The 250,900-nt window shown below is 45.0% G+C and overlaps 3 protein-coding genes and 2 long non-coding RNA genes across 11 annotated transcripts; 3 read left to right on the top strand and 2 right to left on the bottom strand.

The window, feature by feature from the left end:
* The first annotated feature begins 14,241 nt into the window (after nt 1-14,241).
* On the top strand, nt 14,242-34,112 carry LOC136582026 (uncharacterized). The gene is made up of 2 exons (XR_010787126.1): nt 14,242-14,407; nt 33,901-34,112. It is a non-coding gene; the product is annotated as an uncharacterized lncRNA (long non-coding RNA).
* On the bottom strand, nt 21,584-61,066 carry RTN3 (reticulon 3). Of its 4 annotated transcripts, none has more exons than XM_066582761.1 (8): nt 60,916-61,065; nt 58,870-58,959; nt 36,315-36,522; nt 33,949-34,087; nt 33,646-33,715; nt 33,519-33,565; nt 31,685-31,743; nt 21,584-24,934 (listed from the first exon to the last, which is right to left on the bottom strand). In XM_066582761.1, exons 2-8 carry the CDS (start codon nt 58,943-58,945, stop codon nt 24,889-24,891), a joined length of 645 nt encoding a protein of 214 aa, XP_066438858.1. In that variant the 5' UTR covers nt 58,946-58,959; nt 60,916-61,065; the 3' UTR covers nt 21,584-24,888. The 4 variants fall into 4 exon arrangements, with proteins under 4 accessions (XP_066438858.1, XP_066438859.1, XP_066438856.1 ...); XM_066582762.1 differs by having other exon boundaries at nt 60,920-61,040; XM_066582759.1 differs by lacking the exons at nt 21,584-24,934; nt 31,685-31,743; nt 33,519-33,565; ... (1 more) ...; nt 33,949-34,087; nt 36,315-36,522 and adding an exon at nt 44,474-45,753 and having other exon boundaries at nt 60,916-61,066.
* A 610-nt stretch (nt 61,067-61,676) lies between these two features.
* Nucleotides 61,677-66,275, top strand: LOC136582020 (uncharacterized). Of its 3 annotated transcripts, none has more exons than XR_010787125.1 (4): nt 61,677-61,922; nt 61,992-62,120; nt 63,357-63,464; nt 64,813-66,275. It is a non-coding gene; the product is annotated as an uncharacterized lncRNA (long non-coding RNA). The 3 variants fall into 3 exon arrangements; XR_010787124.1 differs by having other exon boundaries at nt 61,677-61,945; XR_010787123.1 differs by having other exon boundaries at nt 61,684-62,120.
* A 3,962-nt stretch (nt 66,276-70,237) lies between these two features.
* ATL3 (atlastin GTPase 3) lies at nt 70,238-113,344 on the top strand. Of its 2 annotated transcripts, none has more exons than XM_066582751.1 (13): nt 70,238-70,248; nt 79,196-79,404; nt 88,888-89,031; nt 89,388-89,492; nt 91,833-91,883; nt 95,998-96,054; nt 97,864-97,956; nt 100,353-100,491; nt 100,768-100,895; nt 103,285-103,341; nt 103,429-103,500; nt 106,752-107,183; nt 109,339-113,344. In XM_066582751.1, the coding sequence occupies exons 2-13, from the start codon at nt 79,198-79,200 to the stop codon at nt 109,420-109,422; spliced, it is 1,569 nt and encodes a 522-aa protein (XP_066438848.1). In that variant the 5' UTR covers nt 70,238-70,248; nt 79,196-79,197; the 3' UTR covers nt 109,423-113,344. The 2 variants fall into 2 exon arrangements, with proteins under 2 accessions (XP_066438848.1, XP_066438849.1); XM_066582752.1 differs by lacking the exon at nt 70,238-70,248 and adding an exon at nt 78,008-78,031.
* A 38,650-nt stretch (nt 113,345-151,994) lies between these two features.
* LOC136582018 (nuclear RNA export factor 1-like) lies at nt 151,995-215,173 on the bottom strand. The gene is made up of 21 exons (XM_066582750.1): nt 215,089-215,173; nt 181,946-182,144; nt 181,215-181,356; nt 180,936-181,019; nt 179,624-179,728; nt 178,046-178,123; nt 177,847-177,916; nt 175,727-175,815; nt 175,320-175,427; nt 174,215-174,324; nt 171,959-171,995; nt 171,702-171,770; nt 170,793-170,848; nt 161,943-162,053; nt 161,786-161,844; nt 161,570-161,685; nt 161,297-161,336; nt 159,812-159,884; nt 158,526-158,708; nt 157,605-157,665; nt 151,995-156,011 (listed from the first exon to the last, which is right to left on the bottom strand). The coding sequence occupies exons 1-21, from the start codon at nt 215,114-215,116 to the stop codon at nt 155,973-155,975; spliced, it is 1,857 nt and encodes a 618-aa protein (XP_066438847.1). The 5' UTR covers nt 215,117-215,173; the 3' UTR covers nt 151,995-155,972.
* Between the last annotated feature and the right edge of the window lie 35,727 nt (nt 215,174-250,900).

Here is a 250,900-nt window from a genome sequence, read left to right as displayed (position 1 = left end):
CCTTCTAATTTTTTTCCTTTTAACAAACCTTTATTTGGGGCAGTTTCAGACTTTTATGTCTACGACAAGGTTGTGCTCAAAGACCATGAATTTTCAGACTTTTTACTAATGACGAAGAAGAAAAACAACTGTAGCTTCAAGTCATGGAAGCAAATCGTAAGGCTGTTCCAACACAGATTACAAAGACGTCTGCTGTCCAGTCCTCAGGCACTGACTGACAAGTATTTGCGGTGTAATTTTGCCTATTTTCATATATTTGGAGGTATTTTTGTAGGAACAGCACAAATGTGTAGATTGTCAGGACAAATGCCATTGTCAATGCTTAATGTTTTAAATATAGTGGTTCTTTTGCTAAAGCAAATTGTTAATATTAATGCTGCAGCTTGTGTAATCGGAAATCTTGCGCCTAAGCGCCATTTCTCATAATGTACATCAGTTTTGAGCGCCATCTTGCAGTTGGAATTAAAAGCTAAAACTTTACCCTATCATTACTATTAGCAGATGTAACAGATTGGGAAGGTGTCTTGCTGTATAGCTGCCACTTTATTTTTTGCCATCTCTCTATCGGCCACCCTAGTGGTTATGTATGCATATTACTGCTCCGCTCATTTCAGTGGGACTGCTGGAGACAGCGGCGTACAAGCACTTGGCTATCTACAGAAAGGAATGGAGTGTTAGTATTCATATGTGACCACCACTCCTTGCAGTGTCCTTTTAGGAGCCCTGTTCTTGTGATTGGTAAGTCCCAGTACATGGCTTCTACTAAACAGATAGTTATCCACTAGCCTTTAGCTAGGGGTGAACTGTATTTCCCAGGCCAGCACCTCTAATTTTGTACTGAACAACAATTTGCTGGCTCATCTGGGGCCCTGATCATTACTTTTCCTGTTGTTTACAAATATGAAAATTCTAGTGCACTACATAGTAAACTATGACAGTTGTGTTTTGCAGATTAACCTGGTTTCCTCATGCAGGTTGCAACACGTTTTCTTTGTTGTACACATCTACTGCAATCCACTGTTTGGATATTGGGCTACATTCACATGGGGTTCAGAACACCATTTGGAGGTTTCATCCCAGGATTTCGTTTGGATGGCTATAATTTGCATCTAGATGGGACCCTGGACTGCTTCATTTTGCTCGTTTTCCATTTAATCCCAGCATTTTGCCTGGACAGAATAAGCTAGTCAACATTATTCTGTCCAACCAAAATGCCAAGCCAACGGAAATCTGCTAAATCTGACAGTAAAGTGCAAGCTTTGACCTTCGTTTTCCTAATAGGAAGTCTGTGGAGCCACCCAGGATTCCATCTGGATGTAGTTTCCAGTCACCTTGATACAGCGTTAGGACAGAAGCCCCAAACAGGTTCCGAATGCTATGGAAGTGAAGCCTTAGGCTGGGTTCACACAGGGCGTATTTCTTTGACGGGGACATGCCGCTTTTTTCACAGTCCTTTTCGTGTTTCTTGAAGCGGTCCCGAACTGACCGCCAGCGATTCTTGACGTCTTTAACTGCAAAATTACAGATGGCAATTAAACATGGTTTTTAAAAGCAGTCTGCAAAACTATGTAATCCACCGAACGCTGCAATAAACAGTGTGGTTAGATGCAGTACAGTTCTAAGTACATCCAAGAAAGAAACACCAAAGCGTTACAACCAATACTGTAAACTTACGGATTTCACTGTGGAGGGCAGCAGTAGCGGAGTCCCAATCGGGATACATCCCAGTGCAGACCGCAATCCAGCCGTCCGCCTTTAAGTCACGGTCACTGTAGCCCGGCTCGGCTGGGTCCCAAATCTCAGGCCTACTTTCAACCTGCAGGGAAGGAGGAAAGAAAAAAACAAGTTGAATAGCATTCCGAGGGGGGTGGATATGGTTGTGTCAGCGGACACTACACTCACCAAGGTTATCATCCTGACGACGTTGATCCCCATCCGTTGATACCAGGCCATTGTCCGGAAAGAGGGATGACTGTGCGAATGGAATGTGCTTGGCGACTGCAGAAAATGTAGGTCGTCCTGTGAGCAATCAGAAAATGTTTACATTTCATCTTATACACAACATGATGGGCCACTGGCGCACAATTGCAAGTCGCCAAAAATAACAACGAGGCTCACATCTACACAAGTGACATGCCGAAGGGAGAGCAATTCTATAAAAGGAAAAGTGTTAAAAAATGTTTGCAGCTTCCTATTTGTAACTCAGGGTAGGCAATGCAAAAAGGGACTAAACGCGTGGCCTCGCCTGTGCAAAGGAATGCCATGCAACCGGGTGGGGGACCATACAATGGTGGAAATGACCTACTTAACGCCGAGCGTGCCCCTTGGAAAGGTACGCCATGCAACAGTGGAGCAATGCAGGGGAGGAAAACAGCGAATACCGTGGGTTGCAATGCAATGCAAAAAAGGACGCAAAAGAGCGCGAAGCTGCGAGGAGAGAGCACAAGAAGGTGGGGTGGAGCTGGACGCGTGTTGCCTGCAATGCATATGGTGAAGTAGTGCATTACCTTTTTTAGCCAAGGTTGACAATTGTGCCGCTGCTGGTGGTGGTGGTTGCGATGCTGGTGGTGAAAGTGGTGGTGGCGCCGGTGCGGCTGGTGGTAGCTGTGGTGGGCCAGCTGCTTGCCCCGCTGGGGGTTGTAGTGCTGCTGCCGGTGGTGGTAGCTGTGATGGGCCAGCTGCTTGACCCGCTGGGGGTTGCAGTGCTGCTGCTGGTGGTGGTAGCTGTGGTGGGCCAGCTGGTGGTCCCACTGTGGCTTGTGTTACCGCTGCCGCGGTGGTGGTAGCTGTGGTGGGCCAGCTGCTTGACCCGCTGTGGGTTGTAGTGCTGCTGCCGGTGGTGGTAGCTGTGGTGGACAGGCTGCTTGCCCCGCTGGGGGTAGTGGTGGTGCCGCTGGGGGTAATGGTGGCTTACTGGGGGTAGTGGTGGTGCCGCCGCTGCTTTTCCCGCCACTGGGTGTGGTCCCGCTGGGGGTTGTAGTGCTGCTGCCGGTGGTGGTAGCTGTGGTGGACAGGCTGTTTGCCCCGCTGGGGGTAGTGGTGGCCCCGCTGTGGGTAGTGGTGGTGCCGCCGCTGCTTTTCCCGCCACTGGGCGTGGTCCTGCTGCGGGTTGTAGTGCTGCTGCCGGTGGTGGTAGCTTTGGTGGACAGGCTGCTTCCCCCGCTGGGGGTAGTGGTGGCTTACCCGCTGGGGGTAGTGGTGGACCCGCTGGGGGTAGTGGTGGTGCCGCCGCTGCTTTTCCCGCCACTGAGCGTGGTCCCGCTGGGGGTTGTAGTGCTGCTGCCGGTGGTGGTAGCTGTGGTGGACAGGCTGCTTGCCCCGCTGGGGGTAGTGGTGTACCTGCTGGGGGTAGTGGTGGCTTACCCGCTGGGGGTAGTGGTGGCTTACCCACTGGGGGTAGTGGTGGTGCCTCCGCTGCTGGCGGTGCTTTTCCCGCCACTGACGGGGTTTGGAGTTTCCCGCCTGTGGCCCAGTATTTTCCCCTGGGCGTGAGTGAAGTCCCTACCACTGGTGCTGCTGCCAATCAGTGTTCTGTTGCCAATGGGGGGGGGGGGTCTGATGCCGCTGGGTGTGGTGCTGCCGGTGGAGCTCCTGCTTCCTCTCTGCATGCAGTCCAGGCTGAAATGGCGCCAAGCGGCTAAAATGGCCGCTGAACCACTTCCTGTGAACAAACTTTATTGCCCCTCTTTTCTCATGCGAAGAATCTGCTGCGGAACCGCTTGGAAAAACCGCAACAAAAAAAGCAATAGCGGTTTTCATTGCGGTTTTTGCTGCGTCCATGGGGCCCTATGGAAAAAAAAACGCTGCGGAAAGGTCGAAAGAATGGACATGCTGAATCTTTCAAAACCGCGACGCAGTTGCTTATCCGCACTGCGGCTCTGCGGTAAATTTTACGCCCTGTAAGAACGAGATTTTGGCCAAACACATTGGCACTGCATTGCACTGCAACCACGACGGAATGGCCGCAATGCGGATATGCAACGGCAAACCGCGGCAAATCAGCAGCAAATACGCCCTGTGTGAACCCAGGCTTACTGTTTCCTGTGATCTGTAGTGGCAGTTAAGTCATTGCTTGCAGCAGTGCAGGCTTGGAGCTTTCTGTTTGAGACATTTGAGAAATAAAGTTTGTAAGTTTGTTTATATTATCTCGTTACACGGAGTTCTGTATCTATTTTTTCGCTCACAGTGGCTGTTTTAATACAGAAAAGATGAAGAATCAGTGCTTTGATTTTCGGATTATTGTACCAGCCGGGTGAATAAGATTTCAACACATCTAATCCACTTACTGTGCAATTTCTCTGCATGGAAATTAGCATGTGCTGCAGATTTTTTAATATGCGGCCATTCTCAGCAGTTGTCAGTGTAGAATAGTAAAATCCACAGCAACATCCTCATGGTTTTTGTCCCTATATGTGCAGAGCAGCTGTTCTATGCTGTAGCAATATGAAGGTTCCCTAAAGCTTTCATGAAGACCCATATGGGCAGATTTACTAGGTATTATTGTATCCTGACGTCACCAGGCAGTCCTAATCACGCCCCCTGAATCTGATTTAAATAAAATTGAACAGCAGCACTCACCACTACCAGTTCGGGGGGGAAAAAAATCCTAAGCTGTATCCTTCAGCCTTGTCTGCACGCCCAGACCGGGAACGAATCCAAATTCCCAAAGATATACATATAATGATAAAGACGTCAGGCAGCAGGTTTGGTGCGATTGTATTTTATGCATTCATGAGAATACACAGATAATAATGCCTCCTCAACACACAAGATGGCGACGTTTCGACTCTAAAGCATGAGTCTTTGTCAAGCTTGACAAAGACTCATGCTTTAGAGTCGAAACGTCGCCATCTTGTGTGTTGAGGAGGCATTATTATCTGTGTATTCTCATGAATGCATAAAATACAATCGCACCAAACCTGCTCCCTGAATCTGATTGGCTGCAGAGAAGGCTCGGCTGCAGGTCGTGGCAGGTAAGTATAACTATCCCTTAGGCTTCTTTCACATGAGCGCATATCGGCCGGCCTTTTCACAGCTAGCCGATACGCGCTGTGATCTGATGCATTGGATTCCAATGCATCAGATCACATGGACGTATTTGTGAGACGTAAAAAAGCCCGGCCAAGCCAATATAGTGCCGGACATTTTTACGTCGGACATTTTCCCCTCCCCATTGCAGGCTCACCTCTCTTCCTCCCAGCTCGTTCTGTGCAATGGGAGGAGGTGGAGCCAAGCACCGGTCCGCCCCACCTCCTCCCATTGATGCTATGGACAAGGGACGGGATGGTGGCGGAGCTAAGCGCTCTCCCTGCCCCTTGTCCATAGCTATCAATGGGAGGGGGCGGGGCAGTTTGACACTTAGCCCCGCCCCTCCCATTGCACAGAACAAGTGGGGAGGAAGAGAGGTGAGCCTGCAATGGGGAGGGGAAATGGGAGATGGCCTGGTGAGGTCGGTGCATCTACGCTGGCCTCACCAGGCCATATGAACGGGTGCACAAACGTTTGATTTGTGCGCCTGTTCACCAGATTTTTTTACTAATAATGTAGCGTATATTGGCCGGCTGTGAAAACGGCCGGCCGATATGCGCTCGTGTGAGAGAAGCCTTACCCTGTGAATACAGGTTTATGCTGCTGGTTTGTCATCTGCGGGCCTCTAATCCCCGTTCCTGGTCTCGCCTCCTGCCTGTTCAGCTCTTAATAGTGTTTCCGCAATTGGCTCCCCGGCTGCTAAAAGAGCTCCTGCGCCTGCACTTTGGTGGCCGCTCTGTAATCCCCGCTGCTGCACTTAGCTGTCCATTGCTGTGGTCCTGGTTGCTGCTTTTAAATCCTCGTGCCTCTGCTCCCCGCTACAGCAGCAGTTTCTCTGTGCGTCCATTCGACGTTGCTGTTGCTTCTCCCCGCTCACACCCTACGTGACACCTCCGGTCCCGGCTCCTCTCGGCGGCTCCCTGTTCTGTCCTGCACGGTGGATGGATATCCACCCCACTGCTACATGTATAGCGCTGCCTATTTATTGATTGTTGTCTGGCGTTGACGGTTTGGGTTAGAGATGATGTTCCTTTTAGCCTTACATTATGAGTTGTAACATGGAATTATTGACAAGTTTATAATGTAAGCCTAAAAGGAACATCTTCCCTAACCCTAAGCGTCCACGGCAGGCAACAATGAATTGACAGTGTGCTGCTAGGACTAGAGATGAGCGAACACCAAAATGCTCGGGTGTTCGTTATTCGAAACGAACTTCCCGCGATGTTCGAGGGTTCGTTTCGAATAACGAACCCCATTGAAGTCAATGGGCGACCGGAGCATTTTTGTATTTCGCCGATGCTCGCTAAGGTTTTCATGTGTGAAAATCTGGGCAATTCAAGAAAGTGATGGGAACGACACAGCAACGGATAGGGCAGGCGAGGGGCTACATGTTGGGCTGCATCTCAAGTTCACAGGTCCCACTATTAAGCCACAATACCGGCAAGAGTGGGCCCCCCCCCCCCCCCCCTCCCAACAACTTTTACTTCTGAAAAGCCCTCATTAGCATGGCATACCTTTGCTAAGCACCACACTACCTCCAACAAAGCACAATCACTGCCTGCATGACACTCCACTGACACTTCTCCTGGGTTACATGCTGCCCAACCGCCCCCCCCTCCCCCCCACAGCGCACACCAAAGTGTCCCTGCGCAGCCTTCAGCTGCCCTCATGCCACACCACGCTCATGTCTATTTAGAATTGCGTCTGCCATGACGAGGGACCGCAGGCACACACTGCAGAGGTTGGCACGGCTAGGCAGCGACCCTCTTTAAAAGTGGCGGGGCGATAGCCCACAATGCTGTACAGAAGCAATGAGAAATAGAATCCTGTGCCACCGCCATCAGGAGCTGCACACGTGGGCATAGCAATGGGGAACCTATGTGCCACACACTATTCATTCTGTCAAGGTGTCTGCATGCCCCAGTCAGACCGCGGTTTTTAATTCATAGACACAGGCAGGTACAACTCCCTATTGTGAAGTCCCTGTGGACCCACAGCATGGGTGGCTCCCTGGAACCCACCGGCGGTACACAAAAATATCCCATTGCATTGCCCAACACAGCTGAGGTAGTAATGTCGTGCATAATACAGGTGGGCTTCGGCCCACACTGTATGCCCCAGTCAGACTGGGGTTCTTTACAAGTGGAAACAGATGCATTTATAATTCCCTGTGGACCCACAGCATGGGTGGGTGCCAGGAAGCCACCGGCGGTACACAGAAATATCCCATTGCATTGCCCAACACAGCTGAGGTAGTAATGTCGTGCTTAATGCAGGTGGGCTTCGGCCCACACTGCATGCCCCAGTCTGACTGGGGTTCTTTTCAAGTGTACAGATGTAGTAAAAACTCCGTGTGCACCTACAGCATGGGTGGGTGCCAGGAAGCCACCGGCGGTACATAGAAATATCCCATTGCATTGCCCAACACAGCTGAGGTAGTAATGTCGTGCTTAATGCAGGTGGGCTTCGGCCCACACTGCATGCCCCAGTCAGACTGGGGTTCTTTTCAAGTGTACAGATGTAGTAAAAACTCCGTGTGCACCTACAGCATGGGTGGCTCCCTGGAACCCACCGGCGGTACACAAAAATATCCCATTGCATTGCCCAACACAGCTGAGGTAGTAATGTCGTGCTTAATGCAGGTGGGCTTCGGCCCACACTGCATGCCCCAGTCAGACTGGGGTTCTTTTCAAGTGTACAGATGTAGTAAAAACTCCGTGTGCACCTACAGCATGGGTGGGTGCCAGGAAGCCACCAGCGGTACATGGAAATATCCCATTGCATTGCCCAACACAGCTGAGGTAACGTCAGCTGTAATGCAGGTGGGCTAAAAATTCATTTGATTACACTGTAGGCGAGGGCCCACAAAAATTGCTGTATCAACAGTACTAATGTACATCCAAAAAATTGGCCATGGCCAGCCAAGAGGGCAGGTGAAACCCATTAATCGCTTTGGTTAATGTGGCTTAAGTGATAACTAGGCCTGGAGGCAGCCCAGTGTAACGAAAAATTGGTTCAAGTTAAAGTTCCAACGCTTTTCAGCGCATTGAAACTTTTAAAAATTGTTCAGAAAAATTATTTGAGTGAGCCTTGTGGCCCTAAGAAAAATTGCCCGTTCAGCGTGATTACGTGAGGTTTCAGGAGGAGGAGGAGGAGGAGGAGGAATATTAGACACAGATTGATGAAGCAGAAATGTCCCCGTTTTGGATGGTGAGAGAGAACGTAGCTTCCATCCGTGGGTGCAGCCTACGTATTGCTTACGTATCCTTGCTGTCCGCTGGTGGAGAAGAGAAGTCTGGTGAAATCCAGGCTTTGTTCATCTTGATGAGTGTTAGCCTGTCGGCACTGTCGGTTGACAAGCGGCTACGCTTATCTGTGATGATTCCCCCAGCCGCACTAAACACCCTCTCCGACAAGACGCTAGCCGCAGGACAAGCAAGCACCTCCAGGGCATACAGCGCTAGTTCAGGCCACGTGTCCAGCTTCGACACCCAGTAGTTGTAGGTGGCAGAGGCGTCACGGAGGACGGTCGTGCGATCGGCTACGTACTCCCTCACCATCCTTTTACAGTGCTCCCGCCGACTCAGCCTTGACTGGGGAGCGGTGACACAGTCTTGGTGGGGAGCCATAAAGCTGTCCAGGCCCTTAAAGACTGTTGCACTGCCTGGGATGTACATGCTGCTCGATCTCCGCACCTCCCCTGCTACCTTGCCCTCGGTACTGCGCCTTCTGCCACTAGCGCTGTCGGCTGGGAATTTTACCATCAGCTTGTCCGCAAGGGTCCTGTGGTATAGCAACACTCTCGAACCCCTTTCCTCTTCGGGAATGAGAGTGGGCAGGTTCTCCTTATAGCGTGGGTCGAGCAGTGTGTACACCCAGTAATCCGTTGTGGCCAGAATGCGTGCAACGCGAGGGTCACGAGAAAGGCATCCTAACATGAAGTCAGCCATGTGTGCCAGGGTACCTGTACGCAACACATGGCTGTCTTCACTAGGAAGATCACTTTCAGGATCCTCCTCCTCCTCCTCCTCAGGCCATACACGCTGAAAGGATGACAGGCAATCAGCCGGTGTACCGTCAGCAGCGGGCCAAGCTGTCTCTTCCCCCTCCTCCTCATCCTCCTCATGCTCCTCCTCCTCCTCCTCCTGTACGCGCTGAGAAATAGACAGGAGGGTGCTCTGACTATCCAGCGACATACTGTCTTCCACCGCCCCCGTTTCCGAGCGCAAAGCAGCTGCCTTTATGCTTTGCAGGGAATTTGTCAAGATGCATAGCAGAGGAATGGTGACGCTAATGATTGCAGCATCGCCGCTCACCACCTGGGTAGACTCCTCAAAATTACCAAGGACATGGCAGATGTCTGCCAACCAGGCCCACTCTTCTGAAAAGAATTGAGGAGGCTGACTCCCACTGCGCCGCCCATGTTGGAGTTGGAATTCGACTATAGCTCTACGCTGTTCATAGAGCCTGGCCAACATGTGGAGCGTAGAGTTCCACCGTGTGGGCACGTCGCACAGCAGTCGGTGCACTGGCAGCTTAAAGCGATGTTGCAGGGTGCGCAGGGTGGCAGCGTCCGTGTGGGACTTGCGGAAATGTGCGCAGAGCCAGCGCGCCTTTACGAGCAGGTCTGACAAGCGTGGGTAGCTTTTCAGAAAGCGCTGAACCACCAAATTAAAGACGTGGGTCAGGCATGGCACGTGCGTGAGGCTGCCGAGCTGCAGAGCCGCCACCAGGTTACGGCCGTTGTCACACACGACCATGCCCGGTTGGAGGCTCAGCAACGCAAGCCAGCGGTCGGTCTGCTGTGTCAGACCCTGCAGCAGTTCGTGGGCCGTGTGCCTCTTATCTCCTAAGCTGAGTAGTTTCAGCACGGCCTGCTGACGCTTGCCCACCGCTGTGCTGCCACACCGCGCGACACCGACTGCTGGCGACATGCTGCTGCTAACACATCTTGATTGCGAGACAGAGGTTGCAGAGGAGGAGGAGGGTGCTTTAGTGGAGGAAGCATACACCTCCGCAGATACCACCACCGAGCTGGGGCCCGCAATTCTGGGGGTGGGTAGGACGTGAGCGGTCCCAGGCTCTGACTCTGTCCCAGCCTCCACTAAATTCACCCAATGTGCCGTCAGGGAGATGTAGTGGCCCTGCCCGCCTGTGCTTGTCCACGTGTCCGTTGTTAAGTGGACCGTGGCAGTAACCGCGTTGGTGAGGGCGCGTACAATGTTGCGGGAGACGTGGTCGTGCAGGGCTGGGACGGCACATCGGGAAAAGTAGTGGCGACTGGGAACTGAGTAGCGCGGGGCCGCCGCCTCCATGATACTTTTGAAGGACTCCGTTTCCACAACCCTATACGGCAGCATCTCAAGGCTGATGAATTTTGCTACGCGGACGGTTAACGTTTGAGCGTGCGGGTGCGTGGCGGCGTACTTGCGCTTGCGCTCCAACAGTTGCGCAAGCGACGGCTGGACGGTGCGCTGAACTACACTGGTGGATGGGGCCGAGGACAGCAGAGGTGAGGGTGTGGGTGCAGGCCATGAGGCGGTAGTGCCCGTGTCCTGAGAGGGGGGTTGCATCTCAGTGACAGGTTGGGGCACAGGGGGAGAGGCAGGGGTGCAAACCGGAGGCGGTGAACGGCCTTCGTCCCACCTTGTGGGGTGCTTGGCCATCATATGTCTGCGCATGCTGGTGGTGGTGAGGCTGTTGGTGTTGGCTCCCCGGCTGAGCTTTGCGCGACAAAGGTTGCACACCACTGTTCGTCGGTCGTCAGGCGTCTCTGTGAAAAACTGCCAGACCTTAGAGCACCTCGGCCTCTGCAGGGTTGCATGGCGCGAGGGGGCGCTTTGGGAAACAGTTGGTGGATTATTCGGTCTGGCCCTGCCTCTACCCCTGGCCACCGCACTGCCTCTTGCAACCTGCCCTGCTGCTGCCCGTGCCTCCCCCTCTGAAGACCTGTCCTGTGTAGGCGTTGCACACCAGGTGGGGTCAGTCACCTCATCGTCCTGCTGCTCTTCCTCCGAATCCTCTGTGCGCTGCTCCCTCGGACTTACTGCCCTTACTACTACCTCACTGCAAGACAACTGTGTCTCATCGTCATCGTCCTCCTCACACACAGAAAGTTCTTGAGACAGTTGGCGGAAGTCCCCAGCCTCTTCCCCCGGACCCCGGGAACTTTCGAATGGTTGGGCATCAGTGACGATAAACTCCTCTGGTGGGAGAGGAACCACTCCTGCCCAATCTAAGCAGGGGCCCGAGAACAGTTCCTGGGAGTGTTCCCGCTCCTGAGCAGGTGTCATTGTAGTGGAGTGAGGAGGCTGGGAGGAAGGAGGAGCAGCAGACAGAGGATTCGGATTTGCAGCAGTGGACGGCGCAGAACTGCGGGTGGACGATAGGTTGCTCGAAGCACTTTCTGCCATCCAGGACAGGACCTGCTCACACTGCTCATTTTCTAATAACCGTCTCCCGCGTGGACCCATTAATTGGGCGATGAATGTGGGGACGCCAGAAACGTGCCTCTCTCCTAATCGCGCAGCAGTCGGCTGCGACACACCTGGATCAGGAGCTCGGCCTGTGCCCACACCCTGACTTGGCCCTCCGCGTCCTCGGCCGCGTCCACGTCCTCTAGGCCTACCCCTACCCCTCAGCATGCTGTATTACCAGTGATTTGATTTCACAGGCAGGAAATAAATTGGCGCAAGACTGCAGGCCAAATATAATTTTTTCCCTTTTTTGAAAACGAAAGGCCCCACTGCCTCTATTGAATGAATAATCTAAGTTTAATAACTGTGCTGTGTCCCTGCTAATGTGTCACAGAACTTGAGGGTAGCAGAGTTATTAACTCTGGCAGAGCAGGTATTTTTTTCCCAATTAAGGAAAGCAAATGGCGAAGCCAGCAGTAAACCGTAGCTGGGTGCGTCTGATTTTTTAACGTTGTACACGCAGCTCACACGTGTCCACAGCCCTTAGGACGGACAGAGGCAGGACAAATAGATTTCGTTTCCCTTTTTTTACACCAAAAGGACCCACTGCGTATATTCAATGAATAACAACTGTGTTGTGGCCCTGCCTACACAATTCTTTCCCTGTAGTATCAATGGAGGGTGCAATGCTCTGCAGAGGCGATTTTGAGAAGAAAAAAAATATGCAGCACTGCTAACAGCAGCCAGCACAGTACTGCACACGGTTAAATATGGCCCTAGAAAGGACCGTTGAGGTTCTTGAAGGCTACACTCACTCCTAACACTCTCCCTGCCTATCCAACACTTCTGTCCCTAATGCCGGGTGCAACGCTCTGCAGAGGCGATTTTGAGAAAGAAAAAAAAAAGGCACTGCTAACAGCAGCCAACACACAGGTATTACTGGCCCTAATAAGGACCTTTGGGGTTCTTGAAGCCTACACTAACTGCTATTTCTCTCCCTACAGCAGCTCCGGTACCAGCAGCACTGTCCCTCATCTAACTCACAAGGCATCTGAGGCGAGCCGCGGGAGGGGCCGACTTTTATATTCGGGTGACATCTGATCTTCCCAGCCACTCACAGCAGGGGGGTGGTATAGGGCTTGAACGTCACAGGGGGAAGTTGTAATGCCTTCCCTGTCTTTCAATTGGCCAGAAAAGCGCGCTAACGTCTCAGGGAAGGAAGTGAAAGTAACCGGAACACCGCATGGTGTTCGTTACGAATAACGAACATCTCGAACACCCTAATATTCGCACGAATATCAAGCTCGGACGAATACGTTCGCTCATCTCTAGCTAGGACCTTTGCCATGTCTGGCTATGGGGAGCTAGGGGTGTGACAGGCGTCCCCCCTGTCAAAACCCTAGCTTCCTGGAGGCGTCAAGATACAATAATACCGATTTACTAATCCTGCCTAACAGACAGTGTACTTAGAAGAGGCAGAGTAAAAGTATGGCAAATATATTTACCGCATCTGGTACAATAACAATAAGTGCAAGTTGCACTTGAGAGGCTCCGGTGCAACTTAGAACTCATTCACACGAGTGCTTTGCCTCTGTTCTGGCTTCCCATCTCTGTTCTGCTTCTGGAGCAGAGAAGAGAAACTAAATTGAGACTGTTGATGACTTAGGGCTCATGCCCGCAGGTGTGTGCATAAACAGCTGCATTAATTACACAGTGTTTTACCGCTGTGGGGGCCGGCTATGGCCGCAATAGTGCACTGCGCATGATGGCGCATCTCACGCACGCTATCATGCGCAGTGTGATTTTTTTTATTTTGTTTTTTTAATTCCTCGCTGTATCTCAATGTATTGCATACGGACAGAGTTGAATACACAATCCATTACGAGCAATATGGCTGTACAAGTGTAACACATTGTGAAAAATAGAGCAAGCTGCGATCCTTTTCACACGTGTTCCTACCGGCAATGTATAAACGCTAATGTCATTGGATCAATGAAAATCAATGTACTTTCATTGACTCCATTCACTGCGCACTACACTGGCGTGCATCGTGTGCTTAATACACAGTGAGATCACACTCGTAGGCATGAGCCCTTAGGGAGAAAGTGCATTACACAGCAATTCAAAGAACACCAAAGAGAAAAACCCATGTCTCACCCAGTGCAGGTATAATACTATTATTTGTGCCTGGAGAAGTGTTGTGTTTTGGATAGACCTGTTAATACAGCTAGATGTGTTCAGTCCTGAAAGGTTTACTGCTGTGGCAATGGTAGAGTTCGTTCCTCTGTTGGTGATAAATAGAGATGAGCGAGCGTACTCGGCCACGCCCCTTTTTCGCCTGAGCGCCGCGATTTTCGAGTACTTCCGTACTTGGGCGAAAAGATTCGGGGGGCGCCGTGGGTGAGTGGGGGGTTGCAGCGGGGAGTTAGGGGGAGAGAGCGAGGACTCCCCCCTGTTCCCCGCTGCTACCTCCGCTCTGCCACGCCTCCGGGCGTGAATCTTTTCACCCGAGTACAGAAGTACTCGAAAATCGCGGGGCTCGATCGAGTAATTACTCGAAACGAGTAGGTTCGCTCATCTCTAGTGATAAATATGGTCATAAAAAGGTGAATAAGTAGCAGCAAGCGAGCTACAGGGGCCTTCAAAAGTAGTTTTGCTGCAAGAAAAGATCTACAGCAAGAAAAATCCCATTATCTCAGGCACTGTGCAACTCCCAGTAGAGTATTTTAATGGGTGGAAACCTAATGCCTTCAATGTGTTTCTACTTATCTCTTGCATGCATTTCCCATCACCATGGACGCAGAAAGCACTACTGTCCACTGGGAGCCATACAACAAGAAACTACAGAAGGAATCAATGAAACACATGCAGCGGCTTGTTGGCACCATCAAGCAGAAGAGTTACGACTGCTTTATTAACCTGTTCCCAATATGTATGGCCCAGGGTTTGCAGACTGTACACAGGTCAGTGTAATTTAAAAGGATTGAATATAGTTAAACCCATCACGTGAAAAATGTTTAACCCCACATAAGCCGGGACTAATGTTAGAATAGCACTAACTATTGTCTCTTATGTCCACCTCAGCAGATGTTCCAAGGTGGTCACATATGCTCAGTCTTGCTTCTCTCTGTGCTCCACTGGGTCTGTGGAAGGATCTCTGGTGTGGGAAGCAGTTGCTTTTAAAACGGCTGCATCTGTGACTTCAGAAGAAATGCTGAGCGAGTGTTACTGCAAAGAAGTGAGACTGAGGAAGTGTGACCACCTTGGAACATTTAATGAGGAGGAATCGACACTAAAAAGTTCAATAGAACCAGCGCAAGTGGAATATCTGGGGGTAGAAATACAAAAATGTTCAAGTCCAGTTTATAACTAAACTATTTTTAGTGCGATAACCGCTTTAGGCAGAATCCAGGACGGATTTTGCCTCTAAAACCACAGTCAAGTCGATTGTACACATGGGCAAAATCAACATGTAAAATTTCCAATGCGCATTCACGTTAAAATGAAATTTTTTCCACAATGTAGATTTCAAATCCATATTGTGAGCAAAGGGACATGTATGCCTATCCAAATGAATGGTATGTGGAATTCGCTGCAAAATATGCTGTTGTGAACATAACTCATAGAATTGTAGAGTTAGAAGAGACATCCGGAGTCATCTGGTCCAACCCCCTGCTCAGTGCAGGGTCACTAAATCATCCCAGACAGATATTTGTCCAGCCTTTGTTTAAACACTTCCATTAAAGGAGAACTCACCACCTCCCGCAGTAACCTGTTCCACTCATCGATCACCCTCACTGTCAGACAGTTTTTTCTAATATCTAGTTTGTGTCTCCTCCCTTTCAGTTTCATCCCATTGCTTCTAGTCTTTCCTTGTGCAAATGAGAATAGGGCTGCTCCCTCTGCACTGTGTATTAAGTCTCCTTTCAACCTCCTTTTTTGCAAGCTAAATATTCCTAGATCCTTTAACTGTTCCTCATATGACATGATTTTCAGACCGCTCACCATCTTGGTAACTCTTCTCTGAACTTGCTCCAGTTTGTCTATCTAATTTTTAAAGTGGGGTGCCCAGAACTGGACACAGTATTCCAGATGAGGTCTGACTAAGGAAGAGTAGAGGGGGATAATTACCTCATGTGATCTAGACTTTATGCTTCTCTTAATACATCCCAGAATTGTGTTTGCCTCTTTGGCTGCTGCATCACATTGTTGACTCGTGTTCAGTCTATGATCTATTAGTATACCCAAGTCTTTTTCACATGTGCTGTTGCTTAGCCCAATTCCTCCCATTCTGTATGTGCTTTTTTTTTCATTTTTCTTGCACAGATGTAGGACTCTGCATTTCTCATTGTTAAAAATGAAACAATGACTGCACATATGTTCCACTGCTCCTTTCATTGCAATAGTGCACTGGTAATTGCCAAGTACGAGAGCTCAGCCTTCTCCAGCACTGAAATGAATGGAGCCACGGAGAACATATGCGACCGCTGTTTCATTCATTCAGGAAAACCCTTTTTTAAGATCCCAGCGGTTGGACCCCCACTAAAGCTATCCCCTATCATGTGGATAGGGAATAACTTTAAAACTTTCATTACAACTTGCCCATAAGGCAACGCCCACCCAACTATGACTATTGTTAAAACATAACTTAGAAATATTAATGTTAAAATTACCTGACTTACTTTTAAAACCAGTTAGCTCTTCCATATTGGTAATGAGTATACAGCAGCCATATCAATGCATAGTGTGGAGGACGCACAAAACTAGTCTCATAGGAGTTTGAAAGCACAGTAACTGCTAATTAAAATAACTACAACCTCAGAGGGGAGGGGAGGACTCAGTACACGGTGAAACATGTCAGGGGGACTTTTGTGGTAATTTTTATTCAGTTACCGTACTTTCAATATCCCATGAGACTAGTTTTGTGGGCCCTCACACTATGCATTGATATTAGGAGTGCTGTATACTCATTGACCATATGGAAACCTTATCTGTGGTTTTAACATTAATAAAAAGTAGATTAGACTTACTGGTAATCAGGTTTTCAGGAAGTTACCACAATAACACGACCTGAGATTGCCTCCTGATAGGACAGGAACATAAAGGTTTAAAGTTCCCCACTTTTCCACCCTCCTCAGTGGTTTATAATGGACAGACAAGGGTAGGAGACTAACTAAAATACCTAAGCACAGTAAAGTATTTGGGAGAAAATGTATGGGTGCTGCAGTGAAGACTTCCTGGAAACCCCGATTATAGGGTTAATCCACCTTTTCCTTGTTGTCTCCTCGACAGAACCACTTAAGACATACCCAACGAAGTTAAATAAGGAAGGGGCTACAGCCAAGAGGACCTGGTTGTGGCCAAAGGCTAAATCCTCATCTGCCCGAATATCTAGCCTATAATGCTTAGTAAAGGTGTGCAGTTTTTACCATATAGCTGCTTTACATATCTGCTCTATGGAAGCTGAGGCCCGTTCTGCCCAAAAAGTGGACATTGGCCTAGTAGAGTGGGCTTTAAGCCCTTCCGGGATAGTTTTATCTAGCGCTGCATAGGCTTCGGTGATGGCTAGGCAGGGCCATCTAGCAACAGAGCTTTTAGCTGTCTTCTTCCCATTATTGTGGCCAAAGAACTGGAAGAGCAGATTCTTGTACAGCCTCCACTGACTTGTGGAACTAAAGTACAGCTCTCCTAACATCAAGTCAGTGAAACTTCTGCTCTTGCTCATTTTTTGGGTTATTACAGAAAGAGGTAATTATTATATCCTGGGACCTATAGAAGGATGATGCTACCTTAGCACAAATGAGGTATTTTTGGAAAATGATCTTTTCGGTGACCCTACAGAATGTGTGATGGACTGATAAGGCTTGAGCTCACTTACCCTCCATTCCAAAGTGATGCCTACTAAGAAAGCTGCCTTTAGGGTCAAGGCTCTAATGGGAATAGAGTCTAGGGGTTTGAACGAAGTCAAAGAGAAGGCTCTCAGAACCCAGTCCAAGTTCCATGAGAAAAAATTAAAAGGGGACCAAAAAAAAAAAAAAAAAAAAAGAACACACAAAATGTCCATAAAAACTTACTATTGTGCTAGTGCAAGAGGGCTAGTAATGCACCTATCCCTCAGCATGCAGACAGCCAAATTGCTAATAGGTTAATTTTAGGTTTTAACCTTTCTGCTGCTTTTAGGAATTTAGGGATCCATTTAACGCCTGCTGGCTTAGTGTTATAGAATACACTGGATCCTTAGGCCGCCTGCACACGGCAGAGCCAGGTTTCCGCACCGGATTCCGTCTCGGACCGCGGCTGGCGACCCTACGTACCTGTACTTTCTCTTTTTCTGTATTGAAGATGGTCACAGCGAGCCCCTGTCGGACATGCGCAGTGCAGTTTTTTTTGCGGGTGCACTGCGAATTTGAAGGTTAAATTCAATTAGGAAGGTGGGGAAAAGGCTGTGAGGTGGGATTGTGTATTTTTCACGCTCAGATCCCCGTCCGTGTGTGAAAACCCCCCCGAATTTAAGGATTATCCGTGCGGGCCGTATTATGCCCGTGGACATGAAGCGAACTTCGTGTGCTAAGAGATAGGCCCATGTCTAGGCCATGTTGAAGAAAGTTTATTGATTAGCAGTAGGTCTGGGGATATGAACAAGGCAATTTTTTCCATCACACCATGGAGCAAATTTCTCTAGGTTTTGATGTAGATTGTTAGTTGTATCTTTTCTACTAGATAAAAGCGTTTGCGTCACCCTCTCTGAAAAGCCCCTACCCATCAGCATGGACTTCAGTATCCATGCTGAGAAATGTTTGGGTAGGTCAGGGGACCCTGGGTCCAGACAGGTTGGCAGGTGCACTGGCTCCTGCATATTTGGGCTTTTCAATAGGCTGAACCAGCTTCTCCTGGGTCAGAAAGCGCCTTGGCCACAGCAAGGAGGAATAAGCCCTAGGATAACTGTCCTTGCAGCGACGCAGGAGACTATCTTCAGGGAGTGAGAAACAGTCTCTGCTACCTCTGATCTGTGGTAAGCACCTTTAATCTTCAGGGCAGGAGCTCCAAGAACATCTCTTCTGGAACCTACCTGACAGGGGAGGGGGAGGAAGATCTTTAAACCTATGTGTGTTCCTGTCCTATCAGGAGGAAGTGCTCTCAGATGGTTCCATCGTGAAGACAACAGGGAAAAAAAGGGTACTAAAAAATCAAATAAACCTGACGCTGTGGGAGGGGGGGGGGGGGGGTCGTTCTTTTTTGGGAAGTATAAAATTAATTACTTGGCACAACCACGTTAGCATAATTCACAAGTAAGATGCTCATCCTTTTTAAAAGCTAAAAAGGAACCGGCTATTTGACCATACTGTGTAAAACTAGAAAACGCCCATTCGTGATGCAAATAAGCTAACCGGTATTCTTTTGGTCACAGTTAAAACAAGGTACTGTAAACTGCTTATGCACCTGCACACCATTTGAAAACCAAATCATAAATGCTCATATTTCTCTTTGCTTTAACAATCCCAGATCATCACACGTTCATGTAAAACTGTACTGAGGATTAGGTACTATGGCGCATGCCAGCTGTGGCCACTGAACGGCTGTAGTAGTGACATGCTGGCTATTTGCAAATAAAAACTGGGAGGATCGTAGCCAACACTAGCGCACCAAGGATAATGAGGTTCTTAGTGCACTTTTTTTTTTTAACATACTGTATGTAGTTCCTTTTATATTAAAAGGTTGAAAGTTACTCCCAACAACTGTAGTGGAGAGTAGGATTAGACCAAAGATAAAATATCTATTTCACTGTACAAGGACATTACGCTGCAGTGCCGTGACTCATCACACTAGTTATTTTCTCTTCTATCTTGCACGTATGTAACCTCTGAATGTCTCTAGCCTCACCGCATGACACACTTGCATTATATGACGCATACGAAGTCCCTCCGCCCCTGACCCTCTCCAGCGAAGAGAAAAGATAGCACCTCGATCCTGCTCTACAGCCAAGACTTCGTCAGCAGAATGCAGTGACCCGGATGGAAGGAAATTCTATAGTTAACCTTATCACATGCTTATACGACTTTACGGTCATATCCTTTACACCCATATAGGGCATATGCTAGGTTTTATTTAAAAAAAAAAAAAAAAAAAGGCTTGTTGGTCAGAATAAACTAGAACTCAGAAAGCAACAAACCGGAAGGTATCTCACTTTGGTTCTTTCTAGTGTGCACACACTGAGTCTTAAATCGGGAAGGGATGCAAAATACCCCAGACCCTGTTTGAGAAAATTGATCCAGAACAGTTGGCGTCCCTGGGTGGGCGTAGACCGTGATCCACCAGCTGGCCCGGACATTGGAGGGATCGGGAGACCAGACGCTGTAGGTCCCATGTATACAACACAGTAAGATAACCAAGTTTTCTACCTGTGTAACTGACTCCGTGGCTGTCTGTCTTCCTGTCTCTAGTCTGACGGTCAAAGACAGGTAATTTAGTCTTGTCTACTCCAAGATACCACGTAACCCGTTAATAAGGGGTATTTTGTATGCCGTAATTGTCTCGAGGCGGTTATTGGGGAAATCTGAGGACCAAGAGACTATTTGGGAGGGTAAACTTGGAATAGGCGTACTCAAGGGTATAATAGAGCACGTTATGTTCGTAAACACTTAGAGGGTGATGCCGGGATTATAGCCGCGGTGCATGACGGCTGGTTACGCTGAATATTGTTGAGGTCCTGGTCAGTACCGATATAACAGTCGGTCAGTGTGTTCAGTCCAATGTCATGTCTGAAGTGTGTTCTGGTAATTCACAAGCGTAAACCCTGAGGAGGGTAGGCTGTTGCGGAGGTAGGAGAGACGTATACTTTAAGCCACTGTGGTTATTCTCCAGTAAATCAGTCTGTCCGTTTTGTTAAGAAGCGATAAAGGACGCAACACAATCCACTCCCTCCCAGCAACTAAATTACATGCTCTAAGAAGTGGGACAAGATTAGGAAGGTTGCAAGTTGGAAAGGGATAGAGGGGGTTAGGTGGTTCTTTCCCTGATTTTCCCTTAGGGTCATCTGATAGAACTCCAATGCAGAAAGATCATGATTGTTATAATCTGTTCTTTTATGAGATGTTTGCCTCACTCTGTTTTTCCTTTTTCTCTTTTAAGCTAAAAAGAGACATATTACGGCAAGGAATATAAGGTTAAAAGTGGTGCGACTACTGCTAGGGGATTGCTAATAACCTTTGTTTGTAGGAATACAAGAGCAGAACCCTGGTCAGTCATTGACATGTGATATCTCTATACAATAAGTAGTGTTCACTTTGCTTCAGCCCTAAATGTTGTAAACCAAAACCACGAATGCCTAAATTCATATTGAGTTCAGAAGAACTCAGGAAGGGGAGGGAAAAAAAAACAGACCATGTCTTTCTTATGAACATTAGCTGTATGAAGACCCTTGTTCAAGGTCTGTCTATAAATAATTTGTTAAAAGTTTGTGGATCCTGGTAATGTTTGCATCTACACATCTGATACGATGCAGAACACAATACAAATGTGGGGTTTATCAAATGTATGGTTATTTGTGTGTGGATAAGAAAACTACTGCATATTGGATGGATTGGTGAAGACAGGGAAAGTGTGAGATGTACATGATTGACGAAGACTGCTAGCATATTATGTACAAATTCATTTTCATGAATTGGATTAATAGTATATTAGGGATCATCACAGAAGCGGTCCATATGCCTGGTCCTTTAGGCTGTGTTCACACGAGGCAGAATTGCTGCGGAATTTTTGCCTACACTCTTAAGCCCAAAGCAGCAAAGTGGACAAGATTTGCAAAAATCTCATCCACACGCTGTGGACAGTCCACGCCGAAACAGACAGACATGCCGCGGATTTGAATTCCGTGTGGAATGTCAATTGTATCGCCGTTTCCACTGCCGTCTCTCTCTATTGGGAGCGCTTCCCGTAGCAGAATACAGGTGGACAAGACGCTTCAAACCTGTGCCAAATGGCGTGGGTTTTGAAGCTGCCTTTCTGCTGCGAAAGTCTCGTGGAAGTTCCGTGCGGTCCCGCTGCAGACATTCTGCGAGATTTTCATCCCATGTGAACCCAGCCTTATACTCCTTAAAACAAACATTAAAGTTCCAAGAGCTGGAAAGAACAAACAAAACTCAGTTTGTGTCTACTCTTTAATACCACATGTATTTGCAATATATATATAGAATTGTTCCACAGAAACTTAAAAATTAAAATAATTTTTTTTTGTCAGACAACTCCAATAATAAAAAACATTGTTCCTGTGATAAACAGCTACTTTACAGGTTTATTTGTGAATACTTCATCAGCTTACTCCCTTCTCCAGTCTAAAAGTAACAAAGCAACTCTTTTTAAACATTTTTATAGTGACACACAGTGAATAGTTAGAAGCTCAGTGCAACACAAAAATCACATTAATAAGACGATCCACCCTGCTAGAGAACAAATACAAGCCCAGCCTGATCACCCCGACACAACAGTGGATTACGTGGAGAGGTCTACAGGATCTATTCTGTGAAACCACATTTCCTATCATTTGGGGTCATTGTGCAGAGCTGCTACAAGACAGATATTAGCCAACTGATTTGATAAATGGATGGTCTAATATCCATTGGAGGGGGGGGGGGGGAGACGGGGGACGGAACACGGCAAAAGATTTATTTTTTTAAGCCAGGCTGAGAAATGATTTAGATTCCCGTGATCAGCGAGAATTTGAACAACCATTGTTCAGTCAAATGCATGGAATGACTAACAAATTAATCATTCATTGGTTCAGTCATTAAGTTTCTATATGCATAAAAGCTAAGCGATGAACTGCATGTTTACACGAGCCAATCCATCAACCAAGAGCTGTCCGTTTACTGTGAATCGAGGTGGGCTGGCCAGAACGATCCCTCCATTCACTAAGCGATGATCACTCCTGTGCAAAAGCACCCTAAGACAGCTTAAGCACGGTCGAGAAAATAGTGTAGCATTGCGAGACGCACAAATCTCGCATGAATATGAACCACACTCTTTTGAATGGGGTCATATACATACAGTAAAACAAACAAACAAAAAACGCATTTCCTTTCTTTGGGCACCCTCTCGGAACATAGACCCTTGTTTTCAATGGGGCTGGCAAAGCATTGCACGGCATGCACGCAAGGTTTCCCACTGAAGCCAATGGGAGACTCTGCGAACATTTTAGCCGTGGTGGCTCACCACTTCCCTGAAGTGATGCAAGGTGTTAACAAAAAAATAAATAAGCCTTGTAGTCGCAGGATTGTTGCACATTGGCGAGCACAATATCGAGCAGTGTCACAGCCCAATATCGCACTCGCCAATCTGAAATTAGCCTTAGAGTGGAGTTTAGAGTGAACTAAATCTGCATGTTTAACACACGGATTTCACTCTCAATTTTGGTGCAGACAGAGTCAGATTTTAGGCATTGCAATGAAGTAGATAGCATATTCGCAACAGATTGGGAGGAGGTTTTTATTTAGTTTATTTAGTAAACGCTCCAAGTGAATGGGTTTGTTAAACCAGTCACTAATGTTGTATTGTACTCCGATGACGACTTGCAGTGCAGATTCTGCAACGTATGCAAAGGTGTAAAGTCATCCTAAATTTGAACCTATTCCTTTCTCATGAGGCAAGTGGAACCTATCTGATACATACAGAACTACCCTGTATGTTATGCTGGATCAGATAGGAGAATCAACCATTGTAATATGTTCCACAGATTTTATGGCTATTATGTGATCACCACAGAATTTTGCTAACCACTGACTCTCCCAGCTTTATTCCATTGTTGTGTTGAGCCTACGATCTTATTTAGAAATAAATCTCAAGGCTGGTTTACTACATGTTAAAGTTATAGAGTCTGCCACAGGCTCTCTGTCCATTAAACCAGTAACAGCACTGGGTAGTAGAATTCAACAAATGTAGAAACATACCTTTGTTGCCAGTGATAAGTCCAATTGCAGAGAAAATTAAATTTTATCGCATATGCAAATGAGTTCCCAGGTGCCCTGTGGGCAGTCTCAAGCAAGTACTCAGGCTCTTCGCTAAACTCTACCCCACCCCTTTCCCTAGACTGTTGACTTATCCAGCCTTGTCCGACATCTTATTCGCTATTGAATTTGCACGCATGTGCAGTGCCAAGCAGGAATGGGACATGTATAGCAAGTCACTGGGGCTGTTACCACAGCCAGGAGAGTACTGAACATGCGCCGTTCCAGGATATGAAAGTTTACAGTGCCAAACAAAGCGACAAAACAAGTTTGGAGCAGTCAATCTCCGCCATGGGTGAGGCATGGAATAAGGTTTACTGAAGAGTCCAAGCACTTATTACCTAGCTGGGGCCTGTCCAATAGGCACTTGAAAGCTCATTTGCATATATAAGAGATCCCAAAAACTTGACTCCAATAAAAAGCATGTTTTAATGTTTACGCCTCCTACCAATACAGTTTTAGGTTAATGAGCTGAAAGCAACAGATGGAACAATCCTGACACTAAAGAACGATGCAATGTTATCCCTTTGAGAAAGTTATCTCTCCAACAGCCAGGGAGGAAAAAGATACGATACAAGCAGAGTGGAAGAGAGGGACAACTTAGAAGTCTGTTAACATACCAGAAAACAGAAGCAACTCTCAATAACTTTTTTTAGTAACTTAACACATTTCTACACTTATATTTCTATACAGAGAATTAAATTAAATTCTGGTTTATTAAATAAAATTTGGTTGTGGTTTAAAAAAACCTCCAATATATTGGTTAATGTGGCCATATGTGGAACAGAATAGTAAATCGGACTAAGTAGCTGGATAGAAAAAGACCAAGGAAGAGTTTAAAAGGGTGAGGAGCACGAGAGGGCAGTGTGTGCACTGGGGCGAGAGGCAGCAAAGGCAAATCTTTAGAGAAGCCTAACAATAAATAACTTTAATAAAGATGAATTTAGTTAAAGAGGATGAAGTATGTCTGCAAGAAGGACCAAGGCGGGAGGGAACGTGTGTAGGAAGTGAAATTGAAACTAAGTGAAATTGAAACTAAAGCTGAATGAAGAGGTAAGAGCAGATGTGCCATTGCATTACAATAAGTGACAGCAGACTAAAGAATTAGCAGATTATGTAGTGGCCTTGTTTCAAATCACCCTGTTTGAGGCAGATAGGAGAGGTGAATGTGTACAACGCAGGAACTAGTTACGGGTTGCTAGGTCCCCACCCAACTCTTCAGGATGTAGAAAACAAGGAATTTTTACAATCCATGACTATGCTGACAGACACTCTCTTCCTGCTAGAGAGGAACCATGTACACACAGGTATACATGAAATACATGCATACAAAAGGTTCCTGTGAGCTATATAAAGGCAGCCAATTTACCAAGTAGTAATGAGATATGTAGCCAGTGTGTATACTGTAAGACCCTCCCAGCCCACCCACCCAACATTGTGATCCTTCATTCTGTTTTCTTCTTCAGTGCTGCTGGAAGTTTTGCTTGAATCCTACAAGGGAGAGAAGAAGAAAAAAATATTTTAGTGCTCAAAGTATGATTATAAGAACTGAGACACAAACAAGCAAAAGTATTCAAGACAATTATGAATAAAATCCATTGAGTAATGTTAACGACTCAGTAAGCAAAATACTTAAGCTTCTGGAAATTGCTGAAGAGAGGTGGTGGGGGATCCAGAAATGTATCCCACTTGTATCCCACAGAGGGGGGCATATCTCTCGGGCCCCTGCCAACTCAACTTCTCAGCAGCAATATCCAAAGTGTAAGTGTGTGGCGCAGAGGGTGACACCTTTACCATCTACAGAAGCCTATAAGACAGCTTGCACTCTGTCACTTCCATATTATGTGAGTAGCATGCACACTGGACAGGCAGTGGCGTAAAACCAGAAGGAGGTAGTAAAATGAGACATTAGGTAAATTATTAAGTGATCCAGCATAGCTAGTACTGACATACATAATTTCCTTTCCATCCTGCAGCCACCCATCAATTGGGCTTTAGCCCTGCCCCTGAAATAATTAGGACAGGTGTTAGTAGCTGACTAGAGATGAGCGAACGTGCTCGGCCACGCCCCTTTTTCGCCCGAATACCGCGATTTCCGAGTACTTCACTACTCGGGTGAAAAGTACTCGGGTGCGCCGGGGGGCGGGGAGAGGCGTGGCGGCGTGGGGGGTAGCAGCGGGGAACAGGGGGGAGCCCTCTCTCTCTCTCTCCCCCCCCACTCCCCGCTGCAACCCCCCGCGCCACGACGGCGACCCCCGAATTTTTTCGCCCGAGTACGGAAGTACTCGAAAATCGCGGTATTCGGGCGAAAAAGGGGCGTGGCCGAGCACGTTCGCTCAGCTCTATAGCTGACACATTATACCCTATATATACTCTTTCCATTTCCCATGTGTTCTCTAGTCCTACCTCTAGTAGGCCAGGTGGTGAATGACTTCGTTATGCACATGCGGCATGTGACAATATGTTGCTATGCAGTCATTTTCTTGTCCTTGTTTAAGCAGGTATTGAATCATATGTGCTGGCTGTTGTATCAGCACACTGAAACTTCCTTCAGGAAGCCCAATTGGATTGCTATGCAAGAAACTATTGCATTGCTATGAAGGAAGCTTCATTGGATTGCTATGTAACTATGCACTCTGCTTTTAGCACATGTTAATCATTCAGCATCCACTTTGATGAACACTTTCCTTCTAGCTCCATTCTTGGGAGGAGTCTGGGAGTGTTTTTCTCTCCCTGTACTGGGTGGCGCTCGTTATAAAAGTGTAGCTAGCGCTAATTAATGGGAGCTACGCTTTTAATTGCAGGCACAAAACCCATTGATTTCAATAAGAGCTGCACCCATTACAAGTGCCAGCCACTACACAGGAGTCGGAGCAGTGGTTCTGCTCAGACTCCAGTGTAGTCCGGCGGGCACTGCCTGGATAACCCCTTTAAGCCAGGAGATGCCTGTTAAAAGTATACAGGTTACCACAACCAAATATGCATTTTCTGAATTACCAAGGCAGACCAGGTGTGTGCAATAAATCATACTCTTCTGGCCCAAGAGAATCTTTTTCCCACTAGATTTGAGCCAGGGCCAGTTGTGAAAATTACTAACAACTCCTTGAGTACTTATGCAAGCTTCTGAATTGTGCTACCGATTGAGAACTCTTCAGATGACTGCCAAGAAAGTTTGGTGGTCCCTACTGAAAAGGGCCAAAAGGTCCATTAAGGTTCATGGCGAAAACCTTGTGACATTCAAGGGTTAAAAACAAGCAGAGCATACACGCTCATGTAAAAAATATATATATAATCTTCCAAAAAAAAAAAAAATTTCTTAATTGTCCCAATGAATCACTTCCTTATGCTATAAATATAACTAAATACTAAGGCCTCATGTCCACGGGCAAAAGAAGAATTAAAATCCGCAGCGGATTTTAACTCTTCTCCTGCCCGCGGATCCGCATCCCATAGGGATGCATTGACCACCCGCGGGTAGATAAATACCCGCGGATGGTCAATAAGTGATTTTAAAAAAAATGGAGCATGTAAAAATCTGGACCATGCTCCATTTTCGTGCGGGTCTCCCGCGGGCTTCTATTGAAGCCTACGGAAGCCGTCCGGATCCGCGGGAGACACACACACACACAAAAATAAAAAAAAAAAATAAAAATTTACTCACCCGCTCCGGTTCTTCCCTTCGCCGCGGCGCCATCTTCTCTCCATCGCAGCCGGATCTTTTTTCTTCGGGCCAGCACATGCGCAGGGCACGTCACCGACGTCATCCTGCGCATCCGCCGAGCCGAAGAAAGAAGATCCGGCCGCAACAGAGAGAAGATGACGCCACGGCGAAAAGGAGATCTGGAGCGGGCGGGAGGTAAGTTTATTCTTATTTATTCTCATTTTCAGCGCTCATGTCCGCGGGGCAAACATGGCAAACACTGCCTTGACGCATGGAGAGGTTGTTATAAAAATAAAAACTGCCCTGAAAAATTTAGGAAGGTGCAGGGAAGTTGGGTGAGATTCTTCCCAATCATTAATAACCTTGAGAGGCTAATGACTATTATAGAAAGTCTCACTTGAGCAGATAAGCGAGGTATATACCCGATAGACCTACATAGTAACAACGATGAACTATGTAATAACCTTCATTCTACATGTGGCTATTTGTAGGATTCTGCATGTTTGTTTTTGCTCGTTTTCTTTGACAAAAAATAAACAAAAACAAATAAACTCGCAGGCTTGCTACAGGGCAACCAGAGGATCTGTCAAATACCTTCTATCCTGAATTTTCTCCAGGGTGGGTATGATCAGGGCCTCTGCCCCAACACCATGAAAGTGCAAATCGCAAACAGTTTGAGCTTTACAAACTTAGTCGCTATCAAACCACCCCCTGCTTTGCCGTTTTTGAAAACCCATGCTGAAGTGGAGAGCTCTAAAACTTGAACTAGCCCCAAAGTGTGATCTAGTGCTAGTACTAAATAGAATGTCCCTCCAGCCCTTTAAGCTCCCTGCAAGGTTACTTTGAAATTCCTGTATCTCAAAAGTAGGTTTCCTCTTGGCAATAACAACCACTAAAAGACCTAGGGACCTACAGGCATTATGAATCAGGAAGTCATACTTGAGGTTCTTCAGAACAGTATAGTCCTGAGAAGTCCCATCATTTATGCACAAGGTTATTTTTTTCTGTCAGTTTAAAAGAGAATTGTGACCTTTGCAGGGAAGGAAAGTTTCAAAGGCCTCACTGTCAAGATTGATTATAGAGGCCATCACTGTATCGTACATTGCCGAGTGTACAACCTTTTATGAATATGAAAGTCCACTCTACGCGAGCAATGTCCCCATGGGCTAACAGGAACCAGGTTTCCATTACAAAAAAAATAAAAATATGTTGATCAGCCTTATAGATCTCTCCCTATACATTCATCCACCACTATAGGGTAAGCATTCAAGCCATTTGGAAGGAGTCTTGGTCTCGTTATTTAATCTCCCAACCTAACAGAATCTTGATCTATCCAAATTGCATGTGCTTCAGTAGGACGTAAAGGGCAAGATATGATTTTACTTACCGTAAAGCATCTTTCGTTTTCCTGGCAGCAGCACAGGAAAAGCTTTCCACTGAATAAATATTCTACCAGAGCTTGGATTTTTAAATTACACAAGTGACCGTGGGAGATGAGAGGAATAAGAGCTCCTAATTCACAGGGTTGGGACTATAGGCCCATTTAGACAGGATGAGTGTAGGGCAAACGATGCCTGACACTTGTCCCCGCACATAGCTCCCGTGCACCTGCATAGGTGCTAGTATCGCTGGCTTGCAGCGGGGAGGCTGGAGGAGATTTCTCTCCTCGCGCTTCCCCACCCCTCTGCATTGCCTTAGCATAGCGACCATTCAGTAACACAGCTGCTGTTCATTACTGAAGGCTGCCATTTACATTGAGCGATTAAAATAGTTGATGCTGCATGGACGGTGAGCAGATCGACGATTGCTCAGTGTAAATAGCAGCTGTTCAGTAATGAACAGCCGCTGTGTTATGTCAATGGAGAGCGGCAGGGGAGCGCAATGAGTGTAATCTCCTCCTGCCGCCCCACTGTGAGCCAGTGATACTAGCTCCTGTGCAGCAGCACGAGAACTAGTATGAGCGGGGGCGAGTGTTGGGCATAGTTTGCCCGACACTCGCCCTCTCTAAATGGGCCTTTAAGCGCCAACAATTGTATGTGCTGCTACCAGGTCTACATGGAAAGAGGATTTATGGCAAGTAAATAAAATCATATCTCTATAGAAATAATGAGAAGTGTGAGCACTTTAGGAAAAACTATTTAAGGGGTAGGACAGTTACAAAGTTTCTGTCAAATGAATGCTAATCAAATATAATTACGGTTCGTAAGGTGGTTCTGCTTTGAATTTTGTGTCTGTAGCTCTATAAACCCTCTTCTCCCGGACTTCAGGAGTGTCTATTCCCTGGTTGCCGTGGATACGATCTGTAGTCATTCCAGCACTACAGGTCTTGCAGGGCAGCGCTTAGTGGGGACAAGCACAGGAAGGAAATAGAGCAAGGAATTGTGGTAAATGTAGTTTCAAGCTGCATGTCAGCAGGGATGCGGCAGCCAAGAGCAATATGTGGAAACATTAGAAGTGGATATGGTGGTAATGGCTGCACATAAACATGACAAACACCTTTCATATCCAGATTTTTAGAAAAATTTGCTTTACAACCGGGAAAAAGCTTTATACAAGAAATAATTGTTGCTCCTGTTGGGATCCAGTTTTAGCTACTGCAGTACCAAAGTATATTCTATAGCTACTGACCAAACCCAATTGAGTAATTTTCAGTATGGGAGTATAAAACTAGATGCCCCGGTGACTTTCTTCGTTACCTTACTTTATGATACACAGCGCTTTATTTTTAGGCAAGCATTTTTTTAGGCGTCTTTTCACATTTAGAAGAAGTTTTAAAGTTTAGTTTCGAGTTTAACTTTTTGCATAGTCAAAATCTAAAATACTTTATATGTAGGGAGTGTGACCTATGCAGAGGAGCTATGCTTGTGTTTAATAGTACTTATAAAAATACAAGGGAAAAGAAACAAATCCTGCAAGAACAATTCTTTAAAAAAAAAACAAACCCAGACACGTAGGCAAAACAATACCCCTAGAAGTACAGTTGTCAAAATACAAAAGCCAGATACTAAGTATTAGATAGGCACAACTATTCAAGTGGATATGAAAGGGCTGCCGAATAGTCCAGGTGATGCAAATATGGCGAACCAGAAGAGTCAAAGGGCATCAAAAGCATCTCTGGTGTCTGTAGGTGGCATGAATGTTCTCCTACAAAAGGAGTGACACCCTTCTCACTACCTCAATAGAGAATAAATTTGGAGGGAGTATGCATTTTATAAAACAGCTATAAACAGAATGTGTGCTTTAGAATTTGTTCTGCGGTATATCAGTAGTAAAACAGAAAGGCTTAACACCAAATTGTCTACTGAAGAGTATTTAGCAAGCCTAGGGTTTGTTGCTAAAGAGCTGGAACAACAGGACAGGTCTAACAAATACGCAAATGGTCTGGTGGAGTAGCATATAGTGAGGAAACCACTCAACTGGAGTAATTTAGTGTTTGACAAGTTTACAAAGTGTCGTAAGATGCCTAGGTCTGGTGCATTTGCAGTAACTATGCAAACCCGCAAGACTTGGTAAAAAACAGCAAAAAAATCAGCCCAATAAGAACTATGCTGCTTTGCACAACAAACTGGAGACCTATAATGCTTACAACATAAAGACAGCTGCCCATAGCAGGTTCGGAGAGGCAGAGATTGTGCACACTGCAGGAAAGCTGAGCCTGTGAAGAAAACCCCTTCCCTATAATAGGCATTCAGCTTTCCTAGCAACTAGGACATCGCGATGTCTTATCAAGCAGTGGATTGTAAAAAGGCTACATTTCAGCCTCGATTTACAGTGGTAAAAACAAACATTTGATGAAAATACATTGCAAGATTGAGGAGACACACAGGCCATTACATGAGCATAGGTTGTCTGTATAGTTAGGTATGCATTAAGGCCTCATGTCCACTCAAAAAATACAATCCGCGCAGAATCTGCCGTGGATTTCCACGGCGGATTCGCTTTAAATGGCATTTGTTTGGATGCAGATATCCGCACACATTGCTATCAATGTGATAGCAATGTTGCCGATCCGCGGCAAATTGAGCATGCCGCGTTTTCTCCCACGCATGAAAAACGCAATTCTTTTAAAATGCCATCCGCGGGTGCAAAAATCAATTTAATGGACCGGTGGATGGCAATGATTCCCTGTGGGCAAAATCCGCTGTGGATTCCGCAATTCCATTTATCCAGTGGACATGAGGCCTAAGGCCCGATTCAGATAGCTGTATGCGAGATACAGCTGAGATTTTCAGGCGCAACTCACATTTCAACAGCACATGAACACTCGTCCGTGCACGGTCTAATCTCCATGGATCGTGGACATTGCATATCCTATTCTCATCCATGACAAGGACATGGAGTGATTTCCCCCCCCCCTCCCTCCCTCCCACCCTCCCCCTCTCACACACAGACCATAATAGCCTTGTAGGTTCTAACAGGCCCAAGTGCTGACCATGAAATAGACAGCACAGACATAAAAGGGGGCGATCTGAATAAAACCTTAGAGCAGGATCCTATCCCTATTCTGATGTTTTGGGAATAAATTCTCTTATTTATTGACTGTAAAATTATTTTCTAAAGTCAAACCAAGTTGAACTTACTTCTCAGTTATAGATTTCATGTGACTTTGTACCAGAGATACATAATGATCAATCTGTACCTATGAGAAAAAGTAGTGAGGAAAAATTAAAACCATTGAAGGATATCTGTAGTAAAATACAAGTTAAAGTTGCAGGACGATATGACACTTCAGAAAGAATGTTGTATTCTAATGAGCAACCATTATGTCTGGTCCTCTGGAGTAACAGTTTTCAGTAGGTCTCCACTCTTGTTAAGGTGCATTTACAGACACACATGATCGCTCAAAATTCATCATCAGAAACTGACGGTTTTGAGGGATCATTTTGCATAGGTAGTAATAGGCTAATAAGCCCTTTAGTACTTCATTTGCATGTATTTAGAGAACGGTTCGTGGTCTGTTCTCTAAAAACATTCCTATTGTTCTCCAGTGGGACAGCAGCTGTTAACCAATGTCATCAGCATGTAGTCCATCTTATCAGCAATGATGGATTTTAAGCTGAACTCTGATGGACGAAAAGTGTAAGTTAAAGGGGTTGTCCGGCCATAAACATATCTCATTACTTCCGTTTGCACATTTCCATGCACTTTGTAATGTACATTGTGCATTGAAAATGTTGCAAACAGAAGTTATTCACTTACCTTTAGGGTGCCCCCCCCCCCCCCCCCGTGTTGACCCTCGGTCGTCCGTGGTTACGACAAGAAATCGTCTGGTTTTCTTGTCGGGCCGGCAGCAGCTATCGTCGGCGCGGGAACGCACCTCTTCCCCTCCGCGCATGCGCAGTCCTTCGTTCTTCCGCCGGGACCGCGCTCTTTACCTAATCATTGCAGGGGACGCGCGCCGCCGGTGGCGCATGCGCAGTACACTCACTTCCTGGTTTCATATACCAGAGCGGAGTGAGTGACTGCCTGCCGCTGCTGCTTGGAGAAGAGCCAAGGAGACACCATCGGGACTTGAAAAGTATGTGGAAGGGGAGAAGGGGAGAAATGTTGTAAATGTTGGAGAGGAGGAGTTGGAGGGGTGGAGAGGGAGAGATAGATGGATGGATGTGTGCAGGGGGGGGGGGGGGGTGCAGTGATGTGTGTGTGTGTGTGTGTGTTCGTGGTGTCTGGAGACCGGCTGTCAGAAGTCCCGGGGGAAGGGGGGGGGGGGGTGGATGGATGTGTGCAAGGGGGGGGGGGGGGTGCAGTGATGCGTGTGTGCATGGACCCGGCTGACAGAAGGGGGGGGGGGGGGTGTCATTGTGAGAGGGGCACTATGAGGGCATGTGTGTGTGGGGAAATGTTTTACTTTACTTTAGCAGGGGGTGGGGCCTGGGCGGAGAGAGACTGTAGAGCAGTTCAATAGAGGTAGGCGTGTCGTGGGCAGGGCTAGGACGTGAGCTGAGGGGAATCCTGCCTTTTCATGCCTCTTACTACCATCGGGAGCGCGCACACAGAAGGAGAGCGCAGAACATTGTGGGAAGGCAGCACAGAGGCGCCATCTTTGAAAGCTGCAGTGAAGACCAGAATCTAAGGTAAGAAACTGACATTGCAGCTGATCTGCCGGCCGGTTTGAGCCCCTGTATGCTGTCTGTTACTATCCTTACTGAAAGGGAAGCAGCAGCATTATAAAAAAATTTTACCCTGTGTGGCCGGACAACCCCTTTAAGTGCACACATTTACATACAATTATCACTCAAAAGATGGCTTGAGCGATAATCGTGTGTAAGAGGGCCTTTAGTACAGGGTCCAAAGTAGGGTAACCCTCTCTATTATCCATATGGCCCAATGGGATCAATTGGAATAGTTGAAGGGATTTCCTGACAGATTACATGATATGACACACTTTAAGCTCTGTGTCTCTAATTAACCTACCTTGTATTTCTCATACACAACTGGAGCAGTGAATGCAATCAAGACTCCTAAAAGAACACAGGGGAACACAATAAGTCACTGAAGTCTATCTTTAGGTACATAGCTAGCTTCAAGAATGGTTTCTTACCAAGAATGAGAAGTGTGATCCCATTAAACACAGCTCCAACATAGGTCATCAGCCACATGAGAAGAGCAAACTGGTAGGAGAAAGTTTGCAGAGACATTTCAGTATTTTCCATATGGAAGCCACCAGACATTACCCTTCTATTTAGCATATTAAAATATTTTCTAGTCGTTACATTTTATTGAAGTGAAGATAGCTGCATATTGCTTTGTTTTACATAACAAGCACAGCACTTATATCTATTTTTTCACATTACAGGATAGGAGAGTGAACCACCACAACAATATAATTCATGGGATTTTTCACCTTGAGGGAATCTATGAGGTCCTCCACAAGAAAAAGTCTGATGATGTACTTCAGAGCACGGTTGACATGAGCAAGAGATGCATTTGCGGTCTTCTGAAGCTTTTCAGAGGACAAAGTGATATCCTTGTCCAGCAGAGACCTGGGAAATAAAACAATGTATGTCACTCATTTATGTTTCACTGTTAGGCACGATGTAAAAGTGATTTTTTATTATATTTTCGGTTCATTACAACGTCCAACAAGAAGGTTCACTAGGCAAATGTTAAAAGCATAAGATAGGGACGGCGCCTTGGGAGGCGAGAACACTAAAGTAATAATTGAGGGGGACTGTCCAATCCACTTGCGATCCATTCAGCGGAGAGCTGCAATAATGAACAAAAATCCCCCCCCTCCCCCCCCCGCCCAATCAAGACATGATTGGGGGGTGGGGGGGTTGTCACACAATGAATATAAGGAAGAGTTCTATTGCGCTCCAAGCAAAATGAAATGCGTTGTACTCACTCGGGAGAGGAGAGGAACCCAGTATACACCGGGTAAATAACTTCCCCCTCTTGGTCCGGGAAGGCCTTGTATAATAATGCTGTAGGTCCTACATCCTATGCCAGGTATAACCGGGTCTACAGCCAATCCGTGCGGTTAGTTTATTGAAGAGATAACAGAAGGTCTCTCCACCTGGGGAGTTCTAAGTACATACAACGCGTTTCAGCAGAACAAGCCTTTTTCAAATATACAATACAATAAATAGTATATATAACCATCTAATACACATACCCTCCAATGAGTTCCATGTGATGGGCGGCGCCATTACTCTGACGTGGACAGGGCAGGACTAAATGTCACATGTTCGATGTCTTGGTCTAGAGATACACGTGTATTTGCAATGTAGGGCGCCATTGCAATGACGTGGAGGGGACGGAGCCAAGGTCACATGGCGAGCGTCACCTGTGTACACTTACAATGTGCGGCGTCATTATGGTGACAGAGGGGGTGGGGCCAAAGTCACGTGACAGACGTCACCTGATCGGCATCCCAGTACAAGGCACATGAAGGGGCGGGACCAAAGTCACGTGATGGGCGTCACATGATTGGCATTCCACCCCAATGTGCATGAAGGGGGCAAAGGTATGTGTATTAGATGGTTATATATACTGTTTATTGTATTTGTATTGTATGCTTGAAAAAGGCTTGTTCTGTTGAAACGCGTTGTATGTACATAGGACTCCCCAGGTGGAGAGTCCTTCTGTTACCTATTATACAAGGCCTTCCTGGACCAAGAGAGGGGGAGGGAGTTATTTACCCAGTGTATACTGGGTCCCTTTCCTCTCCCAAGTGAGCACAACTCATTTCACTTTGCTAGGCAAGTGTTTGCTTTGATAATTGTTCCAGTTCTAAGCAAAAATGATATGTCAACTACAGCAACAAGTCATAGGTAGTGATTTATCACAAAAATATGACTTCTAATTAATGGAAGACTGACTTAGGCATCTTTCACATGAGCGACGCGCTTTGACGCTGGCTACATCGCTGGCAAAGTTTGAGTGAATGAAGAATAGCTGCAAGCTTCAGCCGCATTCCGAGTTTCAAGAGCAGGATCTGTGAAAACTATAATTTGCTGGGGCAGTTTACTGTTAAGAAAATAATTGTCCATACACCTTCTATCATACTTGTCCAGACATGAGCTGTAGAAGTACAATATAACCTTGGTAACCGTATAGGCCAATAGCCTTTAGTAATTTAGAACACACATAGATCTCGAAGGAACTTATATTTAAAGTGACCTCTAAGTTACTCACTTCACCCCCAACCCCACTAGATCGATTGCTGTCATACTCTGTATGGGTCTGCTATGTATATTGCAGTCATTTCCATGCAGTGCAGCCACCTGCGATACTTCGACATCATCTTGATTTTTAGATTTTCCCTTGCTGGGAGTGGTAATCATTATCCTTTGCATAATTTTGGTTTTTTTAAACTTATTTAAGAGAATACATAGTCACTGAGGACAAGCCATCTCCTTCATTATAACTGTATGAGAGGAACATTAACCATCAGCAATAATGTGAAAGAGGTTTCTGCCACCTCCTCTAGTGAAGAAACTGGAGTCCAGTCTGTGTAATCCCATTATACAGGAAGCCCTGGTGACCGAAACCATGACCCCTTGAGAGAACAGAGACAGGCAGTTCCCAGGTGGTCACCATGAGATCACATGACCCAAATGAAGAGAATTTCCAGATTGGTTACACAATGAAGAAAAAAAAAAAAAAAGTGTGTCTAACTTACTTAACATTTAGGGTAAGGATTTACACTGGCTCTTGAATAGGCACTACTATAAAACTTATTGTACAACAAAAACAAACAAAACTTACTTGAAAGGATGCCCCTCATCAGTCTTCTGGACGGCTTGCATGACAGCCTTATAGACACGGAAGCTAATTGTAACGGTGAGTAGGGCTAAAATCAGATAGGAAATAACACTAATGATGCTGAAGGCTGCAAGTGACAAGAGCAGAACCATTGCAGCTCCAAAAACCATTCCAGATTTCTTCACATCTCTCCAGAAAAGCAGGTCGTGAACTAAGAAAGAGAAATGGATAGTTATTAATTAACATACTCTGAGTATTCGATAATCTGCACAGCCTGGTATCCAGTAAAGTAGTCTTACTTATGCCTTAGTTATGCCTCGAGAATGAATAAAAAAAAAATAAAAAAAATTCTGTTTGGATACCAATATTTATGCTGCATGAACTGCTTTCAGACGTCTGTAATTTGGATACAACTTAAGAGTCTGAAAGCGATCTTAGTCACATGTCACTTGGCTGCCAGGTACGTAGTACTGACAACAGCTTAGACTGACTGACACACAGATCTACTTTACAGCATAGCGTAAAACTAGTTAAACACATGTGAGAGATAACACTGAGGAATAAGTGTAATAAAAGGGCAGCCATAGCCAATAATCAGGAAGATAGTTAACGATAAGATCCGGTAATTAAACCAGTTCAGTCAGACTATGCTGCTCCTAGATCAGGGCTATATAGTATGGGGAAATGTCAACTCTGGACTTCTCACTATGTGAGAGTAGGACTCTCCTTACAAGGGTAGTGCTTCCCCTGCCTCTCTAAGCAGAGACTAACAACTGCTTTGCATTGTTTAATTGCACTTATTAGCCGGTTAAGAGATCCGCTTAAGGGTCCTTTTACGCTCATGATGATCAATCCTATGCTTTCAGATAGACAGGAGTGATAATGGTTCAGTGAATGGTGACAGATCTCCTTCCACCTACTTCCAGTCACAGATGAACTGCCTGTATACACAGGCTGATCAGCATTTGATTTTTATGCCTGAATAAACCTGATGAATTATAAGCAAAAGAATGGTAGTTCAGTTGCTGGCAATGTTTACACTGAATGACCATCTACAGCTTTGCATGAACCAGCAATAATCTGAAAGATTATACACTGTAAACTTGCATGTATTGTGCATCGCTTCCTATGCCATTCACCCCGGTCGGAGAAAACAAAAACACACTTTCTCTGAAGAGAAGCTAAGAGGGCATGCAAGTACCATACACAGGGTTACTATTAAAGACCCTTCCAACATTCTATAGAACCAAAACAGTAAGGCCCAATATCCACAAGCGGACTTGAACTGCAGAATCCACACGGACAATCCACAGTTAAAGTCGCCCATAGAGAAACACGGGCGTCCGCAGATAAATTAAGCATGCGGATTTGTTTTGTGGACCTTTTGGTACTGTAAACAAATCACAGCATACTCCATTTCAGTGCAGTTCCTGCATAGAGGGCTTGAACTCCTGCTTTCGCAGGAGCGTTTTTTAAAAAGGCTCCACTGCACACGTGTGGCGACACACCGGCCGGCGCTTCCACACACACATCCGCAGTGCAGAAAATAGAAGACCCGGACGGGTAATCAGTGTCCTCGGCCAGTGTGGATTCCATTGCGGGCTCCTGCACATAGAATCCGATCCACCCGTGGACATGAGATAGACAATATATGTAGTAGCAGAGAGCTGGGATTAAAGTTTCTGACTGCAGATTCTTGCGACGTCACCATAATGCGAGCACCCGTAGAGCGCAAAAACTACTGGTAGTTTATGCAAAAGGGAAAGTTCTGTGAGACACCTGTAGTCTGGGGACAAGTGCATTGGGTTTGTGCAAAGGCTCACATATAGAACATCTGAAACTTTTTGTACATGTCTTGTTTGTATAAGCATTTTGGCTATATTAACCCATTTAGGACCAGCCACTGTATATATACGGCGGCTGGTCCTGGGCTTAGAGGACCGCCGATAGTAAAAATACAGCGGTGCTCTAAGTCTCCTGCCTCTGCAATCAGTCAGAGACAGGAACGGGTTATCAGCTGTTAGCAACAGCTGATAACCCGGAGCAGAAGGCAGGAGGGGTTTTTAACCCTTCCTGCCTTCTGCTTACCCAATATACAGTGCTCAGAGCACTGTATGGGCAAAGTGAAAGTAAGAAGTACTTTCACTATGGGAGCCTTGGGGGGGGGGGGGGGGGGGGTCATGTGACCTCCCGGGATTCCCTGCTATGCAGAGCTGGAGGATCAGACTTAGACCCTGGCAGCTCTGCAGGTGACTAATGTCACCACAGGGGTTGCTTTCCCCTATAACTAGGGCTCCTATGGACGCCCTAGCTATTGTGGGAAAGTGTCAAATAAAGTTAAGAAAAAAAAAAGTGAATGTCCCCCAGAGGTCTTATATGACGTCATGGGGGACATAGATAGTAAAAAACACAATTACATACATAAGTAAAACAAAATAGCACAATAAAACAATACATACAAAAGAAAGAATAACCCAAAGCAGACGCCAACAAAAAACATCGCTGTATGCGCCCTGTAAACCAAAACCATACATACCATATATCAAAACGTCCGAAATAGAGGAATCCATTTCCATACTTTATTTTAGTGTAAATATAAAAAGAATTTAAAAAAAAAAAAAACTATAAATGTTAAAAAAACATTTTTTTTTAGCATTTTACCCCCAATAAAACTAAAAAAAAAAAAACCGGAAAAAAAAGTCAGTGAAAAAAGATATTAAAAAAATAGTCCTATATGTCACGGGAAAAAAAAAAAAAAAAAAGCAGCAAAAATAATTTTAGTAGCTAAAGGAAAAAAAAAATGGAGCAGTAAAACTGCCACATGGGTAAAATCCCTAAAAAGTGTCTGGTCCTTAAGGTGTTAATACTACTTTGGTTTCTCTAAAATGTTGACAGTGTTTAGATATATTTTTCTTTTTTTTATAGTAAACCTGTACATTAGCATTTTAGATCATGACAAAAAAAAGTGAATAAAGTGGAATATTCTGAAACATGGAAGTGTTAGTCAGGGAATTTTAGTAACATTAGTTATGTAAAAGAATCCATGTCTTCTGTCAAGCTGTGGTCACTCTGCATTACACTAAGCAGGAGATCGGAATTAGCATAGTAAGGAATCACCGGGCTGAGGTTAAACAATGCACATTATTTTATAGTATACATCAGTAACACATGAATATATGAAATGTTGCAATCTCTCTAATTAGGGAAAGTGGCATCTTCATCACTTTCCATTGGACTGTAGTTCCCCCTTTTTTTTGCCTACGGGCTTTCATTAAGTGTTTGTAAACCTTCACAACCCGTATAAAATAGGTCTAGAGCAGTGCATGCCAGTCCAGGACATATCTTGAGGATATGTAATAGAGAAATAGTGACTCAGTGACAATAAGGGCTAATGCCCACAGACGGATTATAGCTGCGGAATTCGCGGAAGGCATGTGGCCATAGACCTGCTATGTTAAAAGATTCTCCCCTGCCCACGAATGGAAATCAACTGAGATTTTCCACTCGCGGAGGAGAAATCGCAGCATGTTGTGTGGGGAAAGTGGAGAAAAGAAAAAAAAACAAAAAACCACCACACACAGATGGCTTCAATTGCAGTCAGTGGAAGCAGTCCGTCCTGCAATATTCCGCACAGTGGGCACGGCGGAAGTATAGCGGGATCCGCATCACAGCCCAGCAGCGGTGTGTCATGTCCTGCACTGCACACCGGCTTGCCGGGTGAGACACTTGCGGCGGATATGGACAGGTGAGTATGCAGTCTCTGGGGGGGGGGGGGGGGGGGGGGGGGGAGCTGGGTCTGATTCCACTGCAATATTTCAAAGTCATCATCCACCCTGGCTGTGGGCATGACACCTAAAATCAACTATTTCTCTCTAAACCCAAGAGGCTCATGAGGGTTCCTGATTAAACGGTTACCCTCAGGGAAACCCATTGAACCGATAACAATGAAGGGAACAAAAACACCATTACCCAAACACTATTACTATTGTAAACTGAAAATTGACCTGACTATTTGAACTACTGAAAATACTAGATAAATGTGGGTCTGTTTTTATTGGTATGTATGCTAGACTCCTATGCCCAGACCGTTGCCACTTCTGCCTGATCATAAGGTGGCAACTAGACCTTTCAATCCTGTTAGGACTCCAGTACCAACCCTATAACTAGGGAACCTCAACCCCATCCCCCCTATGAAACATATTTGAACTGCACCACATTTATTTATTTATTTTTAACACAGATTGTACCCCTAAGGCTGGGTTCACACAGAGCAGATTTGCCGCATAAACTCCGCCCAGAATTTCGCTGTGGCAAATCCACCTGTGGTTGCTAATCCAGGGATTAGCCAGCCATTTGGACGAGATTTGTCAAAAATCTCGTCCACGTGGGACGGCCAATTCGTTGTGGCAAAGCTGGCAGAAACCAGCTCTGCGGTGTGGACCGTCTACAACGGAAAAACGTGCGGCCGAGCCACTCCAAAACCCGTGGCTAAGTGCCGCAGGTTTTGAAGCAGTGCTTTCCCGGCGGAAATCTTGCGTTTTTTCGCTGCGGCTAAACCGCGAGATTACCGGCGGGAATCGACCACGTGAGAACAGAGCCTACCAGTCTAGAAAAATACTGGCGCATGAATAAGGAGCTCTGACTGATCTGAGTATATGTCCACTGGCTGAAATGGATTGCTTTAGTATCCTAGAGAAAGCAATTACCAGAAATGACTGATAAATCAACTAGGTCATTAACGATGGTTACATCTATGGCCAGCTTTTAACTGGGTTATTCACAATGCCATTTTCTTCACCGCTTGCTCATTAGCTACAGATGCCAACAATACAGCTCCATGTGTCACACGCCTTAAGAAAAATCGCTTTATTGACGTGCAGCTTCATCAACAGCCTAGTTCTTGCCAGGAAAACTATGTTCAGCCCTATTCTTAGCTGTTGATTGCAGTGCCAGTGGTTCCCGATATGACAAACACCAATTGAAGCCAAAAAGGAAAACGCTAAAAAAATGTGGCCACACAGACTAAGGGCTCATTTACACAAGCGTATATACGCCACGTATTTATGTACGCAAAATTCTCAAATCTCATTGATTCAACGAGTTCATTCATATTTGCATATTTTTACTATTTCGGTCACGGCAAAAGGAAAAAAAGGAAATACTGTATTAAATATATGGAATGCAGTACGCCCATATGAATGCGCCCTAAGGTCTGCCAAAATTAGTATGTATGGCAAACCATTTAAGGCATATTAGAGATTCAGCTGATGTCGGTGGAACAGAAGGGTTGGGCATGTGAATTTCAGCCTAACAGATACTTTGATTCTAAAGGGAGATAAGCTGCTGCTATTAGTGTCTGGCAGCAGCCCAGCCCTTCTCTATTGAGAGCACGTGCCTGCTGGGCTGAACCAAACATGCATCTATATGGGTAGTCAGGAGAAATAGCTGTTTGTCAAACAAGCATTCTGCCAACAGCTATTGCAGATGTATTACCACATTGAAAGCTTTTAACCAAAGTGTTCCTTGTGTACATAAAGACACTGGAGAGAAGATATTTTGACCTCACACCTAAAAGATACTTTAACATGGTCAGATAAGACACCCAAACAAAATCGCTCACATGAGCGATCTCAGGGGACCGTCGGTCTGTGTACACACTGCTCTAACATGGCACAGAGAGAAGCAGCAGAGTTGTCGCTAGTCGAAACAACTGCAGAGAAGCTTCTCGCTCAAACAGAGGTTGCTCGTCTATAAGCGTTTGAAAGACCATCACTTCTACGTTAAGTCGCTGGCAGGGCTGTTGGGCGCTTATGTGTCCAACAGGCCTACCGTGTAAAAGGTACCTTAAGAAAGCCCTTTCTCCCAAATCAGACATGCATGTAGGATTGGCCTAGTATACATGTCAATTTCAATAGAGTGAGGGAGATAAGCTGTAACCTTTGGGAATGCTCCTTCCCCAGGAGAAAAGATTAAGCATGTAGAAATTAACAGAGGATCATTACTTAATGACAGAGGGCATTCAGATTGCCCCAACATAATTGTCCAAAGATTCGGATAAAGCGAAGCAACTAATGTATATGGCCTGCTTTAATCCTTTTTCATACAGGCCAGGAACAGATAACTAAGTAAACTCATGCAAGCATGAGCCAACAATGCTCTCTGGAAGAATGCAGTTACATTCCAAAGAGCAAAATAATTGTAAATTGACTTGCAATAAAAAAAAAAAAGGTTGTGCACCCAGTCAGGCACAAGCACTAAAGGGCAACCCTAGCTAAAACATTTTTTTCCATCCCAGCCATCTTCACCCAATTGCCTACCGCACTGTGGAGGTCTCCTCAGTGTATTCCAGCCCCTGTCTTATACTTATCAGGCACCATCTTCAGGCTGACATTTTCCTTGTCTCACATCTATCCAATGATGCACCAGCACAGCATTAGCTGAGGAGATTCCACTTTTGCCTGCTGGGGTGACAGTTTAAAAGGAGTTTTTAAGGTAGTGCCAGGCTACACCAGGGTCCGAGTGGAAATTGCTACTTTAACCCGTGTATTGGCCAGCACTCGTATTTGCAGGCGCGGCTCCGATCAATTTCGCCTAGATAAGCTATAGAGCACAGGTACACAGTCCGGAGGAAGAGCTGTGATCTCCTCTATGATGACTGTGATCATCAGTTTATGACAGAATTGCCTGTGTCCCCCTGTAAGCAGTTTCTGCGGTAGGTGTATGTAACAGCATTACACAGAGTGTGAAGCTTACTTAATTGGTGAATACATAACCCCCAAGTAGATCTGAGCTGGTCAGAACCAGGTGTTCCAGACAGAAAGACAAACATTAGCTCACATATATGCTGAGGGAAAAGCTATATAATGAATAAAATTTCACTGGAGTGGCCCTTTAAAGCTACAAGTAAAAGCTCTTGATTAAAAATACCCGATTCTATATAAGCTAAAAAAATGTCAGTCAAGTGATTAACACACATCAATACTTCATGGCATACATACTGCAGTATGCTTCAGCTGAACTAGCATCTCACCCAGCCCACCAAGACACGGGTAACAACTAGATCAATGGCACCACAATACAGCTCGATCAAAGAAAGGCTTGATACTATGTACGTTCTTAGAAGGAATGGAATAAGTATATTACTGTACAGCAGTTTTCTAGAGCGTCCCGCCAATTTCTAAGATACATTAGAACAAAACAGAATAGCAGGAATGGATCTAGTTGTTCATGGTGAAGGGACATGGGCTCAAATAGTTCCTTGTGTAGCAGTCACTATTTCTATAAACTGTTATACTCTAGGAAAAGATCTTATCTATGCAATTAAGACATTTATGACGTACTATGGTAAAGACAGTGGAAATTGGGCAAACTGTCTTAAAAAGGTCCCAATACACCCAAAAACATATTTGCCGTAGGTAATGAAAAATAACTCCCGTCATGCTTACCCCACCCTTTGTCAGAAAATTCCCTTCACAAAAGATGAGCTTTAGTTAGAGTTTATAGCAACACCGAGCCAAAAAAAAAAAAAAGGGTCCCAGGAGATCAGCCATTTTCTTTCCTCACATTTCTGTGATTGGCTGCAGGAGGAGCCAACCCCTCCCCCCCCCCCCCCCCTAATAAACCGTATTTACACAGGAGGCAATGCTACGGTTCTCCTTTTAAGTTACGCCCCTCAGCTGTAACCTGCACATTAACCCTTCAGTTGCCGAGTCAGGGAAATGGTAGGACTACAAGGCAGCCATTCCCAACAACGTCCGTCTTGTTATACTGGGACAGCAGAATGCCCACCACAACGGGAGCTACTCTTGTTGAGTCCCCTCTGTTCTGGGTCATTTGGGGAGGGGGAGAAAAATAATGGGTATATAAACACAACCCCTTTAAAACAAATTTATATCACTATTCCTTGAACACAGAAATTGGAGGGGGGGGGGGGGGGGGGGAAGCTGACAGCTTACATTTATAAAACTAAATATTTTTTTCAGTATAACTGGTGTGGCAAGAATTTCATGAACCGCTCAATAAAACCTAAGCCAGCTATAAACCTAACGTAATTAAGAATAAATGGGTTCTAGATGCCATTTTCTTTTACTGAAAGCTAGAGAATGAGATGTATGTAATATATATATTTATATATACGCACACACATACAATTAAATGCACAATAGATAAGGAAGACTTTATAGGGAGGATACATACATGCCAATTCAAACTTACATAAAGGTAAAAGCAGGTTAAAAAGTCAGATAGCCGTGCATTGCAGCAATGTGTACAGAGAGGGCAGGTTGCTTTGCCAAGAGCAAGTTGCACATGCGGTGAGTCAAAGATGTGCCGCTGGGCATCACTGATGCAGATCTGCAATGGGTATTAAGACATCTAGAGCATGCCAGTGGTTCATGGCTCATGCCAGTAGTGCATGCCAACAACAGATGATTGGGCATGAATGGTGTAAGTCAAAAATGTGAGGATCATGCCAACGGTGCATTGGATAACAATTCTTCTTTACCTTTTAAAGTTGTAATAGCAACAGCAGATTCGAGGTGTAGTTCTGCTTGATTGAGTCGCTCTTTTAATTCCAGAAGATGGGTACATTGGGGAGACAGGATCTCAGGAGAAGATTCACGACTTTCTGAATTCCAGTCTTGCACCCCAGCAGCCAATGCTTTAAGTGCTTCAATTGTAAGACTCTCCTGCACTTTATCTTCTAAGGATTCAGACTCTGAATAATATGTAGTTCCTGTATGAGTGTCGTTGACACAAGTCTCTACCAGGTCAACAAAACCTTCATTATGTGGAGAGTCAGGGGTCTTTGAAATTGTGCTGCTTAGCTTCTCAGAAGCACTACTGGTTAAAGGTAATGTGTTGGAATTGATAGCATTATCAGACTTGATTGCTTCGCTCCTAGGTTCATTCTCTTGGCGGGTATCACTGAGCTCAACCCAGCCATCCTCTGCATGGTCTTTTGGATCTGCGACCGAAGCCTTGACTCTCCACCCAGCATCTATAACTGTGTCATCAGACTCTCCAGAGCTATCCAAGTCTTCCTCTGCATCTGGCCATCGAAGATCAGCCTTTGAATCGTTTATTGATGGCTTAAAAATTTCTTCTGTGCCTTCTTGCAAAAACCCAATTTGATGGTCAATCAATTTAATAGGTGCTTCCAAAGTAGACAAATGTCCAGGCTCAAAGTCTTCTGGTCTATGTGTTATGACATTCTGCATGGAAAACTTGCTCATAAATGGATCCTCCTTACTAACATAAAACCTTTGGTCTTCATACTCAGCTAAGAGTGGTTCATCGGTCCCAGGAGATTGGGCAGAAATTTGTGAAAGTCCATGGTTAATAGCTTTGTCTTCACAGTCCTTTAAGTCAAAGCCTGAGCTGTTGGCAATCATTTCAAAAGGAGATCCAGGAGATTCTGGACTGGGGTGTTTAGGATGATGTTCTGGAGAAAAGGGCGTCAGAGAAAAGTCTGTAAAGTGTCCGACTAATAAATACGGTGGCTTAATGACAGGGCAAAGACTTTTACAACTAACTCAATGATAGCAATAACAAAGAGTGGTCAGAAGGGTACAAGAGGGCGTGATCTACAATGCCATATTTAGATGGTCCTTAGCATCCCCCTGTTGCATAATTTTGGGAGTTTAAATACCAGTACATATCTGAGTGGGTAATACAGAACATCTCCAGATCATTAGTGAATTACCATCACTATACAAGTACATAAACACTTATGGAATATAGCAGAGTTTCTTATTCTTATATAAGGATACTTTATTGGCAGGTTAAGCTGTAGTCTTACAGAAAATACATAATTTATCACAGAAGGATCAGTTCTGAATAACCATCTCAGATCCAGTTAATACAAAACAATGCATATACTATCCACCGCCTCACATTGTTTTTAAGGTTTTCGTTTATTTTAGCTTACGTAAATGTAATGCAGAAAGCAGTTATAAACTATTACAGAGCATAAATCTAGAGTCAGAAAAAGGTCCCAAAAATGTCTAGCTCTTTAATGTAGGAAAAAATCCTCTAAAGTCTATAGGGGTGCATAAGTCACACAGAGGCAGAAAGTGGCCTCCCCCTGGATGGTAGATGTTCGTTTATCACGGAGTTCAACCAGAAGACATATTGTGTAATATATTTTTTTTTTCATCCCCTTTCCTTTCTAATATTGATACCACTGTATGACATCCATTACAGGCATCAATTAAAGTGTATATTCCATGATGTACATGTTTAACAGATGCCATTATAGCTTATGGGTGATAAATGTCCAACAGTGGCATCCATAGGCTGTAACTGCATCTGTTTAAGGCTACATTCACATGGGCAAGCGTGATATTGGGCCAAGAAACTCAGCCTGATATTGCACTTGCCAACATGCAATTTTCACAACGATGCATTTTTGATTTAAGAACAAAAACGCATTGCTTCTGTGAAATTGTGATCTTCACGCGTGCGAAAAATTGTGTTTCCCAGGCCCCATAGGAAACGATGGGAGATTCCTCCCGTGGGAACAACCAAAATTGCAAATAAAGCATTACACAAAACTCACGCAAGTTTCTCGTTCGTTTAAATAAGCCCTAATGGAGGCATTAAAAAAAAAAAAAGCTCATGACGTTCAAGTTTAAAGGGAGTCTGTGACCTACTTTTAGCTCTATATGCCAAGCTTCTGGAAAGTAGGTAACCCATGGAGTCCAGGGATACAAGTTTTATACTTACCTTCCCAGTCGTTCCCCTGATGTGAGCACTGAAAGCAGCTGCTGAATACCATTGAGCGACACTGCTAAGAAGTGCATTAAATATAAAATTGGAATTGGCGGACTACTTAGGCTTCATGCCCACAGCCATGGCGGAATCTGCTAGCAGAATATTGCAGCAAAGTCCGTCACAGCATCCCCCCAAAACTCTCATACTCACCTCCTGGATCCGCCACGCTGTTCCCATCCCTTGAGCCAGCGCGCATGCGAAGTACAGCGCGACGCGCCGGCAGTGTGGAATGACGTGACTGGCAGTGTGCTACAGCGGAAGTATAGAGTTACATCCGGCTTCCATTAACTACAGTGGAAGTTGGCCGCACATTTTCCCGCGGCAAGTAGAACATGCTGCGGTTTTGTTTCACGCTGCAGAATTCCACAGCATGGTCATTGAGCTATTAGGTTCTATTGAACCTAATAGCTCCGGGGTAACGCAGCGGCTTTCTGCCACGTAAAACGTGGCAGGCATCTGGCTGTGGGCATTAGCCCTTAGTGTCGCTCAATGGCATTCTTGCTTATGAGTGATAGAGGCCACTGTTAGGCATCCAGGAGAAGGAACAGGGAAGAATGAAGAAATTCTTGACTATGCCATTTGATGGAAAAAAAAAAACGAAAAAAAAATAAAAAAAAACTTAAAGGGGTTGTCTCGCGAAAGCAAGTGGGGTTATGCACTTCTGTATGGCCATATTAATGCACTTTGTAATATACATCGTGCATTAAATATGAGCCATACAGAAGTTATTCACTTACCTGCTCCGTTGCTGGCGTCCCCGTCTCCATGGCTCCGTCTAATTTCAGCGTCTAATCTCCCGATTAGACGCGCTTGCGCAGAAGGGTCTTTTCCCTTCGGCTCGGTCCGGCAGCAGCGGCGTTCTGGCTCCGCCCCCTTCTACTTGTCATCGCGTGGCTCCGCCCCGTCACGTGTGCCGATTCCAGCCTCCTGGTTAGCTGGAATCGGCACACGTGACAGGGGCGGAGCTACGTGATGATGCGTACAAGGGGCGGAGCCAGAACTCCGCTGCTGCCGAACCGAGCCGAAGGCAGAAGACCCTTCTGCGCAAGCGCGTCTAATCGGGCGATTAGACGCTGAAGTTAGACGGAGCCATGGAGACGGGGACGCCAGCGCAGGGAAGGTAAGTGAATAACTTCTGTATGGCTCATATTTAATGCACGATGTATATTACAAAGTGCATTAATATGGCCATACAGAAGTGCTTAACCCCACTTGCTTTCGCGAGACAACCCCTTTAACTAGTGCAAGTTGCAGTAGAACGTGTGGTTTTGCCATGTGGCACACTACTGTAGTGCGAGGACTCAGTCTTGAACATAATCGAATATTTACATTGAATTCCAACATGCAGACATCTTGAAAACCGATAAGGAAGAGATCTTGAAAGTACATTATTTATAGAGGATAAAAACATAAAATGTGCCAAGCATTTTCCGAAGACAGGAATACCCCTCCGTCCCCTTCCCAACACGATGGTCACAGGGCCAGTAAGTAGTGGTTCGGTGGCTGAGTGCACTTCATACTTTATGGCTGTCAGCTGTATTCAGCAGCTGACATCTGCAATTTGAGCTGGCTGCAATGGCATCTATTTAACCACTGTGCTACGGTCAATGTTGAATGTGGCATCTAAGCCATTAGTGGATGGTGGAACCACTCATCTGTTGTGGATTACCATTTGTAGCAGTACTGGTCCACACATTAATCCTAGTTCAATGGGGCAAATTAGGATGCAAATCTCCAAATCAGGATTCCAAGCCAAGAAGTGACATGCACTCCTTTTCTTTCAACAAAGCTGATTTGAGGTCTGCGAAGCGAAGACTAGGGCACGGATTTGAATTAATACACCGACAGATTTTGCTACAGATTTTATGCAGAATCTGTGGCAAAATTTGTCATGTGAAAGAATGATTTAAAGCATACCTGGAATAAGTGCATTATCTATCTTAAGAGAATAATAAAGAAAACGGATGCAGACTGGATGGACCAAGTGCTCTTTCTGCCATTAACTTTCTAACATAGCCTAGGGCTGTGTTAGCAATTGTGTTAACTTAATTCTGCTTTGTCATAGGACAAATACGATGGACAAAGACCATAATGAGGTGCACTAGGTTTCTGTCAAGTCAATATTTTTACTAACAAAAAAAATTAGATATCCATCTATCCGATGTGAATGCTGCACAACAGTATCTCACTATCTCATAGATGTGAATGCTGCACAACAGTACTATATATTTACAGGCATTGATGGATAAATTAAATATTGTCACATCAAATATTGGCCATAAAACTAATCCGAAGTCTGATCTCAACCCAAGAAGGAATCCCTAGGACAGAGCAACAGAGGCATTTACTTTTGCTAGAAATAACATACAGGTTTGGCCAACAGCCATCCTATGTCTACATCCAACTTTAGATATATTAGACCCCCTGTCCATGGCTGAGGAAGATTATCGCCGCGATATTCCGCCACGGGGGAGGAGGGGGTAGTGCTGTCAGGCTCACCGCGAAGAATCGCGGCAATTTAAATCCCACGAGCGGAGAAGCGCTAGGATTCTCCGCTGGTGGACACTGGCACCACACTTTCCATAGGAACGCTTTGGAAAGCTTTTCCGCGTGCCATTTATCGCACGTGGATCATCACCGCTGGACAGACAGCCTTAGTTATTTCTCGGTTACATCTGTTTAAGACAACAGATGACCATTTACTGCTTCTATACTAGGAATGAGAATCTGCAAGCCTGATCTAGTAGAGGAAAAATCTGTCTCAATGTATCAGATAGCATAATAATTCATTCCAATGTAGTTATATTAAAACACAGACAAATTCGGTATTGCTAGTTTATGTAACACGCACACCCAAAAGGAAAAAAAAAAAATGGATCTACATCATTCCTCCTCACCCTGCAATTCTTTGCACTGTCAGTGCACACCTTCAGCTGGTGGACTCTAGTGAGCGCCACTGGTCAGGTGATGTGCAAGTGGCATCACCTGCGCAGTGGCACTGAACTCACTAGAGCCCGCCAGGTGAAGGAGAAGTACCAACGGCGCAAAGCATTGCAAGGCGAGAGGGAGCACTGTGGCTGCTAAAATCCACTGCAGATAAGTGGCTGATTCTGAGTCAAATCCCACAGTGATCGTACAGAATGACTCAGTTTCTTTTGCGGAGATGCTGCGGATTTTGCATTTCTGCTACGTGTGAACATATTTATATGTAGAAACTTTCTTTTCTCTAGATGTAGAAGATACCTCTTGTTATAGTATACTAAGGCCTCCCTTACACACGCAGACTTGAAAAAGCAGCGCTAAACGCTGTACAAGGCTCCCATTCATTTCAATGGGGCTGCTCACACAAGCGTCAAAATCAACTTTTTTTTTTTTTTTCAGCCCAAACAGTGGCATAAGACATGCCAGCGCTGCTGAACCCAGGCCGAATCTGCAGTAAACGCTGCGTTTCTGCAAACACCTGTGTGCGGGAGGCCTTACATGGTATGTACCCGGTCAACAGTAAGAAGGTAGTGTAGTTGGTAAGCCAGATCTCCAGCTCTAATGAGCATTTTTCCACACTCAAATGCCAACTTTCATAAATGGCAAATGTGTAATAACAGCATGTTTACTGCAGTAAACTAGTAATGTCAGGCTTAATATATTGGGACGCTGGAATTGGTACGCTTCTACAGCCCTTGTCTGTGTACAGAAGAGCCTCAGAGAAGCTTTGGATAAAACATGATTACAGAAGACCATTTGTAGTCCGTATCCTCTAGTTAACCATAGAATTCTGCACACCAGGAGCAAATATATCCAAAAATAAAAGTAGAACTAAGGAACCAGAGAGGAATACACAAGGTGGCAGATTTTTTGATTTTTATAGATATTGGCCCCATCTCAGCAAAACTGCCAGAAAGCAATATCTCTGCTACTTTGTAAAACAAGTTCTATTGCAATTACATGTCATCACATTCTACAGTATAGATCTTTCACCTTGAATCGCCGGAATACCTCTTTAAGAGCCACAGTTCAAAAAGTACTGGAAAGTTTGCATCAAATAATTTGCTTTGGTGTAATTATAATCCACTAACACTACAAACTATTATTGTAACTGCTATGCATGCCATATAGTCACATTGGGATTATGGCTCGTTAGCTCTGGAGAATGATTAAGAGAAACAAAAGCATGCTTTGTTATACAAGCACATCCATGCCATGAAACAGGGGAAGTGAAGGAAGGAGCAGCCCACATGTTCAAGATTAGAGATGCCACAACTTTGCAAACAGAAAGACAGCATAGCAAAGAGTCCATATAGTCACAACATCCAAAACAAGAGCAAACTCACAAGACCTAAAAGGTATAAAACAGAGGAGAAAAAGAAAAATAGTATTTTATGATTTTGTTACTCCAAGTATCACGATAATCACAATGCGCAATATTATGCATTACTGCCACTAAGGTTAATTATAAAAAAGGTGCATGAAGTTTATTGCGCCATTTCATAGGCCTCTTCGTAAGTTGATTAATGGCGACAATGCAGTAATAAAACTGGGATCCCCAACAATTAAAGGGGTTGTCCCGCGCCGAAACGGTTTTTTTTTTTTTTTTTAAACCCCCCCCCCCCAGTTCGGCGCGAGACAACCCCGATGCAGGGGTTAAAAAAACAACCCCCACAGCGCTTACCTGAATCCCGGCGGTCCGGCGTCTTCATACTCACCTGCTGAAGATGGCCGCCGGGATCCTCTGTCTCCATGGACCGCAGGGCTTCTGTGCGGTCCATTGCCGATTCCAGCCTCCTGATTGGCTGGAATCGGCACGTGACGGGGCGGAGCTACACGGAGCCCCATAGAGAAGAGGAGAAGACCCGGACTGCGCAAGCGCGGCTAATTTGGCCATCGGAGGGCGAAAATTAGTCGGCACCATGGAGACGAGGACGCCAGCAACGGAGCAGGTAAGTATAAAACTTTTTATAACTTCTGTATGGCTCATAATTAATGCACAACGTACATTACAAAGTGCATTAATATGGCCATACAGAAGTGTATAGACCCACTTGCTGCCTCGGGACAACCCCTTTAAATAAAGCGTGAAAATTGCCTGAAAGCAGTGACTTGTCCAAGCCTTCCAAGACACAAAATTCACTACTGATCTTATAAACCAACTCAGAATCCATATTTGCCATTGTACAAAGAGCCCTGCAATGTATTACTGTCTACAGGAACAACTCCCCCCTAGACCCTATTCACATGCTGGAAATGATCTAGAGCCCTCGCCCCATTCATTTGATTAGCAAACCACGCATTGAACAGGGCTAATATGCATACAGATCCACAGTATTGGTACATGGAAATCTGTGGCATGTAAACACACCATTAGAGACATCATATCTCCTTCCATCTGCTTACTTGAAGGGCTGGCTAAATGTCTTGGGCAGCTGTCACATCAGTTTTTTGTTTTTAACAATTTGGGGCTTATTCACATGAGCAACATCCTCGCACAGGTTTTGTGCAATGCACACAAAACTCGTGCGATAAGACCAATTCTTTGAAAGTACTTATTCATATGAGGAAAAGAAAGTTGTGGCATTGAGGTGTACCCATTGTTTTCAATGGGATCTTAAGACATTGCATCGCATTAGCATGCAAGTGCGATGTGATGTTTCCCAATGAAATCCAAAGGAAGCATTTGCGATCCTTCGACGTGCGTGAAACATGTGCCTGACGATTGCAGTTTCACAGGAGTGATGTGAGCCGTTTTTGAACACCACTTCGCATCAACATGAAAAACGCATGTTGGCAAGCGTGATGTCAGGCCAAGAAACTCGGCCCAATATAGAGCTCACCCGTGTGTGTGTAGCCTGTAAGAAATCGACTGATGTAATGCCAAGCAGCTGTCATGGGTTGCAACAAATTTCATGGCAGTGAACAGGCTGCCTTCTTTGGTAGTCAGGATTAGAGCAGGAAGTAGAAAGTGCCCAATCAATGGCAATGGAGTCACAGCACCTTAACGCTGCTATGGGAGGAGTCCATAGCGTGGAGAAACTACGACTAAAAGAAAAGACCGTGGAAGCTTTTGAAAAATTCCACCAGTATTAAAGGGGTTGTCCCGCGCCGAAACGTTTTTTTTTTTTTTTCTCAATAGGCCCCCCGTTCGGCGTGAGACAAACCCAATGCATGTGTTAAAAAAAACAAAACAGTTTAGTACTTACCCGAATCCCCGCGCTGCGGCGACTTCTTCCTTACCTTACTAAGATGGCCGCCGGGATCTTCACCCACGATGCACCGCGGGTCTTCTCCCATGGTGCACCGTGGGCTGTGCGCGGTCCATTGCCGGTTCCAGCCTCCTGATTGGCTGGAATCGGCACACGTGACGGGGCGGAGCTACGAGGACCAGCTCTCCGGCACGAGCCGCCCCATTCACTAGGGAGAAGACCGGACTGCGTAAGCGCGTCTAATCGGGCGATTGGATGCTGAAATTAGACGGCACCATGGCGACGGGGACGCTAGCAACGGAACAGGTAAGTGAATAACTTCTGTATGGCTCATAATTAATGCACGATGTACATTACAAAGTGCATTAATATGGCCATACAGAAGTGCTGAACCCCACTTGCTTTCGCGGGACAACCCCTTTAACAAAAACAGGCCAGTGGGGAAAAATGTGAAAGGACCTTTGTGTTAGTGTGCCCTGGGTATTTTGTGTATTCAGAATGGACACCTTTGTATTATAACCTTTATTCACAATTCCACAGCATGCATGCATGGCAGATATATAGTTTGCAGACATCGGATGGGCTTTACTCATACCTATAAGTAAATTCTCAGGTGTTTTTACGAGTGTAGTCCACTATACATGTAGAGGGAACCTCTGGTACATATCTGCACTGTTCTGCTGCCTCCCCACCGGCCACATGACCATCTTACTGCTGTAACTTCATTAGGCATCACTGGGAACGATCCTGTGCCACAGTGCTGAACGATAACCACAAAGTGACCAAAGAACTTTCTCCCCTCTGGCTTAACTTCCTCCATTCTCTGCCTGAAGCATGACTGTACAGTCAAGATACATACAACACATGCACTACTGCCCTGCAAGAACCACCCAATGAACCTACTAAACAGGCAAATAATAATGGTAGAACATGGAGCAGAGGGAGGGGTTCAAACTGCACCCTCTGATAAGAGACAGGATGGGTGAGAGGGGTTTAGTCTGCAGTGAGCAGGAGGAGCGTTAAAAAAAAGTTTTAACACTCCGCATGATGTGCAGGGAGCAGTATCAGACCTACCTCTTTCGAGCTTGCAATGAGAAATGGAGCACTTCGCCCGAGCAGCCCTATCAATTTACATAGGCAGGACTATACATTTGACCAGTTGAAAAACAAAAAAAAAAAAACACTTTTTAATGGAAAATCCTTTCAAAAACAACGTGTCCCTACTCATTCAACTTAAATGCCCTGAGTGGCGCCCTTGAGTTTTAATATACAAGGTGCTGTGGTCCCATTTGGCTAACAAGCTGGGTGTCACTAAATTAACACACGTATATCAGGCTGTAATTTACACAGACCAATACTGCACTTGAAAAACTGATTTTTCCAATATGAAATGGAAAAAAAACCAAAACAACCACATATGTAAATAGCCCCAATAGAAACAATGGGGTGTATTTCCATGGGAGTTGTGCATCTCGCAACACACAAAACTCGTTCATGTTAATACAGCTCTAGCAGCAGTGCAGCCAGAAATGGTCTGTAAACTGTGGGCTCTCCATCCCTCTGTGTACCTTTTTGGTTGTCTCCATTTCCCATCCTCCTACTTTTAGTGTTCATCTCCCATTCTTCCCGCTACTAGTGGAGTTATTCCACGTATATCAGTATTAGTGAATTGTTCTTTACACAACTGGACACAAAGTATAGGATCCTGTTATTAGAACGCTTTCATATGGTCTGTGGATTAACTTCTAGCCATCTGTAATATCATACAGTGAAACCTGACTCAATTACTTAGTACTAGCAGAAGACCGTGTCTACGAGTGCCATATGTTCAGCTATACCCTAAGCGGAGCATACTGTGTCCAACAACAGCTGGGCACAGGATACAGCATCTACTCACACGCTGGTGGATTCACAAATACATAAGACATATTGTTAAAATAATCTGTAGGTGGTTTCTGGCAACACAACGCTGCTTCTGCTGCAGATTTCAACCCATCCACTCTAGTGGCAGATAAACACTATGAATACACAAGACTGTTTAGTTAGCGGCCTGCGATGCTTCCATTATAAGAGAATTGAAGATATTTGCCCATTATATATCACAACTGAATTTGTTTTCCTAACAGCTTGAAAATAAGTGACCCCTCTCAATATATACCCATGTATGCAATTAAAGAAACCCTCCAGGAAAAAATGTTGTATTATTTGGTCTGTTTGTAGTGTAAATTGGGTAAATAGAAGTACTGATATTTTTTTTAATTGATTCTCTCCTGAATTATAAGCCCCATTCCAGTGTTGTGCAGCATCACATGACCTGGACTCCGACTCCACGAATGCCGCAGCGTCAGTCTCTCAATGAGAGGCTTATATGAACACAGATTGAATCCTGCATCATCTTGTGTGTTAATCGGAGGACGGAGAATCAGAGTGCGAGTCATGCGGTACCACGGAACACATGGTTCAGCTAGAAAGCGCCTGGTAAGAGAATTACCAGCACTACCACCCCATTTGCATTACTAACGATCATTTGCTTCCCCCCAGAGTGCTTCTTTAACCTTTGTAAAGATTATTGTAGGCGTGTCCCAAGGTCATTAATACATACACACTTGTCACTTCAAGCATTGGATGTTCAAAATGGTTTTCACGCTAAGTCAGACAATTGTAAACTCCTGATATTTTCACAGTACAGCTACATATAGAAAAACGCACAACACAGCAACCAACTATAAGAGTGAAGATTCGATTACTTATATTGCCAATGACTGACCAATATGTCAGTACTAAGAGGTTTCCCAGAGATAGCCCTTTTAGAGGAAGAAACGCATATCTAGAAAATGCTAAGTCTATATTCCCCTGCCCCAGATCTTTACAGCCCCATATCTCTCGTTTGTCTCTCAAGCTCCATCTACATCCTGCAGCTGGTGACATGATGTACACAGGTTTACTACAGCAGCCAATCACAAGCTCAGCGGTGTACAGCGATTGGCTGCAGTGGTCAGCCTGCATATAGGACAACACAGACTGCACGATATAAACCGTCAGTAGAAAGAACAAGAGATACGGCACAAGAGCTACAGGGGTCCCGAGCAGGTGAGCATAGGTTCTTGTATTTTTTAGGATAGAGAGATGAATTGGGTGTCCTGCTGCAGCCAGACACGGGACTGTGACTAGAAGGAGAGCTGCTGGGACACAGATTTCCTCAGACTACAGTTCAAACAGCAATATAAGAAAACAAAAGCATGAAGGTAGGAGGAGATTAAGTGGGGGGGGGGGGGGGAATAGGAATATGCTGGAATATAAATGTTATTATTTTAATAGGTTTTTCCTTTTTTTGTGTTTCTTTATCTGGTTAATCCCAAACCAATATTCCAAAGTTCTATGTTCCAAAGAAATATTGGTTAGTATACGACTAACATAGTGACATATGGCCCTTAATGTTTACATCTGCAAATGGCTAGCCCCATCTTTTGGACAAATTGAGAAAAATGGAAATCTAGATGACATAAGCACAAAACGTAACAAACTGACCAGTACATGGTTACACAGAATTATGTAACAAGTAATACAAATTTTCAAGACAGCACAGCTATTCACTGAATTATATGTTGTGCTGCTGCAGCACCTCTAGGTTTTATTTACCAAAAACATCTCAGAAAAAAATAGGCTCTAGCTGTTTAGGCACCAATATAAGTGGTGGTTATGTGACTGCACCCCTAAAGGTGTTGGCTCGGATAAGAAAGAGGTCTTTATTTCCTCCCCAAAAATACCACTGATTTTGGGCCATTTCAAGTACTGCAGTTTAGGCCTATTATTGCACTGCAATATTAGGCACAGCCATGGATAAGCGTGCTGCCGTTTTTTCTAAATGTGGAAAACCCCTTTAAAAGGAAGGTTATGTCACCACGACAAATCTGCATGACTGGATTTTTGCTGCTGAATCCACGGCAGGAGTCTGTACGAAGGATCCGCCACGAAAACCTTTCAAAGCATGCTTATTCCTTTACACACGTGGAGGCGAATTGCGAGGGGGAAAAAAAAAAACAAAACGCAGCATGTTCTGTTTTGCTGCAGACTTCACGTATGGGCTTTCATTGACTTCAACGCAAGCAGTCTGGCTCACAGCCCATCTACAACCAACATTGCAAATAAGCCACGGGTACCTGCATCATCTGTCAACGGCACAGAGAAAAAAAAAATTCTGTACTGCGCATGACCGATGGCGAGCGGCCGCCGTCATCCGCAGTACAGCAATAGCAGATACACGGGGTTGCCGGCTGTGGTCACAGCTGGAACCTGCATGTAGAATCTGGCTCTGCTGTGTGCAGGCAGCCTGAAAAGGTAAGTCACCCATGTACAGAATCCACCTCATATTTTGGGAATGAATAGGTGACCTCTAATCTCTGGACCTATCATTAGATGTTCCCTAGAAATACATGTACTAAATGTATGGGTCCACCAGGCAGTGCAAGGAATATATGTAATGTATTGTATGGGAGATATCTGAAACTCAAAAATCTTCACCATCACAGAGAATTCCACAAAAAAGAATTTGTCAAACCGTCTCTGCGATACATAAAAACCAATAGCATGATATAGAAGCCATCCAGATTTTGCAGTGATTGGCTAAGAGGCATCACATGACAGGACGCCACTTCAGTATTCCTTCCAATGCAGTTTACATTGGACTTCTATCCCCTACACAGCAACCCATAAAATAGGAGGTTACCCCCATGCACTACATAGATACCAGTTTATCTGCCAAGGTAAGGCGTGGTGGCAGCTTCTATGGGTTTTATATCAGAATGATTATAAGGCTAAGCTCACCCTACGGAGGCTGTCCTTCACATCAGAGCAATTACAGATCATGATCAAATGGATCCCCAAAAATCCAGACTCACCTTATTGACTTATAATGGAATCAGGTTTGTAGCAAGTTTAAAAAGGAAGCCTATCACTTGCCTAAAGCACCATAAACCACGTTATGGAGCTGTTAGGTGATGTGTCTGGGAACATGGTGCTGCATTTTTTTTTCTCTAATTTATTTATCCCCCCCAGGACAGAAAATCTGACTTTAGATTGCGGCACGCACGGTCTCCTATACAAGTCTATGGGAGAGTGCCCGCACAGAATTCTGAAGAGGCAGATTCTCTTCATTCGGCGTGCAGATTTCAGCCGCGGGCATCAGGAAACAGGTGAGCATTTAAAAAAATAAAAAGATTAGATAAATAAATCACCCGGGTCCCTGTCACCTACCCCCACAGCGCCATAACTGTTGATTGTGCTTTAGGCAAGCGAGCGGTTCTCTTTAAGAGAGTAGTTCTGCATATTGCATTATTTTGATCATCAAAAATACCGGACTCCCTGACGGAAACAGCATAACGCCAGTGCGAACAGCGCCTAAGGAGTTACAGCTTCAACCGCGTGAAGTACATTGTAAGCTTTTAAGGTATTCTGCTACAATCTAGGAATCCATCAGTTCAGCAGTGCCGCACCGCAGCCCCAGCACTGAGTCATAAGGCGTGTCCGAGCAGCACTACACATCTGCATGCACATGTCACAGGGATCTACAAGTACAGGAACTGGAGGTCTACCTGCACAGCTGCCCTTCTTCTCTCCAACCGATGAGGAGGAAATATGTGAAGACTGATGTCCACCAGTTTCGGCCATGTTGCTGGCAATCACTGCAGAGAAGAGAAGAGAACACCAGTAAATGCAATGTAGTTACAATCTCTATATTACAATGTGGGAGCGGCTATATATAATTATGTATATATACATACATAATAATAGCTATTTAGTGAGGCGCGCCTGGCAGGTGGTATAAATAGCTCTGCATGCCGGTTCTAATTTTAGGCAAATCACAACAGCCCTACATATTACTGTACTCACAACATAGTTTATGGTCTGCATACCTGGTGACAGGTTCCCTTTAAAGATTTTGCCCAGTTTTAAACTATTGACAGTTTATCCCTCAGACAGATCACCAATAGTAGATTAGCATCACCTGGGATTCCTGACAATGAGCTGTTCATTGAGCCAATGACTGCAGGAAACAGCTCTGTTCTCACTGCAGTGGTCAGGCTGGGTACTGCAGCCCAAGTTCTCATTAAAAGGAAAGGGAATTTAGTACAATGCCAAGTCTGAGCACTGCAGTAGCAACAGAGCTGTTTACTTCCTGCAGAAGTCAGCTCAGTACAAGAGTACTCTGGCCCAGCTGGCAGTTAGGGCCCTTTTATGTTGGCCAATAATGGTTCAGCTTCCTGTGACCCAGTAGGAATCTGAACAACGACTGCCTAGTTACACGTCCGGATCCCTGTTTTCTGCTTGAGGAAGGGCATGCAAACGAATTATCGCTCAGTGTAAGTGCATATCGTTCGTCAACCAGAAAACGGAGGGATCCGTCCGTGTAAATAGGCAGTCCATCTATGAATGGCTGAATGGTGGTGGGCAGGAACGATCCCGGCCCGCTCCACCTCTATTCACTAAGTGATGATCCTCCTATGTAAGATCATAGGAACGATCATCGCTGGGACCAGCTGTCGGGCATCTGCATCCTCCCTTCTGAAAGGGCCTTTAATTGGCAGGGCTCCCAGACCCCCACTGATCTACTATTGATAATAAGCTGTTAGTTTACAACTAGACAAAAGCATCTGCCCCATCCTTTCACAAGCAGGGAATACACCCTCTCCAGGTTCCATTACATGCAAAGTCAAACCCAAGTCTACCGATCCACGGAAAAGGACCACTCTGACCTTCACCCACATGCTCAGGAAGGAATTAGCGCCAGTGTAAGGCTTCTCTTTACAGTGTTTAGCAAGCATTTTTTAGCACCCGTTAAAACAAATACTGTAGATTCTATTTTCAGGTGTTCAGCGCATTATTTTTTATTTCTTTTTTTGACGTTCTACATTGCCTAATGAAATGAATGGGGGGTTAAAAGCACCAAGTACAGGGTTTTTAATACTGTTACTATGCCACATAGAGGAGTAAGAGAAAACAAAAATGCTGATGTCAACTTACTTTCCCTGCTTTGTTACTGCACTAACTATACCATAAAAATGCAGGCATACGCTCACAAAAAACGCCTGTGTGAGTGGCCCGAGGCTGCTTTCACATCTGCACTGGGGATTCAGCTTTCCTGTTCCGTTTAGGGAGCAGAAAAGGGGGGATCCCTGCGGCTGACCGGTTCTGATTAGGAACTAGCACCGGGCGGGCCCCTATGACTAACGGAGCCCATCCGCTTTCAGATTTGCAATGGAAGAAGCACAGCATGCTGCACCTTTTCCACAGCCCACCAAGACATCGCCTCCCTGCCACCACAAAACAGGAACCCCCATTGATATGGAGCAACTTTGCTTCAGACAGATGAGCAGTAAAGGCAGAAGTGACACCAGGCGACAATCCGGGCAGGAAGCGGATTGTGTGCAGACAGTGCTGGGGTAACAAGATACATTGTAACAATGTAACCAACTTGTTACCAGCAGCCTACAGCCGGGCCTGCAGAGCGCATAGGCTGCACTGTCACACAGCCGCAGTCACACAGCGCCGCCTGACAATGCAGGACCCCAGCGCGGACACTCCCAGCCACACAACAACAAGATACGGGGACACAAATGCAGGAAGAAGACAATATCTACGTGCGTATTCCCGTCCTTCTCCTGTCGTCGTCGTCGAGCGAGGCAGCGCGACACCGACACAATGACGCAGCGAACAAGCGCCGTTAACGGAAGGCGGGGTTAGTTATAGGCGGGCGGAGTCACCAAGCCAGCAGAACCAATGGCACTTGGGCGTTGCTGTAAAAAGAACGAAAGGGTGGACGCACCTAACGAGCATGCGCACTCGCAGGTTCCGCCCGTCCGCTCCTACTTTCCTTGTATAAAATAAACTTTATTAACCCTTGGCTGTTGTTACAACGTACACAGGCATTTTCGCGCCAATTGAAATATAGAACGTTTCAATAGGATTTGTTAATGTGGAAGAAATCATGACGTGGGGTTAATTGTTGTATTCTAATACAAGTTGTATTAGAAAATGGAAACGTTTGCGATATCCCCCTTTACGGATGACGTTCAAGCGCAAAAACTCATCGGATGTAGAAAACACGTTGTTTTTTTTTTGTTAATTTTTAAATAAAGCTGTGATGTTTAAAAAGCACGCAGGGATACTCGGGAGTTGTAGTTTCCATGAACGGTTTGCTGTGAGTGTGACTGAATGAAATCAGGGCTGAGGAACTACATTTCCCTACATGCCCGAGTTTATTTCGTCTGCCCCGCCTTGCGCTTCTCTCGTTGCGTTGCAGAGCTCCCGGAAGCATATTACCAAAGGAGGCCTGAGTTCTCCTATGGGGCCGATTCAGCCAATCAGCTGGCTGGAATCGGCACCACGTGACACAGCGGCGTGCCCGCGCATTGCTGTGCACAGGATAGTGCTGCCTGAGTTCTCCTGTGCGGCCGATTCAGCCAACAGCGGCGTGCCCGCGCATTGCCGTGCACAGGATTGTGCTTTGCCCGCGCTTTCACATGTTCAGTGCCTTGCCATGCACTCGTGTGGACACAGGATTGTGCCTTGCCCGCGGTTTACATGCCACTCGTGTGTGGCACAGACAGTTATTGATTTGGCAGGTATTTTTTGTGCTTTTTGGCAGGTTTTTTTTGTGCTTTTTGGCAGGTTTTTTTTGTGCTTTTTGGCAGGTTTTTTTTGCGCTTTTTTGCAGGTATTTTTTGTGCTTTTGCCAAAGGTGATTATTTCTTTTGCGCACGTGGATTTGCCAGCGGAAGTTTTACATCTTTTGCGCAAGTGGATTTGCCAGCGGACGTTTTACACAGGACTACTAAAAGCCAAGGTAAGCTGCTGCATCTGCTCATTTAATTGCGCTCTTACTTCCCCTGCGCGCATTGGCGGAGAGGCGGCCAATTCTGCATGCCGCTGCATTGTCCACGAGCGCGATCCCCAGCATGCCGCTGCATTGTCGCCGCGATCCCCAGCATGCCGCTGCATTGTCCACGAGCGCGATCCCCAGCATGCCACTGCATTTTCGCCATGCCGCTGCATTGTCCACGAGCGCGATCCCCAGCATGCCGCTGCATTGTCCACGAGCGCGATCCCCAGCATGCCGCTGCATTGTCGCTGCGATCCCCAGCATGCCGCTGCATTATCGCCATGCCGCTGCATTGTCCACGAGCGCGATCCCCAGCATGCCGCTGCATTGTCCACGAGCGCGATCCCCAGCATGCCGCTGCATTGTCGCTGCGATCCCCAGCATGCCGCTGCATTATCGCCATGCCGCTGCATTGTCCACGAGCGCGATCCCCAGCATGCCGCTGCATTGTCGCCGCGGTCCCCAGCATGCCGCTGCATTGTCGCCGCGATCCCCAGCATGCCGCTGCATTGTCGCCGCGATCCCCAGCATGCCGCTGCATTGTCGCCGCAATCCCCAGCATGCCGCTGCATTGTCGCCGCGATCCCCAGCATGCCGCTGCATTGTCGCCGCAATCCCCAGCATGCCGCTGCATTGTCGCCGCAATCCCCAGCATGCCGCTGCATTGTCGCCGCAATCCCCAGCATGCCGCTGCATACATGGTCGCCGCTGCATTGTCCACGAGCGCGATCCCCCAGCATGCCACTGCATTGTCGCCATGCAGCTGCATTGTCCACGAGCGCGATCCCCAGCATGCCGCTGCATTGTCGCCGCGATCCCCAGCATGCCGCTGCATTGTCGCCGCGATCCCCAGCATGACGCTGCATGCATGGTCGCCGCTGCATTGTCCACGAGCCCGATCCCCAGCATGCCGCTGCATTGTCGCCGCGATCCCCAGCATGCCGCTGCATGCATGGTCGCCGCTGCATTGTCCACGAGCACGATCCCCAGCATGCCGCTGCATTGCTATGTGTGGAGACGCGGTTACCAGAGATTTGTGCGCTGTGCGCTGCTACGTGTGGAGACGCGATTACCTGAGATTTGTGCGCTGTGCGCTGCTACGTGTGGAGACAACACCCAAGATTTGTGCGCTACGTGTGGTGAGTACGTCACCTGAGATTTGCGTGACGCCACCTGACGCAACCTGTCTTTTTTTTGCAGATTTGTGCGCCTTATTGCAAAATAACGTGTGGAGAGGATCCTGACGTTTGGACGCGTTTCGAGAAGAATTTCGCTTCGCTCGGACACCATCTGACATCACTCAGCGAGGTAAGCTGCTGCATCTGCCAAATTTTTCATTGCTTGCATATGCTCATGTGTACATGCATGCGTGCCTGTATGCGTACATGCCTGTATGCGTACATGCATGCATGCCTTATGCGTACATGCGTGCCTGCGTGTATGCGTACGTGCGTGCCTGTATGCCTATGTGCGGGCATGCGTGCCGTATGCGTGCGGGCATGCGTGCCGTATGCGTGCGGGCATGCGTGCCGTATGCGTGCGGGCATGCGTGCCGTATGCGTGCGGGCATGCGTGCATGCCTTATGCGTGCGGGCATGCGTGCATGCCTTATGCGTGCGGGCATGCATGCCTTATGCGTGCGGGCATGCATGCCTTATGCGTGCGGGCATGCCTTATGCGTGCGGGCATGCCTTATGCGTGCGGGCATGCGTGCATGCCTTGTGCGGGCATGCGTGCATGCCTTGTGCGTGCGTGCATGCATTATGCGTACGTGCGCGCATTATGCGTACGTGCGCGCATTATGCGTACGTGCGCGCATTATGCGTACGTGCGCGCATTATGCGTACGTGCGCGCATTATGCGTACGTGCGCGCATTATGCGTACGTGCGCGCATTATGCGTACGTGCGCGCATTATGCGTACGTGCGCGCATTATGCGTACACGCATGCCTGTATGTGTACACGCATGCCTTATGTGTACACGCATGCCTCTGTGTACACGCATTCCTGTATGCGTACACACATGCGTGGCTGTATGCCTATGTGCGTGCATGCGTGCCTTGTGCGTACAGGCATGCGTGCGTGCCTGTATGCGTACAGGCATGCGTGCGTGCCTGTATGCGGACAGGCACGCGTGCCTGTATGCGGACATGCACGCGTGCCTGTATGCGGACATGCACGCGTGCCTGTATGCGGACATGCACGCGTGCCTGTATGCGGACATGCACGCGTGCCTGTATGCGGACATGCACGCGTGCCTGTATGCGGACATGCACGCGTGCCTGTATGCGGACATGCACGCGTGCCTGTATGCGGACATGCACGCGTGCCTGTATGCGGACATGCACGCGTGCCTGTATGCGGACATGCACGCGTGCCTGTATGCGGACATGCACGCGTGCCTGTATGCGGACATGCACGCGTGCCTGTATGCATGCATTTATGTATAGATGCACGCATGCGTGTACATGCATGCAGATGCACACATGCATGCATAGATGCACGCATGCATGTATGTATGTATAGATGCATGCATAATTCTTCTGACCTGGTTGGGGGAGTAGTGGTCATTGTAAGTGGGTTGAGCGGATCTAGGAATCAGTAATACTGGTGGGATGTGACTGTTAACCTGCTGATTTCTCGTCATTTCCTGCAGATCTGACGTCCTTGAGAACGGGAAGGCTGGCAGACAGTGAAGAGACCCTCGTCGTTCAGCAATCTTTAAACCCTTCTTTTAATGCACTGTTTTTTCCCAGTGACTCCCTTGTTTTTAATACGCTTTTTAAAAAAAATAATTATGACGGAGGATCCTGAAAAACTGCGCAATATTTTACTGGAATGCATTAAACAGAAAAGACCCATAAACACAGCGGCCTTTTGTCTATGTCACAAAGGCTGCTAGGTGTCATAATTAAGGATGAGCGAGTATACTTGCTAAGGTACTACTCGTTCGAGTAATGTGCCTTAAACGAGTGTCTCCCTGCTCATCCTTAAAGATTCGGGGGCCGCCGCGAGGGAGAGCGGGGAGGAACGGAGGGGAGATCTCTCTCTATCTCCCCTGCGACTCACCTGTCAGCCGCAGCGGTCCCCGAATCTTTATGGACGAGCAGGGAGATACTCGTCTAAGGCACATTACTTGAACGAGTAGTGCCTTAGCGAGTATACTCGCTCATCCTTAATTATGACACCTAGCAGCCTTTGCAAACTTGGATTGGTGTAGGAAAACTAAGTGTTCCTCAAAATTCTGAAAAGTAATGTTAAATTTGTACGTCTCCTAAATGGAAAAAATAAATGTACAAAAGTTTTAAACCGTGCTTCCAGAATAAAGTGAACAGATGGAAATATATATGTTAGCAAAGATTTGTACAGTATGTTGGCACTTATTTTATATATGACATTTGACAATGTGAAAAAATGAAAATTCAAAATTGTGCAAAGTAGCAATTTTAATAAATATACACAACTTTTAACAGTCCTTTTTTACTACCTAACAGAAGTACAACAAGGGGAAGAAAAAAATGTCAGTCACTTGGATATGCAAAACCTTTACGGACTTATGATATGTCAAGTGACAACATGTAAAGTTCCAAATTTTCGGTCTGTCACTAAGGCGCAAACAGGCTTGTTCTCTAAGGGGATAAATAGCTTAGTGTATAAACTGTGAACCGACTAACGAGGGACAGTGAGCAGCATCACATGCAACCTGACAATCTTCATCGTACTGCTCCATCAGATCCTGATGATGGATTTCCATAGCAGGTGATGGGCCATTTCCAGCTTTTAAGCGTCCTCCGGAGCCAACATCTGGGAACTTTTGGCTCTCTGGTGATTCAACTCTGTGGTTGTGAGCACCGGAAACGGTTATCACAGTGCAGTATTCTGACCAAAACGTATCAGCTGACCTATAACGAGGAAGAAAAAAAAATTAACCCTGCCTGCAATTGGCTTAATTCCGTGGGTTTTCCTAGTTCTTGCACTGTCCCTGCTTTTCTTCACTCCTACTTTAATAGATAAAGACATCGTATTTGGACAATTGGTATGTTTCTCCGAAGGTTGGTGCAGTATTGGGATGGAACCTGTACGTTTGCTTAAAAAAAGGAATTAAATGCTCAAATCTAATGTTATGTCTTTTTCGCCCAATAAGACGAATTTAACACAGCAAGTGTGTGAGAGAGAGAGAGGGGGGGTGGCTGAGTAAGTGGGTGAGCATACATGCATGTATACATACATGCACGCATACAGGCATGCATGCACACAGGAACGCGTGCGTGTACGCAGACAGGCATGCGTGTACGCATACAGGCATGCATGCGTGTACGCATACAGGCATGCATGCGTGTACGCATACAGGCATGCATGCGTGTACGCATACAGGCATGCATGTACGCATAATGCGTGTACGCATAATGCGTGTACGCATAATGCGTGTACGCATAATGCGTGTACGCATAATGCGTGTACGCATAATGCGTGTACGCATAATGCGTGTACGCATAATGCGTGTACGCATACAGGCATGCATGCGTGTACGCATACAGGCATGCATGCGTGTACGCATAATGCGTGTACGCATAATGCGTGTACGCATAATGCGTGTACGCATAATGCGTGTACGCATAATGCGTGTACGCATAATGCGTGTACGCATAATGCGTGTACGCATAATGCGTGTACGCATAATGCGTGTACGCATAATGCGTGTACGCATAATGCGTGTACGCATAATGCGTGTACGCATAATGCGTGTACGCATAATGCGTGTACGCATAATGCGTGTACGCATAATGCGTGTACGCATAATGCGTGTACGCATAATGCGTGTACGCATAATGCGTGTACGCATAATGCGTGTACGCATAATGCGTGTACGCATAATGCGCGCATAAGGCATGCACGCACGCATACAGGCATGCATGTACGCATAAGGCACGCACGCACACAGGCATGCACGCACGCATACAGGCATGCACGTACGCATGCCCGCACGCATAAGGCATGCACGCACGCATAAGGCATGCACGCACGCATAAGGCATGCACGCATGCCCGCACGCATAAGGCATGCACGCATGCCCGCACAAGGCACGCATGCCCGCACAAGGCACGCATGCCCGCACGCATAAGGCACGCATGCCCGCACGCATAAGGCATGCCCGCATGCCCGCACGCATAAGGCATGCCCGCATGCCCGCACGCATAAGGCATGCCCGCATGCCCGCACGCATAAGGCATGCCCGCACACAGGCATGCATGCAGGCACGCATACAGGCATGCATGCAGGCACGCATGCCCGCACGCACAAGGCAGGCACGCATGCCCGCACGCACAAGGCAGGCACGCATGCCCGCACGCACAAGGCAGGCACGCATGCCCGCACGCACAAGGCAGGCACGCATGCCCGCACGCACAAGGCAGGCACGCATGCCCGCACGCACAAGGCAGGCACGCATGCCCGCACGCACAAGGCATGCACGCATGCCCGCACGCATAAGGCATGCATGCCCGCACGCATAAGGCATGCATGCCCGCACGCATAAGGCATGCATGCCCGCACGCATAAGGCATGCATGCCCGCACGCATAAGGCATGCATGCCCGCACGCATAAGGCATGCATGCCCGCACGCATAAGGCATGCCCGCACGCATAAGGCATGCCCGCATGCCCGCACGCATAAGGCATGCCCGCACACAGGCATGCATGCACGCACGCATACAGGCATGCATGCAGGCACGCATGCCCGCACGCACAAGGCATGCACGCATGCCCGCACGCATAAGGCATGCATGCCCGCACGCATAAGGCATGCATGCCCGCACGCATAAGGCATGCACGCATGCCCGCACGCATAAGGCATGCACGCATGCCCGCACGCATAAGGCATGCATGCCCGCACGCATAAGGCATGCATGCCCGCACGCATAAGGCATGCACGCATGCCCGCACGCATAAGGCATGCATGCCCGCACGCATAAGGCATGCATGCCCGCACGCATAAGGCATGCATGCCCGCACGCATAAGGCATGCACGCATAAGGCATGCACGCATGCCCGCACGCATAAGGCATGCACGCATGCCCGCACGCATAAGGCATGCCCGCATGCCCGCACGCATAAGGCACGCATGCCCGCACGCATACGGCACGCATGCCCGCACATAGGCATACAGGCAGGCACGCATAAGGCATGCATGCATGTACGCATACAGGCATGTACGCATACGGCACGCATGCCCGCACGCATACGGCACGCATGCCCGCACGCATACGGCACGCATGCCCGCACGCATACGGCACGCATGCCCGCACATAGGCATACAGGCACGCACGTACGCATACACGCAGGCACGCATGTACGCATAAGGCATGCATGCATGTACGCATACAGGCATGTACGCATACAGGCACGCATGCATGTACACATGAGCATATGCAAGCAATGAAAAATTTGGCAGATGCAGCAGCTTACCTCGCTGAGTGATGTCAGATGGTGTCCGAGCGAAGCGAAATTCTTCTCGAAACGCGTCCAAACGTCAGGATCCTCTCCACACGTTATTTTGCAATAAGGCGCACAAATCTGCAAAAAAAAGACAGGTTGCGTCAGGTGGCGTCACGCAAATCTCAGGTGACGTACTCACCACACGTAGCGCACAAATCTTGGGTGTTGTCTCCACACGTAGCAGCGCACAGCGCACAAATCTCAGGTAATCGCGTCTCCACACGTAGCAGCGCACAGCGCACAAATCTCTGGTAACCGCGTCTCCACACATAGCAATGCAGCGGCATGCTGGGGATCGTGCTTGTGGACAATGCAGCGGCGACCATGCATGCAGCGGCATGCTGGGGATCGCGGCGACAATGCAGCGGCAAGCTGGGGATCGCGCTCGTGGACAATGCAGCTGCATGGCGACAATGCAGTGGCATGCTGGGGGATCGCGCTCGTGGACAATGCAGCGGCGACCATGTATGCAGCGGCATGCTGGGGATCGCGGCGACAATGCAGCGGCATGCTGGGGATTGCGGCGACAATGCAGCGGCATGCTGGGGATTGCGGCGACAATGCAGCGGCATGCTGGGGATCGCGGCGACAATGCAGCGGCATGCTGGGGATCGCGGCGACAATGCAGCGGCATGCTGGGGATCGCGGCGACAATGCAGCGGCATGCTGGGGATCGCGCTCGTGGACAATGCAGCGGCATGGCGATAATGCAGCGGCATGCTGGGGATCGCAGCGACAATGCAGCGGCATGCTGGGGATCGCGCTCGTGGACAATGCAGTGGCATGCTGGGGATCGCGCTCGTGGACAATGCAGCGGCATGGCGAAAATGCAGTGGCATGCTGGGGATCGCGCTCGTGGACAATGCAGCGGCATGCTGGGGATCGCGGCGACAATGCAGCGGCATGCTGGGGATCGCGCTCGTGGACAATGCAGCGGCATGGCGAAAATGCAGCGGCATGCTGGGGATCGCGCTCGTGGACAATGCAGCGGCATGCAGAATTGGCCGCCTCTCCGCCAATGCGCGCAGGGGAAGTAAGAGCGCAATTAAATGAGCAGATGCAGCAGCTTACCTTGGCTTTTAGTAGTCCTGTGTAAAACGTCCGCTGGCAAATCCACTTGCGCAAAAGATGTAAAACTTCCGCTGGCAAATCCACGTGCGCAAAAGAAATAATCACCTTTGGCAAAAGCACAAAAAATACCTGCCAAAAAGCGCAAAAAAAACCTGCCAAAAAGCACAAAAAAAACCTGCCAAAAAGGACAAAAAATACCTGCCAAATCAATAACTGTCTGTGCCACACACGAGTGGCATGTAAACCGCGGGCAAGGCACAATCCTGTGTCCACACGAGTGCATGGCAAGGCACTGAACATGTGAAAGCGCGGGCAAAGCACAATCCTGTGCACGGCAATGCGCGGGCACGCCGCTGTTGGCTGAATCGGCCGCACAGGAGAACTCAGGCAGCACTATCCTGTGCACAGCAATGCGCGGGCACGCCGCTGTGTCACGTGGTGCCGATTCCAGCCAGCTGATTGGCTGAATCGGCCCCATAGGAGAACTCAGGCCTCCTTTGGTAATATGCCTCCCGGAAAGCATCAGGTTGGTGGTCAGTAAGAAGTAATGTTTGCTCCCCTGTACATACCACTTTTGGGTGGTTTGTGTGGTGACTGTGGAAGACTAAGACGGGAGAGGATGTGAAGACGGAGGGGCTGCTGCTTCCGTCTTTACCGAAGACTGGAAAATAGCGCAAGTCAAGTAACCAATCAGATCCCTGCTATCATATTTCCAGTTCTGCTTAGAAAATGAAAGGCATGATCTGATTGGTTGCTATAGGCAGTTGCATTCGTCGCTATGGAAGCATATGTTGTTGTCAGTGCTAGATCTTTTAGACAAACGTATATTTTGTCTTGCTAGAATCTCCTGTAGCAGGAGAATTACATTTCAGATAGTAGAAAACCTAGTTTTGGAGTTGTGTACTGCGCCTTGATAGTGACATTTAGCTGGAGTGTCTTACACACTCGTGTATCTATTCCTCCTGTCCGATTGGCGTTGCAGGAAGTTTTCGTAGAAACGTAGAGCGCAGCCCCTCATTTGAACAGGTGTAAGCGCTGCGGAATAAGTTGGCGCTATACAAATAAAGATTATTATTATTAGGTGTGCGCACTCAGGCTTTTTTTTTTCTTCTCTCTCACGGAAAGTCCTCGTGAAAAATAAATTGTCAGTGTGTCCGATTCTACGATGAGCATTGCCCTTGTGCGGGGTCCCGCGTGGCGTCTGATGGAGTTCCGTAGCATTTTTTTCAGTCCGCATGCTTGTGGCCTAAGGGCCGGTTCATACGAGCGTCAGCGCGTTTTGGTCCCATAAATGTGCTGCATGTTTACATGACCAAAAATGGCTTGCGCCTGTACATTCCGCTGCTCTGTGCATATTTGTGCACGAAAAAAAGAATGCCGACGGGCCCATGTTACCTTGAAACTTTGTAGCGTTTCAGAAAAAACGTACGGGTGGGCTTGCAAAACTTCTTTACCAATAGTGACCTAACACAGCTTCGTTTTGTAAGTGCGCACAGTGAGAGGTGAACGCCGCGCTGTTGGTTCGTTGCTATTTGTCAACAAAGATGTTTTTCTTTTAAAGCGTTTCATAAATTCGCCCTATAGTTTTCAATGGGTCGCCTGAGCCATCCTTATTTGTGCTGATGCGTCCCGCACCCCTCAGGTGTCTAATGTACATCGTGTCGGGAAAATGCACCTCCCCCCTTTTTTTTTTGCTTTAAAAAACGAAGGTCATGTGACTGCTGACGTCATGCAGAAAACGGGCTGTGATGTCCTATAAGCATATTTCCGCCTATGTTTACGGGTTGTCACAGGTTATGTCCGTTTAGGGATGGTCATATTCAGGCGCTCGCACCACGTCCTCTAATCCAGGCATCCGCACGCGCACGGGGTGCTCACCACTCAATCCAGGAAGCCGCAGCTATGGATGATTTTTCTAGCCGCAGCGTGGACATCTCATCCGACCTAACCCAAGCCCTGAACGCCCTTTCATGTGCGTAAACATAGCTACAGGGACATCTATAGTTCATACATGCCCCCATACACAGTAATCTTACTGACGCTTGTCAACGTTACAATTGTCATCAACGTCACTGACAACGGTCAACTGTCAATAGTGTTACTTACAGCTGTCAAACTGGCTAACACCGTACTAAACTTTTTTTTTCGTTCCAGCTGTCAGTCGGGTTGCCTAGAACGGTCAGTCGGGTTGCCTAGAACGGTCAGTCGGGTTGCCTAGAACGGTCAGTCGGGTTGCCTAGAACGGTCAGTCGGGTTGCCTAGAACGGTCAGTCGGGTTGCCTAGAACGGCCAGTCGGGTTGCCTAGAACGGCCAGTCGGGCTCCTTAGAACGGCCAGTCGGGCTCCTTAGAACGGCCAGTCGGGCTCCTTAGAACGGCCAGTCGGGCTCCTTAGAACGGCCAGTCGGGCTCCTTAGAACGGCCAGTCGGGCTCCTTAGAACGGCCAAACTGGCTAACACGGTACTAACATTTTTTCCGTTAGAACTGTCAGTAACCTTGCTGATAACTGTTAGTAATGTCACTGACAGTTGTGACCAAGGTTTAACATTTGTCAGTGAGGTTATGGACAGTTGTGTGTATTCTCGCATGCACATATGCGGGTAGGTATGTAAGTATGACGTGTAACATGGACTATTTTATCCAGTCAAAATCCGCCCAAACTGTTCAGATTTTGACTGTGTTTTGGGTGCAGAAATGCTGTATAAACATCCCCTTAGGCCGGTTTCACACAGGCGACAAAATCGTGCGAGTTTTGTGCATTGCGAGACGCACAGATGTGAACCCCATTGTTTTGAATAGGATCATACACATGAGCGATTTTTACCTGCATGGCACTGCGATGCGATGCTGTGTAGGAAAAAGATCGCAGTATGTTTTATCCTTTTGCGACATCGCCCATTGTCGTCAATAAGGTCAGTGGCAGCAGCATCAGCCCCATTAACCCCTTAACGACCAATGACGTACCTGGTACGTCATGGAGCGTCGGGGTATGTATGAAGAGAGGTTGCGTGGCAACCTCTCTTCATACAGTGCGGGCATCAGCTGTTTATAACAGCTGACACCCGCGGGCAATAGCCACGAGCGGCCAATCGCGGCTATTAACCATTTAAACGCCGCTGTCAATTCTGACAGCGGCATTTAAATCCCCCGAACGATGTTCGGGGGTCCCGCGCGGCCCCCCCGCAGTGAGATCGGGGGATCCGTGCAGGTGTCATGGCAGCCGGGGGCCTAATGAAAGGCCCCAGGGCTGCCTTAGCAGACTGCCTATCAAGCCGTCCCCGTGGGGTGGCTTCATAGGCTGCCTGTCAAAAAGCAGTATGACGTAATGCTATAGCATTACGTCATACTGCAGGAGCGATCAAAGCATCGCATCTTAAAGTCCCCCAGGGGGACTTCAAAGTAAAGTAAAAAAAAGAATCACTAAAGTTTTTTTTTAATTGAAAAAAAAAAAGTTGTAAAAGTTTAAATCGCCCCCCTTTTGCCATATCTATTATTAAAAAATCTAAATAATAAATTAAAAATATGTATTTGGTATCACCGCATCCGTAAAAGTCCGATCTATCAAAGTAGCACATAATTTTTCCCGCACGGTGAACGTTGTCCGAAACAAAAAATGAAGAAAGCCAGAAATGCACTTTTTTAGTTACCCTGTCTCCCAGAAAAAACGCAATAAAAAGCGATCAAAAAGTCATATGTATTCCAAAATGGTACTATCAGAAACTACAGGACATCCCGCAAAAAATGAGACCTTGCTCAACTACGTCGACAGAAAAATAAAAAAGTTATCGCGCGCACAAAATGACGACAGAAAATAATTGAAAAAAATTTTATGTCTTTTAAAAAAAAAAAGGAGTATAGTAAAAAAAAACCTAAACAAGTTTGGCCTTGTAGTAATCGTACCGACCCATAGAATAAAGTTATCATGTCGTTTTTGTTGCCATTTGTGCGCCGTAGAAGCAAGACGTACTAAAAGATGGCAAAATGTCGTTTTTTTCCATTTTACTCCACTTAGAATTTTTTAAACGTTTTTCAGTACATTATATGGTACTTTAAATAGCACCATTGAAAAATACAACTCATCCCGCAAAAAACAAGCCCTCATACAGTGACGTGGATGGATAAATAAAGGAGTTATGATTTTTTTAAAGGGGGGAGGAAAAAACGAAAATGGAAAAAGAAAAATGGCCGCGTCATTAAGGGGTTAAAAACAATGGGAGGATATTGCAATATCCTGCCGTGGCTATGACAGCCACGCCGGGGGATTCCCTCAGCCCGCAGGCATGCAAGGCTGTTACTATGTGAAAACGCCACACATCCAGGGGTTTTTCTGTTTGGGGGTATGTTCACACAGAGCAAGTCCACACCATTTAGTACAGATTTGCTTGTGGATTTCTCACTGTGGATTAAGGGCACCCCCCCAAAAAATTGGATAGTCACCTTCTGCAGCTTCTCCCTACTCCACCACCAGTCTCCTCTTGCAGTGGATCTTTGGGTAATCCGCAGTAAACATCTGCAGCAATTGGGATGTGTTGCCGATTTTTACTTCCCATTGAACTCAATTGTAAAAATATTGGCGACCCGTCCAGAAATTTACCATAAAGCCTCCTTACCAAATTGACAAGCTATGGACTTAACATCTGTACCGCAGATCAGTGTACATGGCCCACTTGTTTCACAGCAGGGGGAGGAGAGTTCCAGAAATATCGTCCAGATTGCTTGTACTATACAATGCGGCTAAAAATCGGCAGCGTTTAAGCTGTTTGTGAACATGTACTAAGGGACATCTTCAATTCATGACCTGTTGGGGGTACTGGAAGACTAGACACAGGAGATATGCTTCCAAATGTATTGTGTAGCTACTACAGAAGTGACATGTTCTGTCTGTACATAACAGCAGTTGGTCTGTAGTTCCTGCACACAATGTTACATGTTACCGCTGCTAGCGCATAGTATTCTACAAAGGACACTTTGTTTCAACATGTATTTGTGTTGTGCATGTTTATCCTGGTTTCACTGGTATTGTAAAAACAGGTTTGCCAGGGCCCAGTGGCTGCGCAGCAGTGACTGTATGGTATATGTCACTGATTTAATTGCAGTATTGCTATTTCCAGCACACGCAATGGGTGTATAGTAGTGTGGTGAAATCCATGTGTCACGTGCATGGCATGAGCAAAAGCCAGGGTGTCCCTTCTAGTTGCCCGACTTTGAATCAGCCACCTGATTATACATGATGTATGGTTTGGATAGTCCTCATCTTCATTAAGAGTCCTTTTAAACGAGCCGATTCCCGTTTTGAATGAGCTTTTGACATTGGCGCTAACGCGTTCGCACTTGTGCAGCCTATTCAAATAGGCAACTGCATCGTTGGCTTGTTCAAACGAGTCCTATCTTCTCCGGCGTTGCGTACAAGCGGCCGGCCTGCATGCGCTATCTTTTCACGCACTAGAAAATCGCCCATCTGATAAATGCATTGGATTGCAATGCCTCTGATGGTTGCGATATTCGGCTGGCATTTTATAGCGGCAAAATATGCCCTATTCCCCTCTCTTCGGAGCTTCCCCTTTTATCGCATTGTGGTGACACGAACTTGCGATTTTCATGCAATGCGTTTTTAACATTAGTCCTATTGACTTTAACAATAGAAAATTGCAAGCAGCAGAAATGTTTTTGCGAGAAAAAGCAGCACCGACGCCTAAAAATCGTGGAAAAAAGATGCGATCACCCGTTTGTTCGTCAGCTCATTGGCTCGTTTATACTTCCATATAAAATGCTCACTGGTCGGCTGCACACCTCCCCATGTGATGATCATTGTCAGTCAGCGCTCATTGCACGGACAGATGATCTACCCATGTAAGAGGACCCCTTGAGACTTTTCGCATGGGACAGAATAGGCCACACGACGAAATGCAAGCCACGGGTAATTCCACAACTAAATCCGTAGGCTACCTGCAGATTTTGATGCAGAAGTAAGTGTTACTTTTTCGAGGAGGCAGTTCTTGTCTGGCAGGTAGTGATGGGGAGAAGACTTCACATGGATACTCTATTGCTGTGTTGCGACTCGGCCATGTAAACTGACCATAAATCCTGTTACTGACACGTTAGATGGAGGTTTCTTGTAGGTCACCTTTTCTGCAACATGAAATGCACAATAATTTATTGCACTTTCTGACATTGCTAATAGCTCTGTATGAAATAGCTGCAACATTGTGCAGCTTTAGGGTTAAGACTAGCTTAGGGCACATATTTCAGGGAATCATACATCGGGGCTTTTGTTAAGGAAATGTAATCCTAAAACTAAGATTTGTAGAGCTTTCTGCCCGGATTCACAATAATGTACAGTATACTGAACGAAAAACTAGAATGATGGTAGATATGGGATGGTGTCACATAGGGTTTTGCTGAAATTTTGCAACTACAAGTTTCTTCTGGCTCAAAAAGACGTATTAAAACTGTGTCCTGTGAATTTGCCATAAAGGAAATTGATGACTTTTGTGATTTTGATACAGAAGACTTCAGATAACAAAGCTGAGTATTTAACCCAATAAGGACCAAGCACCATAAATATACAGCACTTGGTCTTGGGCTATAATCCCACACCATAGTCAAAATATGGTGCAGGATGATTAAAAAGCTCCTGCAATCTAACAGGAGTAGGTTTAGTGCTTGGCTGTCAGACACAGCTGAGGACCCGGAGGAGAAGACAGAAGCAGTGTTCTAGCCTGTCTACCTAGCACTCATTGAGCGCTACTCGGAGAATACGGGAAGCAGCAGTGCTGTTTTCTGCATGGGACTTGATCGCGTGATTGCTGGTGATCTCCAGTTTGTCAGAGCTGCAGGGTCTTGGCAGACAACAGACCGTTTCTGAGTGAGTAATGTAACACTAGGGGGATGTTTTCCTCCTCAACTGAGATTCCAATAGATTAATATAGATCCACCAGGTACAGTGGAAATTTTAAAAAGACACTGTGAATGTGCCCTAGAGGTCTTATATGAATAGTCATCAGGCACATGGATGTTAAAATAAAAAGTTACAAAAATTACTAAATAAAATATATATATATATATGACCGTTTCCCTGAAAATAAGCCCTAGCATGATTTTTGAGGATGCAGAATGGTTTTTTTTTTCCAGGATTTTTGAGGATGCTTGAAGTATAAGCCCTGACCCAAAATGAAGCCTTAGTTGCAGTTAATAAAAAAAAGTCAATTCAAATAGTGTCCAGGCAGCTATATATGTAAAAACAAGTGAATTTTTTTGGAGCAAAAATTAATAGAAGACCCTGTCTTATTGTCAGTGAAACAGGGTGTGTGTATATATTATGTAATTTAATAAAAAACAACTCCATGCAACCTAAACGGTCACCATAGCTATCCTGTAATCCGAAACTATATACATTTATATATCAAAACCTCCTAAACAAATTGGCGAACCCATTACTGTACTTTATTTTAACATAAATGTAGTTATTTTAGAAATAAAGAATTACAAATTTTAAAAGTCATTTTTTCCTACTTGTACCCTAATAAGATAATCAGAAAAGGCTTTGTCTTAATCTTCTGATATTCTCCTCCATTTGAACTCCCAAATTCTTCTGCCTCTTATAATGTCCTTTGAGCAATAAAAGGCGTGAACGGTACACGAACGGTTTGGGCTGTTAGTTCAGTTAGATTGTCTAGGATAACAATCGGGCAACATGTTCTTAGTAATCAATGCAGAAATCTTAAGTAATTCCAATGGACTCATTAACGATTCCTTCCAAGTGTATGACCCGCTCCTGTGAGGGTGAGGCTGGTAGTTTCACATAAGGTTACAGCAGTCTGTCTGTTGTTATTTCTTTTCACTCCTCTAGATTAACATACTTGCTGACATTCCTAGGTAGTAAAAAAATCCAATCCGACCGCACCTTCTTCAGTTGTAGAATTCGCTTTGTCAGGTCCTTGCCTTGCTGCTCTGCCACAGAGAGGTCTGAGAGACCCAGCTGCCTGGTACAGGAGCATGGCACCCCTGGATTGCCCGCTAATGTCTTTGTTTATGTAACTGCCATTCTCCAGCTCATCCTCTGCTTCACACTTATGTATTTTTACTAATAACGCCTTATTTTATTCTGTTTTTCTGCATGACTCATTTACGCCCCCTCCGTTTTACAATTCTGTGTCACCCCGCACTCTTCCTGCCAGTTAATAGTTGAGCAGAGAAGGGTATAGGCATAGTATAGCTGTGTGTCCTATGAGTCATATTGGTTGGCCCAGGATGCTGCATTTTCTCCGTGGGGCGTGAGCCGCTCCCCTGCTGGTATCCGCGCTCCTACAGTAAGCTGGCCACTTCTTAACTTCTCACAAATGCTTCGGTTTTTGTTACTATTCTGCAAACTATATTTTCTATTTATTTTCATTAACATGAATGTCCGCTCACATGATTGCGATTTCCACTTGCAGAGGTCAAATTGCAGCATGTTCTATCTGCACGAATGGCTTCCATTGAAGTCGATGGAAGCTGTCCGACCCAAAGCCCATCTGCAGTTGATATTGCTGATAAGTCGCAGGTACCCGTGTCATCGCATAGCGACGGTGCAGGAAAAACTCGGATTTAAAAAAAAAATCTGTATTGTGCATGTCCGACAACGTCTCACCTCAGACATCCGCAATACAGGATATACCAGGTAAGTGCGGACGCCGGCCAGGGACACGGCTGGATAACGCCGTGGGCCCCTGCATGCAGAATCTGATCCGTCCATTTCAGACTCGCCTTAAGCCCAGTGTCTACGGGCGAATTTGATGTATGAAATCGGCATGGGTCACCCACGCAGAAGATTCGCAATTCAAAGTGCCCATAGGTAAGCATTGGCATCCGCAACTGAATTTAAGCAAATTTGATTTGTGTACCATTTGGTGCAAAAAACAAATCACAGCATGCTCCATTTCAGTGCAGATTCTGTGCAGATGGGCCCAATCAATCAGTCAATCAGTGCGGACGATCCACAGTACATCCGCAAATGCACAGCGGATTTGGAGGCTAAAATCAATTAGTGAGGTGGGGTTGCGGATTTTTTTCGACACGGATGATCCGCAGCGCATCTGCGCAGAAAAACCATTACATCTGCGATCTCACGCAAATGGTTCCTGCTGCGGAAATCTGCATGCGGAATCTGATCCGCCCGTGGACATAGGGCCTTAGTCTAGATATATTCTTTAAGTAAACTTTGCAAATACAGTTGCAAGAAAAGGTAAGTAAACCCATTGAAATGACCTGGATTTCTGTATTGATTATTAATGAAATGTGCTCTGACTGTTATTTAAGTCACCATTATAGACAAACACAATGTAACTAAACTAATAACATGGAAACGGTTGTACTGTTTGTGTTTTACTGAGCACGTTGAGTAAGCATCCTCGGTGCAGAAGAAAAAGTGAACCTTTTGACTTGTCTTGTGTGTTCTGCCTCACATTCATCCCTCTGCCTGTTCTTTTCCGCAGACATGGCTCCGTCAACTCCTGGCCCGGTCCAGGTAGTTATAGTGCAGAAGGAGGATCACTCGTTCCAGCTGGATGAGGAGGCACTTGCCTCTGTGCTACTTCAGGACCATATTCGGGATTTGGATGTTGTAGTTGTTTCCGTGGCTGGTGCGTTCCGAAAAGGGAAGTCATTCCTGCTCGACTTCATGCTGAGATACGTGTACAGCCAGGTGATGCTTCAAGAAATGACATTCTCTATGCACATACACAATACATTTATCTTTCAGTAAAAAGATGACATATGTAAAAAGAGATTAAGGACCTTTTACACGCAACAATTATCGCTCAAAAATAATTGTTGTGTGTAAATGTGCATCCATCGTGCACTTACCGTGCCCTTTACGTCTATTGCTGACTTATGGTCAGCATGAAATTCTCAGGACAATAAGATAAGATGGACCACACGCTGTGTTCTACGCGGGCAGCGCTGATAGCATTCTTTATTAGCCGCTGTCCTGCTGGAGAACAATAGCGATGTAGGTGGCAGGAGACCCCAGCATACCTCTCCGGTGTCTTGTCTTCTCTGCTGCGAATGTGCTGGCTCAGTAGAGATGACGCGGCTCCCACGACCATTCTGCAATGATGATTGCAGAAGGGCCAGCTTCCATTGACTTTAATGGAAGGCATCTGTGCGTAGCCCGCACAAATTAACAGCATGCCAGGATTTCTTCCCTGCAAGCGGAACATCGCAATCACTTTCTGCTCGTAGGCAGGAAATCGCATATTGTCATAGCATGCTATGGGCTGGGCACCGGCTCCGGATTCTGCAATGCAAATCCCCCTGTGTGCAAGCAGCTTAATACTCCAAAATATCTAAGTTGTTGTTGTTATTGCTATAAAGAGGTGAACAAGAACTCTGCGTAGTTCAAAACGCGTTCTCTGTTCCTGTTTTAAAAGGCACTTTTCAATAAAGCAGTAATACACTTTTTCTCAAGTGTCACATCAAAGTCTTTTTTACTAGTTATTGCTACACTCGAGAGTTTACAGACACTTGTTTTACAGTCCGGCTAAATAAGCCGCCCTTGGTGGTGTTCCATTGTCCTACAATATTGACACAACATATGTACATGCAGATTTGCCTTAGTTGTGCTGGTGTACTGTATGACCCTTCATTGTTTTTGTATGCCAAGCTTAGTAAGAGAGAAATTATCCACTTCCAGTCTTGCAGAAAGTAGAGGAAAATATGGACGGAGCTACCCCCAAGTTAGAAATGTGAAGTCTTGGTGCTTAGACAAAGTGTATGAGAGAATCACGGAAATGCTGCGAGTCCAGCACATCCTATAGAAGATCCACCCTGCTAACAACACAGGCTTTTTTAATTTGTCAAAACCCGCAAGCGTACTGCATGGCAAAAAACACTTGTGTAAGAGAGCCCTTAATCTAATAGAAAAGGCGTATGTGTTATTAAATTCTTTGCCCTTTGAACCTTGGTTTACAGTCACACAGAGGAATCACGGCTCTGTGTTTTAGTCTCCCTTCTTTTAAACTAACACAAATAAAAAGGTTCTTTCTTTATAGCCATTTTCTAGTCTCTGTATTATAGGTAAGAATTCCACTAAGCACACAATAATACACGAATCGTTATATTTTTATTGCCTATATTGCCTGTTTCTTAGTTTTTTACACTGAATTACTTATTCATCTTGTAATTCATTATTTTTATCGTTTTTTATGTTTTCTATTTCTTTAATTTTCCTTTTTTCTTCACTTTTTTACCTTGTCATTTCATTAATGTAATTGTTATTAGAGATGAGCGAACGTACTCGTCCGAGCTTGATACTCGTTCGAGTATTAGCGTGTTCGAGATGCTCGTTACTCGTGACGAGTACCACGCGATGTTCGAGTTACTTTCACTTTCATCTCTGAGACATTAGCGCGCTTTTCTGGCCAATAGAAAGACAGGGAAGGCATTACAACTTCCCCCTGCGACGTTCAAGCCCTATACCACCCCCCCTGCAGTGAGTGGCTGGGGAGATCAGGTGTCACCTGAGTATTTAAATCTGCCCTGCCCGCGGCTCGCCACAGATGCATTCTGACATAGATCAGGGACAATGCTGCTGCTGCTATAGGGAGAGCGTTAGGAGTTATCTTAGGCTTCAAGAACCCCAACGGTCCTTCTTAGGGCCACATCTGACCATGTGCAGTACTGTTGAGGCTGCTTTTAGCAGTGTTGCACATTTTTTTTTTTTTTGTATATCGGGCGTGCAGAGCATTGCGTCCTCAGTCTGCAGTCATTGTACAAAGTATAGGGCCAGTACTGGTGAGGCAGGGACAGTGGGAAAGGTGAAAGAGATATACTGTCTATATAGGCAGTGGGCTTTTTCAAACAAATTTGGGAAAAATACTATCTTTGGGCTGCCTGTGATCGTCCTCAGTGTACTGCGTGTCTGCTGGGGGTAGTAGTCCTAATTAATACGCAGCTAAGTGTTACAGCAGGCTTGCGCAAAACTGTTTCCTGGCTCTGCGTTGCCCGTTGCATCACCGCCGTCATCCTGTCCACAGGGAAACAGTATACATATATACGCTGCCTACAGTATCTGTCTGCTGTCTCAACTCAGCCTTTCAAAAAATAGAAGCAAAACACTTAAGGCCTACTAGTGGCGTTTGGCCACTTGACTGCTTCAACGCTGTGAATTCCAATAGCTCAGTCATACGCACCTACGTCTCACTACAGGCTTGCGCAAAATTCTTTCCTGGCTCTGCTGTGCGTTCCGTAAGCGAAGTCAGCCTCCAACCACAGGCCAATAAGCGGCACATTTAATTACAGCGTTCTGTTTCTGCACTACTGGTAATACACCATGCTGAGGGGTAGGGGTAGGCCTAGAGGACGCGGGCGAGGACGCGGAGGCCCAAGTCAGGGTGTGGGCACAGGCCGAGCTCCTGATCCAGGTGTATCGCAGCCGACTGCTGCGGGATTAGGAGAGAGGCACGTTTCTGGCGTGCTAAGATTAATCTCACAATTAATGGGTCCACGCGGTAGACCTTTATTAGAAAATGAGCAGTGTGAGCAGGTCCTGTCGTGGATGGCAGAAAGTGCATCCAGCAATCTATCGACCACCCAGAGTTCTACGCCGTCCACTGCTGCAACTCTGAATCCTCTGGCTGCTGCTCCTCCTTCCTCCCAGCCTCCTCACTCCATTACAATGACACATTCTGAGGAGCAGGCAGACTCCCAGGAACTGTTCTCGGGCCCCTGCCCAGAATGGGCAGCAATGGTTCCTATCCCACCGGAGGAGTTTGTCGTGACCGATGCCCAACCTTTGGAAAGTTCCCGGGGTCCGGGGGATGAGGCTGGGGACTTCCGGCAACTGTCTCAAGAGCTTTCAGTGGGTAAGGAGGACGATGACAATGAGACACAGTTGTCTATCAGTGAGGTAGTAGTAATTGCAGTAAGTCCGAGGGAGAAGCGCACAGAGGATTCGGAGGAAGAGCAGCAGGACGATGAGGTGACTGACCCCACCTGGTTTGCTAAGCCTACTGAGGACAGGTCTTCAGAGGGGGAGGCAAGTGCAGCAGCAGGGCAGGTTGGAAGATGCAGTGCGGTGGCCAGGGGTAGAGGCAGGGCCAGACCGAATAATCCACCAACTGTTTCCCAAAGCGCACCCTCGCGCCATGCCACCCTGCAGAGGCCGAGGTGCTCAAAGGTGTGGCAGTTTTTCACTGAGAGTGCAGACGACCGATGAACTGTGGTGTGCAAGGTTTGTCGCCCCCAAGATCAGCCGGGAAGCCACCACCACCAGCCTCACTACCACCAGCATGCGCAGGCATATGATGGCCAAGCACCCCACAAGGTGGGACAAAGGCCCTTCACCGCCTCCGGTTTGCACCACTGCCTCTCCCCCTGTGCCCCAACCTGCCAGTGAGATCCAACCCCCCTCTCAGGACACAGACACGACCGTCTCCCGGCCTGCACCCACACCCTCACCTCCGCTGCCCTCGGCCCCATCCACCAATGTCTCTCAGCGCACCGTCCAGCCGTCGCTAGCGCAAGTGTTTGAGCGCAAGCGCAAGTACGTTGCCACGCACCCGCACGCTCAAGCGTTAAACGTGCACATAGCCAAATTGATCAGCCTGGAGATGCTGCCGTATAGGCTTGTGGAAACGGAGTCCTTCAAAAGTATCATGGCGGCAGCGGCTCCGCGCTATTCGGTTCCCAGTCGCCACTACTTTTCCCGATGTGCCGTCCCAGCCCTGCACGACCACGTCTCCCGCAACATTGTACGCGCCCTCACCAACGCGGTTACTGCCAAGGTCCACTTAACAACGGACACGTGGACAAGCACAGGCGGGCAGGGCCACTATATCTCCCTGACGGTACATTGGGTGAATTTAGTGGAGGCTGGGACCGAGTCAGAGCCTGGGACCGCTCACATCCTACCCACCCCCAGAATTGCGGGCCCCAGCTCGGTGCTGGTATCTGCGGCGGTGTATGCTTCCTCCACTAAACCACCCTCCTCCTACGCAACCTCTTGTCTCGCAATCAAGATGTGTCAGCAGCAGCACGTCGCCAGCAGTCGGTGTCGCGCGGCGTGGCAGCACAGCGGTGGCCAAGTGTCAGCAGGCCGTGCTGAAACTACTCAGCTTAGGAGAGAAGAGGCACACGGCCCACAAACTGCTGCAGGGTCTGACAGAGCAGACCGACCGCTGGCTTTCGCCGCTGAGCCTCCAACCGGGCATGGTCGTGTGTGACAACGGCCGTAACCTGGTGGCGGCTCTGCAGCTCGGCAGCCTCACGCACGTGCCATGCCTGGCCCACGTCTTTAATTTGGTGGTTCAGCGCTTTCTGAAAAGCTACTCACGCTTGTCAGACCTGCTCGGAAAGGTGCGCCGGCTCAGCGCACATTTCCGCAAGTCCAACACGGACGCTGCCACCCTGCAACATCGGTTTAATCTGCCAGTGCACCGACTGCTGTGCGACGTGCCCACACGGTGGAACTCTATGCTCCACATGTTGGCTAGGCTCTATGAGCAGCGTAGAGCTATAGTGGAATACCAACTCCAACATGGGCAGCGTAGTGGGAGTCAGCCTCCTCAATTCTTTACAGAAGAGTGGGCCTGGTTGGCAGACATCTGCCAGGTCCTTGGAAACTTTGAGGAGTCTACCCAGATGGTGAGCGGCGATGCTGCAATCATTAGCGTCACCATTCCTCTGCTATGCCTCTTGAGAAGTTCCCTGCAAAGCATAAAGGCAGACGCTTTGCGCTCGGAAACGGAGGCGGGGGAAGACAGTATGTCGCTGGATAGTCAGAGCACCCTCCTGTCTATATTTCAGCATGTTGAGGAGGAGGAGGGGGAGGAGCATGAGGAGGAGGGGGAAGAGACAGCTTGGCCCACTGCTGAGGGTACCCATGCTGCTTGCCTGTCATCCTTTCAGCGTGTATGGCCTGAGGAGGAGGAGGATCCTGAAAGTGATCTTCCTAGTGAGGTCAGCCATGTGTTGCGTACAGGTACCCTGGCACACATGGCTGACTTCATGTTAGGATGCCTTTCTCGTGACCCTCGCGTTACACGCATTCTGGCCACTACGGATTACTGGGTGTACACACTGCTCGACCCACGGTATAAGGAGAACCTTTCCACTCTCATACCCGAAGAGGGAAGGGGTTCGAGAGTGATGCTATACCACAGGACCCTGGCGGACAAACTGATGGTAAAATTCCCATCCGACAGCGCTAGTGGCAGAAGGCGCAGTTCCGAGGGCCAGGTAGCAGGGGAGGCGCAGAGATCGGGCAGCATGTACAGCACAGGCAGGGAAACACTCTCCAAGGCCTTTGACAGCTTTATGGCTCCCCAGCAAGACTGTGTCACCGCTCCCCAGTCAAGGCTGAGTCGGCGGGAGCACTGTAAAAGGATGGTGAGGGAGTACGTAGCCGATCGCACGACCATCCTCCGTGACGCCTCTGCCCCCTACAAGTACTGGGTGTCGAAGCTGGACACGTGGCCTGAACTCGCACTGTATGCCCTGGAGGTGCTTGCTTGTCCTGCGGCTAGCGTCTTGTCAGAGAGGGTGTTTAGTGTGGCTGGGGGAATCATCACAGATAAGCGTACCCGCCTGTCAACCGACAGTGCCGACAGGCTTACAATCATAAAGATGAACAAAACCTGGATTTCCACAGACTTCTCTTCTCCACCAGCGGACAGCAGCGATACCTAAACAATACGTAGGCTGCACCCGCGGATGGAAGCATTGTTCTCTATCACCATCAAAAACGGGGACCTTTTAGCTTCATCAATCTGTGTATTATATTCATCCTCCTCCTCCTGAAACCTCACGTAATCACGCTGAACGGGCAATTTTTCTTAGACCCACAAGGCTCAGTCATATAACTTTTGTAAACAATGTTTTTACGTTTCAATTCTCAATTCAATAAAGCGTTGAAACTTGCACCTGAACCAATTTTTATTTTAACTGGGCCGCCTACAGGCCTAGTTACAAATTAAGCCACATTAACCAAAGCGATTAATGGGTTTCACCTGCCCTCTTGGTTGGGCATGGGCATTTTTTCTGAAGTACATTTGTACTGTTGGTACACCAATTTTTTTGGGCCCTCGCCTACAGTGTAATCCTAGTAATTTTTAGCCCACCTGCATTAAAGTTGACGTTACCTCAGCTGTGCTGGGCACTGCAATGGGATATATTTATATACCGCCGGTGGCTTCCTGGAACCCACCCATGCTGTGGGTCCACAGGGAGTTGTAACTGCATGTGTCCACTTCTAAAGAACCCCAGTCTGACTGGGGCATGCAGTGTGGGCCGAAGCCCATCTGCATTAAACCTGACGTTACCTCAGCTGTGATGGGCACTGCAATGGGATTTATTTATGTACCGCCGGTGGGTTCCAGGGAGCCACCCATGCTGTCGGTCCACACGGAGTTGTAACTGCATGTGTCCACTTCTAAAGAACCCCAGTCTGACTGGGGCATGCAGTGTGGGCCGAAGACCACCTGCATTAAACCTGACGTTACCTCAGCTGTGATGCGCACTGCAATGGGATTTATTTATGTACCGCCGGTGGGTTCCAGGGAGCCACCCATGCTGTGGGTCCACAGGGACTTCACATTAGGGATTTGTACCTGCCAGTGTCTATGTTTTAAAAACCCTGGTCAGACTGGGGCATGCGCTGTGGGCCGAAGACGACCTGCATTAAACCTGACGTTACCTCAACTGTGCTGGGCACTGCAATGGGATATATTTATGTACACCTGGTGGGTTCCAGGGAGCCACCCATGCTGTGGGTGCACACGGAATTCCCATTGCGGAGTTGTACCTGCCTGTGACTATTTATAAAAAAAACCCGGTCTGACTGGGGCATGCAGACACCTTGACAGAATGAATAGTGTGTGGCACATGGGTTCCCCATTGCTATGCCCATGTGTGCAGCTCCTGATGGAGGTGGCACAGGATTGGAGTTCTCATTGCTTCTGTACAGCATTGTGGGCTATCGCCCCGTCCCTTTTAAAGAGGGTCGCTGCCTGGCCGTGCCAACCCTCTGCAGTGTGTGCCTGCGGTTCCTCCTCATGGCAGACGCGCTTAGAAATAGACATGAGGGCAGCTGAAGGCTGCGCAGGGACACTTTGGTGTGCGCTGTGGACACTGGGTCGTGCGGGGGGGGGGGGGGGGGGCAGCATGTAACCCAGGAGAAGTGGCAGCGGAGTATCATGCAGGCAGTGATTGTGCTTTGTTGGAGGTAGTGTGGTGCTTAGCTAAGGTATCCCTTGCTAATGAGGGCTTTTCAGAAGTAAAAATTGTTGGGAGGGGGCACTCTTGCCGCTATTGTGGCTTAATAGTGGGACCTGGGAACTTGAGATGCAGCCCAACATGTAGCCCCTCGCCTGCCCTATCCGTTGCTGTGTCGTTCCCATCACTTGAATTGCCCAGATTTTCACAAATGAAAACCTTAGCGAGCATCGGCTTTGCACAAAAATGCTCGAGTCGCCCATTGACTTCAATGGGGTTCGTTACTCGAAACGAACCCTTGAGCATCGCGAAAATTTCGTCTCGAGTAACGAGCACCCGAGCATTTTGGTGCTCGCTCATCTCTAGTTGTTATCAATAAAAGAGAATTTGGACTTATTCCATTTGCCTCAAATTGCCTAAATTGAAAGCTTTTGCCATTATTAGTGTTTTTTTTATTTACCTCTTCGAATACTTCCAGTCTGGCGGCAGTTTATGTTCTGTGAACATACTGGATGGTGATTTCTACCATGCCTGATATTTCTATTCCCTGCCATCAGGATGCCCCCATACACATCAGATGGCTGGCCAGTCCAGCGCTATCAGCAGCATCACACAACGTTCAGCTAATGTGTTTGGGCATCTTATGAATCCCCTGGGCTCCCACCTCTGGAGCCCGCACAGACTCTAGTGCAGCGCTGGAAATTAATGAAAACCGAACTCTAATGGCCTTTCTACATGGGGCGATATTTGTTCAGATTTTGTGCGCCGGAATCTGAATGATAATTCTTCTGTGTAAACACATCTGAACGACTGTTTGCCTGGTCAGAGCATGCAATTGTATATAATGGACACAGAACAATAACATTTCACAGTTATTTTACATAGTCCCCTTGGATATCAATGCACGTCTGACTACAGTGTTAAAACATCTTCAACCCATACAGATAGAATTCCTTTGGTTGGTTGGCAAACCAGGTGTTAGCTGCTGCAATTGCATCAGCAATGAGGCAAATTTGGTTCCCTTGAGGCGTTTCTTGAAATTAGAAAACAGATAATAGTCCGAGGGTACCAGATTAGGCAATTAAGGGGGATGATCCAGAAACTCCATGTAAGACAAGACCTTTTTGTGCAAGAACACAACACCTTGGGTCAACTTTCCGTGCCTTTTTTACTTCAGTTTATCCAGAAGTATTGTGTAATACACAGCTGTGGTAGTAGGCTCCTTTGGAAGGTGGTCCACAAGGAGCTGAATGACAACTTACGTACTTTGAATGTCTTTGGAAGCGGGGAACCACTGTGTCTCCATGCTCATTTTTAACAGCTATTTTGATCTTGCATCCATCGTCACCAGACAGGAAAGCATCAGCATCCTGCTATAGACACTGCAGACGTTCCTCCCTCGTGTCTAAATTATTGAATTATGGACCAAACATTTTCTCTGGAAGTATTCAGAGACTCAGCTTATCGTCTTAGCAGAAACCTGCCAGTCTTCCAGAATCATGTCATGGATGGCGCCTATGGTTTCTGGAACGGCTACCAATGGAGTCCCCCGGGATGGTCTTCATTGCCATGCTGAAGTGGCTGGTTTTAAATTGGGTGATCTAATTTTTCACCATGAAGATCAGGGGTCGCCTAATGTTTGCACCGTGTCACCATGAATGTATCTGGCCAACAACCCTTCCAGAAACGGGAACGTCATCACTGCTCTGCTCTCCTTTGCAGCAAAATATGCTGCAGCCTCTGCCATGTTATCCTCATAACGTGAGAATCGCGCATGAGATCACGCCAAAATTTGCTTGCAAATGATATGCCTTTCATTAATATGAAAATCACAAAATCAAAGACTTATCCGCTCACAGTTGTAATGTTTATGTTCTTATAGGTTACAATAGTAATTGCCTAAATATGCTGCAGTTTTCTTGTGATGACTATATATAAACTCTTATACAGTACTTTGGTTTTATGTGCCCTGCAGAAGGATGGTAATACACAGAACTGGCTGGGATCGGAAGATGACCCTCTTACTGGATTTTCTTGGAAAGGGGGTTCTGAACCAGACACCACTGGTATCCAAATCTGGAGTGAGGTGTTCACCATGAATAAGCCGGATGGTAAGGAGGTGAGCTCTACATTCCACTGTTTTAAGTATTATCGAAAGTTGCTGCTTATGTATTCGTTCAATAAATGTCTGACCACAGACTGTAATAGCATGTCAGTCTGATATGCCATAAATATCTAATAGGTGAAGCCCCATAATCCACTGTGCAGTATTACTCAGCTAATTGCTGACTTAACGGTAAGGACAAGGAGAGAAGAGCCAACTGCACATGTGCTCCATCCATCCATTATGGGCTATGGGAGACATAAATAAAAAAAATTCAACCCCACACCTACATTATTAGACATTTATGGTGTTTTATATTATAGGCCAGAAATAATATATAACTGCTAAGATATTTTGTTCTTGTGTATCAGGTTGCAGTGGTCCTGATGGACACACAGGGTGCATTTGACAGTCAGTCCACTGTTAAAGACTGTGCTACTATTTTTGCTCTGAGTACCATGACAAGTTCCATCCAGGTAAGTGGATTTTAAAGTGTACTGTTTTCATTCTTGCATTTAAGTTGACTTTGGTAATATTTCTTTTATTCTGTTCCTTTTAATGAAATGTTTCCCTATACCATCACTTGTTCATATCCACGCTGAGCAGCACTGTCCTTTTCAGTTGTTGGGCTCTATTGTAAGAGCTGAACGACGGCAAAAGTGGAAGCTCTGAATCTGAACAGCGCTGAATGTAGTTCTATTTGGTACCGTTATGTATTACAGCATATTCATAAATAGAATAGTCTTGAGTGCAATTCTGCTTTATCCAGGATTTTCAAGGAAATCAACAACTGGGCCTTCAGCGCTGAAGTGAACAAGCCCTTTCTTTGTTTTATTTTTTTTTTTTCTAGTTTTATCTTCAGCAGCCCTTCACATGCTTTGCTACTTCCTTAGAGATAAAAACAGAGATGCTAATGTTTACAACCCCCGTAGGCATATCTGTTGTTCTCTAGTGAAAACTATATCAACTTTAATAATTGCAGTCCATTTTACACTGAACAATTATCGATCAAAAAAATCGTTTAAAGGGGCGAAAATGAACGATAATGGTTCAGCGTAAATACGGCCAATGATTGAACGACGAACTATAATTCGTTCGCCTATCATTCATTTCATACAAGCATAAAAATCATCATTGGTTTAATCGCTAATCTTTCTGTTAAACACAGAACGTTCAGTCCTTCTCATTGACTTATGCAGTGAACTGAATGACTGAACGATCCTGTTAGAAAACAACTGACTGCCCAAGTGAACGAGCAAACTGATAGCATTTGATCGTTCACTCAGGTGAACAATAATTGTCCCATGTAAAAGCACCCTTACTTTGAGGTCAGATTCTTCACCAATTTTTAAAGATATCTGACTTCTATTTTTAAAAAGTTTTTTCAATACATTATATGGTACATTAAATGATACAATTAGCTCCTTAAAAGGGTTGTAACGGGATATCCAGTTATCCTCTCTCCACAGGGTATGGCAGTGATGGCGAACCTTTTAGAGACCGAGTGTCCAAACTGCAACCCAAAACCCACTTATTTATCACAAAGTGCCAACATGTCAGGGGCGGGGCTTATCACAACGTATGATTTTTTTTTTTTACCTCCGTCGTTCTAAAAAGGACAGGGCCATTTCAAAATAGACAGGGAGGAATGCCCTGCGGCTCTTTTTCCTAGCTGGAGCACTGGAGTACCAGTGGTTTGGATTTTCACTGGAAATCGGGTGCTCACTCGCCGATAATTTCATAGGCTTCCTATTGTCGTCGCTCCCCGGCTTCTGGTTCCCTGCAGTCTGTAGTGGCATTGCCTAACCAGCGGCGCCACACCTGACCAGGCCGCTGGGAACCAGGAGTTGGGGAACGCTGGCAGCTGAAAGCCTATGAAGGAGGCGAGGGGAGCGACGTATAGTATAAATTCAGCTGTAGATACGCGGCTGATTTTTAGTCAAAATCCGCACCAAGATTTTGACTACTTCTTGGATGTGGAAATGCTGCATAATTTGCTGTTGAAATTTCCACTGTGGACATTCCACAGCATTTCTGCCATGTGTAAGCTTGAGATATGTTGCCATGTGCAGAGTGGCCTTAGTAGTAATAGGGACCCATATATTGGCCTTAGTAGTAAAAGGGACCCCTATATTGGCCCCAGTATTAACGGTGTCCCCTATATGGGCCCCAGTATTAACGGTGTCCCCTATATGGGCCCCAGTATTAACGGTGTCCCCTATATGGGCCCCAGTATTAACGGTGTCCCCTATATGGGCCCCAGTATTAACGGTGTCCCCTATATGGGCCCCAGTATTAACGGTGTCCCCTATATGGGCCCCAGTATTAACGGTGTCCCCTATATGGGCCCCAGTATTAAGGGTGTCCCCTATATGGGCCCCAGTATTAACGGTGTCCCCTATATGGGCCCCAGTATTAACAGTGACACCCCCCCCCCTATATGGGCCCCAGTGGTAATGGTGCCACCCTATATGGGCCCAAGTAGTAAGTGTCTGTCGGCCCTGGTAGTAAGTGTGACCCCGTATGTCGGTCCCAAGAGTAAGGTTACACACACACACAGTTTGTTAAAATGCTGTGTTTCAAACACGGCGTTTTAACATGTTTTGTAACTACCTTTTCAAATGCGTTCTGCAACATTTCAGTGCTTTACTGGTAGAATGTCATGAACTATTGGATAGTGAATGTATAACAGTATGCTGATTTCTGAAGATACTATTTTTGGTCAGTGCTAAGCACACTTTGTGATATTTCTGTCCTGTGTGTATATTTGATGCTATATTCCATTATTTACTACTTCTTACAACTCTATCATACAGATTTACAACTTGTCCCAGAACATACAAGAGGATGACCTGCAACAGCTTCAGGTAGAATGGTTATTTTTTGAAATGGGCAAAGAAATTCAGCTTGTGTTATATTACATAGTTTTGTATGTTTGTCGTGTCTTTTTCCGCTTACTAAGCATAGCAGTAAGAATTATAATTTACAACTGGAATGTTAAGCAGATTCCACCGATATACACTACCGTTCAAAAGTTTGGGGTCACCCAAACAATTTTGTGTTTTCCATGAAAAGTCACACTTATTCACCACCATGCGTTGTGAAATGAATAGAAAATAGAGTCAAGACATAGACAAGGTTAGGAAATAATGATTTGTATTTGAAATAACATTGTTTTTACATCAAACTTTGCTTTCGTCAAAGAATCCTCCTTTTGCAGCAATTACAGCATTGCACACCTTTGACATTCTAGCTGTTAATTTGTTGAGGTAAGCTTGTGAAATTGCACCCCACGCTTCTAGAAGCATCTCCCACAAGTTGGATTGGTTGGATGGGCACTTCTGGCGTACCATACGGTCAAGCTGCTCCCACAACAGCTCAATGGGGTTCAGATCTGGTGACTGCGCTGGCCACTCCATTACCGATAGAATACCAGCTGCCTGCTTCTGCTGTAAATAGTTCTTGCACAATTTGGAGGTGGGTTTAGGGTCATTGTCCTGTTGTAGGATGAAATTGGTTCCAATCAAGCGCTGTCCACTGGGTATGGCATGGCGTTGCAAAATGGAGTGATAGCCTTCCTTATTCAGAATCCCTTTTACCCTGTACAAATCTCCCACCTTACCAGCACCAAAGCAACCCCAGACCATCACATTACCTCCACCATGCTTAACAGATGGCGTCAGGCATTCTTCCAGCATCTTTTCATTTGTTCTGCGTCTCACAAACGTTCTTCTTTGTGATCCAAACACCTCAAACTTGGATTCATCCATCCACAACACTTTTTTCCAGTCTTCCTCTGTCCAATGTCTGTGTTCTTTTGCCCATCTTAATCTTTTTCTTTTATTGGCCAGTCTCAGATATGGCTTTTTCTTTGCCACTCTGCCCTGAAGCCCAAAATCCCGCAGCCGCCTCTTCACTGTAGATGTTGACACTGGTGTTTTGCGGGTACTATTTAATGAAGATGCCAGTTGGGTACCTGTGAGGCGTCTGTTTCTCAAACTAGAGACTCTAATGTGCTTATCTTCTTGCTTAGTTGTGCAACGCGGCCTCCCACTTCTTTTTCTACTCTGGTTAGAGCCTGTTTGTGCTGTCCTCTGAAGGGAGTAGTACACACCGTTGTAGGAAATCTTCAATTTCTTAGCAATTTCTCGCATGGAATAGCCTTCATTTCTAAGAACAAGAATAGACTGTCGAGTTTCAGATGAAAGTTCTCTTTTTCTGGCCATTTTGAGCGTTTAATTGACCTCACAAATGTGATGCTCCAGAAACTCAATCTGCTCACAGGAAGGTCAGTTTTGTAGCTTCTGTAACGAGCTAGACTGTTTTCAGATGTGTGAACATGATTGCACAAGGGTTTTCTAATCATCAATTAGCCTTCTGAGCCAATGAGCAAACACATTGTACCATTAGAACACTGGAGTGATAGTTGCTGGAAATGGGCCTCTATACACCTTTGTAGATATTGCACAAAAAAACAGACATTTGCAGCTAGAATAGTCATTTACCACATTAGCAATGTATAGAGTGCATTTGTTTAAAGTTAGGACTAGTTTAAAGTTATCTTCATTGAAAAGTACAGTGCTTTTCCTTCAAAAATAAGGACATTTCAATGTGACCCCAAACTTTTGAACGGTAGTGTAAACCTTTAACACCACTAAAGAGATGCTGGGAAACGTGTTCAGTAATGCTGATGTTTGCTGTGATAATTCAACCATACCTGAGAAAATGATCTTTTAATCTCTCGCCTGCCATATGGTAATGAATCATTAAATGCTCACTGGGCGTTCATTCTTATACAAAATGTTATGAGGGGCAATCCATCCCGACCCCTTACCCTTAAAGACCCTTTTACACACAACGATTATTGCTCAAAATTCGCTCATAAGCCATCTGCTTGTAAATGCGTGCCCATTGTGCACTTTTCGTCGATCGCTGAGTTCAGCTCAGCCTAAAATCCATTGGAACGGATAAGACGGACCGCACACCGAGTTCTCCGCGGGCAGCGCTGATACGTTTTTGCAACTGTAGCTTTTCATAACATCAACATTACGTGAGGGCAGGGGGAGCAAAAAACTTTAAAATACTAGTTGTTTATAAAAACAGAAAAGTTCTGGGAGGGAGACGCCTGTAGTGAATAAGGGGATCATGTGCATTCATACTAGTGCAGGATTAACTGAAGGAACATCGCGAAAAAAAAAATATTTAAGACAAGTTAAGGGATTTACTTACACAAGTCCACAAATCGGAGATGCGCCCCCCGCTGTTAACCCCTTCTCTGCCGCGATCTAAGTAGATCGCGGCAGGGAAAGAGTTCACAGAGGGAGCGCGCTCCCCCTGTGTCTCCGGCCGGCTCTCGCGATGTTATCGCGAGAGCCCGGCCTGTCGCCATGGTAACAGGACGCCAGACACTGGCGTCCTATATTACCAGTGCCTGAGATCGCTGTATAAGCGATAAGGCATGGCAGAGCAGTAGCTCTGCCATGCCTTATGACAGCGATCATCAGGGCAGTGGTTAAAGTCCCCCAGGCGGACACAAATATTGTAAAAAAAAAAACAAAGATTAAAAAAAATGTAAAAAAAAGAGTAAAAAAAAACATTTTTATGCTTTTTCTCAGATTAGCATAAAAAAAGGTAAAAAAAATTATAAAACCCCACATACTTGGTATTGTCGCGTCCGTAACGACACGTACAATAAGATGCACATGCTTTTGACTGTGCACTGTAAAAAACACTAAAAAACTGGGGCAAAATGCTAATTTTTAGCATTTTGCCTCACTAAAAACGCAATAAAAGTGATCAAAAAAGCCGTATCTACCCCAAAATGGTACCAGTAAAAACTACAGCTCCTCTCGCAAAAAATAAGCCCTCACAGAGCTCCGTATATCAAAAAATAAAAAAGTTACAGGACTTTGAATGCAGCGATTTAGAGGGAAAAAAAAAGATTTCCAAAAAAAGGGGTTTTATTGCAGAAAAGTGGAAAAAACTAAAAAAAAATGTAAGAATTTTGGTATCGTTGTAACCGTAGCGGTCCGCAGAAAAAATGGAATGTCTCATTTATGCTGCATGATTAACGCTGTAAAAAAAAAATTCTATGGCAGAATTGATGCGTTTTCTCTCCCTGCTATCATAAAAAAAAGAAAGTTTTACAATATAGTCAATGTACCGAAAAGTGGCACCGATAAAAACTACAGTTCGCCACGCAAAACAACAAGCCCTTATATGACCGCGTCGACGGAAAAATAAAAAAGTTATGGCTTTTGATAAACGGAGAAGAAAATCCGCCACAAATTGTTGCGTCCTTAAGCCCAAAATAGGCCGTGTCATTAAGGAGTTAATCAAACAAAATCCTCGGTGCAACGAATCCTATTGGAAATGTCTCAGAAAAGCATCTCGTGGTGGATAGAAGTTGTATAGATATGTTCTCCCCATCTCTCATGGAATAATATAATCCTCCAAACAAAATGAATGGCAACCAAGTGGATGTGCATTCCAGTTGGCCATCACATATGACTTCCTTCTATGATTCTAGATTGGATCCATGGATTCCGCTTGCAAGCGCTCTGGATTGTACTGCTGGCACCGTACCTGTTTCTGACTTCACTGAGGTTGTCACAGCATGAGCAGGGGGGAATGACTAGAAGGGGAAAATCTGGCTATGCTGCTCCTTACCACTGCCCATTAGACATCCCGTCAGTATACGCTAGAGGCAGCGTCCTAATGCTGCGGGGGCGAGCTATCAGTGTGTGGAGGCAGCGGCTGCAGGGACAACTTCCTCTTGTAGTGCGGCAACAGCCATATTAAAGTACTTTAAAATCAATTTCATGATTCTGTTAAAAACGAGTTTGTCAGATTAATTGAATTAACCCTTAGAGAAGGGTTGAGGATAACCCTACAACATACATTACACACTATATTAGTAATGCAAGAGCTCGTTGACAAGTTGTGATAATTTCATTTAGTCCTTTTTTTTTTTCTTTTCAGCTCTTTACTGAATATGGTCGTTTGGCTATGGATGAGATCTTCTTGAAGCCTTTCCAAGTGAGTCACTATGTAGGATTTACAATCAAAAATAAACCTGCTCCTCACTAATGATCTGTGCTTAAAATGATCTCTGCTGTGTGTTCTTCTAGAATTTGCACTATAGTAGCATTGTCTAGGTGGGTATGTCCTGCAAATCGGGTTTCTTAACATAAAGGGGAAATTTACTTAGACCAGCGTTTTTATATAGTGGTCTAAGTAGAGACTGACTACTCTGGGGTGATGTGTGCCAAATGTATTAAGAGTGCCAACCTCTGTATACATTTGGTGCGTGTCCAGCAAGTCCATGCACCAGACTTTGAACTCTACAAACTGGTGCAGATTTCCACTTTCATTTATCAGTTTCTGGCAGAAATTATAGTAAATCTGATGGGCTGCAGAGGCTAACCCCTCCCGCTTCCTTTTTTTCTTTAATCTCTGCCCATGTCTTTATTCAAGTGGAGTGCGGGCCACAGAAAAGTGACTTGTGTAAAAATTAGTGAAATTTTAATACCAGAAAACTTGCAAAAAAATGCTGCATTTTGCTCAATGTATTTTTTTCATTGTGATAATGAAGCAGCCCATCTGCATTGTAGTATGTATTAAAAACTGTAGAAGAGAAGGCTGCAGGTAACACTTCATATAAAGACACGGGCAGATTTATCAAAACTGTCTAAAGGAAAAACCTTTCTGCCCATTGCACCCAATTACAGCGCAGTTTTAAGTTTACCAGTTTCAGAAGTGAAAGTTGCACTGTGATTGGTTGCTATAGACATCAGACAGTTTGATTTTTCTTTTAGACAATTTAGATAGAGAAGGCCAAAAGTGAGCAGCAAGGTTGAAAATAATCACAGATACCGTGTTCCAATCACATCTCAATAATCAGTTTCCTGAATAACTGGTCTCTTTTGATACATAGCAGAATTGCTGCCATTTAATCTCAGCCTTAGGGCTTATTGATACAACCGTATATCGGCCGCGTATTCACACCGGCCAATATGCGGCGTCCCTCTCTGCAGGGGGAGGAGGCTGGAAGAGCCGGGAGCAGTGCTCTGAGCTCTCGCCCCCTCTCTGCCTCCTCTCCACCTCCTCTCCGCCCCTCTGCACTATTTGCAATGAGGGGAGGCGGGGTGGGGGTGGAGCTCATTTACAGAACTTAGCTCCGCTCTGTCCCGCCTCCTCTCATTGCAAATAGTGCAGAGGGGCAGAGAGAGGGTTGGAGCTCAGTGCACTGCTCCAGGCTCTTCCAGCCTCCTCTTCCTGCAGAGAGAAACTCCATATATATCGGCCGGTGTGAATACGCGGCCGATATACGGTCGTCTGAATAAGCCCTTGGGCCCAATGTCCACGGTCAAAATGGAATTAAGAAATCCATGCGGGTGTCCCGTATGCTTGATCCGCACCCATAGGGAAACATTGGACAAAAATAAAGGTGGAGGGGAGCTACTACTGTTAAAAATACATTCTATATTATTTTAAAAAGCATACAGCTCACAGGACCGCGCTGAACGCGTTTCGGCTGCAATAGCCTTTTTCATCAGCTATGAGGTATAATGCACACACATAATTTATAGACAGATTACTAATTAAAACCAAAGAGCAATACCTGTGTATGTTAGCTTGTCCTGAGAAAGAAGGGAGAGCGAATGGCGGGGGAGGAGGGGGGGGGGGGTGTTTCAGGAAGTAATCACACCTGCTCATCAGTTGCTACTAACATGTAGTATTTAGTGAACGAAGGTTTGTTGCAAGGGAATTGATGCTGGGGAAACAAATCATCGAAGTGGCTCTCTAATACTTGAAAGTGAGATTTACAGACTGTTCTTCTTTTAGACCTTGATGTTTTTGGTTCGTGATTGGAGCTTTCCCTATGAGTATCCATATGGAGCTGAGGGAGGCGATAAGTTTCTAGAAAAGAGATTGCGGGTAAGTATGATCTATGGTTGTAGGAAGGATTGGCTTGCTTAGTTCTCAGGTTTTGTATAATTGCACATGTAAAAACTGAGAAAGTTATAGTCTGCTCCCCATAGTAGAGTCCATTTAGCTGTGTTAATTAGCTCTTGGAGGAGCTGGGAGGGTGCACGTCTGGTCAATAACAATACAAATTGTTTCTCCAGTACCGCAAAATAATCTGTTTCCCTGAAAATAAGGCTGGGTCTTATATACATTTTTGCTCCAAAAGATTGTGTTGGGTTTTTTTGTGTTTTTTTTTTTTTACAAGTATTGACTTTTCGTGTTAACTGTAACTAGGGCTTATTTTTGGAGTAGGGTTTATATATAAAGTATACTCAAATCTTGAAAAATCATGCTAGGGTTTAATTTCTGGGTGGATCTTTACTTTCAGGGAAGCAGGGAGTATAAAACATAAACTGTATTGTCACATAATTTTCAAGGCACTAAATCATTTTTTAATTAAGATTACAATACCAACGCGTCTAAAGTGTGGCGCCATTAGTCATGGACGCTCGAAATGTGTTACTGTTGTAACCTTGATTTTCAAGCCACTAAACCCTTTTTTTTATTCAATCATATGCTAATAAAGTTTTTATTTTTATACTGTATGGAGGTGCTGGGGAAACGCTTCATCTTGTTGGACATAATTGTGCAGGTTTCAAAAAAGTAATTTAGCTCATAAAGACGTCTTCATAAGTCACGACAGTTACTGCTTCTGAGTGCTATAGTCAGAAAAAAGGTCAAGGAGTATGACTGATGACATGAAGACTTCTACTATCCTCCGGACAGGTAATCATCAGGACATTAGACCTGTGATCATGTGAGAGTTGGAGCACATATAAGATATGTTGTAACATCCATTATCAGTAGTACTCTTACCTAAGGAACAATATTGTCCAGATTTGAAAATGTGCTATTTCAGGTATTTGAACAAAGGATATTATATACCACCACTGTGCCCAATCAATCCTGTCCGGACTTGCCCCACCTTGTCAAGTTTTGCTGATGTCAACAGCACAGCTTGTCTCCATTGTGCATGCCTTGTCCTTAGGATATCAGCCAACAGTTTGGGCATGCACAAAGACAGAGAGCTTTAACGGCATTTTGGGACAGAGCATAGAAATCGGTATATGCTGCACATGGTGCTTCACCTTACTAGACACTAAATGGTTGATTTGAGTGATGAAGTTAATTAAAACATCTCTGATGAACTAGTATATTGAAGTGGTTAGTGCCAGCATCACGGCTGCCCTATGGAATTCATGGTGGTCTACAGTAGTGAAGGGCCTACTAGGCTCCAGTTCTGTCTCTAAGCTGAATGCTACGTGCTCATCACATTAAAGCAACCCTTCAGATTTGGAACAAAATTCTGTCCCAGGCCAGTGGAGGAGAGGTGTATATTGCCGGCAGTTCTTATCTGCTGTCCCTCCGATCCATTATTTTATGGGGCCCTTTTTGGCCATTCTTGATGACTGACACAATCTTCAGACTATGAAATCCATACAGTGCATTAGTAGTGTTAGATTACCAATGCATTATATCTGCTCTCTGATTGGCCAGAGCTGCTCTCATGATCAGCACTGGCCTATCAGAGAGCAGTGTAAAGTGTGCATTAGGTAGTTAGAAAGTTGCTTCTGCCATCTCGGACAGACGAAAATGGGGCCTAGAACTGACTGATTGTAGGGATAGCAGAGAATAATAACTGCAGGTAATTGCTCCCTCCTGTTCAGGGACTGTTTTGTACCCAGAAATCAGAGGGTTTATTCAAAGGGAACCTATCAGCAGTTCTAAACACTTAAAAATGCATACAGCTACAGGATACTGATACAGAGCCGATTCCAAAATGTATCGGGTTATAGTTCCTGGACAAAGCATCGTTTTGTAAACAACCTCTTAAGACTTCTCATGCTCCGCACTGTAATATTGGTCAAACAGTCCGGTGGGCGGGCAGGACTGTCCCTGCAGCCCGAAGAATTTTTTGTCCCACTCCTCTTTGTCAGGACCATGATCATGGACCACTGCATGTGCAGACCATTTATCCCTTTTGTGGATAGATTCACCATACGCCACTTCGAGGTCTCCCTGAGAATGGCAGGTGACACTGGAAGAATACACATATATATATATATATATATATATATATATATAACGCCCTTGAATCATAATGTACATATCGCCATTAAAATTTGGTAATATCAGTCACAGACATGAAAAATGTTGCATTATTGGCCCAGCACATCAGAAGCATTAAATCTCCTCTTTGATACTTGCCAGGAAATGAGGGATATATAGAGTACATTCTGAAACATATTCAGTGTCATATAGATAGGATGTTCAAGTTGTTGTTTCTTTCACCTTTTACCCATCAGGTAAAGGAACATCAGCATGAGGAGATCCAGAATGTACGTAAACACATTCACTCCTGTTTCACCAATGTCAGCAGTTTTCTTCTTCCACACCCGGGACTCAAGGTCGCAACTAGTCCTCAGTTTGATGGCCGTCTGAAAGGTTTGTCAATAATGTTGGTGGTTCTTCACACAGCCATTGTGTCCGATGACCATCTCACAGTGCTGCTGTTAGTGAAATGATGCAGTAGAATTGGTGCCATTGTGGATATGTTGGAAGAATTGGGGCTCAGAAAAAGAGCAGAAATTAGTTCATGGCCCCAGAGATATTCTCCATATCAAGGGCAAGACGTGACCGTGTAGAAGTGATGAAGCGATCTCTCACAATCAATTGCTGTATCTTGCTTACCTGACACGGTCTTTGTACATTTTCTGATAGATATTGCTCCAGAGTTTACAGAGCAGCTCAGTGCTTTGGTTCCTCTTGTCCTTGGCTCCAAAAGCCTGATGGAAAAAGAGATAAACGGTGCAAAAGTAACCTGCAGAGGACTTCTGGAATATTTTAAGGTAAACTAGGTGTTCTTCACTAAACACAATGCTGATTTGTCCTGTGCTGTTCTGTTACAGAATTGTTCTGAAAACATGTCAACATGCACTTCATGTGTATTTCTTTACAGATTATTATAAAGGTGTTCTTGCTGTGCTGCTCTATGTAAATTTGAGTTATGGCTTCTGTTTATAATGGAAGCTATGATATTGTGCGAGATGGTGCATTCATACTGCAGCCATCAGATCCCATTGACTTACAAAACAGTCTATCTGGCTTCAAAGTTTCCATCATTCTGATGGCAAGAATCGCTCTGCATGTTGCACTACTCTTGCCGTCAAAAGTGATGGAAAGTCCAGTTGAAGTGTGGACAAACTAATTTTCCCAGATTTTAACACTGGAAATAAAATAATATAAAAATATATACAAAATGACCTTCTATTTTATCAATTAACCGTGTGTCAGCATAGAATTATCAATTATGATTGATTACATAAATTGCTCAATATTAAAGTACTAGCACACAGTGTTTTTTCACCGCCAAAATGCAGGCAAGGAAGTTGATTGCGGCTGGCACCTATAGTCGTCAATTCAAACAATATTATGAGTGCAGGGGCTACCCACAATCAGCAAAGCTTCGTCTGCATTTTGTGGCAGGGAAACACAGCAATGTGCTATCACCCTGTGGGCGTTTCACACAAGCATACGAGAAAATACGCTTGCCTCAGTCTAACATATTCGCTCGATGAACGAAGTTGATTTGCACGCGAATTGGCTCATAGTACTGTACTTTTTGCGCAGGCACGACCTTTTCACATGCGCATGCAATGCACGTGGTCCCTGATTTGAAAGCCTATTTAGCCTGATCCAGATATAATCTTTTCTTCTATAGAATTACACCGTATATTGCGCATCTGTGCACCTCCCATAGACTTCTATGGGCCTTTGGTGCGCAAATAAGCAGGAAAATAGAGCTGATCCTATTATTGACATCAATGGGTTCTATTCTCTGTGTATTGCACGGGCAGATATGTCCATCTGAAGGAGCCCTAAGCCTGGGTTGACACCGGCCGCATTTGCTGCGGAATTTCCGTGTGGATTGTCCACACGGAAATTCCGCACGCGGCTCCTAATCCTGGGATTAGCCAGCAAAGTGGACAAGATTTTGCAAAAATATCGTCCACACGATGCCTCCAATCTGTTACAGACAAACCATGCAGAAACGGCCATGTGGTGCAGAAATTGAATGCACAGCATGTCAATTCTTTCTTTTTTTCCGCAGCAGCCTCTTTCCTCTCAATGGGGAGAGATGGCTGCGGCGGAAATGCAGGTGGCAAAGCCGCTCCAAAACCCACAGCTGCGGTTCTCCAGCGGAGTTCTCGCAGATTTTCGGTGCAGCCAATCCACAAGAATTCCGCTGGACATCCGTCCCGTGTGAACCCAGCCTAAGGGGGGCTTCACACACAGCATTTTTCTGAAAAACAGGCTTGCAGTTTTTGATGCCAAAGCTAGAGGTGTATTCAAAGGAATGAGAACTTTAAAGGAGGACTTATACTTCTCCGTCCTGCTTGATCTACTTCTGGTTTTGGCTCCAAAAACTGCTTCCAAAACTGCAAGTGCATTCCAAAAAAATGCGTGTGAAGCCACCCTTGGACCGGTTCCACACTGCCGAGAAACTTGTGCAAGATTTGTGCATTGCAGGACGCACAAATCTCACGCAAATATGAACCCCATTCTTTTGAATGGAGTCCTATACATAAAAATCGCTGCATGTCCTCTTTTCATGTTCCTCGGAACGCAGCACCCATTATTTTCAATTTGACAGTAAAACACATCGCACAGCATGCAATGTTTCCTATTGAAAACAATGGGAAACACTTGCCGATTCTTCGAGGCTGAAACTGCATGGCAAAAATGCCTCACATCTGCGTTAAAACGCATGCTAGCTAGTGCAATATCAGACTGGGTTTCTCGGCCCAATATTACGCTCACCTGTGTGTAGGTAGCCTTGGGGTGCTCTTCCATGATTGTAATTAACTCTTGTGTAATGGCATTAGTTACTAGGCTGCACCAATTTTTAGGTTCAACCTGGAATTTATCAAGAAATTGAAAATCCTAGTGGCGGCCACTCACACTCCTCTTATAGGACCCCTGGGCTGGACTTCCAAGTCCAGGTGCAGCTTGGCAATTAACTGCAAATCACAAGCATTAGTGGCGCTCGTGTAGTAGCAATCTCAGGGTGCCTATACATTGTGCGGTTGACCACCGCTAATTTCCGGGCTACACCTGGACTTGTCAAGTGAAATACTCTTTACTTTCTCACTAGTGTGTGACTTTCACTTTTCATCAGCAGAATGAATGAATGAATTAAACTTTTGGATTATTAACACGATCACATTTTTTATTAAGGCCTACATAAAGATTTATCAAGGTGAAGATTTACCTCACCCCAAATCCATGCTGCAGGTATGAGTAACATGGCAGTGCTTGCCAAATTTACAGAAACTCTTTCTACGTTGTCCTATTCCTTAACATTTGCCCCTCTCTTTTAAGGCGACGGCAGAAGCCAATAACCTGGCTGCTGTAGCCTCATCTAAGGATTTATACAACAGCAGTATGGAGAAGGTGAGTTGGATTTGGTGGCTTCTTAAATGGCTACTTCATGTGACTTGCTTACCTTAGTTTCTCTCCTTTTCTTTTTACATGAGCTACATTTAATGAAGTTAAACAACACTATGTGTGTTTTGGGGGCATGGAAAAAAGCAGAAACTCTGTCGCCCTTTTTTTTAACTTTCCTTTTTTTTTAACAGTATAAGGGCTCTTTCACACGGGCATATTTTTCATCAGTATTTTGTGAGCCAAAACCAGAAGTGGAGAGAAAGTATAATGGAAAGATTTGCATTTCTTCCGTATTTTGGACCCGCTCCTAATTTTGGCTCACAAAATACTGATGAAAAATACGCCCGTGTGAATAAGCCCTAAAAGGCATTTTACCCTTATTCCGCAGACCACTACAATTATGGCCATACCAAATTTATAGGGTTTTTTCATGTCTTACTACTTTTATTACAATTTTTTAAAAATGTTTTATGTGCATCACCACATTCCAAGACTCATAAAATGTTTACTTCTTCAATATCGGAACTGTGTGAGGTCTTGTTTTATTGCGGGATTAGTTGTAGTTTCAATTGGTACTATTTTAGGGTACATGTGCCTTTTTTTGATCACTTTTTCTGTTTTTTGGAAGGTGGATAAATAGAAAATAGCAATTATAACACTTTTTCTAAAGGCATTTACTGTGCGGGATAATGTATGGAATAATTTTATATTAATGTTGTTATGAGCAATGTGATAAATTTTTTTTTTTCATTAAAAAAGGCGCTTTGTAGGGAAAACAGTGTTGTGTTCTTGTGGCTTTTTTTTTTTAGCGAAACTTTGAAAAAAAAAAAACACACACTTTGTTCCCCTCTTGAAGATGTGTTTGGGGATTCTGGATCAGCAGAGTATTCTAAGAAATCAACTGATACAGCAGCCACCAGGCCCAGCACTTGGTCATGGATCGGTATCACCGTTGGCCTGGCCAGCTCTTTCATGTATCAGTTAGAAGTAAATGTGCTGGGATGCTGTTGCATTACTTGTTTTCCCAGCCCTAGATGAAACTTCACAGTATAGCATGTTATGTGATGAAGGGAGCTGGTAAGCCTGGTGCAATATAGAAGTAGTGAAAGGTTCACTAGTTCTGTATTGCACCAAGGCTTACTGCTGTCTGTCACATTAGGCCGGTTTCACATCTGCATTGGAACCTCCTCCCTCACAGATCTGGAGGCAAGTACCAGAAAAAAATGCCCTGCATGCAGCGCTTTTTCTTCCGTCCCAAAACTGGGTACCTGGGCTGACCCCATTACATTCCGTCCAGATAGAACCGTTCAGCCGTGGGGATTCCCCTTTTCCTGCTCACCAAATGGAGTCCCCACATACTGTGTGTGGTTAATCTGAGGCCGGGTAAATAAGGCGGGTGTCTGTCACATCAGTTGATCTTTTACACTGACAGAAGCACTGTTTAAGAATTGAACTATATGAAAGCCGCCCACTACATTTACTCATCCCTAATATGTGACATACTGCTCAGCTGACACTAACCAAGAGCAGGGACCCGGTGGCTGCTGTGCTGTGCCTGTTGCTGTCTTACCCTACCAACAACCCCGCCTCCCCCTCTCCTTTGCATATTGACAACTGTGATGCAGCAGTAGACACATCTTTATGCACATCCCGCACTCTTAGGCTTTATTCACATGAGCGTATATTGGCCGCTGTTTTCATGGCCGGCCGATATACGCTACCATCTGATGCATTTGATTCCAATGAATCAGATAAGATGGGCGATTTTTTTTTTTTTCCGCTGCGAAAAGCACCCGGCTGGCCAAGAAAGCGCTTTTATGCCAGCCAGGAAAGATAGTCCTGGAATTATCTTCTTCGCCGGAATACATCAGCTGCTGCATAGACTCCTATGGGAGCCTATGACAGCTGCTGAAGAAGGGAGGTGGGAGGGAGTTTAGCAACATGACTGCTAAAATCCCTCCCCCTTTTCTCCTCCTCTCTCCTCCCATCTGGCTGTTTGCAATGGGAGGGGCGGAGCTAGTTGCTCTTACAGGGCAGAATAAGCAAATAGCGACTTGTTGTAACAGCGTGGAATTTTCCTTCTGCATTGATCTCTGTTAGTAGAGATCAATGCAGGAGCTCCCGCTCGTCCCGCCTCCTCCCCTTGCCGAGAGTCAGGGGTGGAAGGGAGAGACGGTTTAGCAGAGGTCCGGATTGGCCTCCGCTTCCAGCCCACCCTTAAGAAATGTCCTATGTCATGTCACAGCATTGCAAATTATACTCAAGCAATTAAAATATGAGATTTGTTTTTGTTCATTTTTTTAATCATTATGCAACATTACAAAAAGCGCAAAAAAAAAAATTCATCCTTTAATTAAAAAAATGGAATGATTACAGATGAAAAACTGACAACTCAGATCAAATTGTCAAAACAACTATCCATATCGTGCATCTGTATTTGATCTATATTTTCATCTGTAAGTGTGAATGAGCCATTACATTGAGCTGCCCCGATCATCAGATTGGCTGCAGCTTTGGCTTCTTTACCCTCTGATGTAAGCTATTATGACTGGTAAGTGAGTCTGCTCATTTCCACAGTAATGGAAGTGTAGTATTACATGGGGCCTAAAGTGAGAACCACAGCAGCTCTCTTCCCTGGCTCATTATGTCCACGTAGCTAATATGAAAAGGGGTTTTCTGGATGGGATAAACCCTTTGAATTCTAAACTATAAAATGGTGTTCAAAAGTGACAGTATAAGTTTGTATTTCACCTTTTCGGACATTTTTTTGTTTCTTTTGTGAAGTCATTAGCTTGTGTATCTTTTTCACCAAATATGAAGTCAGCAAGCAAGAATAGGTTTTAAGCGGACACTTGGCCAGCTTTATTAATGAGGTTGCAAGCAAACAAAATAAAACAAAGCAGGAACAAAATAAATACCTTGCCTGTCCGGCACTGTATATCCCTCACTACCAACTGGAGAGCTTCTCCCTGCCAGCTACAAAATACACTTAGCAAACTTACAGATCATGTGTTTTAGACTCGCACAGAGCAGCTTTCTGTGTCCCCAGTTAGAGCAACTCGGTGTTCTTTTTGCTGTTCTTAAATATCCACCCACTGGATTAATTACCTAGCAAATAAGACACTCCCTGCTACTCCACATATGATAGAAAGCTAGGGCAAATATACCTTCTCTCTGTAACCACTCTACCTGTTTGTCACACTTTGTAAAATACATTTCACTTTAATTCTTGATTTCTGTGTGTTCTCTTTTAACAGATTTGTGGAGGCGAAAAGCCATATGTGTCTCCTGATGTCCTGCGAGATCGAGACACTGTTTGCAAAGAAGAGGCACTGTCGTCTTTTGACCGTGCAAAGAAAATGGGAGGAGTGGAATTCAGCCGACAATACAGAGAAGAGCTAGAAAAGGACCTCGAGCAAATGTACTCTGCCTTCTGCAAGCATAATGAAAGCAAGAATATCTTCACTGCGTTTCGCACCCCAGCTGTGCTTCTGGCTTTGGTGGCAGCATTATACATGGCCTCCGGTATCACAGGCTTTGTGGGGCTAGGCGTGGTGGCACAGCTGTTAAACTGTGCAATGGGATTGCTTCTCATTGCACTTCTAACTTGGGGCTACATCAAGTATTCTGGACAGTACAGAGACCTTGGGAAGGTCATAGACTCCAGCGCAGATTATGTTCTAGATCAGGTAAGGTTAAGTCTGATTTGGAGTGATGTTTCAGTCTTACTGTATTAAGAATGAATTATTTCAGCATTGAAATTGTCAATTGATATATAATTTGACACACAGTGTGCTCCAAAAGTCCAAAGCCACAATGGAATTCGCTTTCATTTCAACTTGGACACAAAAATATGTTTTTTACAATTTTGAAAAAAATGTAAAACAAAGAAAAGTAATGAAAAGTAACATTAAGAAATACTAATTTTAGGCCGCTATTCAAATGTAAGCAGATTTGATACAGGAACTATGCTAACGTCTATATCCAAAGTGGTCAGATTTCTTTAACCCTTTCCAATCCAATTTGTAGCCTGGTTTTCCTAGGGAGCTTACTCTTTTTCTGCCATTATACAACAGCGCTATCTGCTGGCTAAAGCCAGTACTGCATGAGGTGACACGTTGGATAGGCTCCAACAGCAGAGAGGCTGGCAATATACAGTAAGAGAACCCCGACAGATGTTTACCAACACCGGAGCTGTACAGCCTTAAATCATAATGTCTTCAGACGTCAGACAGTGGATTGGAAAGGGTTAAAGGGGCTGCTTGGATTTTAAAATACTTGGCTAAGAGCAGGAAATGTGATAAAATAAGTGCTACTTACCAGCCAAATGCCCTGTCACTCCAACGCTCTAGTGGTTCCCTCTGGTACTGCAGTGATGAGGTTACAACGTCCTTCACAGGCCTCAGTGGTCACGTGTCGTACATGCAAGCATCACTGCTGTGTATGATGTACATGATAACATTGCTGTAGTACTGGTGAGAACCGCTGGAGTGGCGGGGAATTTATTGGGTGAGTAATGGTCATTTTTTTAAATCTAATACATTTGTTGCTTTTAGTTTATAAGCCCCGCTGAAGTGTATTTGTTCAGACAACTCACATGTGCGTATGAGCAATACCGTTACGGGCTACTGTCTGCGATAACCCAACCCTTAACTTTCTTGAACATTTATGTTGGCACTTAAAGAACAAGAAAGCCAAACATTCAGTTACATAATAACACTGTTGAACATGCTGGAATACCATAGTTTATCAGGTTTTGTATAAGTTTGTGGCATTCATTCCTGCTTGTGTGTTATTAAAGTAAACCTGAGATTATGTTATTTGTGGTGATAAGTTTTGGAGAAAATCTAAAAGAAAAGCATTTTCATTAGTGATCTCAGGCTTTTGGACCCCACTGTGTGTATATACATATACTATCAATACTTATGAACTTATCCTAGCTAGATCTCTGAGCTAGTTTGTAATGGTAGGTAAAGGTACAGTCCCCTGGTGCAAGCATTTGAGTCATGACTGACTCCTAGGGTGAAGTCACATTGTGACATTTTCTCGGCATACTGTTCTTGCTGGGTGGTTTGCCATTGCCTTCCCCAGTCATCTTTTACCTTCCACCAAGCTGGGTTCTCATTTTACCGACTATGAAAGGATGGAAGGCTGAATCAATCTTGAGTCGGCTACCTGAACCCGCAACCTTCAGGTCGTGAGGGAGAGCTTAGGACTGCATTTCTACTCACTCGAAATGTTAGGAGCCAGCAACTACATGTTGTAGGGATTGGTTCACATGATGAGAGATTGCTGTAGTTGAAAGAAAAAGGTTAACTGATTTGCAAGGAGCCTTACACATGACATGACAATAGTCGGAGTAAAGCTCTCACTAATGGTAGAGAGATGCTTCCCTCTACAACTAAAAAATGTGTTTCCTATTCTCATCTCTACTTCCCCACTCATCAGACACAGACCCACTTCTTCCCTAGCAGTCATAGCAGACACATCTTCCTCCCATTTCCCCAGTAGTCACAGCAGCCACCTATACTCCTCACATCCCCCAGAATTGCAGCAACACCCCAACAATTTCCCCAACAAACAGATCAACCTCTACTAACAGAGATCAATGCAGGAGAACTCCACATGGTTACGACAAGCCGCTGTTTGCTTATTCTGCCCTGTTGGAGCAGGCAAATTTCAAGTCCGCATGTGTATTTTAGTATGTAAAGGGAATTTTGGTGTGAAGTGGATTTGAGTGAATGTCCTAATATTTTCTATTTTTGGGAAGAAAGACTGTATAAATAGTACCTATAAGTTTAACTGAAGTAATGCTTTTCTTTTGTGTGTTAATTACCAAAACAGGCTACAAACCGCTTGGGCAACTCTACTCGTCGCTTTACAGAACCAGCTGTTGGCTCTCCGCCGGAGAGGAAGAAACAAAAGTAACAGTAGAGCTGAGTAAATCGCATCTTTTCTGCCTCCAGCCCAAGTCACCACCCTGAACCACAGCCATTCCAGCAATGCCACCTAAGATTATATGATAGCAGTGCCTTTCCATATTCTTTCCAACTTCCATAAACAAACCTATCTACACATTCCCTACTTCGTATAGGTAGACGACATGCTGTTTTGCATCCTATGTCAGTTCTGGGGAACCATAGTGTTTTTTATTTTTACCCTGCACTTTAAAACAGTAACTACAGTTTGAGCTAAAGTAATTTTGACAAGAGCTTATTGCTGAAAGTAAATCAGAGAATCCAGTGTATTTTCCTTAACCCACTAAAGTTGACTATCTTCAATTGTGGAAACAATCCAGCACCAGGAGCATGAGGATAAAAACTTCTGGTATATTTAACAAAAATTGAAATCGCACATCCAGACAAGACAGCTGCACGGTACAGCACAAGCCGCCTCCATAGCATATCGCCGCCTCCATAGCATATGATGTCCTATGAAGTAGGCTTGTGCCAGAACATGTAGCTGTCCTTTTAGTCCCTAAATGGATGTTGGATGTGCGATTTTAATTTTTACTAAATAAACCAAAAGTTTTTTTATCCTCTTACTGCTGGATTGTTTCCACAATTGAAGTTTGTTTGCTGTTGATCCCTTGCACCAGGGATTAGATCCGTGCATGGAGTGGAAGAGGATACTTTGGAATCTGTGAGCTGGTAACGACCTGTTCTAAAGCGGACTATAGTACTGAAAATCTATTTCAGAGACTGGTCTGTCGTCATACATGTTGAGGCAAGCAGACCCAGTGCCATATCTTAATACTGTCATTTAGACCTTACTGCTTCCACATTATTCCTGTGCATTTTGTTACATCCTTGTATGATGTCTACAAAACTATTATATCTCTGACAAAAGCAATATTCTATATATTCCTATTTTATTGAGCTTAGGTAGTTGTTAGACTTAGTGCCGGGGTTAGCTGCTCTTCATTCCCAGGTTTTTCATATTACTATTTTTGTTATTTCTGAAGGGGCCTTATTATAGTCTATCATGGTGCCTTACAATCTTTAGAGATTGAAGAACCTAAAAGTACAATAGATGCATGAATTCTATATATGTATATCTGAAACATGAAACTTTTTGTCAGACATTTATGTGTCCAGTGACCAATGTACTAAAGTGGACTTGACCCCAAAAGGGCATAGAGGTTTGACATTTTAATTCCCTTAAAGACAAAAAAAAGCTGTTCTATTCCTATATTTCATGGAGTGGACTCAAAATGTTTGTTGGTATGTGTGAGCGCCACAGTCCTTTTTGTTACTTTGTCAGTTCCCTATAACTAATAAGAAGGGGTATGCATAGCAGGGGGTTCTTAACGTTAGAACTTGTCTAGGAACAAGCCAGCTTTACCTTTTTTTTAAACTTTTTTTAAGCTTCCTATTTTTTCTTATTAATTGCTGATAGACAAAGTACCTAGTTATTCTATGCCATCTACACATCAGGGAGCTACATTGCTTCTATCATGTTACACGTTACTCTATCTGCTAATAGCAAGTGATAAAACAGGAGGAGGAGCTAAAATATTATAGAATTTATCGGGAAAGTTATACGTATTACGTGATTTATTGCTGGAAATTCTTGCTTTCTGTAGGTTTGACTCTAGTAGACAGCCACACTCAACGACTGACCGCCATCGCTATATAAGCATGCATTTTTAAGATAGCTGTCAGCCTGTGACTGCCTATTGGACTTCTTTCCAGAATGAGCAAGGATTTAAATCAATAAATTACACTTTATGCCAAGTATTTTTCCACAAAACCATAACCTGCCGCCTGCAGATAGGGCAGCATGTTCAGCGGGCTCACTTGAATTCGGAATTGAAACCTTTTGGCCTTGTTCATGCCGTACTTTGTTCTACCGGAGCTTCTAAAGCTGGCTATACAGATTAGATATCTGTCTAATCTCTATCCCTCCCTACCCGACCATACACATACAAGAGTGCATGTGTTCTCAATGGGGAGAGTGGAGTAAGCCATTGCCAAAGCCCTCTAGAAGTGGCTTTTCTCTGCAGGGGAAATGTCAGGCTGGCTAGATTCTGACTGTAAAATTGGTTGTTTGCTGGGGGTGCCGAGAGCGGGACTCACCCCTATCATTGCAGTCTCAAAGGGGTAACTGCAAGGTTAATGTATTCAGCCAAATTATATTTAGGCAGAGTAGGTTTTAGTTTAAAATTAGTAAAACAAAAAAAGTAACCTATCGTTTGAATTCCTTTGCTAAGTGTTTTTTTTTATATTCTTAATGAGATGGTGTGTCACATGCAACATTTCCCAATGGCAGTCAAGACATCAGTATGAATAGCACTTTACTGCTATGGTTAGTAATGAGCTATGTTTTCAGTTATTAAAAGGGTGGTCCAAGTTGTACCATCTCGGTACAATCCCTTCTCCATTGAGTCTGTGGGACTTCTCATAAACCGGGTGGGACTGCAGCTGTAAGCACTGACCGGAGTTGGGGACAGAGCACTGTTGCGGGACAGAGCGGGAGAAGGGAGTATATGAGACTGTGTGTTATTCAATGGGGATGGGGTTTTACCGAGATGGTACAACTCAGACAACCCCTTTAAAGGGATTTTCTGGGCTATTTCTACTGATGACCTATTTTCAGGATAGGTCATCAGTAGTTGATCAGCTGAGATCTCCTGACCAGGACCCTGGCTAATCAGCTATTCGGTTGCCCACTGTGCACAGAGCTAAGCAGATGGCTCCGACTGCTCTGCAGTGGCTAGCACTGGTAATTGCAGGTGAAGCTCTTTGATTTTAAAGGGAACCCGTCATTACCTTTTGAATCCCATAAACAACTTTATGTGGCTCAAAGGTGGGTGGAAGGGAGGGTAAACTGTGTTTCATACTCCCTAGCCGCTGTGTTCCAGCGCTGTGTTACTGTGAAGTTGGTGCGCACACATAGCTTGAGTGAGTATGAAACACAGGTTCCTGGACAACCCCATTCCCTGACTTTTGAGCCCCATAACATAGTTTATGGGGCTTAAAGATGATGACAAGTTCTCTTTAATAGGAGCAGCATCTGCAATTACCAGTACTGACCACTACTGAGTGATTGAAGCTGTCTGATTCCACTCTGTACACTATGTTTGGGTGCTGACAGCGGGAATCCGCACAGCTGATTGGCCAGGGTCCTGAGCGGCGGACCCCAGATGATGAGCTGGTAATATCCTAACCTGAGAATAGGTCCTCAGTAGAAATAACCAAGAAAACCCCTTTTAAATAACCCTTCATGATCTCCACATTTACAGGTTCAGTGTTTTGTTGGTCGTGCCTCTGACTAGTGCAACATGTCTGGGACTAGTATTGAAGAACAGTAGTAAAGCCCAGGTCTTACCCCTACATTTGTGTTACTGAAAAAGAATCGTGACTTCCAGTGCAGCCTGCAATATGACTAGAGCATGTAGATTTTATACAAACCATTTAATGCAATGATTGCACCTTATGTCATGAGTTTCCAATGTAGTGCTCATGTTTACCCAAACACATGTGTACATGTATGGTTTCTTGCACTATACACATTTAATTTCTGTCATTTCTATGTGCAATCTAAAGATTTGTCTTTGACATTGTATGTAACTAGCCATGGTTATGTATTTAATACTTGTACCTGCTTCACATTGATACAAGCATATATGTGTATATATATGTGAATTTATAGAAATACTATGTACTCATCACTGGTTTGCAATGGCCTTTGCCAGCATAGACATGTCCTCCCCCATCCAAAGTTAAATATTCTCAAAGGTAAAAGCTAAATTCCAAAGCACAGTTAAAATCTGGACCAATATTTCTTATCACTGCTGCTTTTTTTCTATCCTTTTGTTTGTTTTTAATAAAAGCAATTGTAACACTGATGCATTGTGGGTATTTTATATTGACTTCAGTTCTTCTCCTAATACATTTTGGGACTAAACAATGATTATAAAAGTTATATGCAGCTTTTTCATCTACCTACTTGGATGTTCATAGAATACAAGGCTGATTAGATCATTACAAAATTAACACGATGCTAAATAATGCAGGTACCGTATCGGTCTGTAAGCCTCTGGTGCCCTAAAGCAGTGTTACCCAACTCCAGGGACTGCCAACAGGTCATGTTTTCAGGATTTCCTCAGTATTGCACAGGTGATGTAATTATTGTCGGTGCCTCAGACATTGCCACAGGTGTTCTCTCTATAGGATATCCTAAAAACATGACCTGTTGGTGGTCCCTGAGGACTGGAGTTGGGAACCCCTGCCCTAATGGTGTTGTAGTAATAAAGTATTTTTGTAAGAACGTATTCTTGTTATCTCTATCCATCGATTTCATCAACCTCCCAATATTTTTGAGTTTTCATCGTATTGCATTTCATCCTTGATTCCTGGAGTATAATGCGGTCATTTATATGGTATGGGTGACTTACACTTTTTATGATTTAAAAGCAGTTCAACTCTTTATCGTTGTGCTTTCCCAATAATCTTAATTTATTATACATAAAATAATTAAATTCATAACTATTCAGTCTTGCAATTATGACATACCTAAACAAACTGGCCACATAACTTCATGATTCCTTCTTGCATATTTGTCACATAACCACCACAGACTTGCCCTTTCATCTGGGAGCTACTGTGACGATCAGGCCTCCGGCACATGGAAAACAGCTGATTTTGTCAGTATTATTTTTGGCCAACCAGAAATTTCTATTGCAGCTGACATTGCACAGTAAATGTAGTATTCAGTGAGGCCATAAAACGGAATGAATGGCTATCCATGATCTAGATGGATGGTTTAAGTCTGCCAGATCTAAAGCTGCTGTTTGTTGCTTGTCCTTGGCTCTGGCACAAGAACAGGGGTCATCTTCATGAGACGTTTCCATATTATGTACCATATCGTGGACCTAAATGCATATTCTACAAAGGAGAATAGAAAATCCAGCACCAGTACGAGGAAGTTTTTTTTAAGAAGACTTCTACAGTACAGAACAAAAAATAGTGTGCTACTATTTTAGCCAGAAAAATCTATGTAATGTTAAAGAGAACCTGTTTCAGGGTTCGTGCTGCCTGAAACACAGGGACAGGTATGGCTATTGCCCCATGAATGTGTTATTCTGAATGTGAAGTTTCAGAATAAACACACTTTGACTTATCGTTCCGTTCAGAGTCAAACTTTAAAGACCGGCCACACTGGCCTCTCCTTGTCCGCCGCATGTTAACTGACAGCGCTCTTCCTATACACAGCAGGAACCTGGTGTGACTGGTTCTCTTTTTAAATACTCTTGTATGAAAGTATTATCGAGGTAAGGCCCTTATTGGATGGCCTGAAAAATTATATATGCAAGGTTTAGAGGCTACTAAAGACCTTTTCATCAGGCTACGGTCAGATTATGTCTCAGGAAACATTTATGCACGACAGATGAGACATACAGACAGATTTTAGAGAACTGTTTAAAAGAAAATCATTGTTGCCCATAGCAATCCATCATAGAGCAGCTTTCATTTTTCCAAGAGCACTATGAGGAATGAAAGCTGAGCTGTGTTTGGTTGCTGTGGATAACACATATTCTCCTTTAGACAGTTTCATAAGTCTCCCCCATAGTGTAATTAATTTACATTTAGAAAAGCAGAGTATTTAAATAATGATAAACTAGATTCATAGGGCTAGGCTTTCAGTGTAAAAGTAGAGTTGTGATGTAATTAGATGAATGGTCTTGCCACCTGAGGCCCTAAAAGTGGTTCCACCCTTAGCCTATAAAAAAAGGCTCTCAGAGGCTACTTGTGTGTAGAGGACCTATTTTTCCACTGGTATAGAGTTGTTGACCACTCACTAGACATGTCTCTACTATGCAATCAAAGAGCTTTTGCACAGATATCAGACTTTGAGAGGGGGCGCATTATTGAAATGTGAGAAGCTAGATAGTTGTATTGACAAAGTGCCCACCACCTTTTTGACTATCTTACCAGACTTCCAGGAGGTATTGAGATCTTCAGGTACGCTGCACCATACGCAGTATTGTGTGATGCATGTTTGTTCTGAAACCTTTCTATCATAGCAGTTAGTGCTGCAATTGCTTTTCTGTGGTATTGAACCAAACAGGGTTAAACGTTGCTCCCCATGTGTACCAATAGGCCTTGAGCATCCATGACCTTCTCAAATGTACACTGCTTATCCTCCCTAGCACCGGTTTTGGTAGGTGCTAATCACTGCATAGCTAAAATGTGATTGTTCTTAGCAAGAGAAACTAAGTAATCTTGTAGATATGATACCATTTTAATGGCTAGCAAAAATACATGATGTTATAGCAAGCTTTCAAATCTACTTAGGGTTCTTCCTCAGATTGCATGAAATAGATCAGAAGAGGCATATAATATATATATATACATACACACACACACACACACGGAAAGGCACAGAAATGGTGTGACTAATTTGCTCTTCCAAAAATAGCAGAACAGAATGAGTAGAGGAGTAAATACTTAATTAGTCCACTGATAAAGGATGTGAAAGTTTTATGGTCTCTAAATTGGTGTTAGGGGGTCACCAGGCCAGTGGAGCAGAGATAAAACGCTGGCCTGGTGACCCCCTAACACCAATTTAGAGACCATAAAACTTTATGCCTTTTCGTGTGTGTGTGTGTGTATGTATATGTGTATATATATATATATATATATATATCTCCTCAGATCTATTTTATTTTGCCTGAGGAAAAACCCTGAGTAGGTTCGAAAGTTTGCTATAACATCATGTATGTTTGTTAGCCTTTAATTATCATATCTACAAGATTACTTGGTTTCTCTTACTGAGCACAATCACATTTTGCTCTACTGGCTAACATATGTTGGTACTAAACTTTTTTTGTTTCTTCACTGCATAGTTGAACACCCCACAAGGCCTGACTTTTGGAGATATTGTAATGGCTAGACGACTGGGTCAGAATTTTTTACCTTGTCAAGATCACTCAGATTCTTACATGTGCACATTGTTCCTCCTTCCGCTAAGTCAACTTAAAGAACGGACTTCACTTTCTGCCTAATATATTCCACCCCTTGATAGATGGATGCCATTGTAACTAGATAATAATGTTATGGCTGATTATTGTACATTAAGGAAAAAAAAATAGATGGAAAGTAAAAAAAAAACCACAATATGACGTACAGTATGCAGTGTTCTTTAATTTAACAATATTAATTTGTTTCAGGTAGACAGCATCACAGTAAATGTAGTACAGGTAGATGGTAGCACACTACATAGTAGAACAGGAAGAGAACAGTGCAGTAATGGTCCTTTTACTTGAAACCATTCACTCCAGTAGATGAACACGGACCAATGAGATTGGCCTCCAGTAGATGAACACGGACCAATGAGATTGGCCTCCAGTAGATGAACACGGACCAATGAGATTGGCCTCCAGTAGATGAACACGGACCAATGAGATTGGCCTCCAGTAGATGAACACGGACCAATGAGATTGGCCTCCAGTAGATGAACACGGACCAATGAGATTGGCCTCCAGTAGATGAACACGGACCAATGAGATTGGCCTCCAGTAGATGAACACGGACCAATGAGATTGGCCTCCAGTAGATGAACACGGACCAATGAGATTGGCCTCCAGTAGATGAACACGGACCAATGAGATTGGCCTCCAGTAGATGAACACGGACCAATGAGATTGGCCTCCAGTAGATGAACACGGACCAATGAGATTGGCCTCCAGTAGATGAACACGGACCAATGAGATTGGTGCTGGTCTACTGGGCCTTTACTCAGGTTGATTTAGAATCTATCACGGGATGAATAAGCATTCTTACAATTGTTAAGCCATATAAAGCTGTCATTAATTAGCTGCACATCTCCCCACTTATAGAGATGTGAAGTTGACCATCAAGCATTTTTATGCTTACATAAACAAGCCGAATCAGCTGACGAATGAACGTTTGCAACAGCAGTCCAGAGTTAGGTCTATGGCATAGGCAATGGTCTGAAAGTGTCCTGTCAAATCTGCCTGTTACTATCTAGCAGTTACACTACCACTGTCTGCACCACGTTGGTTTGCAGCATTGTACCCTACACTCTTTGATTGACGTAACTACTTTGTTGCAAAAATGGCATCGGGAAGGGTATCATCTTTCCTTAAGGAGACACCTAGGAGGTAGAATTGTTTAACCCTTTAGTGAACAAGCCTGTTTGCACCTTAATGACCAGACCAAATTTTGGAAATCTGTAATCTGAAAACATGTCACTTACCTCCGTAAAGGTTTTGCATATCCAAGTAATACTGAAATTGTTTTTTCGCTGCATATTGTACTTCATTTAGGTGGTAAAAATAGACTGATAGAATTTGTGTATATTTATTAAAAGCGCCAAAATTGGAGAAATTTTGAAAAAATTATCTTTTTTTCACATTTTGCAATATTTCAAATATATGCAAACATACTGTACAAACTTTTGATGAGATATATATTTCCGTCTGTTTACTCTATTCTGGGCACACCTTGGAAGAACTTCAGTTTTTTTCTTAACCATTTAGAAAATTTAACATTGATTATTAACATTTTGAGAAACATTTTGTTTTCCTGCACCAAGCCAAGATTGCAAAGCCTTATAGGTGTCAGAATGATTGATACCCCCACAAATGACCCCATTTTTTTAAAAATACGCATTTGAATATATTCACTGAGGGGGGTCATGAGTATTTTGACCCCACAGTTTATTTTCTGGAATTAATGCAATTTAGAGGAGAAAAAATAAAATTTCATGTTTTTGCAAATATATCATTTAAAAAACAGGATTTTTTTTCTGTAGTTTATATGATAAGGATTTGCACCCAAAATGGATACAGCTGTATATCCTGTGTTCAGAAACATACCCATTGTGGCCCTAATTCTGTGTTTCTATGCATAATGTACCGTATATACCGGCGTATAAGGCGACGGGGCGTATAAGATGACCCCCCAACTTTCACCTTATACGCCGGGAATACAGCGGAGCAAAAAAAAAAATCATTACTCACCTCCCCCGGCGTTCTGCAGCGCTGCTGCAGGATGTCGCTCCCTCCTGGTCCCCGGCAGAGCATTGCTTCCTGGATGCAGGGCTTGAAATCCCCGCCTCCAGAAAACACGTGCCTTCAGCCAATCACAGCCATTCAATGATGTCATTGAATGGCTGTGATTGGCTGACGGCGTGTGTTAGCTAATCACAGTATTAGCTTTCTGGAGGCGGGGATTTCAAGCCCTGCGTCCAGAAAGCAATGCTCTGCCAGGGACCAGGAGGGAGCGACAGCCTGCAGCAGCGTCGCAGAACGCCGGAGTAGGTGAGTAGTGATTTTTTTTTTTGACACTTTCTTTTTTTTGTATTACCGGCGTATAAGACGACCCCCGACTTCAGAGCAGATTTTTCGGGGTTCAAAAGTCGTCTTATACGCCAGTATATACGGTAGCCCAAACCGAAAGGAGCAGCTGGTGGCTTTCAGAACAGAAATTTTGCTTGAAGTTGTTTCAGGCCCCATTGCCCACTTGTAGAGCCCTTATGCAGCCAAAACGATGGAGAACCCCCACAAATGACCCCATTTTGAAAACTAGACCTCTTAATGAATTCATCTAGGGGTGTATGGCATATTTTGACCCCACAGTTTTTCGAATTAATCTAAGCAAAGCAGAAGGAAAAAAATATGATTTTCATTTTTTTGGCAATTATGTCAATTTTAAAAACAGCACACATATGAATGAAGACTTACACCCCAAACTGAATGCTCCTGTTTATCCTGTGTTCAGAAACATACCCATTGTGGCCCTAATCTTATGTCCGTATGCACAGCGGCCCAAACCGAGAGGAGCCGCCGGTGGTTTTCAGAACAGACATTTTTTTAATTGAGTTTTCAACAGAATAAGTGATAAGTAAAAGTTAAAAAAGACAAACAGTGGTACAATTCTAGGTAACAGTATAGGTTGAAACCCTTCTATAGCGAGCAAAGTTAGTAATCTGGGTGTAAGATATAGATTGTCAAGAAAACACTCTGTCCTATTTTTAAGAGTCAGCATTAAGCTATCAATTTAGGAAAAAAACAGGAACTTTGGAGCCAAGCCATCCAATCTCATCTGAACCTTTCCTTTCTGTTAAAGCCACTAGAGTGCGTGCTCTCATGCCAACAGTTGCTGTTAACAGATTTGGTCATGTCAGAGATGGAAGACATTGAATTACTGCGCCAGCTTTGGGCAATATGTGATCTACATGCAATCAGAATGTGCAAGATCGGGGTGTGCAGAGTGACAGGGATTTGATCTGCGTCCAGATTTAATAGGGTAGAGCTGGCTCAGGAGAAAACTGGATGCCGCTGAAACTTGTTATGAGCTGAAAAACCTGACCCTAGAGACTGGAGACATACGGGCAGCCCCACCACAGATGCAGCAGTGATCTGTCTATCGCCCCGCATCTCCAGCAACAATTGAAGAAGCGAGGAGACAATTTGTTTAATAGTGTAGGAGTTAAATATCATCTATATAGTATCTTACGAGAATTTTCAAAGTGGTTAGCACATTTAGAGAGAGAGCTAATTATGAAGCCTGCCGTATACCATTGATTATATCAGAGTTTTGTATTTTTAGATCATTTCCCCAATTTTTGTGAATAATTTCCATAGTATTGGTTTGAGGCTGGTTTAAAAGCATAGCAAGTAGATAGACCTTTGTTGGAACCCTGTAGCAATGAGAGCCAAGCGTCCAGTTTAGAGGGCACGTGAATTCTTGTAGGAGGGGGGAATGATCTTAGTAGATGGGTGATTTGTAAGTGTTTGAAGAAATCTTATCTAGGAATACTAAATTTATAGGCTAGATCTGGTAATGCTAGAAGGTGCCCGTCCTCCCACAACTGACCGACATGAGTCAGACCCAGTTGCTGCCAGTTATAGAGAGAAAGATTCTTAATCACAACTTCAAGTGTAGTGATGTCCATTTTACGAAGTGGGAAAGTAATTAATTTTATCTTCATGGCCACAATGTTCCAAACATGAGTAGCCGCCAAGAGAGTTGCTGAGGTAAAGAGGAACTTAGAATTAAAAAAGAGTTAGGCCATATTTTAGGGGTTTATTGCTAAAGCTATGGTTTTCAATGGAGACCCATTCCTTTGAAAGATCATTAAACCATGAGAATCTGAGTTTATCTAATATGGTCACTATATAGTATTGGATGATGGAAGGAAACCCAAGACCACCATTCTTCTTGTGTACATTTCCCCAAAAAGGGCAGCCCAGCGGTCTTCGGATCTGGGCCCTAGCTGATCCTAGGAGCCACGCACCAGAACAGGATACATACACATGCCACATGACAAGGACTGTACAACAGGACACACAGCATACAGTAGCCAAAATACAACCACTAGTAACATGATAAGCTGAATATAGATAGCAGGTATTAGTTGACATTTTGTACAAGACATGGAAGCTAGCAGGCCACTTCACGGCTCCTGGTTATACTGCTAGTCCCTACACCAACCAGGAGTCCAGCAGAACCTGACACAGTTCACACAGCACGCTGCGACAGGACAGGACACAGATAGCAGGTCACACAGCAAGCTAACACAAAACTGACAGAATATAAACGTACAAACGGACATGAACCAGCAAGACACCGATCACACAGCAAGCTTGCAACAGACAAGGATTCATGACTGCTTACTCTGAACTCTAGACACAGACATATCCAAACAGTTCAAGACCAGCTTCAGACTGACCAGGAGCTGGGTTTATATGGGAGCCCAGACCCAGGAGATTGGCTAGCAGGAAGTACCACACCCAGCCAGCTCAATTATTAACCCTGAGAGTGCTGTGCTGCTGGAAGCACAGTAGTACAACATGTCTCAGCAGCACACATAACACTCTGTTTCTTTTTCCCTCCATGTAAAAGATAGAAGTGAGGATTGGATGTCTTTGAGATAGGAGATTGGTAGGCAAAAAGGGACGTTTCAAAGTAAGTATAAAATGTGGGGTAGAATTATCATTTTAATCACCAAGATTCCATCATTTTTTAAAATTCTGTTTTGATAGAAAAGAGAAGGGGTTTACAATTATGCTCAAAGAGTTCAGACCAGGGGGAAACGAAGTGTATGCATAAAGGCCCATTTAGACACAACGATTATCGCTCAAAATTGGCTCAAAAGCCGTCTTTTGAGCAATAATTGTTACGTCTAAACACGCGGCCATCATGCACTGTTCATTCATCGCTCCTTTCTAGCCAGCTAGAAATAAGCTATGAGCCTTATCAGTGCCTCATGCTGATATCTCAGCGGGCAGTGCTGATCGCATTCTTTCAGCTGGCATCCAGCGGGCAGTTCTCAGCGGGACACCAGCTGAAAGCACCGAGAACAATGCAATTGTTTGCATATTCAAAACAGCTGCATTGTTCTCCGAGATATCTCGCTCTGCCTGCATGACTCCTAAGTAGCTAATTAGCTACTTAGAGTTATGCAAAGATGATTTCTCAAAACTGTCATTCAAACTGTCGTGTGACTGATTTTTGAGCGATCATCGCTCCGTGTAAATGGGCCTTTAGTAGTAGAGGGACTCTGCAGTCCAGCAGAAATTGTGGGTTTTTTGCAAGATAAGAGACCACAGACTTTTTAACATCTATATTGAGGATTTGGGATTTTGAGTTGTTGATTTTGTAGTAAGAGGCAGCAGAGAACCTATCAATTTCAGAACAGACCTTTTTTTTGCTTAAAGGTGTTTGAGGCCCCATAGCCCACTTGTAAAGTCCTTTAGCGGCCAAAACAAAGGAAACTCCCCACAAATTACACCATTTTCAAAACGAGACCCATTATCGCATTCATCTAGAGGTGTACAGCGTATTTTTACCTTACAGTTTTTGAATGAATCTGAGCAAAGCAGAAAGAAAAAAATTACGAGTTTCATTTTTTTGGCAATTGTGTCATTTTAAAAACAATTGTTTTTTTCTGTAATATTATGTCCGTATGTACAACGGGCCTCAAACCGAAAGTAGGATTAAACTTCAACTGTGTTTTAACTTTTATGTAATCGAGATTATCCTTTGGATAGCGACGATCATGTAAGTGTGGCTGTCCTCTGTCCCCAGCACTTTTTTTGATTGCAATCGCATCACTAGCAATCCAAATCAGAATGTCGGCCGCGGTTGCTGGGTTACGATTGAGGGCATATGAAGAATGGGTGGCTCATAACTTGTGTGGGCCACTAGGGCTTCAATTTCAACTTTTCCATTATGTTTTCCTAGAGCACGTGTCAAACACAAGGCCCGCTGCCTCATGTTATGTGGCCCGCGGCGTGCCGACGCCGCTCACCACTGCAGCGATTACCAGCGGGGGTGCCGCAGCTCCCCGCTGGTAATCGCGCTATTACCGCTGTTCCTGGCGCACACTGATGTCAGTGTGCAGCCAGGATCCTCCTCCCCAGAGTCCCCTGCTCATCAGTTCCGCAGGAGAGGACTCAAGGAGAAAGCGTGCCCAGTGCACACACTGACGTCAGAGTGTGCACCGGGATCATCGTGAGCAGAGGGGGAGCAGCGCTGAATGCAAGGAGGAGGTAAGTATAAGGGTTAGGGGAGTTAATATTTCTGCTGGGGGGGTTAATATTGCTGCTGGGGGGGTTAATATTACTGCTGCGGGGGTTATTTTTAGTGCTGGAGGGGGGTTAATATTACTGCTGCTGGGAGGGTGGTTAACATTACTGCTGCTGGGGGGGGGGGGGTTAATATTACTGCTGCTGGGTAGGGTTAATATAACTGCTGCTGGGGGGGTTAATATTATTGCTGCTGGAGGGGGTTATTATAGGTGCTGGGGGGGTTAATATTGGTGCTGTGGGGGTTAATATTGGTGCTGGAGGGGGTTATTATTGGTTCTGGGGGTATATTATTACTGCTGCTGGGGGGCTGGTTAATATTACTGCTGCTGGGGGGGGGTTAATATTACTGCTGCTGGGGGGAGGGTTAATATTACTGCTGCTGGGGGGGGGGTTAATACTACTGCTGCTGGGGATGATGTTGCTAAGGGGTTATTACTAGTGAGGGGGTATATATTACTGTTGGGGTCACTATTACTACTGGGGCCACTGTGGGGGTCGCTATTACTACTGGAGCCACTGTGGGGTACTTTGTTACTAATGGAGCCACTGTGGGGCTCGCTATTACTACTGGGGCCACTGTGGGGCTCTCTTTTACTACTGGGGCCACTGTGGGGGCCAATATTCTTACTGGGGCCACTATAGGGGTCACTATTAGGGCTCGTTCACATGGGTGTAATCGTATTTGCACGATCGAAAATCACTTATGCCTGCATATTTGGGCATGCAAAAAACAATGCAGATGGGCCCCCTGAGATGGTGCGCAAATATGCAGTGAATACATAGATTTCCTGCGCATTCACCACATATTTGCGTGGCCCATTCACTTCAGTGGCCGATTGTGGTGCGTAGTACGCAAGAAAATAGGCCATGCTGTATGAAAATATACATCATGTGAATGAACTCATTGAAATCAGTGGCTTCTATTCACTGCATATTATGTACGCAAATACGCTTGTGTGAACAAGCCCTTACTATACTGTCTTACAATTGGCCCTTTGAAGTTCACCATAAGCCTGATTTGGCCCTCAGTGAAAATGAGTTTGACACCCCTGTCCTAGAGTCTTTCCCTAACATCTACAGGAAACCCTGTCACCTGCACCGTGAGGATTACTTCCACAAGGATGCATGCCCATGTCACTATGCTTTCCCCATCTCCTGCATTATTCCTTCCTACAGTTAGGTGAAATCCAGGACAAGGAAAATATATTACAACACATTACATTCCCCTAAAATTAATTTGGATAACTGTTCAGAAAAGTGTGCCTTGTTGTGGAATACTTTCCCTGTTTGTCCATATGTACATATCTGCATATTATCCTTCAGATCTATATAATGACAACAGGTGGCCCCTATTATTTGACAAATTCCACCCAGCTGTAAAGTAATCTAGCACCATTATGTATTGGTTAGTAACAGCTGTAATGTAATCTAGCACCATTATGTATTGGTTAGTAACAGCAATCAATCAATCAAGCTTGAATTGCATTAGTTTGATTAACCAGCCCCAATACTGTGAAAATTTGATAATCTAGACAGTCTGTAGCTTTCATTAACTAATCCTCCATTCATAGTATGAGTGGGCAAATAAACAATCCTGTTAGCCATGCTCATAGACACTACCTGAGGCTTACCATTAGGCCTTGGCCAACTATCACAGCTCTCTTGAAGAGTGTATGTTCAGGATTTCCTGCTTATGACAGACTATTATGCGGTAATACAAAAGTGGCTACTACGATGTTATCTTGTCCCACACATTGATAATATGCATGATATACTAAAGTCTTCATATTTCCTGCCCTCAGTGAGTGTCCTTTATACATACATCACACCCAGTCCCTTTCACCCATCTTTCTTTGCGTTGTACAAGACATAGTAATAGGAAGACAATCCTCATTCTTCTGCTGTACATAGACTAGTCAGCCTCCAGAGTGACTAGAGTATGGCTAAAGATCTATCTCTTCCACCTGAGCAGATCCTCCAGCTTCAGTCGTGCATTGAGTGACCAGCTTACAGAAGTGTGGCCACAGCAGAGTGGTCGTCTCATTGTCCGTGGCCCCCTGCCATTGCCTGGTTGGCAGGGTCCAAGGTCTCCTGCCTAACTGGGTTAGCTCTTGGGACTTGAATGGTCAGCTTGCAGAGGTTATCATAGTACAATTTACACTACCATTAGTGAAGTAACTCCTGATATAAACCACTCACATGGGAAGTGAGATCCTCATGCTGGGAATGGAGAAAGTATAGGCCTGTTACAGGGGCCCTATCAAAACCTAACTTATTCTTATGATTTAGGCGTGGGTCTGACTGAGTAGAGGGACTTATAAAATGTGTACCTCTGTTATTTTGTATAACTTCTGGTACAAAATAAATAAAAATGACTTCATTCAACAATTTCTTAACCGTAGTCTTAGCATTGGCATTTTTATTTTATTTTACAAGCCACGCCTCTAGCTAACGAGAGAACTGATCTATGCAAAACAACACAAACTCCAAGTGGTGATCAAGATTCATCCTTGAACCGAAACACGTCCTCTGTCTGGGACTCTATGTTTATTTATTAAAGGCTCTTTTTTCACGGGACAGCGATACCTCATTTTTGCCTACTTGAATTTACCTTCACAAGCACTGATGTGGACTGCCCAGCATGACTGTCACCTGTGGATTTAACCTATAAAGGATGTACTATGTGGAGCTAGGTGGTGAGCTTTCCTTTTCTTTATTTTTTTTAAACTCCAAAACACCTTCCTTCGGTAGCTGTATGCAGTCAATTTGCAGTCGCTAAGTGTGATTGTTCTCAGTGAGAGAAACCAAGTAATCTTGTAGATATGATACCTTTTAATGGCTAACAAAAATACATGATGTTACAGCAAGCTTTCGGATCTTCTATTGATCCTACCTCAGGCTAAAATTTTGATTTTAGCCTGAGGAAGGATCAATAGAAGATCCGAAAGCTTGCTGTAACAAAATGTATTTTTGTTAGCCATTAAAAGGTATCATATCTACAAGATTACTTGGTTTCTCTCACAGAGAACAATCACACTTTGCTCTACTGGCTAAGACGGTAGAAAACCTTTTTTAATTTTGCTGTTGCTTAAACAGATGTAAATGGAGGAGATACTTTGACCAATTGGCCTGGATTGTGATTGGCACATACCATGCATCTCTGCACAAACTGGGTCACAGCAGTGTTGAACCCTGGAGCAACCCAAGCAGAATTCACTATACCACACATGACCTTCTTGGATTGATGGGTTTACTCATGGCTTAGGTGTGACATAATGGAGGAGAGTGTACAGGGGAGACACAGGTGTTTACATATTCTCTTCTTATCAGATTCCACTCCTCCTTTTTATCACTGAAAATGGGACAATAAAGAGACATACAAATCTGATTCAATTGCAACCATAGGGTTGCCTAATATATCCAGTGGGAGTAAGGCTGCTGCATCTGCCCTTCAATTCCCTAGAGCCTCGGGAGTTACTACTTTGGTGCGAGCCTGAACCTTGATAATAAGACTCCTGTTTGGGAAAAACTAAAACCTTGTATAACAAAGATCCTGCTTCTGCCCACTGGTTTACCTGATGATCCAACAAAATTCCTATTTCACCACAAGGGTGTGAAATCACATATGATTCCAAATGCGTACCTCGAGGCGGTGCAGACATTAACAATCTTACCTTCCTCCAGTCCATATACTTTAGCAAGCGCCATCAACTCCAGTCTCTGGAGTAGAGTTCCAGGAAGAGAGTGTTTTTTCTACAATTACCTCATTGTTGCATAGCCTATTTTTCTTGCCCATTTTCACAGTACCTGGAGCCATCTAATAAAAACTCAAAATCTACATTAGCACTTGGAGTTTAAACAACATTTTCAAGACCACTAGTTTCACTTCCATTAATTCCAGGCAATCATGAATTTCATGGTCTGTCCCTGCTGCCCCTACCACCTTTCCAAATTCAGCAGAAGTAATGAAGTTGTTGCTTGAATTATTGTAATGTGAGGGTGCTAGCAGGGTGGTCCTATATTTAGTAAGTCTGGAAGCTGAAGGATTTTCAAATTGCACTCAATGCAGAATTTCCATGATCTCATGAGAGACCATGACAGTAAGAGGGCCCATAACTCCTCTGGTACCTGCACAAATAGTATGAAGAATTGTCATTACAATCTGCAACCATAAGAACTGCACAAATTTATTAAGGGCCGAATAACATTTGGAGTATATTCAATTACTGATTGTATTACTGTAAGCATGTCTGCTCCTAATATGTCAGCTGGGCAGGTTTCTGACATCAAAAATTTTAAATGTGACACACTTTAAGTAAATCCTTGTAACTAATGTGAATTCTGTTTATAATGTACTTATCAGGCTTGTCAAGTACATAATTATCTTATTTTAGTATCAAACTTCAATAGTATTCAAATATGTAGAAACCAATATTTTAATACACCATATTCTTATAGTGTATTTATCAAGAACGTATAGACACATTTTTTATCTTTACTAGACTGCTCCATATTGAGCAGGGGCCATTACATACTGCTCTTCCCTCCCTTTCCCTTCATCATCTTTCTGTTTAACCAAATCTTTTACATTTCAACTCAAGTGCTTCCACAGTACAAATCTCATTATATGTAAAACATATTCACAGGCACATGACACACACATTCACAAAAATAACAGATTCACATTGAACCAACAAGTATTACATCCTCATTTCCTTGTGCAGTAAAAAGTTTCAATTCCCATTTTTTATATATGGACAACTTTTAAATTTACTGTACATAAATATCCCTTCAATTTACTTTCCTTGTAACCTTCATCATATACTTGCAGAGACACTTTAATTCACTATCTTTTCTTAGACATGCTTATTTCTCCCTCAGATTCATTGTACACAATAATCTCCTGAGTATGTTTTTTTACATTTTTATGCTTACATTGTAAAGGAGTATATTTAGACTGGTTAACACTCATTCTTCCCCCCTTAGTTATGACTGTGATAGAGACAAAGAGTAGGGTGTGTTTATAAAAAATAAGGTAAGAGGGTTAACAGTGATAGAGGGTTCAGAGAGAATACATATACAACAACCATACACATTGTAAGGATAGAATGCTATTGGAAATAACCCAAAACAACAGATGCTCCAGATTATTATATTGGTATTTAAGCATTAGAATACCACAATTAACGTAAAACACTACACAGTTCTATTTAGCTTAACCCCTTAGTGACGAAGCCTGTTTGCGCCTTAGTGACGGAGTCAAATTTTGGAAATCTGACATGCGTCGTTCAACATGGCATAACTCCGTAAAGGCTTTACATATCCCAGTGATTCTGACATTGTTTTTTCGCCACATGTTGTACTTCATTTAGATTGTAAAAAGAGACCGATATAATTTGTGTATATTTATTAAAAGTACCAATATTGAAAAAATTTTGAAAAAATTGTCATTTTTTCACATTTTCAACCGTAATATCTCAAATATGTCCAAACATACTGTACAAATTTTTGATAAGATATGTATTTCCATCTGTTTACTTTATTCTGAATGCACACTTGAAAAACTTTTGTGTTTTTTTTAACCATTTAGAGGACGTACAAATTTAACATTACTTTTCAGCATTTTGAGGAGCACTTTGTTTTCCTGCACCAAGCCAAGTTTGCAGAGGCTCATAAGTGTCAGAATAATAGATACACCTACAAATGACCCCATTTTAAAAACTACACCCCTTAGTGTATTCACTGAGGGGTGTCATGAGTATTTTGACCCCACCAGTTCTTTTCAGGAATTAGTTCAATTTAGGGGACAAAAAATAAAATTTCATATTTTTGCAAATGTCATTTTAAAGACATATTTTTTTCCTATAGAGCCCATGAAAATGAGGATTTACACACCAAAATGGATACCCCCGTTTCTCCCGTGTTCAGAAACATACCCATCGTGGCCCTAATCTTATGTCTGGATGCATAACGGGAGCCAAAATGAAAGGAGTAGTCGGTGTCTTTCAGAACATAAATTTTGCTTGAAGGCGTTTTAGGCCCCATAGCACTTTTGTAGAGCTCTTGAGTGGCCAAAACCAAAGAGAACCCCCACAAGTGACCCCATTTTGAAAACTAGACCCCTTAACGAATTTATCTAGGGGTGTACTGACCATTTTGACCCCACAGTTTTTGAATGAATTCAAGCCAAGCAAAAGGAAAAAATTGTGATTTTCATTTTTTTGTCAATTCTGTCATTTTAAAAACTGCTTTTTTTGTACAGCACACGCATGAATGAAGCCTTTCATCCCAAAATGGATACCCCTGTTTCTCCCGTGTTCAGAGACATACCCATTGTGGCCCTAATCTTATGTCTGGATGCACAATGGGGCCCAAAACGAAAGGAGTAGTCGGTGGCTTAAGAACATAGATTTTCCTTGAAGGAGTTTTAGGCCCATAGCACTTTTGTAGAGCTCTTGAGCGGCCAAAATCAAAGAGAACCCCCACAAGTGACCCCATTTTGAAAACTAGACCCCTTAATGAATTTATCTAGGGGTGTACTGCCCATTTTGAGCCCACAGTTTTTGAATGAATTGAAGCAAAGCAAAAGGAACAAATTGTGATTTTCGTTTTTTTGGCAATTCTGTCGTTTTAAAAACTGCTTTTTTGGTACAGCACACACATGAATGAAGACTTGCACCCCAAAGTGGATACCCCTGTTTGTCCCGTGTTCAGAGACATACCCATTGTGGCCCTAATCTTTTGTCTGGATGCACAACGGGGCCCAAAATGAAAGGAGTAGTCGGTGGCTTTCAGAACAGAAATTTAGCATGAAGGGGATTTAGACCCCATTGCACACTTGTAGAGCCCTTGAGCGGCCAAAACGACAGAGAACCCCCACAAATGATCCCATTTTGAAAACTAGACCCCCTAACGAATTTATCTAGGGGTGTACTGTGTATTTTTACCCTACAATTTTTGAATAAATCTAAGCAAAGCAGTAGGAAAAAAATTACAATTTTCATTTTTTTGGCAGTTGTATCAATTTTAAAACTGTTTTTTTTGTACAGCACACATAGGAATGAAGACTTTCACCCCAAAATGGATACCCCTGTTTGTCCCGTGTTCAGAACCATACCCCTTGTGGCCCTAATCTACTTAAAGGACGCATGGCTAGGCCTATAATGGAAGGAGCACCCGTTGGATTTTAGGTTACAACGGAATAAATTCCAGGCCCCATTGCCCACTTATAGAGTCATTGAGCGTCCAAAACTATAAAGACCCCCACAAATATCCCCATTTTAAAAACTAGACGACTTAACGAATTCATCTAGGGGTGTACTGCGTATTTTGACCACACAGTATTTGAATAAATTTCAGCAAAGCAGAAGAAAAAATTACAATTTTCATTTTTTTGGCAATTTTGTCAATTTAAAAACTTTTTTTTTTGTACAGTTTACATAGGAATGAAGACGTTCACCCCAAAATGGATACCCCCGTTTGTCCCGTGTTCAAAAACATACCCATTGTGGCCCTAATCTACTTACAGGAAACATGGCAATGCCTGTAATGGAGGGAACACCCGTTGGATTGCAGGGCATAACTGAATAAATTCCAGGCCCCATTGCTCATTTGTACGGAATAAAAATTGACTCCCTAAAATCCCCCCCCCCCCCTCCACGCCCTTTTCGGCGTTCCCCAAATCTTAGGTAAAAGTAATAATGTGAACTGTGTAGTATTTCCAAAGACGGGTAATTATGGAGGCTGGTTGGGATGGGCACATGGGGCAATAAAACCGGGTATCCCCCCTCCTCTCATGCTTTTTGGGAGTCATTTTTTGACCTCAGTGGCGGGGATGGGGTGTAAAAAGTGGCGCTCTGTGAGTCTCCGTAAGCTTGATGAGGTGCGGCGGTCTCACACAGAAGGCGCTCAACAAGCTGCTCCTGGAACTGCAGGAAGGCGAACGTTCCCGGGGCTTCTTGTAAATTGCGTATTACAGGTAGCGGTCTGAATAACGCCGGGCTCAGGCAGCCGTAGGTGGAATCTGCTTGCGGAGGCCCGCAGCGGATCCCAGCTGTGAGCCCGGCTGTGACCCTGCGTACGGCCGCGTAATGTACTGCGCATAACTGCGTACTTACACGGGCGGTCATGCGCAGTACACTTTTTTTTTGTTTGTATTTCCCGCACCGTCGCTTAGCGATGACGCGGGTACCCGCAGCCCGTATACAACGTAGTTGCGTATGGGCTGCGGGTATATCCATGACCATGGAGCACAATGGGCTCTATGTTGCGGATATCCGTGGTAAAGTAGAACCTGCTGCGTTCTCTTTTCTGCGAGTGGATTACGCAATTCCAACCCGCTAATGTGAGCGAAATTGTGTAATCCAATGCGATTGATCTGCGTATTACCGCTAATCAAACGCATGCGGAATCCGTAATTCCTATCCGGTCATGTGAGACCGGCCAAAGGTAGATCGCTACCATTTTTTCACATGACCGGGGACCGCTCAACGAGGCCACCAGTCACTGCTCCAGGCTCTCGGTGACCGTTGGTCGCCGAGAGCAAGGAGATATTAAGTTTCCTGTGCTCCCCGACTCCTGCACATGTGTCCGGTGTTTTGCCAGCGGTCGCATGCGCAGAATACGGGAAAGTTCACGGAAGAAGATTGCGTCGGGGTGCAAATATGGAGGCCTCCGGTAAAAAGTTTTATCTCCTCTCACCGATCGCAGTGAAGGGAGATGAAGCTTCACCTTTTTTTAACTTTTACGTGATCGCCATTATTCTTTGGATAACGGCGAACACGTGATCAGGAACCGCTCACCACAGCCCCCCGTGAAATCTCCGGGCTCTCGGCTAAGTTTTGTAGCCAGGAGCAGGGAGATTTTAAAAAACCACGGCTTTTGCGCATGCGCCTGCCACATTGGTGACGGGCGCGTGCGCAGAAGCTGGGTTGAGGTCCGCGGATAAATCCGCAGGCCTTAGGTACGTCATTTCATCCTCCCTCACGGATATGATCCGTGGGGGGAGATGAAACGCAAGCTTTTTTTAACTTTTTAAAACTTTTTTTTTACTTTTTGCACTTTTTTTTTTTTTTTACCTTTTACCCCTTTTTTTATTTTTATTTTTTTACTTTTTGCACTTTTTTTTTTACTTTACATGATCACTGTCATCCATTGGATGACAGTGATCATGTCCCTGGTGACATCCCTCTGCTCTTGGCTACACATGGTAGCCAGGAGCAGAGCAATTTTGAATTTCCCGGGACTCGAGCCCCTCTGTGCACGCGCCCGATGTCAATCATCGGGCGCGCATGCGCAGACGGGGATTTCGGGTCCCGGGACATCGCAGAGGACCGGGGGTGAGTATCTTCACCTCCCCTCATGGATCCGATCCATGAGGGGAGGTGAAACTTTACTTTTGTTTTACTTTTTAAACTTTTTCGCGATCACCGCTATCGCAATGGATAGCGGTGATCGCGGGCCCGGGGACCGCTCACAGTGGTCCCCGGTAACACCTCCTGGTTCCCGGCTACCTTCAGGAGATTTTAAATTTGCCGGGGACACCCGGGCTTCTGCGCATGCGCGTGATGTCATCGTCAGGCGCGCATGCGCAGAAGGCCGCCGGCGGGTCCGGGAGGACCAGATCTTCGGGGGACACCGCCAACAAGCCGTGTGAGTATTTTCAGCTGCCGTGATGGATCCGATCCATCATAGCAGCTGAATTACTACTTTTTTACACTGTTTTATTTACTTTTTTGCGATCGGCGCTATTCATTTTATAGCGCCGATCGCAATGCCGGGGGGGACTGCCCGCATCCTGGGATGACAGCTCCATGCTGTCGGCTACCTGCGGGCACCGACAGCATGGAGCTGTCACGTCCTCAGGCCAGTGGGCATTAATCCAAAGAGGATGCATAAAACTACGTCCTCTAGGATTAAGGCCCACTTTCTGAGGACGTAGTTTCCCGATGGGGCCGTCGTTAAGGGGTTAAGCAAACAGTGCGATTTTTGGTTTTCCCAATGAGACTCACACATTACACATGTTTTACATGGCTCTGAGGTCGACAACGCCTCTCTTCGGGATTTGCCTTTTTTTTGCATAGGAATCTGAGTGCCAGGGGAGTACACTGAAAAAGTGCTAACTCTTAACTATACAGTTGCCTTTTTTCAACACTGCTGCATCTGCATAAGATATTAAAGAGGACACAGAAACGATATAGCAAAAATAACACTGCAATGACAATGACAGTTATACACACACATATGACTGCTTTATTAGAGTCATTCCAAGTTATCAAACCGCCAATGTTAGTGCAAACCAATATTTGCTATTGGGGTCAAAATTCTTAGTTTGTTAGAGGTAAGCTGAGCTCAGGAGACTAACATTAAATTACACAGCATGGGATGTGATCCAAAGTAATCTGTTTATTGATTGACAGACTGCAGCCTTTCTAGAAGCATATGATCTAATTACATTAATTCAAATCTATTATAATTCTTTTATTACCATTGGTCAAAGAAACATAAATATATAAGATAAGGAATTTAACATCTAAAATGCCAACCAAACACACGTAAGGGCAGAGTTGAACATACATGATTAACTTCTTGAAACATTCTCTCTAAACAATAAGTTGTTTAGAGAGAATGTTTGGGAACATATGTGAACAGTTAGGAAAAGGTCAGTTTGACCTTCCAGCCAGTCTAGATGCCACAGTAGCTATGTTCTGAAACAAAAGCCTTAGCGATTCCCTCAAGGCTTATTAAACAACCACTCAATATCCATAAATCCTCCAGAAAGAGGACAAGTGAATACAGTTGAAAGAGACACAGAAGATGGCTACGCATAAGATAGGAAATGGAGTCATATCCATTTCACTAACAGTTCCCCCTTTTGCGGCTGTTTCATTATGCTAACCAGCTCCTCTTCCATACTGTTAACAACATGACCTCTTCCCTCATCCCAAAAACTTGAGCTAGCCACTAGGGAATGTGTTGCCTTACCTAACCAGGAAGATGGAGATTCCTAGGAACCATTCATGGTCATCTGATTTGTTAGGGAAATTCAATCATTCCGTCAATATGCTGTGAGACTCCAAATTAGAGGTGGTTATGGTGGCCGCCATGAGAAAGCAATGGACACAGACATCATGACCATGTCTAAAAACAATCTTCCTTTATTACAAAACATCTTCCTTTATATACTATTTTAAAGGAGAGTGGTCTATTGTCAATATGTGTACATTTCAATCAGTCATATGCTTTTTACATAGCTAGCAGTTAAACATTAAGGCATAGTCTTTACTGGACACTATTGCACACTGACCTTTTAACAGATAAGTAGGGATGAGCGAGTATACTCGCTAAGGCACTACTCGCTCGAGTAATGTGCCTTAGCCGAGTATCTCCCTGCTCGTCCCTGAAGATTCGGGAGCCGCCGCAGCTGACAGGTGAGTTGCGGCGGGGAGCAGGGGAGAGCGGGCGGGAGAGAGGGAGAGAGAGATCTCCCCTCCGTTCCTCCCGGCTCTCCCCCGCAGCTCCCCGCCCCGCGCCAGCCCCCGAATCTTTCGGGACGAGCGGGGAGATACTCGGCTAAGGCACATTACTCGAGCGAGTAGTGCCTTAGCGAGTATACTCGCTCATCCCTACAGATAAGTAAGAATGTAAGTTATATCTACTTTTGCTGAGTACTATTTTATATTTCTATTCCTGTAACAATGCAATCTTGCTGTGCAAACAACATATGAATGTACAAGAGTATATCAAAGATGTTCATAGGAGACAGGATGAAATATATATGTATAAGTTTTAGGCCCATATCCTTCACAAGCGTATATCAAAGATGTTCATAGGAGAAAGGATGAAATATATATGTATATGCTTAGGCCCATAGCCTTCACAATCCGCCATTTGAAACAGTACATCTTGAAAAGAGCCTTTGTAGTGGTACTATCAAGGGTTCTAAGCCACCCCTGCCTATCTTTCTTTATTGTCTTCTTTCCCAGATCCCCACTGTTGTTGCTGTTTTTTGTATGACTGTTTCAACAATATCATAGAGGGAGCGATTCCAGATAATTTTGCTTGTCTCCGTATTCCACAGAATATCCAGAAATTGCAAACACTTAAAAGAATGAACAAAAGAAACAGTATTAGTAATGGGTGAAACATAAAATCCATCATCTTTTCTGCAGTAGGTGACCAGCCAGTAAAAATATCATACCAGTGATACTCTGTGTCTACCTGGATCTTAGTACCTATGCTGACCAACTTATCTTCTACCCATACAGTTTGTTTTTCTAATTCCATAAGGGAGAGGTTAGTAACATCCAAATGCTTTTGAAGGTGTTCAGTGTCTTTCATTAGTCTTACAATTCTACCCAAGGATATAGTCAGATTTGACATAGGGATAGCATCTGGGTGCCAGTAGTACCTTAATGCAGCTTCAGCATCTGACAAAAGGGTGTAAGTTTCTGTAAACCAATGTATCACCTATATGTTTTGTAAACATCCAGAAATTGGAGTGGTGAGATTATACATACTGGTGGTGTTAGTTTGGTTAGTAACAAAGCATATATAGATGGCCAACTTCTATCAGCATATGGAAAGAAGCAGGTAGCACCATCCAATCACATATGCTGACTGAAGGCTGCAGGAAACATGGCTCATATGCGGCTGTACTCCATCCGCATACTAGGCCATCCAGTGTTTCTTCACAGTTTTCTATGTCATGGGTTTTCTTTTCACTATCAGTCATAGTACCTGTGAACTTCGGCAACCAATATTGGAAAGCATATAGAGGCGGTCCAAACACCACAGGTAGTACTACAAACTTACACATCAGGCTTGTGTCCTTTACCTCATAAAAAGTCATTTTTCCAGTGCAATACTCATGAGAGCATTCTACACTATCAGCCCTGGGCTGTATCTAAGATGCTACTGGAATTACATTATTGAGAATATTTCTCCACAATTTTTCATTATTTGTCATCAAATCTGATTGTGCTTTGTCCTTCTCATGTAGTATATACATATTTTACAGATTACATTGTGTGTATTTTATAAAATCACTTACATTTGCAAATAAATTATATTGTAATGCAAAGCTCAAATTAAAAAGAGTTAATACATCTTTATCATAACCGAGCTTAAGGTGTTGGGGAAGGAACAAGGAAGGCATCCATTGTGCCTGAACATTTACCAATTTAGAAACATCCTGTCCTACCCCAGCTATTTTATTCTTCATCAAGTTCACTGAGGCAAGGATAGTCCAAGGGACCACAAAAGTACAATTCACTGATTGGACTATCTAACTAAAATCTAGCTTTTATTAATTATTATAAAATCAAAGTAAGAAACGAACAAACATATATTCCGGACTATTCATTAAGATAATTGTGGATTTTACATGAATAACCCAAAAGTTGCTGGTATTCTCAATATGTCAGATATGTTAGAGGTTTATTACATAAGTCACTGATAGATATAGAGAAAAGGTGACCAACACAGATATGTAATGGTTCGCAGTTCACTTAGCTAATTGGCTCAAGGTATCATCATCTTGGTTGTAGATGAAGAAAATGCGATCAACAGAGGCATGTATTGATTCACAGTTTACTTAGCCGATTAGTCAAGGATATATATCAAGAAAAGATGCTTTTACACACTAGTTGATAACTCAAATCTATTATCCCAATGCGTTTCGCTCGAGGAAGAGCTCATCAGGGGCACGGATAACCTCCAATAGCAAATCATCAAGAGAATGTAATAGCGACTAAATTGTCTGAGCAAAAGCCAGCTTGGCTCCTTTTATAGGAGTCTGCTTAAACCGCCTCTTAGAGGTGTGAGGAACCATTATCCAATCATAGAGAAGCATAGGTGGGTCGCTTACGCACAACTACTTTCTGTATCATGGCAAGTACTTTCACCAGCTCAGGGGCATAGCGATGGGGACTCCGTGTGCCCCATCGTATGCTAACCGGTTCCTGGGCTGGAGGGAGGAACACTATGTTTTTTCTGAAGATAATCTGGCTTGTACAAAAAATATCGCGTTATGGGCCCGCTTTATTGACAATATTTTCGTCCTTTGGACTGGGGATCAGGAGTCACTTATTGGTTTTGTGAGCAAATTAAACATCAATGACCTGAATCTTAAATTGACCTTCGAATGCGATCAAACCTCAGCAATGTTTCTAGACCTTAAAATCATCAAGCAACCGAATGGCTCCTTATCAACCACGGTTTTCAGAAAAAAGACGACCACAAATTCCTTTCTGACCTGAGAAAGTCATCACCTATATTCCCCACGAAACGGAATCCCTAAAGGCCAGTTCTTAAGGGTCCGCAGGAATTGCTCTTTTGAAGAATTTACTAAAGAGAGTGCTATACTATCAACAAGATTCCGTAAAAGGGGGTACCCTGAGTACCTAGTCCAGGAAGCTCATGCCTTTGCTGCAGGGCAGGATAGATCTGCATTATTACAAGTCAAAAAGAAAAAAACAATCTGACACAATCCGCATAATAGGTACCTTCGACACAGGGGCATCAGAAATGCGCACTATGTTAAACCGATTTTGGGACATCGTCCGAGACGATGAAGACATAAAAGATTTACTACCAACCTTTCCAGCTATCTCATTTAGGCGAGGCAGAAGCCTACGTGATAGGTTAGTTAAAAGTCACCTTACCCCTATGATCTCGAATCCTACATGGCTTGGCAGACACAAATTCACCGATACATTTCCCTGTTCTACTTGTGCAGTGTGTCCGTATATACTGAAAAGTTCAACATTCACAAGTGTATCTACATCAATCACCTATTCAAATCGTGAATATATTAATTGTAAATCCCCAAATGTTGTGTACATAGCCACATGCTCATGCCCTCTTAATTATGTGGGCAAAACCATACAACAACTTTGAAGACGAGTCTTAGGCCATATTGGTAATATACGACGGAAAGAAAGTACCCCAATTGCAAACCACATGTGGGACAAACATGGGGGTGTTTTCACTTTCAGGGAATAGAATGTATCCGGATGGATGGACGTCGAGGCAACATCGATAGATTATTGCTACAGAAAGAAGCCAGTTGGATTTATAGAATTGAATCCCTTAGTCCAGCAGGCCTCAATGAGAGCCTCTCTTTCAATTGTTTCATATAATTCTGTACCATCACTGCAAAGTTGACTTTGTTGTTGGTATGCAAGCGCTGTATTTACTGGATCGTAATTGAATCAATGTACGGATTTATAAAATAATCGTGATTGTATATCTTTCTATCTTTACCCATCACCTATGGAGGATATTTTTAAAAATGCAACCATATCACCGGATAAGAGATCCTTTACATTTTATTTAAAATCGTGTTATCTTTTATATCTGTGAAGGTCTATGAGAGCACTATACTTACCTCAGCTTTAGTTATATACATTTATCACATACAGCATATACGCATGAGTTACTGTAATCCATCTAGTACGATGTGTTCTACTCAGTGCGCCTGCGCAGTGACGTCACTGTGACATGATTGCACGTAACGTGACGCATCATCCACAATGTCCGAGTCTGTAATACACGTAATGCGCATGTGCCGGTATGTTAGGACGGTGTAATGACGTTTTGTATAGTGCGTGATCCACTACACTCAATGTGCATGCTCCGGCACGTCAGGGCGACGTGATGACGACTAATATAGCGCGTCATTGACTACATCCGGATCTACACGAGTGCCCGAGTGATCAACTTATTATTCCCCTTTTTTAAAGCCCCTGGATCACTATCTAAACAATCAGGAGCACTGTACATATAGTGTCTCCCTGTCTCAGTTAATTCGTGCTCTTTGTCCTGGATGACTGTTTGAGCAATTGGAGTAATGAAAACAAAGATCTGGTACCGTGTTAGCCAGTAGAGCAAAATGTGATTGTTCTCAGCAAGAGAAACCACGTAATCTTGTAGATATGATACCTTTTAATGGCTAACAAAAATACAGGCTTAAGCCTGAAGAAGAACCCTGCGTTGGTTCGGAAGCTCGCTATTATTACATCATGTATTTTTGTTAGCCATTAAAAGGTATCATATCTACAAGATTACGTGGTTTCTCTTGCTCAGCGATTGGAGTCATTTAGGACACACGTTTATTGTTTGATACGGGTTGCTATGGTTGCACTCACAACTTAAAGGAGATAATGTCAACATGACTATAATGACCCACCTACGCGTCTCTATGATTGGATAATGGTTCCTCACACCTCTAAGAGGTGGGTTAAGCAGACTCCTATAAAGAGAGCCAAGCTGGCTTTTGCTCAGTTGCACTGACAGCCCAGCATTAGGGCGGTCAGACTATCTGTTTGTTATTTTATGCTATCCCTCTCTTTATCCTGATAGGGTTATTGAGCCTTCCAAGTTAGGGATATCTGCCTATGGCGTTATGATCGATACTTGAAAACTCGTGCGGTAAACAAATCGTGGCATGTCGCACGAGCTCGCACAGAAACATCACCGCTGACGCGCTGGCTCTGCTCTGCGCTTGTGCCAGCTGGGCGGCAGCCAACACAGAAGAGAGCGGAGGAGGAGACGCCGCAGGAGGTGAGCCGTGAGGTCACTGCTGGGGCACGGGTCACATCTCGCTGCGAGAATTCTCGCAGCGAGATCCAACCCGGACATCCGCTTGAGACCTTTAAACCATTGCAAGAATGTAAACAACTTCAACATGACATGTACAAACAGTCACATAAACTCCCACCTTCCTGCTCCCTCTTCCTTTATCACCCTCTATGTTCATGCAGTAGCCAATTTTGGCTCACGCCCCAAACACGCTTCATCAGGCGATGTTTTTAGGTGTGCTAAACGTCTGTGGCGCAAACAGCCCGCAGATTTCACCCACTTCAAATTTATGCTTAAAACCTACAACCTTTCCCTCCCCCATGCCAAACAAGTTTATTTCACATCCCTTATCTCCTCACTATCCTACAACCCCAAACGACTCTTTGATACCTTTCACTCCCTCCTCAGGCCCAAAGAGCAGGCCCCCATGACGAATCTCAGTGCTGGAAAACTAGCCGCCCACTTCAAAGAGAAAATCTAAAACATCCAAAAAGAAATCTTTGAGCATTACACGGCTAGCCCCCATCCCGGTCTCTAAAGCACTGCATCCATCACTCACTATACTAGAACCAACACCAGAGGAGGAAGTCTCCAGATTGCTTTCCGCTACTCGCCCTCCCACCTTCTCTGGTTCGTTTTCCCAGCTGTCATTACCCACCTCCCCACCATCTTCAACGTTTCCCTGACCTCAGGTATTTTCCCCTCTTCATTCAAACACTCCATCATATCCCCTCTGCTAAAGGAACTGACCCTTGATCCGACCGACACTGCCAACTACCGACCCATCTGTATCCTCCCCTACATCTCCAAACTACTTGAGGACCTGGTCCATTCCCGCCTCACACGCTTTCTCTCTGATCACTCTCTCATCGACTGCCTCCAGTCCGGCTTCCGCCCTCTACATTTGACTGAAATTGCCCTTACAAAAGTATTAAACGACCTGATGATGGCCAAATTGAGGGGTGACTACTCCCTACTAATCCTCCTTGACCTTTCCACTGCATTTAACACTGTCGACCATGACCTCCTCCTTGCTATGCTTCACTATTATTGGCCTAAAGGACATTGCTCTCTCTTGGTTCTCCTCCTACCTCTCTGACCACTCTTTCAGCATCTACTTCACTGGCTCTGTCTTCTCTCCACTTCCCTTCACTATTGTGGTCCCCCAGGGCTCAGTACTTAGCCCCCTTCTTTTCTCGATCTACACAGCCACAATTGGACAAACCATCCGAAGAATTGGCCTCCAATACCACGTTTATGCTGATGACACACAGTTATACACCTCTTCCCGCGACATCTCTGCATCTTTCCTCCCAAACATCACTGACTGTGTCTGCTGTCTCTAACACCATGCCCTCCGTTTTTCTCAAACTTAACCTCTCAAAAACTGACCTCCTTGTCTTTTTGCCCTCAACCAGCCAACTTCCCCCCAGCATCTCCATATCCATATCTGGCACCACCATAGCCCCCATACAAAATGCCTGCTGCCTTGTGGGGGGGGGGGGGGGGGGTGTCACACTGGATTCTGACCTCTCCTTTACCCCCCGACATCCAATCTCTGGCTCGAATATGCCACCTGCTCCTCAGGAATATTGTTAAAATCCGGCTGTTCCCCACCTCGGACACGCTAAAGACTCTCATTGTCGCCCTCATCCATTCCCGACTCGCTGCTCATTGGCCTTCCCTGCACCAGACTCTCCCCTTTCCAATCCATACTAAATGCGGCAGCTAGACTCATCTTCCTATCCAGACACTTCTTGGATGCCTCTGCACTATGCCAGTCACTGCATTGGCTGCCAATACACTACAGAACTCAATTCAAACTCATCACCCTCACCCATAATGCTCTCCATGGCACTGCGCCACTGTTCACCACTTCCCTCCTGTCTATACATTACCCAGCCTGCGTGCTCCGCTCTGCTAACACACTCAGACTAAACAGCCTTCTAATACGAACCTCACACACCTGCCTCCAGGACTTCTCTAGAACATCACCGATCCTCTGCAATTCTCTACCCCAAAACATCCGGACAATCCCCCACGCATGGAACTTCAGACACACCTTAAAGATGCACCTCTTCAAAGAAGCATACCAAACCTCCTGATCTAGTCCCTTGCCCCCCAATATGCCCCCTGTCCCTTTCTTTGGCTTTCCACTTTTGCCTATCATGTACACTTCCTGCCCTGTACCTCCTCTACAACCCCCACCCTGTTTATGTCCTAAAAACTGTATATAATTGTGTTCCCCCTTGCTCTACCTCCTGCCCCTGCACTTTTTGTATCACCCCCACCCCCTTTGTTTCCAAATAGTTGATCTCAATTGACGATTGGGGTGTAGGCTTCAGAGCCAGGAGTGGACAACAGAAAAGCAGAAGTTGAGTTGCCACCATCACGGACATTGACATCTATTCCATATTCTAGTGGGTCAGCAGCCAGTCCTCCATCCCTCAGCTATGGAAACGTAAAAAAAATACCATCCCAACCATCCATAAGCATAGATCTTAAATGCAGGCATTGTATTGTGATGCTCCATGCTAATCCACAGTTTCAGATGCCCAGCCATCATTGCTTTGCCCAAAAAGCCATCTCTGACCTGCACTACTATGTGAGTGATAACATGTCTCTGGTGTTGCTGAATGCTGTCACTGGCAGGACACCACAGACACATTGTCCAGCAAGCATGGCCAGGAACATTACAAATCCACACAGAAGGAGGAAGGGATACCAATCTTCAAACTGTCTGGCCAGTTCGCTATAACTTAACACCGCAAGGAGGGTTGTTTTGGGTAAGAAAGGGGGCATTTTCTTCAACATGTTTCTCCACCCATGGGAGAAGTATAGAGGAGGAAGAAGAGGAGGGGGGTAAGTCTAGAGGCAGGCGAGGAGGCAGTGCAACATTCTTTCCATCCATCAATAACTCCAGCTATTTTACATGGGTGGTGAGACAAGCTAGTGGACACTCTTACGCATGACCTCGGGGAATGTGGGCCATCACCCTTAGGCATTTTGAGGCATAAGAGTACTTTTATGCTGCAGTGCTTGCAGATGGATTGTCCACATTAAAACATCAGATCATTACTAGTTAGCCATGCTCCTTTATCCCCACTACAAGGCCAAAATGATACATCTCATTCCGGCAGTGGAGAGGGACCTCAAAATGCAGCACTATTAGGACAGACGGTTAAGCAGCTTCAGCAGAGCATTTCCCCATGGCCACAGGATGCATCTGCAGTAGATCGTAGCTCTGTGGCTCCTGGTGGATGAGCAGAAAGCCACAACAGTAACACCACCACCGGTGTCAGGTGGTAGCCTAACAGATGTGGCATAGTCTTTTCAGTCTGTCACAGCCTGCAGCAAAAGCACAGTCAGAGATATAACATCCAAGATTATGCCAGTTTCCACATGGATGTACTCGGACATAGCATTGGCCCTTTTGACTTCTGGGTATCTAAGCTGAATGAGTGCCCACTATACTCAATTTGAACAAATTTTAGGAAGGAGCACAGAGTTCCCCAGATATGTAGCTGTATTCTCATGCAGTTTGGGGGGCTTTGGTCATATTAGGGACCTTCCGTAGGACAATTTAGTGAACCCAATTTTTACTCCCATTGATTTTAATGGAAGTCGAAATCAACTGTCTTGATTCACTATGGTTTTCATGAAATTGTCCCGATACCAACAGAAACCAATTATTCCACTAATCAATATGTACAACTCCCAGCCTAACACTGAACTTACTACTACCTGTATAAATATGTATGCAGTGAGCACGGTTTGTGTTGGTTGCACACCGCTAGAAAATAATCATTTAACTCTAAGGGTGGCAAGGGAATTGAGGTCTATATAAGTACAGTAGCTCTCTGAACTCTCATTAAAAGTTGTTTATAGGTGGAGGACTCCAGAGGCGTGGTGAGCTAGGGAGAGCAGAGGAGCATGTGCTCCCCAAGCTGGTCCCCTAGCAAGTTTTTAAGCCACTGGGGCCACTGATCTGACTGCTGACTTTAGGTAGCTCTATGGCCCGCCTTTTACTGTAGAAGCAGAAACGAAAAAGTGGCAAAATACATTTTTTTAAATCAGAAATATACGTAAGTACGATACATACACTAACCACATTAAATATTGTAAGGTTTTTGCATAGAATTTGACATAAGTTTATTGGCCCATCTATCAACATCCAGGTGTTTCCCTTTGAAATCAATGGGAAACACTTGTGATGCTCTATCGCGCGTGAAGATCGAATTTTACAGAAGCAATTAACCATACATTGACAAGCACAATATTTGGCCAAGTTTCTCATGCCTATATTGCACTTGTCCATGTGAATGTAGCCTAAGACTGGGTTCCCACAGGATGCAAATCTTGCGGAATGTCCGCAGTGAGACCGCACGAAAATTCCATGAGATTCCCGTAGCAGAAATGCGCGGGTTTTGAATCGGCTTTTTCTGAAGCCTATATTCTGCTGCAGAAGTCTCTCCCCATAGAGAGAAGACAGTCTGTAGCGGAAAATGCGCCAAAAATTTACATGTCTCGGATTTGAACTGCGCCCTGCATGTCAGTTTCCGCACGGCTTGTCTGCAGCAAACTGTTGGAGGCGTTTAAATGAGATATTTGCAAATCTCATCCACTTTGCTGCTTAGTCTCAGTTTTAAAAATACATGTTTAATTTCCGTGTGGATGGTCTGCACGGAAATTCCGCAGGATTTCCGCCCTGTGTGAACCCAGCCTAAAGGTCAGCCCCTGCTCATGGGCCAGTGCAATGTGCTTGGCCCCCCCCAATGTAGAATTTTACAGCTAGCCGCTGGGGGACTCCCTAGTGTTCTAGGTCCCGATACCGTACTATATGGCCCACATGGTCAGTTTTCCCCTGCCTGTGTCTTGTACTATTTTTCCTTATTCTCCTGTTTAATATTCCAAATTCCACTGTCCCTTTCCATCATCTACAGCAATAGCTTACTATACCTCATTGAGTGGAGTTTGGCATCTTCTGTTCTACTCATTGATCACTCTCACTGTCAAAGTTTTTCTAATATCTAATCTGTCACCTCCCTTTCAGTTTCATCCCATAGCTTCTACTTCACTGTGGAAATGAGAATAAGGCCTTATGTACACAGTCGGATTTTTGCTGCAGAAGGCGGAGCAGGCGTCTGCCTCCCACAGTACTAACCCTCCATAGCATACTATGGAAAAATTATTCTTCATGCACTTAAGCAGAAACCAATTGTGGTTTCCACTCGCGGTTAAAAAATTGCAGCATGCTCCATTTTACTATGGTTACGCACGGACAGCTTTCATTGAAGTGAACAAAAGCCGTCTGACCTGCGGATTCCGCCAGAAAAGCAAGAGTTTAAAGAAAAAAAAAAATATGAACCAGATGGACATGGTCTTTATTCAGCCTAACATACTATGTTACTATGTATGTATATCCGACAGCGAGTCCTGCAGACCAACCGCAGTACAGAAAAAGAAAGCAGGTACGTGCGAATTCCAGCCGGGCACAGGGTTGGATTCTGCTGTGGGCTCCCACATGCAGAATCCGACCCGCCCATGTGCAGTCAGCCTAAGGTTGATGATCCCTCTGCACTGTGACAGCCCTTCAAATATTTGTAGACAGCCATTAGGTCTCCTCGCAGCCTTCTTTTTTGCAAGCTAAACATTCCCAGATCCTTTAACCATTCTTCATAGGACATGATTTGCAGACCGCTCACCATGCTGGTAGACAGACTGAAGCAAGTTCAGAGCAGAGCTATTTCTTTTCTTAAATTGAGGTGCCCAGAAGTGGACACAGTATTCCAGATGAGGACCAAGGAAGAGTAAAGGGGAATAATTAGCTCACGCTCTAGACTCTATGCTTCTCTTAATACATCCCAGAGCTGTGTTGGCCTTTTCTGCTACTGCATCACACTGTTGCCTCATGTTCAGGCTGTGATCCATTAGTATACTCACATGTGCTGCTTAGCTCAATTCTTCCCATTCTGTATGGGATTTTTTCATTTTTGTTGCCCAGATGTAGGACTTTGCATTTATTCTTGTTAAATACCATTATGTTAGTCGTTGCCCATGTATTCTACACAGCATTAGGATATATGCACATAACATATATTCTCCTCCAAAATGTGCTACCCATTATTTACAACAGGAATCTGCATTGTCGAACACATAGGCGTTGATTTTTCCACCATGTGTGAGAAACCATAGTGCTTGAAAACCATCATGTTCCCCACTTCATTTTCTGTAACTTACTTGACATATTCATAGGACAATCAGATTACAGGGTCTAAAAGGAGGAAAGCTGCGATTAACCTTCGCTCACACAATGTGGCCAGACAGCTGACTAAATATGGACTTTGAGGGGGCATGGCCTGGCTATGGTTGAGTAAGGCTGCTAGTTTCAGAGCTCCTGCTCAGAGGAGGGCCCTTAACCCACTTAAAAACACTCCAGAGGCACTAAAAATAGAAGAAAATAGGGAGCAGCAGAAGGGGGAAGAGCCACTGCCACCAGGCAGCCCAGACGGCGACTCCCACAGCATTGGAAAGGTTCCTGGACCGGCGGACACCGCCGTGATCCCAGAGCATAACTTGGCAAAAGAAAATGGAGAAGACCCACTTGCAGAGCGTGGGATCAGATGCGCACCTGGGAAAGACAGAGGCTGCCACTGCAGGGGATCTGAGCTGCGGAGAGAGCATAGAACGGCCGGAAGGTAAGATGCCTGACTGGGCAGCGCCTCTCCTGAACAGGAGTAGCCGGAGAGACAGAGTACTAGTACCGCACAGAGTGTAGCATGGGGATTAAGGGGTTCCCTGGGCAAATGCGGAACCTCCAGAGAGAAGTCACCCGAGGGCTCGGGGAGTGGCGGCCCTCAGATAAAGGCCAAAGATCACCCTTGAGATGAAATAAACCGCCCATCCCCCATAGCATAGAGAGCCATAAAGAGCCCAGGGGAGTCTTCCCTGAGGCACAATTTTCTACCCAAACCTCATCTGGCCAGTGAACGCATAAGGCCCCACCACGTACAGGACAGAATCCTATCACACAGGGCACCAATGCACCCAGCCACCCCTGCTAGGGAGAACAATAGGGACAGAAACACAAGTCCACTTAAAAAGGCAGCATCTCTTGCATGATGGCAACTATCCAGGGACCACTGCCTCAGCTATCATCTCTGACACATCATGATGAGCTCCCTGGGACAGCCAGTATTGACACACCTGTGGCACCCACATCACAAAACTGAGGGAGCTGAGTGCCCAGCTTAGATCCATTCCTACAAGAGGACATGGAATCCTATATTACACGACTGGAAGCCTCCTTCAAGTCAGAACTGAACACTGTGAGAGCAGAAGTGCAACAACTTGGAGAGAAAGTGGCCGTCACAGAGAATACAGTATCCTCCCTGTCTAACAGCGTGGACTCCCATGAGATAGCCCTTCCTAAGATACCCTACCTGCTCCAATTGCTCACAATCACCATGGAGAACTTAGAAAACAGTAGCTGAAGAAACAACATCCACATACAAGGCCTCCTGGAGATCGTAGAGCAACAGAACCTAGAGGAGCCGCTTCACAACATATTCAACACCACTCTGGGGGTACCTTTAGATACCCCACTAGAAATGGACAATTTCACAGCTCCCTGGGACCTAGATCTTGTGACTCAGAACGACCACGAGATGTCATTTGTCACATATACAGGTACCAACTCAAAGAGTTAAAAGACAAGAGTGAGACGCTCTATTTTTTTTCCAAGGGACCCAGCTACAGCTGCTATTGGATCTTTCACGCCCAGGGAGGAGAGGGAGACCACCGGAAAGTCAATCGAGGGCCTCCGCTCCTGTCATCTCAACTCCAGTCCTCGACAGGTCATGTTTTCAGGATTTCCTCAATATTGCACAGATAATGTAATTATTGGCAGTGCCTCAGATATTACCACAAGTGTTCTCATTATAGGATATCCTGAAAGCATGACCTGTTGGGAGTCCCTGAGGACTTCAGTTGAGAAACACTGGTCCAGACCATGGTGACTGTCCTTGATTCCTCTTATTGGGCCCTTGTGGGTTGAGGCTGCAGATGGTTGGAGGGGGCCCACACATACACTTGTGACTCCACTGGCCCATGGAAGAGGGCACTATCCCCATTACGATGATGGGAGGGAGAAGGTGGCATGGGGAGTTCTCCCCAGATCTTAAGGAGACCGAGAGAGCCTCATGAGAGGATAACCAGTTGTAAACTCCTTTCTGCCGTTACTTGCCAAAACAAATCAAACTCCTCTAGGAAACAAAATGTATATTTTTGGGTACAGGTGTTAACCGTTTCCCCCCCACAGAGGATAGTTCACTCTATTTTACATTCGCACAAAGCATGATCGCCTCAGTTATAAGTCGGCCAAGCTGGTTATTGCGTTTCCAGACTTAGGTTGCTAGTCTTTACTTCTTTCCCCCCCCCCCCTCCTTCCTTTTACATCCTTTCCTACACTGCCCACTCACCCAGCCTCCCCCTCTCTGCCAACCCAGTGGGTACCACTCCTCTCCTCATCCTGGGATGGCTCAGTTGGGGGTTTGCTACCTGAATGCAAGAGGCCTTAATGTAGTGCAAAAACCCAATCAAATACTGTATAAATTACATAAGCAAAGGATTCACGTTATTTTATTTCAGGAGATCCACTTTCGCTCTGGACACATTCCCATCATCAGAGATTAGTACTACACCTCGCGGCTGCACAGCCCGAAACCCACGTCAAGGACTACAGGAATCTCAATCACAATCCACAAAGTAATACCCCATGAGATAATAGATACGCTGGTAGACCCTGAAGGGTGAAATGTATTTCTCAAAATTAGCCTTTTTTAAAAAAAAGTATTCACTTTAGCAAATTGGTATCTTCCCAATCAGAGTCCCATGAGGGCAGGTAAAACACTACTAATCTGCTTGGCAGGCTACAGCGAGAATAGTAGTTTTGGGGTGGTGATTTTAACTTCCTGCTAGACCCAACCAGAGACTGCTCTAACACTAGGGAAGCCCCCTCCACCACACAGCTACGAGTGTTCACTTAGGCCTTCAGAAAGTTTCAACTGGTAGATGTATGGTGCCCTCCTACACCAGAGGGGCAGAGACTACCCCCACTTTTCTGCCCACATGTACAGCCGCATAGATGATATCATGCTGAGCCACCACATACTGACCTGGATTCACAAAGCCTCAATTGGAGAATGCACTATGGTCAGACCACGCACCAAGTCTTTCTTGCCCTCACAATCCCATATGTCCTATTGAGGCCCTGGCCATAGAGGCTGAACGACAACCTCCTGAAAGATTCGGTGTGCAGACATACGCAACACCATAAGCGACTTCGTAATACATCACTCCCTAGACCAAACCCAATGGGAGGCGATTAAATGTGTAATAAGGGGAAACAGCACTAGGACCTTTACAACCTCAAAGGCCAATTTAATGACATGAGCCCTAGTTCAATCCAAGCGCGAATGGCCTCCTGCTCAAAAGAGACCGCTCGGCCAGAGACAGTCAGGGAATCAATGGAGGATTTTTCAGAAGAAGAGATTGGTGAGGTCATTAAAAAACATCCCCAGCAGGAAAATCGCCGGCCAGACGGGTTCACCCCCATGTTCTTCTAATTGTTTAGAGAGAAACTCATCTCCCTTCATTAAAGCCACATTCAAGTGTCCCCAACCACTCTTTTCCCACACCAGTCCCTTATGGCACATAGTACAGTGATACTTAAACCCAGGAAAGACCGGTCCCTGTGCTTGAGTTACCATCTTCTCAAAAGTGCTGGCCAATAGATTAGGATCCTCTTTACCAAACTCCATCCACAATGACCAAGTGGGATTCCTAAAAGGGAGAGGCACGAGGGACAACACAAACAAAACCACGCTCCTGATAAGCAAAGCTAAAACTCAAAATACCGCATTCTGCCTTCCTGCGATAGAAGGCTTTTTCTGTGTCTATCGAATACACTAGGGATTCCTTAAAGCCTCTCTCTCAAGCAACTGGGCTTGGTAAGATTTTTGGAATTATATAGTGACCCATCGGCACAAATCTGGGTCAAGGGGGTCCTGCCCGGTTCGTCCCTATTAGGAATGGGACTAGACAGGGAGGCCACCCTGTCACCACTCTTGTACACCATCATGATGGAGCATCTAGCAATAAGGAACAACCCAGACATTAAAGCCTTGCAAATTGGTTCCCATACATGTAAAGTGGCTTTGTATATGTACAGCCTCTTGATGTATGTGACCCAGCCCTGCCTATCCTTCTCAGTGATTCTCCATGGATTCACAAGATTTGGTCACTTAAGCAATTTTAAAATTAACCTCGGGAAAGCCACGGCCCTAAATGTGTCCCTGCCCACCAACGCAGCCCAGCACTTGGTGACCCAATTTGAATTCAAATGGCAACCATCCTCGCTTCAGTATCCAGGGGTAAACCTGTTCGGCCGTATCCACTCTATCAGTTGAACTACATCCTCCTGATAGAACGGACTATTAGAGATCTGAACAGCTACTCCAAAAAGGTAGTGGTTATTGTTTGGACAGATAACCGCCCTAAAAATGGAAGGGATACCACGCTTCATGTATGTATTCCAAACTCTTTCCATAGGCATCCCCTCACAATTCTTTAAGCAGCTCCAAAAGGTATTCCACAGGTTTGAATGGTGGCAAAGCTCACCAGTTGCCCTAATTTCAGGACCTTAACCTGCCCCAAAAAAACTGCTGTAGCGCAGGAATGCCAGACCTTAAACTATATTACACGGCAGCCATCTTGACAAAACTGATTGGCATTTCAGCTAACACAAGTAGTAATGAGTGGACCTGGATGCAGAACTAACATGGCCCTATATCCGCATTCTCCTGTGGATACCTCTCAATTACAGGCCCTCATCTATCCCCCATACACCTCTAACAGCGACCTGCCTAGACCTATGGAATAGTCACTAACAAAGGGGACCTCCCAATCCTAACTGGAACATTAGCCCCCCTCTTCCACAGCCCCCCCCCCCCCTGGAATAGAGAAAACCAAATTCTTATGATGGCAGGAATTGGAGGATATACGGCTATGCGACATAACCAATTCCTCCTTACCCTCATTTGCTGCAATTCAAGCGAAAAACCCAGAAACTAAAATCTCCTGGAGTACCTACAGCTGTCCTCATTATTAAGGGACACTTTGGGAATTTACCAGCTGCATCAAGCCCCGATTCCAATCAAGGAAATTTTCCTAAAAAACAAAAAAAAACAAAAACTCACATTCTCTCAAAAATATACAACATCCTGTTGGAGCAGGCTGCTCCACAGTATCCCTAGTTTACCAGACTATCGAAAAGAGAGCTAGGCATGGAAATATGGGACTCTGATTGGGATAGGGCCTTTACATTTACCCATAAGCTTGTGCTGTGTAGGAGAAAACTTGTAAAGCTGCTTACCAGGTGGTACAGATGTCCTGACCTCATCCACTGTATCTTCCCTGCAACCTCAGACTCCTGCTGGAAATGTGGCTCTGGAACAGGGACTGTGCTGCACATATGGCGGGAATGTAGAGGGGGGGGGGCTACAAAACGTCTGGGGCATGGTCTTCCAGGTAAACTATGCTGCATAAACGATGGACGATGAGCTCATCGCTCAGTTTAAATAGCGGCCGTTCAGTAGTGACGTCAAAGGAGAGGGGCCGGGGGGAGTGAGGAGATAAATCTCCTGCAGATGCCCTGCCCCCCCTGCTGGCTGCTTTGTGAGCGAGCTAGCACTACTAGCTCCCGTGTGATAGCACGGGAGCGCGGACACAGGGATGAGTGTCGGGCATGGTTTGCCCGATATATGTCCTGTGTAAATGGACCCCAAGCTTAAGAATTACTTCTAGATTACCAATTAAGGACCTCAGAGAGTTGGCAAACAGCGCATGACCAAGAGACCGACATTACTGCACGTGCCAAGTCTACTAATCAGTGATAAAGAGGCGTAACAAGTTATGCAGGTGACCTTTAGTCTTACCCTTTGTCTTAAAAGGACTAAAATTCTTTGGCTGGTTAACAAACGGAATCATTTGTGATTTACACAAGTGCTGTGTAAAGTGTCAGGGATTCTTCGAGTTTCTTGAATTTTAACCCCCAAAATATACCTGTAGCCCTCCATTGTGTAATAGAACCATCGCAAAAAAAAAATTAATTTATTAGAAGTGAATAGGCTTGATTGGTACACGCACATGTATTGACCCTAATGAATAGAGTGAACTCCTGTGCAAGTCCATGGCATCAATCTGAAGGTCAGCATTTTACGTTGGAAAAATCCATCATGTGAATATTCCCTTTGAAAAAAAAACAATTAAATAAAAAGTAAACATTTACCAAAAGGAAAAAAAAGAAAAACACATTTATTTAAACATTTCACAGTGAGCTAATTTACTCTGTACAGGTCAACTTTGAAATACAAATAATCAAAATTGTTACACCATGCGACTAGTTTGGAAAAGGCTGATGTGGCGTTGACCATTCCGGTGTTTGCAGTAAAATATTGAATATTTACATTAACGGGATTAATACACAATCTATTAGTGTCTGATCTGAAAGGATGAACCAGAGGTGTTTCCGATGAATACAAATCCTAGTGCATAAGAACTGTTTTGAAGTGAAAAAAACAAAAACCTGCATACAACAATAATAGCAGCCGGCGCTCAGCTCATTACTAAACTGCAAAGGGAAAAAAATATATATCGGTTGGTTGCTACAAGCAACAATATTTGCCTTTGATAACGTTTTTCACTAAATTGGTAGTTTCACACAGGTTTTTGTGGCAGTTTTTTTTCATGCATTTTTGAGCCAAAACTAGAAGCTGATGTAGCAGGAAGGAGAAGTCCTTCATTTACATTTTCCATATCTTTTGGATCCACTTCTTGCTTTGACTCAATAAAACACACAAAAAACTGCCACATAACCCGTTTGTGAAAGCAGCATATAGCAGGTCTACAGCCTCTGTGGGAAAGGTGGGTTGCGGCAAGTACTGAGCTGGCGGTTCTGCTGGAGTATATACCCTCCCTGCATACATAAGGCATGGCACTGAAATGTGGTAGACTGAGAAGAGGTAATAGCAGTAATGCTGCACCGCAAACTGCGCAAAGAAAATGTCAAACTTCACCGGAATGATTCTACAAAACCTTTCTGCAGCCTCCATTTCATCAAATGACACGCTGTATCCCACAGACAGTTAGTATACATTATAACTGGTTTAACCCCCCCCACTGCTAAACATCACTGAAATGATGGGCAGGGAAGGGATTAAGCCAGTAACCCCACACAGCAGCCTCCTCAAACACCCATTCACACCATCTTAATAAATCACCGACACACATCACCCCCCCCCCCTTCCTCCCATATAAAAACCCCATTTCCTATGTTACTACTCATCCATTCATGCACATCCCCACACACAACCACCAAGTGATACCCGACAGCCCAGAAACCCCCAAGACTGGAAATCCTATAAGATCATTCTCCCCTCAGAATACACAGGGCAATGATACTTCATGAGAAGAGTGACTGCAGACTGGACAGTCAGTTTTGTACATTTACACCGGCTCTTGTCACAAGACTAACACTTCTCTAAGCCAAGTATCTTACATGACAGCAGTCAGTGTCTTGGACTGGGCTTACACGTAATGATGATGGTCCAGGTCAGAAGAGTATCCCAGCAATGGCTGGAACACTAGTCTGAGCGGCCATTCCTACACAGAAAAACAAATTGTTCATCATAAACTAAATTTATTCCCCCATTTAAGGGCTTCTCATTCGTCGCGTCAATATAGAAATTACTATTAGGGACAGAAACAGAATTGTTTTAAAGTCTTTTAAAAGATACATGTAAGCCCAGCCGTACACACACCATCCCTTGTATTATGGAACAGTTAATGGAAGGAGGGAAAGAAAAAAGAAAAATAAGCAGCCCTTTTCGGCCAACTAACCTCCACACACTGCTCAACTACACAACATGCCGAAACATGCACACAAATACTCCCCTTTCAGAACACTGATGCAGACATCCTCCCCCTCCCCAAATCGACACGCACACATGCATAAGTCACTGTCAGAAGACACCTCCCCCCTTACACCCAATCTTGTAATTTTCCCCATCGTACCCAGAGTTGTGCATCTACCTTAATTAAGGTTTTTTTTTCAAGTTTTTTTTTTTTTTTTTTTTTTAAACCAGCAGGTGATCAAGAAAAAATAACGTAGAATTATCCGTCCTGGACCCCCGCAAGCTGCAGCACCGCAGCTGTTGATCTACCCATAGGCTCCGCTTACAGAACATTACAGACAGCTTCCATTAATCACAGACCTTAATGATGCACTATTATTGACTGTAGCTGTCTGCGACATTCCACATATAGACTGACTGCAGCATGGCTACAGACCCCGCAGAGAGATTGAGAAATGTGAAACTGAAGCAATGAGGGCCTGGAATGGATGAATATGATTTTCCAAAATTACCAGTGGGAAGGGGATATGGGCCATGAAAACTTCAAAAACCCCGTTGAACCTCCCACTACACTAGAAAAAAAAATTGTATAATACTAAAATAAAATACAGGCCAATTAAAATTAGCGTACATGTAATAAAACTGTAGGACATAAATACTGCTGTTCTAGGATCAATGACTATCAGTATAACTAGAAGCAGAGCATCACAACAACAAAATCTGCAGATATAATGTTCAGATCTGCATGTAAACAGCGGCTGTCCCACTTTGAGCCATTTTTCTGTGTCTCTGTACATTGTGCAGTAGCTGGGTTTGGTACCGCAGGTGGATTCCTAATAAAGTGAATGAGCCTGCAGTACCCAACCCAAGCCACAGCAAAACGTCTCGAAGTGGGAAAACCGCTTTAAGCTCAATGTTTAACCTTAAATACATTTTCATTTACAGATTATAATAAAAAAATAAAAAAAGGGCTGCATGAAATTTTGTTTATAGTCAGAACACTTTATAGCACAGCCCCATGTTTACTAGACACATGGAAAGTATCGGTCTTACAGGTTAGGATCAGTCTGATGTCTGAAAAGAAACTATTAGGCAACTTTCACACACAGTGAAGCATTTCTGCTGTATTTCTGCATCAAAACCCGCAATTAAATAGTCAGATGATTGTTTGGATTTCAATATCAAATCCGCATGTCATGCTGCGGTTTTGAAATTCCATAACATTACCCATACCTGCAGCAGAATTTTTCCCGTTAGTGAACGGGGTTTGCCAAAACGCCATTCACCAACATTGTGCAGTACAAAGTTGGGGAATCTTCGCACGTAAAAATTCCACAACGAGTACGCTGTGTGTGAAAGTGGCCTTAAGCAAGCAGGCAGATCGAATTATCAAACTTACTGTAAATGAAACATAGCCATAGAAGCCAAATCAGCTTGCAGCCTCCAAAGAACCTCTGACAAGGAGAGCTGGAATCTGATGAGATGCTATGGGCCATTTCAGCCATTTTTACTCTGCACTAGTTTTTCTAATGCAGTCCCACCAAGTCTAATGTGACACTTCACAGGTCAGTAAAACTAAGGGTGAATTCACACCTGCATTAGGGCTCAGTTCAGGATGTGTGTCTTTTTGCTCAGTTTTTGGATGAGAGAAAGTGAAGTATAGCAAACTGATTAGTCAGTTTTGTCCCCCCATTAATTATAATGGGCTTTCAAAAAAAAAAAAAAAAAACAAAAAAAAAACTGACACTCTGGACTGAGCCCTAATGCAGGCGTAAATTCACCCTACCCAATGAATGATGTCACTCTACAAAACAAGCACGACTTTATGCTGTCTAAGCAATCACTACTTATTCCTGGAATCTAAAGCTTTTTTTCTTTCAAACCATAAAAGCTAACATGTCCCATTTTTTAATAGTGTCCATCTAACCGAAGTGATATTCCGGATTGGAGAGAAACTCTTCTTATGCCTCCAAATTCAGTTCCCACTTCTTGTTTTATGTTTTTCTGTCTTAGTAAGATGCAGTAAGTAACCCTTGGAGACACTCACATGGAAGAAATATAAACGCTTGTATTCTTCATCTGAAGCTTAAATCAATGTATTAGGAGTCAAGTATGGAGGCAGACCTCTCCGGCTTTTCAGATGAACAGAAAATCTTTCAAAATATATATACGTATGTACATGTGCAGACCGTACTGTAGTTGGATGTGGTAAAAGATAAAACTGGGAACAGTGCCCAATGACTTGGGAATTCAACAAGCAGGTCCTTGTATCCACAAATGCCTGTTTATAGGGAGTATTCAGAATAGTTATTTATAACTTTAAAAATTAGAAGAATTGAAGGAAAGATGAACGTGAACAGTCACTCGATGAAGGCAACTTCTGGGATTTTACCCTCTGCCTGCAAAAAGAACAAACAAAAGCAGGGATTTAATGATCTGCTATAAACAAGGGTACACACGCTACAACACCTTCCCAATTTCAATACTTTACTGCAAATATGGAAGTGTCTCAGTACATAATTTAACCTTTGTTTATTCTATGGATCAAGTAGGATTCCAGAAGGTCAGACCCTCGCCAATCAGATTTATGTAGTATATCCTAGTGCTATAACACTGGAAAACCACTTTAACCCCTTCCCACTCCATGCGGTACGTCATGGCAGGCTGGTACTTCGCACAAAATGACCTACCGGTACGTCATGGCAGGCTGGTACTTCGCACAAAATGACATACCGGTACGTCATGGCAGGCTGGTACTTCGCACAAAATGACATACCGGTACGTCATCGGGATAGCGCGAGATCATGACTGACCTCGCGCTATCCCGCAGCGAGAGCCGGCTGTCAGTCACAGCCGGAATCCCACTGTTAACCCCTTCCCTGCCGCATTCTAAGTAGATCGCGGCAGGGAAGCGTTCACAGAGGGAGCGCGCTCCCTCTGTCTCCGGCCGGCTCTCGCGATGAGCCCGGCCTGTCACCATGGCAACAGGACGCCAGACACTGGCGTCCTGTATTGCCTATGATCGCTGCATAAGCGATAAGGCTGCCATGCCATAAGACAGCGATCATAGGCACAGTGCTGCAAGTAAAAGATAGGTAAAAAAAAAGGCAAGGTAAAAAAAAATTAAAACCCCACATATTGGGTATTGACACGTCCGTAACGTTGTGTACAAAAAGTTGAACATGCTTTTTATTTTGTACAGCAAAAAGCGTTAAAAAAAAAAAGGTAAAAAACAGGCAAAATGCAATAAAAGTGATCAAAAAAGCCGTACATTCCCCAAAATGGTACCAACAAAAACTACAGGTCGTCTCGCAAAAAATAAGCCCTTATAGAACTCCGTACATAGAAAAATAGAAAAGTTACAGGACTTTGAATGCAGCTATAGAGAAAAAAAAAAAAAAAAAGACTCCCCCCCCCCCCCCCCCCCAAAAAAAAACAAAAAAAAACAAAAAAAAGGGTTTTTATTGCAAAAAAGTGTAAAAACCTAAAAAAAAAAAAATAAAAAAAAAGAATTTTGGTATCGTTGTAACCGTACCGACCCGCCGAAAAAATTTAGTGTGTCATGTATGCTGCATGATTAACGCTGTAAAAAAAAAAAAAATCTATGGCAGAATTGTTGCGTTTTCTCTCCCTGTTATCAGAAAAAAAAATAATAAAAGTTTTACGATATAGTCTATGTACCCAAAAGTGGCACTGATAAAAACTACAGCTCGCCACGCAAAAAACAAGCCCTTATATGGCCGCGTCCACGGAAAAATAAAAAAAAGTTATGGCTTTTGAAAAATGGAGATGGGAAAAATAGCAAAAATCGCTTGGTCCTCAACGCCAAAATAGGCCATGTCATTAAGGGGTTAAAAGGCACTAAAAAGAAAAGATTCAGAGCTTTCTAATCATTAGAAGGGAGTGTTACTAAACTTAAGTGGTTCATGTTCTAGTCCATTTAATTTGACACAAAGCAAAAACACAATATATTATCACATGCTGTGTCTCACCTTTAACTTCATAAAAATCTGTGCTGCCTGTTCAAAGTCCCAGCCGTTGTCCTGAAGACACCTGTTAAGGGGGTTGTATGGTTATAAAGTGACATAGTATCAATTCACCACTTTAGAGCACATTTAGAGAGCTCTAATACAATTCTTAAACCCCTTAACCCTACAGGACGAACATTTAGGTCTTGGATGTTAGGGGCTTGTATGGAGGTGGATCAGGATTCAATCTCACTCCATACAATGCGAGTGCCAGCTGTTTCTTACAGCCAACACCCGCCCACAACAGCTCCTATAAGCAGCAGCACTAATCTGAGCTGTTAACTCCTTAAATGGCACTGTCAATTCTGAGAAGGCCCCAGGGCTGCCATTGCAGTTTGCTCATCAAGCCATGCCTGTGGCGTGGCTTGGTAGATTGTCTGTTAGATTGCGAAATAATGTAATGCAGCCTCCAAAGTTCATCATACTGCAGGAGTGATCAAACAAGTTCTTGTCCCCTATAGGGACAAGAAAAAAAAAAAAAGGTAAAACAAAAAACGTTTAAAAAATTTTACTAATTGAAAAAAATAAAAAAAAAGTTTAAAAAAAACCAAAAACAACCTTTTGCCATATATCAAAGTAATGCATTATTTACCCGGCACGGTGAATGGCGTCAGGAAAAAAAAAATGAAAAAAAAAAAAACAAACTAAGAATTTATAAAAAATAATAATTTTCATTACATTATATGGCACACTAAATAGTATCATTGAAAAATACAACTTGTACTTCAAAAAACAAGCCTTCAGATATATACTTCGATGAATAAATAAAAGAGTTATGATTATTTAAAAAGAGGGTGTGGTAGAAGGAAAGAAAACGGAAAAAAAAGGAATGCATCCTTAAGGGGTTAAAGAAGCTGTATGTTTTGTACAAAGAAAAGTTCTTACTTTTGAGACCATTCTGCATTCATTCCAGAAAACAGTGAAAATGCTTGCACCATATCTTGGGGCGCCGGTGCAAGAACGGGTACTGGACTGCTGGAAGGTGTAGGAGCTGGTGTGGCAAAGGCTTTTCGAATCTCCTCTGTAGTAGCATTCCTTATGAACTGTTCATCATTCACTAAAAGAAGCCTGAGGGGTTACAAGCAAAACATACAAATAATAAATAAAAAAATAAATAAATAGAAGGAAAAAAAAACAAAAACAAAACTTGCCTAAGGCCTCCTGCACACAGGCGGGTCGGACCACGCATGCGGGATTCCCGCAACAGAGTTCAACCCTGTACCCAGCTTACCCATTTGGCAGCTTCTGCACACGCTGCGGATGTGCCCACCGTCACTCCGTAGCGCATGCGCTGCAACATGCATCCCGTGATACTTCCGCCGGACTTCCGGAGTGAGCACTATGGGACGGATGGCTTCCATTGACTTCAATCGAAGCCAGCTGTGCATAATGCACACAAAATTACGGAATGCTGTGATTTATTCTCCACAAGCAGAAAATCGCAATCGATTTCTGCTCATGGAGATGAAATGGCGTTTTGCCATTGAATACTATGGGCTGTATTTCGCAATGCAAATACACCCGTGTGCAGGAGGCCCAAGTTGTGGATTAGAGGGAACTGAACCAAGGTTCCCCCAACCATTTTATAATGATCAGGCATAAAGCCATGACTCAACCTTTCACTGTTCCTCCAAGTCCAGCACTGCCAAACTGGTCCCCTGTGCTTCAGTCCTTGCCGAAACAGGAAGTGGTGGCGTCCCATTCATTGCTTATATGACTGCTGCAGCCAATTGCTGGTCTCAGCGGTCATTTGTCCATCCACGGCACATGACCACTGAGGAGTGAGCAGGTTGGCAATGCTAAACCGGAAGCATATTGCTAGACTGAATAATGATCCTTTTGTTTTTATAATGCCATTTCACACACCAGTGCAAGATCACAAAAAAAAAAAAAAAAAAAAGTAAAAAATATCCTTTAACCCCCAACTCAAGATAGAGTACTATAGAAGGGGGTATTACCTTAGAAAACTGAAGATTTAAATATTAATTGCCTCATCTCAAAAACTATGGGTACCACCATGGAAGTGTTGCACGTCAGAAAAAGAAAAGTGGTGTGGCGGCCATCCTGTTCGGAGTGCAGCAACATCTATCCACACCTAAACGTTAGTTCAGGAGGAGGTGATGGGCGCTGGATGACCCCTTCTAGGTCTGTGTTAGGCGATTATGACTTACCCTCCATCAGTGCTTGGTACAGCTATGAACACCCGTGTGAAAGCACGTACAGGGTCACTGGATTGGCCCTCAACTAAAGAGTAAGAAAATGAGAAATCAGTACATATTTTCATTTTAGAGAGGAATTCCTAGTGTATTTTATTACATCAAGTACATAATTGACAAGTGAAGACAAGAAGAACCAGTCTTCAATCTTGGGCTATGATTTCTTTATTCATATAAACATTAAAATGACAGGATGAGACAAAATGTTTATTACTGGATGGACAAGAAAGTCAGGCCTGTTGAATGACAGCAACCCCAAGTGGGAGCTAGCAGAGTATGCATTCACATGGCTTCCTAGCCGTGTAAATGCCTGTAATGAGCTCCACCTCGTGGGCGCTACAGACAGCCTGAATTTTATCATGCAACTTTATGGCTGTGTGGAAGCAAGCAGGGAAATTGGAGGTCTACATCACAAAATTATGGGATTAAGGAAATTTAAACAGCACAAATGCAGTTTTAGGCTAGATTATAGGACATACTATTTGTCCACTTTGGGTGCTACACTACTACTATGCATTTGTGAAACTGTAAATCAGAGATACACTTCAATCATTTCTACACTACTCAGTGCACACAATGAAAATAGAAAAGTTACTGACTCAAAGATGCTCACTTTTTTTTAACTTCGTTTTATTAGCAGATTGCAAAACAGTTATTACAGTCAATTTTGAACAATGTGTTTATTTGTACTGTATCTTGCATCATAGTTTAACAATACAGTATCATTTGTAACAGTTAAAAGAAAAGAAAGGGGAAAAAAACCCTTTGATACATTTGGTTCGTTGTGTATGTGCAGGTATATTTATTTCTTCCTTGCTTATTTATTAAACCTATATTTATTCTACTTATGTGTTGTGCAAGTTTGTCCATAAACCCCATACTTTCCCAAATTTATCCGGGCATCCTCTGTGTTGATAAATCACCTTTTCATATGGTATTATAGTGTCAACCATTCTCATCCAGTATGAGACGGAGGGCGGTCTCGTTGCCATCCATTGCATAGCCACCGCTTTTCTAGCAATAAATAGTGTCTCTCTAATAAATATTTTGTCATGGTGGGTCCATGCATCCTCGTCTATCAGCCCCAATATCGCCACTTTGGGATCTAGCTCCAGAGGGACTGGTAACAATCCAGAAATAAAGGTGGTGACTTCCTCCCAGAAGGTTTTAACATACGTACATTCCCACATTAAATGCCAAAAGTCAGCATTTGGCTGATGGCACCCATGGCAAGATGTTGTATTAGTTCTGCCCATTTTGTTCAGGCGAACTGGTGTAAGATACGCTTGATGTATAATATATAATTGAATGAGTTTGTTATTAATTGCCGGTGATACTAGTAGGTGTGACCCCATTGCCTCTTGCCAGTCTTCTGTTGTCAATGTGGGGATGTCATTTTTTCATTTGTCGTAAACTAACAATGGCTCAAAAGATGCTCACCTTTAAATACACCGTTCACCACAAAACACAGCAGCGTGTTCTAAAAGAAAAACTCTTATGAAACGCAATATTTGGAGGGTAACAGTAGTCTATAGTTCTGCAATGTAAGTTGTTAAAACAAAAAAAAAATGAAATAATGTGGGTCAGGTTGAAAGATTGGGATGTGGGGGAAGAAAAAAAAAAATCTGATGAAATATAGAAGACAGATGACAAGTGTTATTGTATTTGGCATGAAATAAAAACCTACATTGAAGTAAAAAAAATTATACTTACAGATTGCGCAGTGATGTCTACAACAAATGAATTCAGATCATGCTGCGTACGCGGGAGCTCGTTTAGGAAGCTGACAACGTTAAGGCGCTTGTGTTTCAGTAATTTAAAACGGAGTGCTAAGAAAATAAATATTATTAACGGCTTGGTTTGTACAATAGTTATGCTGAGATTTTTGTCAAAAAAAGTAGAGCGCACAGTAGAGCACACTGTTCTCACCTGGATCACGTAATCTCTTTATATTTCTGCTGCCATTGAAGTACTCTCCCAGACTGCTCCTATCGAGAAAGAGGTCACATTAAGGATCAAAGCAAGTACCGCAAGTATAATGGTGGGGAACAAAAGCAGAGAAAGAGAAGGAAGGAGAATTACAGACCTTGAGGGATTCTGTGCTGATGGACCAGAGATGCTGAGTGAACAGCAAGCTTCGTCATGGTATACATTAAGGAGGCCTTGACGATCTTCACTATCATAGCACGCATAATATCTATGAATATTAAAGCACAGACCACACAGGATTAGATGAAAGGGAAGAAGATAAGAAAAAAAAAACAACAAAGTGCTTCATCAATAAGAAAAGAGAATCAATGCATCTTTATGGTGTCTTGCAATGCTTCCTCCTATCATTATTGTCCTACACACTAACCTCTTCAACTTCACATTATGATAAATATATCTGTGAATGCAAAACCGTTCATCGGTTGTTTTCCTTGCCCACTACATGTATAAAACACAATTAATTTTCAGCGGTAAAGAGGAACGCATGAATTTTAAAGGGGTTGACCATTTTATGCTAACATTTTCTAACATGCCATAAACTGCTGTGTTGTGTCACAACAAACTTTTATCCCTTACCTCAGCTGTTTACTTGGACACCTCCCTGCTGCCTATGAAATAGGTATATAGACACAGGACTTGCATCCCCGTTTTTAGAACGTAAGATGGAGGCGATCACATGATTAATTACGACCGCTTTCACAGAAGTCAACAATCTCTATTTACACTGAACATGTGCAATACGTGCACAAAAGTGGACACAGCAAAGGAAAGCTGGGAAAGCGGTCATGTGTGTACCACCACCATCTTACATCCTAAGGCTGCATTCACACGAACGTATATCGGCTCGGTTTTCACGCCGAGCCGATATACGTTGTCCTCATCTGCATGGGAGGGGGGGGGGGGGGGTGGAAGAGCCAGCAGCAGGAACTGAGCTCCCGCCCCCTCTGCACTATTTGCAATGAAAGGAGGCGGGGCGGAGCCAAGTGGAGCTAATTAGCCCCGCCCCATCCCTCCCCATTGCAAATAGTGCAGAGGGGCGGAGAGGAGGCAGAGAGGGGGCGGGAGCTCAGTTCCTGCTCCTGGCTCTTCCATTCCCCCCCCCCCCCTGCAGATGAGGACAACGTATATCGGCTCGGTGTGAAAACCGAGCCGATATACGTTCGTGTTAATGCAGCCTAAGGACTAGTGATGAGCGATAAATGGAATAATTGAATTGGGAAGTGGCCCGATTTTCCAAAAATAAATCGACCGAAACCCATTCCATTAAAGCCAATGAGTGTAAAAAAACTGGAATTTTTCTTACCAATAATTCCCTTATGTGTTAGGCTAGCAAGGGTAACCATGTCAGTAGGGAGGGGGGGCGGGGGGAAGCCCGTATGCGGTCAGGATGCCTTCAAGAAAGGGAATTATTGGTAAGAAAAATTCCCGCTTTTCCTCCGACATCATGACAGCATACACCTGGAGGAATACCAAATAACTGGCATGGGCTTTTTTAGGGAGGGATTACTGCTTGAAACACCTTCCTCCCCAAGGTTGCATCCTCACTAGATTTTAATGTCCAGCCTGTAATGTTTAATAAATGTATGACTAGAAGTCCACAAGGCCACGTTACAAATCTGTTTGAGGCGTGCGCTCTTTCTGCCCAGGAAAATGCCACCGCCCGAGTAGAATGGGCTTTCAAACCTTCTGGGGGGAGGAATGCCCTTGGCCTTGTAAGCCGCCTGGATGGCTCTTCTGAGCCACCAGGCTATTGAATCTCTAGAAGTGGCCTTCCCTTTGGTCTTCCCCTGAAATTGAACGAAAAGTTTGTCAGTCTTTCTGCAACTTTCCGTTGCCTCAAGGTACACAAGTGCAGCTCTTTTAACGTCAAGATTTATGGAGCTTCTGCTCCTTTTCGTTTTTAAAATTTAGACAAATGCTGGCATGACTATTGGCTGGCCTCCGTGGAAGTCTGACAAGACTTTGGGTTGGAAGGAAGGGTCTAAAGGAGAATACGATCTCGTCGGGGTGAATAGTCATATATGGGGCCCTTTACGAAAGGCCTGGATTTCACCCACGCACTTAGCTGACATAACTGCCACAAGGAGGGCTACCTTGTACGTCAGCAAGGTGATGGATAGGTCTCTTAATAGGTTCAAACGGGGGATCGCAGAAGACCTGAAAAACTATAGTCAGATCCCAGGGGGGGTGCCGTAAGCCTTATAAATGGATGCAGTCTACTTGCCCCTCTAAGAAATTTCCCAATCCCCTTGTGCTCCGCAAGCGCAAGATCAAAGAATGCCCCCAAAGCCCCTACTTGGACTTTGAGGGTATTTGGACTTAACCCTTTATCCAGGCCTGCCTGGAGGAAATTTAAAATTTCCTGACTGGATATCCTGAACCATCCATTCTGAGAATTTTTTTACAGACTTCGGAATAAATCTTTCCCGTCGAGGGCATAAGGCTCTCGCACATAATGGAAACCACATTAGATGATAGACCCTTTTCTAAGAATTTTACCCGTTCAAGATCCAGGCCGTAAGCCTGAACTTGTGAACCTCCGGGTAGAGGAGAGGACCCTGCAGCAATAGGTCCGGTCTTGGCGGAAGATGGAGAGGCTCTCCCACTGGCAGATCTCAGGAGAGGAAACCAAGGTCTTTCGGGCCAATAAGGCGCTACTAAAGTTACTGAAAGCCTTGACCGCAGTAATTTTCTTAGGAGGAGCGGAATCAGCTGTAAAGAGGAAAAAGCGTAAGCTAAGTCCCAAACCCAGGGGTGAGAGGGGGCGCCCGTGCCTAAGGCTGGTTTCTCCAAGTCTCGGGAAAAGGGAAGACGGCACTTGGTATTTGCGTTTCACGCACACAAATGTATTTCGGGTACCCGCTATTTGTCCCGAGTAGGCTAAACACTTCAGGATGGAGTCCCCACTCTCCTGCGTCCACTTTCTTTCTGCTTAGAAAGTCTGCGGCTGAATTTTCAGCTCCTTTTATGTGGAATGCTGACAGTGACCTGGTTGACAGTTCCGCCCACTGAAGGAACCTTCCCGTCAAATGCTGAAGTATAGGATTCCTGGTGGTACCCTGGTGCCGAGTGAGTGGCATTGCCATCATATCATCGGAAAAGATCCTCACATGCTTCATCCCTAAAGGGTTTGCAGGCTACATAGGGTTTCCCAAACCTCATTTAGTGCTCTAAAACTAGATAACCTGGATCTCTCATGAGGGTCCTATGTACCCTGTATATGGCCACCTTCAAAGTGGACCCCTTACCCTTTGGCGCTGGCATTCGTTATTATCGTGGGGTCCAAATTCTATTTGGATACCCTTGAAAGGTTGTCTGAGGACAACCACCAGCGGAGTGAGGATCTAGCCCTAGTGGAAATAGGGATTGTCCTGTCAAGTGAGGACTGACTTGTCCCAATTCTGGAGGATAAGTGTCTGGAGATCACAGCTGTGGAACTGGGCCCAGGGAACCACTCCAATGCATGAGGTCATTAGCCCCAGCATCCGCATCGCCTGTCTTATTCAAACTGTAGATTTTTTTATACAGAGCAGAACATTCTCTAGAATGAGCCGTTTCCTTAGAGGAGGAAGGGATGAACATTGGAGGCGAGAATCCAAAATGACTCCCAGGAATTTTTTCCCGGTTTCCGGTTCCATGTTGGATTTCAGATCATTAATGATCCATCTCAGACCCTTAAACAGCTGAAGCGCCCTAGTGAGACCTCAGAATAGTGAGAGAATCTGCCACCAGCAGGGAACCATCCACTGAGCTATGCCCCCTTCCAGATGGGGGACGATAATAATCCCACGATTGAAATGGTAGCTTTTCTGCGCAATCACCACTTTGGAAAAGATCCGTGGAGCAGAGGAGATTCCAAAAGAAGGCGCCATTCTCAGCGTAAATTAAGGAACCTTTGTGAGTTGACATAATTGGGGGATGTGATAATACTCATCCTTTACGTCAATCGTAGCCATAATGTTTTCCCTACCAATCAGGGGGTTGCGGTTCTCCATCGGTGGGAGCCATCTGGTTTTGAAACCAGAAAGAGAGGGAAGTAAAAGCATTTGCCCACATTCCCTCTTGGGATGGGGATAACTGCACCGAGATCCAGTATGATCTGTTCATCCTTAAGTAGAGCCTACTCTAGGGTTGGTGCCTGGATGACGGTCGCGGTGGAACCGGAAGCCTGTATTTGGACCCAGGCCCACGCAGTCCCCCCCCCCCCCCCCAGGCCGGCGCTTGTGGGATCAATTCCTGTACTTAGGATTGTTTCCCAGCGTGTGGTAGGCCCCGTCAGTAGTTATGTTTCTCCAACTAGTGCACCAATGAACCAATCTTCTGCCCGCCGGGCATGAAGATGCAGGCTGAGGGACAACAGTAAGAGCCTTAGCCCTTCCTCCGGTCTTTCCTTTTCCCACGTACGTTGTAGACGAGGGACGTGGATAGAAGGGGCTTTTGCGGGGTCTGATGCTCCGAAGCAGACCGTCTCCGTAGAAGCTGATCCAGTCAAACCGCCATAGAGCGAGCCACCGAAGTGGCCGCAATATTCGCTTTATAATGAGACTGGACGTGGACCAAGCCTTACGCATGGTCATGTCTATTTTGTTGTGCATAGAGTCCTTTAAGTGGGATGTATCCTCAGATGGTAGCCCAGTTCTTTTAGACACCATAGAGATAGCTTGTCAACCGTTGGCGTCTCCTAAAGGATAGCCACTTTATCGTCCGCAAATAAGACGCTCCTAAAAAAAATTCTTTTTTTTTTTTAATTAACGGAGCTTGAGCCACACAATTCCACTCTCAATTGTTTAAGTGTGGCGTTTACAGGGAATGTAGATTGACGTTGTGGAAGCAGACCCGCAAACATGACGTGACTGCACAGTGCAAGGTTTCCCTGCTGGTGTTTTTCGAAGAAAAAAAAAAGATTTTTTTTTTTTTAATTTATTTATTTTTTCCCCTTTGCGACACTTCCCCAAGATCTTCAAGATCAAGTTCTTCCACCGTGTCAGAGTCGGACTAACACTGCCGGAGCAGACCTTCTTGGAGGTCCGAAAGGGAGTACTGTGTATTTTCCCGGACCGGATTTCAGACATGTGGGAAGATTTTTCTTCCTGCAGAATTTTCGCTGAGCAGGAAGCGCATAATGTTTTAGTATAGGAGTCGTCGAGTTTGGCCAAGCATACTGGACACTTTTTACTTCTCCTCTTAGCCTCCCTAGGTTTTTGAGTATCCCTGTCGTAAAATGACATGGGAGAGCTCTGTTAGTAAGGGAAGTGTAATGCAGGTGTCTGTAGGTTGGCCCACAGGACCACTTACAGTTTGGAGATTCTCTGGGTCCTCTTTGACCGACATCCTGCGCTTGTGGGATCCATTCCTATCCTTAGGATCGATTCCGTGAAAAAAAGCACCAGCCGACTTCTCCTGGTGCAGGGAACTTTAAATTTTGAATCTGGCGCCAAGCCGCGCCTTTGTGTGCTCCATCAAGGCCACGCCCCCTTGCGGAGCGTTTGGCATCAAACTCCCTGTGCTCCGCCGAGGCCACGCCCCCTTGTGAAGCGCTGCTACAGCCGAGACCCAGAGATGGCGGCCGCCGCCTGGTTGACGGCCGCGGTGGTGTCGGAAAGTCCGTTATTGGACCCCAGCCCACGCAGTCCCCGGTTAGCACCCAGATGAGGTACTTCCCACTGAGGCAACCGGGGCTGCCAGCCAGAGATGGCGGCCGCCGCGGTGCCGGAAAGCCCGTCCTTGGACCCAGGTCCACGCAGTCCCAGGTTGGCACCCAGATGAGGTACTTCCCACTGGGGCAACCGGGGCTGCCAGAAGAGAGATGCCGCTGCTCACCGGTAAGCCCTGGAACTCCCGGCATAGGACAGCATCGCTGGAGCTCTGCCGCTGCTGTCCTGAAGGGACAGGAAAAGCACTGGTGTTGGTGGAGGGGAGGTGCCTTTTATTTTCTGCCTCTTCCTGTCCCGTCAGCAGGTGAGCAACCTCCAGGTGTATGTTGTCATGATATCGGAGGGAAATTGTGTTTACTAGTTTGGCCTGCAGGTGGTCCCTAATGCAGCCAAATACCCCCAAATTACATGGGACTAATGGTTGTGGTTCTTTAACCTCTTCCCTCTATAGGACGTACAGTTACGTCCTGCGGGGTCAGGATATATGTATGAAGAGAGGTGGTGGGGCAACCTCTTCATACAGCCCGAGCACCGGCTGTTTATTACAACCGACACCCAGTAGCAATTAGTGTAAATTAAAAACTTTTTTAAAGTTTTCAGGTGGGCTGAAATGAAATCAATGCATCTGCAATATTGTTGGGTGGTAAAGTCTACAGTGAAGTAAAAATGACAACTTTGTTCTATAATAGTCTTCCATACAAGAAATAGGGCCTCTGAGAAAAATGTGAATGCGATGTTGCCATTGTTCCTCATCAAGGAGGCCCAACAGACACACGCTAAGGCCATTAGGTACTGGTAAGCCAATTACTTGGCAGACTAGATCTATTACCTCAGATCAGAAAAGTTGAGATGTGGGGCAACTCCATAATCAGTTGCGTAACATTGCATTAGGCAATGAGCATCCAAAGCACTTGTAAGAAGCAACTCTACCCACTTTGAAGAGTCTAGTAGATGTGAGATAAGGCCCTAGGGCCCTGTGTATGCAGCACCCTGATTAACCGGTTTGCAGAAATGGATGGATGTGCCTCAAAAAAACTGACCAGAGTATGAGCATTTTAATTGCAAGAATTAATAAAAGCACGATCTATGGATCTTGTGCGATTGCTGAATCTGTTTAAAGGGAAACAAAAAAGGACCCATTTATGAAAATCTGTTCCAGGGAGGTGACTCCAAACCCAAACCAGTATCCCACATCTGGTAAACTTATTGAGTTGCAGGAAGACTTCATTACCCCATAGTGGAGTTTCAAGAGGGGTATCCTTATAGCTAGTCACCTGTTGATCCAGTTTCCAGACCTACACGGCCAGTCTATAGATGGGCAACACTTGCCTAACAGAGCTCAGGATGCTCCAGTATAGCTCTGAGGAAGTCTCAGATAGAAAGTGCATTAAATGATGTACAGCATTAGGCAAATAATTTTCTGTGATCCAATATCTCAGAAATGTAAGCTGACCAGCTTATATAGTCAAGATTGAAATCTGGAAGGGTCGCACTCGCCAAATCTTTAGGATGTTTAAGAGTGTCTAATCACAACTTGGAACACACCTCGCCACAAACAAAGGAGGATTGCAGGGAATTGACTGTATTTTGTTTTTGCAGTACTATGGTATGCGAATGTTCTAGGTTATATAGAAACTTGAGAAGCACTATCATTTTGACAAGGTTGACTCTCCCTGTGACTGACAGAGATAAGGAGCTTCATATTTTAAGTTAATCTTTGAGAAAGAAAAAAAAAAGTAATGGAGTAACTACAGTAATTCAGACTGTAGCTATAAATGGAGTATCTTAAGATAAATACACTTACATATTTAAATTTGTCAACTACCTCAAGAGGACATTATCTCGTCCACAGACTAGTCCTTCACTCACAGGGGCATAAAGGTGGATTTTTGCCAATTCAAACCAACCAGAAAAGTGCCTGAGCTTATCAATAAGAGAAATAGCATTAAAAAATAATGCAAGTGGCAGCATAAATGGTGAAATTTTGCAGTAGAAAAAGGGCTTCATTTATTCCATATTAAGAAGGTAACATTTCAGCCTGCTCTGGCCTTTTTCAAGCCAGGACAGGCCAAAATGTAGCTTTTTTAATATGGAATAAATAAAACTCTTTGTACTGCAAAATCTCACCATTTATGCTGCCACTTGCTTGCATTATTTGTGGACTATTTTAGGAACCCTGGGTTCAGGTCCCTTATCAGTGGCTGTGCATGTTATCTACCTTGCCTTAATAGGACCTATTTGAGTGCTGTTGGCTTGCACTTCTACATAAGAGAAATAGCAGCTTTCATGGATCAGAAAGAAATAAAACCATATCGTTCGCAAACTGACCAATGTGATCCTCCCTAGAGCCTAGGGTAATTCCTGTATATTTAGAATCTCGTCAGGTAGCTAGGGCCTTGTTGGCCGACACAAACATCAAGAGTGATAGTACCCAGAAAGAATGATCTAGGAAGTAAATCGTTAACTAAAATATTAACCATTAAGGGAATTCTAAAAATAATAGAGATCTATTTCATAAGGGAGTATCCAAAATAAAAAAAAAAGCACATCACTTCCAGTAAATATAACAATTCATAATGGAGGCAAAAACCTTAGCGGCATCTAGGGACGCCAATTCCCAAACGCTCTGAAGATTCTATCCGATTTGGGTGACCGCTCGGAGTCTCCTAATATTATCAGAAGTAGATCTACCAGGCATGAAACCTGATTGATCTAGTGTGTATAAATGTCAGGAATAACTAAATTCAGCAAACTAGGATTTTGGTTATGATCTTATAGTCCACGTTCAGTAATGAATGGGGCGGTATGATCCGCAGTCTCCAGGATTATCTTTGGGTTTTAATATTAATACTATTGTGGCTTCATTAAAGCAGTCTGGGAATCGGTCTTCTGCAAATACTTTCATAGGAGGGATAGTAGTTGTGGAATTACTGTATCTTGGTACTGGAGTCTTATAAAGTGAAAAATACGGTAACTTCTGAGCTGTTAAAAACAACTGCTAGCCACCTGTTATGAGCAGACACTGCTCCCTAGCCCATACTATACACCCTTACATCCTTCTTGACTAACACAAATTTATGCAATGTACTCAGGAAGGGGTTAATATATTTTGTTTGGGGAAAAAAGGGACATCTTCTAATAGCCTGTAGTTCCACAGTACAGTGAGGTTTTCTGTAGATGTTTAGCAAATCAGATTCCTCACAAAAACCTATGTAGTGTAATTCCGCAAAGCACAAAATAGGCAAGAAAAGGGAAGAATAAAAAGAAATGTTGAAAGATCTAGCTATACTCACTGTTGAAGAAATCGCAAAACCAACGCTTTAATATCATCTGTTGCAAGATAACTGCCCTGAAAGAAGGAAAAAAAAAAAGAAATCATTGGTCACAAAGTAATGGGAACAGGGACAAAGGTAAGAAAATATATTGCTGCTGGACGATTTTGCCAAAAATTAATTTTTTTCTCTTTTAAACTTATGGCCTATTTAATTTTTTTTTACGTTTCAACGTCACAGCTTCGCACACAAACACGTCAAATTCCGCATGCGGATTTTGCCTATTGACAGTACTGAATCCACATGAAGAATCACAGCAAAAATATGCAGTAGAAACGTGCAGTTTAGCTGTGGATTTTGGGTATGTTCACACAGTGGAATTGCTGCAGAACTTTCCGTGGCAAATTCTGCCTTAAAGAAAAAAGGAAAATTCATGGGATTTTTTTGGATCAATTCCACTATGTGAACATACCCTCAGAGGCAGAAACCGTGTGGAAAGTCCCACGTCAGACAACGCCACGTTAAATAATGAAAGGGTTATTTAACGATCATCATTTAATGTGATGCAGTTATGGTGCAATAAAAGAACGAGTGACATTATAAACAGATTTTGGAACTCTTCATGACTTTTTCTGAACACACAGTAGTTCTATTTGGTAGCACTCTTGCACCCATCACATTTACTGAAGGACAGTGCTGCCAAGTCAGGTGGCTACTGTATATGTTCTGTAGGAAAAATGGGAGTAGAGATGTGCAGCAATGTGGAGAGCCTGCCATTATAACAAAAAAAACGAATTAAAACAACTCAACAAAAACAAAACAAAAAATGCAAACACTGAATCAAGGGCCATTTAATTGAATTACGTTGATCAATGGGCCAGCTATATTATATACCTATAGATAAACACACACACACACAATCTAGCTTACCTTGCAAGGAGGGAGTGTTGTGGGAGTTTCTACATCAAATGTGATCGGTGGAGGAAGTTCATGTCCATCCTATTAAAGTTAAGAACAGTGAGCAGAGGAAAAAGAATGGAGGAATAGAACACAGAGGGGGATGAAAATTGTGAGGTAGAAGAGTCAATAATGGGTGAAGAATATGTTAATTGTACCCAATTACATACCACTCACACAACACTATCACTAATCAAAATGCCTACACAGACAATATTTTGTGATCTCACCAGTCGCAGGAGTTTTGGAAAGCGGTCTCTCATGGCACTGTCATCCACGGCAAAATCCGCAGGTCGACGGACAAATAAACAGGAACATAGAGAATATTAGTTCCAGCAAATAGTAAGCCCAGACCCACCATGGCCAAGCTTCTACAATACCCAGAGAGCAGGTACCGGTGAATCACTGGCCTCTGCTAAGGGAAAGTGGAATCACAGCCTTGGGCTCCGCTATATCTCTGGAGAAGAATAGATTTGCATGCAATGGGGAATGATATCGGTCCTATGTGAAGAGATTTGAATTCCTACATTTTCATAGTCAGAGATATGGTATTGTCACAAACATACCATTTGCAGCAACAGACTATAAATGTAAGTTAGTAACAGTTCTATTCCTCAATGACTAAATAAAGTGTTCATTTGTAAAGAAAATACTGCTTTAATTATACTAACAAGGTCAGCTCCCACCAGGCTAATCCAAGACAGCAAGTCAAGGCTTTTCTCGGTCTCATAATAAGTACAACACAGTAAGCACATGTACGCAGGCCAGCAAGCTTATACTAAATACACAGCCTGTGGTCAGTGTAGAACCTGACAAATAAATCCTTTATCCATCTTGGTACGGTCACTTATGGGCATTGCAAATAGTGAGCTACCATACAAAACACAAATGTGTCATTAAGTTAAAAGTGAACACTTTGAATGGCTGTTGGTGGATAGAAACAAATAATGTGATGATGAATTAGAAGATAACAAAGATGATGTATGTGCAGATGGCAGGATGTGGCAAGGTAGGCTAGAGGAGAAAATCAATGTGGTATAATTGGCAGAACAGAATAGTGAGCAGTGATAACCACGGCTACAGCCCATGAAAGTACTGGAAAGCCATGTGCTGCATCTGATATCCATCAACCTTCAACTCCTCCACATGAAATCCTCATGGCTCCACATATAAAAGCAGGTTCCAGAAGGGGTTATCCATTCACTAACTACTCCACAGCGTGGGAGCATTACTGCCTGGGCTAAGAGGAGCATTTGTAGGCATTTTAATCCAAGTCCTCAAGGGCATACAGCCCACCACTCCTGGCAGGTAGGGTTCCAGACAAATGAGGGTTACTCAGGTGGGCACGCTTTAGGCTTAACATTCCAACCGCCTCCTTCAGTCTTCATCTTCTCGTGGCTGTTACAAGGTCTGCCTTAGGTTGCTCCCGCCTGGGGAAACTTACCCGTCATAGACCAAACAACCACAATGCAATACACAAAAAATAAAAGGCGGCGGAGACTGCAAGTTCTGTATGGACATGGCTAACACTGGGGCAACAAGTGATCGTGCTTGAAAGGCAACAACTGAGTCCTCCAACCAAAGCATGAGGAGGAGCAGGAGGAAGATCTGGAGAGCAGCAGGCCTGAAATAATGGACACACTGACAAAGGCTATATTGTGTGGCATAAGGAAGGAATGAAATGTGTAATGGTAAAATAAAATGGAAAAATGTGCTGTAAAATAATGTGGAAAAGGAGGAAAACAAGGAGACTGAAGGGAAACAAATGATACGTCTGGGTGATGCACGAATGTTTGGAAAAGTATTGTATATATTTACTAAAATGAAGATTACGTAGGTAGCTCTGGATTTGCTGAATCACTAATACTATATGTGGCAACCATTGTTTTTTTTCAGAAGGTTGATCATTTATATATACATAATAGTTTAATGCTCATGGAGAACAGTACAAGCGGGTCCACAGTATGGCTCAAGAGAATAATGATACAACGGCACTACAGACCGAATGTACTTAATGAAGCCAGTCAGTAAATGTGCTTCCTCTGCTGAAGTCTCATCTGGTCATTGGCTCCACAGAAGCCGCTGTGGGTTTATGTCCTTTAGAGAGCTGACATTTAAGTACTTTATGAAGCAGCTTATTTCTGCACAATAATGTACTCCGCATGGGGATACGTCAACATACCAGAACATCACATTAATCAAACATGGTTAACCAGATTTTATGGTGCTTTTTCTTTATCTGGTCCCCAAATCCTACATGGGCCTGTTGGACTAAAATTAAATCCTCAGGAACCATTAACAGGGGTAATAAGGAAATACATCAAGTCAGAAGGGTAACAAACCCAGGCCTGCCTCTGTGTATTACGTTGAGCAATATTGCGGAGCTTCCCCTTATCACTAAAGAGGACAGAGGCTTTTATCACAATAACCCAAGTACGATTCTGCTCAGCTAGCTTTTTCAAATTGGTGCAAAGTGCCAGACTGACCTGATGTATACAGTTTGGTCTTTGAAGTTTTTGCAGAGTGGATTCCCATTTAGCCATAGCATTTCCAGTTTGAGGTTTTTGATCTTATCCAAATCCTTTACAGATCTCAGCTGTACAAAGAAAAGATGACAAAGGGAAATTATTGCATTGGCTCTAAACATCTGCGACCTTTAAATTCATCCACTAATATATTACTAGACGTCTACAGCTGACAATACTGTTTCCAAGCAGAAACCAAAATAAAAACACTAAGTCACTACTTCTTCCTCATCATAAGCGGCATATGTTAAAGCATACAGGTGTTGACTATTGTATCTTGAAATCACTGCATACATTTAGTGGATGTAACAATGTACACGATTGCTATGCACTAATATTACATCCCATTGTACAATAAACATCACTACCCAACATCAAGAACACAGCAGTCATTTCTTTGCCTTGTAGAAAAGATATGACATGTACGGCCTGGGGCTCTGCTATGACTATAGTTGTGCACCTGTTGTACAAGTCTGGGGATGAGTAACAGTTCTAGGATGACACAATCATAAGAATTACCCAAATTCACATAAAAAGTGCATTCTGGTATTTATATTAAAAATAAGGAATTGTATGCATTTTTTTAGTAACCTGATTTGTACTTTTATTTCAGCCACTGTGATAACTAGCAAAACTGCTATTTACTTAAAATGATGTTTCTGCACTGAAAAAAAATCACTTTAAAAGTGCTTTTTTTTACTTGCTGTTAATTGACCGCTGTCCAGTAATTTTATCTGTTACTGAATCAGCAGAACTGGAAAGGGATGAGTTGGTGTTCACTGAAGTCTATGAAGTCTATGAAGTCTATCCTGCAAGATCTCATGATGACTTGTCTGGTGCTACTAATTCACATCTCCACTGCTCAGTACTGTTGTAAACTATCCTACATTATGGCTTTGCAGATCTTCTTGCCCCCTTTCATTTTTCAACAGAAACGTGTTGCACATCTTCAGTTCCACAAAAGGTTCCAATTTTGGTTATGTGGTTGTCTGCATCTGGTATAGCACAACTAAATGCATAGTGTAGACCTGACCTTGGAGTCTTAAAGAAAGATGAAGGGACTCACCAAATTGTCAGACAGGTTAAGAATCTTTAAATTAGGAGCTTTAAGGTGAATTTCTGACATATAGTCAAGTCTATAAAGCTTGTTGTTACTTAGATCCAAGGATAGCAGCTGTTTGAATATAAAAAGAACAGTCAAGTTACAGATTACATAGATCAAGAACCAACATCATTTATGGTTTTCAGTCATTATATTGTATGCATTGTAAAAATCAGCCATTTGAAATATTACATTTCTGGAACAATTTATTTTTTCTTCTTGGTATAATAAAAAGGTTTTTAACACAATGTAGGTGCCAACTGAAAGTCTATCTGTGAACATTTTCTAGTATAGTAATTAAAAGGGTTTGTAGAAGCAGCAAAGGATTAAGTACAAAGTGTGGTCTTCTGGACAGATACAGTAGAACTCACCTCTGGTACATTCTCTTCTATAATCTGTAGCATAGCCTGCATATAAGTTCCTCGGTTCAGAATAAGGTCTACCTTGTTTTCAATAAGGTCTATATAGAGAGAGAAAGTAAGTAACGGATATTGCCAATGTGGATTTCAGTAAAGCCTTTGATACAGTCCCGCATAAAGAGCTCATAGATAAGCTTCTCAAAACAGGACTTAATACTTTGAGTGTCCAGTGGACTCAGTTGGTTTAAAGACATCATTTGTTAACAGGAAATATTCTCAACAGAGCCGAGTTACTATTGGTGACCACAGGGTCTGATCCTGGGTCTTATTCTTAATATGCTGGTAAGGCCGTTATCACATGGCCAAGAAAATCGTGCGATATGTGTGTTGCGAGACGCACATATCTCAACCCTGTATACACAGGCACAATTTTTTTCCTGCATTGAGAAAAGCAATGCTACAAAAATAGTGCACAATCTGGAGAACACAATATATCATGATAGACTTGAAAAACTTGATTCTTCGAGCCTGGAGGAAAGAAGGGAGAAGGGAGGACATGTTCGAAACCTTCAACTCCTTAATGACCGCCGATATGCTTTTTGACGCGGTGATCTCCCTCCATACATCACCGGCACCTGCTGTTTCTTACAGCCGACACATGGCGGCAACAGCTTGGCTGATTGGACCTGGTAACCCTTTAAATGACCCTGTCAATTCGGACAGAGGCATTTAAATCCCCTGAACGATGTTTGGGCATCCTTTATGGCCAGCCGCGATGAGATCGCAGAAAGCCGTGTGGGTGTCATGGCAGCCAGGAACCTTCTGAAAATGCCTATCAAGCCTTGTCTGTAGGGTGGATCGATAAAATGCCTGCCCAATTGCAGAAAAATGCAATCAAAGCATTGCAAGTTCTTGTACCCTCTGGATACTAAAAAATAAAAACAAAAAAACCATGAAAATAAAGTTGTACTAATTATTTAAAAAAAAAATAAAAAAAGTTTTACTCTTGCTATATTTATAATAGAAGAAATCATAAAACAAAAATACACATTTGGTACCGCTGCATCCGTAAAATTCTGATCAAAGTAACACATTATTTACCCTGGACGATGAACATAGCCAGAAAAAAAAATAAAAAAAAATGAATGCCAGAGATGCGCTTATTTGGTCACCCTGTCTCCAAGAAAAAAACCGCAATAAAGAGTGATCAAAAAGCCGTATGTATTTCAAAAGCGTACCAAAAAAAAAACAAAAAAAAAAAACACTACAGGACGTCCCACAAAAAATGAACACTCACACGACTATTTCAACGGAAAAATAAAAAAAAGCTATTGTGCGCAGAAGATGGTGGCAGAAAATAAAAAAAAATTAAATAGCTTTGGAAAAAAAAAAATACAAAAAAAATACTGCAAGAAAACAAAGACTATATACGTTTGGTATCATAGTAATCGTACTGACCCATAGAATAAAGTTACCATGTCATTATTATAGCAGTTTGTGAGCCATAATAACAAGACGTAACGTAATGAAGAATGGCGGAATTTGTTTTTTCCATTTCTTGCCACTTAGAATTTTTTTAAAGTTTTTCAGTACATTATATAGCATTGCAAAATACAACTCGTCTCGCAAAAAACAAGCCGTCAGACATTACGTCGATGGATAAATAAAGGAGTTACGATTCTTTCAATGGGGGAAGAAAAAACAAAAATGGGGTGTGGGGGAAGACCCACCGCAGCGTCATTAAAGGGTTAATGAATTCTTTCTCCATGGAAGAAAAAACAAGTAGTAGCTTGGTCACTAAGGGGTTAAATCGACATTAAAGTTTAAATAGTGTTCAGGGGGATTGGTTTTTACACTAGAACAAGGGGGCACAATCTGAGATTAGCTGGGAGAAGATTAGAAGTGATGTCAGAAATTAGGCTTTTACTAAAAAAGAGTAGTAAATGCTTGGAACAAACTTTCAGCAGATGAGGCTGGAAAAAAATCAACAATTAAAGTATGCTTGGAAGAAGCATATACCTATTCTGAGATAAAAAGTAAATATAATGGCAGACTGGATGTACCATGTGGCCTTTATCTGCCATCAAATTTTCTATGTTTCTACGAAAGGGGAAAAAGTAATCCATTTTTACCTGGAGCTATACGTACGGACTTCATGTTAAGAGCTTGTTGAGCTCCGTCATATCGTTTCTGCATACAGCTCTATGGAACAAATAACCAAATGAGAATGGAAAAACTTCTATGGCACAAAGTAAACCCAATATCTTGACTACCTTTACACTTTTGAATAAAGGCAATACCAAAAGCAATGATACTGTAGGTCTGAAATACCTTTAAATGTACAATTTCTTCCTGTGACATATCATTTGGAATCTCTGGTGCAGTACATGGAGCTGTCAAAATGGTAACCTGAAACAGAAAGGAAGCCTGATAAAACATTTAGTATGTGTGTATATAATACAATAACTCTGCAGTTCCATCTATTGGATGGCAGCATTCCTTCAAATCAATGTTTGACCCTTTAGGCTGCCTGTCCACGGGCGATTCTTAACGGTGTTTCCCGCGGCGATAATCCGGCCGTGGGAAACACAGTGAACGCTTTCCATAGACTACTATGGAAAGGGCAGCCCTGCTGTACACGAGCCGAGAATCATAGCGATTCTCCGCTCATGGGTTTTAAATTGCAGCATGCTGCGATTATCCACCGTGAGATTATCTGTCAGATAGGCTCAGCGCAGAGAACAGTCAGCTCCTCCCTGCATCCGGCTGCGGCTCCCGCAGTGGATATCACTAGCCCGTGGACAGGCAGCCTTATACAGGTCTGTAGAGAAATAATTGGGAATTGAAAACCAAGCCAGAATCCATACACTGATAGCGGTCTTGGGGTGTTTGGCCCTAAGTGTGCAATAGGATTCTGGCTTGGCTAGTGATATGGCAGCCTAGTCACGAAAAAGTGACAAGAAAAAAAAAAAAAGGTATCTTGAATCAATAAGAAAATAAAAAAAGGGCCACTCCGGGGAAAACACATTTTTCCCTAGCTGCCCCTCTCACCCAACTACCTATCACAATCTGGAGGTCTCTTCGGTGTATTCTAACCACTTTCATGTAGTGTAGCCCTCTGTCAGCTACCATTTTGAGAGGTGAATTTTTTACTTTGTTTCACCTCTATCCAATGATGCATTGAGCCCAGCATTAGCGAGGGTTATACTATTCTAACACAGGGGGAACAGTTTAATCCTCGTTACCTTCTATATTCACCTAAATAAACTACAACCCATAAATATACAGTATGAATGGTTATCTCCTCTATTATAACTGTGACCATCATCAGTAATAGTAACTGGAGTGCATGTCTCCCCTTCAACATAGTTGCTGAGAAATGGACTAGAAAATGAATCCATAACCCACAAGTAGATCTGAGCAGGTCAAAATGGAGATCACACAAAAAAGAAGCTGGCAGTTTCAGGAGAAAGAAACAACCGAGGTAACACTAACCCACTTATATATACAGGGGGGATAGCAGCATAATGAAGAAAAGAAATAAAAAGCACTGGAGTGGCCCTTTAAGAGATAGCCTAGATCCGGCAATCTCTATATGCATAAGTATTTTCATGAGTTTCGGAACATACTGAAAACTATGTACATACAGAAATACATATTTGTAATTCTAGGGCTACATGACATCACAGGTATCTGTCCTATGCCTGTCACACAAAAGAATACACAGCATGTGCAAAAAATAGTTACTTATGCACATATGGTCACTGGGTGGGTTTTAGCACAACTGGCGCTAAGGGAGCGTTGGGAAGTTTGGTTGCCACGGGCAAATCTACATCCCCCTGTCCCTTTTTCCCCCAACAGGCTTGACACACCATGTAATTTTTGCTGTGTTTATTACACTATATATACCTTGAAATTTTCTCGATCAGTGAATGTCCGTGAGATCTGTTTTATTGCTTTTGCAACCGTAGCATCTTCCACATAGAAGTGAGCTCGAGAATGATCACAATGATACTATAAAGGAAAATAAAATAAAATGAAAAAAAAAAGTGAGATATTTCTTACTATTCAATCTATCGTTAACCCCTTAACACTACAGGACGTACAATTATGTCCTGCAGCTTCGGGGTATGTAATGAAGAGGAATCGCGGGTGGATCCTGCTTCATACAATGCAGGTGCCGGAACCTGCTCGCAAAAGCTTTCATAAGCTACGACGCCCAGAGCTATTAACCTTTTAAATGCCAGTCAATTCTGACAGCGGCATTTAAATTCCCCGACCGATGTTCGGGAGTCCGGTATGGTCCCCTCCGATGAGATCGTGGGTTGCAGTGTGAATTGTCATGGCAGACGGGGACCTTATAAAGAGTGCCTATCAAGCCATGCATGTGACGTGACTTGATGTAATAATGCCTGTCAGATTGCAATATGATATAAAGCTATGGCATTACATCATACCGCAGGAGCAATCAAAGCATCCCAAGTTCTTGTCCTCTCTGGTGACTAAAAAAAAAAAAAAAAAAAAGTAAAAAGTAAGGGCGCTTCCACGTGAGTTTTTATATTCAGTTTTTTGTGAGCGAAAACCAGAAGTGGGTCCAAAATACAGAGGACATGCAAATCTTTCCATTATACTTTCTCTCCACTCCTGGTTTTGGCTCACAAAAAACTGAACATAAAAACTGTTGTATGAAAGCGCCCTTAGTTTACAGAAAATTTACTACAAAACAATAAAATAAAATAAAAAAAGGAAATAAAGTTTTAAAAAACCCTCTTATCCCATATTTAAAATAAAAGAATCCAAATAATAAAACAAAAATACGTATTTGGCATTGATGTGTCTGTAAAAGTCCAATCTATCAAAGTAACGCATTACTACTAGAGATGAGCGAACCTACTCGGCCACGCCCCTTTTTCGCCCGAACGCCACGATTTTCGAGTACTTCCGTACTCGGGTGAAAAGATTCGGGGGGCGAGGGCTCCCCCCTGTTACCCCCCGCTCCGCCACGCCTCCCCCGCCCCCCGGCGTCCCCCCCCCCCCCCCCCGAATCTTTTCACTCGAGTATGGAAGTACTCGAAAAGCGCGGTGCTCGATCGAGTAATTACTCGAAACGAGTAGGTTCGCTCATCTCTAATTACTACGCATAACAGAGGAAAACATGAAAAAAGAAAAAAAAAAAAAGGCCACATACTTAAGGTGTTAAAAAACCCAGACAACTACTTACCCCTACAGGAGTGAATGGCAGCGTGCAGGTACTTTGTATGAGACCCATTAACCAACCCTTATCATATTTTCTCCCATGAGGAATCTGATTTTGGGGGGAAAAAAATTGTTATAAAAACGGCACAATAAGGATGTGTAAGTTTTCTGTAAATTCAACCAACATTTTTCACTATTAAATGCTTAGCATATGTTTATGTAATTTTTATGACAACTATTGCAGACTATAATGTGCAACAGCTTTAAAAAAAATTTATATATATATTATAAAAAATTGGCTTACCGTGACCTTGAACCAGCTTTTGTTCTCTCTTAGTTCATTTCTAGCATGATGGGGAGGTTCTCTAGAAGTGTTCCCATGAAAGTTTCCTCTGTCTCTTCCTTGTCTGTCATCCCTTTTTCTCCCTCCACGGCTATAAGGATTGCTAGAGGTTTAACATGGGGTGGGTATTAAAAATAAAGAACACATATGGGTTTCTTTCACTGGTAATTGATTTTGAATTCTAACAACCAGTCATAATAGAAGCACATACTCAGCAAACAGCTGATAATGCTGGGGGAAGGTTAATAGAAGATATTGAAGACTACAGCAGACACTTAGCAAGTCCAGTGTATTCATGAGTGCAGCGCTCCCCCATTAACGCACCTGAATGGGGTCATACACATGCGTGAAAAAAATTGCAGCATGACCTATCTTTACGCGTTCCTTGGGAAAGCATCGCCCATTGTTTTCGAAGGGGCAGGAAAACTCATCGCACAGGATGCAATGCGAGGTTTCCCACTGAAAACAATGGGAAACCTTTGCCAATCCTCTAGCGCCACTAAAAGAGGCCTCAGAAGATCGTAAGTTTAATGAAGGGATGGTAGGCATTTCTGACAGGAAAACTCTGCGCATCCCCTGTGCAAAAAACACGTAGGAGAGCTCGATATTAGCCATGTTTCACAGCCAGATATCGCGCTTGCCAGATATCGCACATTACTATAGTCTCACTCAGATACTCTTTGCCTACTCACAATCTCGAGCGAACAGGTTCATGTGCATCACTCATTGCAATATCTCCATCATCATCACCCAATCTGGAGCGAGGATTTGGTGGATAAGTACCACGGTTCAGATATTTAGGGCCACCTTCACTATACATTTTCGCCCTGAAGGGGCCACGTCCTTTTCTCTTTTTCGTGAAATGTCCTCCACCAAACCGGTCATCATGGCCTGGAGACAAAGAAAAAACAAAAAAAGTTAATCAAGGTGCATAAAAGCAGAAGAAAGTATTGTACAACAACGCTCGGTGACACACCATTAATCAGCCTTGCTTCTGAGCTAGTGTTTTAAAAAAAAAAAAAAAAAAGGAGACTGAAAGTGCAGAAACAGATTAAAAACTAACATAATAATAATAAAAAAAAGTGTAACTTCTATGTCAGATCTATGGATAAAAGTTAGAATGTCACTGTACATTAGTGGGAAAGAAAAAAAAGATCATAGATCTTTTCCCACTGAGGCTCTGTCCACATCCGTGTTCGTGTTTTCATTCTTCTGTTCCCTAATATTAACAGAAAAAAGGAAACCCTGCAGTAAACAAATCAGTCCTGTAAAACAAATTAACGGATCCCATTAACTAGAAGTATTCTCTGGTGTGTAGACGCATCTAATACAGAACACAACAGTGTCTCCTGAAAGTTATAATCAGAGGAATTCATGAGCCGGATGGACTTTCATATACCAACACAGAGCAAACCAAAAAGTGAAATGACACTTTTCTAAGCACAATATGCTGCTTCCAGGTTACGGACTATGGATTATATTCCTAAATGATACCAGCAGCACTTCCACTGGCTGACTAGACCTTCCAACACTCCCCGCACTTCTGGCTGCATCCAGGCAAGGAGGCAGCAGCAGTTTTTTTACGGTACCTTGCAAACACTAACTCCTCCCTCACACAGACGTTTTTGTACAGCATTTAGCACTGCGCTAAACGCTGTACAACGCTCCCATTCATTTAGATAGGGCTGCTCACACAAGTGTCAAAATGCAGAGTCGTCAACGCTGTCCTTTGACAGCTATGCATATTCTATCTTTGGCCGTTTTCGCTGCTGAAGATGTGGCACAACTTGGTAACACGTTTTTGGCAGTGCTAAACACAAGCGCTAGCTACACTACCTTTAAAAAAAAAGAAGGAATACTCACCTCACCTAGCTGGCGTCATCAGAGCTTCGGGCAGGATGCTGGGCACTTGTCAAGCCGACAAAGCATCTATTGCTAGTGACGTGAATTTATAGATGAATTATTTAAAATTAGGGCCACATAAATCATATAACAAACACTAACGGACATGGACTGACAACATGGATCACTATGTGTGACTCAGTGACCAGATGGAGTGAGGGTCTTAGTACCCCTCGAGTGTCCAGTCGGGTTAACCCCTATTGACAAAATTAGGGGACTGGATCACTGGTTAATAGCAAAGTGTCACAGTAAGAAATAGGTCAGAGAGATCTTAGGTTTCAGGTCAAACGTATCTGTCAATACTTCATAGTTGGAAACCCCTCGACCATTATTATCGCTAAATAAGGATTATATGGTTGATCATAGGTATATGTTACACCATACTGGATAAAGCGTCACTCATGGTACGTATATTTCAACGTTCATGTTGGAGGAATAATTCCCCTCAGTGAGTAAACACTCAGATATTCATATAAGTGTTCCAACGTTAGTAACCGGGTAGTCAAGTACACACTCCAGCATTCATTAGCAGGTAGGTGGCTACTGGAGTGTTTTTCGGTGTTTCAACACTTTTTAACGTATTAGTTCAGAGTTGTGTATTGATATCACACAGTGAGTGACTCGTCACTCATGGTACGTATATTTCAACGTTCATATTGGAGGAATAATTCCCCTCAGTGAGTAAACACTCAGATATTCATGTAAGTGTTCCAACGTTAGTAACCGAGTAGTCAAGTACACACTCCAGCATTCATTAGCAGGTAGGTGGCTACTGGGGTGTTTTTTGGTGTTTCAACACTTTTTAACGTATTAGCTCAGAGTTGTGTATTGATATCACACAGTGAGTGACTGCTCAAGTATTTAGTGTACATATTTCGAATAGTCACTCAGTGATCACTTAAGCGTTCATCAGCTGAACGTAGCGAGATAGTCGCTTCAGAAGTGAGTGATCACTACGGTGGCTCTTCGTTCAGATGTTAGCTCTATTGCGAAGTTAATTTCCTATAGGGATAGGGTGTTGGCTCAACGCGTTTCTCCGTCCCTATTCGGGGCGGTTCTTCAGGAGCGGGGCTGAAGATAGCCCTACAATCTGTGTAATAATCCCTATGAATCCTATTATAGTAAATAAGACCCTTGTTTGTAGTCCCAGATTTTATAAAAAGGAAATAAGACAAGGTTCTCCTCCTATTGCTTCTCCCGTCTCGGTTCAGAGACTTAGCGTAAAAGGTCACTTTGCTAGGTACAATAGCAGACGGACCAATGGTAGCCTATAGATATATGGCTAGCAGTTTTACTAATTGCACTGAGACCAATTAGCATATATAGGTCTCACGGCAAGTATGAGAAAATTAGATATCTCAGCTCCCCATTTACAGAGGGAATCTCCAGGGACAATTCCTTCAAAGGCGCAATATGCGTCCAGCCCCAGGATATATAGAGCTAGACGAATAGACCCGTATGCTCAAGTCTATAGGTCCTGGATCAATACCCTATTGCGGCCTAAGCCTGTAAATTATTGTCAAATAGGGTTAGATCAATCCTCCCAGGCGCCCAAAAAAATGAGTAGGTAGTGCTGCCCCAGATGCCGCACAGGGCTGCGCAGCCCTACAAGTAAGGGGAGGTAAGTTGCGGGAGAAAGAGAGGAGAAGAGGTATAGTGCCTGCGGCTCTGATGGTGAGCGGCCGGCAATGAAGTCCCAGAGCTCACAGCAGGGATTAAAAAGGGTCATAGCTCCTCCTATTTCCGGGGGCCTGTCATTAATTAGCCAATAGGTTCCCTTGTGGGGCGGATTTGTGCTTATCAGGATACATGGCAGTGTACTACATCTGTCAGCACACTGCCTGTGTCACCTGTAGTAGTGCATATTATAGTCCGGATCATAGATCTTCTGACCGTGCATCCGAAGCAGCCTGACGATTCACAGATATAAGGCTACGATCGGCAGCACGGGCAGACAAACCGCACTTCCGCGTTCCACGCTGGAACGCATGCAACGGTGCCTGGTGACGTCATCACGTACCGTGCGCCCCCATTGGACGAGGGAGGAGGGGGACGGCACCACGATGTCAGCAGTTGGAGGCAGTGTCACTGGGCGGAGCCGGTACTGAGAGAGGTGTGTCACTCAGGCAGCCTGGGGGCGGTTTATCCGCTCTGTCGCTGCCTTTACGAACAGTGCAATGGCGCTTCCGCGTTCCACGCTGGAACGCATCATCCGTTGCGGGATGACGTCATCGCGCTCTATACACAGCGCTTACCCGAAGGGGCGGCAGCGCGATGTAGTCACTAGAAGACTAAATCCGTAGGTGGAGTATGCACGTAAGAGGTGTGTTTATGACGTAGGCAGTGTGGAAATCGTTGCACTGCTGAATCTCAACGCCCCCAAATGCTCGGTCTGTAAAGCCGATAGCAAATGGGGCACCGTTCAGATCAAATAAATAATAGAGATCTTGTTATCCAGAATTAACCTCCTTAAAAGGGGCAGTGATGGTAGAGTCTGTATCAGGTTGCTATGAGTAACAGACTACTCATGGTAGGGAACCCAAGGTGTGTATATATCCCATAAAGTGATAGTTTCTGGGATGTTGGTTATATCAAGTATGTGTACCCCAAATTAGTAAATTGTAATGGTACGAATAGTAGTTTATGCATATAGGTAGGGGGAAACAATGTGCCACATCAAAATGTATCGCTACCAATATGCCCATCAAAGTCAGGCGGGGAGACTATCATAGCCAAGGATAATGTATTAGCGAATTATCGCAAAATGTACTGGCAGATGCCAGAAATATATGAAGATAATCCCCTATTTAACCCACAATGGGGCGGGAATTTGTGAATACGACATATGTCAGGAGTAACAAGAAAGATGTAGAAAGAGCTATCAATTTAAAAAAGACGTTGAGAGTTACGCATCAGCGATACCTAGTCAAAGGAAGCAATTGAAATTTAGCGTCGCGTTTAACCCCGCAGGGGTTACCGTATTTAACCTAAAGATCCAGGCTGCCTCTTTTCTAAGGAGCATCTTGTCAATGTTGCCCCGTCTGGCATTCGTTCGTAGTTTTTCAATTCCCTGGAATTTCAAGTCAGCTAGATTGCCATTATGTACTTCCAGGAAGTGGTCTGCCAATGGTGTTTTTTCCCCGCGTCGAATGTTCCCCACATGCCCCAGGATACGACGCCGGAATTCCTGAATAGTCTTACCGACGTAGTTCCTGGGGCATGGGCAAGACGCCATATAGACGATATTCCGTGTTTTGCAGTTAATGAAACTCCTGTTGGAATAGGTTTTGTTGGTATTGGCACTTGTGAACGTCTTGCTCTTCAGTATAAAGGTACACGCCTCACAGTCATGGCAGGGAAACGTACCACATGGTTTTAGGCTGCCCAACCAGTTTTCTTTTAGACACGGGGTTAGATGGCTCTTGACAAGATGATCCCTGAGGTTATGGCCCCTCCGGAATGTTATCATCGGGTATGTTGGTATAATGTCTCTTAGGTCAGGGTCATTGGAGAGGATGGTCCAGTAGTGTTCCAGGATATGCCGAACCTCTCTCGTTCCTGTATCAAAGGTCCCTATGATCCTTGAGGATCTCGGGTTATTGCGTTGTCTAGGGACTAAGAGATCTCGTCTCGGTTGTAGTTCTGCATTTTTCAGTGCGTCTTCAATTATATGGCTTGGGTAATCTCTTTCCAAGAAGCGTTGTTTCAGTGCTTCACTCTCTCTCTGGAAATCTTGCTCCCTCGAGCAGTTCCGTTTCACTCTAAGGAACTGCCCTTTTGGGATTCCTTTTTTTAAAGTAAAGGGGTGGTAACTGTCCCATTTAAGGAGGCTATTCGTAGCCGTTGCTTTACGATGCAATGTCGATGTAATTGATCCATCGATGTTTTTCTGAATCAATAAGTCAAGGAAAGCAATTGATTCGCTATTAATTTCCGAGGTGAGTTTAAGATTTAGGTTATTGGTATTCAGTGTTTCAACGAATCTATGGAAGGATACCTCAGAACCTCTCCAGAAGACCAAGATATCATCAATAAAGCGCAACCAGAGGGTGATATTTTCAGACCATTCTTCATTTGGGTATATGTACTTTTCCTCCCACCAGCCCAGGTAGAGATTGGCGTACGATGGGGCACAAGATGTCCCCATCGCCGTCCCCCTGAGCTGGTGGAAGTACTGGGTATCGAACAGAAAAAAATTGTGGGTCAAAATAAATGATAAAAAATTCAGGACGCACTGATTATGTTGCAGAAACTGTGTCCCTCTCTGTTCCAGAAAGAACCGTGTAGCCATTAAACCTCCCTCATGGGGGATGGAACTGTACAAAGATTCCACATCTAGTGTGGCGAGGAGTGTGTCAGAGTCAACAGAAATCCCATCAATCATTTGGAGAACATCCATGGTATCTCTAACATGGGATCTCAAGGATGTTACGAAGGGACGTAGTATCTCGTCTACGTAGGTACTCATGTTCTGTGTAAGGTTCCCAATGCCAGACACAATGGGTCTACCACGCAAGGGGTTCGTCCCTTTGTGGACCTTAGGTAGGGCGTAGAAAGTGGCCACAATCGGGTGTGTTGGATTCATATAGGTGAATTCGTTTCTATCGATGCATTCTGTCTCTCGGGCCTTGTAGAGAAGTTCCCTTAGTTCCCTCTGGAAATGTATTGTCGGATCCGTAGCAAGAACCTTGTACGTGGCAGGGTCATCAAGCAGATCGTGACACATCTGTTTATATTCGTCCCTATTCATGACAACGACATTACCCCCCTTATCCGCTGATTTAATTATTAGACTTTCATTCGCTTTGAGTCTTTGTAGTGCTTCACTTTCACCTTGCGATAGGTTGGGGCATTTTTTGTGGGGCTTAATCATCTTCAGGTCCGCTGTAACTAGGCGCTCAAAAATATCAATCTCTGGACATGGACAAGCCGGAGGATTTGAGGTGTTAGGTGCCTTAAGATCTGTAAAGGGACCGGTTCCTGTTTCTCTCATATTTTCTTCCTCCAGGGCTTGAAGTGTGTCCAGGCCAGGTAGGTCCGTGACAGCGAGCCCCAGTTCTTTAGCGCGTTCTCGGTTTTTAGTGCTAAAGTATTTATGCCACCTCAACTTCCGAGTGAAGAGGGAGATGTCCTTCGCCCACACGAACGGGTTGTATTGCGTCGTGGGGACGAAGGACAGCCCCCTCTCCAAAACTCGTTTTTCGTCCAGGGTGAGGTGGTGGTCTGACAGATTCACCACCTGTAATTTGTTTGTAGGTGTGATCCCCGCCACGTTAGAGCCCAGAGGGGTGGTGGGTTGGTGATGTGGTGGTTTCCTACCAGTTCTAGATTTATTCGTTACTTTTCCTAGTCACTGATCTCTCCTCCCTCTCAGGAAGTATTGAGAGATCGGTTGTTCTAAGAAACCGGCAGGTTGTGTTGGTCTCCCACGTCTCCTTGATTGTTGTGCGAATGAGCCTCGTCTTTGTGGTCGTGTGGGTCGTCTGTTGCTGTTTCTCTCACTGTCTGATTGCTCAGGTTCTGAGGAGCTAATATCTGTCTCAGAAAATCTAACCCTATCCGTATAGACCCGGTTTTCACGAAAATCCTGTAGGTCTCTATTAAATTGTACGTGTTTACGTTCTTTAATTTGTAGAGTGAATTTCTCAATATTGGTCTGGAGAGTTCTTTCCTTAACTGGAAAATCTGGGTCTGAGGCGAATGTTTTGGTTTTGACTATCAAGTCATCCAATTTTTTCTGATTAATTGCTAATGTAGTTTTCTCCTCTTCCAGTAATAGCTTGATTAGTTGAAGGGAGAATGCGGTAGATTCATTCTCCCATTTCTTAATGAATTCTGGGTTCTTAATACGTTTAGGGGGTATAATCGGATTTCTGAGTCCTCTAGGTATGATTTTGTGCTCTTCGTATCGCTGAAGTCCCTGTACCTCCCACCAGTTTCTGGTGAATTCCCGGTACAGGGCCGTCAGTTCCTTGAAGCATGAATTGATAGAGTTCTCCTGAGATTGTCGGCTAAGTTCTCCTTCTGAGAACACTGCACCCGCATCTGACAGCCACTGAGTGGCAGTAAGGTCCCTCGAGAGGAAACCAGCCATACCAAGCGCAATTGTAACAGAAATCACAGTGGTATTTCAAATCTATATAATCATAGGACTGCCCTTCACAGATATAGATAAAATTAAAAATGAATCTTTTATTAATGAATTATTTAAAATTAGGGCCACATAAATCATATAACAAACACTAACGGACATGGACTGACAACATGGATCACTATGTGTGACTCAGTGACCAGATGGAGTGAGGGTCTTAGTACCCCTCGAGTGTCCAGTCGGGTTAACCCCTATTGACAAAATTAGGGGACTGGATCACTGGTTAATAGCAAAGTGTCACAGTAAGAAATAGGTCAGAGAGATCTTAGGTTTCAGGTCAAACGTATCTGTCAATACTTCATAGTTGGAAACCCCTCGACCATTATTATCGCTAAATAAGGATTATATGGTTGATCATAGGTATATGTTACACCATACTGGATAAAGCGTCACTCATGGTACGTATATTTCAACGTTCATGTTGGAGGAATAATTCCCCTCAGTGAGTAAACACTCAGATATTCATATAAGTGTTCCAACGTTAGTAACCGGGTAGTCAAGTACACACTCCAGCATTCATTAGCAGGTAGGTGGCTACTGGAGTGTTTTTCGGTGTTTCAACACTTTTTAACGTATTAGTTCAGAGTTGTGTATTGATATCACACAGTGAGTGACTCGTCACTCATGGTACGTATATTTCAACGTTCATATTGGAGGAATAATTCCCCTCAGTGAGTAAACACTCAGATATTCATGTAAGTGTTCCAACGTTAGTAACCGAGTAGTCAAGTACACACTCCAGCATTCATTAGCAGGTAGGTGGCTACTGGGGTGTTTTTTGGTGTTTCAACACTTTTTAACGTATTAGCTCAGAGTTGTGTATTGATATCACACAGTGAGTGACTGCTCAAGTATTTAGTGTACATATTTCGAATAGTCACTCAGTGATCACTTAAGCGTTCATCAGCTGAACGTAGCGAGATAGTCGCTTCAGAAGTGAGTGATCACTACGGTGGCTCTTCGTTCAGATGTTAGCTCTATTGCGAAGTTAATTTCCTATAGGGATAGGGTGTTGGCTCAACGCGTTTCTCCGTCCCTATTCGGGGCGGTTCTTCAGGAGCGGGGCTGAAGATAGCCCTACAATCTGTGTAATAATCCCTATGAATCCTATTATAGTAAATAAGACCCTTGTTTGTAGTCCCAGATTTTATAAAAAGGAAATAAGACAAGGTTCTCCTCCTATTGCTTCTCCCGTCTCGGTTCAGAGACTTAGCGTAAAAGGTCACTTTGCTAGGTACAATAGCAGACGGACCAATGGTAGCCTATAGATATATGGCTAGCAGTTTTACTAATTGCACTGAGACCAATTAGCATATATAGGTCTCACGGCAAGTATGAGAAAATTAGATATCTCAGCTCCCCATTTACAGAGGGAATCTCCAGGGACAATTCCTTCAAAGGCGCAATATGCGTCCAGCCCCAGGATATATAGAGCTAGACGAATAGACCCGTATGCTCAAGTCTATAGGTCCTGGATCAATACCCTATTGCGGCCTAAGCCTGTAAATTATTGTCAAATAGGGTTAGATCAATCCTCCCAGGCGCCCAAAAAAATGAGTAGGTAGTGCTGCCCCAGATGCCGCACAGGGCTGCGCAGCCCTACAAGTAAGGGGAGGTAAGTTGCGGGAGAAAGAGAGGAGAAGAGGTATAGTGCCTGCGGCTCTGATGGTGAGCGGCCGGCAATGAAGTCCCAGAGCTCACAGCAGGGATTAAAAAGGGTCATAGCTCCTCCTATTTCCGGGGGCCTGTCATTAATTAGCCAATAGGTTCCCTTGTGGGGCGGATTTGTGCTTATCAGGATACATGGCAGTGTACTACATCTGTCAGCACACTGCCTGTGTCACCTGTAGTAGTGCATATTATAGTCCGGATCATAGATCTTCTGACCGTGCATCCGAAGCAGCCTGACGATTCACAGATATAAGGCTACGATCGGCAGCACGGGCAGACAAACCGCACTTCCGCGTTCCACGCTGGAACGCATGCAACGGTGCCTGGTGACGTCATCACGTACCGTGCGCCCCCATTGGACGAGGGAGGAGGGGGACGGCACCACGATGTCAGCAGTTGGAGGCAGTGTCACTGGGCGGAGCCGGTACTGAGAGAGGTGTGTCACTCAGGCAGCCTGGGGGCGGTTTATCCGCTCTGTCGCTGCCTTTACGAACAGTGCAATGGCGCTTCCGCGTTCCACGCTGGAACGCATCATCCGTTGCGGGATGACGTCATCGCGCTCTATACACAGCGCTTACCCGAAGGGGCGGCAGCGCGATGTAGTCACTAGAAGACTAAATCCGTAGGTGGAGTATGCACGTAAGAGGTGTGTTTATGACGTAGGCAGTGTGGAAATCGTTGCACTGCTGAATCTCAACGCCCCCAAATGCTCGGTCTGTAAAGCCGATAGCAAATGGGGCACCGTTCAGATCAAATAAATAATAGAGATCTTGTTATCCAGAATTAACCTCCTTAAAAGGGGCAGTGATGGTAGAGTCTGTATCAGGTTGCTATGAGTAACAGACTACTCATGGTAGGGAACCCAAGGTGTGTATATATCCCATAAAGTGATAGTTTCTGGGATGTTGGTTATATCAAGTATGTGTACCCCAAATTAGTAAATTGTAATGGTACGAATAGTAGTTTATGCATATAGGTAGGGGGAAACAATGTGCCACATCAAAATGTATCGCTACCAATATGCCCATCAAAGTCAGGCGGGGAGACTATCATAGCCAAGGATAATGTATTAGCGAATTATCGCAAAATGTACTGGCAGATGCCAGAAATATATGAAGATAATCCCCTATTTAACCCACAATGGGGCGGGAATTTGTGAATACGACATATGTCAGGAGTAACAAGAAAGATGTAGAAAGAGCTATCAATTTAAAAAAGACGTTGAGAGTTACGCATCAGCGATACCTAGTCAAAGGAAGCAATTGAAATTTAGCGTCGCGTTTAACCCCGCAGGGGTTACCGTATTTAACCTAAAGATCCAGGCTGCCTCTTTTCTAAGGAGCATCTTGTCAATGTTGCCCCGTCTGGCATTCGTTCGTAGTTTTTCAATTCCCTGGAATTTCAAGTCAGCTAGATTGCCATTATGTACTTCCAGGAAGTGGTCTGCCAATGGTGTTTTTTCCCCGCGTCGAATGTTCCCCACATGCCCCAGGATACGACGCCGGAATTCCTGAATAGTCTTACCGACGTAGTTCCTGGGGCATGGGCAAGACGCCATATAGACGATATTCCGTGTTTTGCAGTTAATGAAACTCCTGTTGGAATAGGTTTTGTTGGTATTGGCACTTGTGAACGTCTTGCTCTTCAGTATAAAGGTACACGCCTCACAGTCATGGCAGGGAAACGTACCACATGGTTTTAGGCTGCCCAACCAGTTTTCTTTTAGACACGGGGTTAGATGGCTCTTGACAAGATGATCCCTGAGGTTATGGCCCCTCCGGAATGTTATCATCGGGTATGTTGGTATAATGTCTCTTAGGTCAGGGTCATTGGAGAGGATGGTCCAGTAGTGTTCCAGGATATGCCGAACCTCTCTCGTTCCTGTATCAAAGGTCCCTATGATCCTTGAGGATCTCGGGTTATTGCGTTGTCTAGGGACTAAGAGATCTCGTCTCGGTTGTAGTTCTGCATTTTTCAGTGCGTCTTCAATTATATGGCTTGGGTAATCTCTTTCCAAGAAGCGTTGTTTCAGTGCTTCACTCTCTCTCTGGAAATCTTGCTCCCTCGAGCAGTTCCGTTTCACTCTAAGGAACTGCCCTTTTGGGATTCCTTTTTTTAAAAGTAAAGGGGTGGTAACTGTCCCATTTAAGGAGGCTATTCGTAGCCGTTGCTTTACGATGCAATGTCGATGTAATTGATCCATCGATGTTTTTCTGAATCAATAAGTCAAGGAAAGCAATTGATTCGCTATTAATTTCCGAGGTGAGTTTAAGATTTAGGTTATTGGTATTCAGTGTTTCAACGAATCTATGGAAGGATACCTCAGAACCTCTCCAGAAGACCAAGATATCATCAATAAAGCGCAACCAGAGGGTGATATTTTCAGACCATTCTTCATTTGGGTATATGTACTTTTCCTCCCACCAGCCCAGGTAGAGATTGGCGTACGATGGGGCACAAGATGTCCCCATCGCCGTCCCCCTGAGCTGGTGGAAGTACTGGGTATCGAACAGAAAAAAATTGTGGGTCAAAATAAATGATAAAAAATTCAGGACGCACTGATTATGTTGCAGAAACTGTGTCCCTCTCTGTTCCAGAAAGAACCGTGTAGCCATTAAACCTCCCTCATGGGGGATGGAACTGTACAAAGATTCCACATCTAGTGTGGCGAGGAGTGTGTCAGAGTCAACAGAAATCCCATCAATCATTTGGAGAACATCCATGGTATCTCTAACATGGGATCTCAAGGATGTTACGAAGGGACGTAGTATCTCGTCTACGTAGGTACTCATGTTCTGTGTAAGGTTCCCAATGCCAGACACAATGGGTCTACCACGCAAGGGGTTCGTCCCTTTGTGGACCTTAGGTAGGGCGTAGAAAGTGGCCACAATCGGGTGTGTTGGATTCATATAGGTGAATTCGTTTCTATCGATGCATTCTGTCTCTCGGGCCTTGTAGAGAAGTTCCCTTAGTTCCCTCTGGAAATGTATTGTCGGATCCGTAGCAAGAACCTTGTACGTGGCAGGGTCATCAAGCAGATCGTGACACATCTGTTTATATTCGTCCCTATTCATGACAACGACATTACCCCCCTTATCCGCTGATTTAATTATTAGACTTTCATTCGCTTTGAGTCTTTGTAGTGCTTCACTTTCACCTTGCGATAGGTTGGGGCATTTTTTGTGGGGCTTAATCATCTTCAGGTCCGCTGTAACTAGGCGCTCAAAAATATCAATCTCTGGACATGGACAAGCCGGAGGATTTGAGGTGTTAGGTGCCTTAAGATCTGTAAAGGGACCGGTTCCTGTTTCTCTCATATTTTCTTCCTCCAGGGCTTGAAGTGTGTCCAGGCCAGGTAGGTCCGTGACAGCGAGCCCCAGTTCTTTAGCGCGTTCTCGGTTTTTAGTGCTAAAGTATTTATGCCACCTCAACTTCCGAGTGAAGAGGGAGATGTCCTTCGCCCACACGAACGGGTTGTATTGCGTCGTGGGGACGAAGGACAGCCCCCTCTCCAAAACTCGTTTTTCGTCCAGGGTGAGGTGGTGGTCTGACAGATTCACCACCTGTAATTTGTTTGTAGGTGTGATCCCCGCCACGTTAGAGCCCAGAGGGGTGGTGGGTTGGTGATGTGGTGGTTTCCTACCAGTTCTAGATTTATTCGTTACTTTTCCTAGTCACTGATCTCTCCTCCCTCTCAGGAAGTATTGAGAGATCGGTTGTTCTAAGAAACCGGCAGGTTGTGTTGGTCTCCCACGTCCCCTTGATTGTTGTGCGAATGAGCCTCGTCTTTGTGGTCGTGCATTCTCCCTTCAACTAATCAAGCTATTACTGGAAGAGGAGAAAACTACATTAGCAATTAATCAGAAAAAATTGGATGACTTGATAGTCAAAACCAAAACATTCGCCTCAGACCCAGATTTTCCAGTTAAGGAAAGAACTCTCCAGACCAATATTGAGAAATTCACTCTACAAATTAAAGAACGTAAACACGTACAATTTAATAGAGACCTACAGGATTTTCGTGAAAACCGGGTCTATACGGATAGGGTTAGATTTTCTGAGACAGATATTAGCTCCTCAGAACCTGAGCAATCAGACAGTGAGAGAAACAGCAACAGACGACCCACACGACCACAAAGACGAGGCTCATTCGCACAACAATCAAGGAGACGTGGGAGACCAACACAACCTGCCGGTTTCTTAGAACAACCGATCTCTCAATACTTCCTGAGAGGGAGGAGAGATCAGTGACTAGGAAAAGTAACGAATAAATCTAGAACTGGTAGGAAACCACCACATCACCAACCCACCACCCCTCTGGGCTCTAACGTGGCGGGGATCACACCTACAAACAAATTACAGGTGGTGAATCTGTCAGACCACCACCTCACCCTGGACGAAAAACGAGTTTTGGAGAGGGGGCTGTCCTTCGTCCCCACGACGCAATACAACCCGTTCGTGTGGGCGAAGGACATCTCCCTCTTCACTCGGAAGTTGAGGTGGCATAAATACTTTAGCACTAAAAACCGAGAACGCGCTAAAGAACTGGGGCTCGCTGTCACGGACCTACCTGGCCTGGACACACTTCAAGCCCTGGAGGAAGAAAATATGAGAGAAACAGGAACCGGTCCCTTTACAGATCTTAAGGCACCTAACACCTCAAATCCTCCGGCTTGTCCATGTCCAGAGATTGATATTTTTGAGCGCCTAGTTACAGCGGACCTGAAGATGATTAAGCCCCACAAAAAATGCCCCAACCTATCGCAAGGTGAAAGTGAAGCACTACAAAGACTCAAAGCGAATGAAAGTCTAATAATTAAATCAGCGGATAAGGGGGGTAATGTCGTTGTCATGAATAGGGACGAATATAAACAGATGTGTCACGATCTGCTTGATGACCCTGCCACGTACAAGGTTCTTGCTACGGATCCGACAATACATTTCCAGAGGGAACTAAGGGAACTTCTCTACAAGGCCCGAGAGACAGAATGCATCGATAGAAACGAATTCACCTATATGAATCCAACACACCCGATTGTGGCCACTTTCTACGCCCTACCTAAGGTCCACAAAGGGACGAACCCCTTGCGTGGTAGACCCATTGTGTCTGGCATTGGGAACCTTACACAGAACATGAGTACCTACGTAGACGAGATACTACGTCCCTTCGTAACATCCTTGAGATCCCATGTTAGAGATACCATGGATGTTCTCCAAATGATTGATGGGATTTCTGTTGACTCTGACACACTCCTCGCCACACTAGATGTGGAATCTTTGTACAGTTCCATCCCCCATGAGGGAGGTTTAATGGCTACACGGTTCTTTCTGGAACAGAGAGGGACACAGTTTCTGCAACATAATCAGTGCGTCCTGAATTTTTTATCATTTATTTTGACCCACAATTTTTTTCTGTTCGATACCCAGTACTTCCACCAGCTCAGGGGGACGGCGATGGGGACATCTTGTGCCCCATCGTACGCCAATCTCTACCTGGGCTGGTGGGAGGAAAAGTACATATACCCAAATGAAGAATGGTCTGAAAATATCACCCTCTGGTTGCGCTTTATTGATGATATCTTGGTCTTCTGGAGAGGTTCTGAGGTATCCTTCCATAGATTCGTTGAAACACTGAATACCAATAACCTAAATCTTAAACTCACCTCGGAAATTAATAGCGAATCAATTGCTTTCCTTGACTTATTGATTCAGAAAAACATCGATGGATCAATTACATCGACATTGCATCGTAAAGCAACGGCTACGAATAGCCTCCTTAAATGGGACAGTTACCACCCCTTTACTTTAAAAAAAGGAATCCCAAAAGGGCAGTTCCTTAGAGTGAAACGGAACTGCTCGAGGGAGCAAGATTTCCAGAGAGAGAGTGAAGCACTGAAACAACGCTTCTTGGAAAGAGATTACCCAAGCCATATAATTGAAGACGCACTGAAAAATGCAGAACTACAACCGAGACGAGATCTCTTAGTCCCTAGACAACGCAATAACCCGAGATCCTCAAGGATCATAGGGACCTTTGATACAGGAACGAGAGAGGTTCGGCATATCCTGGAACACTACTGGACCATCCTCTCCAATGACCCTGACCTAAGAGACATTATACCAACATACCCGATGATAACATTCCGGAGGGGCCATAACCTCAGGGATCATCTTGTCAAGAGCCATCTAACCCCGTGTCTAAAAGAAAACTGGTTGGGCAGCCTAAAACCATGTGGTACGTTTCCCTGCCATGACTGTGAGGCGTGTACCTTTATACTGAAGAGCAAGACGTTCACAAGTGCCAATACCAACAAAACCTATTCCAACAGGAGTTTCATTAACTGCAAAACACGGAATATCGTCTATATGGCGTCTTGCCCATGCCCCAGGAACTACGTCGGTAAGACTATTCAGGAATTCCGGCGTCGTATCCTGGGGCATGTGGGGAACATTCGACGCGGGGAAAAAACACCATTGGCAGACCACTTCCTGGAAGTACATAATGGCAATCTAGCTGACTTGAAATTCCAGGGAATTGAAAAACTACGAACGAATGCCAGACGGGGCAACATTGACAAGATGCTCCTTAGAAAAGAGGCAGCCTGGATCTTTAGGTTAAATACGGTAACCCCTGCGGGGTTAAACGCGACGCTAAATTTCAATTGCTTCCTTTGACTAGGTATCGCTGATGCGTAACTCTCAACGTCTTTTTTAAATTGATAGCTCTTTCTACATCTTTCTTGTTACTCCTGACATATGTCGTATTCACAAATTCCCGCCCCATTGTGGGTTAAATAGGGGATTATCTTCATATATTTCTGGCATCTGCCAGTACATTTTGCGATAATTCGCTAATACATTATCCTTGGCTATGATAGTCTCCCCGCCTGACTTTGATGGGCATATTGGTAGCGATACATTTTGATGTGGCACATTGTTTCCCCCTACCTATATGCATAAACTACTATTCGTACCATTACAATTTACTAATTTGGGGTACACATACTTGATATAACCAACATCCCAGAAACTATCACTTTATGGGATATATACACACCTTGGGTTCCCTACCATGAGTAGTCTGTTACTCATAGCAACCTGATACAGACTCTACCATCACTGCCCCTTTTAAGGAGGTTAATTCTGGATAACAAGATCTCTATTATTTATTTGATCTGAACGGTGCCCCATTTGCTATCGGCTTTACAGACCGAGCATTTGGGGGCGTTGAGATTCAGCAGTGCAACGATTTCCACACTGCCTACGTCATAAACACACCTCTTACGTGCATACTCCACCTACGGATTTAGTCTTCTAGTGACTACATCGCGCTGCCGCCCCTTCGGGTAAGCGCTGTGTATAGAGCGCGATGACGTCATCCCGCAACGGATGATGCGTTCCAGCGTGGAACGCGGAAGCGCCATTGCACTGTTCGTAAAGGCAGCGACAGAGCGGATAAACCGCCCCCAGGCTGCCTGAGTGACACACCTCTCTCAGTACCGGCTCCGCCCAGTGACACTGCCTCCAACTGCTGACATCGTGGTGCCGTCCCCCTCCTCCCTCGTCCAATGGGGGCGCACGGTACGTGATGACGTCACCAGGCACCGTTGCATGCGTTCCAGCGTGGAACGCGGAAGTGCGGTTTGTCTGCCCGTGCTGCCGATCGTAGCCTTATATTTGTGAATCGTCAGGCTGCTTCGGATGCACGGTCAGAAGATCTATGATCCGGACTATAATATGCACTACTACAGGTGACACAGGCAGTGTGCTGACAGATGTAGTACACTGCCATGTATCCTGATAAGCACAAATCCGCCCCACAAGGGAACCTATTGGCTAATTAATGACAGGCCCCCGGAAATAGGAGGAGCTATGACCCTTTTTAATCCCTGCTGTGAGCTCTGGGACTTCATTGCCGGCCGCTCACCATCAGAGCCGCAGGCACTATACCTCTTCTCCTCTCTTTCTCCCGCAACTTACCTCCCCTTACTTGTAGGGCTGCGCAGCCCTGTGCGGCATCTGGGGCAGCACTACCTACTCATTTTTTTGGGCGCCTGGGAGGATTGATCTAACCCTATTTGACAATAATTTACAGGCTTAGGCCGCAATAGGGTATTGATCCAGGACCTATAGACTTGAGCATACGGGTCTATTCGTCTAGCTCTATATATCCTGGGGCTGGACGCATATTGCGCCTTTGAAGGAATTGTCCCTGGAGATTCCCTCTGTAAATGGGGAGCTGAGATATCTAATTTTCTCATACTTGCCGTGAGACCTATATATGCTAATTGGTCTCAGTGCAATTAGTAAAACTGCTAGCCATATATCTATAGGCTACCATTGGTCCGTCTGCTATTGTACCTAGCAAAGTGACCTTTTACGCTAAGTCTCTGAACCGAGACGGGAGAAGCAATAGGAGGAGAACCTTGTCTTATTTCCTTTTTATAAAATCTGGGACTACAAACAAGGGTCTTATTTACTATAATAGGATTCATAGGGATTATTACACAGATTGTAGGGCTATCTTCAGCCCCGCTCCTGAAGAACCGCCCCGAATAGGGACGGAGAAACGCGTTGAGCCAACACCCTATCCCTATAGGAAATTAACTTCGCAATAGAGCTAACATCTGAACGAAGAGCCACCGTAGTGATCACTCACTTCTGAAGCGACTATCTCGCTACGTTCAGCTGATGAACGCTTAAGTGATCACTGAGTGACTATTCGAAATATGTACACTAAATACTTGAGCAGTCACTCACTGTGTGATATCAATACACAACTCTGAGCTAATACGTTAAAAAGTGTTGAAACACCAAAAAACACCCCAGTAGCCACCTACCTGCTAATGAATGCTGGAGTGTGTACTTGACTACTCGGTTACTAACGTTGGAACACTTACATGAATATCTGAGTGTTTACTCACTGAGGGGAATTATTCCTCCAATATGAACGTTGAAATATACGTACCATGAGTGACGAGTCACTCACTGTGTGATATCAATACACAACTCTGAACTAATACGTTAAAAAGTGTTGAAACACCGAAAAACACTCCAGTAGCCACCTACCTGCTAATGAATGCTGGAGTGTGTACTTGACTACCCGGTTACTAACGTTGGAACACTTATATGAATATCTGAGTGTTTACTCACTGAGGGGAATTATTCCTCCAACATGAACGTTGAAATATACGTACCATGAGTGACGCTTTATCCAGTATGGTGTAACATATACCTATGATCAACCATATAATCCTTATTTAGCGATAATAATGGTCGAGGGGTTTCCAACTATGAAGTATTGACAGATACGTTTGACCTGAAACCTAAGATCTCTCTGACCTATTTCTTACTGTGACACTTTGCTATTAACCAGTGATCCAGTCCCCTAATTTTGTCAATAGGGGTTAACCCGACTGGACACTCGAGGGGTACTAAGACCCTCACTCCATCTGGTCACTGAGTCACACATAGTGATCCATGTTGTCAGTCCATGTCCGTTAGTGTTTGTTATATGATTTATGTGGCCCTAATTTTAAATAATTCATTAATAAAAGATTCATTTTTAATTTTATCTATATCTGTGAAGGGCAGTCCTATGATTATATAGATTTGAAATACCACTGTGATTTCTGACGTGAATTTATAGGCTTTATAAGTCTTCTAATCTAGTTTGACATGATGTGCATATTTGTTGTTCGTCCCACTTACCAACTTCCCTCCTTCTCCCATACACTGCACAGATCAAAGCAGGACACAATGGAATCCCTAATGTAGGTTGTAAGTGCTGCAGAAAATTAAAGGGGTTGTCTGGGATTAGAAAAACATGGTTACACTGACATCTTTGTCCATGGGTTGCGTTTGGTATTGCTGACAAGTGATTGGGCTAGTCTGTAATACCACATACAACCCGGGGACATAGGTGGCATTGTTCCAGAAGAAAAGTTTTTAGAAACCCCTTTAAATCTATTGATATCTGGAATTCAGAAAACACTGTGCTGCAGTTAGGGAAAATACAGAATGTTTAAATATAGTTATAGTCCATAAGAAAACAGTTTCCAGCACTGTTGGCATATCGCTGCCTTAATTCCATACTGTTCTAACTCGTTTGGCAGATTTTCTGATAGACATCTGCGTTCTTACTGCCATTGTTTACAGGAAGGGTATATAAGCCTGGATCGTAGATCTACCAGAGATACCGATCGTTCCATTTAATTCCCCAAGACACAGTATTGTCCGAGTTATAATGTTCCAACGTCTCACAGAAGGAAGGCCCAATAAAAACATAAATCGATCATTCTACAGAACCAAAATGCATTAAGCTCGGTGATAACGTTTTTGCACAAAGATAATTCTAACTTGAATATTATAGAACAAAAAGTTCCAAGAACCTGAGCGTGTGGAATTAAAAAAAAAAAAAAAAAAAAAAAAAAGAGAAAGAATCCCCTCAGTGTAGTAGATCAAGTCCAGGTAACCATTTATCTAGATAGGAACATTATAACCTGGAGTGGCTGCACTGAGGCAGAACACACTAAAAGCCTTTAAGGACAAGCCGAGAATGCGTATACTAGGCAGGGGGGCATGGGATCTTCAAATCAGAAATTATATATATATATATATATATATATATATATATATATATATATATATATATATATATATTTTTTTTTTTTTTTTTAATTTTATTTTATTTATTTATTTTTATTAGCAAGGCAACACTATCCTAATTTGAAGATCCTGTGCCCTACTTCCTAGCGCTTTTATTCTTCTTGGTTTTTCTTCATAATTGCCATCAAGAACCTGAGCATAGCAGTGTACAGGAGGTAGACATCATGCATAGTGTGCTTGAGAGAGCATTAAAGGGACACTGTCATCACCTTTGGGCCCCATAAAATATGTTATGGGGCTCAAGAGTGAAGCAACAGGGGAGTCCAGAACAAAACACACTTTGAAGTTTGACTTAGAGCCAGGAGAGTGAGCTGTGACAATCTCTCCCCGCCCGTTGCATAAAGACTGACAGCTCTTCTACCTTTCTGTATAAAGATAGAGCTGTCGGTCTACACAATGCAGCTGGGGAGAGCCCACCACAGCCCGCACTAAAGACTTGGAGCTCAGCTTCAAAGTAGATTTTGGAATAAAACACACAAGGGGGCAACATGAACCTGATGACAGAATCCCTTTAGGCTGGGTTCACACGGGGAGTTTTCCCGTCGGAAATCTCGCGGTTTGGCCGCAGCAAAAACCGCGAGATTTCCGCCGGGAGAACCGCTGCGGTTTAAGCCGCGGCGGCTTTGTAGTAAATAGACATGCTGCATCTTTTGAAACCGCGGCTGCGGCGGCCACGGTTTCAGCCGGACTTACCACAGCGGATTGGCCGTCCCGTGTGGACGACATGCTGGCTAATCCCGAGATTAGCGGCCGCGGGTGCTAATCTCGGGATTAGCCAGCCATGTGGACGAGATTTCTCAGAAATCTCGTCCACACGAGACGCCCAATCCGCTGCGGTAAGTCCGGCTGAAACCGCGGCTGTGGCAGCCGCAATTTCAGAAGATGCAGCATGTCTATTTACTTTTCTTTTTTATTTTCGTCGCGGCCGCGCTCTCCTCTATGGAGTGCCGGCCGCAACTGAAAAGCGAGCGGCCGGGCCGCTTCAAAGCCGCCGCAGCTTAAACCGCGGCGGTTCTCCCGGCGGAAATCTTGCTGTTTTTGCTGCGGCCAAACCGCGAGATTTCCGACGGGAATACGCCCCGTGTGAACCCAGCCTAAATGTTACTTGTGAAACAACATATAAACTTGTGCACAAACGTTTATAAATAAAAGTTATTATATTCATATTTATATCCTCTTTACTGAATTTGTTATACCAAATTGTAAGATAAGACCTGGAGGTAGAAAACATTTTGTTCTGTAAAAATTCACGTAGTTAGGACTAATGTCCAGTCGGATTTCTGTCGTGTTTCACGCGGCAGAAATCCGCGGCATTGTCCCGCAACTGTTAGGCTCTATTGAACCTAATAGCTGAATGTTCACTCTGTGGAATTCTGCAGCGTGAAAGAGACCTTGGCATGCTGTATTTGCCGCGGAAAAACGTGCGGCCGGCTTCCATTGTAGTCAATGGTAGACGGGCGTCACGCTATACTTCTGCTGTGAGCACAGTGAAAGTATTGCGCGATAACGTGCCTCCGCCTTCCCCGTCATCGGCCACTGCCGGCGCGTCATGCCGGCAGACAGAATTCACGCGGCGGATCCGAGAGGCGAGTATAGGGTCCTTGGGGGTGCCGTGACGGACTCTGCTGCGATATTCCGCTGGTGGAGTCCATCACAGGCGTAGGCATGAGGCCTTATAACAGTGCTGTGCTGTATCTTCCATGGAACTACTATATTAACCCCTTAATGACGTGGCCCTTTTTTCCCCATTTTTGCTTTTTTCTCTTTTTAAAATATCGTAACTCCTTTATTTATCCATCGACGTCGCTGTATGAGGGCTTGTTTTTTGAGGGATGAGTTGTATTTTTCAATAGTACTATTTAATGTACCATATAATGTACTGAAAAACTTTAAAAAAATTCTACGTGGAGTAAAAGGTAAAAAATAACGACATTCCGCCATCTTTCAGTGCGTCTTGTTTCTACAACACAGACTACAACAAAAATGACATAACTTTATTCTATGGCTCAGTACGATTACTACAATAACAAAACTTGCATAGGTTTTTTTCTGTTTTTATTTTTTTTTCAAAGACTTAATTTTTTACAATTACTTTAGGCCGCCATCTTCGGCCCGCAATAACTTTTATTTTTCCGTCAACGTCGTTGTGAGAGGGCTCATTTTTTGCAGGACGTCCTGTAGTTTGTGTTGGTACTATTTTGGAATAAATATGACTTTTTGATTGACTTTTATTGCATTTTTTTCTGGGAGACAGGGTGGCTGAAAGTGCATTTCTGGCGTTCTTTATTTTTTTCGGATGACCTTCACCGTACGGGGTAAATAATTTCCGTGGCAAATCCGCCCTGTGTGAACCCAGCCTAAGGCCGGCTGCACACGGCCGTGACGGGCTCCGCCGCGGAATTCCGCGGCGGAGCCCGTCACTGCGCCCCCCAGAGACCCCATACTTACCTGCGGATCCGACCTCTTCCGTCCCGCATGTGCCGGCCGCGCCACGTGACAATAGAACCTAATAGCTGCGGGCAACGCGGCGGAAATCCGTCCGTGGGGAGGAGCCCTGAGAGTGATAATTGTTGGGACAACTGTGTGGCGTTATAGTGCATTATAGTCGTTCTGTGTAAAAAGCATTGTAAAATGGCATTAGAAAACTTTTTTTTTTCTTTTTTCTGGTCAAGGAACAGGTGCGTTCTTTAAATCTCCAGATTAAGCAGATGCATTTGACTGCACAACCGTTCAAACATTCAAGGCACCACGCATGAACATTTTGCTAAATGGGAGTTAGAACACTATGCAATTGAGCCAGCGGTATGTTTGGGCAGTGTCAGCAAAACAAATGGTATTCACAAGCTTTAGGCTGGCTGCACACAAACTGACATTACCTGCGGAATCCACATGGAGGAGCCGCAGCAAATACAGTTCAGTACATGCGGGGGGGGGGGGGGGAGAATATATTTTTCCCTTCCTACTCGCAGAAACTAATTGCGATTTCCGCGAGTGGTGGGAAGAAAAAAAATATCATGTTCTAGTATTGTGTGGGCTCCGCACGGATGCCTTCCATTGAAGTCAGTGAAAGGAGTCAACCTGCAGCCCATCCGCAAATGACATTGCGGATAGGTTGCAGGTACCCGCATCATCGCCTACCGACAGCACTGGAAAAACAAGTATTTTTTTTTAAAATCCGTACTGTGCACAACCAACGGCGAGTGGCTGCGAATATCCGCAACACAGAAAACACCAGGTACGCATGGTCGCCCTCCCGGGACAGAGACGAATTTCGCTGTGGGCTCCTGCATGCGGAGTCCAATCCATCTGTGTGCAGCCGGCCCTATAGATATATTGCATGTCTGCTCCATTTACAGTCAGAAAACAGTAGGTTTTTGTTGTTGTTTTTAATAAAACATGTGCCCTAGACATCTAAAACAAAGCACTTGCTGAACTAGCTCAGCTTCTCATGTCTGCATCCCCTGCCACTTATAATCCCAAGGATGCCCTACAAATCACTATGGCAACTAAACACAACGGAGGCCAATTACAATTACCATTATACATTTACAGAGAAGTACGATTAGCTACACAGCAGCAAATAAATGCAGCATATCGTACAACTGCAAAAAGACTTCGCGAACTGAATGTTGCTTGTTGTGTCCAACTGTACTTTAAAAATATTTAGAGTAAAAATGTATCAACTTACATCATGTGTAAATAGGAAGATTACTATTTGGGGTGAGGGGACAGACAGGTTTACCATATTGTACATGATAACATTTGATGATGGTTCTAAATTTATGACCGTCGCACACTGTTCAGGCATTGGAATTCAGCCTTAAAGGGGTTGTCCCGCGATAGCAAGTGGGGTTATACACTTCTGTATGGCCATATTAATGCACTTTGTAATATACATCGTGCATTAATTATGAGCCATACAGAAGTTATTCACTTACCTTCCCTGCGCTGGCATCCCTGTCTCCATGGTGCCGTCTAATTTCAGCGTCTAATCGCCCGATTAGACGCACTTGCGCAGACCTCCCTTCTGGTAGGTCCGGGCAAGAGCGGCGTTCTGGCTCCGCCCTTCTACGCATCATTGCGTGGCTCCGCCCTGTCACGTGTGCCGATTCCAGCCAATCAGGAGGCTGGAATCGGCAATGGACCGCACAGAGCCCACGGTGCACCATGGGAGAAGACCCGCGGTGCATCGTGGGTGAAGATCCTGGCGGCCATCTTGGTGGCCATCTGAGGAAAAGAAGGAAGAAGTTTCAAAGAGGGGATTCGGGTAAGAAAAATTTTTAAAAAAAATTTCACCACATCCCTTGGGTTTGTCCTGCGCTGAACAGGGGGCCTATGCAAAAAAATAACAAAACAAAACCCCGTTTCGGCGCGGGACAACCCCTTAAAGGCCTGCGCATGTTATTTTATTTATTCTTACCAAGACCATTGGTCTGTGTGAAAATACATAAGTGTTCATAGCCTCATAGGCTACAACAGGGTAGTGTGCCATCCGTGGACTTACACGCACAGCAGATGACCCCAAAATATGCCAGTGTTTAGGCAAGGCTCACACGGACAGATTTGGATTGCAGATTCCACAATCGCCATTCGTGGTAAAATGTGGGCATTGTAAAGCATGAACTTTCGCAGCTTCGCTCAGGTGTGTGGATAGGAATTGCGGTTTCTACGTTTTATTACTTTGTTTAGGCCTACATCTTAAGATTTCACTTTTGTTAGAATTCCCCTGAAGCTGGGTTCACACGGGGCGTATTCCCGTCGGAAATCTCGCGGTTTGGCCGCAGTAAAAATCGCGAGATTTACGCCAGGAGAACCGCCGCGGAAAAAGCCGCGGTGGCTTTGAAGCGGCCCGGCCGCTCGCTTTTCCGTTGCAGCCGGCGCTCCATAGAGGAGAGCGCGGCCGCGACAAAAATAAAAAAAAAAGAGAAAAGTAAATAGACATGCCGCATCTTTTGAAACCGCGGCTGCCGCGGTTTCAGCCGACCTTACTGCAGCGGATTGGCCGTCCCGTGTGGACGAGATTTCTGAGAAATCTCGTCCACATGGCTGGCTAATCCCGAGATTAGCGGCAGCGGGCGGATGTGCCGCGGCGAAATTCCGCGCGGCAAAACTGCAGCAAATCTGCCCTGTGTGAACCCAGCCTAAAGCTACATCCACACGTAATGGATTTTTCGCAGTAGAAAATCTGCTGTGGATTCTGATGCAGATCTGCATCAAATGCAGGTTACACAAACCATGCTGCAGATTATATCCCACAAATTGTAGAGCTTAAATCCGCACTAAGAATCCAAGAGTATCAATCGATATGCTGTGGATTTAAAATTAGGCTGGGTTCACACAGGGCAGATTTGCTGCGGTTTTGCCGCGGATTGCCGTTGCATATCCGCACTGCGGCAAAACCACTGCATTTGCAGTGCAATGCAGTGCAAATGAGATTTGCCAAAAAGCTGTTCTCACAGGACAGATTTTTTCCGCACAGCCGCAGTGCGGAAATGCAACTGCGGCGCGGTTTTAAGGCTGGGTTCACACAGGGCGGATTTGCCGCAGCAGATCCGCCCGCGGCAAAACCGCCCGCGGCCGCTAATCTCGGGATTAGCCAGCCATGTGGGTGAGATTTCTCAGAAATCTCGTCCACACGGGACGGCTAATCCGCTGCGGTAAATCCGGTTGAAACCGCGGCTGCGGCCGCCGCAGCCGCGGTTTCCAAAGATTGAGCAGGTCTGTTTACCTTTCCTTTTTTGTTTACTTACGTCGCGGCTCCGCTCTCCTCTATGGGAGCGCCGGCCGAAACGGAAAAGCATGCGACCGAGCCGCTTCAAAGCCGCCGCGGCGGTTCTCCCGGCGGAAATCTCGCGGATTTTGCTGCGGCCAAACCGCGAGATTTCCGACGGGAATCCGCCCTGTGTGAACCCTGCCTAAAGATGCAGCATGTTCACTCTTTGGTCTTTTCCGCAGTGCTTTTTTGTCCATAGACCTCTATGGACGCAGCCAAAACCGCACCAAATACGCGACAAAAAGTAAAAAAGCGCTGCAGAAAAAAACGCATGCGGATTTTTCCACACGAAAATCCGCAGCAAAATCCGCAAGCCCAAATTAACCTTTGAAGCGGTTTTGCCGCAGAAGCAGTTCTTCTGCGGCAAAACCGCAACAGAAAAACCACGGCAAAACTGCCCTGTGTGAACCCAGCCTTAGGTCAACTTAAGCTGCAAATTGTTCACATAGCATTTGAATTTCTTCAAGTCTCATCCAAACTGCTTGTACAAAATCCTGTAGATTTTCTGCAGCCCATTCCCCTGCAGAAGCGCACAGCATTTCCACTATGTGAATATACCGTTAGACCACCCTCATACACGGTGTATCCTGCAGCAGGCTTTCCACAGCAGAAAACATGCAGCAAATATACTGCAACCCCCCGTGGGCAAATCGCAGCATGTTCACATTTAGCGCCCAAATGTGTGTGACACGCAGCCAAAAATAACACATATGCTTATAAATCATGCTATGGAGGTAGATATTTGGATGAGTAATATCCAAATGTATAATTATGATAAAATCTCTGCCGTCATGGGGTGGACCAGCTAGAACTAGTTAATCACCAACTAGGTGTAATGGACATTGACTCAGTGCCAAGGCTTTATCGGTGTAAGTAGGCTGCGTTACATAAAGGGTTTTAAAGAAATTTGTAGTGCGCATATCAGCTTACATATACAAGGAATGGCATGCTGGCATAAAATAACCACTGCTGGACTAACTGGCTCTTCACACTGCCATGGTCAGGCCAAGTGTCATATGTCAACTCTAACGTATAGAACATTAGAGCCTCAAAGTGCACTACTGAAATCCATTATTTTTAGGATGAACAGACATTTAGCAGAAAATTTCCATTCTATTGGCATCTCAGAGGACGACCCTGGTGACTCTGGGCAGATTAATCTAAACTCTCCATATTTATAACAGTTTTTCTACCTAAACTCGTTTTTAGACTAAGTAGTAAAGATCTGTAGTCTGTATGGCTCTTCTTGCTGTCAAAAAAAATACAGAAACTCAAAATGAACCCTAAGGCCTCATGTCCACGGGCAAATTAAAAATTAAAATCCAGAGCGTTTTTCCCCCACGCGGATCCACGCCCCATAGGAATGCATTGACCACCCGCGGGTAGATAAATACCCATGGATGGTCAATAAAAGTGAATTTAAAAATTTCTGGGGCATGAAAAAAAAATGGACATGCTCCATTTAGGTGCGGCTCACGCGTGCGGGAGCTCATAGAGCACACAGCTCAATTGATCTCCCGCATGAAAAATAAAAGACAATTACAGTGCATCCGCAGCCCAAATCCGCAGGGGATCTGATTATCCTCGTGGGCATGAACCCTAACAGATCGAACATGTAAATAGTATCTGTCAGTATTTGCTGGGATATGTCTGAAAAAGGTTCTGTCATAGCTCCATTAAGAACAGGAAACATGACATTAGCAAGAACAGTGGGGCTGTCTCATAGGCAGTGCAACCAGACTAAACAGTCTAAAAATGTGTTTTGCGGTACCAATATGGACATTACTTTCAATTGTTCCTCTCAATACGCGCATGCGAAGGAGATCCCAACATGTACTATACATGCCAAGACAGTGTATAGGGATTGTCGGCACGCAGCAAGTACAGAGTGCATTGTGACCCACAAAGAATGTATTGTGTAATTGAGGCCACGCTCACACGACCGTATCCTAAAACGTTGCGAAAAATCGCAGCGTTTTACTGGTGTAGGGAATGGCCGAGCACCACGTATTGTGTTTATGCCTGAGCATGTACAGCATATTTTACGCATACTGTCATGCACTGGCTTCCTGGGGTTTTTTTTTTTAAACTTTCTCACGTCTCCTAGCAACATGTATAAAAAACGTAACTGTATGTACTCCGTTCTTCAGGCACCCATAAAAAACAATAGGACTGTACGCACGTAACACGCAGTAAAATAGAACGTGCTGTGTTTTTTTACGCAGCTAATATATGCTAAAAAATATACACAAGTGTGAGTGGAACAACGAAAATGAATGTACTTTCATTGACACCATTCACCACGTAATACAAAAACGCTCATGTGAGCCCGGCCTTATGCTGCATGATTAACAGTGTTAAAAAACAAACAGCGCAATGGCAGAATAGATGTGTTCTCTCTCTCTCCCTGCCCTTCAAAAAGCAAAAGGAGTTTTACAATACATATATGTGTGCGCAAAATCCGTACCAATAAAAACTAGAGTTCGCTATGCAAAAAAACAAGCCCTCATATGGAAGTTATGGCTTTTGAGAAGTGGAGATGACCCCCCCCCCCCCAAAAAAATAAAAAATTGTTGCATCCTTAACCCCTTCCCGCTCCATGACGTACCGGTACGTCATGAGAGCCTGGTACTTCGCGCAAAACGACGTACCGGTACGTCATCGGGATAGCGCGAGATCATGACTGACCTCGCGCTATCCCGCAGCGGGAGCCGGCTGTCAGTCACAGCCGGCGTCCCACTGCAACAGCGGGGGGGCATCGGAGATGCGCCCCCCGCTGTTAGCCCCTTCCCTGCCGCGATCTAAGTAGATCGCGGCAGGGAAAGAGTTCACAGAGGGATCGCGCTCCCTCTGTGTCTCCGTCCGGCTCTCGCGATCTCATCGCGAGAGCCCGGCCTGTCACCATGGCAACAGGACGCCAGACACTGGCGTCCTGTATTGCCTGTGCCTATAATCGCTGTTTAAGCGATAAGGAGCTCTGCCATGCCTTATGACAGCGATCATAGGCACAGTGCTGCAAGTCCCTCAGAGGGACTCAAATAGTGAAAAGAAAAGAGTAAAAAAAAGAGAAATGTAAAAAAAACCCTTTATGCTTTTTCTAAAATTAGCATAAAAAAAATTAAAACCCCACATATTGGGTATTGACGCGTCCGTAACGACGTGTACAAAAAGTTGAACACTTTTTTTTGTACAACAAAAAGCGTAAAAAAAAAACCCTAAAAAACAGAGGCAAAATGATTAGCATTTTGCCTCACAAAAAATGCAATAAAAGTGGTACCAATAAAAACTACAGCTCGTCTCACAAAAAATAAGCCCTTATAGAGCTCCGTATATAGAAAAATAAAAAAGTTACAGGACTTTGAATGCAGCTATAGAGAAAAAAAAAGATTTTCAAAAAAAGGCTTTATTGCAAAAAAGTGTAAAAACTAGAGATGAGCGAACACGTTCGGCCCCGCCCCTTTTTCGCCAGAGCACCGAACTTTGCGAACACTTCAGTGTTCGGGCGAAAAAGTTCGGGGGCCGCCGTGGCAGCGCGGGGGGGTGCGGCGGGGAGTGGGGGGGAGAGGGAGAGAGAGAGGGCTCCCCCCTGTTCCCCGCTACTGCCGCCCGCGCCGCCGCGCATCTCCCCGCCCCCCGGCGGCACCCGGACCTTTACGCGCGAACACTGCAGTGTTCGGCAAAGCCGGTGTCCGGGTGCGGATGTGTCCATAACGGACACGTTCGCTCATCACTAGTAAAAACCTAAAAAAAATATAACAATTTTGGTATCGTTGTAACCGTACCGACCCGCAGAAAAAAATTTACTGTGTCATGTATGCTGCATGATTAACGCTGTAAAAAAAAAAAATCTATGTCAGAATTGATGCGTTTTCTCTCCCTGTTATCATAAAAAAAATTATAAAAGTTTTACGATATTGTCCATGTACCCAAAAGTGGCACTGATAAAAACTACAGCTCGCCACGCAAAAAACAAGCCCTTATATGGCCGCGTCGACAGAAAAATAAAAAAGTTATGGCTTTTGAAAAATGGAAAAGAAAAAAAAAAAAAAATAAATAAAAAAATCGCTTGGTCCTCAACGCCAAAATAGGCCATGTCATTAAGGGGTTAAGTACAGTACACTGCAATGTGCAGTTCTAAATCATGATGAAAAGGTCACATAAACCAGTGTTTTACTATAAGACAAAAAAGGTGGCAATACTAATCTTTATTTAAGTATAATTATTAACATATTCCACAGCTTTTTACCTTTCAGGTCCTTGGATTGATTTGTAAAATGTTTGTACGATCTGTACACCTTTGTTTTGGGTACCGATCAGTTACTATTCAAGCAGAGTACTGTGACAACATCCCAATAGACTACCAGGGAGTCTGCAATAGAGGCATAGTGAGCCCAGTGCCAATTCATGTATTCCCAAGGTAGCTAATCAGAAGCAGTCAGAACTGTACCCTGATGTATCTTGAAATTTGCACTGACATCTCAATCATTAATCATCCATGTAATATTACCTTCACACTCTACTGGCCTCATATTTCACGTGGAGCACTGATACAGCCTTGTAAAAACAAACTGGTCTGCAGGAAGAACTCCAGCCTGTCACCACATCCTCTGCAACAAAGACTGAGGCCTCGTGTCCATAGGAAAATTCGGGGCCGGCACAGATCCCCATGCAGAATCCCGCAGCAGGTCCCTCCTGGCCCGCAGACATGAGCCCAAGAAATAGATTATACTCACCTGTCCAGACACTGTGGGTCTCCCCTCCGTCACAGCCAGATCTTGTTTCTTCTGCCCTGCACGCAGGCAGGGTGCTGCGCATGCGCCATGCACTTTTTTTAAGCTCCTGCTTTTCCGCGGTACGGATGAAGTGACAACTGCATCTGTATTACGGATCAAGACAGCTACCATTGGCTTTAATGAAAAGCCGTGGGAGCTATCCGTGCAGGAAAACCACACAAAAATGGAGCATGCTGCTGTTTTCCCGCGCGTGTGATCGATCCGCATGCCGAGGCAAAATGACATCTGCAGGTATTACATTACATGCGGGTGCCCAATGATTCCCTATGGGCGCGGATTACATGCGTGGGAGACCCGGGCGTTTTTAAAATTCTATTTATGCTGTGGACATGAGCCCTAAAAGGTGGTTTCACACCTGCGCTGGGTCAAGCCCCTCAGCCAAACGGCTTCATCTGCGGTCCACACGCTTTCTGCCCAGCTTTTGGACAGATATGCAGCGCTCTTTTTTCTGGTATTTTCAGCCACATCTGTGACAGAACCTTCAGCCGGAGGTCTGATGCCGATGTGGAACCGGCCTTACAAACACATCGGCCTTACAAAAAAATAGCTAGCATCTGGAAGGATTTCTCAGAATCCAATGAAGCTTTTTCTCTGTGTGATTGTAACACTGATATAAATGAGTACAATATCAGAGCAAAAGGATCATTGTATTGTGGAAAACTGAACACCTGAGGGGAGGCTCTAGTACCCTGTAGTACCGCCTCTAGCTTAGGTACAAGTTGTGATACAGGCGGGTATGGAGGCTCTAGTACCCTGTAGTACTGCCTCTAGCTTGGATACAAGTTGTGATACAGGCGGGTATGGAGACTCTAGTACCCTGTAGTACTGCCTCTAGCTTAGGTACAAGTTGTGATACAGGCGGGTATGGAGGCTCTAGTACCCTGTTGTACCGCCTCTAGCTTAGGTACAAGTTGTGATACAGGCGGGTATGGAGGCTCTAGTACCCTGTTGTACCGCCTCTAGCTTAGGTACAAGTTGTGATACAGGCGGGTATGGAGGCTCTAGTACCCTGTTGTACCGCCTCTAGCTTAGGTACAAGTTGTGATACAGGCGGGTATGGAGGCTCTAGTACCCTGTAGTACTGCCTATAGCTTAGATACAAGTTGTGATACAGGCGGGTATGGAGGCTCTAGTACCCTGTAGTACCGCCTCTAGCTTGGATACAAGACGGGATTTGAGCGGGCATGGAGGCTCTAGTACCCTGTTGTACCACCTCTAGCTTGGATACAAGATGTGATCCAGGCGGGCATAGAAGATCTAGTACCCTGTAGTACTGCCTCTAACTTGGATACAAGATGTGATATGGGCGGGCATAGAGGCTCTAGTGCCCTGTTGGACCGCCTCTAGCTTGGATATAACATGTGATATGGGCATGGAGGTTCTAGTATCCTGTTGTAACACCTCTGTAATGCATGGAGGCATAAAGGTTCCATAGAGCATCCTCCAGCAAATTGGTCCACATTTGCTGTAACTTGCTGTGCAAACTCATAGGCTGTCGAAGTTTGTGTCCCAGATACTCCCACACTATCTATTGGCAATAAATCTAGTGACCAGGCAGACGACAGAAGAATGGCAATGTTGTGGGGACACTCCTGTGACCCCCTTGTGTGTGCAGCCGAGCATTATCCTGCTGGAAGCCGCCATGAGAGGAACACATGTGGCTGCAGGATGTCCTGAACATATCGCTGAGCGGTCATTGTCCCTCGTCCCACTATTAGGGGGGACCGGCTGTAGTACACCATGGCCCCCCAGACCATCACACCAGCAGTAATTTGGATCAGTAAGGCTGGTTTCACACGGGGTGGAATTGTTGTGCAGACATTCCGCATTCATTCTAAAGCCCGAGCCTCGGCAGCAAAGTGGATGAGATTTGCAAAAACTGATGTATTTAAAGTGTTGCCCATTTCTTTTGGTCTGGCAAAAACACTTGCCCCACGCAGTAGCATCATGCCATGCTCATGCGACCGTAAACCATGTGTCATACAGCACGCCATCATGCGCAGTCTTCCTGGTTTCTTTAGTGTTTAAGTTTCCCGTTCTCACTTCGCATCGGTGCATATAAACAGCGCTCATGCACAATTGCGTAAGTGTTGATTATGTGCCATCGGAGGATAATAGGGCTGTAGCGTGTGTATTATGCAGTGAAATAAAACATGCTGCATTTTATTCAGGGCGCACATATCACACGCATTGAATATTCCCAAGTCTTGTACTTTCATCGCCTCCTTTCACCACGGAGCACAGTGAAATGACCGTCGTGTGAGCCCGGCCTAACAGACACATACTCACCTCTCCCAGCTCCGGGTCTTCCGTGGCATCATGATTACAGGCTGGTGGAGCCAATGACAGCGCATGATCGCCCTTGTCTGTCATTGGTGGGGGCAGCAGCCTGTGATGTCACATACACATCCTGTAAACAATGGGCGTAGAGGACCAGGCAGCGGCACGGGAGATACAGGGCGCCACGAGGATATGATTGTTCCTACGGCACATGGCTACATCCTCCAACCCCCCCCCCTCCCCCAAAATATCCCCTCAGCCACCCCACTAATCTTGTCTATGACAAGACGGTGGCGGTCGGCACAGCCGGCTCATAGGGAACCTGTTGCTTTGAGTGGTACTGGATTGTCTAAGAATCATGGCGTGCAGCCCCCCTAAGCTCACTAACAGCGAGCGTCGTCTATGGAAACGTCTCCCCTAACGGCCCGCAGCCGCCATCACCGCGCGTTACCTCAGCACTGGCCTCAGCCTATTAAACAGGTCCCAGCCTGTCTGAGCCCCCAAGCACTGTGGGAGAAGCCCCGTACACCGCCCGGTAATAACACCCGCCGGAGTTACCTCAGAACAGCGCCCCCAACTCATGTCTAGTAAACTTACCGATATACGACCGGCCGCCATCCGCCATCTCTAGCTCGCTCGAACACAGGTTTCCAATATCACGTCACTTCCCCCTGGAGGAGCCGCCTACACCTCGCTGCGAATCGCCGTAGCAACGGGCCTTCACCTCACTGGAAGTGACGCAGGAAGCAGACGTAGAGCGGTCACACTGTCCTGTGCGCTAGAGCTCCCCCTGTGGAAGAATGGTATGGCCCACGCGACGCTCACTGTATCGCACAACGGCCATTCATCCCCACTCAAACGTTGTTTGGTGCCCTGCTGGTTCAGTCCATGCAGTTTTTGTGGAGGGGGAGGAGATTTTTCCTCTTTGGGTGAATGCACACAAGGGCGGATTTGAATTGCGGAATTCGGAGCAAGTGCCCCCGGATCCCGCATTAAATACCGCCCATAGCGTGCAATGCAAAAGAGATTCTTCATGCACATGAGCGGATACCAATTGCGGGTTCTGCTCATGGATGAAAAATCGCAGCATGCTACATTTTCCTGTGGATTCCCCACGGACAGCTTCTTAAAAAGTCAATGAAAACCGTCTGACCCGCGGTCCGTCCGCAATTTCAATTGCAGATGGGCCGCGGATTCCACAGGTAAAAGCTGGAGTTTAAAAAAAGAAATCCGCACTGTGAATGTCTTACGGCAAGCCGTGTGGACCATACCTAGTACAGGGAAGAAGAAAATACAAGTACGCGCGGATGCCGGCTGGGCACAGGGTCGGAGTGCGCTGCGGACTCCCACATGCAGAATCCGACCCGCACGTGTACATGCGGCCATACTCAGTCACACTAGCATAAATATGGCCGCTACTGCATGGTAACACGGAGTGAATGGAACCCATTGAAATTCACATAGGGCTTCTTCACACAGCCGTATTTGTGCATGTTTTTGGATGCGTAAAATATATGCACGCAATGTTCAGAAACGGAACCCACCGATGCGTGTGGAAAGAAAAATAGGACCTGCTCTATATGGGCTTACACAGACGAGACGTGTTTGTACAGCTTTTTGCGCACGTGAAAACTCAATGATTTCAATGGGTTTGTCCTCACGAGCATGTTTCTAGAAGTCTATGGCAGGTTAAAAAAAGCAAGGAGAAGGGTGTGTGTAACCTGCGTAAAACACAGGGGAAAAAAGTCAGCTGGCCTTGAGGCCGGCTTCACACGGGTGAACAAAAGCACGCAAGTTTACGCTGTGAGACGCACGAATATGAACCCCATCCTTTGAATAAGGGGTCCCACGCAAGTGATGTCCAAACCTTGTTTATGCGCAAGTATGCTTCACTGCGGTGAGTGTATTTATGCACACGTTCATCTATACAAGCCCTTTCTGCGTATTGCGCAGCAAGCGTTTCGATATTGGAGGTGTACAAATACGCAAGGGGATGCTTGAAACACTGCGCAAAAGCGCAGCAAAAAGTGCACATCTGGACATTATTTGGCTAAGTAGCCTTTTAATCCAAGGAAGGGTTGTGTCACTGCAAAAGTGTGGCCGTGCATACGCAAAAAGGACAGTACTACGCATAGACGCGCGCGCGCAAATGAAACTCGTCCTACCTTCATGCGCAAAACATTGCGCTGCAGCAAGCGTATTTGCACATAGGTTCGTGTGAACCCGCCCCTAGGGTAAGAACACACGGGTGCGTGCACTAATACGCTTCCCATTACAAAGTGCATGAACCGTTTTTTTTTGGACTATTCAGACTCCAAGCTCTAGCGTGCAAGTTTGAAAAAAAAAATAAGGATAGGTCCTGCCCTATCTTTCTCGCAGTACTTTCGTAAGAACGTGATTTTGTCTCCTTTTGCGGCCGTGATAATCACAGCCGCATAACATGACAAAACCAAACCACTGATTTCAATAGATTTTAGCGGTTTCGTTTTCATCAGCGGTCTTTTCACCCATTAATTATACAGACGAGAAAAGATGGGGTCTATCTTTTTCGAACATAGTATTAACTATGTCCAGCAAACATCAGGCAGCATCTATCTTCCTGCTATTTTTTTTGTTCAACCTTTTGTACTATAGTGCAGAGTTTGAACGGCTGTCGAGGTTGAAAAAAAACTTGTTCTGGCGCAACTACACTCCGCATCTGCGAGCATAGTTGCACCTACAGCCATCTGAGACCACCCTAGGGCACGGAGAGTAGTTGCACCTGAACGATGGGAATTTCTTTCCCTTTCCCTGGCTTCTCAAACTCTGTGTCACAGGGCAGGAATTTGAAAAAAACGTGGGGAGATAGGTGCTGCCCGATCTTTCCTGTACGTAGTATTCCCTACCTGCGGGAAAAATAGGGTACGTCCTAGAACGAAGAAAAGAGTTAATTAAATCAAAACTACTGAATCCAAGTGAAATCAGTAGTTTCGTTTGACCCGTTATGCAGCCATGATTTTCACAGCTGCATAAAGGGAGAAATACACATTCGCCCTCAGGGCTTATTCAGACAACTGTATTTTGTGAGCCAAAACCAGGAGTGGGTCGAAAATACATAAGAAATGCAAATCTTTCCATCAGGGCTCCTTCACATTAGCGAGGGCGATATCGGGCCATGATTCACCCAGAGCACCCAGTGTGAGAAGACACCTGTAAAGAGAGTGAGGCCTCTCATCAGCCAAGCCAGAAACCTACTGTACACTGATGAGGGGCGAACACCCCGAAACAGCTGTCTGTGTATGGTTTTCTGGCTCGGTTTCCTATTCCCAATCATTGTTTTACAGACTTGTTAAAAAGTCGTACATTGATTTGAAGGAATGTTTCCATCCCATAGGTGGCATTGTTCCTCCTTATTTGTTGCTCCTTATTTGCATAAATTACCCAGAGGAGCATGCATGGCCTTATAGTTCTGATCACTCACTCTGACCAACTTGCTTTTCTTTCTGCTTGGTGCCTAGCAATGGCTAGCTTAGATCTTAGATTTTTTCCAAAGCCATTTTTTTCCGGAAAAATTGAAGGAAAAAAGTGTGTGGAATATGTTATTTTCCAATGACAAATAATATATCTCTGACATTGTATTCGTTGTATTATAACATAAAAAATTGCTTTGGAGAACAAAGCCAGTTCAATCACTGCCATTCATCGAGCGCTGGCTGTGATTGGCTAAGCGTCAGCCAATCACAGCCAGCGCTTCCATGAGGCGGGGATTTTTGAATCCCCGGCCAGAAGAGGAGAAGATCACTGCCGGGGACCCGGGAAGAAGATGCGGCCAGGGTGACAGCGCGGGACAGGTGATGTATGTGGGTTTTTTTTTTTCTTATTCAGCTACAGCTTATTTTTGGGAAAGGGCTTATATTTCAAGCCTCCCCCGAAACACCTCACATGTGGTACTAAAAAAAGTCGTGCAACTTTGTAGCACCACATGCGACTTTGTAGCACTACAAGTCATGGTATCACCGCGATAAGTCGCGGTGATATTGCACAGACCAGCGATGCAATATCGCTATGATTTTATCGCAGCGATGCCGTGTTGCCTATGTGAACGAGGCCTAAATAAAAGGGCTTCATTAGTGTTAGCAGCAGCCATAGCTGCGCTGGACCTCTTGCTTGTAGTTTCTGCTTTTGGAGGCAGCTATAGGAAAGGGGGTCCTGGAGGTACTGCAATACCAGGTCAATGTGCGGAGTGGACAAAGCAAGCTTGCAACCCTTGAGGCGACAAGCTCAGGCAGCCTCAGGACGCATCAACAATACACTGAGGGAGCATTAAGACCTTTGCATAGCCCCGCCTTCTCAACTGCCCCCCCTCACATCCTCATTCCTTCCTCGTGTACCGTGCTCACGCATCCTAGGCTTGCAGTGTCTGCAGGACTCGTCACCCCCCAACACAGGATGGTTAAGCAGGCGATAACATTACAATCACTGGTTTGCCTCTGAAGGTGCGCCGGTCGGTTTGAGGGATATTTTTGGCTAGCCACATTTCGAGTGGGGAAGGACGGAATTTTTCCCTAAAATGAGGAAAGTTGGCGTCGACCCCATAGCGGGTTATGGCCTTCCAGTGGACTGGCATTAAGAGCCCTAGTAAGAATAATGATAGATCAGCATGGTCATCGGAAGAAGTTAAAACGTACAGCAGGCCTTTTTTTCCGCCATACATACGTAACTATATATATATATATATATATATATATATATATATATATATATATATATATATATGTAAATCTTGCTGTTTCTATAGCGCCAACTTATTCTGCACTGCTTTCCAGTCATTCGTTTATTACCCCCACCCCAAAAGGCTGGGTGCTCATTTTACCGACCTTGGGAAGGATAGAAAGCCGCTGAGTTAATCTTTAGCCAGCTAGCTAACTGAACCAAGCAGGGAATTGAACTCGCAACGCGCAGGTTATCAGAAAGAGTTTAGGACTACGATTTAGCTGTTTTAGCACTCTCTGCCGTACATAGATTATATATTTATCTATCTATCTATCTATCTATCTATCTATCTATCTATCTATCTATAATGTTGATTATAGATATACATTATATCTAGATGAAGGATTTTATGGATATAGATTAAAGATAGATTTTAGATTATTCATATATATGTAGATTCTATCATCTATATTGATTATATAATAGATCTATTGATTATCTGTAAATACATCTATTATATAAATAGCATAAATTATAGAATCTACATATTTATATATAACATCTATATATATATATATATATATATATATATATATATATATATATATATACTAGCTGATATACCCGGCTTCGCCTGAGTTAATTTGGTACTCTTGTTTATCTGGTGTTCACACTGAAAATCTTATGAAGTCGTGGTTACTTTAGAGATACCGAGGAAAAAAATATGTTCACCATTTTGCATGGTTCTTTGCGTTACCCAGGAAACACTATTTTAGATTACGTAAATAAAATTTGGACGCTAATTCTTTTGCACTTAGAATTGAATAATCGGGTTGGGACCCATTAGCTTTTCCTATTTATGACATATTCAATGCTCGTGCCAAATTTCAAGTTTCTATGACATCTGGAAGTGAGAGAATTAGATTATGTACATAAAATTTGGACGCTAATTCTTTTGCACTTAGAATTGAATAATCGGGTTGGGACCCATTAGCTTTTCCTATTTATGACATATTCAATGCTCGTGCCAAATTTCAAGTTTCTATGACATCTGGAAGTGAGAGAATTAGATTATGTACATAAAATTTGGACGCTAATTCTTTTGCACTTAGAATTGAATAATCGGGTTGGGACCCATTAGCTTTTCCTATTTATGACATAATCAATGCTCGTGCCAAATTTCAAGTTTCTATGACATCTGGAAGTGAGAGAATTAGATTATGTACATAAAATTTGGACGCTAGTTCTTTTGCACTTAGAATTGAATAATCGAGTTGGGACCCATTAGCTTTTTCAATTTATGACATAATCAATGCTTGTGCCAAATTTCAAGTTTCTATGACATCAGGAAGTAAGAGAATTAGATTATGTACGTAAAATTTGGACGTTAATTCTTTTGTGCTAGAATTGAATAATCGAGTTGGGACCCATTAATTTTCCCTTTTTATGACATAATCAATGCTCGCGCCAAATTTCAACTTTCTATGACATCGGGAAGTGAGAGAATTAGATACCGTACATAAAATTTGGACGCTAATTCTTTTGTGCTAGAATTGAATAATCGAGTTGGGACCCATTAATTTTTCCTATTTATGACATAATCAATGCTCGCGCCAAATTTCAAATTTCTATGACATCGGGAAGTGAGAGAATTAGATTCTGAACATAAAATTTGGACGCTATTTCTTTTGCACTTAGAATTTAATAATCGAGTTGGGACTCATTAACTTTTCCTATTCAGGACATAATCTATGCTTGTGCGAAATTTCATTTTTCTACGACATCGGAAAGTTGGAGAATCAGTGGTGAGTCAGTCAGTGAGTCAGTGAGGGCTTTCGTCATATAGATATGTCATCTAAAATCTATCCCTAATCTATATCCACAAAATCTATAATCCATAAATAATCTATATCTATAATGTACACGATAGATAGATTCACATGCATACACAGTGTATGCAAATGAGCCAGGTGTTTGGCAGGCTGATATCACTGAATTGTTATGTGATCAATTTAGAATCATAAATGCCAGAGCTTGACGGCAATGTTAGTTAGTCTGCGCTGCAGCTTGAAGTGGGCAGATGCGTCCTCCGCTAACTTCTCACGAGAAGCCACAGAGTGGATCATTTTTATTTTTAATGGAGCTCATTATTAATGCAGCCCACAGAAGGGGGAAACAGCGGCCTGCCAAAATTTAATTGGATGCTGCTGTGGCTTATTTTTTTTTTAAAAAAAAAGGTAGGTTCAGTTCTTCCATGGAGAGGAATAGGCAGGTAGGTTCAGTTCCTGCCAGTTGGGGAATGCTTATAGACAAGGCCTTATGCCTGGTGGTGCATGAAACATCAGACTAAGGCCGCCTGCACACGGGCGGAAATCCCGCCACGGGATTTCCGCCACTGAAAGTTTGCATAGGAGTGCATTACAATACGCACTCCTATGCAGATGGCCGCGGTTTGGCCTTGCGAAATCTCGCGCGGCAAACAAACCGCGGCATGTCCTATTTTTGTGCGGGGCACGCACTCACCCGGCCGCCGGCTCCGGTCTGCGCATGCGACGGCTGCGCCGCAGCCGCCACATGAAAGAGCCGAGGCCGCGGGTGAGTACGCACTCGTCCCTGCAGGCTCTCGGGTCGGGTCCCGCGGCGAGAATTCTCGCTGCCGGATCCGACCCGCTCGTCTGCAGGCGGCCTAAGTTTTAGACATGCAGCAGCGGCAGCAGCATTCATTCAGTCGCTTGCAAAAAAGTCCCATGCAAGTTTCCTTTAAACGGACATATTTCTTTATTCAATCCATAGCCACGACCACATTCGGATCGGTATCTGCAGTCTTTATAAAGCAGTTGAAGTGTTGCTGTGTCTATGCATTGAATAAACAAATACGTCCTTTTAAAGTTAACGTCCATTGGAGTTCTTTGCTCCCCGATTGTTGCTCCATCTATAAACGTTGGCCTGGATCTTCATGGATGAATACTGCACATCCTATGTGGAGCGTGTATCTCAGCCCACGTGGAGTGCTGCAGTTCAATGAGGTATTTTGTGCTGCATAGCAAGCCTCGGACCTGTGTAATTGGGGGTCAGCTGCTGTCTGGTTTGAAGTACACATCAGGGGCCTGCCTGCCTGCTGTTTTTCAACTAGCAGCGACCACTTACACAGGCTGGTTGGAATGGCCTAGCATTATCCCGATACGGAGGTGTAACTTGAAGCTGCGGGGCCCCAGTACGAGGTCTGGAACTGGGTCCCCAACTATAAAGCTTCATTGATAGTATTGCTTTGCAATATGGGAAAGAGAGACTTTATGGGCCCCCTAGGGCTCCTGGCTCCAGGTGCGAGCACACCCCCTCTAGATACGCCCATGACCCGAATACCTAGAGCACACAGATGCAGGCTCCCAGGATACGCTGTAACTGATGAGTGCTATGACGCTGTGCCCGACCAATGTTTCCAACTTGGCTATTAGCGCAGAATCATCCACAGCGTGACAGGCTGAGTGTAAATAAAAGTGCTTCGTTAACGTTAGCAGCAGCCGCATGTTGTTTTCCTACACCAAGCCAAGATTGCAAAGGCTCATAAGTATCAAAATGATGGATACCCCCACAAATGACCTGATTTAAAAAAAATACACCCCTATATATATCTACTTAGGGGTGTCATGAGTATTTTGGCCCCACAGGGTTTTTTAGGAGTCAATGGAATTTAAAGGAGAAAAAATAAAATTTCATATAGTTACAAATATGTCATATTAAAGACAAGTTTTTTTTCTATAGTGCACATAAAAATGTGCATTTCCATCCCAAAATGGATACCCCTGTTTGTTCTGTGTTTAGAAACATACCCATTGTGGTCCTAATCTTATGGGCTTATTCAGACAACTGTATATCGGCCGTGTATTCACGCCGGCTAATATACGGCGTCCCACTCTGCAGGGGAGGAGGCTGGAAGAGCTGGGAGCAGTGCTCTGAGCTCCCGCTCCCTCTCTGCCCCCTCTCCGCCAACTCTCCACCTCCTCTGCACTATTTGCAATGAGGGGAGGCAGGATGGGGGCAGAGCCTTTTCTCATTGCAAGTTGTAGTACCTCAGTATTGCACAGCAAGGCCTGCGTGCAACCTTCAGTTAAATTTTATTCTGGGTGCAGTTAGCGTAACGTAAGCGCTGTCTGCCTCCAAGTGCACGCCAAGAAACCACAAATTTTTTACACTGCTCTATGTTACCCGTGAGCTGCCTGCACAGTGTATGGTGACAGACACCCATAGAGGGAAAGTCCAATACACGCTGTATAGCCTGCACTGCATTGAAAAAAACAGATATTAAAAAAGAAATCCTTTTTATGGCTACCTGTGACCCAGTGCATTTGACTGTGTGGCCTGTGGGACTTCAGGTGCATCACAATTGCATCTTGCACAGCTAGTCCTGCTTGCATCCTTCCTTATAATTTATCTCTGACTTCATTTTGCATTATATAACTGCTGGCAGCCACCAACTGTGCGGCAATAATGCACAAAAATTTTTACACCGCTCAGTGTCTGCTCGATTCTTAATCCACCAGGCTGAGGGGTAGGGGTAGGGTTAGAGGACGTGGACGCGGTCAAGGACGCGGAGTTCCACGTGAGGGTGTGGGCATAGGCCCAGTTCTTGGTCCAGGTGAATCGCAGCCGGCTGCTGCGGGATTAGGAGAGAGGAAAGTTTCTGGGGTCCCCAGTTTCATATCACAATTTTTGGGTCCACGTCGTAGACCTTTATTAAAAAACGAGCAGTGTGAGTAGGTCCTGTTGTGGATGGCAGAAAGTGCATCCAGCAATCTATCGACCACCCAGACTTCTACACCGTCCACTGCTGCAACTTTGAATCCTCTCGCTGCTGCTCCTCCTTCCTCCCAGCCTCCTCACTCCATGAAAATGACACATTCTGAGGAGCAGGCAGACTCCCAGGAACTGTTCTCAGGCCCCTGCCAAGATTGGGCAACAATGGTTCCTCTCCCACCTGAGGAGTTTGTCGTGACCGATGCCCAACCTTTGGAAAGTTCCCGGGGTCCTGGGGATGAGGCTGGGGACTTCCAGCAACTGTCTCAAGAGCTTTCAGTGGGTGAGGAGGACGATGACGATGAGACACAGTTGTCTATCAGTGAGGCAGTAGTAAGGGCAGTAAGTCCGAGGGAGGAGCGCACAGAGGATTCGGAGGAAGAGCCGCTGGACGATGAGGTGACTGACCCCACCTGGTGTGATAAGCCAACTGAGGACAGGTCTTCAGAGGGGGAGGCAATTGCAGCCGCAGGACAGGTTGGAAGAGGCAGTGGGGTGGCCAGGGGTAGAGGCAGGGTGAGAGCAAATAATCCACCAGCTGTTTCCCAAAGCACCCCCTCGCGTCAAGCCACCGTGCAGAGGCCAAGGTGCTCAAAGGTGTGGCAGTTTTTCACTGAGACTGTGGATGACCGACAAACAGTGGTGTGCAACCTTTGTCGCACCAAGATCAGCCGGGGAGCCACCACCACCAGCCTCACCACCACCGCAGGCATATGATGGCCAAGCACCCCACAAGGTGGGATGAAGGCCATTTACCGCCTCCGGGTTGCACCACTGCCTCTCCCCTTGGGCCCCAACCTGCCACTGAGATACAACCCAGCTCTCACGACACAGGCACGAGCGTCTCCTGGCCTGGACCCACACCCTCACCTCCGCTGTCCTCGGCCCCATCCAGCAATGTCTCTCAGCGCAGCGTCCAGCTGTCGCTAAGAGAATCGTTGGAGCAAAAGCGCAAATACGCCACCACGCACCGGCACGCTCAAGCTTTAAATGACCACATAGCCAAATTGATCAGCCTGGAGATGCTCCCGTACAGGCTTGTGGAAACTGAGGCTTTCAAAAACATGATGGCGGCGGCCGCGCGCTACTCTGTCCCCAGTCGCCACTATTTTTCACAGTGTGCCATCCCAGCCCTGCATGACCACGTCTCCCGCAACATTGTACCCGCCCTCACCAACGCGGTAACTGGCAAGGTCCACTTAACAATGGACACGTGGACAAGCACAGGCGGGCAGGGCCACTATATCTCCCTGACGGCACATTGGGTGAATCTAGTGGAGGCTGGGACCGAATCAGAGCCTGGGACGGCTCACGTCCTACCCACCCCCAGAATTGCGGGCCCCAGCTCGGTGCTGGTATCTGCGGCGGTGTATGCCACCTCCACTAAACCTTTCTCCTCCTCCTCCTACGTAACCTTTGCCTCGCAATCCAGATTTGGCAGCAGCAGCACGTCGCCAGCAGTCCGTGTCGCGCGGCAGCACAGCGGTGGGCAAGCGTCAGCAGGCTGTACTGAAACTACTCAGCTTAGGAGAGAAGAAGCACCTGGCCCACGAACTGTTGCATGGTCTGACAGAGCAGACCGACCGCTGGCTTTCGCCGCTGAGCCTCCAACTGGGCATGGTCGTGTGTGACAACGGCCGTAACCTGGTGGCGGCTCTGCAGCTCGGCAGCCTCACGCACGTGCCATGCCTGCCCACGTCTTTCATTTGGTGGTTCAGCGGTTTCTGAAAGGCTACCCACACTTGTCAGACCTCCTCGCCAAGGCGCGCCGGGTCAGCGCACATTTCCGCAAGTCCAACACGGACGCTGCCACCCTGCGGACCCTGCAACATCAGTTTAATCTGCCAGTGCACCGACTGCTTTGCGACGTGCCCACACGGTGGAACTCTACGCTCCACATGTTGGCCAGGCTGTATGAGCAGCGTAGAGCTATAGTGGAATACCAACTCCAACATGGGCGTCGTAGTGGGAGTCAGCCTCCTCAATTCTTTACAGAGGAGTGGGACTGGATGGCAGATATCTGCCAGGTCCTTGAAAACCTTGAGGAGTCTACTCAGATGGTGAGCGGCGATGCTGCAATCATTAGCGTCACCATTCCTCTGCTATGCCTGTTGAGAAGTTCCCTGCAAAGCATAAATGCTGACGCTTTGCGGTTGGAAACAGAGGCGGGGGAAGACAGTATGTCGCTGGATAGTCAGAGCACCCTCATGTCTATATCTCAGCGCATTGAGCAGGAGGAGGGGAAAGGGAAGAGCCTGAGGAGGAGGAGGGGGAAGAGACAGCTGGGCCCACTGCAGAGGGTACCCATGCTGCTTGCCTCTCATCCATTCAGTGTGTATGGGCTATGGAGGAGGAGGAGAAGGAGGAGGATCCTGAAAGTGATCTTATTAGTGAGGACAGCCATGTGTTGCGTACAAGTACCCTGGCACACATGGCTGACTTCATGTTAGGATGCCTTTCTCGTGACCCTCGCGTTAGACGCATTCTGGTCACTACGGATTACTGGGTGTACACACTGCTTGACCCATGGTATAAGGAGAACCTTTCCACTCTCATTCCCGAAGAGGAAAGGGGTTCGAGAGTGATGCAATACCACAGGGCCCTGGTGGAGAAACTGATGGTAAACTTCCCATCCGACAGCGCTAGTGGCAGAAGGCGCAGTTCCGAGGGCCAAGTAGCAGGGAAGGCGCGGAGATCAGGCAGCATGTTCAGCACAGGCAGGGGAACACTCTCCAAGGCCTCTGCCAGTTTTATGGCTCCCCAGCAAGACTGTGTTACCACTCCCCAGTCAAGGCTGAGTCGGAGGCAGCACTATAAAAGGATGGTGAGGGAGTACGTAGCCGATCATACGACCATCCTCCGTGACGCCTCTGCTCCGTACAACTACTGGGTGTCAAAGTTGGACACGTGGCACGAACTTGCGCTGTATGCCCTGGAGGTGCTTGCTTGCCCTGCCGCTAGCGTCTTGTCAGAGAGGGTGTTTAGTGCAGCTGGGGGAATCATCACAGATAAACGTACCGCCTGTCAACTGACAGTGCCGACAGGCTTACACTCATAATGATGAACAAAGCCTGGATTTCCCCAGACTTCTCTTCTCCGCCAGTGGACAGCAGCGGTACCTTAGGATTATTTTCGCTGCAACCGCGGATGCAAGCATTGTTTTCTATCACCATAAAAAATTGGGACCTTTACCTTTGTCAATCTGTGTATGATATTCGTCCTCCTCCTCCTGAAACCTCACGTAATCACCCCGAACGGGCAAATTTTCGGTGGCCAAAAAGGCTCATATAACTTTTGTAAACAATATTTATACGTTTCAATTCTCATCAAAGCATTGAAACTTTCACCTGAACCGATTTTTATTTTAACTGGGCTGCCTCCAGGCCTACTTACAAATTAAGCCACAGTAAGCTAAGCGATTAATGGGTTTCACCTGCCCTCTGGGTTGGGCATGGGCTATTTTTCTGGGGTACATTTGTACTGTCGGTACACCAATTTTTTTGGCCCTCGCCTACAATGTAATCCAAATAATTTTTATGGGCTTCGCCTGCACTCATGGTACACCAATGTGTCTGGGGTTGGCCTACACTTTTGCTACAGAAATATAACTCTGTTCTGCCTACCTATACTTCTGCCACAGTAATGTTAGAGGGGTCTGCCTATACTTCTGCAACAGAAATGTAACTTCGGTCTGCCGATACTTCTACTCCTGAAATATTACCTTGGTTTGTGTATACTGTTATTACTGGAATGTTACTAATACTGGCCTCTGCTTATACTGCTGCTACGGAAATGTTACTGGGGTCCGTCTATACTGCTACTACTGAAATGTTACTAATACTGGGCTCTGCCCATACTGCTGCTACGGAAATGTTACTGGGGTCTGTTTATACTGCTACTACTGAAATGTTACTAATACTGGGCTCTGCCCATACTGCTGCTACGGAAATGTTACTGGGGTCTGTCTATACTGCTACTACTGAAATGTTACTAATACTGGGCTCTGCCCATACTGCTGCTACGGAAATGTTACTGGGGTCCATCTATACTGCTACTACTGAAATGTTACTAATACTGGGCTCTGCCCATACTGCTGCAACGGAAATGTTACTGGGGTCCGTCTATACTGCTACTACTGAAATGTTACTAATACTGGGCTCTGCCCATACTGCTGCTACGGAAATGTTACTGGGGTCTGTCTATACTGCTACTACTGAAATGTTACTAATACTGGGCTCTCCCTATACTGCTGCTACGGAAATGTTACTGGGGTCTGTCTATACTGCTACTACTGAAATGTTACAAAAACTGTGCTATCCCTATACTGCTGCAATGGAAATGTTAATGTGCTGCTCTGCCTATACTGCTGCTACGGAAATGTTACTGAGGCCTGTCTATACTGCTACTACTGAAATGTTACTAATACTGGGCTCTGCCCATACTGCTGCAACGGAAATGTAAATGTGCTGCTCTGCCTATACTGCTGCTACGGAAATGTTACTGGGGCCTGTCATACTGCTACTACTAAAATGTTACTAATACTGGGCTCTGCCCATACTGCTTCTACGGAAATGTTACTGGGGCCTGTCTATACTGCTACTACTGAAATGTAACTAATACTGGGCTCTAACCATAATGCTGCTACGGAAATATTACTGGGGTCTGTCTATACTGCTACTACTGAAATGTTACAAATACTGTGCTCTCCCTATACTGCTGTAAGGGAAATGTTAATGTGCTGCTCTGCCTATACTGCTGCTATGAAAATGTTACTGAGGCCTGTCTATACTGCTACTACTGAAATGTTACTAATACTGGGCTCTGCCCATACTGCTGCAATGAAAATGTTACTGGGGCCTGTCTGTACTGCTACTACTAAAATGTTACTAATACTGGGCTCTGCCCATACTGCTTCTATGGAAATGTTACTGGGGCCTGTCTATACTGCTACTACTGAAATGTAACTAATACTGGGCTCTGCCCATACTGCTGCAATGGAAATGTTACTGGGGCCTGTCTATACTGCTACTACTGAAATGTTACTAATACTGGGCTCTCCCTATACTGCTGCTACGGAAATGTTACTGGGATCTGTTTATACTGCTACTACCGAAATGTTACAAATACTGTGCTCTCCCTACACTGCTGCAATGGAAATGTTAATGTGCTGCTCTGCCTATACTGCTGCTACAGAAATGTTACTGAGGCCTGTCTATACTGCTACTACTGAAATGTTACTAATACTGGGCTCTCCCTATACTGCTGCTACGGAAATGTTACTGGGATCTGTCTATAGTGCTACTACTGAAATGTTAGAAATACTGTGCTCTCCCTATACTGCTGCAATGGAAATGTAAAAGTACTGCTTTGCCTATACTGCTGCTACGGAAATGTTACTGGGGCCTGTCTATGCTGCTACTACGGAAATGTAACTAATACTGGGCTCTGCTCATACTGCTGCAATGGAAATGTAATTGGGGCCTGTCTATACTGCTACTACTGAAATGTTACTAATACTGGGCTCTCCCTATACTGCTGCTACAGAAATGTTACTGGGATCTGTCTATACTGCTACTACTGAAATGTTACAAATACTGTGCTCTCCCTATACTGCTGCAATGGAAATGTAAAAGTGCAGCTCTGCCTATACTGCTGTTACCGAAATGTTACTGGGGTCTGTCTATACTGCTACTACTGAAATGTTACAAATACTGTGCTCTCCCTATACTGCTGCAACGGAAATGTAAATGTGCTCCTCTGCCTATACTGCTGCTACGGAAATGTTACTGGGGCCTGTCTATACTGCTACTACTGAAATGTTACTAATACTGGGCTCTGCCCATACTGCTGCTACGGAAATATTACTGGGGCCTGTCTATACTGCTGCTACTGAAATGTTACTAATACTGGGCTCTGTTTATACTGCTGCTACGAAAATGTTAATGGGGTCTGTCTATACTGCTACTACTGAAATGTTACAAATACTGTGCTCTCCCTATACTGCTGCAACAGAAAAGTTAATGTGCTGCTCTGCCTATACTGCTGCTTCGGAAATGTTACTGGGTCTGTCTGTACTGCTACTACGGAAATGTTACTAATACTGGGCTCTGCCTATACTGCTGCTATGGAAATGTTACTGGGGTCTGTCCATACTGTTACCACTGAAATGTTACTAATACTGGGCTCTGCCTATAGTGCTGCAACTGCAATGTCATGGTCTCTGCCTATACTGCCGCTACGGAAATGTTACTGGGGTCTGTCTATACTCTTACCACTGAAATGTTACTAATTCTGGGCTCTGCTTATACTGCTGCTACGGACATGTTACTGGGGTCTGTCCATACTGTTACCACTGAAATGTTACTAATTCTGGGCTCTGCCTATACTGCTGCTACGGAAATGTTACTGGGGTCTGTCCTTACTGTTACCACTGAAATGTTACTAATACTGGGTTCTGCCTATACTGCTGCAACTGCAATGTTATGGGCTCTGCCTATACTGCCGCTACGGAAATGTTACTGGGGTCTGTCTATACTCTTACCACTGAAATGTTACTAATTCTGGGCTCTGCCTATACTGCTGCTACGGAAATGTTACAGGCTTATTGAAACGGAGGCATTCCAAAGACATGATGGCGGCGAGGCCGCGCTACTAGGTCCACAGTCGCGACAATTTTTCACCAACGCGGTTACTGGGAAGGTGCATATAACCACGGACACGTGGACAGGACACGTACTGCCTCAAAAACATCCCCCTCCTCCTCCTCCAACAATGAAAACATTCTTGGCAAATGCTTTCGCAGTGGTCCGTCTGTCGGCGGTCCAAGAATTTCACCTAAAACAACGCAATAAGAAAGCCCCCCACCATCACCCCCACCACGGCCCACTTAATCATGGCCACATTCCGAAAACCAACTAAATAAAACCGCGCTACTAGGTCCACAGTCTACAATTTAATCCTGGCCACATTCCGAAAACCAACTAAATAAAACTGCGCTACTAGGTCCACAGTCCACAACTTAATCCTGGCCACATTCCGAAAACCAACTAAATAAAACCGCGCTACTAGGTCCACAGTCCACAACTTAATCCTGGCCACATTCCGAAAACCAACTAAATAAAACCGCGCTACTAGGTCCACAGTCGCGACAATTTTTCACCAACGCGATTACTGGGAAGGTGCATATAACCACGGACACGTGGACAGGACACGTACTGCCTCAAAAACATTCCACTCCTCCTCCTCCAACAATGAAAACATTCTTGGCAAATGTTTTCGCAGTGGTCCGTTTGGCGGCGGTCCAAGAATTCCACCTAAAATGACACAATAAGAAAGCCCCCCGCCACGGCCCACTTAATCCTGGCCACATTCCGAAAACCAACTAAATAAAACCGTGGTACTAGTCCGTTATCCCTAGCTGAAGCTTTCAGCTGACTGGTAGAGCAATGGTGGCTTCCAACTTGTTGGTACTGCAAAGTCCAAAGATAAGCGTACAGCTGAGGTCGGAATACAGGTGACTATAAAACACAGCATCTCTGCAGGGCAAGGGACAGAGTAGCAGCAGGCACCAATCCTTGGTGGAAGCAGGCCAGCTGAGAACCACATACTCGCTGAATGATTTTGGACTGACTGATGACGAGGCCTTTACTTGTGATCATCTTTGGTAATTCCTAAGAAAGATGCGTGGTAGTAGCCGGAAACTTGGATTGCTATTTGCTAACACTTTGAAATGGACAACAGAAAACATATGAATGAAGCCTTTCCATATTTCAGCTTGAGATATGGAGGAGTGCAGACTTTCAGTACCTTGAATATTCTTTTCATTGCAATCAAATGCCCCTCTCTTGTCTCAGAAAATACTAGCTTTTCCACATATGTGTTGTCTATCTGTCTATACTGTTACTACTGAAATCCCACTAATACTGGGCTCTGTCTATACTGCTGTTACGGAAATGTTACAGGGGTCTGTCGATACTGTTACTACTGAAATGTAACTGATACTGGGCTCTGCCTATATTGCAGCTACTGAAATGTTACTGGGGTCCGTCTATACTGTTACTACAGAAATGTTAATAGGGTCTCCCTAGACGTCTGCAACATAACTGTTAGTGGGGTCAGCTTATACCTTTGCTACAGGAGTATTACAGGGGTCTGTGCATACTATGGGTGCACTTAGTGTTCCCATCGCGGTGTTCAACGTACATGGCCCAAAAAAAATAACCCAGACTGACTAGGGCATGCAGTGTGGGCCGAAGCCTACCTGCATTTTATCTCACGATACCTTAGCTATTCGGGGCACTGCAATGTTATGAATAATTCACAGAAAAAGCCAAAAATCCAATACCCCTTACTCTTCAAAGCAGACACGGTCGCCATAGGCAGTATCGCCACAAGGCAGGCACAATCGCCATCGGCAAAATCGCAGTAGGACAGGCGCAACCGCCATAAACACTACAAATATGCCGGCAGCCAGACAACGCTGTAGAGGACAAACTTGTCCATGGCAGGCTAATATGCTGTCACTCACTCAACCCACCCCGTCGGTGGGTTCCAGGGAGCCAACCATACTGTGGGTGCACACAGACTTCCCATAGCGGAGTTCTACGTACCTGTGACAATGTAAATTACACATACTGACTGGAGCATGCAGTGTGGGCCAAAGCCAACCTGCATTTCTTCTCACGTTACCTCAGCTTTAAGGGCGGCACTGCAATGGGATATTTTTATGTACCGTCGGTGGCTTCCTGGGACCCACTCCTGCCGAAGCCAACCTGCATTTTATCTCACGTTACCTCAGCTGTCCGGGGCACTGCTATGGGATTAATTTATGTACCGTCGCTGGGTTCCAGGGAGCCACCCATGCTGTGGGTGCACACAGACTTACCATCGGGGAGTTCGTCCTATCTGTGACAAATCTTAATTACCCAGACTGACTCGGGCATGCAGTGTGGGACGAAGCCAACCTGCATTTCATCTCACGTTACCTCAGCTATGAGGGGCACTGCAATGGGATTTATTTATGTACCGTCGGTGGCTTCCTGGCACCCACCCATGCAGTGGGTGCACACAGACTTCCCATAGGGGAGTTCTACCTACCTGTGACTATGAAAATAACCCAGCCTGACTAGGGCTTGCAGTGTGGGCCAAAGCCAACCTGCATTTCTTCTCACGTTACCTCTGCTTTAAGGGAGGCACTGCAATGGGATATTTTTATGGACTGTCGGTGGCTTCCTGGGACCCACGCCTGCTGTGGGTGCACACAGACTTCCCATAGCGGAGTTGTACCGACCTGTGACAATGTAAATTACCCAGACTGACTGGAGCATGCAGTGTAGGCCGAAGCCCGCCTGTATTTAATCTGTTAGCTCAGCTGTGCAGGGCAATGCAATGGGATTTATTTATGTACCGCCGGTGGATTCCAGGGAGCCACCCATGCTGTGGGTGCACACGAAATTCCCGTTGCGGAGTTGTACCTGCCTGTGTCTATTTATAAAAAAAACCCAGTCTGACTGGGGCATGCACTGTGGGCCAAAGCCCTATCTGTATTTAATCTGATGTTAGCTCAGCTGTGCAGGGCACTGCAATGGGATTTATTTATGTACCGCCGGTGGGTTCCAGGGAGCCACCCATGCTGTGGGTGCACATGGAATTTCCATTGCGGAGTTGTACCTGACTGTGTCTATTTATAAAAAAACCCAGTCTGACTGGGGCATGCAGTGTGGGCCAAAGCCCACCTGTATTTAATATGACGTTAGCTCAGCTGTGCAGGGCACTGCAATGGGATCTATTTATGCACTGTCGGTGGCTCCCTGGGACCCACCCCTGCTGTGGGTGCACACAGACTTCCCATAGCGGAGTTGTACCAACCTGTGACTATGTAAGTTACCCAGACTGACTGGAGTATGCAGTGTGGGCCGAAGCCAACCTGCATTTCTTATTGCGTTACCTCAGCTTTAAGGGAGGCTCTGCAATGGGATAATTTTATGTACCCTCGGTGGGTTCCAGGGAGCCACCCATGCTGTGGGTCCACTCCACACAGACTTCCCATAGCGGAGTTGTACCAACCAGTGACAATAAAAATTACCCAGACTGACTGGGGCATGCAGTGTTGGCCGAAGCCAACCTGCATTTTATTTCATGTTACCTCAGCTGTCCAGGGCACTGCTATGGGATTAATTTAATTTATGTACCATCGGTGGGTTCCAGGGAGCCACCCATGCTGTGCGTGCACACAGACTTACCATCGGGGAGTTCGTCCTATCTGTGACAAATCTTAATTACCCAGACTGACTCGGGCATGCAGTGTGGGACGAAGCCAACCTGCATTTCATCTCACGTTACCTCAGCTATGAGGGGCACTGCAATGGGATTTATTTATGTAACGTCGGTGGCTTCCTGGCACCCACCCATGCAGTGGGTGCACACAGACTTCCCATAGGGGAGTTCTACCTACCTGTGACTATGAAAATAACCCAGCCTGACTAGGGCTTGCAGTGTGGGCCAAAGCCAACCTGTATTTAATCTGACGTTAGCTCAGCTGTGCAGGGCACTGCAATGGGATTTATTTATGTACCACCAGTGGCTTCCTGGGACCCACCCATGCTGTGGGTGCACACGGAATCCACATAGGGGAGTTGTACCTGCCTGTGTCTATTTATAAAAAAAACGGGTCTGACTGGGGCATGCAGTGTGGGCCAAAGCCCACCTGTATTTAATCTGACGTTAGCTCAGCTGTGCAGGGCACTGCAATGGGATTTATTTATGTACCACCGGTGAGTTCCAGGGAGTCACCGATGCTGTGGGTGGACACAGAATTCCCGTTGCAGAGTTGTACCTGCCTGTGTCTATTTATAAAAAAACCCAGTCTGACTGGGGCATGCAGTGTGGGGCAATGCCCACCTGTATTTAATCTGACGTTAGCTCTGCTGTCCGGTGCACTGCAATGGGATTTATTTATGTACCGCCAGTAGCTTTCTGGGACCCACCCATGCTGTGGGTGCACACGGAATTCACTAAGGGCAGTTGTACCTGCCTGTGTCTAATTATAAAAAAACCCAGTCTGACTGGGGCATGCAGTGTGGGCCAAAGCCCACCTGTATTTAATCTGACATTAGCTCAGCTGTGCAGGGCACTGCAATGGGATTTATTTATGTACCGCCGGTGGGTTCCAGGGAGCCACCCATGCTGTGGGTGTACACGGAATTCCCATAGTGGAGTTGTACCTGCCTGTGTGTATTTATAAAAAAAACCCAGTCTGACTGGGGCATGCAGTGTGGGCCGAAGCCCACCTTATTTTATCTGACGTTAGCTCAGCTATCCGAGGCACTGCAATGGGATTTATTTATGTACCGTTGGTGGGTTCTAGGAAGCCACCCATGCTGTGTGTCCACTCCACACAGACCTCTCATAGGGGAGTTGTACCTGCCTGTGACTATTAATTAAAAAAACTGAGTCTGACTCGGGCATGCAGTGTGGGCCGAAGCCCACCTGTACTTTATGTCACGTTAGCTCAGCTATCCGGGGCACTGCAATGGGATTTATTTATGTACCGTTGGTGGCTTCCTGGGACCCACCCATGCTGTGGGTCCACACAGACTTCCCAGAGCGGAGTTGTACCTGCCTGTGACTATGAAAAAAGGCCAGACTGACTAGGGCATGGAGTGTGGGCCAAAGCCAACCTGTACTTTATCTCACGTTAGCTTAGCTATCTGGGGCACTGCATTGGGACAAACTAGAGGAGCAATACAGCGCTAATGAGACATTCACAGCTACGCTAGCATTGGAGTCCGCAGTAGGCCCACGATTTCTGAGGGTTTGTGCAGAGGCCTATGTCCTGGGTGCAGTGAAAGTCCACTTCCTGCCTACGATTGCTGAAGCTGTGGGCTAAGACCTATGTTGTCGATGCAGTGCAAGTCTGCCATGTTTGGCCACTGTGATTTATTTATTGTTCATGTCTTGGGTTGCCTAGGACCCACCTATGCTGTTGGTGCACACTTAGTTCCCATCGCGGTGTTTGACCTACCTGGCACAAAGACACTGACTGACTTGGGTAGGGGGCAGAGTGCAGATGGCTTTCCCCTTGTAGTGTCGATTGAGCTATGCGACGCCTAGACAAAATGAATACTGTGTGGGTACATGGATTCCCCATTGCTATGTAACTCATGCCCACGTTTGCAGCTCCTGACGGAGGTGGCACAGGATTGGAATGAAGATCGAACGTCAATTTCTCATTGCTTCTGTACAGCATTGTGGGCTATTGCCCGGGCTCTTTTAAAGAGGGTCGCTGCCTGGCCCTGCCAACCCTTTGCAGTGTGTGCCTCCGGTTCCTCCTCATGGCAGACGCACTTATAAATAGATATGTGGGTGGTGTGGCTATGCAGCCAGCGTGTGGCATGAGGGCAGCTGAAGGCTGCGCAGGGACACTTTGGTGTGCGCTGTGGACACTGGGTCGTGCGGGGGGGGGGGGTTGGGCAGCATGTAACCCAGGAGAAGTGGCAGCGGTGTGTCCCGCAGGCAGTGATTGTGCTTTGTTGGAGGTAGTGTGGTGCTTAGCTAAGGTGTGCCTTGCTAATGAGGGTTTGTCCGAAGTAAAAATTGTTAGGGGGGGGCCACTCTTGCCGCTATTGTGGCTTAATAGTGGGACCTGGGAACCTGAGATGTAGCCCAGCATGTTGCCCCTCGCCTGCCCTATCTGTTTCTGTGTCGTTTCCATCACTTTCTTGGGTTTTTCATATTTTCACAAATGAAAACCTTAGCGGAGCATGGGTCATATACAAAAATGCTTGAGTCACCCATTGACTTCAATGGGGTTCGTTACTCAAAACGAACGCCCGAGCATCGCAGAAAGTTCGACTCGAGCAACGAGCACCCGAGCATTTTGGTGCTCGCTCATCTCTATTTTTTACTCATGCGATGTTGTGAGGAAATTAAAATCGCGGCATGTCCTTTCTTTCTGCGATGTGCACATTTTTTTTCTGTCCCATGTCTCCCTATGGAGCCTCCTTAATATCGCATCTCAAAGTCCGAACTTGCGATTAGAAAGTCCTATTGACTTTCGGGTTAAAAATTTGCGGCAAAATCATGTGGGGAAAAAACATGAGCTGTAGCAATGTTTTAGCGAGAAAAAGCAATGCTAACGCTCAAAGATCGCTGGGAAAAAGGCGCTTTTTTGCCGTGATTTTCTCATAACAATATCGCGATCCCCCACTGTGAAGGAGCCCTAAAGGGGTTGGTCGTTTTTTTTTTCTTCCCAAAAACATATTCTCACCTCTCCCAAATCTCTGCATCTCCTGCGCCGCTGCTCTGCACCTGTTTGTTTACAGGCTGCAGTCATGCATGGGATGTCACAGGCTGCTGCAGCCAATGACAGAGCTTGGGCGATTGACCGCTGCCATTGCTGCTGTATACATGATGTCACGGGAGAAACATGGAGCCGAGGGGTGGGACACAGCGGGGAAGTGATGTTAGTTATATTTTTAATACATCAATTGCCCTCGGTGTGAGTGAAACCTCTTTAACTGATACAAATAGGAATTGCGGTATTGTTGGCTTTGGTAAGTATGGTGTCGGCGTGACAGGCGTAAGTGCATTAGGAAATCTCAAGATCAGTTTCATAAAGAACCATTTTATTTAGCACCCAGTGATGAGCACTGTTACTGCGGACCACCAAGGATGGACAACATCTGCATGGAGTTTGTTTCTCCTCACTGTTTGCGTGGGCTTTCTCCTTGTCCTTCAGCTTTCTCTCTCAATCCAAAAAATCTACTGATTAGGTAATTAGATTGTGAGCCCAGATAGATACAGCACTATAGACTATGTTGGTGCCTTATAACCAGTAGGAAGTAGAGATGAGCGAACGTGTTCTTCCGAGCTTGATATTCGTGCGAATATTAGGGTGTTCGGTATGTTCGTTATCCGTAACGAACACCATGCGGTGTCCGGGTTACTTAAACTTTCTTCCCTGAGACGTTAGCGCTTTTTTTTGGCCAATATAAAGACAGGGAAGGCATTACAACTTCCCCCTGCAATGTTTAAGCCCTATACCACCCCCCTGCTGTGAGTGGCTGGGGAGATAAGGTGTCCGCCTGATATGAAAGTCTGCCCCTCCCGCGGTTCGCTATGGATGCATTCTATATGCGCTCAATGGGGCCAGCGGCAGCAGCGCTGACCCCATTGAGAACATATAGAAGACAAATCCTTCTTCTCTGGCACAGCTGTAACAGCTGTAGCAGAGAAGAACGATGTTTGCCCATTGAATTCAATGGAGCGGCAATATAGCATGTTCCACTGAATGCAATGGGCTGCCGGCGATCGCAGGATGAATGGTCGGAAAGGGGTTAAATATATAACCCCTTTCCTGCAATTCATCCAGAAATGTGTTACACTAAAAATATATACCGGCGTATAAGGCGACGGGGCGTATAAGACGACCCCCCAACTGTCACCTTATACGCCGGTAATACAGTGGAGCAAAGAATAAAAATCATTACTTACGTTTTTAGATGATCTGCGGCGCTCCTGCAGGCTGTCACTCCCTCCTGGTCCACGGCAGAGTATTGCTTTCTCCACGAAAGACTTTAAATCCCTGCCTCCAGAAGCACACGTGCCTTCAGCCAATCACAGCCAATGACAATGATGTCATTGAATGGCTGTGATTGGCTGTGTTTCTGGAGGCGGGGATTTCAAGGCTTGAAATCCCCGCCTCCAGAAACACAGCCAATCACAGCCATTCAATGACATCATTGTCATTGGCTGTGATTGGCTGAAGGCACGTGTCTTTCTGGAGGCAGGGATTTAAAGCCTTTCATAGAGAAAGCTTGTCTGCCGTGGATTAGGAGGGAGTGACAGCCTGCAGGAGCGCCGCAGATCATCTAAAAACGTAAGTAATGCTTTTTATTCTTTGCTCCACTGTATTGCCGGCGTATAAGGTGACAGTTGGGGGGTCGTCTTATACGCCCGGTCGCCTTATACGCCGGTATATATTTTTAGTGTAACACATTTCTGGATGAATTGCAGGAAAGGGGTTATATATTTAACCCCTTTCCGACCATTCATCCTGTGATCGCGGGCAGCCCATTGCATTCAGTGGAACATGCTGTATTGCCGCTCCATTGAATTCAATGGGCAAACATCGTTCTTCTCTGCTACAGCTGTTACAGCTGTGCCAGAGGAGGACGATCTTTATGCTGACAGTGGGGGGGGGGGAACTCTTGCCGCTATTGTGGCTTAATAGTGGGACCTGTGAACTTGAGATGCAGCCCACCATGTAGCCCCTCGCCTGCCCTATCCGTCACTGTGTCATTCCCATCACTTTCTTGAATTGCCCAGATTTTCACACATGAAAACCTTAGCGAGCATCGGCGAAATACAAAAATGCTCTGGTCGCCCATTGACTTCAATGGGGTTCATTGTTCGAAACGAACCCTCGAGCATCGCGGGAAGTTCGTTCCGAATAACGAACACCCGAACATTTTGGTGTTCGCTCATCTCTAGTAGGAAGTAATGCATAGCTCATAATGCATGCATCCTGTGTCTGTTGGGGGACCTACCTATGCAATAGATACCAGTATTGGTGTATCTTGTCTCCACCAGAAGAATGGGTGGGAACAAAACGCATGCCCACAACTTGATTGGCTGGACAGGAGAATGGGTGCCCATCATCTTCCCGGCTGCGACATCCCATCTCTGCTGCTGACCCTGTCACTCTCCTTCCGCTGTAGTGCCACGTGCGCTGTCGCTGTTGGTGATCCTGTAAGTGACTTTTCTTGCTGCTCTCCCATTATTCTTTGCCACCTTCAGCTCTCCCTTGCGCTCTGCCATCTCCCCTCCTGCCTCCGGTGCTGTCCTGTTCCTCACCTGCCATTTCATCTCCGCTGCTGTAATATCATCTTCCCGCTTGGGAAGTTGTGGGCGTTGGTTATGGGTGTGCAATTTGTCTCCACCTATTCTTCCATTGGAGATGATACACTAGTACCATATGTACCTGTAAGAAGAGCGGGGTTTCCCTGGCCTCCATTTGGAAAGTCTTGGTGTGTGTATAAATTAATTAAAAATATACCTTTTTCCTATAGCGCCAACTTATTCTGCGATTTCAGGTAATTTATTTATTATCCCCCACCAAGTTGGGTGCTCATTTTACCGTTTTCGGAAGGAGTTAACCTTGAGCTGGCTACCTGAACTCGCAATCTCCAGGTCATGAGCGAGAGTTTAGGACTGCATTCCTGCTGCCTTAACACTCTGGGTCACACGGGCCTCTACATATATGTTCTACTGTTTCTATAAGTCCACTTCCACATGGCTGTCAAATCGCGTGGAATCCTGACTTTGGTTTCTGTATTATGCTCTGTTACAACACAATAGCCTAATCATTACATGGACACTATGCAGGTATTTGAACAACTCTGAACAATAATCGACTCAAGTAAATTCACGCACTGACTGAACGACAAACAAGTAATTGTTCACTTCTCGTTCATTGTTCAGTTTATGCATGCATTTATGAGCGACTGCCTTCTTAAGGCCCATTTAGACACGACCATTATCGCTCAAAAGATGCCTTTTGAGCGATAATCGTCATTTATAGCACAAGATGATCGCTCAAATGTTGAGCAATCACCTTGCACGTCGAGCGGAGGATGCAGAAGACAAGTGGGGCGGCTAGTCTTCTGCATCCAGCTGTACCCAGCTCGTAGCACATGTCTGTTATACAGCCGAGCGTTCCCAGTGGAGGATGCGAAAGACAAGCGGAGTGTCCCCGCTTGTCTTCTGCATCCAGCTATTCCTCGCTCAGAGCGCCCGGCTGTTATACAGCTGAGCAGGGTATGGAGAACAGAGCTGGACCGCTCTGTTCTTCATACCCAGCCTGTCATCATGGAGCAGGATACAGCTTAAACAATAGTATTAGCTGTATCCCACTGTGAATCCCTGATAAGGCTGATAATTGCATGCTGCTGAAAGACAACGATGAGCGACGGCATAACAAAAACTGCACGATGTCCGTGCATTTACACACATCGATTATCGCTCAAAAGACGGCTTTTGAGCGAATTTTGAGCGATAATTGTGGAGACTAAATGGGCCTTTAGTGTGAATACGATTCCGTCCCGCTCTGAGTCCATTCACTTGAGATGATCGTTTCTCACGTAAAAACACAGGAGGTATCATCGCTGGTTATCCTGTGTGAAAGGGCCCTAACTGTATAATTGTAATCTGCCTCTGTTGTGTTTAGTTGCCATAGTGATGAGTGCAAGGCAACCTTGGGTGATAACTGGCAAGGGTTTGGATGTGGAAAGTTGAGCGTTACAGAGACTAGCTGACGCGGGGTGGACAGTAAAGCACAAGGGGGATAGAGTGGGAGCACAGCGTTAACGAAAGGAAAGTATATAGACCATAATACTCTTCTTCATGCATTGCCATTCACAGCAGGACACATATGTCTGTAAAGAATGGGTGCAGGCACATCTTGGCACAGCGCCCTCTACTAGTATGCAGTTAGGTGAAGATGGATTTTTCACCCCTGTCTTCACTTAGCTGCTTAGCAGAAGAGGGGTTTTTTTTAAAGGAAAAATGTACAGAATAGGCTGATAAAACATTGCAAAAATGCTTAGAATCGCCTGTTCTGTACATTTACAGAAAAATAAAAGTGTGGGTACTCTTTAACCCCTTATTGCTATAGGACCTACAGTTATATCCTGCTGCGTTTGGGTGTGTATGAAGGGAGATCATGCGGAGGAAGTTGTGTGGGTGTCATGGCAGCCGGGGGCCCCAAGGCTGTTATGGCAGAATGCCTTTCAAGCTATGCCTGTGGGGTGGCTTGATAGAATGCCTGCCCGATCGCAGTATGATATAATGCTATGGCATTACCCCATACTGCAGGAGCGATCGAAGCATCGCAAGTTGTTGTCTCCTCTGGGGACTAAGAAAAAAAGTAAAAATAAGATTATTAAAGTTTTACTAACTATTAAAAAAAAGTAATGTTTAAAAAAAAAACTAAAAAAACTTGTCCCGTATTTATAATAAGAGTCTAAATGATAAAACACAAAGGCATGTTTGATATCACTGTGTCCGTAAAAGTCTGAGCTATTAAAGTAATGCATTATTTATCCCACACGATGAACGTCGTCAGAAAAAAAAAGACGCCAGAAATGCGCTCTTTTGGTCACCCTGGTTCCACGATACAATGCAATAAAAAATAAAAGTAGTACAGAACCCAGGTTATTGATCACATGATAGTGACATCATCACAGGTCCTGTAAGCACACACAGCTCTGCCACACGCACGTCACAGACACACACAGCTCTGCCACATACATTGTTCCTACCATAGAACAGGGAGCTCAACCAGCACAGTCCTGCACACACTGATCACCCCCTGGTCATGTGACCCAGGACTCCTCCCACACAGGTGACTGATCACATGACAGTGGCATCATCACGGGTCCTGTAAACACAAGGCTGCTGTCAGGCTCTGCATGTCTTAGGCTCCGTGACAAATTGCCAGACTGAGTACTGCTGTATCCATAGCAAATGAGGTTGTGGGGGTTTGTGATGGATGTAGTCCACCGGTAATCCGTCATTGAATGCACATGGATTAAGTACCGGTTATGACGTCACCGTCATGTGATCAGGGGCGGAGCTCAGAGCCTCGGTGACTGACCACATGATGTTCCATCATCACATGTAAATCACACAGTCACTCACGGGTAGGCGGTCGTTAGTATTTTGATTAGGGAATCCACTGTGTCCTGCTCTGACCTGTGCAGGGTATGGGAGGGGAGTTGGTAAGTGATCACCATCCTGCCTATGTCAGCAGAAACTGCATCATGTGGATAACTAGAATCTTAATTTGAGCTCTCTGGGCAGGATCAGTGGGGACGAACAACAAATATATACATCATGTCACACCAGATGAGAACCCCTATCAGCTCTTCTGTGTACGCTTTACTGTTTGCAGGGTAACAAAACAGATGCAGCCAGAAGTGTTGGAAGGTCTAGTCAGCCAGTGGAAGTGCTGCTGTTAAAATTAAGGAATACTGTATAATCAATAGTCAATATGTGCTACAAAATCATCGCTACAATATGCATGTATGTGAAGCCTATGGTTTCCAATGGGATGTTTTGGTTAACAAAGTTTTTATTAGTTTTTTGGAAAGGCCAGAAGTGTTGGAAGGTCTAGTCAGCCAGTGGAGGTGCTGCTGTTAAAATTTAGGAATACTGTATAATCTATAGTCAATAGGGATAAGGCCTCTTTCACACGCACTACAAAATGACTGCTACAAAATGCATGTATGTGAAGCTTATGGTTTCCAATGGGTTCTTTCACATGAGAAATGTTTTGGTTAACAAAGTTTTTATTAGTTTTTTGGAAAGGTCAAAACATATTAAACATGACTTTCAATATTACATTCATTTAAATAGGGGGTTATAAAGTTGGGCAAAATGCCCAAAATTACATCTCAGGTACTACTTCTTACAGAGTAGAATAAAGTAAAATTCAAAGTTTTATTTCTTTATTAGATAAACCACTACTGAATAAAAAAAATATAATCGTCCCGAAGAGACCTGAACCAAGAGTAACATTAAGGGAGAAACAAGTACAGTAAACCCTTAAGTAGCATTGCTCTTAAGTAACACTGTTTTCAATTTAAAGGGGTTGTCCTGCGCCGAAACGGGGTTTTTTTTTTTTTCAACCCCCCCCCCCGTTCGGCGCGAGACAACCCCGATGCAGGGACCTAAAGAAAAATCCGCACAGCGCTTACCTGAATCCCCGCGCTCCGGTGACTTCTTACTTACCGGCTGAAGATGGCCGCCGGCATCTTCTCCCTCCGTGGACCGCAGGGCTTCTGTGCGGTCCATTGCCGATTCCAGCCTCCTGATTGGCTGGAATCGGCACGTGATGGGGCGGAGCTACACGGAGCTACACGGAGCCCCATTGAGAACAGAAGAAGACCCGGACTGCGCAAGCGCGGCTAATTTGGCCATTAGACGGCGAAAATTAGTCGGCTCCATGGGAACGAGGACGCTAGCAACGGAGCAGGTAAGTGAAAAACTTCTTATAACTTCTGTACGGCTCATAATTAATGCACAATGTACATTACAAAGTGCATTAATATGGCCATACAGAAGTGTATAGACCCACTTGCTGCCGCGGGACAACCCCTTTAAGTCGATGTGTCAGGGCAGCGGCGGTCCCTCAAATAAAGTTGCATTCCTCAGATAAGGGCGCTGACCGCTCCATGACCCCGGGCGCCGCTCAGTGAGCTGGCGCGCAGCTGATGCCGGTCAGTTCCTGCTTTTCCTGCATCAGCGCACGCCTACTCCTCCCCCTCTCCTCTCCACAGTGCACAGTGCCGGCTAAACGTTGTTGTGTCTGCCTGCCTCCTGACACAGTACAGCAGCTGAATCCCCAAAATGCTGGCTGAACGCTGCCTGCCTCCTGAATCCCCACTGTACTGCAAAATGTAAGTACTGTACAGATGAGTACCGTACAGTAAAGAAACATTTGCAAATAAATACTGTAGTCCTATGTCAAAGCACAGATAACACAGTGACACATACTGCTAATGATGTCCCTGCAGTCCTATGTCAAACCACAGATAGCACAGTGATATGTACTGCTATAATGAAAAACACTGTATGCTAAATGTCCAAAAACCTGTTAAATGTTAATTTATTCTTTACAGCTGTGTTTTATATTCATTCAGTATTGTTATTGTTTTTGGTATTAAAGACCAGAGTTATTCTCTATTAACCCCTTGAGTGGCACGCCCGGAAATTTTCCGGGACGAGCTCCACTGCTCATAGCGACATAGCCCGGAAGATTTCCGGGCTATGTATCACTATGGGAGCTGCAGAGCACAATGCCACACGCTGTGACAGTGTGCTCTGCCTGCACTGTCCCACAGAGAACAAAGCAAGGGCTTTGAAAAACCAGCAGAAGATATTGCCGATCTGCCGGCAATCTCCTGCTTTGTTTACAGGTTGCCATAGAGACCATCGGCTTGTCAGAAGCCAGCCGATGGTCTCTGTGGCAGGGAGAGCTTGGTGCTTGGCTCTGAGAGGACAGCTAGGCACCTGCTCTTACAGCAGAGATCAGAGAAAACCTCCGATCTCTGCTGTGTTAACCCTTTACATGCGGCAGTCTATGTGACTGCAGCATGTAAAGGGCTGTCACTGCAGCATGTAACGGGCTGTCACCATCTGACCCCCGGAATGTGATCAGGGGGTCCTGATGGGTCCCTGTGGAAGTCCCCTAAAGGGACAAAATAAATAAATAAATAAATAAAAATAAAAAATAAAAAAAAGGTAAAAAATTATAAACAAATTATAAAAACACTGGTCTCCCTTTACTTTGTAAAAAAATCAAAAATACAATCACACATGTGGTATCCATGGTACCCAGAGAAGGAAGTTAATACATTATTTAACCCCTTAATGACAAGGCCCCTTTTTTTCTTTGTTCCCCATTTCTTTTTTTCCTCCCCCCTGTTTAAAAAAATCACAACTTGTCCCGCAAAAAACAAGCCCTTATATGGCCATGTCAATGGAAAAATGAAAAAGTTATGGCTCTTGAGACGCAACTGCAAAATTAGTTGAAATTCAATGATTAGACCATTTTAAAAAACCTGCCCTGGTGGACACGACAGGGTGGTAGGAAACCCGCCACTCAAGGGGTTAAATGAGGTTTGGTGTGTTTTTTGGAAAGTCTAGAACTAATTAATTGGATTTACATTAATTCCTATGGAAATAATGTCCTCAGCTAACATTGATTTCTACTAAAGTCCATTGCTTCTGGACGGATTAATGACATTAGTTGAGGTTTTACTGTATAAAGACAGTAGGGAAAACGCATAAGGGGCTATGCTTGTAGCTTGTCATAATGGTGCACCTGAGTTGAAAGGGTACAAAAAACTCTTCTGTTGATTTAGCTCCATTCATATATACCTCATATATTTATTGGGAGAGTAGAGGATATACTTGAAGGTGAGCTAGAGACCCCTGGGAGGGTCACAGATCTGGCTGTTGGGTTCCATAGACGTATAGTGAGCGATTATTGGTACCAAGGTGCCCAGATTATTTCATATACCACTTCACGGTCTGCAAGAATAGCCGCCAGTTTCTCATTAACCATAATCCATGACTGTTTTATTTTAACCAAATCAGCACTAACTGATATTTACCTCCAAGAGCGAGCGATTGCTGTACGTGCAGCTAGGAAACAATAAGATACCCATTTATGAGTGTGTTTGGGGATGTTAAGAATACGTTTGCCAAGTAAAGCTTCCCAGGATGATTTTTGTAACAGGATATTAGTAATGGAATATATTTGGGTGTATACCTGAATGCAGAACCTGCGGAGCCTAGGGCAGTTCCACCAGATATGTAGGAAGATTCCTTCCCCTCCGCCTCCCCTAGAACATAGGCCTGACGTCCCTGGAAACATGCTGGAGATTCTTTTAGGAACGAGATACCAACGCATAAGAAGTTTATAACACGTGTCTGTTATTGATACATTGATAGAGAGCTTTGCAGTTGATGTTGCGATTTTATGCCACTCAGAAATTGTCAGTTCCTCACCTAGTTCCCCTTCACGTTTCCTCATGTAGGGGAGTTTGTCCTTGGGTGTTATAAAGTTGGAGTATAATTTGGCAATTAATCCAGGGCCCCTGGTATTTGTGTTACAAAGGCTTTCAAAGATGGATAATTCAGCCAGATTTCGTCTATTTTCGGTATAAGTTAATACATAATGCTTAATTTGCTGTAGACAAAAAATCTCCTCGCTTGGAATGGAGTGAATAGCCCGAAAAAACTCAAATTGTCTGAAGCCTAATCTATCCACAAAATCAATCATTCTGGTAAGATTTCTGGCTATCCACCATCCAAAGTCGGTTTTATTCATACCAGGGAGGAAGGCCGGATTACCAAATATCCTGGATATGGGAAGATGTTTGGATATCAGGTCATATCTTTTGGATAATCTATCCCAAAGTGCTAAGGAAGAAGACTGGGTCGGATTCAGGATTGCTTTTTTATATTCCACTCTGTGCCAAAATATATCTTCCAAAGATTGGGGGAAACTGCCTATGTCTCAATAGATACTCATTGAGGTTAATCGTGCTAGTTGAGCTCAATGGTAATATTTAGTGATATTAGGGACATTCAAGCCTCCCGCAATTCGAGGTGCATATAGGGTAGACTGTTGGATATGCTTTGATTTGTTCGACCAGATAAATGTCAACAATTTGGATTATAAGCGTTTCAAATCTGCTGCTGGGATGGGAATGGGCAAAGCACAGAAAAGATACACAGTTTTTGGAAGCCATGTCATTTTAATAGAATGGATTCTGCCTAACCATGATAGATTGGAGGAGGTCCACGTGTTTAGGTCTTGTTCTAGATTTTTAATCAGGGGGGGAAAGTTAGCTCGATATAATGTATCAAAAGCTTCAGTAAGGCGTATCCCCAGATAAAGAAGACTTTTTGTGACCCAATGAAAGTTAAAATTAAGTTTCAATAGCCTAATCATGGAAGCGGGTAAGTTTAGGTTTAGAGTCTGTGATTTGGTATAATTAAATCTGATATTTGAAATCACTCCAAATTTATCCAGAGTTTGATATATATTGGATAGAGAGGTGAAGGGGGAGGAGATGAACAACAGCACGTCATCTGCATATAGGGCGCATTTGTGTTCTTGTCCCCCTTTGTGGATGCCTCTATGTTACCATGCAGGGTGGCGCTGGGTCCCGCGGCCGGCGCGCGCCGCTCCGATGTCGGCTCCGGCGTCCCGGAGCTCGGCAGTCGGGGTCTCCTGGCGGCATGGGGCAGCCAGCGTGCATCGGCGTGGGCGTGTCCACCCATAGGGGGCCGCCCGCTCTCCCCCACCTTCCATATGCAACAGTGGGGGAGTTGGCTCCTCCCACTCTCCGCCCATGGGCGGAGGCTTGAAGTTAAAAGGCTGGCAGTGACCTGAGCTCACTGCCAGTTATTGGTTCTGTTAGCCTCTAGTCAGGTCTCTCTCAGTCTATTCTAGTTGCTAGTCAGTGTCCTTCCAGTTTGCCTGTGAGCTCCATCTCCAGCCTTGCTCTGCCTTGTAAGTTCTGTTGGTCTGTTCCACCTGCCTTTTCTGTCGGCACTCTGTCCCCTGTTAGTTAGTTCCACCTAGGTAGTCGCCAGGTCCCTAGCCAGAGCAGGGACCGCCACCCAGTTGTCCGCCTGGGGTTAGCCAGGGCCGAGGCAAGTAGGCAGGGACAGTGGGGTGCGGGAAGATCAGGGCACCCCACCTGGCACTCGGGGGGCAGAGAGCCGTAACACTCTAACACTCTCATTGGCTCTAAGCATAGAGGCCAACGGTTCGATTGCTAATGCAAATAGAAGAGGTGATAATGGGCATCCCTGCCTCGTCCCTCTTTCGATAGCTATTGTGTAAGAATCTGGACCGAGGCGGAGGGAAATGAGTAGAGTTCTGAATTTTGTCCCGAAACCCATGGCCTCAAGAATAAAAAATAAATATTGCCAAGAGACCGAATCAAAGGCCTTGCGTAAATCTAGGCTAAGGAGAAGTCCTCGCCTGTTTGTCTTCCCATCCCAACCAGATCGTACAGCCGAGATGTCAATCGCCCTTCTAGTTTGATCGATGGCTTGCCGACCGGGGATGAATCCAACCTGGTACGGGTGGATATGCTGAGTGATGAATAATTTAAGTCTGGTGGACATAATTTTAGAAAGACTCTTTAGATCATTATTAATTAGGGAAATTGGGCGATAATTTTCGCAAATAGAGTGATCTTTGTTAGGTTTAGGGATTATGTGAATAAAGGCTTTGTTTTTTGTAGGGGATAAATATAGAGTTTGTAGAAGGGAATTGAAAAACCCAACCATTAGACCACCCAGGGGTGTGAAAAATTTCTTATAGTATATATTTGAAAAACCATCTGGGCAAGGGGCCCTCGGAGGTTTAAGTGATTTTACTGCTATCCAGGCCTCCTTCACTGTCACCTTCCCCTCGAGGATATCCCTATGAGAGATGTTTTTTAGCCTGAAAGAACCCATTGGAAACCATGGGCTTCACTTACATGCATTTTGTTGCCCATGTGAAACAGGCCTAAGCTAGAAGCAGCATAATATGCCTAGAAAAGTGCCATTTAACTTTTTGGCTTGCTTTGTGTTGTTCTATGAAAGTCAAATTGGCTCATGAATTTATCTGATTGGCTCCTGAAATGTATGATATTTTACTTATCCCTGAACTAGATGCTTCCCTTTGGTATTGGGGGAATAAAATAATGCAGGCTACCTATAAGCAGAGAGATGGTGAGGGAACAGTTATCTAACTTAAATGAATTCAAGTCTCAAGGTCCAGATGAATAACATCCTAGGATACTATAGGAAGCAGCGGAGGTAATTGCTGAACTACTTGCCATAATCTTTGAAAATTCCTGGAGAAGTCCCAGAAGATTGGAAAAGGGCAAATGTTTTCCCTATCTTCAAAAAAGGGAAGAAGGTGGATCCAGGCCTGTGAGCCTGACTTTTATACCAGGATAGATATTTGAACAAATTATTAAACAACATGCATGCAAGTAATTGGATAAAAATGTAGTAATTAACCAGAGCCAGCATGGGTTTGTAACAAAAAAGTCATGCCAGACGAATCTAATTTCCTTCCATGACAGAATCACCGACTGTGTTGATCAAGGAAATGCGGTGGATATAGTATATCTTGACTTTAGTAAAGCATTTGACAAAGTATCTCATACCATACTTATTGAAAAAATGACCAAATAAGAGATTGGCAGGCTTCCTTTTTTATAATCCTATAATGGAAACCGAACTCTGTGGACATTAGTGGGAAGAGATCTCTTACTGCATTATTTTCCCCCTTCTGTACAGTGGCATTCTAACTTCTTTCGCTGAATGAATGACAGGCGAGAGCTGCCTGTGATTGGCTGAGTGCCTCAGCCAATCAGAAGCAGCTCTTTCAGCAGGCGGGAATTTTGATTCCCCGGCTGCTGAAGAAAGGTTAGCATGTTTTTTTGTTTCTTCTATACTAGTTTAGCTTGTTTTTCAGGGAAGGGCTTATGTTTAAAGCCCTTCCCTGAAAGACAATAAAGGGGTGCCAGGGGGGCGTGGCTAGACATGGAGGAGTAAGGTCGCAAGCTCCGGAGCTCCGTCGCCGCTAGACACCAGCCGACCGAGAAATAGCACAGAAAACAGCCCCACGAATGATGACCAGAGTGGGGAGGAGAAGGGCAAGCCAGACACAAGCCCACAGGTCACCTCTGAGCAGATATCTACAAGGAGCAAGCACCGGAGCAGAGAAGAGACCCACCGGAATGGCGCCGGCTCTGCACGTGGAGCCCGCGCTACACCCGCCCAGGAGAACAGAAGCTGCCTCCTCACCTCTGCTAACAAAAATGACAGAGCCAAAAACCCTGGCACAGCAAGGGGAACCCGAACAGCTGCAGTGCAGGGAGATGAGCACTCCGACATCGGGCACAGCAGGAGCGCAGCGGCACTCCATCACCCAGATGCCGGGAGCAGGCAAAAAGCCCGCAGGGGATGCAGAGGCACCGGAGCCAGACATCAACGGTGCAGGGAAGCTCACCTGCCACAAGACCCGATACAAAGCAGCAGACCCTGTCACAGAGCAGGACAGGGGAGTAGAGGCTCCACTCACAGACTCCGAGGGAGCAAGAAGATCCCCCCCTCCCCCATGCAACATGACGCCGAGGCACCACGAGGCACGAAGACCACAGAACTCGGTAAGTGCGGGAACCCAAGCTCCAGGTGGGACTTCAGAAACGGTCAGTAAGGGGAAAGGGGCTAAAGATCAGGGGACACTACAGAAATACCCCACCAACTCACTAAACTACTCAGTGGAAAGGGGGGAAGTTGTTGCGGCCAGGCAGGGGTACAACACTGCCAGAAAGAC

The sequence above is a fragment of the Eleutherodactylus coqui genome, chromosome 11 (genome assembly GCF_035609145.1).
Source record: "Eleutherodactylus coqui strain aEleCoq1 chromosome 11, aEleCoq1.hap1, whole genome shotgun sequence".
Classification (NCBI taxonomy): Eukaryota; Metazoa; Chordata; class Amphibia; order Anura; family Eleutherodactylidae; genus Eleutherodactylus; species Eleutherodactylus coqui.
The sequence above is the reverse complement of the archived record's forward strand: the minus strand, read 5'-3'. Positions and strand labels throughout refer to the sequence as shown.

Bases quoted from the DNA above. Each gene is read 5' to 3' on its own strand.
- RTN3 (XM_066582759.1), bottom strand. From the start codon at position 58,945: ATGGCCGAAACTGGTGGACATCAGTCTTCACATATTTCCTCCTCATCG. The intron at 45,754-58,869 runs GTAGACCTCCAG...CCTTTTCTCCAG, and splicing joins GAAGAAGGGCAGCTGTGCAG to AACATCATCCTAAACACCCC.
- ATL3 (XM_066582751.1), top strand. From the start codon at position 79,198: ATGGCTCCGTCAACTCCTGGCCCGGTCCAGGTAGTTATAGTGCAGAAG. The intron at 79,405-88,887 runs GTGATGCTTCAA...TGTGCCCTGCAG, and splicing joins TGAGATACGTGTACAGCCAG to AAGGATGGTAATACACAGAA. The intron at 91,884-95,997 runs GTAGAATGGTTA...TTTTCTTTTCAG, and splicing joins ATGACCTGCAACAGCTTCAG to CTCTTTACTGAATATGGTCG.
- LOC136582018 (XM_066582750.1), bottom strand. From the start codon at position 215,116: ATGGCGGATGGCGGCCGGTCGTATATCG. The intron at 170,849-171,701 runs GTAAGCTAGATT...TCCTTCTTTCAG, and splicing joins CAACACTCCCTCCTTGCAAG to GGCAGTTATCTTGCAACAGA. The intron at 157,666-158,525 runs GTAAGAACTTTT...CCCCCTTAACAG, and splicing joins AATGCAGAATGGTCTCAAAA to GTGTCTTCAGGACAACGGCT.